The 274,983-nt window shown below is 33.6% G+C and overlaps 3 protein-coding genes across 6 annotated transcripts; 2 read left to right on the plus strand and 1 right to left on the minus strand.

The window, feature by feature from the left end:
- Window positions 1-352: 352 nt before the first annotated feature.
- Window positions 353-117,908, plus strand: LOC143235036 (vasopressin V1a receptor-like). Of its 3 annotated transcripts, XM_076472782.1 has the most exons (10): window positions 353-829; window positions 1,793-1,881; window positions 20,308-20,503; window positions 31,462-31,647; window positions 45,520-45,598; window positions 49,372-49,509; window positions 80,289-80,402; window positions 82,199-82,714; window positions 113,000-113,233; window positions 114,560-117,908. In XM_076472782.1, exons 8-10 carry the CDS (start codon window positions 82,454-82,456, stop codon window positions 115,274-115,276), a joined length of 1,212 nt encoding a protein of 403 aa, XP_076328897.1. In that variant the 5' UTR covers window positions 353-829; window positions 1,793-1,881; window positions 20,308-20,503; window positions 31,462-31,647; window positions 45,520-45,598; window positions 49,372-49,509; window positions 80,289-80,402; window positions 82,199-82,453; the 3' UTR covers window positions 115,277-117,908. The 3 variants fall into 3 exon arrangements, 1 of the variants encoding a protein (XP_076328897.1); XR_013018898.1 differs by lacking the exons at window positions 20,308-20,503; window positions 31,462-31,647; window positions 45,520-45,598; ... (3 more) ...; window positions 113,000-113,233; window positions 114,560-117,908 and adding an exon at window positions 11,452-11,914 and having other exon boundaries at window positions 364-685; XR_013018897.1 differs by lacking the exons at window positions 20,308-20,503; window positions 31,462-31,647; window positions 45,520-45,598; ... (3 more) ...; window positions 113,000-113,233; window positions 114,560-117,908 and adding an exon at window positions 11,452-11,913 and having other exon boundaries at window positions 368-829.
- Window positions 117,909-207,804: 89,896 nt separating this feature from the next.
- On the plus strand, window positions 207,805-243,469 carry LOC143235044 (CD63 antigen-like). 2 transcript variants are annotated; one of them, XM_076472797.1, is made up of 8 exons: window positions 207,805-207,957; window positions 210,641-210,820; window positions 215,563-215,634; window positions 229,906-229,992; window positions 233,588-233,725; window positions 239,446-239,529; window positions 240,420-240,518; window positions 241,204-243,469. In XM_076472797.1, the coding sequence occupies exons 1-7, from the start codon at window positions 207,895-207,897 to the stop codon at window positions 240,516-240,518; spliced, it is 723 nt and encodes a 240-aa protein (XP_076328912.1). In that variant the 5' UTR covers window positions 207,805-207,894; the 3' UTR covers window positions 241,204-243,469. The 2 variants fall into 2 exon arrangements, with proteins under 2 accessions (XP_076328912.1, XP_076328911.1); XM_076472796.1 differs by having other exon boundaries at window positions 240,420-243,469.
- LOC143235046 (CD63 antigen-like) lies at window positions 242,957-273,579 on the minus strand. The gene is made up of 7 exons (XM_076472798.1): window positions 273,376-273,579; window positions 268,275-268,463; window positions 265,444-265,518; window positions 260,924-261,025; window positions 258,407-258,529; window positions 256,964-257,047; window positions 242,957-243,579 (listed from the first exon to the last, which is right to left on the minus strand). The coding sequence occupies exons 1-7, from the start codon at window positions 273,442-273,444 to the stop codon at window positions 243,514-243,516; spliced, it is 708 nt and encodes a 235-aa protein (XP_076328913.1). The 5' UTR covers window positions 273,445-273,579; the 3' UTR covers window positions 242,957-243,513.
- Window positions 273,580-274,983: the final 1,404 nt, after the last annotated feature.

Raw genomic sequence — 274,983 nt, forward strand, 5'->3', positions numbered from 1 at the left:
ACGTCATAAGAAAACATTACAAAGTAAATGCAATGATAAGCAGCCCCAAAACGCGACTGTATATTTCCTCCTATGAGAAGTTTACAAAGTGGCATGCAATGAATAAAGTATCACCGAATCTAGGGGCCAAAAATTATCAATTTAGTCCCTCCATCAAGAAGTAGATCTTAGAACCACCCCTCTAAGTGGTTTACCTTTCTTAATTGAAGACGTACAATTATATTACAGGCAATATAACAGCAGTCATTAACGGTCTAGTATTATATTTCTCTTCCCAGCTTCTTCAAGAGATTAAGTTAAAATAATTTTAATTTGTTTTATAAACGCATAGATTCTGTGTGTGATTATGGTTGTATTTATAGTTCATTGTATTATTTAACTCTATCGTTTAGTTTACCTATAAATTTTTAGTTGCATCAAAACTCTAAATCCCCTCCTAACAAATCAATTGTATTTTGAGTATCTATGTATGTACAACGAAACGGACTCCATACTCCCTAGGGGAGATGTAAAGATATTATTAATGACCAGAATAGTATGTAAGTTTTTGATCACATGAGGTTGTACTCTCGTGACTTACACAGTGAATAAATACCCTGCCAGAAGCTTCACTAAGAGATAGAGGGACGAGATAGCTAGGGAATTATTGCTGTTTATCCATCAATATTGTTGTTAATATTGAAAGGTAATTCTGAAAGACTGCGTTTGGGGGCTCAGCATGAGCAGCCGACTTAAAGCTATTATCTCGTAAAGTGAAGGATGCTGGTTTGAATCGCTGTCCCACCAAATATGTTCAACCTTTCAGCAAATTAAGTGTTGTAATGTGACGGTCAGTCTCGCTATTTAGTAGTCTAGTGTAGTTTTGCGGAAAATTCAAAACAAAAAAACAACCTTTTTGTTTTGGAATTAGATCTTCCTTTTTTATTTTCTTTCCTTATTCCATTATTTGAAATAATGTTTATATTTATAGTATATTACTTATTAACATTAGTGTTAAGTTCTATTCAAGAACTTGTTTATTAACTGTGTTTTTAAAAGCCATTGAATTTATTTATAAGCGTTGTTATTGTTGAACAAATTGTTTTTTATTGTTGAACTGTGGTTGTAGTAACGTGCTCATTTTAGACTGTGGAGTTTATTGTAATTTATTCATCAATATGCCTTTCATAATACCAAAGAAACCCTAGACTGTTTCTTAACTGTAATAGGTATTCTCGAGTTATTGATTTTTTTTTTTATCAGTTTAACTTAAGTTTGCGAGACACAAAAGATGTAAAATTATTATTAGCTTTTTCTGTCTGCAAGTATTGAGAAGAAGTGTGAAGTTTATGGATGGTTTCTACCATAGTTTGTAATCAACAAAATCGTAATTTCTCGCTGCTTCTTTGTTTGTTTGTTTCTTTAAATTTTGCACAAAGCTACTCGAGGGCTATCTGTGCTAGCCGTCCCTAATTTAGCAGTGGAAGACAAGAAGGAAGGCAGCTAGTCATCACCACCCACCGCCAACTCTTGGGCTACTTTTTTTACCAACGAATGGTGAGATTGACCATCACATTATAACGCCCCCACGGCTGAAAGGGCGAGCATGTTTGGCGCGAGGGGAATGCGAACCCGCGACCCACAGATTACGAGTCGCACGTCTTAACACGCTTGGCCATGCCGAACCTGGTGTTTTTTTACTCTGAAGACTGAGATTATGTATAGTACTGATCAAACAAGGAACATATTCTATGTACGTGAAGTGATTTTGAATGATTCACTGACTTGTTTCGATCGATTTTTTTTTTTTTAGTTTACCGATGATCTTGCTGTTTTTAAAAGACTGGGTGGTGTGACATTTAGTGAAGTGAAGCAGAATTTGTGATTAGATTCTTATAGAGGGTAAGTGTATGTTATTTACAATAACCATTAGTGTAACACTCGGAGAGTGCAAGTTTCAGTTTCGCCTGAATTATTTACAAATGCCTTAACAACGAAATTGAAAGAATTGGATAGAAATATACTTTTAATAGTGTAAATATTTTACAAATGATTAAGTGTGGATTTAAAAAAATAATCAGAATTATCCAATATTCAGTATAAAAAAAGTTCCTTTAAGAGTTTTATATATTTGTATTTTAATTTTATTTCACAATTAAGATAAGTGGAAGGGAATATTTCGAAAAACTGCTTTAAACAGTAAACGGAATAAGATTTGTTTTAATTTTCAAAATTAATGTTGAATGATTAAGTTAAAAACAATTTTGTTATTTTCTACTATTATTTGACTGTTTAAATCCAAAATTATGACTTGTTAGACAAAAGTATTTTTTGATGATAATATTTGATTTTACAATCCTTTACATAATACATACTCCCAATTTTTTTAAAGATATTACGCTAAACTAGATTAATTATATTGTAATATGTTTGTTATATAGAGAGAACTGCGGGTCGTAATGTTGAGATTAAATGCTTAATAATATAGACCCTAAAATGTCTAAAGATTTTATGACAAGTTTTCTAGGAAATTCAAGGGTAAATAAGAGATTCGGAATAAATAGAAGGAGAGCAAGTTGTTTCAATTCGATAAAGTGAATCAGTAAATTTGTTTTTAGTGAAGTATTTGGATTTGTGTTAACTATCACGCACACTGAATTATTTTACAAGTGAGTTAATTTTGTTTTTCACCTTAATAGAGCTATCATAGACGTAAACTTGGTCTACTACTTAACGCAGTATTTAAAATTTTGAAACCCTTGAAGAAGGGAATGAACTAATTTTTCATCATTTTGTGGACCGGACATTCATTGTCGATCGTTATTGGAGTTTAGGTCTTGTAAATCTGGAAGGTTCAAACGCATCTATCCTCTTTCTCACACTTTGTGGATGGTAATTCGTCTCTGAAGAATTGTTATAATTACAACATGAGGGTTAGATTATCCTGCGCTTACTCTGACCCCTTTCAGGCCAATTTTCGTGTATGTCATCGCAGTAATATTCATATGAATAAGCACACTTTCTTTTTGTTCATTATTGTGAAAGTTCTGTACGTGAACAGTTCCATATGTATTAATTAATTTTTACTGACTCCTCGAGAGTTTTATACGTGCATACACTCTTAAAGCTGTGTCAGTAGCATAAAACTAATGTTGGTTTCTTAATCTAATGTATGATGGCCTTGGTAAATGCTCATTTCTAATGTACGCATTAACACGTGAGAGATACTTGAGTCTATCTTCATCATGTATATAGTAGTGATCTAATTCGAATAGTGTCACTTTTATGGCAGTTTTGCGAGAAATAATTTAACAAGTTATGAAGGATTATATCGGAAGGTATTTGTGAATTTGCATATTTATGCATAAATTCAGATAAAGTGGTTCTGGGTACTTTGTGTACTAGTATTTAGTAATGAGTTTTTTGTATTGCTTGTAATTTGTTAATATCATTGGTGCTATATTTACACATGTTGGGCATACATATTCAATTACTGGTCTTATTTTTTTTGTAGATTTTGGTTATGTTGAGTATTGTAGTTCCGTCAGACTCTTAGCATAACTTGTACCTTGCCAAACTTTTATAGAATATTATATACGTGGTTAACTGGCGTTACTTTAGACTCGTGGTTTAATCCTAAAAGTCTGGTTGAAATTACTGTTTGGAGAAGTGTTCTGTTCATGTATATAGTTTTGGTGGATCTTTTGTGTATTGTATTTCTATTGTAAACACTACCAGTTGATGTTTGGGGACGTCTACCTTAATGCGGTATTTTTTTGGAAATAGTTCTGACTATTGTTGTTGTAAATTTGTTACTACTGAGAACGCAAATTTGTGAGGAATATCCTTAATTTGGATCCTATGGGAGCGCATTGCTAGCGTACATGATGAATAGGATGTACCTAGCTACTCCTACTTGAGGAACACTTGCCTCTGGGGTAAATGGTTCCGAGAAGGTTTCTCTTACGCTAACTTAACACTTTCTGGAAAACAAAGTCAGATAGCCGCGGTAGTCAATTTCTGTTGGTTTTGTACGAACTCTGTGAATATGCTTTTTAAACGTCTATTATATGATTCTTTACATTCTGTATTGGTATTCGTTTTTTGTATTTCTACTCTTTGGTTTATTTCTGTTGTCTTCTTGATGGCTTGTGGTTTTTACATGTATTGGTGGCTATTTTTTGTGGTTTGTCTTGCTGATGGGCTGTGGTTTTCAGAGTAGAAGCATATGTTGTCTTTTTAAACTGGTCTTGAGGTGTTGTTTGGAGTGGTATTTTGATTTCGTTCTTGTGTTGTATTACTTATTTAGTTTTTTGTGGGTTTTTGATTTCATAGATACGTGTCTTAATGCTTTTTTTTTTTTTTTTTCACACCCATTGTAGTTAGGTGTGATTTGTCCACACCTACAACATTTTGGATTTAGGCGTTCTCTCGTGCATTGGGGAATGCCGCATCCCATGCATCTGGACTAGACATTTAGCTATTTTCACCTGATAATTGAAAATAATCCGTAATAAAAGAATAACAATATCAACAATTGGCCTTACATTTCTATTACACATTTTAAAAAAAAAAGTTTAAATATAATATTAATGCAAAAGAATTAGCCCGTTCCTTCTGTTCCATAAAACGGTTTGTGTCCGTCTTTTTCCTTCGTTTGTCCGTAAAGAAACTCGTCTTATTCTACCACTAACCTACATGAAACTTTCTGGGATTGTTTAGTATTGCTCGGAGAATTCTAACACCTCTTACTATGTACGTTTCATTTCTTATTTCAACGAGTCTGACAGCCATTTCAATTATCCCGTTGCTACTGTCAACTAATGAAGCACACGTACAGCCGTCCTACCATCTCCGCAATGGGTTTGAAATAAATCTCGCGCCTGTCTCTGTTAGTCTTGTCGATGGAATAATAACTGTTAATACTGTTATTTCTTTCCCACAGAAATCATTAAAAAACGCAAATAAAACATTGTTTTAAAACTAAGACTTAAAAATGTATACTATAAAAGTGTGAAATTGTAAAATTACGTGATTATCATATTAAAAAAACAACTCCAAAAGCAGTTAGCTGACCAGCGGTTCAAAGGTAAGTTAAATCTTATAACGCTAAAATTCAGGGCTCGGTCTCTGCGTTGGTCACAGAAAGATAGCCTATTATGTAACTTTGCACTTAAATAAAAAAAAAAATAGTATCAGTGGAAGTAAAACGCTGAAAGTGTATTTTTAATGTTGTCATACTCAGCTATATAAGTGATATCTTCGCATGCTAACCTCCAATCGTGAACTGGTAGAATAGATGGAGTACAACTAGCCAACTGAACTGTACCTATCATACCATCATCTATTAACCTAATTTTGATTGACCAAATACTCTTATTTGACAGTTCCTCTTATAGGAAACGCACAACCAGGAAATGGAGTGGGTTTCTGTGGCAACACAAACCATATGAAAGAAATCGTCACATAGAAGAAAGTTACTTGATACTTAAGCTGTTAGCAAAAACCACGGAACAATACAAATTTGTCGAGCTAAGCGACTTTATGGAAGTGCCATAAACATTCCTAAAGAAATGACGAGTTAGTTTCCCAACTAATTTAGGATGTCTGTTTGTTTGGAATTTCGATAGACGTCCTTAATTTAAAAAGACTAGTAAGACTAGACGAAAGTCAGCTATTCATCACCACCCACCGCCAATCCTTGGGCTCCTTTTTTATAAACTAATAGTGAGATTGACCATCACATTATAATATATCCACAGCTGAAAGGACGAACATGTTTGTGACGAGGATTTGAACTCTCGTCCCTAAGATTACTACTCGAGCTTCCTAAGCACCTGGCAATGTCGGGTCAGCTACTTCGTAATATGAACATTTACTCGTTCATGTGAAGAGAAGTATCGTATATTTAGTCATCTTTTTGTTACCAGTCAAAAGAATAAAACTTTTTTTTTCGGTTTAGATAGACTAACATATTTTATCCTTAAACGATTTGTTTGATTATTTCATATTCATATAATGACAACGAACCACAACTAAAGAATAAAAATTAAAAGTATACTTTAGAAAACGTTATATATGTTAAGTCCTGATTTGAATAACGGATTAAAGTAGAATATTTATGTTTGGCCTAAAATAAATAATGCAAATGTGGTAATATGATTATTAAAAGCGAAAGAAAATAAAGAGTAGATATCCAACATAAAACACTTGTTTTTAACAAAGAAAAAAGTTCCAAACTTAGTGTTTTGATCTAGGATTATAATATTGTTACAATAGCGTGGAACAACGTGTTATGATCACTTGCACATAGTTCTAATGTAATAACTTTTAACTTTTTGTTGTTTTAAGGACTCATCTTTGTGTATCACACCCAGATAACTGATGATGTTCTGAAATCACCCATATCCAACTGGTTCGAAACATTGGATATCTGTTGCATTAGAGTGATGCAAAGTTTATGATAGACAAATGGTGTCGGGACTATGTTGAGAAGTGAAGTCAAGGGACACACACACACACACACACACACACACACACACACACACACACACACACACACACACGCGCGCGCGTGTGTGTGCTCTCAAAACCTTACCTTTATGCACACACTCTCTTGAATGTCTCTTACATTACAACAGCTTCATTAGAAGTGATTCAAACTATATTGTTATTAATCATTCATGGATTCTTCCTCATTTTTATCACTTTCTCAACTATAATTATGGATTCTAATATATATAATATTCATGTTCCTGTTTATACAAAACAGCATTTCTTCTGCCTACGAATAGTGTAACGCCGTTGGAAATGTTGCTTATAAAACTACTTGTATTTCGTGATATCTTTACACGTTGTTTTGTTTTCATACAAGTAAAGTAAGCAACTTTGTTGCGTATTGAAAGCTTGTTTGTTTGTTTTTGAATTTCGCACAAAGCTACTCGAGGGCTATCTGTGCTAGCCGTCCCTAATTTAGCAGTGGAAGACAAGAAGGAAGGCAGCTAGTCATCACCACCCACCGCCAACTCTTGGGCTACTCTTTTACCAACGAATAGTGGGATTAACCGTCACATTATAACGCCCCCACGGCTGAAAGGGCGAGTATGTTTGGCGCGACGGGGATGCGAACCCGCAACTCTCAGATTACGAGCCGCACGCCTTAACACGCCTGGCCATGCCGGGCCCTTATTGAAAGCTATTTACTAAAACTGGAGCAGTAACATTTGAGATCTTCGTAATCATTGTGTTACTATCTTCTTCAAAATGTTCATTACATTTAAATAGGCAGATCAGATCCTCCCTTGTCTTGGTGCACAGACGTTTAACTAATAGTGTGCTCTTTATCTTTATACAGTGCTGTTTGATCGTCTTGAGGAATTATGTTATTACATTTCACCACAACTTTATCACAACATAATTTTACGTAATAACTTATATTGGTTTGATTTATTTATACAACAGAAAATGTTTTTTGGCACATCTTTGTACAACTAATCCAAATATTTTTTCTATCCGGATTTAATTACATGCTTATCTTTCTCGTATACAAAATTCGCTCTTCTATACTTCTTAGATCGAACATTGCTAATATTTAGTTTTTCATTGCGGATCAAAGGGTCTGAAGTAAGAGACATCATTCCGCTGAATAAACTTCGTACTTACAGCTATGGGTGCGTTATAAAAGTGACAGTCGATCCTCTTATTCAACTCAGAGTCCGTATATTTGACTAACTTATCTGTGACTTTAATGTATTTATAACAATACTCTTGAATATCTGGTTTATGCATCTAAGCCGTTACTTCTACTCCCGAACATTTAGTTTATACAATCATAACGTTACCTCTTGATATTTTATTAAGGCGTTTATCTATTAACATTAAACATCTAGTTGTTATGTTTTAGACTGCTACAACTAAGTCATTAATCTACTGTTCTACCTAAATTTTATGTTCGCTAACTGTTTTATATTCTTTCTGTGCACATGGCTGTCTGTCATTCTATTAACGTAAGAGTTACTTATATTGTGCTTAAATATATATGAAAGACGTACTTATGCGATATCTATATAATCATAGACTTAATTTATCTAACTACAAATTCTAAAACATTTAATTAACGTTCACATTTGCTTATGGATATATTCATTCGAATCATTTAGTAATCCAAAGTCAAATTCTTTGCTAGTAGAGGCATCTTTACCCGTAGTGAGATAAATACAATTGGGCTGTAAAGACAAATCCCTGCTCTTTATGGAATAAACTGTACTACTCCTCGTGTAGGCCTGATTATCCTAGCGACATCGATTCAAAATAAACCATCCATCACAACACATACACGTTTTTCAACTTGAGAACCTTCATTTCAAGTCGTTAAACATATGTCGGTAACTACTAAAGCTAAATAAAAGAACCAGAGTAATTACCATATACACCTTTTTCTTTAATAATAAATCTAAAGATAGTTTGCATTTACCATAGCTATACCACTATCTAAATTTAATTTTCTAGTTAGAGGCATGTACAAAGTATGAAAGAAGTAGTAGCCCATCTCTTGTGTCAAAAACATGTATTTAATCAATATCGAGCAATTCAGTCCCATATATTCCTTGTAATTACAGTTAACTACAAAACACCGTTCGATCTTTTCGTGAATGTTGTAATTAACACATCTATCGGTTTTTCTACACCTAAAACATACAAAACTACACATCACATGTGGAGTGTTATATCCGTCACAACCTGTGGTTCATGTACTCGCTGCTTTCATCATAGTTTGTTTTACGGACTATGTTTACGTTCTCCATAATATGAGTCTTCTTAAAAATTTACTCAGACTAACTATAAAAGCTATCACAATAAACTTGTAATGAAGAAAGTATTTTAATGCTAAATAAACAAAATAGTCTAGTTGGAAGAGTTTACTTAAGAAATAACATTATTTGTTAAATATGTTGTCATTGAAACTTTACAACTTCTACATTCATTACGTCAGATCTATGTTAGTGCGCAGAAACATTTGTAATTTTCTGAAGTATAGTGTTTCTTGTGAAAATAACCAGGTGTTACATTTTAATTTTAACTGATGCAGTTATAAAATCTAAAAATAGCTAAAGCCTCATTCTTTGATAAATTCGTATATCAAACTTATTTGACTGTTATTACTTTCAAAATTTAAATGTGTGTATATATGTTAATTATATACCAATTATTTTACAAATGTTAAAGAAATTCAACAAGTTACCAAGATTATTACGAAATTTGCTAAAATGGGTAATTTGTATGAAATATTTATTTGTAGCAAAACAGAAGAAAAGATCTCATAATCATACACATAACCTTGAAATTTTAGGACATGGTGAATAATTGCTATATGTAGAAACACTCGTTTCTCTAAACGTATAGCTTTCTTCATTCCTTATTCTAATAGTGTTACTGAATATTCTTGGAACTATGAGAATATCTGATTACTATTTTTGTCATCTTTTAGCATTGCTTTAAAAGCTATAAAACATTATACATGTAAAACGGTTAATATTCTTTCCTCAAAGAGGAAATCAAATTTACATAAAAACATCTTCCTGTCTGTCTACTCAGAAAATGTATCGATTTACTAGATTTAATTAAATTCATTTTCAGAAACTATTTATCTTAATTGACAAAAATAATTCTTATTAATCATTAACCTCGTTCAGGTTTCAAACGAATACACTAAAGTTAAGATAGTTTACTTGCATTATTATTTGCAAACGAATAAAAGCCCTTAAATTAAAAGCTTTCTCTAGCAGTTAATTAAAATCACCTAATCTGTATCTGTCATGATTATTATGTATTATACGAAGTGTCTAGAAGATAAAGGCATTAGCTGAATAAGTTAGTTCGATTCCCGAGTAAAATATTAAATCAATGTAAATGAAGAGCAAAAAATTTCAAGAACGGGGACATTTGGTATTTTAGTAAAGAAATACAAAATAAAAACATTCACTTGTAGAAAAACTTTTTTAAAATGATTTTTGTCATGTCTGTCACATTATATTAAAAGCTTTTAGTAAAAGTAAGTAAAAGTTCAGGCAGTTTATTATTGTAGTATCGTGTTTATGTAAGTAAACAGACAATCAGTCCATCCCTGTGGTATTGTGATCCTAGAAGTAGACGCTCAAACCGTCTGTCATTGTGGTATTGTTTTTTTGTTTTTATAAATGCTGAAGTTGTCAAATATTGTGATAATGTATTTCTATATATGGTCGAACTGTCAATTATTGTGGTATTGTGTTTCTATAAACGTTATTCGTTACTAACATATTGCTTATCAACTACTATTGACTTGTTGTCATTCAAAAGCTGTTTACCTAACAAATGAAGAATTAGGCTTGGGTAAATTTGAATTTTATTAAAATTGAAGTAAGTGTGCATATTTTTAGTTCATATTATTGTAAACAATTATTTATATGGCGTTAGAATTAGCAAATTAATAATTATTGCAAACATATGTTCGCTAAGACGTAATTCTACTTAAAACTGATTTCATGTGAGGTGTTTATTCCACCATTCGATCGAACATCATTTGAGGTTGTATTAGCAAAGAGCATCAAGAAGGAATGAATATTTCATGTGTTAGTCTTGCAAAAACATCACCATCTTCATCTGTCTAATCTATCTGATTTGAGAGAATGTCCACTAGTTTCTTCGTACGATCAACTTTCTATTCTTGTAGTTCAAGTCTAGGGCAGTTCCATATGAGTTTGTTTTTAATACAAGCATTTGACTCTGTCCATGAAGGTAAGAGGCTCAAGTTGAGATACTATGGTGGTACCATACTGAACATTATACGATATATTCATCATTGTAGTAATTGCATTTTTAAGTTGATGATAATTGCTAGCAAAGTCATCTTGTAATGCATCATATATCTGATTCAACTTGAACACTGCATCTTTGGGCTTCACTATGCCGTTAGTTTTGACACAATATTGAAACTAATGGTTTTTGTATGTGATTCAAGTTCTCTTCTTGAAGATAACGATACTATTGTGTCAATTTTCTTATGTTTCGCTGTCAATGTAATAATTAATTGACGAATCTCTGATTCACTTGGTATGTCAAATCCATTGGGATCTTCGAATAAGTTCTTCCCACATGCCACTTTAACCCACAGTTTAGCTTGCACAAATACATAAAGAACATCTCAAGCATGTTTTATTACTACATTGTTTTACTTTACAAAATAACGTCTGCATATTCATTTTCATGGTCACTGGTCCAGCCACGGGTCTGGTTTAGAGACCTAGACCTCGAATACGCGTGATTTTAAAATAAGAAGATCCTTTGACTTCACGGATACGACAATATATGTTTTGTAGTTTGTTTTCAAACAGAAAAAATATATTTTAAAACAAAGTGCTATATAAAAATAAAATAAGAAATATGTAAAGATATTAAATTGTATTAAACGATTAGTTGTTTTTTTGATCAAAGCTACGTAATGGGCTATTTGGCTACGCCTACCTCGAGAAATGGAACTTTGAATTTTACCATTGTAAGTTCGGAGACATCTTACCAACAGCTAAAAGTGGAAATCGCCTTCAACAGTATCAGCTTCAAACCCTAGTTTTCGAAACATAATGAAGCCTTCATTCACAGAAAAAATGCGGTAAAACTGAATCGGTTACTTTATTCAAACTGTTTGACCAATACTTATCCAATAAAACCTGACTTTTCGAAGAGTATATCTAACTGTTTCTATAAAATTTCGTTCGAATTGGTTTGTCTAGTTTCTCACAAAGACCTGTGACACCAGACAGACAGAATGACAACATACTTATATCAGCATGTTAATCAGCAAAACATAATCGTATGTTGGTGACGTAAACATCAACATGTAAGAATAATATTTACTTGAGGATCAAGGATATCTAATAAACAAGACAATTGGTAAGATTAAGCTTTAAACTTATGTCTGACGTAATAAATTTACTGGTCATGTTCTTTTCAATATTACACTTCGAAAATTTTACTACTTTTCTCACCTATTGGAGAGAAATGTATAGATAACACAAGAGTAGATTAGTTTTATTGGATATGATTGTAAGAAAAGAACCAAAACCCGAACCTCTCGAATAGTTTACTATTGTCCTTCAGGAGAATCAAGAAGAATAGTAAACTATTTGAAAGCATTCGAACTTGGGTATTTGTTTCTAAATTTTTTATACTCAGTGCATCTGTTTGTGTGATCATGTGTTCTAACTTTTTATCAAAATATGGTTGGAAAATATGTGGAAGAAACATCACACTAGGTGATCTCTAAGAGTAAAAGGTATGCTGTCGTTTTCTAGCTTGTACCAAATCTCCGATCGGATGAAGTCTAGGTCAATCATGCCTGAGTTCGAGAGATCTCGTGTCCTTATTACACTTGCATAGGGCTGTTTACAGCCAGAGATTTCAGGAAATGAGCTAATGCAAATAAACGCATACTTTTGAAAAGCATAAACGGTGTTGTTGTTCTAAAATAAGCAGTACTGTCATTTAAGCACACTCCTATTAATAATATGGATAAACACTGACAAAACGTGGATTTAAAAAAATTCAATACATCCTCATTTAACAGTATTTTTGGTGTAGATGTCTCGGTTTATATCTTTTGCAGAAATGCTAACAGCACCCAAGAAAGTGATTATTTACAATATATCGCAAGTAACATTTTCGTAGGAGAGTTGCAGTAGAATTAATGATAATATAGCACAGATAACGCACCATCAGTTGGATGATAAAGAAACTCGCATTTGCTCACAAAACATTTTTAGTTCAACTACTTTATACATTTTATTTATTAATATAGAGTGATCATATGATACATTTAATAACAAAATTAAAACTCTACATTCTCAGTAAAAATATATTTAAAAATACATTTTGTTTGGTGATTTTGTGTTTAAACTGGATATATTAACACAGTTAAAACATGAATAAAAACATAAAATTCATGTTACCTCGCTCATTATAGACTTAAGCTTCCATATATATCCACATCTTTTTAACACGTATATATTTGAAAGATCTTTTCCCATGTTAAATTGATGTTTAGTTTTGTACTTATAACTTGTGATTATTGAGTTTTATCGTATCTTTTTTTCTGCTGTAGGTCTTAATGCTGAAGTTGTTAACTTGACCACCTGTACAACCGGTCATCTTATGTTACACATATTTACTCTCACAGTCCATGTGAGTTTAAGTTCTATTTAGCTAGGCCTGGCATGGCCAGGTGGTTAAGGCACTCGACTCGTAATCTGAGGGTCGCAAGTTCGAATCTCCGTCACACCAAACATGCTTGTCCTTTTAGCCGTGGAAGCGTTATAATGTGACGGTCAATCCCACTATTCGTTGGTAAAAGAGTAGCCCAACAGTTGGCAGTGGGAGATGATGACTAGCTGCCTTCCCTCTAGTATTGCACTGCTAAATTATGGACGGCTAGCGCAGATAGCCCTCGAGTAGCTTTGCGCGAAATTCAAAACAGTCTATTTAGCTACTACGTATGAAGGAAAGAACGTTTCTATCAATTTAGATGATACACCAAATCAGGTATCATATTTTACTCTAATAGCTTAAAAATAACACAAAATATTGCTAACTAGTTAGCTCTTCGTATGTCTCAGAACGGCTGGCATGGGTATTAACACTTATTGATAAGGAGAGAACAACCAAAATTAAATCAACATAAAGGAACACCTTTTTACCTATACTAATTAATAACCTAACATCCACCTGCAGCGCCCCCTACAATCCCGTACCTGTTTATACTCTCGCTTCTAAGACATGTCCGTCAACGATCACATTCAAACTCTGTTTCTTAAGCAGAAGATGACCTACAAAGGTCGAAACGTTGTTCTCTCCTTATCAATGAAAGTGTTAATACTCTTATTAGCCGTTCTAAGATGCATTTTCACTTCAAGTAGGTTTATCATCATCAAGAAATAATTAGCTCTTCGGTGAACTAATTAGTACAGTATTACAGATAAGATTTGCTACGATTTTATAATCAAATATCATCCACAAAATATGTTTTAAAATGCGTAATTAGGTTTTGTTTCACATAATATTCTTCATGGTCAGAATGGCCTTAATTGTAGCACACGAAAACTGTCCTATTTGTTTATTTCCCCTCTCCCGGTCCTCGGCAGTATAGTGGTGAGTATCCCCGCCTGTCACGCGGGAGACCGGGGTTCGATTCCACGCCGGTGAGTACGTAAATTTTGGCCCGGCATGGCTTAGCGCGTAAGGCGTGCGACTCGTAATCCGAGGGTCGCGGGTTCGCGCCCCCGTCGCGCTAAACATGCTCGCCCTCCCAGCCGTGGGGGTGTATAATGTGACGGTCAATCCCACTATTCGTTGGTAAAAGAGTAGCCCAAGAGTTGGCGGTGGGTGGTGATGACTAGCTGCCTTCCCTCTAGTCTTACACTGCTAAATTAGGGACGGCTAGCACAGATAGCCCTCGAGTAGCTTTGTGCGAAATTCAATACAAAACAAAACAAAAACCCCCTCCCACATATATCTGCAGTATATCTGTGAACTTAAAAGTTAGAAACTGGATTTCGACACCTGTGGTGGGTATAGTACAGATAGCTCATTGTGCACGTTTGAGCTTAATTACAAATGATAATCTATTTGTTCATACATCATCAATTCAAAATTTCAAAGTATCTATCATAAATAACACCATTCAATACTTTTTTTTTTTTCTAATTTCTCTTTGAAAGTGCTTCAGGACACATACTAAATGTGTTATGGGGAATCTTGAACAAAAAACGTTCTCAACCGAAAATCTTGAAGACATGGTAAAAAGTATCGAATATTTTGAAATAGATTTTATTTTGTGAGTATGTGTGTGATAAATAAGAAAATATTTACATTATTGTTCGAATGGAAGTTTGGAGTCTTAATAAATAGTAACAATTTTTAGGAAGTGATATATTTATTGACAGCAAAGGTGGAAATAATCGATACTTTCACTTATTTCATATTGTGAACGATGATTAAAACAAAACAAAAGTGATGAAAACCTATGTTGCAAGCAGCTGGTCGTTATGTAAATCTACCACAAGAACACTGAAATATTTTAGTTACAGACCGTTTATTTTTGCATGTCAGGTTTTCATTGGAACTGCTCATTTTTTACATTTTCTTTTGAGTAGGAAACTTCTAATTTAAAAACTACATTGTCCGTTTTGAATTTGGCGCAAAGCTATAGCAGGGCTATTTGCGCTAGTCGCCCCTAATCTAGCAGTGAAAGACCGGAAGGAAGGCAGCTAGTTTCTGTTGACCCTTTTGTCAAGGAATATCGTTTTAATTTTCGTTTCACAAATATACATGTGCAGTATTCAGTGAGGAGATAACAAAATGAACTTAAAACTTTTTAAAATTTACATTTGTTTGTTAACGCGTAAACAATAGAGTTGTTTTATACTATTCATTAGCAATGGCACATTTACATATTTACTGTGCTAAGTGATTTTATGATTTTGTATATCACAACGTTCAAATTGGGTGAAATACACAAGGGACACCAATTGGATTAATTACGATATTGATAATAATATTCGAGTTATATTTTCATGTAGTTCATATGCTATTGTATTAGGATAAGTCCCAATCATCACCAGTTATCTTAAGGGTCTAGTGTTAGTAAAAACAAAGTGAATAAAAGTATACGCTCATGTTATTGGAATAGTTTAAGCTCGGCATTGATTATCTGAGGTGCAGGTAGATGTATAGGTTGTTTTTTTTTAAAGGAATATTGCTTCAAGACGCTTTTATAAGTAAAACACTACATATAATATGCAGCAGCCAAAGAATTGTGAAATTAAATTGATAAACTTAGGTGAGACACATTTTAGCAAATGCTTGAACAAAATAAGATTAGTAATGACTTTTCTCTGAAACTAGAAGCAATTTTCTGAATATCTAGGCTAAAAAAGGAATCCTAGAGATAAACTGACTTGATATATTCATATACAGGAGGTCATTCATTATAAAAACTTAAGGGTGAAAGCAACAAATAATATAATACGTCAGTCACAACAAAATGACAAAACCTTGAAGACGTTTTACATTCGCTACTATCTTACAGCCATAATAAAGTTTTCTTTGTCACTCATTCAAGCTGGTGTTTAACCCTTATTAATCGCATAAAATGAGTTATATCTAGTGTAGACGAAGCCTTACGGCCAACTGGGATACAATAGCTACAGTACTGATTTGAGAAGTAATTTATATCAAAACGTACTTGAACAACAACCGTTCTGGTGTAAACTAGATTAAGTTGGTGATCTGTAATTGTGACATGAGAATTGTATCAACGATTTTAATTAACATCAAATTATTTGTTTTTTTTTATTTCATCCAGTTGTATATTACTAAGAACATTTATTTTACTTATGGTAACATTACCCATCGTTTATGTTGTTTGTTTGAAGTTAAGCACAAAGCTGTTCAATGGGCTATCTGTGTTCTGCCCACCACGGGTATCAAAACCTGGTTGCTAGCGTGTACGTCCGCAGATATACCGTTATGCTACTGAGGACCCAGCCTGCAGAAGAACAAGTTTCTTTTGGTCAAATTACTACGAGCGAAAAATGTTAATTTTTTTGTTTGTTCGGTTATTGCTATGAACACACTGCAGAATGTATTATCTGTACTGTGTCCGCCACGGCTATCAAACCTCGATGTTTAGCATTATTAGTTTTCAGAATTAATGGCTGAGCCTCTGTTTGTTTGTTGGGTTTTTGAATTTCGCGCAAAGCTACATGAGGGCTATCTGCGCTAGCCGTCCCTAATTTAGCAGAGAGAAGACTAGATAGAAGGCAGCTAGTCATCACCACCCACCGCTAACTCCTGAGCTACACTTTTACCAAAGAATAGGGAGATTGATCATCACATTATAACGCCCCTGCGGCTAAAAAGGCGTCTCTCTTTGGTGACGTGGATTCGAACTCGCGACCTGTAGATTACGAGTCAAACGCCCTAGCCACCTAGCCATGCAGGACGCAACTATTGCATTAATGAATGGCTAACGATAGCCTGGTATACAACCTTCCTCTAGAAAATAGTTGTGTGAAAGAATGTTACCATAACAGTTATTTTTAATAGTTTTACGAAATTTGTTATCGAAATATGTGACTGGACTAAACGAGGATCACAATCTGTTAGTCACAATACATTTCTTCATTTTAGTGCCTCTAGCGGTAAGTTTGTGTACTCACATTGCTATAAACTGGGTTTCGATACCCGTGGTGGGCAGAGCACCATTGTATAGCTTTGTGCTTAATTCCGAACAAATAAATATAATTTCGGTTATATAGATTTTCTATTCTCATTTGTTTTCGCTATGAAAGCTGTTCCCTGTTACACCAAACATGCTCGCTCTTTCAGCCGTGGGAGTGTATTATGTTACGGTCAATCCCACTATTCGTTAGTAAAAGAGTTGCACAAGAGTTGACGGTGGGTGGTGATGACTAGCTGTCTTCCCTCTAGTCTTACACTGCTAAATTTAGAACAGCTAGCGCAGATAGCCCTTGTGTAGCTTTGCGTAAAGTTCAAAAAAGCAAAACAAACAGTGAAAGCTGTAAGTCGGGAAATATTCTAGGTTTGTAAAAGTAGGTAAAATCCTATCTTGTTGATTTGTATGCTAATTAACAACGGGGGATACGATTTTTTTACCACTATTACTTCAAAAGTAAAACGTAAAAATAGTTTTAACAACTCATTTTGTAGGTAATATAAATCGCTTTTTAGCAACGATGTTACATGAAACACTGAAGTCTGCGGAGGTGTGTATTGCTATGGCAACGATGTTCGTCATTGCTTTTTTAATCTGTTGTTGTTATATATCATTTTTACAGTAACTTAATAAAACAAATGCCAGAGGGCATAATTCAAAATAAAGTGCAAATGTACCTTTAGCTTTCGAAAGGTATTTTTCAACTACAAAATAAAGGTTATGTTTCTTCTTGTTATTAAACTAAGACGCTCAAAAATGTGATTCATAAGTTCTCATCTAAGATGTTAATTGGTCTTCTCTAATATTATGTATAAGTCTTTGACCAATTGACTTTTAGGTATGTTCATACTTTCTCTACAAGTTTATTCGACATTAGCTGCTATTGATGTTTGATTAATGCTTGGTCTCACGCTACGTGTGTTATTAGCAGAAGGCTATTCACACTTTGTCCACATGTTTACTCGATAGCAGGTGTTCTTGACACTTCTATCTAAAGCTATGCAAGTCTCACTTCTTTACGTTGTTATATAGTAATAATTTATCAAATCCTTCGGGTATTAGGTTCGGATTCGCATCACACCCAACATGCTCTCCCGTTCAGCTGTTGGACCGTTATTAAGTATCGGCCAATCTTACTATTTACTGATAAAGGAGTAGCCCAACCGTTGGCGGTGGATGGTGCTGATTGGCTGCCTTCCACTTAATCTATAACCGCTAAATTGGGGACGGCTAGCGCAGCTAGCCATTATGTAGCTTTGCTCTAAGTTTCAAAACAAACCCAAATATTTCTGAAGGTGCCATATTGTAAAGTTTTTGTGTGTTTTTTAAAAAGGGGCAAACGTAGCCAAAAGATAAGATATTTTGTTTCTATGGTTCAGGAATCGAGATTGAGACTTTATGCCACTGAATACGCTTGCACTTTCAGGTATTGCTCCGATATAAGAGTAAAAGTCTAACATTTTCTAGTTAAACATCAGACCTCCTGACGGCTAGAGCTGCTGACTGAGGTACTTTCTTTTAGCCATTTTTTACAGAATTAAGGACGGCGATATTTGAACTGTTGAAATTTTTTTTCTATTATTTCATCTAAGAAAAGAATAAAAAGCTACATAGACTTAAAAGAAGCTGAACTTTGTAGCGCGAGAAAGAGAATGAAATTCTTATTTTGGATATGTTTCTGAAATGTTATCAATAACACGTGATAAGTATGAAAAGAACATTTAAACACCAAGATATGTTTTTTAAAATAATTGTTTTACCATTTACTGTTACATGTTTTAATAACACTTTTACTGGTGTATATTTTACATATAATTTATTTCGGGCAAACCTCCGATTTATTATTTTACGTACGTTACGTATTACGATTTGAAATAACCGAAAATTGTAATTTTAACTTGCATACATTAATATTTAATCAATTTCTATCAAATTTATGATATTTGCCAATAAGACCGATACACATAATTTTCTTTCTTAACACAAATCCTATTTTAATATATAAATAATAATACAATTGATATTAACGGTTATTACAAGTAGTTATTACAAATAATAACATATACAATCATTTTACAAAGTTACAAACTACACCCAGTCTTCTGTCTGTTATGGATCTGAATATTTTATCAATGGTCCACGAGGCGTAAACTAATTTTGTGTTGATACACTTCACTTTACTGGAATACTAGCTAGCTCTATTCTTCACGCATGAGTCTCTTTCCTGACGACAGTAATCATAGTCCTTGTAAAAGTACTAACGTTCGAAGTTAATTTATTGAAGTTTTTATTGTTCGAAATCTGTAAGCGTTCCTGGTCAAATATTTATAGTTTTCCAGATAATAAGCTTTTGTCACAGCGATAGTTTCTGAGGCTTATACTATACTGACTATAACGACCAAACAATATTCTATTCTCTCAGCGCGATTCGGTTTATAAACTTTAAAGCGAGATTCTCGAAAGTTCAAAAATATTCGAAGATACGCCAGTGGTTTTGTAAAACATATATTGATGATTCTTACACTCGAGAATCTTCTACAATTGTAGAGAACAGATTGGACTTGCGCAATGCATATTTAACAATACATTCGCAATTTATATTTTTGAATCGGTACCAATCGAAGGAGTATACTATGTTTTATTCTCCAGATACCAACTCGTCACACTTTCTACGATCACACCAGTTTTATTTTGTAGCTTCAAACTGTTCGATTTGAAATTTGAAAATGAGGTGACAATGAAGACTGTATAACGTACACTGTATCTGTTTTCTGGGGAAAATAAACTGTTTTTCTCTATCTATGCTAATGTATACACTAAACTGCCATAAATATAATTTGATTATGCAAAATATAGTGTACAAGCTGATAGAAGATATTGATTTTTTTCTTTTCAACCAATCTATTTTTATTTTCTTGCATAATATACATACTGAGCTGATAAATCAACACCTACGTGATACGTTTATTTTACATATGTCAAATAAAAAGAGTAAAAACTTGGTAAGCTTAAGTCTTTATCTGGACTTTTATAAAGGTATACTAACTCTAGGCTTTCTTTAGTGGACGTTTAACATTTCACTCTCGATGTGATCCTATTTTGGAGTCAGTGGCACATTTTGTTTCATCTCGTAGAACAATCGTACAGAGGACAAAGAAAACTAATTACGAAGCACAAATTGAGTGAGGATAACCTTAGGACAGTAATGAGCTCTAAGAAATAAATCGACTCATTTCCTTGTAATATGATTGCGAGAAGGTGAGATAAGAGAATTTGTAACTCTATCTTGACTAACACTTTTCTTTCTTAAAGATTTACACAATACTATTGTGCGATTCTTGTTTATAAGTGACTTCTTTGTGTAGTGTTGATTCGTGCAGGGTGAAACGTTATTAGTAAAGTCCGTAGTTTGTGTTTACATGTATACGTGAAATAGACTTCATACTACGACGTTTGTTTATTACTGAAACTTATTCCGAGTAAAGCGTTGTGAGCCGTTTCTTGTTCCTTCATTTTTCGTTTCAAAACTCTCACACAGTGGTTTAGCGGCCGTGTAAAAACCAACTACACAGGTTTTCGGTCGAATTTGGGTGATTAAATGTGTTCAAACGCTGTCTATCAGGTGTAAAACCCACGTGAAACACTTGATCTCGAGTAATCGTACGTTTTATGAAACTTAGCTCAAAGTTTTCTTAAAGTAACATTTGTATTTAGAAGGAAGTAATGGATAAATTAATTACTTTAACCACTTCCATTCATACATGATTCAAATAAAGAACACGCGTTCATGCACGAGTGAGTCTACCTTTGCTGCACTGCGGATATTCACTGAGGCATGGATTAGTAAAGACCGTATAATGTAGGTGTAAATGTCTGTTTCATATTAAAAGAAACGCCCATACACTCTCACGTCGCTCTTGATAAATTAAAATTCTATTTTGATAAGATTTCATGATTTAATCATAACTTTCTGAATGTACATGATACCAAAGATGTATAATGACTAAACAAAAAATCCTGATTATACTGTCATTTAACGTGATTAAACCATTAGTTATCATATTAGAATAAGTATTTGAACAGAAAAGAAGTGGCAGTCGTTATCCGAAACTTTCAGAAACCATATATATAAACCATATATACTTTTATATACAAAGCAACCGCAAATACAAGAATGGTTTTAATATATTCAGCTACTATATGCCCCGCAGCTAGTACAGCGGTAAATCTCCGGATTTACAATGCTAAAATCAGGGGTTCGATTCTACTCGATGGGCTCAGCAGATAGCCCGATGTGGTCTTACTATAAAAAAAACTCAACACACAGCTACTATATAGATTTTTTTTTACAGCATAAGCTCATAGAAGTAATATAAGAATTACTGAATTGCCATTTTTTATTAATTAAACTTACTTTAATAGTTTTATTCAGGAAAAAGGTCAATAGTCAACTGTTATAAACATATCTTTGAGAAAGTTGTAAACCTAAATGTTGATGTGCGTTCTGGTATAAAAATAAACTTATCAAAGACTCAGACGACAAAAACGCAATGGCTGCTTACAAAAAGAGTTAATAGGTCAGAGCACATTGGATATTATATAATATATAGGGAACCTAAAGCACGTTAACTATAGTTTTTGTCCATTCCTGAAAGCGCCTTAAATCACATCCCTCACATAATTGTATATCCACATAAATACAGCAATTTTCATTTATATACTTAAACAGAAACACAACAATTATAATTAATCTAAATTCGATAATACAGAATCACCGTATTTATCATCAAACATAGACTTATTACAGCTATAAAAACGTACTTCATAAACTAACATGAAGTGTTAAATGCCTACTGCAAAATAATCACACAACATTACCTGATACATTAAGTTCATTATACAATTAGCATATGAAGGTATTCTTCACTCATTGTACATGCCAGTTCTAACTCAATTTATTTAACAGCAAAATAATTTAATTAACATTTTGTAATAAAACCCTTTGAAACTACTTACATTTTTCAAATCGATGTTCTTTTGCATCTTGTCTACGTTCACCTTCTACCAAACAAACAGAAATAAATTACTGCAGCATTTTCTCTTTAAGCATAAAATATTTAGGTTTATTACAATTTTTCAAAATGATTAACTTTAGCCTTGATATTAGGTTCGGCAAAAACATGTTTTCAAACTTGTTCACCGTCTTTGCTTACTTTTGATTTCAGAGTCACTTAAAAAGCTTTAGCCTCCAATGTTTGTCCTGCAATAAAATAAATCTGTGCAATCTTTTTTTTCAAGCTGTGAATATGAATAAGGAAGTTCATTTTGCATACTCTTAAAAAATTTGACTAAAAAAAGAATTTAAAATTGATTTTACACTTTCGACAAAGTAATTTCGCCGTTAAATAAATAAAAAAAACTTCATGAAGAAGTAATCTCGCCAAGTGCAATAGCGGAAACTACACTGAGCGCTTACAACGTGAGAACCAAGCGACCACGACCATCAGATCCAAACATCTCACATTTAACTATAAATACTAATCCTAGCGTTGATGGCACGAAATAATTAATACAATTTTTGTATACTTACCCACTTCTTTTTAGTTGTAAATACAGTGATATCTCGGTTCTCAAACTTAATCCGTTCCACAAGGCTGTTCGAAAACCAAATAAATTTTTCCCGTAAAAACACTGTAAATTAAATTAATCCGTTACAGACCTCCAAAAATCACGCATTATGAAGCATTTTAAGTAAAAATATTGCTTATTTATACCTGTATAATAATACTTGCATGCATAAAGTCAATCACAGAAACTATAAACACAATAAAGAAACGATAAATGAAAATTTAACTGCACTTTACCTGTGCTGAGGAGAGCTGATGGCGTAAGTGAAAGGTGGTGAGGAACGTGGATAGTAGGAGGGCTATTATTGTTTGGAAGGGGAGTCACCTTCCATTAAAACGTCAGGTAACTCTCCTTCTGGGGTTCTTTCTCTTTTCTGTCTCTTTGCACAGCTACAACCAGCTTGAGACTCACTGGACCTATTTCTCACTGGAAGTCAGCATGCAACTGCTTTGCTTTCTCACAATTAATGGTCTCAGAAATGCTATCACCAGCTAACTGCTTTTCGTTTACCCAAATCAACAACAGTTTTTGTACCTCTTCCATTGTTTGTGATCTTTGTTTCGTAAGCAACTCCTTTTGCAACATCAGCTCCTTTGACGACCTCTTTATTTTTCAGTATAGCGCGGACTATAGACTTCACCATAACAAACTGTGTAGCAAGGTCAGACACGCGAACACCACTCTCATACTTCGCTATGAGATCTTTTTTTTCACCTCTATTGTGTCTTTAACAACTTTTTGATTTGCTGCTCTCATTATCCTTCTTTGATCAGTCGGGTTATTTCGGGGGTTCGGACCACGACAACTTGGTTCGGGAACCGAGTTTATATTCGACAACCGAGACTCTTTTTTTTTTTTTTTTTCAAACAATATGTTCCGAAAGGAAGTCGTTCGAGAACCGAGGTATCACCCTAAATAGTTATTATTGAAAGCATGCCAAATATAAGAATGAATGAAAAAGGACTTAAATTAACTTTTAAAATATCCTCCTTTCCTTTTTTGTACCTGTCCCTCTCGCTTCCAGAGTTCATTTTGTATAGCTGAGATTAGAGAAAGAGGGTGTATCACCAGATGTCACCGCTGTTTTCGGCTCTTTCTAGCATGTTGCTATTCTTAAACATAGCACACTTTCTAATCCTCGTTAAGTTGTGTAATATTAGAATGTTACTTCCAGATATAAGTTACTTGGGGATAAGTGTCTTGGGTTGATGTAACGCAAAAAGATCAGTGCAATTCATCCGAAAACGGCTTAGGAAAAACAACAGCTATTATTCTGCTTCAACTCAAACAATGGATGATATATCATAAACATATCAAAATAAAGTAGATTAGCATTACCAGTCTCACGCCATTTTATTCGTGTGGTGTAAAACTGAAGTTTTGAGTTACACTGAAAAACGTAATATGATGAAATCCACACTCAAAGTAATTCGGTTTTACAGCATATGAGTAAAATGGTGCGAGGTAGATAATGCCAACCTACTTTATTTATTGCTGTGTTTATGAAATATCATCCATTGTTTGCGCTAAAACATAATTTTTGGTGTGTTGTTTTCGATCAAATGTTTTTGGATGAATATGCATATATTGCTTTGATATAATGGAAAATAACGTTTTTGTTTCTTAAGTTATGTCTACATAGGAGGCCTGGCATGGCCAAGCGCGTAAGGCGTGCGATTCGTAATCTGAGGGTTGCGGGTTCGCATCCCCGTCGCGCCAAACATACTTGCCCTTTCAGCCGTGGGGGCGTTATAATGTGACGGTCAATGCCACTACTCGTTGGTAAAAGAATAACCCAAGAGTTGGCGGTGGGTGGTGATGACTAGCTGCCTTCCCTCTAGTCTTACACTGCTAAATTAGGGACGGCTAGCACAGATAGCCCTCGAGTAGCTTTGTGCGAAATTCAAAAACAAACAAACAAAAGTCTACATGGGAGGGCTTAAAACTAATTGCACGACACGTAAAATTGTTCTGAGTGAATGACACGAGACTTTCAACAGAAAACGTCTGTGATCATTTGTGTTATGCAACCTCTCATTTGCTTGTGGTCATACATTAATCTAAAACACATGGTGCTCGTGGGGGCTGCTAACTTATGGACCACTTTGTAATAAATGCGAAAAAAGAAACGATGTTTGTAAATAACTTTCACCATAATTAATATTTTTCTTTGTTTCATTTCTTTTAAGCTTAGAAAATACTTACTTCATTTGATTTATGACATTTCAGTATGATAGGAAATAAAACAGACTTTAGTGACACAAGATGAATTTCAGAATTGCTAGGATTAGGTCATTTTGCTTTAATAATTATTAAAGGGTTTTATTTTTAACGAAAACAGCATTTTTCAATCGCTAACACCCTAACTTCATCAGTAATCTGCTATTAAAATAAGAATAAATTAACAAGTTAAATTATAGCCGATAAGTGAATTTTAATTCAATTTAAACTATTTTGCCTCAAAATGTAATTTGGTGAAATGTACGATGAAAGTTTCTAACTTTTCAAGTGAAAATTCAGAAGTTAAAATCTCATATTAAATTACGATAGAATGAAACGGGTTCTACTCCACTTAGAGTAGCAGTGTGTGTTTTAAGAAAAGTAATTTATTTATACATTAAACGTTAAGCCAAAAAAACTGTGTTTAACTACGAAAAAATGTACCTGATGACTCAAAGTAATCTTAAAATATAAAAAACAACGAACTTATACTACTATTCCACACAACAGACTTTATTATTCTGTTAGGGACAGTGTAACCTGAACATTAAGGATCGCTGACCTATGGCAGTTTAGCCCGTGTGTCGCATACGATTCTGTTGCGGTAGAAAACAACAATATTAATACTCTAATACTTAAAAAGAAATATTCCAATAGTACTTTGGAACAGCTAAAGGTTTCTTACAATTAACATGTTTGTTACTTCAACATGATAAATCTTAACTCACAGTAACTCTAAAATTAGACATTTCACTATAACAAACATAATACTAAGACTTTTTAATAAGTTCATAAATGAACACGTAGTGGGGGCGTTATAATATGACAGTCAATCCCACTATTCGTTAGTAAAAAGTAGCCCAAGAGTTGGCTGCATTCCCTCTATTCTTACACTGCAAAATTAGGGATGGCTAGCGCAGATAGCCCTTGTGTAGTTTTGCGTAAAATTCAAAAAACAAACAAACAAAATCTCCACCTAATCACCTGGTAATTATTATTTGTTAATAGCTCTAAAAGTAAAGAGAACAACACAATAACTTGTAAGCCATTATGTATATTGCATTAAATAAGCAATGGTTTAATCATTTACATGCTTGAAACTTTTAGTATTGGTCACAGCATAGACTCTCCTTCCACCACTAATTGAATCCCATTGCAACACGTTGTTAATGAGCAGGCAAGGTAAAATGGTACCACCTGTGATTCGAAAGTTTAAATACCCGTTCCACCAAACAAGTTCGCCTTTTCAGCCGCGGGGGCGTTATACTGTCACGGTCAATCCCATTGTTCGTTGGCAAAAGAGTAACAAATAAATTGGCGGTGGATGATGATGACTAGCTGCTTTCTCTCTAATCTTTCACTGCTAAATTAGGGATAGCTAGCGGAGATAACCCTCGTGTAGCTTTGCGTGAAATTTAAAACAAAGCAAACAAACAAATCGTAAATCCAAACTACTGATAACATGGAGGAAACAGATTGGTAACCACCACTAACTTGCTTATGTATTATGTGAATCTATTTAATTTCATTTTAATATTGTTGTAGTCCGCTGGAACAGCACTAAATCTACGGATTCAAAACGCTAAAACCAGGGGTTTGATTCTATTCGGTAGACACAGTATACAGCCTGATGTAACTTTGTTATAAGAAACAGACTTTTTTAACATTATTATTTTATCACTATTAATTTTTTTTAACACCAAGTATCTAATCCAAGAAAGATTATTTGATACAGTATTATTAGTTATAGTGCCATTATAAATTTTAGGAGATTTCTCTCAGACCATGACATCGGTTTTCTTCCATCCAATAATCTCCACAAGTTTCTTCTAATATTATATCCCATTTAATAAATTTAAGTAGCAACTTCAATGGACCTTAAAAGAAATAAGAGAAAATAACCAAACCCCAATTTCTGTTTTCCTAATTCTAAACTGTCCTGTACATTAAACATTATACATTATATGTTATAGATCAACATTTATAATAATGACATTTCTATAAGATCTATATTATGTATAAATATTGAATTTTTACCGAAGTTAAGTGAATGTACATTTAAGCAGTTATCATTCAAGAAAGCTAAAACTACGAAAAAATGAACTCGCGTATCAGTTAGGCATTATATTTTAATCTTAGGCTTAGTTGTACTTGTACTAATAATAAGTCTGTAAACGTATAAGTTTGAAATCCGAGAGTTTGTGTAGATGATATTGACTGATTGCAATCCTTCTAATTTATTTCCTCAATATTAGTAATGGCGGGTACAGGAGCCGTCGGAAAATTCAACAAACAACAAATGTAGGAAATTTAGATTAGTGTTGCATCCGTATACTAAGCTAACAACGCAAAATAATCTATACTACTACAATACTGATATAATAATGAATACCTAAAATTAACAAAAATAAGACATCGACCCTCGGATTACGAGTCGAATGCCTTGATCCACCTGGCCAGTAAGATGTATTAAATATTTTAATTAATAACATTAGCGAAATTAACATTAGAAAATTATACTGACTCTTTTTATTGCAACAAAACAAAGAACAAACTGCATAAAAAAAGGAACCAAGTTTCACCATTTTTCTTGTTTAACTTATCTACTTTTACACCATAACTTTAGCCTTTTTTTATGTACCTTCGATTTTTTTATCACATCTTTAAATGGCTATCCGTTCCAGTGTGGATCAACGTTAAGTTTACCAGTTTATAACGCTAAAATCGAAGATTAGATTCATCGTGGCAGATGGAAGCTAGACAGCGAATTGTATAGTTTTTCAATAACAACAATATCAAAATGGTTGACCCATTTATTTTAACTTGGCTGTATTTTTACATGTAAAACATTTTGATTAGATTGCACAATATTACTAAAGAAGTGATTCTTAAAGACTTTACTTAATTTCAAAAAAGGTGTTTCGTACAATAATTATAACTACAATAGATTTGTATGTAGAAACAATATGTACGATGTGACATTTTGAAAAACATATTCATGGTCATACGGCATTCTAGGTTCAAAGAATTTAATGTTGTTGTTTGAAGTTAAGCATGAAGCTACACAATGAGCTATCTGTGCTTTCCTCACCACGAGTATGGAAACCCGGTTGCTATCGTTGTAAATTCGCGGACATACTGCTGTTCCACAAGGGGTACAGATTTAATATAAACGTGTTCTAAAAGTGTATAGTTTACTTTAGTAAAAACGTAATTGTTCTAAATGAGAAGATTTTTCAGTCTCAAACACATCATTCTTTCGTAAATAAAATATGTTTTTGGACCTAACATAACTTAGAGTTATGGGCACATGAATTCCAATCTGCGGGTTTCAGGTTCGAATCTCGTCACCGAACATGTAATTCCTAACCGTCTTGAGAGCATTATAATGTAAGGGGAAATCGCATTTACGTTGGTGAAAAAGTTGTGTAGTGTTGACTAACTGTCTTCCTTTTGGTTTAACATTTCTGATTTATGGACGACTGGTGGGAGCAACTTTCGAGAATCTGTGCAAAAAACTATAAAAAAATACATCAACAAAAACAAGCATATATTTTTAAAAATAATATTATTTGTAACGGCCTCCCTTAAATTAAATTGAACATTTAATAGCTTCAGCAAACTAGTCATATTATCACATTATTTAAATGTCACAGCATTTGGCAATCTACTGAAAGATGTAATAATAGTCCTCACTCGCACGTTATGTAAACCTTAGGCTAAAGTTGGCTATAATGGTAACAATATATACATTATTTATATGAGGGAATAAAGTGATACAAGTACTAAAGTGTTTTATCCTATAATCACGTCTAGCTTGAACTGCAAGGTGGATACGAATAATTCGAATTGTATGAAGACTGTTTTTATTAAGTTAAAGGTCTAGCTCGTTTTTTTCATCTTCTTCACAGGAAGGGTAACGTTCACCGTCGATCTCTTCCTCTGGTCTAGGTAAAATGTGTTAAGTGTGGTTTGTTATGAATCTCGAGCAAAGCTATTAGAAGGCGATGAAGAGCTCTCTGCGCTAGCCGATTCTAATTTAGCAGTGTAAGACTAAGAAAAGGAAGCTAGTTATCACCATCCAGCGCCAACTCTTGAGCTACTCTTTTACCACCAAATAAGGGAATTGGTCGAATGTTATAAAGCCCCTTCTGGCTGAAAATGGGACCATGTTTGGTATGCTAGAGAGTCGAATCCGTGATCCCCAGTTTGCGAGCAGAGTGTCCTAACTACCTGTACAGGTGAAATATTTTTTAAAAAGTACAATTTTTTATGATTAATGCTCGTGGTTTGTTTCTTTTGTTTTGTCTTTATAGTTTCTTGTTCTACGACAGTATTTAAAAACGTTGCTGTATGTATGTTTATATGTTTGTGTAAATTAACTATGCTATCTTAACTGCTGATATTGCTTAAATTCAAATTACCTCTCTACAAGCTTGTTTGTTCGTTTTTGAATTTCGCACAAAGCTACATGAGGGCTATCTGCGCTAACTGTCCCTAATTTAACAGTGTAAGACTAGAGAGAAGACAGCTACTCATCACCAACCAGCGCCAACTCTTGGTCTACTCTTTTATCAACGAATAGTGGGATTGAATGTCACATTATAACGCTTCCTTAACTGAAAGGGCAAGCATGTTAAATGTCACGGGGATGCGAGTCGAGCGCCTGAACCACGTGACCATGTCGGGTCCTCTCTACGGGAGCAGAGTAAAAACATAAACATAAACAAGTCAGAAGGATACAAGATAAACATAAGTAATTTATTAAATATTTAGCTAAAATGTGAGTATCAAGGTGAAGTTATGTTAAGCCCAAAGCTATTCAATGGGCTAGTTGTTATGAGCCTACCATGACGATAGTTAAAAGGCGTGAAGCTTGCCCCTGTGAAGCCATGTGAAGTCTAAGTAATCGCTTATATCATTCATAAACACATGGCTATACTTACCATAAACGTTCTAAGTAAACCAGTTTATAAAAGTGAAAGAAACACTAAATAGAAGCTATATATCGGAGTATCACAGCCACGTAATTATGTGAAAGAGTTTGTATCAAAATCTGTGATATAATTTTGGAATGCATATGGTCTCGACTGTAGGATTACTACAATAGTATTATTTTTCAGTTTTAGTGAAATAGCGCAGTTTATGAACATTAAAGAAAACATCGTTTTCACGGCATAGCTATGAAAAGATGGAGATATATAAAATATTATGAAATTCGGAAATTTCTTATTAATTTTAATTTACTCACTTTCGATTCATCTGCCCCCCCCCAGTGGTACAGCAGAATATCAGGGAAATATAACGCTAATAAACGGGTTTCGATACCCGTCATGGGCAGAACACAAATGGCCCATTGTGTAGTTCTATGCTTAGCTGCAGACAAACAAACAAACGATTTATCTTACAATGCTTTTTGAAATACCTATGTATTTAAATTGTATGTAATACTTTTTTTTTCATTGTTAGACTTAGTAGTTGTATTCTTCAAATTCCGAAGGAAATAGAAAAGAACAACGCATAACCCAGAAGTAAATAAATGTATATACATCAGCGAACTCAGTTATAATTTATTGACTCTTTTGCCGTCTATAATTACGTATTGCGAGCAAATAAGTATTTAGAATTCTCAATAAATAAGCCTTCGAAACCTTTCAGTTTGTTTGGTTAAAATGTTTAGCTTTTTAAAAACAAAAATCGAAAAAACTAAGTCAGAATTAAACTCCTTTTGTTTTTATTTTTTAATCAGACAAGCGCAATATATCAAATCCCATTAATAGCGCATTTCTTCAAATCATGCTTACTCTAAAGCATTGTTTTTTAAACAATGGCTTAAGTTTAAAAGGATTACAAGTTACGATGATTACACGTGTCTGATTATTTTTGCTTATAACTTATGGAATAATATGTCTTTTTGTGACGTTTTACTTTCATGTTTTTAAAGACTGGAAATTTAGATCAATTAGAAAAAAATCTCAAAACGAATTGTACCAAAAATCCTATAGTGCTTTTTTTAAGGTAGTAAAACATTAATAATTTAAAAGCATATTACAACGCCTCTTGTAAAACATAGTTCAAGCTCCTAATTCTATATGATTTCGCACGATGTCTGAAATTAAAGAGTAATATGTCGGAACATACCAGGGGGGATTAACAATATATTTATCAGTAATTATACCCACAATAGAAAAAAGAACTCGCCTAGATATCACTGTCATTCATAAATTAACGAACTCCCACAGTGCTGATAGACAGCATTAACTAATGAAATGTTTGTATATTCTGTGGTGTAATAACGTAAGTTGATTAGGAAGGAATGTTGGATGTCATAACCATGTAAGAAGGTGTTTTGTTTTAACTGCCAGCAGATGGCGCAAGACACGTTATGAACACAACTTACGCCATCATATATTAAATAGCCACGAGACAGACAATAAACCACGAGAAAGCATCGAATCACTTCCGTCGGTCAGGTACTAGTGTCTCCTGTCCTGGAGGAACTCGTTACTGACTACGGTGGAAACCTTGAAAACAAGAAAGATCAACTCACAAAGGTAAGACCAAATAAGTGCCTATTCAGGTAAGATTCTGCTATTAATGAAGACCATAATCATAGTTCAGAGGTTGAACACATTTCGCCTTTGATAACAAAGATAGATGCATATAACGTTTCAAATTAAAGAAGCCTTACTTATACAACAACTCAAGCCCAAAATAAACCAATACAAAGGAACACATTTATACTTATATTAAAAATAATATAAATAATAATAATATAAAATTATATATTCAAACATCTTAGCACGCCCTATACATTCCGACACCCAGTTACACAACCCCTTTTAAGCATGTGGCCAACTTCCGGTCAGTTACTTATTTCTTTCTTTGTGAACCTGACGATGACCGAAGAAGGTCGAAACGTTGTTCGCTCCTTCATGTAAAAAAATTTCTCAACCCAAACGTTTCTACATATATATATATTTCTTTACAAGTAGGTTTTCGCGACATCACTGATTAAGAAATTTTATTCAATTTGTTGTATTGAATTGTTTTCATTATTGCATCTGATATTATTAAACTGTTTTAGGTCTGATCTGCTTAGTTAGCTGGCTTTTGATCAGAAGCTATAAATAAACTATCTACATGTACTAGAAAGTAATTGCATACATTCTTGTTTGTATAATAATCAATAACACATCTATGAATCAAGTATAATGAAGTAAACGGCTCAACATAAACAGAGAATCAATTAATAATGGCATTGTAAAAGAGTGTGTCGTTGTTGTCTTAGCTCAATGCTATAAATTAGCTATCTGCGTTCTATCTACTAAGAGGAATCGAATCCAAGATTTAAGCGTTTTAAGACTTACCATTGAATAAGGAGTGGATATTTTCTTACAGTGACAGAAACGGTAATGTTTTAGTTTGATGCTATATTTTACATGACCTATTTCTTAGTCACAGTTAGCCACAATCTTTAATTTGAAGTCCGTAGATTATGAGTACCGTTATTATGAAGTCATATGAATATGCTTACAGCTATCTGCACTTAAATATCCAATTATTCATCATTCTGAGTAAAACTTAATTAGAAAATTTTCCTTCTTTCCACTTTTCATTTATTAGAAATTCCATCTTCAGTTTCAGTCTCGTTGTGTGGGCGGTAACTGATATTTCTCGAAATTGTCCTTCGACTATAACCAGGCTAGACTAACGAGAGCTGTATTTTCCGAAACTACTCTATTCGACTAAAAACTAAACACTAGTACCATTTACTGTGCTGTCAGTAGGCAGAACTTGGTTAGAGTGGCGAGAATTTGTATTCGTTATAACTGCTATCTCTAGCTAGAATCTAGTTGGACTTGAGAGAGTGATATTTGTTATAACTAAAGTCCCTAGCTAGAAGTTGGTTGGACTTGAGACAGTTGTTATAACTGCAGTCTTCAATTAAAATCTAATAGAAACGAGGGCAATGATATTTTCTGTAGCTGTTTGTAGCTGAAACCTTGTTTTAGATTAGCAAAATTACTATTCATTGAAACTGTTGTGTCTTGTAAGAGCTTAACTAAGCCTTCAAGAATGGATTTATTAAACATTTCGTTTTCTGTATACAAACCGTAAAAACATTATATGCAAACACATAGACAAAAAGCAAAAATAAACTAATAAAACTAAATATACCCCACGAATTAAAAAATCACGAAACCATATACGGTTGCATACCATGTATTCCTAACATCAGGAGAAAAATGACCAACATTTGGCGACAACTAGCAACAAAATATGACATTCCAGTTAATACCAAATTTATTCAAAAACCAGGCACAAAATTGAGGTCTATACTACGTAAAAACTACACTGACAAACATCACACCAACATTATTTATAAAATACAATGTGATAACTGCAACGACTTCTATATTGGAAAAACAAGTAGAAAAATGGAAACCAGATTCGAAGAGCACAAAAAGTCACCTTCTCACGTTTTCGAACACTGCAAGTCAAATAAACACAATATAACCATAGAAAACACCCAAATACTAAATAAAGAAACAAACGCAAAATTAAAGAAGCCTTACTTATACAACAACTCAAGCCCAAAATAAACCAATACAAAGGAACACTTTTATACCTATATTAATAAATATAATCCAACATCTAAGCACGCCCTCTACATTCCTACACTCAATTACAGAATTTTTTACATGATTTCTTATCACTTTTTGTTCTGTATACCGCTACGTGTGACAATTTTCAGGAATTTGAATAAAATTATATTTTATTTATAAATAGAAATATTACCCTAATAAATTTTCTGATAAGCATATCCGTTATTTTAATAAACTTGAAAGACGATTTAATGAAAGAAGCCCCACAGTGGCCCCCTTTGTAAATAATGCATTTTGGAGCTACCTTATACGTGAATTGCCAGGTGGCAAAGCATACACACGCTAAACAATCGTTATGGCTTTGCTATTCACTTCACTTAGTATCTAAAAAAAATTTACCTTGCACAAAAAATGACAGAGATGGATCTGTGACGTATGAATTGCTTGTTTTTTGCTCTAATAAATTTCTTTGAATATAAAATATTGAAATGAATCATAGCAAGTACATGGAACTGTGAATCACGAAAAATTTAATTTTGTGTATTTCTAGTTTGAATACATTCGCGACATTGTTTATACCAATGACATTTCATTTTGTATTATTATTTATTTCGGACGTGTCTCCGATTTATTACGCCACATATTACCATTTCAAGTAAACGGAAGTTTGAATTTAGTAGTTAATTAAATATTAAATATAGTGTATCAAATATATGGTATTTGTCAACAAAATTGATATACACACTTTTTTATAAACACAAATACATTTTAACATGCAAACAAAAAATAATACAATTAATGATAACAGTTGTTGCTAATAGTTATTATAAATAAAGATTCATATACAGCAGTTTTACAAATTTACAGACTATACTTAGTTTTATCTATACTGTAGAACTGAATATTTTATCCATGATCCAGTTCCACGATGAACAAATTTATTCTGAGTTGCTATTTTCATTCCTCGCTTAAGCTAGCTTGCTATCGTTTCTTGATTGGCTTCACACCAATGTGTGAAAATTAAGATATCTAATATCGTCGTAGAAATTTTAACGTCCGAAGTAATTCGTCGAATTTGAAGGATTTTTAATTCGAAATCTATAAAATTCCTGGTTAATTTTTGTAGTTTTTCGATTAATAGGCATTAATGACAACTATAGCTTCCTAGGCCTACAGAACATTGACTGTAGCTACGAATAATATTCTTATTTGACTCTCGGCGCGTCGGTTTTTACATAGCAATCACGCGAGACTGGAACTTCCAACAAAGTTCACTTGGCGACAATACTGTCAATTACTAGTATTACATACACACCTAGTACATCATTTATTCTTACTCAATAATCTTTTATAAATTTCGAGAACAGAAGAGGTTGCACAATAAACAGCGAACAATATACGTCATAGGCAAAAAGAAAACTTCACTGAAACGAACGTAGGCATTAAAATAAATGTGAAACCTTAAACCTGGTACACCTCTCTCCATAGAGAATTAAAATTTGTCACGAGACAATTTTTAACTAAAATATTCTGTGTGTGCGTGTGTGTATGCCCCCCCCCCAGTGGCTTAGCGGTATGTCTGCGGACTTACAACGCAAAAAACCGGGTATCGAAACCCGGTAGAGCACAAATAGCCCCTTCTGTTGCTTAATGCTTAATTCAAAACAACAACAACAATGTATATATATACACATATATATTGATAACAATTTATTAAATACGGTACATTGTCAAAGAATTATAAGGTTTCAAAAATCACGACAATTATTAAAACAATTAATAAAAATAATCTTATGATAGTAAAATTACACAACACGTGAAAATGTTTAAACACAAATGTTATCTTTTTGGCTTAACATAATCAGTTATTACGAGACTTAGATGCTCTTGGAAGGTTGGAAGTAACAGAAATTTTTTATTAGGTTTTCCAGCCAATTGACATGCATGATAAGTTTTACAAAAGTGACAAACATCTTGCTTAATTTTTGGCCAAAATGAAATGTTTCATAACTTTGTCATATATCTTGCTTATAGTTAAATGACCTCCCATAAGAAGTTCGTGGGCCACTTTCAATACATCAAAATATGTTTTTGGAACAATGATTTGAAAAACTTCATTCGCGTCCTCTGAAGCTGGTACATTTGATGGTCTTCATTTTCTCATGAGCTCACCATTTATGAAAAAGTAACCATTTGGAACTTTCTATAGGTCATTCTTTGAGAGTGTATATTTAAAAAGTGAAGAGATCTGCTTCACCAGTTGAAGAATATTCCTCACGTCCATCATTGCCACTCATAAAAGAAATGTCTTAGATAAATGTATACTATAATTCTCTGAACAAGTGTCTATCATCTCTTTTCGGCTTAATTTCTTTGCCTGAGCTCGAGTCACAGCACATGACGAAAACACAGCTGGATTATCCTCAACAACAACAACAACATCATCCTTAGATGAGACGACGAATGGCTTACTAACCATCTTTGGCTCGGCAACAACTTTCATCCCGCCAAATCGTTTCCCAACAATAATGATACACCAGTAACTGGAAAAGTAAGTGTCACTACAACTATAAATGGTCCCGACACTAGGCCTAATTTTAAATAAATATTATAAAGAAAAACATTGAGCAAGACTCGTCAATGGCAGAACTCGAATCTAAAGGCAATATACATTCTAACAACAATGACTGACTCGCCCCAGTATCACTTAAAATACGTATGGATTATCACTCTCCTTTGTTAAAAGACACAGAACCAACAGACATAAAAGATCTAAATTCCTCCCTAACTACATCAGCCTTTTTATGAGTAACCAGATCAATAAAACCGGGTGATCTGATGAAGCTACGACCACATGCGAGCACAAATACATTATGTGTTACCTCTTTTTATTTCTTTTTTTTTTGTCAAACTTTAACAATCGTACAACAGGTATCTTACAGAAATGACAGACATGCTTTGATGGTTTTGATGAAGTTTTATTCTAACTGATTTCGAACTAGACAAACTAGTTTTTTATAATAATCTACAACATTAGTGGATTGAAAAGGTACAGATTTTTGGTCATATGGCAGGAATTTCTTTTTTATGAAAGTGGTTCTATGTATTAAAGTATAATCATCCAACAATATACGTCACAGGTAAAAAAAAAAGGAAAACTGCACAGAAACAAACGTAGGCACTTGAAGAAATAGAAGAATAGTAAATCTGTTACGATTTCTACAAATTTGAAAACATGATTTTAGAAAACGTGGTTGTATAATTTAGCTTCAGCAATGTTAGCCCCCAAAACCTTTTTAAGTATCTTATAGTAAGCGCAAAGGTGCATGTAAGAGAAAAAAAAACTTGTGCCAAGAACTGTGCCCTGCAGGCTCGTCTGCTTTAGAAGAGAAATCTTGAAATGAATATTAATATTTTATTATAATTTCTTAATATTTTCTGCCACTGCTTGTAAGTGGATCTAAAGTGTGAGTCGCATCAAGAACTACAGAGAAACAAGGATATTCTCAATGTTCAAACCGACCGTAGAGAACTCCAGTAAAGGAAAACGAAACTACACTGCACAACAAATCTAACTACCTGATCAAAGAATAAGTCTAGCATTACACAACTAATGAAAGTGTTCTAACTCGTAAATCAATGTATCTCCAGCTAACATAACAGAACTAACTAAACTGTTCAAATTTGTAAAAATCAGTTTATATATAGTTAGAATTACGAAACTAACTAAGCTGTTTAAACTTGTAAGTCAGCATGTCTTTATGGGAGATCCTTAAACTCTCGAGGTTCATAATAGCAAAGTATCCAATACTGCAAGTTACTTCATATACGAACAATAACGTAAAAAGCTTTTTATTAGTTGTATACGATAGCAAAGCAAAAAAGGGACTATTTTGTTACCTTACTTTTAAAAGTTTTATTATAGGGTTAACTTGTTTTATGATTGATCTTCATAACACAGGTATTTACATAATTCACCTACAAGTTACGTTTACAACTTTTTGGTAGTGTTAGTTCAACCGAAATGGCCCGGCATGGCCAGATGGTTAAGTCACTCAACTGTTAGTTGAGGGTCGTGGGTTCGAATTCCCTTCTCACCAAACATGCTCGCCTTTTCAGCCGTGGGTATATTATAATGTTACAGTCAATCCCAATATTCGTAAGTAAAAGAGTAGCCCAAGAGTTGGCAGTAGGTAGTGATGACTAGCTGCCTTCCCTCTAGTCTTACAATGCTAAATTAGGGACGGCTAGCGCAGATAGCCATTGTGTAGCTTTGGGCGAAATTCAAAAACAAACAAAACAATCAACTGAATATTCATTTTTAAAAGTGTTGGTTTAAGCAAAATATTTTTAGTAGTGTTAGTTCAACCAAAATATTTATTTTCGGCTCAAAAGGGCTTAATCTTGTTTGATTACGAATATCCTTAAACACGAATTTCAGACAAATAGATTACACTTATTTTCTTTAGCTAATGCTCCTGCTTTTATACTGATATCAGGTTTTAAACAGGAAACCTGGCACTAGAAAATCAGAATTATACTTATCAATTATATAAAATGTTTAAATAAAATTATTGGTTTTTGAAGCTATAAATGTTTTCTATATTTTCCATTGCAGGAAATAGTTATTTTTGAAATTTTCAAAAATGCTAAAAATTGAGGAAAATAAATATAATACATACTATGAAGTTGCGAATGTCTATGCATATAAACCGTTTAGAGATATGAAAAACAGAAAACAAAACTGTAGGATTTGACAATTTCCAATATTTTATATATGGCGATCACAGCTAGCAAATTAACAAGCTTGTAGAAAAAAAAGCACAATACAAAAATATGATATCCTCATATAAAACGTAGATTGAATTAAGCACGGTATAATCAAATCATTGGCGTATAGGACAATATTAATAATAAAAACGATCGCTGTGGAAACGCATATCTGTCACTGGGGTGAGTGAAATGTTAAAAACGTATCTGAAACCGAAATAAGCTTTTCTAAGAAAATGGAAATATCTAATTAAGAAAAATGAGATTGTCAAAATAAATTACACAAGTTTCATTTTAATAATACAACAATCAGTAAAATATGTTGTATTATTAAACTGTATTATTATTAAAAAAACTGGAATTGCGATATGACGTAGGTTTAATAAATAACAAATCAATTAGTTTATTTCTGAGGATATAGCTAATATACAAAAAATTGCTAGATTGCTGTTGAGGCTCCTCATGATAGCTGCGGCCCGGCATAGGCAGTTGGTTAAGGCACTTAATCTGATGGTCGCGGATTCGAGCTCCTGTCACATCAAGCATGCTCGCCCTTTCACCCTTGGGGCGTTATAATGGTACGGTTAATTCCACTATCCGTTGGTAAAAGTGTAGTCCAAGGATTGGCTGTAGCTGGTGATGACTAGCTGCCTTCCTTCTAGTCTTACTCTGCTAAATTAGGGACAGCTAGCGCAGATAGCCTTTGTGTAGCTTTGCGGGAATTCAAAAACCAAACATGATGGCTTAGTGGTCAGTCTGAAGGCTTATAATGCTAAAAATTGTGTCTTGATATCTGTGGTGGGAGGGACGAAGACAGCCGATATTACGTTTAACAAAAAACAGATATTCTCCTCTTGGAAAGTTTTAAGCTTTCTTTTAATATGCATTATATTCGGAAACTTGTATTTAAAGTGTGTCTTTTATAAGAAGAAAAGATGAAATAAGATTTAGTATTCTTTATCAACTCACCCTCGGAAGTTTGTTTTTTGTTTGTTTTTTGAAATTTCGCACAAAGCTACTCGAGGGCTATCTGTGCTAGCCGTCCCTAATTTAGCAGTGTAAGACTAGAGAGAAGGCAGCTAGTCATCACCACCCACCGCCAACTCTTGGGCTACTCTTTTACCAACAAATAGGGGGATTGACCGTCACATTATAACGCCCCCACGGCTGAAAGGGCGAGCATGTTTGACGCGACGGGGATGCGAACCCGCGACCCTCGGATTGCGACTCGCATGCCTTAACACGCTTGGCCATGCCGGGCCCCACCCTCGGAGGCTCAGCGGTAAGTCCCTAAGATTATAACGCCAAAACCTCGTTTTTGATACCCATAGTGGACACAGCGCAGATATTCCATTGTATATCTTTGTGTTTACCTATAAATAAACAAACTTTATCCACTTATTGGAAAAATGTGAATGCAATTAAGATATTTTATTCCAAGTACAATACTCAGTTGAACTTTGTAAAAAAGTATGCAGTTAAGTTCTTACTAAAGATGTTTTATAGGAAAACGTACTTTTTTACTAGGGTTTTTCAAAGTTAACTAAATTATTGTCCTAATGAATGGAATTCTCCTTGAATTCATTTGTTTGTCGAATTTCGAGCAAAAGTTCTCGAGAGCTATCTGCACCAGCCTTCCATAATTTTGAATTCATAGACTAGAGGTAAGGCAACTAGTCAACATATCCCACTACCAATTATTGAGATACTTTTTGCCAACAAATAATGGTAATAACTGTCACCTTATAACAGCCCTGTAGTGAAAAGACAAACATGTACAGCAAGAGGTTTCGATATCGCAACCCGGAGAACACGAGTCTAGCGTCCTAACCACCATGCCATCGCAGGCTTAACTGCTAAAGAATCACCCATTGTCTTTTAAAATGAGATGTCTCTGTTTATGTATTTTTTCGAGATTATTCGTAGTGGTTAATCCGCACAAACAGATATTCTGTCATTTTATGGATAGTTAAATGCCATATAATATTAAGTAATTTTCAAATATGCAAATTAGTAACACGAATGACAACCACAGTTGATATAAAATCGCAGTGGAACAGAATGTACTAGAACTACATTTTGACATTATTTGAGCCTCTTTTCGGTAGGATAAAGCCACTAAAATTGATTGCTTTTGCTAAAAATATCTAAAAACTCTTTCCTGCGCAAAATTTTGATGTATCGAGATCATAAAGATGTGTTCAGATCAAGGATTTAGGATTTATTGTACAAGAATATTCTTCATACTTAAAAAACATGTATAAATATGTATCAACCCAAGATATCAGGATCACCCAGAAAGAGACTACAAGAAGAGGTATCCAAGCAATATATCTGATCTTGTAACAGGTGAAATTCCACGAACACAAACGTCAGTGGCAATAGTCGTCCACGTGCTCCAGGTAACATAATAAAGACGATTCCCCGTCTCTGAATGCAACACAAGCTGTTTCCACGACATCTACAGGAATGTAAGAATGAATGTTATATGAAGAAATGACGATATGAGCATACTGACACTCGACGAAGCGGTTGTGTGTCTTGATAACTGTACTAATCTCTTACTATTTTTATACCGTTTGTTATCTAAACATGGTACATAGCAAGTTATGAAACATTTTCTAATGGACTTTCAATCTCGCTGGACACTGCTACGAGAGAAATTTAGAGATCAAGGAGGGAATACAGAGAACAAGGTGAGCTTTGCCTCTTATCTGATGAATGTTCTGAAAGCTTTCTACCATACAGAAATACTAGCTTTGTACGGAAAAGAGACCAATGGGGTATGGAATCATCAAGATAAGGCTTATGGATTTATAATAGTTACACTTTATCCATCGTATTACTCAAATGGTTTGAAAGTTAAATGGGTATTCATGCTATTTCATACGAAGACATACTGGCCAAGTCGTCTGAAGCAGCGTTATCACGGCCCGGCATGGCCAAGCGCGTAAGGCGTGCGACTCGTAATCCGAGGGTCGCGGGTTCGCGCCCGCGTCGCGCTAAACATGCTCACCCTCCCAGCCGTGGAGGTGTATAATGTGACGGTCAATCCCACTATTCGTTGGTAAAAGAGTAGCCCAAGAGTTGGCGGTGGGTGGTGATGACTAGCTGCCTTCCCTCTAGTCTTACACTGCTAAATTAGGGACGGCTAGCACAGATAGCCCTCGAGTAGCTTTGTGCGAAATTCCAAAACAAACAAACAAGCAGCGTTATCTTAGAAGTTCTGTATAATTCAACTGTTCAAAATGTGTGCTGGAAGACTGCCGTCCTCATATACTAGATGGCTTATAAAAATTTTACATGGAGGATTTTTGTGCTTCAGACATGACAGCCTAAAGACGGAGACTTTTGCAGCTGAAAATATGCTAGAGGGCTATTGTCAAAACACACTGTCGTCAGACAGCGTATTACCAAACGTGGCATCGATTGTAATGATTTGGTGAGGCTCTGAAGTCGTGATAATATAACATACTAAACACCTATAATATGCAATCAAATTTTGGATTGCCGTTTAGAAGAGTGAACTTTAAAATAAGAATTTATAGTTTTGTATTGGGCTAGTTAATGCGAAGAGACAGAAGTGTTATTTGTCGGACATCTTAACTGATAAGTTTACGCAAATGAGTTTGTTTTATTGATACTGGTTTCTTATTTTTCACAGCTTTGAATGTTTTTATACTCTCGCTCTCTCTCACACACACACACATATTGTAATTAGCAGAATTACATCCATTTTCAGAGTAGTTTACTTTGTTAGAAACTGCTTATAGAAAATGAAATGTACTTTAAAAAAACTTCTTATTATTTTGCAACATGTTTAAAACTCTTTCACTTGGGGTATCTTGTATGACAAAAATAAGTAATAAAACACAAATATGATATGTCCTAAGGTGAAATAATGCAGCAACTAAATGTTCTGTGCAAGTAAAAATAGAAAAGTAAAGCTTATTAGACGGTTATTTAATCTCAGTAAAATTTATCATTATTGGATATTTCATTATTTGCAGTAATTTATAATAGAAGGTTGGTTATTATTTAATTACTAAGATTATTATTACACCCAACACACACTTACACACGATAAGTACACATTTACTTTGGATATCTCAAAAATACGCTTGTACAAGATATCAAACTAAAATGTTAACATAGCAATTTTTATACATCGTGAAAATGATCATTTTAAAGACATATAGTAAGGTTTAAACATTTTTTATATTAAATTAATAACGTATGATATTTATTTATATTCAGTTGACATCTTAGCTGACTTAATACATTACTTAGTATTGTCTGTTTCTAATTAAGCACAAAGCTATATAATGGGCTATCTGTGCTCTGCCCACCATGGGTATCTAAACCCGGTTTCTAGCGGTGTGAGTCTGCAGACATACTACCGTGCCACTTAGTCATAGTTATTAATATTTGAGTCATATAATTATAATGTTTTTGCGGGTTTGTTTTTTATTTCCATACGTTTATCATAATACTTCACTATATGATTTAAATCTTTAAACGCATATAAGTGCCTTATTGGCATATTCAGTAATCTATATTTACCAATATAGTATTTTTGTAAAATTAAATTTATAAACTTGTTTTACATAATTATTTCACGTTGTAAGACTGAATTAATCCAAGAAAATTAATTAATTCTCAATAATTTCATACCATTATATTTTAAATAAAATTTATGTTACATTTATATCTTAATTTTTATGTAATTATTTAACGTAGTTTCCACTTTACGTTTTTTCAGTATAAAGTTCAGATACTTAAAACTGTTTACTTCCACACTTAATTAATATTTACAACTATTTAACTTATAAATTTTTTATTATGCTCCATAATTAAAGTAAGTAAATTTAGATTAAAAAATCATTTACAGATATATGTCCTTAAACAGGTTATTATGGAATAAAATACATTGTCGGTGGTGAATTGATATAACTGCTCTTAACATATACATTGTGAAGCTAAGCCCTTCTAATTCCTTCCCTTTCTATTTTTTTAGTAATGTGTTATGTGTTATTACATCAAAAGCCTTAACAACATCAAATATTAACAGTTGCTTTACTTTCATTTTAGCATTAAAAGATTTTTTTCGAGTAAATGTAACAAAGCATGTTTAGTACTTAGATTCTCAAGAAGTAAATTATGCTTTTGTTTAAATAAATTTTATCATAGGTTTAGTAATTTTTCAATTCTATATGATAAAAGAGGTAACTATGACGTACTGCAATAATTTCCCAAATAATTTTTGTTTTCACTTTTATATACAGGAACTATTTCAATTAGCTTTTAACTTATTACAAAAAATTTCAAGTTTAGATGTTGTTTAGTGCAAACAAAACAAAATTCCTCTTTGTCCATCAAGAGGAATCAAACGTCAGATTTTAACGTTGTAAGTTCGTAAATTTACCATTGACTCACCAGAGAACTGTAGATTAAAAACATAAATTCCAAATATTTAATCATAATCTACACATATTTTTTATAATTTCCGTTTTTAGATTATCAATGCAAGACCTTTTTCAATTTGTAACCATTTGTTATTCTTTTAATTTCATTATATGTTGAAGGACATAAAAATACTGTTTTAAGCTGGACATACTTTATATGAATTTATCTTTTGTTGTATTGTAATAACAGCGGAGAGAAAAATATTTCTAAATAATACTGAACCATCATGTGTGGACTTTTGACAGAATAAAAAACAATATTTAAAGCTAAAGGTTAAAGTGTGCTAAGGAATCGTAGAACGATTTTTTTTGCATACGTTTTACTTGCTTTGAATATATATTATTTGCAGGCATGGATTGTGGTCTGTCCGTTTATTATTGAAATTTAATGACATTAAATAATCGATGTATTTGGCAATACATTTTGATAACACTTATAAAATGCTTATTTGCTTCATTTGCTATACTTTATAATTTATCTTTTATGAATTGAATATTTCCTCGAAAACATGTTTAACTAGTAATATTAAAGTTCTTATTTACAACTATAATACTGTTCATATAATTAAACTGCTTTATTATATCTATCACGCCATTTTACCCATTCAAGGGGTTACTGAGGAGTTAATAGACTTGCGGCACAAAAACCTGGGGTTAGATTCCATGTCATGTACCTTACAACCCAATTTTATACATAGAAATTACTTTAGGATCATTTTATTAAATGTTCAGAAATTGGAGATTATCTGTTACAGTATGTGTTACAGTACGCATTATTTAATTAAATATTATAAAACCTTCCCCAAATTTTGGGAAAAAAACACGAATAAAAATTTTGCATCATTCACTATTTGTTTTCTAAATAGATATTTTTAATTTGACAAAATTTTGTTCCAAACTTTTAATTTCGAGCCTAATTGAAAGTTATTAATTTATTATCACTTGGTTTGTTTGTTTAGAATTAAGCTACAAAATAAACTCTGTATGCTCTACTCACCACGGGCATCGAAATCCGGTTTTTAGCGGTGTGAGTCCGCAGACATGCCGCTGTGCCATTAGGACGTCTGAATTTCAAGAATATGCGGGATGCATTTTCGTTCGGTTAAAGGGAATATTAAAACAAAATATATTTATCTAATTTCTTTTTAATATCTGCATTGAATATTAAGATGTAATGTTCTAATTTAAAATATTATTGGCATCATTTGAAACAATATTTTATGTTTCAAAGTTTAAACTTATTTCTTCAGCTTCTTCATGCTATTTCAGTTGAACATTAAAATATTGAAAGAGGAGTAACTTGAAACATAACATTTGAACTTGCAGATCGATGTCTTTAATTTATACATGGTATATTTATTGATTATTAAAATATAATGGTGTAAACTAAGAATTAGAAGAGACATAATTTGAGACATAATATTTTAAATGACAGATCCATTTCTGTAGTCCATGGTACTTGTATTGAACAATTAAATGTGGTGTTTTAATCAAAGAATTATTGAAAGCTCTTGCAAATAATATGCATAATGTTAAGAATATATTTAAATTACACTCTTTACCTTGTAGCTTTATTCAACAGGTACTAACAGTAAGCAAGAAACCTACAACAACCAAAAAAGACTTTCAAAAAAATGAATATAACTTTATCATCTTAACTGGTAAGACTTGGATGAAATTTTTTTATTGAAATTAAATACTGTTAAATAACAATGACTAAGAGATGACGTATATATCAATGATAAATTATGGAGATATCCCACATTGTTTGTTAAGCCAGAATTTTCAGTATATTCTTGTTGATCAATATATCAGATGTCGCTTTCATCATATGAAGTATCTCCCTCGATTATTATATTTAGTCAATTATTCATCCTTTGTACATTATGCATTAACTTTTGGGCCTGGCATGGCCAAGCGCGTTAGGCGTGCGACTCGTAATCTGAGGGTCGCGGGTTCGCGCCCGCGTCGCGCTAAACATGCTCGCCCTCCCAGCCGTGGGGGCGTATAATGTGACGGTCAATCCCACTATTCGTTGGTAAAAGAGTAGCTCAAGAGTTGGCGGTGGGTGGTGATGACTAGCTGCCTTCCCTCTAGTCTTACACTGCTAAATTAGGGACGGCTAGCACAGATAGCCCTCGAGTAGCTTTGTGCGAAATTCCAAAAAATAAACAAACAAACATTAACTTTTGCACTTATCTCATTTTAACGCTTACACAATGCACGAAACAACTAACTAGATAAAAGAAAAATATGTTGAGCCTAAAGCGATAGAAAACATCACATTTTCATTTTACTGATATTAATTATGAAGAGGGTTTCAAAATGCATAAAAATCAGCTTACTATTGTGTTAAAAAATGTAAAATTTTATAATATATTAAAACTAGTTATGAGATGTTTGTTTGCTGTCAAGCGCAAACATACACAGTGGATTATTTGTGCTGTGCCCATCATGGGTATCGGAACTCAACTTTTAATGTTATGAGCTCACAGTCGTACTGCTGATTAAGTTTATCAGTTTGTTTTAACAGCAACTGCAGATTGTTTCAAACGCTATCACTTATTTGAACGAAGTAAAGTTGAATCCTTTCATTAGATGAGTTATTAACAACCAAGATTTTAAACTTAATTCTAATGAAACTTAGTAGAGCTGAACAAAGTTAATAAAATTCCTTAATCTGCAGCAGTCTTAAAAATATTCGAAATAACATTCACCACTCTAACAGGAATGACTGACAACTTATTTCCCATCGAAATATCTCTGCTGGAACTAACCATGAATTCAATAAGTACTTTGTGTCAAATGGATGATTATATATTTCCAACTAAAAAGTAATCCACTCAAATTACTTTGTTTTAACCGTTCTAAGAATAATGATAAAACCAACACCCACAATTGGCAATACGTTTACGATTTATTTCTAACGAAATACTTCTTACTTTTACTTCTATAACCCAAGAAGTACTTTGCCTATGACAAATGAAATAAAAGTTTCTCGCAGCTGAGAAAATCAATCACTTCCTTATTTCTTACCTTTAAAATATTAAAAAAAAACTTGACAATATTTTCTTGAAATGTATTGGGTTTTCACATGGTATAAACTTAACTCACTGTATTCAAGGTTTGTATAGACTCGTCTTCTTTATTAAATACAGCATGGGTATAACGCATATTCGAGAAGTTGGAATTTTCAGAAAAAAATTATGCATTAACAGATTCATCAGTTTTTTTAGAACGCATAGAAAAATATTCTTTTCAAATTATATATATTCATTTTTATGTCGTCATTTCTGTGGCTTAAGATTAGATGAAGTGAACTTTAAAATTTAGGTTTAAATAAATATAGCTCTAAAGAGGTTATAAATGCATTGTACAGGTTACTGGTTGGGCCACATTTGGAATATTGTGTTCCGTCTTAGACTCCTTATATCAGGAAATACATTGAATTGTTGGAGAGGATTCAGGGAAGGGTTACTGCAATGGTGCCTGATAAGGAGGGGTTGTCATAGGAAGAGAGAGTGAACTCTCTCAAGTTGTTTTCTTTTGAGAAAAAAGAAGAGTTAGGGGGATTTGACTGAAGTATTTAAGATTTTAAATGGAATTGATGGTGTTAATACATAATCTTTTTCATATTTAATAGTGATAATAGCGGAACTAAAAGACACAAATATAAATTTTGGCGGCGTAGGAGTCATCTGCAGCTAAGACAGTTTCATCTTTCTAACAGGGTGACTGGCCTTTGGAATGGGTTGCCTTCAAATGTTATAGAGGCAGTAAATTTAAGTGATTCTAAGAAAAAGCTTGATAAATATATAAATTATAAGGGCTGACATTAAGATTTTTTACTTCAATTTTTTTAGTCATTTTAATTTAGTTTAAAGGATGGAAGAGTCGAGATGGACCAAAAGATCTCATATTGTTCAAGAACTTTATGCTAATTTACAAACCACGTTAGTTCAAAAATGGTATAAAAATATTAAAGAAAATCAAGAGTATTAATCAAACAAAATATTAGGAAATCAACGCAGCTGTATGAAAAAAGATAGTCTAAAAATGTAAAAATTAATAGGACGTATTTCTTCCAATACATTAAGGATAAGCAAATGTTACGACGGATAAAGCCCTCGAGGAAGGGGAATCATAAAGTAAAGAATAATATATGATGATTAATTAATGGCTGGGTTGTTATGTTCTACCTTTACTTCAATGTTTAGTCATCTTTGTTTGTTTTGTTTTTGAATTTTGCGCAAAGCTAGACGAGAACTATCTGCGCTAGCCGTCCCTAAATTTAGTAGTGTAAGACTAGAGGGAAGGCGACTAGTCATCACCATCCATCGCCGACTCTTGGGCTATTCTTTTACCAAAGAATAGTGGGACTGACAGTATCATTGTAGCACCTCTACGGCTGATAGGACGAGCATGTTTGGTGTGACGGGGATTCGAACCCGTCAGATTACGAGTTGTGTGCCCTAACCACCTAGCCATGCCAGTCTGTTTACTAATGAAGATGAAGCAATATTTCTCATCCTGAACAGTTACTAAATAGAACCAAGTTTGAATAAGATGCTCACAGTATTTCAGAGCATGGTAACGAGAACAATAAAGTTCCTGAGACAGATGATATTTCTCCAAGGGTTTTGAAGAATGTTAACGATAGGATATGTTAGCCACTTTTAACTATTTTTTTTGAAGTGGGTAGTATTAAGAGACTAGAAGTTAACATATGTTACTTTTATTTTGAAGGGAAGCAATAAAAATTGTCCCAGTAATTATAGACCTGTTAGTCTTTCGTTAAAAGTGGGAAAAGTTTTTTGAAAGTCTGGTCAAAGATACTTTGTAAGGTCATTTAGCAAAGTTTAGATAAATGTTAGAAAATCACCATGGTTTCACTAGGATAAAATCGTGACTAATTAATATTTTGACATTCTTTGTATACTTTTATATATCTGAATTATCAGAGACTGTTTGACAAAGTGCCATATGAAAGGCTTATTACAAATTTTGTCTGTATAATTGAGGGATAGATTGGTTCATTGGATAAACAACTTCTGAATAGAATAAAACAAACGGTTGTTGTAAAAGAGGTTTAGTAGAACTGATTAATTTTAAGATATCGTGATGACAAGAAAACCCACTTGTTGAGAAAAATATATATGTAAATACGGCTGGTATGGGTTGAGAAAATATTTTATGTAGAGGAGCGAACAACGTTTCGACCTTCTTCGGTCATCGTCAGGTTCAGCCCATACCAGCCGTTTAACATATATACTTTTAGGATTTATTATCGTAGGTTTAACTAACCCTAAATCAGGGTTATACTATATAATAAGTTTAACTTAATGTTTTTTCTCCACGTGGTAGAAATACCTTAGATGTTACTAAATTATTAAATGCTAGATCAAAATAAATATTTATCGATATTGTCTTTTAGGTCAATAAGTTTGTCTACCGAATAGATAAGGAAATTATTGCAACACCTGCCTGTTAGGAAGATGGATAAGGGAACGCATGTGCAAATATCATACCACAGAACATTCCATAGTTTCGTTAAAATCCTTTACGCACCAAGGTAAAAACTTAAAAAACTGTACCCATGAAGATGACGTGTTATGTCAACATGATTAAAAACTATAATTTGTGGTTATTTCTTGTTTATTTCATAAGATTAACCAATCTGTGCCTTAAAACAAAATAGTTTTTGTTTGTTTGTTTTTTAATTTCGCGCAAAGCTACACGAGGACTATCTGCGCTAGCTGTCCTTAATTTAGTAGTGTAAGACTAAAAGGAAGGGCAGCTAGTCATCACCATTCACCGCCAACTTTTGGGCTACTCTTTTACCAACGAATAGTAGGATTGACCGTACATTATAACGCCCCCCGGGTGAAAGGGTGAACATGTTTGGTGTGACGGGGATTCAAATCACTGACACTTGGATTGCGAGTCAAGTGCCTTAATAACCTGGCCTAAAACAAAATAGAATTAATGATATTAACTATATATGGAAGTACTGCGTATTAGAATCCAAAGTAATTAAATTCTTTGTGACTCTTGCTTATCTTTTTGTCTATAAAAATATCTTGAACTAGAAAAACCTAACCGATTCGTATCTTTTTTTTTTACAAAGAATAAAGCTTAATTCTTGGCAACCTATTTGAAGTTATAATAATGTATGAGCCTGATTGTTAAACAAATATGAAAATTTATCTGTCACTTGCGTTCCGTATATTTAAGGGGCTCATTTTTTAAGCTAACCCTTAAATCTGCCAAGAGGCATTTTTAAATGTGGAAAATAAGGACTTTACAATTTAGTAATGAGACTGAAGAAAGTAATTAAACAAAAAAAATTCAAACTGATAATAAAAATCGAAATACTAATCCCATGAATGGGACTTAAAATGTTTCTTTACTTTCTACTCTTTTCACATCACAAACATTGTTTTTATCCCTGAAAGCTCTTACGTATTATGTGAAACACTTGAAATAAGATTCTATATGTGAGCATTGTAATTTTTTCTTTCTCCTTCAAATATATATATTAAGATAATGATATGTGTTTGTGTGTGTATTTAATCTTTATACATTTTAATGCTTCTCAATCAATCAGCAACAAACTTGTCACAGTGATATAGGATGACATGAAGAAGGTTTTAGGAGGGGTAGACTTCCCATTTAATTTCATATCTGATTTCAGAGAAAAACTACCAATATTGTATATTCATCAATTTTAAAATGAGCTATGTCACCACTGTTGAAGGAATTCTTGAACATATATGTTTCTTTTTACTATTGGTAATTTTATGCATTTTTATTGCAATGTTAATGTTTATTATGTTAAGAAAAAAGCATAGAAGCACAATTTCCTATCCCTTGTTAGAAATAAGTTTTTTTATTTTACCCGTCTGTATTTGATAAAATTGGGTTTTATCAATACTCAAAACATTTTGAGCAGTAAACAGACTTTCCCACATCTACTCCCCACGTTACACGCAAGAAACCGCCGTTCATTACGACTTGTAAGCAGAATTTCCTACGTCTTTTCCCTACCTTGCACGCTAGAAACAGCCTTTAGTACGAGCTTTCAATCTTCAACTTGGAGCTTCCATAGAATAGCGATGCACTGATCAATATTGTTTTTTCGTATTTTAATTATTGTTCAATGTATAGTTTTCTGTCCAAGGGTCATGTTTAAAGACTCAAAGTTCGTAATAAAAGTGGGGTTTTAACATGGAAGGAAAGTTCAAAATAACTTAGTTAACAAACATTCAGAATTCTTACAATTTAAAGTAGAAGTGACAATCATCATTCGTGTTATGCCAGTAATTAAAAACGTAGCCCTATGTTTTTGCAAAAGCAGCTTTGGCACTCCATTCCAGTATCAAAAATAGAACCCCAGAAAGTAAAATGAAAAATGTTTTCGAAATTGACATGTTTGAAAGACTTGTAAAATGGGAATTTCATACAGTTTTGGTATCAGGTGTAAATTTATAACGGAAAGCATAAATAAAACGACACCGTCGGTAGTCTTAAGTTCTGTTCTACTGAAATAATGAACGTTAGTAATACTTTGGAGTGTTGAGAGTAAGAGACAAATATTCCTAAGTTCTGAAAAAAAAGAGAAATTAGAAATACTTTTAATTTAGATTTTGATGTTTTCCTGGGGAATATAAATATTATTTTGCCATTGTTAAAGTTTTTATTGTATTTATTTTACTGTATTCTTATAAGATTATCTAGGATTGGATACTTTTAGGCTTTAATATTGTTGGTTTAGCAAAGCCTAGAGTTACGACATTAAGCTTAATGCAATATCGTAGGTTAAACGTGACACTGTTTTGAGATTGTAGAAATAAATTATAAGTTACTAAATTATTAAATATTTGATTAAAATAAATATGTATCTCATTGTAAGCTAAGCTAAAAATATAATTTATTTATCTTAAAAGTTAAAAATATTGAATTTATTTCTTAAGAATTGCTGATAATTTACTATATTATTAAACTAATTAGTTAGGTGTGCTAGAAAGTTATAGTATTAGTGAATAGGAGATTTTGGTGCTAATTCATAAACTATGAAATTGTAATTACAAGTACAGGTGGATCAGAAATAAAGAGTGACAATAAGTCAACTTCAATATAGTTAGAGAGAATTCAGGAGTAACTGGGATAAAATTTATAGAGTACAATAGAGAACAGAAGTGAATAATGTTTGAAAATTGTGGATTTAATCCTAACCTTCAGGAAGCTAAGAACTTACCTGAAGATAAACTGGAATTAGCTTTGGGAAAATAGTTTTTTTTAGAGGGTGAAAATAGTAAATTGGGAACAGAAATTAAGAACAGAAGCAAGATTAAGGTTGATTTGGGGAAGGTTGAAAATGTGATTGCTGGCCCACAGTAATAAAAACATCGAAGCTATAAAAACAGTTTCAGTTAGCATTCAGCATACCAGTCTGTAATATATTGGACCATTAGCTGGTTGGAATGAGAAATGAAACGACCAAGAGGTTTACACTAAGTATACGGATAAGCCAGTAATAATAGAAACTGTAGAATTACAATTTACTTGCCAGGAGAGTATAGAGTTTATTGACAAATTGGTTGTTTGTACTACGAAATATTCTTCTGTTGTTGTACATATAGGAACTAAAGATGGTGGAAATCGTAAATCATAAAACTTGCTTTTTTGCGTACAAGAATCACGTTCAAAAGCATAGGAATGAAAATATACGTCAGCCCTTTGGGAAGCGCTCTTCTGGGCTAGACGCAGAAATGAATTACTTGACAGGATCAAAAGCTGAATTAATTGTTACTAGGGTTATGTTTAGAGCAATAGACGGGGTGATTAGATTTGAGAATAGGTTTCAGAGTAGATGTGGTTATATGATACAGCTGAATAAGCTCTGGATATCTTCATTAAAGATAGTTTAAGCTTGCACTGTGGTAAGGAAGCTTGGGAAACTGTAATAAACAAATTTATAGGACTGCTAGGGCAATGAGGCTTTAGAAAAGTTGAATAATAATTTTGAAGATAGATCTTCCAAAGTTGAAGATAAACATAACATAGTTGCTATTATTGTAATGTTAGGAGAATTGAGACTGTAGTTAAAATAGAAGACTATGATATAAAAAACTTGTTGATACTTGGTTAAATTTGGAGAATATGGATAATAGAAATTATCTCAAAATTTGAGGTTGCAAGTTATTTAATGATGATATAATTTTAAAAAGAAGAGTGATACCACTCGTTATATAATGGTTGAGCTGCATTTTGTGAGAATGAAGTCAAAGTTGAACCTATGCAAGGTACAATCAGGGGTTTCAGAGCTTGAAAGTTTTTAAATGTTATTTTTATAGACTTCCTGAACAGATATAAAAGAGCTATAAGACATTATATAATGAAATTAGAGTTATTGTTAATAAAAATACAGTTGTAATACATTGCAGGCCAAAATATTAAGGCCAATGAACATAAAGAAAAAATATGCATTTTATGTTGTTAGAAAATAAGAAAAGGGAAAATAAATATAAAAAACTTTTTTATCTTTTAATAGGGAAAATGGGAATACTATGAAATTAACCTAAATACTAGCTCGTCAAAAGTTTAAGACCGTACCAAAAAGAAGTCCTAAACAGAGTAGGAAATGCCCAACATTGCGAATAACTTCAAACATTTTCTTTAGCATGTTCGATATAAGCGTTTGCAGAAGGCTGGCTGGAATGTTATTCCAAGTGGTGAAGATGGCTTCACGAAGATTATGCACTGTTTGGAATTGACGTCCATTTCTATAGACTTCCTTTGCCGTCCACCCTCAAACATTGTCAATGGGGTTCAGTTCAGGCGAACACGCTGGATGGTCCAAAATAATCACGTTATTCGCTATGAAAAAGTCATTTGTCCTGTAAGCATTGTGGACTGCAGTGTTGTCCTGCTGAAAGATTCAGTCATTTCCACACAAGCGAGGGCCTTCAGTCAATAATGATGCTCTTTCCAACATGCCAATCTAGCCAGGTGCTGTTTGATGCCCCTGTATAACCTAAAGCTCCATTGTTCCATGGAAGGAGAAAGCACCTCAGGTCATGATGGAACCTCCTCCACTATGTCGTGTAGAAAGTGTCTCCGGTGGGATATCCTTATCGTTCCAGTAACGTTGGAAGCCATCTGGACTATCTAGGTTCATTTTTTTTCTCATCAGAGAACAAAATCTTCTTCCACTTTTCTACGTCCCATGTTTGGTGCTTCTTAGCAAAGTTTAACCGAGATGTTTTGTGGTGTGGAAGGAAGCGTTGCATTTGAAGACGTTTACGGTTTTTAAAGCCTTTCTCTCGTAGATGCCGTCTTATTGTTCTTGAGCTGCATTCTGCGTCCGTAAGGGCCTTAATCTGGTTCGACGATCGGCTGGTGTCTTGCCAGACAACCCGTCAAATCCTCCTGCTCAACGTCGGCGACATTTTCTTGGGCCGACCACTTGAAATTCTCTTTCTGTATCTCTCAGGGTCTTTTAAGAAATTTGCAACAGCAGTTTTACTACGCCCAATCTCACCAGCGATGACACGTTAAGAGAGACCTTGCTTTTGCAGCTCGACAATTCTGCCACGTTCAAATTCTGTCAACCTTTTAGCCTTTGCCATGCTTTTACCCAATGTAACATAGGAGATGTCAGTGGGATATGTTGACAATGCTAATGCTTGAACACAAATGACTAAATTTCGTTACGTGTTTACCGATTAACGCTTCATTTCAGTATGGTCTTAACCTTTTGACAAGCTAGTATTTAGGCTAATTTCATAGTGTTCACATTTTCCCTATTAAATGATAAAAAAGTTGTTTTTTTTATTATTTTTCCTTTTTTTATTTTCATCTTTCAAAACTCTACTCAAATAAGTGGTTGAGTCTAACAACGCAAAATGCATATTTTTTCTTTATGTTCATTGGCCTTAATATTTTGGCCATCAGTGTATTTTATATTCTAAACAGATTGTTTGGGACGGTACGGAGTTAACTATGACTGTTGTTTTTTTATTTAGTACAAAGTTACACAAAGGGATATCTGTACTCTGCTCACAAGAGGTATCGAAACCCGGTTTCTAGCATTGTAAACCCGCACACATACTGCTGTGACCGTCAGATAGCGAGGGATAAAATCATTATGAAATAATTCAGAATGGTTTTCTACGCAAAGTAGTAAGAAAGTGAACCAGAAGGAACACTATTTCAGGTTTATTGTTAATCTCTTATCAGAATATTGTTGTAAGAGTTTGGAATAGGAAAATATTTGAGGAAGAGTGATCTTTTTATTGTTAAACTAAATTTTTTTAACGTATTAAAATAATAAAGAAATGCAGTTTTAATTCTTAATTTTTAGAAAGCCGATTTTGAGGCTAGGAGGTAAGACTTTGCATTTAGAACAATTATTTCTTATAAATTTCTTAAATATGTCTCATATCACATTTTAAATGATTCCACTAATGAATTTTAACGCCCTAAGTTCGATATCCCGCGGCAAACTCAACAATTAGATTAATATGGTTTTACTTTAGAAAACAAACAAACTAATTCAAGAAATGAAGGAATAAATCAACGATCAATGCAGTAGGAAGTTTAATAAGAAAGGAATGCTGGAAGGTTTGCAAAGTAATGAAAAGATCTGACTAAATAAAAATAACTGGCTGATATTATTAACACTAATGGTAAGAACTTTGTTAAGCATGTTAAAATTAGTAAGCTATTAGAATGGAGTTTGGAATGATGATACAGGTAATCAAATGTTAATCAAAGTTTCTATTGAAGACTGTAAATGGCTTCGTCTTTATATGTTAAAATTCTTAAGAAACAATAATCAAACTTTGTATCGAAAACTGTGAGTGTCTTCGCTGATGTATGTTTTCTGCAGTTCAATTTTCCAACAGAAACAAATGGCAATACTCCTGACCCCGAGTATTCTATGGGAAATATAGAAACTACTATAAATCATGCAGATATTAATCCTTTGGTGGTAAGTACAAAGACTGGGGATTAAAAATAGAAGTAGATAAAACACCAAGGACAGATAAGGTTTCTCTGAATTTTTAAGTGATGTCAAAATTCAAATATGCGGACCTATTTTTTTGCGTGTTTGGTACATTAAAAGTGGGTTGAGACCCGATATTTTAAAAGTTGCTAATGTTACCTCTATTTTTCAAGGGATGATAAGAGTAACCACAGACTCTATAAACCAGATAGTGGAGAAATGTCTAGAAATAATTTGATTTTAAAAAGATGACGAAATACGATAATATAATTGAAAGACAGCATGGATTAACCAAAGGCCTTACTAATCCATTATTTTTTCGAGGAAATTACTTGTTATCCGAACGAAGGAAAAGGAATGGACATGGCGAACTTATATTTTTAAAATACTTTTAATAAGGTGACACATAAAAGCTTACATAAGTAAATCACATTAGTAGAGGTTGGGCTAAGAATTGTAAACTGAAGTGTAGAATAGTTAGATGGAAGAAAGTAAAATGTTGTTATTGTTTATTAAAGGAATTCATCTAGATCCTTGTTACTAGTGGAGTACGTAAGGTTTAGTGTTCGATATTTTTTGTTTTTTTAATGATATTGATGAGGGCATTATTAATAAAATAGTAAACATTGCTAACGATTTTATCCTACTGAGTATCTCTCGCTGCATTTCGAATGTTGATATATTACAGAAAGACTTGAATGGAATGGTTAGTTAGGCAAATAATTAACAAATGACTGTTAATTATAGTAAATACAGTGAATATTGCAATTTAGTAACACTTTAAATATAGAGGGGAAGAAGATAAATATAGTGCTTGAAAACGTTTCTTGTAATAATGGGGATAAGTTAACCAAGCCATCGAAGCAGTGTTGGATTGGTAGTACTAAACTAATAGAACATTAAGATGTATTTATAGACACACTGACCAAAGACGATAAAGGTAATTATTTCTACACAGACTACTACCCCACTACAGGAAAGGTCAGAGGAAGACTATCAAAATGATTCTAGAAATGGACAGGTTGTCTTGCAGAGCAGAGTTGAGATTTTTTATTATCTCTTGAGTAAAGCAGGAAAAGAGATGACTTTGTTTGAACTTATAAAATTATCCGGAATATTTATTGAATAAAATCCTCAAATTTTCTATGTGCTACATTCAGAAGGTAATGGATGTTCGTTTAAAATTTGAAAAACAGGCTTTACTTCAATTGAGATATATTGTATTACTAGCAGGATGATCGATTTATGGAATATGATGGCGTCGGCAGTAGCGGAGACCAGAATTTTAATTGAGTTTGAAAAAGGAATTGATAATTTTCTAAAATATACAAGATGTGATTAAATTTTTACCTTCCCCAAGGATGAGTGTGTAAGGGCACCCTAGAAGACCAAACGATCCCTTATTGTTTGTAGGTTATGCTGTGTTACTGACTACATCTAAGGCAAAATATGTTTTAGTTAATGTAACGTGAGTTCACCTATTTATAAAGTATGAAATAACTGTAAACAAGTTCTAACAATAAATTAGCTCTGGGTTTAAGTTACTTAAAAATATTTCCTTATTAAAACGTGGTACCATACTGATGGTAAGTTACAAATATATTATCAGTTATTATAGTATGTACACTAACCCTCTAAGTATCAAAGGACTAAATTTTGTAAATTCGTATTAAAATAACTGATATTCATCGCACAGTTATTCTTTAATTATAGGTTATAATCTTGAAAATATATGTCTGTTTGCGCAAAAGTAAAAAACAAAGTTACACGAGAGCTATCTGCGCTAGTCGTCCCTAAATTAGCAGTATAAGACTAAATGGAGGACAACTAGTCATCAAGACCAACCGCCAACTCTTGAGCTACTCTTTTACCAACGAATAGTGCGATTGAACATCACATTATAATGCCCCCACAGCTGAAAGAGCGAACATCTTTGGTGTGACGGGGTTCCAACCCGCGACCCTCGGATTACAAGTCGAGTGCCTTAACCACCTGGCCATGCCAGGCCGGTTGAAAGTACAACCCAAACAATTCTGATGTAGAGATTATGTTACACTTGTATTTGTTCCATCTAGAGTTTCCAGTAGTGACAGTAATTAATAAAAATAATTGTATTGTCTGGGAAGAACATTGTCTTTTGTTTTAACATTCACAAGTCCAGTAAACTACGTTTTCTTCTAATTCAAAATTTATGTCTGAACTATCTGTTTACGACAAGTAAATACATTTATATTTATTTTAGACATTTTTCAAATAAACACCCACATATAAGTTATACAGTAGTAATATACCCCCGGTGACTTAGAGGTAAGTCTAAGAGCTAAAATATAAGGGTTTAATGCCCATGGAGGATAGATCATAGAGAACCTATTGTGTAGTTTCTTGCTTGAAACCAAAAAAAATAGCAGTTATGTTATTTAATTGTAAATTCTAAAGGATACAAAAACCTTGTACGCGAACAATTTACTTTTTGTGGATGATATGCAAATGAATAAGAAAATTTCAATTAATTGTTTTTTCAGTAAGATGAAAACTTAATTTGGAATTGCATTATTATAATTACTAGTTTTACTTGTTGGTTCTAGAGAAACAAATATAGAAAAAAATAATGTAACGCGATAACCTGATAATTAGTTCGTAGTAATTCACTTAATCATAGGGAATAAGTTTCTGGCATAATTTTATTATGATTTTCTAGCTGTACTGTAAAAAATAGTGAAAACAATCAACTTGTTATTTATTGATACTTCTACTAGGTAGGATTAATTACAACAATTTATGAATGAAAATAAAGAAGACTGTAGTAATACGTAAACTATATTATCCAATGACGCCACATCTGACATATTACGCCGTTTTTTAAATTATTTAACTACCTATATATGAATCGATAACGTGCAACCAATTTTTTTGTCTGTGTGTGAACACGTGAAAATTAACTTTGGAAGAAGACTTTATACTTTTAATACTTTTTTGTCACAGGATTGATTACAACCTTTAATATTTCAGGAGTTGAATAGTATCTTTAAATCAATTGCTGAACAATATATAAATATATTATGTTTAATCGCCCTGTCAAATAAAAAGTATGCTCTCTTCATAAGACTAAAGCATCATATAATTAGAGAGATTTATAAAATAGCTACTTCGTAATGAACGCATGAAAGCAAAAACGAGCTATTAAAAGTTTCACATGCACAGCCGGACGCCGAATTTCCTTTAAACCAGATCGATGTACACCAAATAAAATAGAATGATTTAATGTAGAAACGATTTAAGTTTCGAACTGAATAGGTATTTTTACGTTCACGATAAATTTGATGAACTTGGCTCTAAGTTAGGTGATCCTAAACTATCTACCATTTTTTTGTAAACTATTTAATAACTTAATTTATTTTTTAACTTTACAATGAATATTACAGACCAGTTACAGTAGAGATGCATAATTATAGTGCAGCAATATCTAATCTATGGCTTTAACTTGTACAATGTTAATGGAAACGATAATCTATTGGCTTAACTAGTGCAGTGTTAATGAAAATTATTTTTTCGGTTCTAGGTAGAGTCCAAATAGAAAATATTAAACGCAATTAGCTTCAAATTCTGATAATTATACATTAGTTTTGTTTGTTTTTGAGTGTGCATACAAATCTACTCCAGGGTTTCCTAGCATTCTATAAATATACACCGATGGACTAGACAGAAAACTAGTTAACAGCATCTGCCGCCAACTCTTAGGCTACTTTTTCTGACTAAATAGTGGAACTTGATTGCCATTCTTATAAACCATGATAAAAACCACACATCCATAGTCCGGCGTGCTAACCACTGGACTGAAGTCAGATAGGGAAACACCTTTAATTGAAAGCGATTTCTACTTCTGTTAGGGACATAGTCTAATAAAGAACTTAATTTACAAGTGATAAAGCAGATTTTAGTTGTATTTTATAAATAAACTGACGCAGGCTTGTGCTACCCTTGGACTTTCTTCCACGATGACCATGATTATGAACTCTCACTTGACCTTACAATTTCCACTGTAACGAAATTTTCAAAAATCTATTTCCACACAAAGAAGCCATCTTTTAAGACCATATTAAAGTAAACAAGAGTTAAAAAAGTCCACTGACGATACATTGGGATGTAACAGATATATTGTTGGATGAGATTATTGTGTTTTATATTTCTGTGTTCGTCTTTTTCATGAACACAGAAGCTAACTTGATGATTGTTCGTCAATTGTACAGCCTTGTTTGTTATATTCTTAAGGGCAACAAAAACTATGCCAAGCTTTATTGCAATGACTGCTTGTGTGCGAAGGATCTATTTTGTATCTACAACCTTCATTTTACGAAAGAGAGCGTTGCTCTAAATTGGCCTGGAAATGCAGTTTTTGAGCACGCTGCTTTCTTAAGTTTTTTAAGTTTTTATTTGTTTATATAGCAAAGTATTGTGACCTTGAATAAATTGATGTATAAATATTGCTCTGCTTTATATGCTTTCCCAAAGAGAGATTTAACCTTCAGGACGTTACAGTGCTGAATGATCCAGTATACAGGTTCTTAACAAGTCGTCCATGACGTAACATACTGCGCATGCGGCAACACAACACTCCATTAGTATTTAAATTATTCAATTAAATTGCATTTATCTATATGTTACAATAATTTGCGAAATAATACTCCAGACGAAACAAAAAGATGTTACACGGAAATTTTCTTTCACACTGTATAGGCGCAAAGCGACACAATGGGCGATCTGCTCTGTCCTCGCTGCCGGGAAATAACCCCCATATTAATGTTATAAAGCTTTAAAATTATTATAGGAAATACCTAGAATGTTTGTTTTGAATTTCGCACAAAGCTACTCGAAGGCTATCCGTGCTAGCCGTCCCTAATTTAGCAGTGTAAGACTAGAGGGAAGGCAGCTAGTCATCACCACCAATCGCCAACTCTTGGGCTACTCTTTTACCAACGAATAGTGGGATTGACTGTCACATAATAACGCTCCCACGGCTGAAAGGGCGAGCATGTTTGGCGCGACGGGGATGCGAACCCCCGACCCTCAGATTACGACCCACACGCCTTAACACGCTTGGCCATGCCGGGCCAAAATGCCCGGAAGCTGGTCAAAGTCGACTGAAAACATTTTTCAGCTCTTTTAAGTATAGTAGAAACAATTATCGTAAAGTATAATTTCTATTTCAAATTCAACGTTATTGATTGATAAGCCCTCCTTAATTGGTCCATAGACAGTTGAAACGTTTATCAATTACAACGGAAATTTTCTACTAAAGAAATGCCAGCTAATACTATGTTCTCAAAGAAAAATTACTTTAACGAGACTTTTTGTAACTAGTTTTACTATTTGTTACTTTCATAACTTACTAGAAAAAAATTAGGTGACGTTTGAAATTTTATTTAGAAATATAGAAAAATACATACTTATAAGTTTAAAAACGAAAGGATCAATCATTTCAGTGTTACATATCTCTTTCGGGTAATATGAACTTCCTGCGTATCTAAGGCTATTTTACAGAAATTTCAATTATAGAAACTACATTTGTTAGCAGCTTTTCTAAATTCATTTTATTTATTGAAAATTCTGTAAAACTGTGTGCCAAAAATTCGTTCATAATTTTCAGGAGGAGAGAAGTGTCACTGTAAATTTCGCTAGTTCTATGGACTCAGCAGATAGCCCGATGTGGCTTTACTATAAGAAAACACACACACATACTCTAATTCTATACAACGAGGGTAAATAGGTCTACTAACTGAATTATCGTAAGAGGACATTGAATAGCAAGTATTTTCGGACCTTAACCACGTTTCTGTATTCGTATGTTCATCAGGGAAATAGAACCGTAGATTTTAGCGTTGTAAATCCATAATGTACTGTTGACCCACTGGGGGATGGTTGCAGAATTTCGAACTATAAACGCCTCTGATTATCGTATTTTACTTCATTTAGAGCCTTCAAGAATATACTCCACCACGTCTTGAAAAAAAAAAAAAAGCTTTAATTTACAGTAGTAGAAGTAAAAATATTTTGTGACGTATTGTATTAAAATAGCTCATATATAAGTTTCACTGAGCATTAAATTAAAATTTAAATGGATCTAATAAAAATCGAATTCTAGGCTTAACTCAGCTTATAACTGACTATAGAGTAAAAACATCAAACAGTGATATATTAAACATCAAATTTGGTTATAAATGATAATTATTTGTTTTTGAATAAAGAAAGATACAGTCCAGTGCTTTAAATACGTTGCTATAATCACTTCATATTCATTGGCTAGGTGGTTAAGGCATTCCTCTGCTAATCTAAGGGTCGCGGGTTCGAATCCTCATCCCACCAAATATGCTCGCCCTTTAGGCAGTGCGGGCGTTATTATGTGACGGCCAATCCCACTATTCGTTGGTAAAAGAGTAGCCTAAGAGTTGGCGGTGGGTGGTGTTGACTAGCTGCCTTCCCTCTAGTCTTACGCTGCTAAATTAAGGACGGCTAGCGCAGATAGCTCTCGAGTAGCTTTGCGCGAAATTCAAAAACAAACACTTCATATTCAGTTGAAGAAAAGAAACAAAAAGATAAAATTACCTGTTTATTTTGTTATTGTGAGAATATGGGTGTCAAAAGGTTTTTATAAATAACATTTCTACTTGCAAGTATCATTTTCTAGCTGAAAATATATAGGGAAGCTTCTTCCATTCATTGTGTCGTAAATATAACATATTATATCATTCATTTTCTTATTTGTTAAATTAAGTACCCATGTTTAACACTCGTTCACGAATAATTCTTTTTAAGTACGTTAATTTTTCATTATTTATGTAAGTTTCGTCTAAGCTTAGACTCTAAGAAATCAGTGAAATATTCGTTGTCTCCGACTCTGCGCAATATCCTTTTGCTTTGAGTGCTTAACTTCATTAATTTGTGACCTAATGCATTTTACACATTATTAAGATGAGTTATACGCACGTATTAAAATTTATACGTCAGTGTAGACACAATGAAATTGCCATTGTATATATGTATCAATAAAAGACACATCCACTTACATATTCCAGTCAAGAACGTCGTTCTCGGTACCATTTATTGTTTCTTACGCAACGTTCATCTCCTGAATGATCCACCCACCATATTAAGTTTCGAAAAGACGTATCGACATTTCTAGCATGACTTTCATGAAATTTTTTTTTCGACAACCTTTATTAAAATTAAGAAGCAGGGTACTACGAGTTATTTTTCTGTAAATTCTATCATATTATATCATTCGTTATTAGAATGAATACTTTATTCTGCTGTATCATCTGAGGATCCGTAATCCTCGTGCTCTTATCTGCATCCTTCAAGCTCTCATGATTAGATACGATACCACGTACTTTTATTTGTGCCATTCATCCCTCATGATTAGATACTGTATCACGTATTTTTATTTGCAACCTTGACCCCATCATGATTAGATACGATAACACGTTCTCTTATTTGCACACTTCTATTTTTCACGTGGTGATTTGACGTAGAATGCTAATATTTAACAGGAGCTAGTAGTCTTTGGAGGTCTTATATATCAATATGTACTGCTGGCCAAAACCTTAAGACCAATGAACATAAAGAAAAATTATGCATTATGCGTTGTTAGACTCAACCACTTTAGTAGAGCTTCGAAAGATGAAAATAAGAAAAGGGAAAATAAAAATAAAAAACTTTTTTAGCATTTAATAGGTAAAATGTGAACACTATGAAATTAGCCTAAATACTAGCTTGTCAAAAGTTTAAGACCATACTGAAACGAAGCGTTAATCGGTAAACACGTAACGAAATTTAGTCACTTGTGTTCAAGCATCAGCATTGTCAACAACTCCCGCTGATATCTCCTGTGTTACATTGGGTAAAAATATGGCAAAGGCTAAAAAGTTGACAGAGTTTGAACGTAGCAGAATTGTTGAGCTGCAAGAGCAAGGTCTCTCTCAACGTGCCATTGTTGGTGGCAGCCCCAGGCGTAGTAAAACTGCTGTTGCAAATTTCTTAAAAGATCCTGAGAGATACAGAACGAGAATTTCAAGTGGTCGGCCCAAGAAAATGTCGTCGGCGTTGAGCAGGAGGATTTGAGGGTTGTCTGACAAGACACCAGCCGATCGTCGAACCAGATTAAGGCAAATTGGAATTTATTTACAACGTAAAACAGTACAGATAAGTAAAAACAATGAAAGATGGACAATAAAGACAGCGAAAGGTAGTAGAAAGTAAAAGGGAAAGACACTGGTTCCGGACACATAGTATGCCTAGACCTTCTCTGCCTAGGAAAGCCTAGACACTGCCTCAGGCTTGCCACCCACAGGAAGGCAAAGACATGACGTTCGATGGTTCGTCCAGTGCAGTCATCGAGAGGAAGAACAGCCCCCAAGTACCAGACCAAGGGGCGTAACCTCCTTCTCACCACCTCCTCCCTGTCAAACAGGTTAACAGGCCAGTAGCAGTAATCGTGCACTGTCGAAACAACATGCTGAACCCCCCTCCCAAGCATCCCCAGGGCTTACGAGAAAACGAACCCAGAAGCAAGTGATCGGGGAGAGGGTCCAATCCACACCAAATGGGGAGTCGGCAGAGGGTCGAGAGAGGGCAAAAACTGAGTAATGTAGTCCCACAACCCCTCATCCACAGGTGAAGCCGAATATAAACGGCGGTAGTAACCGAGGCACGCGTCTAGAATGTCAGAGATGTCACATGACGAATGACCATTCTCCAACACCAAACTGGAGATGTGTCTGGTCTTGCCCATCTCCCGTCCCTTGCACAGTGGAACTCGAGTAACTATTCTGGGATTCAGAGATTCCATCAGACTAGAGACGCTCGCTGCACGGAATAGTTTGGAATAATTCAAATATATGTTTCTGCATAGGTTCTCAATGTCCGAGAGGACCCAATGATCCATTGGCCTGCCACAGAGCAGGTCAGCCACGATATCCTGCTTTCCTTGCAAGGCCAGGCGGTGGGCCCGCGAATGCCGCATGCCAGCTTGCCTCAACAAGGAGGCACAAGCTTCCTTGAGACCCACCCATCAGGACCCGGTGACAGACTCGACAGAGCAGAGCCCCCAGACAAGGGTAATCAATTCGTTTCCAACCTCATCCTCAGCAAGGAGGGAGATGTTGAGCCTCCACACACCGGGGCCCCGAGAAACGGGGACAAAATCCCGGAATGTGGTGAGAAGTGACTGATGGTCGGACACATAAAACAAGACATCCCCAACCCGGTAAACTGCAGCTCCACTGAGGCTCTGCCGAAGGCCAGGTGTTACATAGAACCTGTCAAGGCGACAAGAAACGCTCTGACTAGTCCAAGTTGACACAAAAGCAGACCCATGCAGCACGCTCCAGACATCGGAAAAGTTGAAATCTGACAGCACCGGAAGTAGAGACCATGTACACCAATCACCAGAAAGAGGATCACCCCCAATCTTGTCGAGGTGAGAATCCAAAACGCAGTTGAAGTCGCTACCAAGGACGATATTGGCCTGTGTGACCATGATCCTGTCCAAGCCCGAAAAGAAGTCCTTCCACTCCACAGACTGGGCAGGCACATTGATATTGACAAACCGAATCTTACGACCCTCAGCGACAACATCAACGTACACAACCTGCCCCTCAGCATCACTATGTAACGAGAGGATGATCCCATGAAAATGCAGGTGAAACAGGATCCCCACACCCCGTGCACGTGTCGTGCCAAACGACCAGAAGGCACGGACGGGATAACGAGAGGAAAACAAAAAGTGATCTATCTGAGAGGCAAAATTGGTCTCCTACAAAAATGTGGCATCAACGCAAAGTGGTTGAAAGGGGAGAATGCGTAGAATTGCTTAGCAACGCCATGAATTTCCTGAATGCTTAAAGTAATGCAAGAAAAACCCATCAATTAATCAGAGGGGAGGAATCAGTGACGCTGCTGCTTTGACTGTACAGACGGAGGCAGGGGGGCGAGCCTCCTTTTGATGCCACCCGACCCCACCCCCACTTCGCAGCTGCAGCTGCCAACATCATACCACCGCCGGTACACCACTGGGACATCCAGAATGACGCCTGGAAAAGAAACGGGGCTGTAGGGCTCCTCCCCACTGCCCTCTCCCAGCCCCGAAAGACTGGGGAGATTGGGAAAATCCATTAAACATGCGAACGAGCTAGGTGACAGTAGCTCTTCTATTGTCGGGGTCAGCCCTGCACGGCGTCGAAGGAGGGGGCCAAAACAGCCACTAGACCCGAGGTCTGTGCCGTGGGTCCCTCAGAACCCCCATCGGCTGAGGAGGCCTGGGCCGCCATGGAAGCAACATAACCCCCAACTGACCCACCCAGAACAGAGGAGGTAGGCGAAATCGTGGGCACCAACACGGCTCCAACCCCTTCACCACTCGACATAGAGGCCCGAGTCTCCATGGAAACGGGGGATGCCCCAGTGACAACCAGTTTGTCTGGGTCCCCTCAGGGGCCCCATCCAAACTGTGGACAGAAGGATGGGCCAAAGCCTCCTCAGAGGCCTCTTCCAACCGAACGACACCCAGAGCGCCTTACCCCTCCTCAGGGGTCGTAACCTTCACGACTTGGGTGGGCGAGATCCGGCCCTTCTCAGGGGATCGAGACCAACCCTCCCGGTAACGGCAACTGCCGGAACAGACACCTCCTCAGAGGTTCTACCCTAAGCAGCTGCAGATGATAGGGTAGAAAGAGCAGACGACCCCGCCCGTTTAGCCCTCGCCCGCTAGGGCCGCGTAATAGTCGGCGGCCTCGCAGCCACTGCAGCATAAGTTGCCACATGCTTCGGGCAACGTGAGGGCGTGTGGTCACCGCGACACACATCACACTTGACGGAACAGTCACTAGCTATATGTAGGAATGCCAGACATATCTCGCATCGCGATGTCTGGCATGTCTGCAAGAGTTGGCCTTCGGGACCACAGCGACGACACAGCCGCCGCATACCCGGGCAATTAAACATTACCCAGAAACCATTCATTGCAATGAAGTTCAAAACCGGTCTCTTCATGTCCATACAGAGTCGCCGATTCCCGGTACACACAGACGGGCGTGTCTGGTGTGCTTCATGTTCGATTTTTCGTACTGCTCCATAAGCCGACAACACGTCATTGACAACGTCATGGGACATCTCGTATGGGGCCAACCACTTAACGTTCATTTTGGCCGGCTCCATGGACACACGCCGGTCACCTAAGGGAAAGTCTCCTTGGTCAAGCAGAGTTCGGGCGTTAGCGGCCGACACCAGCATCGCCACCTAACGCCCGTTACCAAAATGTTGTAGACAGTCAACGTGGCTACCCCCGACAGCGGCGTTCAAGGAATCTATGACCTTTGAGGGTAACGTAGCCGCGGGTATTACAAAGCGGATGGACCACGAAACAGCTCTGTTAAACTTTGCTAAGAAGCACCAAACATGAAACGTTGAAAAGTGGAAGAAGGTTTTGTTCTCTGATGAAAAAAAAATTTAATCTGGATGGTCCAGATGGCTTCCAACGTTACTGGCATGATAAGGATATCCCACCGGAGATATTTATTTTCTACACGACACAGTGGAGACGGTTCCATCATGATCTGGGGTGCTTTCTCCTTCTATGGAACAATGGAGCTTCAGGTTGTACAGGGGCGTCAAACAGCACCTGGCTAGATTGGCATGTTGGAAAGAGCATCCTTATTGACTGAAGGCCCTCGCTTGTGTGGAAATGACTGAATATTTCAGCAGGACAACACTGCAGTCCACAATGCTTGCAGGACAAAGGACTTTTTCATAGCAAATAACGTGATTATTTTGGATCATCCAGCGTGTTCGCCTGAACTGAACCCCATTGACAATGTTTGGGGGTGGACGGCAAAGGAAGTCTATAGAAATGGACATCAATTCCAAACAGTGCATGATGTTCGTGAAGCCATCTTCACCACTTGGAATAACATTCCAGCCAGCCTTCTGCAAACGCTTATATCGAACATGCCAAAGTGAATGTTTGAAGTTATTCGCAATGATGGCCGTGCAACTCACTACTGAGACCTCTTGTTGGGCATTTCCTACTCTGTTTAGGACTTCTTTTTGGTACGGTCTTAAACTTTTGACGAGCTGGTATTTAGGCTAATTTCATAGTATTCACATTTTCCTTATTAAATGCTATAAAAGGTTTTTATTTTTATTTTCCCATTTCTTATTTTCGTCGTTCGAAGCTCTACTCAAATAAGTGGTTGAGTCTAACAAATCAAAATGCATATTTTTTCTTCATGTTAATTGGCCTCAAGATTTTGGCCAGCAGTGTATAAGTGTATGTTTTGAATATTTTCTGCCGATCTACTTGCAGAGCTTTACGCTTACGAATTTTGGTTCGCCTTCTTTAAAACTTTTTAAAATTCTGTTTTTCAGATTTATATGGCTTGCAGCCGCTCTAAAATAAAAACATTCGAACGTTTTCTATTTTATTTTAATGTACCAGATGATGACTACTTTCTTTTATCCTGGTAAGTGTAGCATTTCCTTAATTTTCCAGAATATTCGTGTTCTAAAAGCGGTATATTAATATCAAACACAGTATTACGGTTACACCCAGTCACACGCAAACAACGCATGTGTGTGTATTGCGTGGTGTACGTGAGTATTAGTTTACGAGAAGTGCCTCAGGACATGTAAAGTTATACACAAAAAAGTGTTGCTCCCTATGAAACAACGGTCACTGTCTAACAACAGTTAAGTCTTTGAACTATTTGTTTATTACCATAATATATTTTCACAGATGCAATAGAACTCTTTTGAGGACAGAAGTATAATGGAGATCAAATGAACTATTGATGTTAATTTTCATCATATCTCAGAAGTCCCATAGTGTGAGTGCGGTAAGCATACGGATTTACACCACTAAAATCAGCGTTTCAATTGACACAGAAGATAACCCCGATGTGATGTCGACAAAACCTACTTGTAGAGAAATATATATGCAAAAACGGCTCGTTTGGGTTGAGAAAATATTTTAAGTAGAAGAGCGAACAACGTTTCGACCTTCTTCGGTCCTCTGAACCTGACGATGACCGAAGAAGGTCGAAACGTTGTTCGCTCTTCTACGTAAAATATTTTATCAACCCAAACGAGCCGTTTTTGCATATATATATATATATATAATCCCGATGTGGCTTTGCTATAAAACACACACATCACAACTGGCTTTGCTATAAAACAAACACATCACAAAAACATTTCACAAAAGGCTTTGGGCTACGCTATGATATACTTGCATGTATGTATTTGGTTAGTTGTGGTTATTTCTGCTTATTTTGTTTTTTTCAAAAATAATGGAAAAAATTCATTGTTTGTTTACTTAAGAGGATCAAAGGCCTAAGTTTACTGAAAGCTATTAAAGTAAACGTTTAGTTATTGCAGTTAAGCAGTGTATTTGATCTAATCGAAAGTTGGATTCCTTTTTCACTATGAATAGATATGCTAACCCAATACACGTCTGAGTTAACTTTTAACTAGTTTAAACTATGTTATTTGGAGCACGTTGGTTTCAGTAAAGCAGGCACTGTCTTTAAGTGTCCTATAAGTATTTTCTTTGTTACAGCTCAGCACTTTCACTTTACCTAAATATTTGCATGTATTTTAAATGAAATAATACGTATACCTTCATTATATATATATATATATATATATATATATATAAAGTTAGACACAATATATTTGATAAACATATCAACGCAAATATAATTATGTTATTTTTAAATATGAAACGTAAGATATGTCGTTTTATGAGAAATTTCTTCATCTAAGTATTATAAAGGCAAAAATTATTATTTGCTTTCAGTGTAAACAATAAAGTACTATCGAATCTACTTGAGAAGGCAATTCTAGGTTTATAAAGTAAAACTACCGATGCGGGCATGGGATACCCTTCTTCTGCTATTTTGAGCATTAGTACACAAACCCTTTGATTGATCCAAAGTTACCAAAGCGCTGCACTAAACACCACTTTCGTTTCACGTTATCTTCTCGCATTTTCCTACCAATCTTCCCGCTCAGTTTAACTCTCGCTGAGAGGTAAGACGACTAAATGAAAATAGCTACCAAATTCTAATCGTCAATCTTACTGATTATCCATTTAAAGTCCGATTTTGAGGGAATTGGGCAGTCCACCTAAATTATTTTGAAACCTAATCGAAAGCAGTTTAGCCAAATCTTCACCACAACTTTTTATACCAAACAAATTCGCCGTATATAAATAGATATAACTTTATATTATTATTCTTAATTTAGTTCATTATTATTCATAGTTTAAATTATGAACACAACCAACTGTTTAATAATCTGAAGTAGGATAAATGTATAAAACGGAATTTTAATTATTTTGCAAAGAGAGTAATTATATTTATGTTACGTTTCCTATAGTTTGTGTTTGTTTTTGAAATTCGCGCAAAGCTACTCGAGAGCTATCTGCGCTAGCTGTCCCTAATTTAGCAGTGTAAGACTAAAAGGAAGACAGCTAGTCATCATTACCCACCGCCAACTCTTGGGCTACTCTTTTACCAACGAATAATGGGATCGACCGTTACATTATAACGCCCCCATGGCTAAAAGGGCGGGCATGTTTCATGCAACGGGGATTCGAACCCGCGACCCTCAGATTACGAGTCGAACGCCTTAACCCACGTGTCCATGCCGGGCCTTTTCTTAAAGATATGAGATTTATATATTATTACATAAAGTGCATAATTTCAAATAGCATTAAAGCATAATTTTAGTGGAGTATTAACTGTCGTAAAAAATGTTTGTTGTTTTAGAGTTTTCATTTTATCGCTTTTTGTCGTCTTCAAAGTAATTACTATATTCGTTATATGATTCTGTCCTATTATTCAATAAACAAATCCATACGATATCATTGTATGATCCCGTACTATTGTATTTAATGAAAAACCTTTAAATATCCATACTTGTAAATTTTCTATCAAATACAATTTATGTAAAATCACAAAAATGGCATTTTAGGATTTTTCTTAAGGTCAACCGTTGGCGTTTATGAAAGATTTATGCCCATCACTAAAATTCCCTTCGTTTCCCTGTCTATGGCATTGTTCAACTAGATTTGTAACATTAAAACAGAATAGAGAAAGTACATCGTGGTTACATTTTTTTCTTTTCTTTTAACAAAAAATGTATGAGGAAACATTCGTGTTAAGTTAAAGAAATTAGAAATACGTTTTATGTCGAAAGCGAACGAAAGAAATTAACAGGACGAAAAATGAATGTGGGATGTCTTCCAGTCAAAAATTCGCAGCATGAGTTTCATGTTCAAAATACAGTCAAATATTTCTTTAAAAATAATCCAGCAAAAATAAAAAGGCTTCTGTGTGCCTTAGAGTTTGATATATGTGAGCATATTTACATTTTCCGCACCAATCTTTCTACATATGTTCATTTACAAAACTTTTTGTTTACTGTTACTTGTAGAAGTTTAATACCGAGTAGTTTAATCATAATTCTCTTTTTATTTTACTTTTACTTTTACTTTAACGTGATCTTTGGTGCGTGCTCTGAGTTTATTGTTAGAATGGAGAATGTGAGAAACGCACTTAATTCCTGGGACGTCTGAACTGAATTCTCACTCAAACGAATCATTACGTTTTGTCGTGATTCATATTTAGATTCTTCTGAATATTATCCATGACCGGCCAAATCATGCTTTCGATTGATATTCAAATTGCACGCTCAGTACGTGCTACTAATCACGTTTGAAACATTAAAGTCATTAATATTTCTCTATAAATTATAAAAAGTTGTACCGTGTTACTTAGATGAAAGAAAGTTTAAGACTACATACAGAATTCTGCAAACTCTCTTTATATATCTTGGAAATATTTTATACATAAATCTAACATCAACTCCAAAATTTGTTTAAAAGACAAACTTTCTTTCAAAAATTTGGTAAAGACATGGAGTTAAATGTTTAAAAAATCATATTGTTAATTAAAGAAACGTTTTTGCATCAAAAATGTTTAAAAACGTTTTTGTAAACTCACATTAAAAGTCCGTGGTAGACTTTACACACCTTAGTTTTGTTTTTGTTTGTAGTCAAGCGAAAATTTACAGAACAGACTATATGTGCTGTGCCCATCACTAGTATTGAAACCTGATTTTTAGTTTGTTTTTTAAAGCTGCGCAAATTAGAGTATTATACTCGTCCAAGAATCAAAACGTTGCTGTCGTTTTGTTTGTGCAAAGCAACACACTAGTATATCTAGTATTTACCCACCACGAGAAATCGAATAATGAAGTACTGAAATTTACTGGTGACCAGCTGGTAAACAGATCAAAGTGAATCTGTACAAAAACGTCCTTAAATAAATCACTTCCACGAGTATTAAACGAGCTTTTGAAAAATTTATATAAAAAATATTATAAGAGAGTGTTATGAAGTTAGACGTAAAATAATACCAATTGAAATTGAGAAAGTGTAAGTTCAGTTGGGATGGAGACTACAAGACTTTATATGGTTATAAAAAGTTATAATACAATCTATGAAAAACAGATGCAAAGTTAGAAAGTAAGAAACGGACTAATTGGTGAGGGGTCGAGAAAATAGTGTAAAACACAGAAGTGCAAAGAAACAGAACGAAAGATAAGACCAAGAGACGCGAGAGAAAGTGAACAAACTGAGAGAGGCGAAGGAAGAATGTAATATACTGCCAATAAGAAACAAAACTTATTTCTAAGCTTGTGTTATTGACATGAGTCAATTCATGATAAGAGTAAACACATCCTAAATAAAGTTGCTGGACATAAAAATAAAAGGAGAACTGCGACTATATCACGATTGTAGAAAAGAAGCGAAAGAAAATTGCATAGTTTTTTTATTAATAATGACTCTTTGAGCCCTTAATGCTCTAATTAATTTTCCATTTACCAGGCCAGGCTGCTATGACCTGTGAGTGCTCATTAATTTAAAAAACTGTGGCTAATACTTCAATGGTTCAGTTTGCAATTGACATCGTCGTGTACACGAAACTGGAGTGGCGTTCTGTTGCATTATTATTAAAATCACATGGCAGCCTGCGTTATTAATTAGCTTTTTCCACTCTTTTTAACCAAACTTTAATTAATTACGATATCTATATGTTGTTGCCTTGTTCAAGGTATTTCACCTAAAGAATCTTGCAGGTTCTGTATATCTTATAGTCATCTATCCATTTATTTAGTTATTGTAAGTAACCCTTTTGATACTGACAAGTAATAACTCAAAAGAATGTATTCTATTTTCAAAACGGATATGGAAAATCTTGTTGTTTTTTCCGGTTTTTGTTGACCCTTATTGAGAGATTGTGTGTGTTATAATATCACTGTATAATACTGCCTGTTGATAAACACATAAATGCGACATTAAAGCAATCCTTCTTTTTTTAGAGAAATAAATGGTATTTTCCATTCATTTATACATATTCAAAACATCTTCATTTGGCACTTACATTTTCTACTAAATATTGTTAGAATTATTTTCTTTTTTCGAAATTTCCGTTTCATTTAGTTGCAGATTTCGAATATTTGCGCAAAGCTATCAAAGAGTTATCTGCGCTAGCTGTTCCTACTTTTGAACTCAGAAGACAGTTAGTAACTAACATTCACCGTCAGCTATTGGACCACTCTTTTCGATTAGTGGGATTTTACCGTGACTCTTACAACGCATCCACAGCTCCAAAGTTCAGAGCGCGATTTTGCTGCAACAGAACGTAAAGCTTTGAGCTTCGAATTAACATTTCAGCACATCAACTTCTGCAGCACCCAATCATTTATGTTACGAATAAATGTTTCGAAATATCGCCCGTAAAATTTATCGCTTCAGTGCGAAACTTTTACGTATCCCTCTCACACAATAGTTTTATTTTCTTTTGTATCTAGATAAGAACCACGTACACACTTCGATCTGAAAACCTCGTGTATGTATGTATACAAGCATATGGGTTTAGAAAGGTGGTTACACATCCGAAGCTAACAGTTACCAAACTTGGTAAAGCTTTCGTTCCAATGAAGATTGCATATAGCGTTACCCTACAACTCATTTACTTTAGCCAGGTGTTGTCAGCTAGGCTTGAGTGAATAGATTGTTACATAACATATCAAATTAAACTTTACACGTTTTATTTCTTTTTCTATAACAGGCGCATTATGAGTGGTCAGAAAATACATTTGCTTGCCATGATAATATTCAACACATTATTCACTGTGCATTTTCCTGCTACTGGATTTAATCTTTCTGGTGATAGAAAAAAAGAAACCAGTGCATTGCAAAATAAAAGTGGAGTCTTAAATTGACAATACTATTTTAAGAAAATAAACAAAACGATCATATTATTCAAACTACATAAAAGAGTTTAAGTTATATGATATGATACCATGAAAAATTCTGACTGTGGATCTACAACGAGTTACTACTTCATTAGAACAATACTCAAACGGTTTCGTTTGGTAGTTTCGCTCTCTGTGCTTCACTTTGAAACTCTTTAATACCGCTTTTATCTCAGTAAACCAACAGTATCAAAAATTTGAGAAACGGCACGGTTCACATAATTTGTTAATTTATCCAGGAGGAAGTTTAATTAATTAACAGCAGCTTTAATTGGTTACAATCGTGTCACGTATAATTTACATATTTTTTTTTACTGGTGTAAAAACAATAAGAATTATATACTGCTGAATAAATACCCGACATTTGTATTTAATTATGTTAGAAATATTTCAACGTCCAGGATTAGCATAACATTCGTCTCTTCAAGCAAGCTTTGAGTAACCCTGGCTCATAAGACAAGCAAGTTATGAGTAAGTGTGGTTCATAAGACAAGTAGGCTCTGAGTTACTTTGGTTCATAAGACGAGCAAACTCTGCGTAACTCTGGTTCCTAAGACAAGCAAGCTCCGAGTAACTCTGGTTCATAAGACAAACAATCTCTCGATAAATGTTTCATGATGCTTTGTTAGAACCTACGTTAAACATTTTACTCCCTTTCAAAAATGCTTTATCTCATTTCTAGTTTATAAATATCACATTAATTATACTTTTATTTATTATATTTCTGTATTAAACGTTTCGTCACTTATAAGCGCACTAAAGCATTATTTGGTTGGTATTAGAAATTAAAACTCAATTACAATAAGGAATTTTTTTTACTTGCCGGAACACAGTTGGATAAATCCATCCTGTTAATTAAATATTTTAGTGATATCCAAGGATCTGCTTTTTTGATGCCCAACATCAAATGTATTGTCTTTATTATTTGTTGGCTTATCAAAGTACACAAGTAGTTTTATATATGCTAAGTAACTCCATTTTACCAATTTTACCATAATCTTTATTGCTTTGTAGCATGCACAACAGCGGTAGAAACCTGGTTGAGATACCCGTGGTGTGTATAGCAAAGATAGTCCATTGTTCTGCTTTGTACTTAACTGCATACAAACAAACAAAGCATGCACGAATATCTGTGTGTGTTATTTCCTATCCAATTTCCTCATAATGACGTTAATGTTACTGTAGCCTGACTGGTCTCTGCTTTTTTACTGAACACCGTCCTGAGTAAGAAAACTGAAGTTGATCTGCAAATTTCTTGTCAACATTTAGTAAACAATTTAACGACGAGTAAAAAGTAGTTAGTTCCCTTAGATAAAAAAGTGGTTCATCTCAGAGACTATGGAGACCAATAAAGCATGAAGTTTGTATAAGATTTCACCAGGGGGAATTTAAAAGCGAGTTTTACGTATCTAGCTATGAAATGTTTTAATGTTTCGGTCACTCTTTCTGTTGTACATATCTGTAAACAATTTAAAGTAGTTACAGATTTAAATTTGTTTTTATTCTTTAAAAATTATTAGATCTGCCAGTAATGAAACCAATATCCCGCCTAAAGATTTGTGGTTTGTAAATGTACAAACCAGGACAGTAGCTGGAGGCTTTGAAAGCTTAGTTTCTCTATTTTGATTGGTTTAATTTTTACAGGTTTAACCTTTCTGTGATATATTATGTGATTAAGTGTTTAGCAAAATGTCTGGCATGGCCAAGCGTGTTAAGGCGTTCGACTCCTAATCCAAGGGTCGCGGCTTCGAATCCCATTCGCACCAAACATGCTCGCCCTCCCAGCCGTGGGGGCGTTATAATGTGACGGTCAATCCCACTATTCGTTGGTAAAATAGTAGCCCAAGAGTTGGTAGTTGGTGGTGATGACCAGCTGCCTTCCCTTTAGTCTTACACTGCTAAATTAGGGACGGTTAGCGCGAAATTAAAAAAAAACAAATAATCTTTAACAAAAAGCCGTCTAACTTTTTTTCTCAATTAAAATAAAAGTATTATCTCGATCAGACGGATGAGTTCTGGATAGAGCGAAATACATCGTCGATAATGGGTAAATCTCACATACTGGGTTTGACATATATTTTAACGCTTCTTCTTGAAAAAGTAAGAGATTAAATAAAGAACTTAGTGTTGAAAATATAATAAGCTTTATTAAAGGTATAATTAATTATTAAGTTATTGTATTGCTATAAAACAGCGTGTATATCAATTTTTATTTCTAATAATAACTTTATAAAACCTAAATCAGCATGAATCATTTATTAAAGTGATTCTTAATCTTTAACTATGATGTTTTATATTTAATATTAGAAATGCGATACTAAATCGATGAATACTAAAACTTGTCTCTTACTATCTGTTTTGCTAGCTGTCTCTATCTGACCGCTATGTTTCAAGGATATATTTATTTGGCACGTATTAAAAAAAGTTTGAATAAAATGATAAAAATTACATTCTCTGAATAATTTCAAGCATAGCAGAAAAAATGTATTTATACAATAGTAAGTTTAAAATTATATGTTACAGTTAAATTCATACCCAAAAGTTTCTTTCATTACATACACAAGACACAATGAAGGTAAATGTCGTATCCAATAAATAAGAAATAAAAGAAGGAAAAAGTAGGAGGCAGAGAAACAAACAAAGTTATTAAATTGTCATACTTCAATGACAAGCAGAGAAAGCACATGCTCTTAATGTTAAGACAAATTCACTTGCAATCACTAAACCATCACACTTAACTTGGTGACATGAAAGACATTTTTTTTTCTAAAATGTTTCTTTAGCGTTTTGTAAAAAAAAATAAAAATGATAGGACTCATTAATAAACATTCCAACTCGAGTATTTACTTGCTTCAATTTTAAAAATATCTATTTTTAGTGGATGTCATTTATTGCTGTACTGTAATAAGGATCACCCTATTCTAACCCGTCAAATTATAACGTCCCCTCGACTGAAAAGGCGAGTATGTTTAGTGCGACGGGGATGCGAACCCGCGACTTTCAGACTACGGTCGCACTCTTTAACCCAGCCGTCGAGACTTGCAAACACACGCCCAACCATATACATCACATGCATCAAAGTGAAACACGTGCCAATACTAAAATAAATGTATAACAGTGCAATTGTATCATTATGAAATATAGACTCGTTATTAAATATGACTCTTTCTGTGGGGTGTCATATCTTCACAGTTCATTTACTTAAATTTTCCACTGTGAGCGACCTATGTACGTTCACATATATAAATTATAGCAAATTACACAGTTCACGTTGCTTATGCTAGAATATTTATCATAATTAGTGTCTGGTCCATTATAATTATACAGAATATACAAAGTCGAGATTGTTTTCATAACACAAGAAGTAGATAAAAGGTTTGGAAGCTCATAAAAGACTAAGAGATATACTTTCGTGACAATGAACAAGAAAAAAATCACACTGGAAAAAATGTGGATAGTTTAAACTTGCTTTATACCAAGTCATCAATAAAGAAGCGAACTTATTCGTCAAGTGACAACAGAAATGAAAAGAGGAAACAAAAATATTCCAGTCACGTTAGGTCTGTTAATCTTCAGTTACTTACTCACAGTAGAACAAAGTAATTTCGAAAGTTCATTAAAGCTACCGTTGCGCAATTGATTGGCTCAGGAACTAAAAACAAACAAAGTAAAAGCAGAAAAAACAAACCACAAAAAATGTATTTTTTTCCAAACAACGATCTGGGAAAGGGAAGGTGTCCGTGCCCTAGTTTGTTTTTTTGTAAACATTTACTCGTGGTTCTTACGGATCGTTAATAGTTTAATAATCATCAGACTGTGGCAGATTGTGTCATGTATGATCAAACTTGTTACAGCTTATGTCATGTATCATCATATTGGTGGTAGATTGCGTCTAGTGTGATCAGATTGGTAATAGGATGTGTCAGTTCAAGTTTGAATGACTTGTTCTTTCTTCCGCTTCTGTTTTTAATATATAATAATTCAAAAAACAAAACATTGGTGTCATTCACTTTCATTGAGGATAACATAGTTTCAAACGAAGTATCTGATTTTATAAGTATTATTAATAACGGTAATAAAAAATCCATAATTCTAGCATAAACGATATATCATTACTTCTTAAAGTTAATTTTTTAAATATATTTAATGTTCCTTTAAAAAGATTAAGTGTCTTTAATTCATTTTTCTCTATGCCTTTTCGTCACACCCATCATTTCTCCTTCAACCATCCATCTGTCTCGACAAGATATTTGTTTTCTTTCTTCCTCACACAAAACATTTATCATTACTACAAAGAGGAAAGTACCTAAAGCCGAGTCTTGGTGTAGATCCACTATTACATCAAATTGTTCTGTTCTTCCTTATTCTATCGTTACTAGTATCTTTGCTTCATCTCACATTGTTTTTACTATCCTCACCAACTTCTCTGGGACTTTCTTTCTTCTTAAGACACCAATAAATGATGTCTTCTGACCCTCTATTGTATTTTGCTTCTCGAATTGATGAAGCACCAATTTCATTTTCTGTTCGCTTCAGAAAATGTCCCTGCAGTTGATTGGTTACAAATGTGGCCTTATTACTTCTCCGCAGGCATAAAATCACACTGCATTTAATCAATCTGCACAACTTTTCTTACTCTATATTCTACTACCCTTTCAAACACTTTTAGAATATGCTCAGTTAGCGTAATGCTTCCATAATTTTTACGGTTTAATATGTCGCTTTTTTTGCTCCTATAAAGAGTCTGGTATACTTTTCTCATAATCTGAATGTGCTTTCTGTTCTTCTTATATATCCTACTGAAGCTGCCACATCCATTTAGTATTCTCGCATTGTAAAATATTTATCATTAAGTATTGAATACAGTATTGAGACAGTTGAATTCATCAGTAGTTTTTGCCCTTATGGGGAAAATTATTTATTGAAATGCTTAAACCTAAAGTTTTTATTGTATTTCCAGATCAAATGGAATTAATTAATAGTAAATTCATTTTCATATTGCAAAAATGAAGGGTAAACGGAATTTACCGAATAAAGCAACAACGGAGATGAAATTATCCTTAGACACTAAGAACGGGTAGTTAGGGCCCTCGATTTGCAATTTGAGGATCACAGGTTCGAATCTCCGTCTCATCAAACGTGCTCGTCCTTTCATTCGTGGAGGGTTATAATGTAACAGTCAATCCCGCTATTCGTTGGTAAAAGAGAAGCCCAAGAGTTGGCGATGGATTATGATGACTAGCTGCCTCCTTTCTAGTCTTTCACTGCTAAATTAAGAATGGCTAGTGCAAATAGCTCTCGTGTAGCTTTACGCGAAATTCAAAACAAACGAACAAACAAAATAAATTTCTATATATGGCGTCTGAAAAGTAAAATAATTGCACATTAATTAGTGATGGTAATAACGTATATGTATACGCTTTAAATTATGAATGAACAGTTGTAAAAGAGAGGAAGTTTAGGTTTTGGTCCGGTATGAATATTAATAGCATCTTAGTAATTAAACAAGATTTATAGGTAAGAATATGATGTATACATGTACTTACCCGGTTGTTAATTTAACATACCACTGTTTATATTCGCACTGAAACGATAATTTATCACCTTAAAAACAGAGCCATTAATATTCCTTCTTTTCATGAAGACTTAATCCTCAAATAGAATTGTATAAAATATGCAGCAATTGATACAGGATATGGACCTGATATTAAATATATAATTCATAAAAGACATTAAAACAAATTACACATTTCTAAATGTATTAAACTACAGACAATATATGTGGGGAAATAAGAAACGTTTTATCATTGACAATAGTAATATAATCAGTAATGTGTTCGTGAAATTAATTAAATGTTTAACAGTTATAAGGTTTATAAATACTATACTGGAAATTGTTTAGGCAAATATCTCAAAAAATTGGTAATTAATGTTTTACACATCATGGCATCTTACACTACACTTAGATGGCCTGTTCAGTGATCCTTACGATTCGGACATAACTATCCATCCCTGATTAAGGACTACTGACAAGAAGGCGAGAAATGAGACAACATTTGTAATAAAGAAGCGTCTAAAATGTGAGTTCTCTCTCGTTTTATAATGCATCTCAATATTAACAAATTATGACACTCCTAATAAAACTACATACGCGATTCCATTAACTATTTTTTTAAAGTTTAAAATAAGTGTCATTATTATTATAGTGATATGGAAGGAAATTTATATACCTTTCGTATGCTTTTGGCTCATTTTTGGAGGTTTTGTACATTTAAGTAAGTTAGTTTCCTAGAAAATTATTATAATAGTAAAAGTGAAATTTAGTGTCTTGTCTTTGAAGTATTTGGTTGCATCAGTGGTTCTCAAAATGTAGAGTGCCCCCTCTCCGGGGGCGCAACCGCATTTAGGGGAGGGGCATGAAAAATGTTAAAAAATAGTTTTGTCTTTTGGGTTTTTTAAATATATATATGTTACAATTTAAATGAGTTGAACGTTTTTATGTTTCGGAAGATGTTAAATTTTATTACAGAGTAGAAGAGAGAGTGGTATAAAAGACTTCTAAAACACTGGGTTAGATGACGAATTAGACAAGTGACATCGAAATAGTACTCGAGGTCAACAACATCTGTATGACCAACAAAGCATACATGCTATTCAGAAATCACAAACGGACGATTGTTTATCATTTATTCATTTTAACCTAACGCTGCAGGCGGCACATATATTTCATTTCATTTGGTGAAGTGTAAACTTATGTTTTTCTCTCAATCAGAAGAAACAGTTTTTAGTTATATATGGCGTAAACATTTTCTGTCAGTTAGAGAACTAATTCAATTATATCTAAGTGTCAGTAAGTCATAAAGTAAATTTTGGTAGGGCCAGAAACTAGACAAAGTTCTCTCTGAAATTTGTTTTTATTGTATCTTTATTTTTCGCGATGAACAACTACATTTTTAGCTTCTGTTTGTCGTAGATTGCAAAAAAACAAACAAACTATACAAGTAGAAGCTATTGTAAACGTGTCTATCTGCAGGTGTAATTATATGTTTGTACATGTATTTACATTTATAAGTTTACTTTATTAAAATTAAGACAATGACCTTAAAACGCATTAAAAGTTTCGAGTGTAGTCACTTGAAGGTTTAATTAAAGACATAATCCCTTGAAGGTTTAATAGACTCTGTTTAACATTTGGCTTTAATTGATTTACTTGGGCAATTTGAGCAAATGAAATCTGGCAGAAAGCTTAACAACTCGTCTGAGTGTACAGTTATTAGTCTTGTGACGAGCATGAACTCTGTATTACCTTCCATAAAATGAAAGAAATCAAACTATTATCTTTATCACTAGTATTTTTTTACATTTTTAAACTATTTAAACATATTAGGATAATACGACGTACCTAATTTTGAAAAGGCGAAAAGCACCTAAGGTGATGAAAGGATAGAAAAGAACTTTATGATGTAAGACACATTTTTTACGTAAATTCTGGAAAATAATTTAAAAAAGTGTTTTGTCTCAACGTAAGAAATTCCAAGACTATTTGTCAGCGAAGAAACAAAAAAAACGTGATAACTGATAAAATCTAGAAAATAATGCGATGAACTTCAATATATTTATTGATCTTTAGTATGGCAATCTCCACAGTTTAACAAAATTATTATAAATGTACTTTTATATATTACATGAATATTTTACAGTTGGACAGTGTTTTAAGAAATTTATAGTAAAAATGTTGTGTGTGTATATAATGTTATTTAAAAATTGTCTATTGACTGCAAACACATCGTTAAATACTTACGAAATAAACTAGTTTACTCAAAAGTTTATAGTGGTATAAGTAGCATTTAACAACTCTCTTATCACTCTGTCACAGCTTATGTAGAAGACTTGTGGAAACGTTCATGAAAATATAAACGGCAAAGAGAAAACGAAGAATTTTAATCGTGAAATCTCCACTTTTCTTTCAAGATGGCAGATGAAATTAGTCACCCATGATAACGTATCCATCATTTAGTTTTATCTTGTTGCAATAGCTTTGATGTTCTGTTCATTTCCTATTAAGATTTTTTTCTTGGAACACTGATCTTACCTCTGAAAAAAAATAGAAGACCGAACGAGGCTGATAGTAATGAATGAAATGGATGACAAAAAGAGCAACACCAAGGTGTACCCAGATGGCGCTGTATGGAATGGGGAGCTTATTCAACGAGTTGCCACTTTAGGAGTGATTATGACGGCGACTTTAGTTGGAAACATGATTATTGTGTTGGTTCTATCGCGATCACGTTACCGGAAACGATCCTCTAGGGTAAACATCTTCATTCTGAACCTAGCTATTGGAGACCTCGCTGTTTGCTTCATCACCATGACGTCAGAAATGTTGTTTGAGGTGAGAGAAAAAAATCAGTAGTTTGAAGTCGTTTTAATGTGTTAAAATGCTTTGCTGAATGTAGGTTATTATTTGCTACAAGATGCTCAAATGTTAATATTGATATCATTCGTAAAGTAGTTTCGAGATAAAATTATTTCTGTATTGGATTCAATGTGTCCTCCAGTCCGTTATAAAAAAAAAAAAAGCCATCTAGTACATTGATAAGTAATTAGCTATTACCTGATTTTATAAAAGTTCTATCGAGAACACCACTTTACTTCAGAAGGTCATCTTCTAAAACGGATTTCCATTTTATGTTTTCATGTTTGTGCACACATAATCTTATATTTTCAGTATATTCGACTGATAGTTCTGTGAATATTTAATAAAATAGTGAGCTGGCGACATCACCGTTTTAAAATGTTTGTTTGAGGTAAAAATACATTGAGTTGTCTGCTGTGTCCCTAGCGGAAAGAAGTAAAAATTTGGAACTAAAGAACACAGAGATGCTGTTGATAAATTAAAAACTTGGCGGAACATGTGGCGAATTCTTCGCGTATTCCTGAATTGAACAGTTTACAATTACTTAAAGAAGTAAAATTAAAAATAAGTTAAATATAACATAATAATTAAGAATTCCTGTAAAAACAAAATTACTTTGAACAGAGGATTAGGTCTTGGTGCCACGGAAGTAAATTTCTGGAAACAAATTTTGTAAATGAACTTTTTTGCGTCTATCTTGTCTCTTGAAGATGGCGGAAATTGTTCTACCAAAACATGTAGGGAGTTTTTAGTTTTTTATTGTTTTTACTTTATACAATCAATTATTTTGCATTTCAAAACGTCAGAGTCGTCTACATATTATTTTATCTTGTATTTTGTTCATCTTTCCTTAGCTTACTTATACCGATTAAACTTCAATTTCATCAGGATTGTCTCATAGAATGAAACGTGAAATATTTTTAACTTCCGAATAATTTTCTTAAGCATATTCCCTCTGCTGCTCATAAAAGTATTTATTTCTTTTTAACTAAATGTATATTTTGACCATTAATTATAACTTTTTATCAAATATTCTGAGAAGCTCATGCTAGTCACACTAAACTAAGAACCGCATAATAAAGCATAGAATTGTGACGAGAAACAATGCAATAAAAATTTTCTCTAAAAAACATTTTAAAACGCTAATCGTGAGATTTCAGAAGAAAATTATGTTAAAGGTGCAGAAAATGAGGTTCACCGGGGTGTGTAAACTGAATTATATAGTTTCATTCTATCGATCATTTTAACTATCGCAAAAAACTGGAATGGTACTCCACTTATTATTACATATACTTTTAGTAGGCATATTTTTAGTGTCTTTCTTAGATAGACGTGATCTTTCGAACAACAACTACAAGAGCGAAGAAGACTGAAAGTTTATAACTCTTGACTTAGTAAGTCATTCATTCTATAGTTTGGAGAACAAAACGTCAGCGGGTCTTTGTTCATCAAACAGAAGCAATGGTTAGACGTCTATTTCCAAGCACAGTTTCTAGGTGTTTCAATGTACGCCATAGTAACAGAATGACCAACACTAGAGATCGGTTAAGTCTGTTATCAAAATACCTATACACTGGATAGAACGATAGCCTTCCACCTAGCGTTGTGATTATTTGTGCTTTACTGTAAATCATTTATGCATAAACTTCAAAGATTAAAAACTTCATAATCAACAGTTTAAGTACCAATAGCGGGCGAAGCATTAAGGAACCAACAAACCAAACATTTGTGAAACAAATAACATTTAAAAACAACTCTTGTTAACGTGTTTTTGTCGCAATTATTATGTTTATTAATTGTACTTTATTTTAACTATAAAACTAACGAATAATAATCGAATAATATCAAGGGTTGAGTAACATCAAATAAATATTATTTACAAATTATTCGAGCTGAGCATCTGTAAAAATTCGACTTTTTAAATCAATTTCCCAAACCAGCAAGAATTCTTACATTTTATATTTATGTTTATTGTAAAAGCACGTCTTACAATAAGTCCTCAGTCTGGTGACCAATTCTTCTTGTGTATCCACTAGTAATCGTTGACACGAGTGTTTGCTTCTTCGGTATAACTTTAATTTGATAAACGATTGTTTATCAGTATTACAGAGACGCATGTTAACAGACTTCATAACTTGCTGGTTTCATAATCAAAATGTTCAATATTTGATAATGTGTCTTCTTTCCCATTGACATAAAAAATAAGATATAGTAGTTATTTTTTGTGTTGCGTGTGCGGTTAACAATAAATCCTTTTAAAAGTGATATTTCTTTTATCGTTATAAAAATACTGGCACGGAAAGAATGTTACAGTTTGGAAATACAGGGATGAACATGTTTGTAAAATAAGAATTTGAATCGGTTGAGAGTTTTATATTGTTCTTATATTTATTAGTACATTTCTTATGGTGATTTATAAAACTCGTATATTATATGCAGAAACATGGAACTCGCCTTCTTACTTTAAATGTATTAAATATTAAATATTTGTTTAAATTGCTTTTTGTTTGTTTGTTGTTAAGCACAGAGCAACTAGTATCGAAACTCGATGTATTGTAAGACTTACCGCTGAGCCACCGGGAGGGGTCATTTGTAGTTGTAATTATTAAATTGAGATATATCGCTTTTTATTCCCAAAATACACGTTACCAAAATAAACGAAATATGAAATGGAAACGAGGTTTTATATACCTTTGGTTAACTTTTTCACAAATTTCAATCTTACCTCAAATTTTGTATCCTGTTTTGAGAAAGAAACTACAAATAATGTTTCGGTTAAGAAACCAGCATTTATTGAAGATTTAACGCTCTGATTAATTTACAGCTTATCTTATTTTGCATAAATAAATAAATTAATAAAAAATCTGTTTAAAAATGCAAAAGTCATAGCTTTTCACCATCGCTCTCTTAAAAAAAAAAAAAAAAGAGTACGAAAAATAATTTATTATTTTGTATAACCTGTCAAACGAGGAAGAATGTTTGTTTTCTTATAGTAAGGCCACATCGAGCTCCCTGCTCCCTGCACCGAGGGGAATAAAATACCTGATTTTAGCGTTGTAAATCCGTAGACTTACCGTTGTACTCGCGAGGTACGGAGAAGAATGGCACTTCTGTTACTATAAATTAATAAGCTAAGACCTGAAGTTTATCATTAAATAATTTGATGCACTGAAGAGCATATTTTATACAGTAAACAAATATTACAACATCCAGTAATTTAAAGTTGTCGAAACAAAATGTGTACTAAATGAGGAACAATGAGTTGCAAATCTCATGTTCGTGATAAACATTATTGAAATGCAAATAAAAGCTAGTAGACGGCTTAAATAGATAATGAAAACTTTATTATAAACGTACAACATTTTGACAAGATTATGTCATAATCAGGTACTGGAACATTGTACACTTATAGTAAAGCCATCTTCATTACCAACTTTAAGCCGTCTCCAAGTTTATTTTTCTAAAAAGTTTCATTCTTCATTTTTCATTTTCATCCAGTTATTGCTCGGTAAAACACGTTCATAATATCTATGTGTGTTTTCTTTCAATGTTACAGAATAAAACACCTTTCATGTATTAGAACTACATGCTCTAAAGCGTATTTTATTCCTTTTGTCGAGTAGCTAAATTAGCTAACTTTAAGAAAGCTCTGACCATTTTTAATCCCCAGTTTTACTTGAAACTGTAAATCCTTATCTATATATTCTTGGATCTACGAACAGTGGTTAGAATATACTTTATAAGTAATGTTTCATAGCTATCAAAATTGTTTTTATTTGTATCACAACTTTTAAAAGTGGAAAAGTTCAGCCATAAAAAATATTTTAATAAAGTAGATTAATTTCAAATCTGATTAAAATTGTAAGGTCAATAAGAGATTGATATAACTTAACGCAAGTGTTCTATATTTTAAAATGAGTCAAAAACAAAAATATTTCACTTTCCAAAACGAGCCCCAGCACGTTGACATCTGCGAATTAATCATAATGTTAGTGTAGTAAAACTTGTAATATGTTTTGTGCATGCTAGTGTAAATCGATCTTCTACAAATACAGAGAAAGTGCGATAATTACACAAGCGTATAGGCTATTGTTAGACAGCTGTGCAAATCTCAAAACGATTCGACAACCTTACTCGTTTACCTGAAACTTGAAAACAATAACAACAAAGTGTACAAAATGAAACACAACTGAGTACCACTTCCTAGATTACATCAAAAGATAAAAGCATTTAAATCTACTTTTCAAAATATATGAATGAACTTTTAAAAGAAATACGTATTTTACTGTAATGGTTAATTATATTTTCTTTATTTTTGTTTGATAGAATGATAGGTAGAGAGTGCCCAAATAGGGTGATAACAGTGTCTATGTTATATTTTCTCACAAATAATAATCAGGCATCCGAAAGAAATTTAAAATCACATAAAATAAAGCCACTCTATGAATATTGTAATTATTTTTCTGCCACTTTAGGATAATGATTCTTTATAAATGAATTAATTTTCCAGGGTATCAAACAGTTGGTATTTCCATAATATTTGAGTAGTTTGTATTGTATTCCAAATACTCAAACCAAGTGAGCAAGCAAATGTTGTTTGTTTAAGCTGATATTTTGAAAAAAGAAAAACAATAGAAAAGTCTTCCTTTTTCCACGTTCCATGTAAACTCCTCAAATCATGTAATGAAAACAGAAACATTTTAAACCTTTAGAGAGATTTCAAAATAAAATATCCAAGATCTACACGACCAGTAAGATTTGGTTGACTTTATTTTAATGACAAAGTACACATTATTAGGGTAGATTTTCTAATTTACAAATATAAACGAACTAATCATAGTGAATAAAGTTAAACAATATTTCTATAACCAAACTTTGCTAGAAAAATGAAAGGTCTGTGATTTCTAAATATTAGAAACTTTTCTCCTTTTATCAATATTACAAGGGTTATAGAGTAATCAGACGTGTTTAAAATATACTGATAAATTACCTTTTGATAAAAATAGAAATACCTCTATGAAATAGCAGAACTTACTGTATTTATATTCAAATGATTTCACGAGACTTGAATAAAGATAACGTTTGGGAACTGTTCTCGATGCGACAACAGCAAGATAATTAACAGTACTTCTGAACAGTTGCGTTTCCAATGTATTCAGCTCAAATTTTTAATATTAATTAATAAATGTTGACTGCTGAGAATTAAACAAAAGCTTATGCGATTTCGCAAAAAAAAAAAGAAAATTAGTGTTGTTCTCTTACAAAATTAGCAAATAATTAATACTACCTATGCGTTACCATAGTAACGATATAGTGTTACAGCAACTAAAAGAAAAGCGTAAAGACAAAACTATAATGATCCGGCATGGCCAAGCGTGTTAAGGCGTGCGACTCGTAATCTAAGAGTCGCGGGTTCGCATCCCCAAACATGCTCGCCCTTTCAGCCATGGGCCATTATAATGTGACGGTTAATCCCACTATTCGTTGGTAAAATAGTAGCCCAAGAGTTGGCGGTGACTAGGTGCCTTCCCTTTAGTCTTACACTGCTAAATTAGGGACGGCTAGCACAGATAGCCCTCGAGTAGCTTTATGCGAAATTTAAAAACAAACAAACAAATAAAAATATAAAACATTCTGAGCGAAAAAAACACGAAATATAGAAAATATAACTAACCCTTTTCGTTTTGTTAAAATATTGATCTAATGAAATAATCATGAGTTGAAAACAAGCAAACTATAACGAGTCATATATTTATGGCCATGAGCCTTGCAAATGTGTAAGGTATGTCTACAAAATCTAGAAAATAGAATATAATATAATTTATAAAACATATATATATATAAAAGTAATATCTATGACGGCAATGTCCTTAGTACATTTGTATGCTTAAAATGCATTAAATATAGAGCAACTATGATACGTTTTACATTATAAAACGGAGGTGATTGACTAGAAATATAAACAGTATTAAATAGCTTCACCATGGCAATTTTAACGTTTAAGAAAGAAAAGATTGGTAACCCAACCATTTTCATACCTTCTAGGAAAGGAATATACCAAATGTAAAAAAATAAGATATGATATTTTTAAATATAGCCATGTGTGTAAGCGGGTGGCTGAACATTAATATGGCAACCATGTCTTGAACATCTTTTTGGTGAAACGTAAAGTGTTTTACTTTTGTATAAATTGACCGTATTGACGCATTTCGCAATTAATACTTCGTTGTCAAGAGCAGCGATATCTACGAAAGGCACTATGTAGCTTAGTTTCAAGTAAAGTGATGTCTGAAAGACACAGAAGCAGTATGTAGCTTAGTTTCAAGTAAAGTGATGTCTGAAAGACACAGAGGCAGTATGTAGCTTTGTTTCAAGTAAAGTGATGTCTGAAAGACACAGAGGCAGTATGTAGCTTTGTTTCAAGCAAAGTGATGTCAGAAAAAGACAGAGGCAGTATGTAGCTTTGTGACTCATGTCTAGAATTATCAGTTTGTAAGTATACCGAATGGTTTTCATTAAAAACATTCTTATATATGTAATACTTAACTAAAGTGTATATGTACTACTTAACTAACGTACACCAACTACCTAACTGAATGTTTTTAATTAGATTCAAGTCAGTAAAATGCAAATGTTTGTTCTACGTAATTTTGAGTTGATACTTGCTTTTTTCACATTTGCTCTGTAAGTATATAACTGCGATAGAGAAAAAACTCGTGTGGAAAAAAAATACAACTGAAAACAACACATCCAAAACTTTCAGTTTCAAACAACCGTAGTTATTATGGAATTTAATTTAACAACAGTGTCTTTGCAAAGTCACTCTCCATATTGATTAGGGTTACAGTAATCAGTCACTTTTTGTATTGATTAGGGTTACAGTAATCAGTCACTTTTTGTATTGATTAGGGTTACAGTAGTCAGTCACTTTCTGTATTGATTAGGGTTACAGTAATCAGTCACTTTCTGTATTGATTAGGGTTATTTCTACAATAATACCTTTCACATTACGACGCCATGAATACGCTGGAAGAATAAGATTTAATTCCACTATTTGGTCAGATATAAGTAATTCAAGAGTTGGTAGTGGGTTCTTTTATTAGCTACCTTTTCCCTAGTTTAATATTTTTAACTTACAAGGATTAGTTTAGATAGCTTTTGAGTAGCTTTGCGCGAATATTCCGAAAACAAACAAACAAATCTTGGGTTGTATTGCATGAAATTCCGAAACAAACAAAACTACTAATAACGTGTAGATGTTTCTCAGCTGGTTGGATAAAACAATGTAATTATTACACAATTGAGTTCACCCGCACATTATTTAATAATAATATGCAGCGAGTCAACATTATGATGCCACTTTGATATTAATTTTCTTTCTTATTATGGATTCCTTTAGGACACATTCAGTGGTAAGAGGAAATCTAGGGTTCATTCGACTGCTCCTTACCTGAAAATTTAAAATGTCATATTAATCGTTTCTATACTGTTGAGAAAGATGATAAATTAACGAAGTTTTTTTATCATAAACAGACGTTAGATCAGTTTCAGGGCTGGAGTGTTCATATAAAATTATATTGGAATTGTTCATTAGTAAAAAATACTATGAGTTAAAAATTTAGTTAAGTTTTTTTTCTCGAAATTTTAAATATGTGTATGAGTCTTTCCTTTTTTACCGCTTAATGATTAGCGTGTGTTCGTCACCGGAGGTTCGTCATTCGCATTCAATTCGTACAAAAAAATACACTTAATACTGTGGAGCCATAGGTACGTTGTATGAGTAACTGTCAAAGCCCAAGAGTTTGCGGCAGGTACTGTTTTCTGGCTGCCTTTGATGTGGTCTTTCAGTTCGAAATTATGGACGGCTATGCAGCTTATTAAAAATATCTGAAACATAGCAAACGAAGCTGTTTTCTGACACATTTCAAGTATGAACTAAATTCAAGACAGAAAGCTCGGAAGCAAATAGGTTTTAAAAGGTATAAATAAGAAAATTTGATTTTTATTACACTTGTTATCTTTGAAGAAACAAAATATAACCTTCTTATAAGCCTTTAAAGTTATGATCGTTTTTAGGACATATGAACGATGATATTTTCAGAACATTTAATAATGAATCACAAGTAATACGTGAAATATTACATCCGCTTTCAAATACACCCACACATGATACAAAGAAGTTTTATCCACCCACTCACCAATGAACTTTGAAAGGAATAAATGAAGCGTATTTAATATTTTCATTTCTGTCACCAAGCGCATGTAAATAAATGACCAACAAAAAACAAAAAGAAAAAATGCGATTAAAAAGTTAAACTATATACAATTAAAATGTTGATAATTTTACAGTAATTACGAAAGCGGTTCTCAAATTGACTTTCTATCCCTTTTAATTTCTTACCTGCCATTGGTTTTTAGAAATTAATCAGATAAAATGTGTAATAGAAAATATATATGGTTGAGAAAGGGTGAAAAGACAGTTAAATAGTTAAAAATACAAGTTAACTTACTGAAACGTTTGGTATTGTGTTTTAGTTGTTTAATCACATTTGTGGTTGTTTTTTGTCCTAAGTTTAACATTTTATTTTCAGGTGTTAGCTCTTTTGGTCAATGGCGATGCAAACCAGGATAACTAAGTAACATATCTACGTTTGTGACCTATTTACGTAAAACATTTCTAAAACGTGCTTGTTGGTTTGGTTGTTGTTAATCGCAAATCTACACAATAGGCCAGCTGTGCTCCACCGGTATCGAAAACAGACTTTTTTAGCATTGTAAGCCTGAGACTTGATACTGAGCTACGGGAGGGGGTGATGTCTAAAACGTATCTTTATATTTCTTTTTTCTGTACATACGGCCATTTGTTGGGAATTTGAATGAAATTTGGCTCAGCTATTAGTTAAAATGCACTTGTTTTATCAAACAACGTGTCATCTGGTGATCATTAATGAAATAAACTCTACCTAAACCTATAGTTACGCTAATCGATTTGTTATGTGTTTGTTGGATTTCTCACAAAGCTACTCGAGGGCTATTTGCGCTATCCGTTCATAACTTAGATTGGTTGGCTGGTTGTAGTTAAACACAAAGATACGCAACGCACTAGCTGTGCTCTCCCCCTAACGGGTATCAAAACCTGGTTCATAGAGCCCGTAGACATATTGCTATGCCACTGGGAAGCCAATATCTTCGAAATGACAGATTTGAGAGAATGCAGCTAGTTAACATCGCCCCCACCAATTCTTCAATACTAATTTACCAAAATATATAACGCCCGCACATCAATATGTTTAACAACGTGTTCAATTCTGCGACCAAAAAGTTGCGAGTACAAAGGAACTAATCACAAGACTACGTTAGTCTCCATTTACTAATTACTTACACAATATGAATAATCAATTGTTATCATAAATTGTTATAATAATGTAAATTGAGAAACATTCTATTCTTATAACTATCCCATTCGTTGCTAGTATACACATACAAACACACACTTGCGTGGTTCTGCAGCACGTACATACAAACACTATTAGAATTTTAATATTATTAGTTGACGCACCCCTTCAACGCAAGAGAAAGGCATAGAGGCCTACAAAGATATTATATGGAAATCAAATATATAAACCATCCCTTTGTATCACTATCAGTGTGGGGACTAAGAGTACGACCAAAATGGGTAGCGATCTTAGTTCAATGGTTCGTCAGTTATAAGAAGACACACAAACAATTACTTTTGTCTAATAAACATTTAAGATAAGAAATAAATTACACTCTGTGAGAGAAATGTAAAGCAGAATAATTCATTCAATAAAATGTCACGAGATAAGCTCAATTCAATTTAACATATCACGTGACCACTTCATAATTCTTCGTAGATGATTTTTTAATGATTTACACCACATAGAACATTTCTAAAAATTTCTCAACAACGTCTTCCGTTTGAATTTTTTTAATCTACCTTCACGCATTTTCAGAGAAGTAAAACCAACTTCTCGACAACTCTACTTTTTAATATGAAACAAAGAAAAAAAGAAACATTTTGTGATAAACAAATAAAGGTATTTTTTATGATAACCTAATCCTACTTATAAGATTATGATTCGTCAGTGGAATTTGCTTACTCAGTCACTTAGTACTTACTAAGCTGAATAGCACCTTATATGACATATTCGATAAACAACCAATTAGGGATTTCAAGTTGCAGACATAACCGTCCCTAATTTATACTACATACTAGAGGAAGAACAGTTAGTCAACGGCTACAATCAACCGAATAAGGGGTTTGGCTGTAACTTTTATGATGCACTCACTGCCTAATAAACATTTAAGATAAGAAATCAATTACAGCACTCATAAAGCTGTAAGTAATTCATTCTATCACAATCTATGAGAGAAATGTAAAGCAGAATAATTCGTTCCACAAAAGATAAGAAATCAATTACAGCACTCATAAAGCTGTAAGTAATTCATTCTATCACGCTCTATAAGAGGAATGTAAAGCAGAATAATTCATTCCATAAAATGTCACGCAATAAGCTCAACTCAAAACGAGTCATTGTATCACATATCACGTGACCAATCCACTTCATAATTCTTCATATATTTAATCAAATTGAATATGTAGACAGTTTTGCAATTTCTTATTTTTATTCATCGACAAAATTATCCTTAAGTTATATTTCGTAGCACTAGCTATTGAATTTTGAAATGGTCCAGTGGTCCATAAAAAGATCTCCACTAAGAAATAAAACATGCCACGAGAAAACAGATATTTATGATAGTTTTCGTGTTATATTTTACTCAATCTGTAATCTTACATTCTCACAAAATCTTAAAGAACTGTGTATACAATGAAGTAGTTAAAAAAAAAAACACGAGAAATTTCGACCTGAACTTTGAGACAGTAACGTTGTATTGAAAAGTATCGAAGAAATGGATAGAGGTATCCACGTTCTTTTTAAAATTTCTGCAATAAGATATTTTAACATTAGATGTTCCTTAAAACGTTTATTTACACATTTATATTAGATTTACCTATGGAAGTTGTTAGTTTAAAATAATTAAAAATGTTATACTTTTCTTACTGCTACAGCCTTTCAAGCTTAACTACAGTATCAATTCGTATAAATGTAAAAACGTGTATACTTAAAAGGTGTAAACTACATTTGTTAAATTTAATTAAATTATATTATGAAGATACACTACTGGCCAAAATCTTAAGGTCAATGAACATAAAGAAAAAATATACATTTTGCATTGTCAGACTCAACCACTTATTTGAGTAGAGCTTCTTAAGATGAAAATAAGAAAAGGAAAAATAAAAAGCTTTTTGAGCATTTAATACGGAAAATGTAAACACCATGAAATTAGCCTAAATACTAACTGGTCAAAGTTTAAGACCATACCAAAAAGAAGTCGTAAACAGGGTAGGAAATGCCCAACAAGAGTTTTCAGTAGTGCGTTGCACGGCCGTCATTGCGAATAACTGCAAACATTCGCTTTGGCAAGGTCGATACAAGTGTTTGCAGAAGGCTGGCTGGAATATTATTCCAAGTGGTGAAGAAGGCTTCACGAACATCATGCACTGTTTGGAATTGACGTCCATTTCTATAGACTTCCCTTGCCATCCACCCCGAAACATTGTCAATGGGGTTCAGTTCGGGCGAACACGCTGGATGGTCCAAAAGAATCACGTTATTTGCTATGAAAAAGTCCTTTGTTCTGCAAGCATTGTGGATTGCAGTGTTGTCCTGCTAAAAGATCCAGTCATTTCCACACAAGCGAAGGCCTTCAGTCAATAAGGATGCCCTCTCCAACATGCCAATGTAACCAGCTGCTGTTTGACGCCCCTGTATAACCTGAAGCTCCATTGTTTCATGGAAGGAGAAAACACTCCAGATCATGATGGAACCTCCTCCACTATGTCGTGTAGAAAGTGTCTCCGGTGGGATATTCTTATCGTGCCAGTAACGTTGGAAGCCATTTGGACCATCCAGGTTAATTTTTTTCTCATCAGAGAAGAAAATCTTCTTCCACTTTTCTACGTCCCATATTTGGTGCTTCTTAGCAAAGTTTAACAGAGCTGTTTCGTGGTGTGGAAGAAAGTGTTGCGTTTGAAAACGTTTACGGTTTTTAAAGCCTTTCTCTAGTACATGCCGTGTTAGTGTTCTTGAGCTGCATTCTGCGCACGTAAAGGCCTTAATCTGGTTCGACGATCGGCTGGTGTCTTGCAGGACAACCCGTCGAATCCTCCTGCTCAACGCTGGCAAAATTATCTTGGGCCGACCACTTGAAATTCTCGTTCCGTATCTCTCAGGGTCTTTTAATAAATTTGCAACAGCAGTTTTACTATGCTCAATCTCACCAGCGATGGCACGTTGAGAGAGACTTTGCTTTTGCAGCTCGACAATTCTGTCACGTTCAAACTCTGTCAACTTTTTAGCCTTTACCATGTTTTTACCCAATGTAACACAGGAGATGTCCGTGGGAGATGTTGACAACGCTAATGCTTGAACACAAATGACTAAATTTCGTTACGTGTTTACCGATTAACGCTTCGTTTCAGTATGGTCTTAAACTTTTGACCAGCTAGTATTTAGGCTAATTTCATAGTGTTCACATTTTTCCTATTAAATGCTAAAAAAAGTTTTTTTTTTATTTTCCCTTTTCTTATTTTCATCTTTCGAAGCTCTACTCAAATAAGTGGTTGAGTCTAACAACTCAAAATGCATATTTTTTCTTTATGTTCATTGGTCTTAAAATTTTGGCCACCAGTGTACTGTGGTATGCCTTTCTAAGTTCACAATTTATTATTTGGAACTGACGTAAACCATTAAAAAAGTATGGATATATCTCATCTAGTTTTTTAATTTTTAAATCACCACAAACAAAAAGAAAAACTGATGTTGAGCCTTGTACAGTGTTTCTAAACATATCTATAATGTATTTCTAGTCTTACACTGTCAAGCTAGGGACGGCTAGCGCAGATAGCCCTGGTGTAGCTTTGCGCGAAATTCAAAACAAACCAAACATTTCTAGTGTCAAAAATGAGAACTTAATAATAGAAATAGGCATACTTTATCAGTTATACATAATAGGGAGTAAAATAATTGAGTGTACTGATTTTTTGTACATAAGTTGAGGTTATGATAACAAATGCCTAATTTGTATAAGTCGTCCAAATGGACAATGACAACATTGGAGGAAGAAATAGACTACGAAATATCTGTGTTTTTAATCCTAGTAGACATACAGCACCTTAGAATATCTCGTCATATCAAAGAATACGGTTATAAAGTAAAATAAAATGGAATAAAGCAAAAATAACGGAATATGAAGCACACATGCGTGTACTGGACACCAGCCATTTCAAAACATGACGATAGCAGATTAACCTCGGAAACTAGGTTATAAAATAGTCATATACAGTTGTGAAAACAAAGTAATTAATTAATAATTATACGTATCTGATCATAAAGAGCTATAATAGGCTATTGACCATGGCAACAAAATGGAGTTTTTCCTTTTAGTGCGAATTTACTATGGCTCTACAGTAAAGACAATGATCCACGTCTAACTAAACTAAGTAAAAAATAAAACTCCAACTAAAATAAACACTCTGTAATAGAACATTGTAATTATATATAGAATGCATGCATTGCCTGTCATCAACGATAGCGCCCTTTAATCGAAACAAACGCTCCTTTGGGTGGAAGGCTTTTTATAACTTTATTAAACTTAATTCACTACGTGTTTATCATTAGCAATGTTCTATTAAATTGTTCGTTTGCGTGTGTTCTACATGCGTTAATTTCATTAGAAAGATAAATGAATTACTGGTACTAGAAAATTCTTGTTCTCCAATAAATAATAATTTATTTATTACGTAGATAATTTATTATTACAAAAGATCCCGTGTTTTGATAATAGTTAATTCATTCTAGACACTATTGAACTGTTTATCAAAATAACATCGCACCTCCCAATTTAATTATTTATATGTAAACAAAACTAACTTTTAATATATCTCAGAATTATAAAACTAAGCGATTACGTTTCTGTGCAAATAAACAGTTAATTTTATGATAATGGTGCTTCGTCAGATTAGAATGTCTAAAGCACATTTTCTCGGCATTCATTATGTATTTTTCTTACATTACAGTTCCCGATCCTGAAATATGGATTTTTTTTTTTTGTTGACATTAGGTTTCTTCATGATAATACAGTTATTTCGAGTAATCTTGTAACTGTACCAAAATTAGTACTTGGTACTGTTTATTTTTCAGTTTTCTTTCTTTTTTTCACTGTTCAAGTGTTCGTGATCAATTTCACATTTAAAAACATTTAACATTTAGTTACAAAGCTGTAAAGGCCTGGCATGGCCAAGCGCGTAAGGCGTGCGACTCGTAATCCGGGGGTCGCGGGTTCGCGCTCGCGTCGCGCTAAACATGCTCGCCCTCCCAGCCGTGGGGGTGTATAATGTGACGGTCAATCCCACTATTCGTTGGTAAAAGAGTAGCCCAAGAGTTGGCGGTGGGTGGTGATGACTAGCTGCCTTCCCTCTAGTCTTACACTGCAAAATTAGGAATGGCTAGCACAGATAGCCCTCGAGTAGCTTTGTGCGAAATTCCAAAACAACAACAACAAAGCTGTAACTGATGAAAGACACAACAAATCCCTTGTCGGTGAAGTCTACCATATTGACAATTCCTCAAGGGTATGACTCGTGGACTTTACCGTCACTTCAGGCTAATTTCAGAGATTTTGCGCGATAGAAACAATCACTAGATATTTCTAGATAAATATTTGGTTTTTATATGCACTCTTTTAAAACGAAATTATCGTTAGTTTGTGCGGGTGTTTCTTTTTTGAAAAGCAACAGCGATCTATCTGCAATTTCCATCAAAGGGAATCGAACCCCTGATTTTAGTGTTTTAAATCTACAGACTCACCGCTGTACCAGCAAGAGGCTTGTTGGATTGTAAACTGGATATGTACAAACAAAACTAGAATATCTTTAGAATCGCTACAACTCAAAAGACTAGGTAAAGGGAAATAAAACGGCTTAACGCGGTACAACGAATAATACTACATCTAAACAATGTAACAGTAAAGAAAAGAAAAACGTCTTTAGTCGATACAAGTAACAACACTACATCTAAACAGAGTTAGGATAAAGGGAAGTAAAACGTCTTTAGTTGATAAAACTAGAAACACTACATCTATATAGTGCAAGGTTAAAGGAAAATAAAACGTCTTTTCTCGATAAAAATAACACTAAATCTATAAAGTGTAAGGATAAAGCAGAATAAAACATCTTTTTCGATACAACGAACAACACTATATCTAAACAGTGTAAGGAGAAAGGGAAGTAAAATGTCTTTAGACGATACAACTAACAACACTACTTCTAAACAGTGTAAGGATAAAGGGAATTAAAAGGTCTTTAGTCTCTGCAGCTAACAACATTACATCTAAACAGTGTAAGTACGTGTTTAGTCTATACAACTAACAACACTACATCTAAACAGTGTAAATATAAATTGATATAAAACGTCTTTAGTCGATACAACTAGTAATAATACATCTAAACAGCGTGAGGATAAACGGAAAGAAAACGTGTTTAGTCAATACAACTAACAACACTACATCTAAACAGTATAAGGATAAAGGGAAGTAAAACGTCTTTAGTCATTAAAACTAACAACACTACATCTAAACAGAGTTAGGATAAAGGGGAGTAAAACGTGTTTAGTCTATACAACTTGCAACACTACATCTAAGCAGTATACGAATGAAGGTGTGTGTTTGTGTGTTTTTTGTATAGCAAAGCCACAAAGGGCTATCTGCTCAGCCCACCGAGGGGAATCGAACCCCTGATTTTAGCGTTGTAAATCCGGAGACATACCGCTGTACCAGCGGCGGGCGACGAATGAAGGGAAAAAACGTCTCTAGTCGATACAACTAACTACACTTCATATCTAAACAGTGTAAGGATAAAGGGAAAGAAAAAGAAAAAGAAACGTCTTTAGTCTATACAACTAACAACACTACACCTAAACAGAGTAAGAATAAATGGAAGTAAAATGTGTTTAATCTATACAGCTAACAACACTATATCAAAACAGTGTAAGGATCAAGAGAAATAAAACGTCGTTAGCCGATACAACTGACAATACTACATCTAAACAGAGTTAATATAAAGGGAAGTAAAATCTCTTTAGTCGATACAACTAGCAACACTATGTCTAAACTGTATAAGGATGAAGAGAAATAAAACGTCTTTAGTCGATACAATTAACAACATTACATTTAAACAGTGTAAGGATAAAGTGGTATAAAACGTCTTTTTCGATACAACTAAACACAATACACCTAAACAGTGTAAGATTAAAGGGAAGAAAAACGTCTTTAGTCGGTGAAACTAACAACACTACACCTAAACAGTGTAAGGATAAAGGGAAATAAAACGATTTTAGTCAATACAAATAACAACACTACATCTAAACAATATAAGGATAAAGGGAAGTAAAACGTCTTTAGGCGATACAACTAACAACACTACATCTAAAAAGTGTAAAGATAAAGGGAAGTAAAACGTCTTTAGTCGATACAACTAACAACACTACATCTAAACAGTGTAAGTATAATTTGAAATAAAACGTTTCTAGTCGATGCAACTAGCAACACTACATCTGAACAGAGTAAGGATAAAGGGGAAAAAAACGTCCTTAATCGATAACTCTAGCAACTCTTCATCTAAAGAGTTTGAAGATAAAGGGAAGTAAAACGTCTTTTGTCGGTACAACTAACAACGTATCTAAACAGTGTAGGGATAAAGGGAAATAAAACGTCTTTAGTCGATACAACTAACCAACATATCTAAACAGTGTAAGGATAAAGGGAAGTAAAACGTCTATTACAATCCTCACTTCCAGGATATTCCTTATCCTTACTGAACCTCTTATCCACCTGATAAAGCTATAGATAATGAGTAATTTACAGTATTGTGTTTTTGCTACAGTCCCTCTGACATCTTCGTGCGACCCAAGAGGCCCACATCCCCAACTTGTGTTTGAAGAAAAGGTGCCCATTGATGAGTTATTAAAGTTACGGATTAGTAATATGTAGTTATACCTTTCACTGTGAAGATGTTTAGGCGAGCACCGCATGCTATAAACTTTCACTGCAGCTGCCTCGCTAGACAAAGCTTCTATTAGGGAGAAGGAAATATATATATATATGTATTTCAATTTCATAAAACACCCACTTATTTATCACCACAAATCGTCTGGACAGCGTAAAGGTTATAAACCTTAACACTCATTACACATATATGTTGAAAACGTTAAGCCGAAGTTATATTCTCACAAGTGGGTAGAAGTTTTGGTTACCAAATCTAAAAACAAATGTCGTCCATTAGAACTATTACGTTTCAAGGTATCCCTTGATATAAATAAATTAATATGCATAAGACATAATATATACAGTACGGATTAATAAGAAATAATATATACAATACAGATTAATAAGAAATAATATATACAATACGGATAAATAACAAATAATATATACAATATGGATAAATACAGCTAAGTTACCCGGCTTGGCCAGATGGTTAGGACGCTCGTCTCGTTAGTTGAGGTTTCCGCGTTCGAATCACCGTCATACCAAAGAGGCTCGTCTTTCAGGCTTGAGGACATTATTATGTGTCTGTTAATCCCAGTATTTGTTGGTAAACGTTGGCGGTGGGTGATGACGACTAGCTGCCTTCACTCTAGTCTTACACTACTAAATTAGGAACAAATACCACAGATAACCTTCGCAAAACTCAAAACTAAACAATCAAATAGTTTATCTGCTTAAAAACTCAATACCTTTTTTAAATTAAAAGTAATATTCATTCAATTATGTAACAGAAAACGTATAATTACAAAAAAATCAAAATGTATACTGTTTTCTAATATAATACATCATATATCTTTAATTTTGTCATATATACAAATGTAATATAATATTACAATAAAATGGTTTCTTCCTTTACTTAGTCTTAAGTTGCTAAAGATTATTTGTGTACATAATATTCCAGCTGACAATTTATAAACAGCGCAAAAGAATATTAAATGTATCTACTCCCAGGCACTGTAAGATTGTTTGTATCGAATTAAGTAAAAGCTACTATGTGTGTTTTATTTACTTTCAGCATTTTCCTTGAAAGATACCATAAGAGAATGAAAAACTAACTTAATATCAACCGTATGTGTACGTTCCATGTGGAATTCATTTACGGTCTTGTAAATGGAGTTTAACTAGTGTTTGTCGGTGTCATCAAATAAGTAAAATACCTTCTATGAAACACTAAATAATTATTCAGGGAAAAATACGAATAGAAAAAAACGACCTGTTTTATTTCCTGAACATAAAAAACTTTGTTGTTTTAATTTTATTATCCTACTACGTCTGCTAGTATTTTAAGGAAATCCACATGTAATTGTTTGTTTTTTGAATTTCGCGCAAAGCTACACGAGGGCTATCTGCACTACCCGTCCCAAATTTAGCAGTGTAAAACTAGAGGAAAGGCAGCTAGTCATCACCACCATCATCAACTCTTGGGTTACTCTTTTACCAACGAATAGTGAGATTGACCGTAACTTTATAACGCCCCCACGACTGAAAGGGCGAACATGTTTGGTGCAACGGGGATGCGAACCCGCCACCCTTAGATTACAAGTCGCACGCGTTAACCCATCTGGCCATGCTGGGCCACATGTAATTAAACAACCTTGAATTAACATTGAAAGGGTAATGTGTTTTGCAACTAAAAAAAGTTTATCACCTTTTATTTTCACTCTAGAAATATGAAACAAGCAGTAACACTAACTTGTCATATCTGTAAGGACAATAATAATACGCGTTTATAATTAACTTCGCAAGATTCGAGTGAAAGTACCCTAGGATAATTAACTGGAATTACTTCATTTCGTTATACCTTTTGCATGTTTATTCAACGCTGTTGTATATGGATCACATTTTAATTATAAAATGTTTGCATTTAGTGACATGTATATTTTCCTTCGTATGTATTACATGGATATAAAATATTTTATACTTTTTTTAAATTCAAGATTACAAATAATTCAGATACATTGTAATTCGTTTACTAATTAGATGAAGCTTATATTCAGAAAAACAAAAGTTTTGGTTCTAATAGTAATGAGTTACCTCTTCTTAACCAAGTATGCATTAACGGTAGCTCAGTAGGTCTACTGTCAACGGTAGCTCAGTAGGTCTACTGTCAACGGTAGCTTAGTAGGCCTACTGTCAACGGTAGCTCAGTAGGTCTACTGTCAACGGTCTACTGGATTGAGAGTTTCAGCTTTGTCTCTCAATGGGTCAATCGCTTACATCCGAGGTACGATTCCTCGTGATAATATAACTCAAAGTTTAAGCTTTAAATGACTTATTAAGCCTATGTTTAGACAGTGTCATATAATTAAGGTTCATTTTCAGGTAAAGTCTTAAGCTGTATGCATTGCCCTCTCGTAAGATGACCTACAAAATGAGACCTAACCATTCAGTACCTTCTGTTAGATAAACTTCATCTTCAGCTACAGTCTTACGCTATATACACTAGCCCACTCAATATTTTCTTTAAGAGAACTCGTTAGACGTACGTACAGACACTAGAGATAAGTAAGAACATCAATAGTCTTAATCTTTTTACATCATCAAGAATTACCTAAATAAATGAGGTAAGAGACCACGAGGTTAACAGTGTGAAAAACAGATACGTGAAATAGTAGTAGTACTTATTCAATCCTCATCTTTGTGCATCGGAACAGCAGACAGTGTCAGAAGTTTTAACAAAAGACATTTAAAAAAACGGTCAGGTATATCGAAAGTAGTGCAGAGTGTCGCAAAGTTTCACTTATTAAGGTATTGTAAAAATGTCAGAAATGAATTTTGAAACAATTCATAGTGTTTTTATATGATTAAAAGTGACTCAAACAGGCGCTACATGTGGTGCAGACTGCCATACTGAGTGAGAGACATTTGTGAAATATCTGTTTTTCCAAGACCCTACGAATATAAAAAATATTAAATGATTCTTTATAAGGACCATAATGAAGGTTAACCCCACTGTTCCGTTTTAATTTGATAACATTATTTAGCTCAAAGAACGTACGCTCAATGACTATTTTCCAGATAACAATATCAGTTTAATCTAAAGCTATACAACGTCTTTAGAGACATTGATTAGAAATGAACGGCAATAGTTTTGAATCAGAATCAATTGGCTAAGATTTGAAACAACAGTGATAAAGAGTTACAGTAGCTACCTTAGAATTTTAACTAAAATATTAACATTTATTCTAACCACGGGTAGTCGTAGGCTGTATAAATATAGTAAATGCTATATCTCATTCTGTTCTGTGAACATGTCTGAATACTATTAACAGGATAATATTCAGGTATTCAGACAAAAAATAATGAGATACTTTACTTCATTAATGTCTTTTCTTATTGATTTATTGTCTTGTATGTTTGTATAAGTCAAGAAAGTGTTCGGTCCCAGTGGCGACTTCGGTATATTCTATATCATCCTCACTTCCAATAAACGTATTTCACGGCTAGTTTATTTTCTCGTGTTTTTATAGGCCAAAAAAATGTTCAGTCTCTATGCCGACTATGTTATATTCTTTGAAATTCTAAACTGCAAGATCAGTCCTTATAACGTAAAGTAAAGAAGAGACAGAGGATGATTAATTTTCTATTTTTATGATATTTAATTAAAACAATTTATAGCAAGTTAAAAATATTTCATCAGCTTCTCTTTAAATCTAGTCGCTTATCGAAGTCAAGATTTACACAAAACTTTGTATAAAAGTATCCATGCGATAATTTTTCCCTAAACTTCTGCTTTAGGTATGTTCTACGTTTACAAAGACAAACGTATAGAAAATCGAGTGGGTTATCAGACATGATAAAGTTTAGTTCTGGAAATATTACTTGCAAAGAAAACCAAAAAGGTTTTTCTTTAAATCATCACTTAGTAGTAGCCATTATATGTAAAATGCACACTAACTGCACACCTGAATATATGTAAGCATCCAGTCGAGTGATTTTCATCCTTTTTATGATATAGTGCACTCGTGGTAACAGTAACACAAAAACAAAAAAAGCACTCAGTTCGATTAACGTTTTTATTTATTAACTACTAACTACAAATCCTCTAAGTGTAATATATATGCATGCGTGTGTTCGCTATAAAAAATTAAACAGTTAAGAAATAGAAAATTAAGGAAAACAGATTTTCTTCTGTCTGTGGTGAATGTCTTAAAGCGTCATCGTCTAAATGAAAATTAAAGATGTCACGTGTGTGGTGTTGGTCTAAAATCACAGTTTAAAAACACATGTTTCGTGCGTGTATTGGTTAGTATGTACATGAATATGTCCATTTGTAATGATGAAAACGACAAACAATTTAGATGCATGCACGGGCATATCAAGATATACTGAAAAGGATATACCAGAAGTTTAACATCGTAGTCTACTTGTAATCTGGCAAAACTTTAAGAAGCCAGCTTAATAAAATAAACAAATGTGATAAGTTAAGACAGTAGACAAACTTAATATACAATATTGCGTGCTCTTGTGCCGAAACGTGTATCAGAGGGGCCAGCAGAGCTATAAAACAAGATGTCATTCCACTTTTCTAGCTGGAAGAATCGCACTAACAAAAACACCAGAATCATCGTAAATACCCGACTTCTCAAAAGAATAGAAAGCAAATACACAAATAAGGCATATATTTCAATCCATTATAAACTCTTACACTTAGATTAACAGAACAACAATCAAACGATACGTCCACACATGTCAAGCTTCAGATAAATTCTGATAACGTCACAATATTAGGAATTCTTTACTCTCGTTCTTCCGCATATAAATCCTCTATTTACACATTTCGAGATTTCATTCTAAAGTTTCAATTACGACTGCGTTTCAACATTTTTAAACACAACAATTTAGCTTAATTACTCGAAATGTCTTCTGAAACAACTTCTAAAGTGATGCACAAATGATTAAAAAATACGTCATTCTAACTGAAACAATGTTATTTACGACAAATGCTCGAAATCGTAATAGTTTTTGGTTACTGAAAATGTCCGGCATGGCCAAGTGGGTTAAGGCATTCGACTCGTAATCTGAGGGTCGCGGGTTCAAATCGAGCGACAGTTTTCGAATATTAACGCATACACCACACCATAGTATGTAACTCACTAACACTGTAACAGTTCGTATGTCTCTTGTGATTGTACATTTCGATAAAAGAAAAATCTGTTTTCTCAAATATCCAATTGAAAGTTTTAATTAGGAAAATGTAACTCAGTTTGAAGTCGGAGATTTTGTGGTGTAACGTCCAAAATGCTAATAATTATATAAATAGTTTGAAAAGACCCGTAGCTGTTTTCGGACAGAATCATTATGATTGACTATAGTAAAGTATTTAATAAAAATAGATACAAATAAGAACGATTGATGGTCATTTCAAGTAGCATGGGCTAAAAAGATGAAATGCTATTTACTATTTATTGATGTATATAAGCAGGTTCTGTAGTAATAGTTGTTGCTGTTGTTGTTTTGAAGTTAAACACAAAGTTGCACAGTGGGCTATCTGTGCTCTGCCCATCACGTTGTAAGTCCGTATACATGCCGCTGTGCAACTAGGGGGTCTGTAGTTAGAGCCATGAATTGAAATATTCCTCCTTGTGCCGCATTACACAGGCCCGGCATGGCCAGGTGAGTTAAGACATTCGACTCGTAATCTGAGGGTCGCGATTTCACATCCCCGTTGCACCAAACATGCTCGCCTTTTCAGCCGTGGGGGCGTTATAATGTGACGATCAATCCCACTATTCGTTGGTAAAAGAGTAACCCAAGAATTGGCGGTGGGTGGTGATGACTAGCTGCCTTCCCTCTAGTCTTACACTGCTAAATTAGAGACGGCTAGCGCAGATAGCCCTCTAGTAGCTTTGCGCGAAATTAAAGAAAACAAACCAGATTATACCGCGAGTGGTGACCCTTTAAAATTAATTTTTGATGTGCCGTATTGTTTGTTACATTAATTATTTTTCGCGCTAATGCATGCGTTTCTGTATTACTCATCTGCCTTGATATGTTCTTTTTTATTCTAAGTTGTCAGGCAGATGGTTTTGTAAAGTGGTGGAAAATGAAAGAGAACGTGTATGCAGATTTGCGTTTGTAACTATGAATAATTCTACTTAAAACAAACTTGGCAAAGATTCGTTAAAACTGAATCGAAATTTAATGATGAACAAATGTAGAACAGCAGTTGCAACAAACATCTGAACCACGTGAAACGGCAACAGACGTGTAACACTTGAACGTTTCGGAATCTTTAGTACGTTTTATCAAACAAGGTAAAACATAATATACAAATATTTTGAAATTTATAAAGTCTCAACGTATTAAAAATAGGAGAAATTAAAATACAAAATAATTAAAGAAAGTACCATGTACCTGTAAGGAAGTACCACGTAACCTGTAAGGAAGTACCAAGTAACCTGTAAGGAAGTACCACGTAACCTGTAAGGAAGTACCAAGTAACCTGTAAGGAAGTACCACGTAACCTGTAAGGAAGTACCTCGTACTTGTCAGGAAGTACCAAGTAACCTGTTATGTCAAACTTGATAATTTATTTCTGAGCTTTATGAAACATTGAAACGATGGATATCTAATAAAATACGAAGTAAAATAATGAAATCTGAAGACTGACTCTCCACTCTGTTGTCTGTTCTAGGATATGTCACAACTTTAACGCCTTTTATATTGACAAAATCCTACATCAATTAAACTTGATCTACGAACAACTGGAAACTGACCATCAAATCCTCAATACTCTGCAATTAGCATAGTGACAACAGCAACTACCCCGTTTTGATCAAAATGTAATAACAATCTCATGTTGATAATTAAATAACGAACTTTTTAAGAAAATAGAACCTATATATTATAAAAGATCTCCCAACACTAATAACACAAATGCACTTCAGTTAAATTTGTTCTTAATAACTTCTATGATTCTGCTAAAAAAGATTTCGTAATATTTTCATTTGCAATCAACACCCATCCAGCATGACCAGATGGTTAGGGCGCTCGAGTCCTTCTCAGAGTGTCGCGGGTTCGAATCCCTGTCACATCAAACACGCTCGCCCCTTTTAACTGTGAGAGTGTTATAATGTATGATCAATCCCACTATTTGTTGGTAAAAGAATATCCCAAGAGTTGGCGGTGATCACTAACTTCCTTTCTTTTAGTCTTACACTTTTAAATTATAAACGGCTGCAGCAGATAATCCTCATGTGATTTTGCGCGAAATCTTATCTAATTATAAGATAATTCACCTTAATTGTACTATCTATCGGAAAAAACATGAAGAGATGTAAAGAAAAAGAATTACTTTAGGATCATTAATAAAATATTATTGCATTTTTTAAAAACGTTTATTATTTTTTTACAATCTTTAGTTTAAAGGTTTGAAATATTTCTTTGTAATTATTTAATAAACAACCAAAAATAAACCTAATTTGAAAAACAGCAACAACGAAATTAACTGCGACAAAGTGAAAAATTATTAACAAACTGTACATTAGTACAAAAACTAGTTGACGAACTTAATAATCTTCGTGGATTTAGACTGCATTAGTAGGTTTGTTTCTTTCTTCACAAAATTACACAATCAGCCGTCTGCTCTTTGTCCACCGCGAGGAATCAAATACTTGTTCAGCTCACCACTGGGTTCCACGTGACGCGTCAGGGAGCATTCAACACAGAAGCGAATTACTTGAAAGTTAATAAAAATGTTTATATATATATATATTATATAGGATATTTATTTCTTAGACTTATCTAATAAAGTGAAAACGTTTTTTTATCGATCTGAGAAGAAGAAAAAGTAACCTTAAAGACAGAGGAATATATTAATGTAGCTTTTTTCTAACGCGCGTTTTTTACAAAGAGGGTTTGAGATGTTCAACTTCCTAATTAGATTTGGTAAACAAGATCTAATCACCTTTCGGTGGCATAAGCTAAAACATGAAACATATTTATTTAAACAAAATAACAAATCCCTTACCATAATTAGCTGAGAAATGCATTTTTAAGCTACATCGGCCCTCACCGAGTTTGAGTCTGCTCTATTAAGAGTTATCAGTAGTGTAGCAATTGTTTTTCCTTAATAAGTTAGTAGTATATCATTTACCAGCTAGTTTCACTTACTGACTTTTGGCCACTGTCGCGTGAGTTCCTTAACATTGGAGAAACTATTCTAACCTCTGATAAGTTTTTATATAAGTTTTTTACCTTTCTATTCATGCTTAAAGCACACCTTTTCAAATTAATACTAGAAATATTTCCCAGCATGCTTCATAACCTTCTCAACGCAGACAAAAAAAAAGAATTCATTCGTTTTTTGTTTTTTTTATAAGGATTGTTTGTCTTCAGTACCAACCAGTAAATTCCTGCGAGATAATAAGTTATCTAATAGCGAGAAAATAAATTAATATGTCATTCACATAAATAACATCAATGGAGATAACAGAGGTGTTTTTCATCTATGCTCGTAAGTTTTTGTTTGTTTTGGTATTACGCAAAAAGCTCCACAATGGGTATCGAAACCCAATCTGTAGCAGTATAATTCTGCAGACATACCCCTGAATCACTGGAGTGCTGCTGCTAAGTGAATAATACAGTACAGTTTTTCTGTTAATTCCACGTGCAATCGTTTTATTAATACTTTATGTCATTAAGTTACCATAAAAACGGAGAAAAAGACTTCTGTACGAGTTTTATTGTAACGATTTGGGAAATTATTCTGAGTACTACAAGATTCTTTTTACTATACCTGTAAACTGTACTTTGTATCAGCATTTCTAGCCACCAACTTTATATTTTCTTCGGATATCAGGATTCGTTGACTTGCCATTAAAATAAAAGCTGTTTTGATTTTTAAATAAATAAATGGTCAGAATCTTCGGCTTTAAAGAATATGTTTATAAATGAAAACTTATATCAAAACTAAATATTAATCAGCGTTATTAATTTAAGACATTTCTTGAATATTGTGTGAGTGTTTCTCTTATAGCAAAGCCATATGAGGCTATCTGCTGATTCCACCGAAGGTAATCGAACCCCCTGATTTTAGCGTTGCAAGTTCGTAGACTTACCGCTGTACCCGCAAGGGAACATTTCTTGAGCAAAGAAAAAGGAATCTTTAATCGTAAACTCATGGAAAGTAAGTGAATTTAGAATAGGAACGTAGAATTGAGCCAATTTATAGGTATAGGAACCGATGTTGGATAGAATAGGTCTTAGGTGAATATTATCTTTGTGAACTTTAGGTAAATCGTACATAAGACATGGGTTGGAGCCTGAGAGGCAAGAAATGTCATGAGGGACATTTTAAAAATGTAATTGCAATGTTTATAATTTCTTAAGGTTCATTGTATTTTTCTTCACGTTTCATGGTGAGTTGTATATGCTTATTTCATAACTACATATGCACTTCTAATATTATTGTGTCGACCATGGCCCAAAGTTTGTGTACCGAATTATAAATCTAAAAATTCATCTTTCGCGCTCCTTTACCGCAGGAAATTACGTTCTGCATACTGAGACGTGAGTTGGTTGTAAGATTTAAAATCATATTCCACTGTTCGGGCTGACACTAGTAGCTCAAAAATGTACGGCGAGTGCTTTAGTCTTCATTCTCTTTAATTTATTAGTTCAACGTAATAGTTGTCTAGAGCAGATAGCTTTACGCAAATATATAAAACCATAAATAACATTTTTTTTCGCAAAATAATATTACATTTAGAGTATTTAAACAAAATCTATTTGTGCTTTCACAAACCCAGACAAACACGTTTCCATACATCGTTTATAACACCACAAGTGTTAAATTTAGATAAAGACCTAGTTATACGGAAATCGAAATTGACGATACGTGATACTCAAAATACCACTTTGTTTATCAGCTAGTTATCTTGTTTCAGCTAAACTGTACAAGCTTATTTGAAATTTTATCCTTTACATTGCTGTCTTTACAGTCAAGTTTCAATATGTATCTCAAGACGGCTGGTATGGGTATTAAAACTTTTATTAAAATAAAGTACAGAACAATGTTTCGACCTTCTTAGGTCGTCTTCAAGTTAACCTGAAAATGACCTAAGAAGGTCGAACCGTTGTTCTCTGATTTATTTTAATAAAAGTTTTAATACCCATACCAGCCGTCTTCAGATACATTTTTACTTCAAGTGGGTTTCTCGTCATCATGAGCTTGAATATATCACTCTAAATAAAAGTTGTTCATTACGACTACCAGGGCATAGTCATGTCTATTCTCTGCTTTAGAGATGTCGTGGTCGCTGTCAAATTGACTATCTAAAGTGTATCAATAAACAAGATGACTATCATTTTGTAGTCGTGGATATGAATTTGACTGTTAAGTAGTAACGATGATCTATTACTAGTCAGTTTGACTGACTCTTAGTCAATTTAAACAATTAGTCAGTATGACTACTTCCCAGTCAGAATGACCATGTCCCAGTCTGTTTGACCACTTCCCAGTCTGTTTGACTACTTTATAGCAGCACTGCTATGCTAGTCGTAAGGACTACTTTGTGGTCAGGAAGACCAACACCATAGTAAGCATTAACTCATGAATTAACACTCTTGATGTTTCTTATAGCATTAAGGTGCAGTTCAAGCAAATGACTGTATACATGCATTTTGTTCCATAAATACTACAATTGAAACGTGACCAGGGCTAAACTATGCAAGAATTTATTTATTCACCTTGATTTTGTTTGGGGGGAGTGATAAATTTCTTTCACACAAAATAAATCCTACCTAAATAAATCCTATTTATCGAACACTACTATTTCTTCACTGCTTTATTTGACAGTTGTGTTTTTATATTGTTGTGTGCGTGTGTTGGAATATTCGAATATGAAATCCAATAATCAATACATTTCAATAATCAATAATGAATCAGTACATTTTATTTCATTGATATAATTGTTAGTCAATGCATATAATACATGTATGTTTTACACACCTTCAACTGCAACACATTACGTTTCTCCCATAACTTTTAAGTTAACAACCAAACTTATTCTGTGCCTGCCCTTTACAATGATTTTATAGAAGAGTGATAATTGTAGCCACAAATTACGTAACTGCTAAAAGGATTCACAAGAATCTACACTTGTGTTTATCATAGTGTTGAACTTAAACATTGTGACAACTCTCATTTGCGATTCTCAAAAGGTGTGTGTATAAAGAGTCTGTGTATTTAAAAATGTGAGTTGACAGAAGAAAAGTTTCTTTTATTTTCAGCATTTCATTCATGCTTCATGGGACACTGATTTGACTTTACATGATTTTTGTTCTTTTGTTCTGACGTTTGATATATATAGATGTATGAATCGTATTGGCGTGTATCAAACGTTACATGTAAATCGACCACAGGCAAAACACTGACTACATACTTTGCAATAAAAGTAAAAGAAAAGTTTGTAATGCTCTGACGATTTTACTGTTAAATAGTAAAATTATCTGGAAAAATGTTCTAATGATATATGACGCACAAAATAGTAAATGAAAGGAAATGATGTGTGTATATAGTCACCTTTTGCACTGACTAACAATTATATCAATGAAATAAAATGTACTTTGTATGTCATATGAAACATGGATTTCGATATATACATTTTACACTTACACGTATAAAACTGAAAGATTGATACATTTGTAAGTTGGTACGTACTTTCGTGCTCAATATTCCAAATATTGGAAGCTAAAACAACGACAATAAAAGAATAAATTATGTTCATCCGGGCCCGGAATTCAAAGTATTGGTACACTTGTAGGCTGATGTAGACTCCCTTGAAAAAATGTATTACGAAGTGTGGAGAACAGAAGTTCAAATAACAACAACAGAAGAATCATGCACAATCCAATTGGTAATACTGGATTTATCCTGTAGAATATCTAGTTAATATACTTCTAGCGCATTACAGAAGAAAGGGTTGGTACTTTCCAGCTGTTAATACCATTGGAGTTTCTTAACGGTTAGTACAATTACGGTTGATGAATGAATGTAATGTTGTGAAACCGATTATATTCCTCTCGTCTCATCATGGGAATATTCTCAAGCAAGAAAAGGGACGTTTAAACTCGGTAGCAATTACGCAGCACCATAAATCAATGTACTGTTGAATACCAACATTTAATTAGTGTAACTTGAACTTGGCCATAGTTAAAGATACCTAAAAATGTCCAAACTATAAGTATTAATGAAATATAATGGAATTTGTTAATTCGAATGAAAAGCTAACTTTAATAGAGTCAAAGAAAACTTTAAAGTAGTTCAGTTAATAGGAATAACTCCTTTGCTGCTAGCAGCACTACTTTAACATCAATAAATATTTTTCTTGTAGAGTTAGTGGACTTGGAAAGAAGTCCACGTGTTGAAGTTAAATCGTTAACTGCAGTAGTCATATACAAATTAGAACACAATAATAATTTGAAATTAAACCTGTTTCTAATTCAATTAGTAGCGTAAATGTACTCTTAAATTAGAGGTTCCCAAAATTTCTTAGCAAAAGGCTCCCCAAAAAATTCTGCACCCTGTGAGCTCCCCCACCACCGCTACACAAAAATCAACCCATACTGAGTACTTTAAACATATTCTGTATACTGAGTATTTGCTACGATCCCCTGACACTTTCTTGTGGTTTTAAGTTGAAAATCCTCTGTCTAAGGTATCGGTTAATTTTACAAAATTGAATTTCATAACCTTTATCAATTAGAAATGTTTTGTACTTTAAATGTTAGATAAACTGTGACTTGTGAGAGCGGTAAATCTATGGATTTACAACGCTAAAATTATGGGTTTGATTCCCTTCGGTAGGCACAGCAAATAGCCCAACATGGCTTTGAATATATAAGAAAAAACACACACACAAACAAATTTGCATACATTTGCTCTTTGTTGGAAGAATCACTTTTTGACAACAACAACATCATAACAAAGTAAATTTGTATTCAAGAAGCTACTGCCAAAATTTTTGCTAAACTCTAAATTGAGCACGAAATTGAAAATGTTTCTTTGTAGTTATATAATGTAAAATAGAAAAATAATTATAAAATATTAATAACTGAATTTTAACTTAGGTGTTCGGAAAATGGATTCTTGGAGCTGTAGCTTGCAAGATAATTGTATATGGCCAAATCGTCACTTTGGCAAGCTCCACGTTCATCTTGGCCTCAATGAGTTACGACCGCTATCAAGCTATCTGTCGACCACTTCTCTCGCAAGGGGGCGTGGCTCAAGCCAAGATAATGATAATGGCGTCATGGATACTTGCAGGAATCCTTGCTATTCCCCAGCTCTTTATATTTGTTCAGGTACAAGTTTGATTTCCTCAGATATGTGTTTACACTTTTTGTTCTTTATTTTGTACAAAACTATCCAATTTTCTGGCTTTTTGTTACTAGCTACTACAACATGTTTTTACGATCCTTTTTTACCTTATCTCACTTCCATGTTTATGAATAGTGTTGAAATTAAATAACTATTCCAAAAATCTTTACCCTCTCGCAGTGACTCAGCGGGATAAGCTTGAGGGTCTGTAACGCTAAAAATCGAGGTTAGATACTCACAGTGTGCACAGTCCATTGCGCAGTTTTGAACTTGAGAGCACAAACAAACAAGATACAAAGCTTTTGTTTTAATTGAACTAAGATTTGCTTCTTTGTATTTATGGTTACACTAGTTCATTTCACTCTTGAATCATTAATAAGTAACATGTGTGACATATACAAATAAGACTGGAAATATCTGTAATAACATACCTTTTTACTCACAAAATATTTGTCTTCTTGCAATGTAACTATATCTATAAGCCATTAATGTACCAGTCTTCACAAGTTTAGTATATCTTATAAAACTTAAAATCTTTTACATTCTTTACTTCATCCTGGTCATGTTTTCCTGTTTTAAAGAAAATATATTATTAGTTCTAGACAGTCTTACTGAAATTCTAATCTTTTTTTATTTACTTTATCTTCATTACGCGTGACTTTTACATCTTGTATTTGTTTTCTTCTCTTGCCTGTAGTTTACAAGTAAAGTTGGACTTTAGTCTTGTTTATAACTGACATTAATATTTGTTCTTGGAACTTTAAAATGTTCATTAAGATTGATATTTCTTTCAAATTTACATCAGTAGGTCTGCTTTCGTAGTTAAGAACTCTTGTCCTAAGTTATTTACATTTAAGTTAAATCATATATAACTTGTAACCACTGGAATATTTGATACTTTTTATCTTAGCGACTTTGATTTTTCTCTCGTTGAATATCCTTCTTAACTCCACCTACTTAAATAAGTTTTAGTAACATCATCGTGGCGAAAACGTAGACATTATAATCGAGTAAATCGTAAAAACAAGTCTATTTTTAACTGCGTAATTCAAATGTTATCTATGTTGTATTTGAAGATATTGTAGAAGATTATCACATTATTCAATCTCGTTGTGCCTAATGTTACTCAATATATAGGTTTTTTTTTCCAGAATTGTGAGCAGGCTTTAAAAAGTTACGTAAATTATTAGAAAATTGTCTTCTGGCAGTAGTGTGTAAAAGCATCAAAAGTTTAAACAAAATACATTTATATCTTTAGGCAATATTAATATACATATGTATATATTAATTAACCTATTTTGTTTTACAAGGTGGAAAGTGGTATTACAACAAGTGGACGAATACGTTACGAATGTGCAAGTAAAGGTTACACTGCAATATGGCAAAGAAAACTTTACTTCACGTGGCTCACAACCTATATTCTTATTATACCCACCGCTTGTATCAGTTATTGTTACGTGAACGTTCTTCGCAGTGTATGGTTGGCGGGAAGAGAACAAGATAAGGATTCCAGCGCTATCTATCTCCGACGGTCTGTAAGCGCCGCTTCCACGTTCCCTAGAGCTAAGATCAAGACATTGAAGTTGACCATATGTATTATAGCTAGCTTTGTGATTTGTTGGACACCATATTTCATTGTCCACAACATTCGCATTTACAGCAATTATACCATTGACGTACCCAAACCCATAATAATAGGTGCAGAAACGCTAGCACTACTGAACAGTGCACTGAATCCCATATTCTACGGGTACTTCAATGTTCGTGTCCGAAAGGGGTTTATTGAAATTGTCTACCGAAAGAAAGACTTCTCAAGCTGTGTCGCAGCTAACCAGTCAGGAAGTAATCCAGTAGATCCAGAAACGGCATATAGCAACTCTTGTGCCCACAACCAAAACGAAATGCGAAATAAAACTGTTCTTGTTACCACAGATGTCCACAGGAACGGCCCAAATTCTCTATTGAGATACCCAAACAGATGTCATCGTCAACAGAAAAAGAATGAATATGATTCCACTAGTGTTTAAAAGTATTCATCAAACTTTCAAGAAGCAACGTGTTAACGATTGTTGTGATCATGCCAATACGGAATATCAAAATCCCAATGTCTCATAAATTACATCTCGAAAGTTACTAGGCTATAAAAGTACAAAACTGATGTTTCAAAAGTCGCCAGGGAAAATCTTCTAAATTCGAAAAATGGCAACGATACTGTAATTATCTTATCACAATTATCAAACCAGTTTTAGTTGTAAAAATGCAAACATCTATGATTAGGTACAGTTGAAGAATCAGTGAAGTAAGTGAATAAATAACAAGAAAAAGCAATGTGCCTAGGTCTACTCTCCACAATTATACCAGTAAATCAACGTTTTTTTCAGAAAACAGACGTGTTATGATATGTGCGAAAATATTAAGTATAATTAATGCTCAAAGGTACTTATAAATTCAATGATAATTACATATACTGTTGTTTTGTTCTGTGACAAAGAAAGGACAGTAATGACAGATTACACGAGTGGCTAGTCAATGAAAATATAGCAGTGGTTGATGATATTAAAATCCAGTAAGTGCATCAAACCATCAAGGATATATACTGTTCATCAGCTTTACAAAGTTTTAAGGATAACTGTGAAAAGTACAAGTAAGTGATGAGTTTAGTAAGAAAATTTCTAGATTTATAACTATCTCATAGACCAAAAACTTAAAATAATTATGACTGTATAAGAGTTTAGGAGACCTAATGAAAGTTAATATAACGAAACATCGATTTTGAACCCGTACTGTCAAGACAACAATTAAATAATGAGTGTCAACCTGTTTGAAAAAAAAAAATTGAATTCAGTGGTTTTCACAATTGTGTATTCAAAACGCTTTCACAACCTGATTGGTCCTCAAATGATTTTATACAGCCAATGAAATTTAGAGGAAAAATAAAAAAGTTTCGATGGAAAATAAATGCCACTACTATGGAACTGGCAGATTTCTGATTATAAGCCAGATTGACAGTGAGATATGAAGTCATAACATCATAAAAAACAAACACTTACTGGGAGATTAAAAATAGAGATTTTTAACTAGATTTTTCCAGACATTTCCTTTACGTGTCTCCGATAAGCGATTAAGAAATAACGAAACCGCTCAACGTCTTAATTGTCTTGTTAAACATTACATTCCTTCGATGAGTCATGGGAAAGTTTACGATTTACAACACTAAAATCTGGGGTTGGATTCCACACAGTGAATGTAGTTCAGAAACCCACTGTTTAGCATTTCGCTAAAACAACAACAGTGTAAGAATCACAAGTGGAAGAAAAAGTGAAAGGAGTTTTTATTGTCAATGGCATTACTTATGGTTACAATGGCATTGAGGTACCACTAACATAAAAGACTAAATTTTTTTATAACCTGAGGAAGGTGTGTTGAGGTTCCCAGTATTATTTATAAACAACGTTTTATAACTTTCTATGTAGCTGACACTTAAATTTTTCATGGTCCTAATAATAACTTTTCTATGTGAGTCAGTGGTACTAAAAAAAATCATTTCCTCGTGATAGTCAGAGCGCAGCCGGACTATTATTTAGCTTTGCACTAAATGTAACAAAAGTAAAACAAACAAATAATTCTCTAGTGATAAAAAATATCTATATTTTCAAGTGTTGAAAGGAATCATGGGAAAATCGAAAAAAATAACAGCAAAAAATCGTTTCAGTAAAACTTTATGCAGCGTAGACGTAATAGATTTGAAAATTTTAATGGACTACAACTACCTGTAAGAAGAAATGGCATTTCATTAGTTTTTATTAGAACATCGAGACGTTAAGTGAAAAACTCCTTCTGATTAACATAATCTTGCATATATTAATATACTTAAATTGTATCACTGTATTTTTCTATTTGTACCTCTCTTCGGTAGACTCAGCAGATAGCCTAATGTGGCTTTGCTATAAGAAACACACACACATTTATACATCTACATTACCAAAACGAATGTAGCTTGTGTTGATTGCGATTTAAGTCTTTGTTTTTACTAACATTCTTGAGATCCTAAATTTTAACTCAAACTCTACAATAAAATTAAAACAAGAGAGAATGTAGAAAATGATTTGATCAAATCTTTGCGTGATGAGTATACGCGTAGTTGAGAATCTGTGCGGTTCGTTTGAAGTTAAACTGGTTCAAGGCATTCGTTAAAGAAATATAAGGCATATTGAAAAGGTAACAAACCTTTCGTTTCTTTTATCCAGTTTAATGAGTTTACCAGCAACAAATTTTCACCAGTGGTGTTGATTATATGGGCAGTCAAGTCTCGCATATAAATCTAGTACCCCTTAAGTATGACACATTTCCTAATCGTTTTGTCAGTTGCATTTTACCACTTCGATGAAATTTCATTGTGTTACTATGAATCCATCTGCTTACAGCCGCTTTAAGATCATGAGTTATATGAAGAGAAAAATACCGAAACAGACCGTCCTTGTTAGGACCAAAGCAAACAAAAAATTATTCGCCGGCTATAACTTGCTCATATCTGACCTAATTGAATTTTCAAAGTTGTAAATATTATAGAATTAACTGTAGTTTTTGGATTTGTATGTGTATGTTTACAGTGCGTACAAATTATATTCAAACTTTGTGTAACGTCTTTACCTATGTAACTCATTTGAAAATGGCTTTCGAATAAACAATTTTTGAAGTTCATGCTGGTCGGGAAATTTATTGAAGTTTTGTGAAATTAAAATAATTTATCTTTATAAATTATTTATTATTGTATAATTATATTTGTGGTTTTTGTGTTGAAAATAAAATATAAAAATACCATGAACTTACACTTAATCCTCAGACATTTTGCATCTTTCAGGGTAATTTAAAATAGGAACGTTAATTAGCTGTTTCTATATCATGACGTAATACAAAACACAAACACGTGACATACTATTGCTGTTGGCTTATTACATGTTAGCAGTCATATTTTAGCATTTTTTTGATATAGGAACCAATGCAATTGCTTTAACAAAGAAGAAATAACACTTATGATTAATATTTTTGTTTTTGTTGATGATTTTTTCCATTAAAAATTAAATCTCAGAAACACATCACATTCTTGTACTTACTTTATTATTTTTTTATGTTACACGCAGTAGCTTTCAGGATATCTTCGTTAACAAGCTGTGTCATTAACTGTTCATAAAATATATATATTTGTTGAATCGTTTTCGTGAGAGATGTGCCCATGCACATGCAAGAGATCTGTCATTTTCACGTGTAAAAATGATATCAAGAAGAACAAGAGATGAAAACGCTATAAATTTAAAAATCTCCTCCTATAATTGAAAATTCGTTGAATGGATCTACCTCAAATCAGCAAACCAGGTTCTGATGAATTCGGAAAATGGATTCTACTAAGCGTTTAAAGTGTAAAAACGCTAATTCAATAGGTCCAATACTTGGATTAGAAATTACTCTAGATTCCAGACATTTCTACAGATTTTTTCTTAGTAAGACCATAACATAAATAAAAACAATTATGTGTAAAAATAACATTTTGTGTTTGTACTCGTATCCTGATGCAATTCTTAACATTATTATCAGGCACTAGTTTTTATTGTTTAACACTGTAGCATAAAATGTTCACACTGAATATAAACGTTAATTTATAGTCGCCATTGTTCAGTAAAGTTGACTAATTCAGATTTTAAACAAAAAGTGGTTTGTTTTGAATTTCGCTCAAATCTGTGCTAGCCGTTCTTAATTTAGCAGTGTAAGACTAGAGGGAAAGCAGCTGGTCATCAACACCCACCGCCAACTCTTGAGCTACTCTTTTACCAACGAATAGGGGGATTGATGGTACCATTGTAATGCCCCCGGCTGAAAGGGTTAGCATGTTTGAAGTGGTGAGGAATCGAACCCGCGAACTTCAGATTACGAATCGAGCGCCCTAGCTATCTGACCATGTCCGGCCCTCAAATAGTCTGACAACTATCCTTGAAAATAAACATATTTGGGGGGGGGATTCTCAAGTAGCTTTCAATTCGAAATGGACTGTCGAAAACGACAAATACATTTAAGAAATCAACTGTGACATAAAAAGGGCAAAGTATAATACTTCAGATATTACATACTTTACTTCGTTACGTTATACATGTGTTGAACTTGTTTGTTGATGTGAACCGCAAATTTAAAGCATTTGTCAACAACAATATCAGATATATGTTTGAATTCAGTCATAGTATCAAATATTAAGTTTCTGATGAGAATATGAAAACTCAAAATAATTAATTATTTCACAGTTTTAAATTCAAGACAAGTTATTCAGTATTTTAGCCTACATAGTAAATAATAAATAGCCAATGATGGCAAATGTGAAGGGTTTGATCGTTAAATTATTTATCTAAAATAACCAATATAAGAAAGAATGTTCATAAACTTGTGAATGTTTCAAAATAATTTGATTAATTATAAATCTAAAAAAATAGTATTAATTCGTTAGATATACACTTATCAGGCTTTTAATCACTTATATTTAGTGTTGTTATGTTTGAGGATTTTAAGGAATAAGAAATATATTAAGATAAGAAATCATGTTTAGGTAACATTTATTATTGGACGTATTTTTAAAGGGTTTAGCCTAAAAAAAAAGGTAAAACTCAAAGAACTAGACAAATTAATTAAGAATGAAAGAACAAGCTGTTAGATGACAATTACCAACACATAAGCTTGTGATAAATTACTCATATTGATACAATTAACTGGTGTAAATGAACAGTTACACCTTTTACCAAGTAAAGTGTGAAATATATTGAAAAGAAAATATATTTTAATTGCTTTGATAACATAGCGCACATTCTTAAGGCGGATTTGCAATAATCTAATGAGTTGAACGTGGTCGAATGAATAATTGTAAAGGTGGAGACTCAAAAGGGGGGCAATGATATGTTATTAAAAAACAGTTATGAATTTGGGCCTATGAAAAGTTTAAAAATTTAATAGAATCTATATTTTAGTGTATTATGACATTAAACAATGGAATATAAACGTCACTAAACCTCAGAAAGATGTAGGTGAAGGAAATATGGTAAGACGGCTACCTTCACTTTGAATGTAATTTTTATCAAGTAAAAGAAAGTCGTAAAAACGAACGGATTTTAACCTGAACCCTGTTTTATTATAAATTGAGCTTTTAGTTAAAACTAAAATGGAAAATAGACGTTTTTTTTAGTATTGAAAAAATTCACTTCTTGTGGTTGGGATACGTTTGACCAATAAGGTCGGATAAAACTGACTTCCAAAATAGAATAAAATGGTTACTAACCCATAACAACTGCAATTTAAAATAAATACAACATTTGCAGATGCATTTAAGGATAATTTTAGGGATTTGAATGCTCTCGACAAGTATCACAAAGGCTTTGCGCTATGTGCAAAGTGCGCTTTACCTAGACCAAGGGTGCAAAATATCATGAATATTTGTGTTTAGCTGTAACATGCATTGGCGCTGCAGTCTGTATCGGAATTTTACATCACTGGTGCGTGGTACGAATTCTAGCATGAAAGAATACATATGAAATATCCATCTGAAATATCTACTTTGTAAACATATAACAGGGCCTGGCATGGCCTAGCGCGTTAAGGCGTGCGCTTCGTAATCTGAGGGTCGCGGGTTCGCGCCCGAGTCGCGCCAAACATGCTCGCCCTCCCAGCCGTGGGGGCGTTATAATGTTACGGTCAATCCCACTTTTCGTTGGTAAAAGAATAGCCCAAGAGTTGGCGGTGGGTGGTGATGACTAGCTGCCTTCCCTCTAGTCTTACACTGCTAAATTAGGGACGGCTAGCACAGATAGCCCTCGAGTAGCTTTGTGCGAAATTCCAAAAACCAACCAAACTAAACATATAACTTTAAAGTGATCACCTCTGATCAAAGTTGTTAAAAAAAAGTTGCATTTTAATAATTCACATACGAACCTGTCCTCAAGTGTGTTCAAGCAAACAATAATTATATATAATTCATTCTAGATATGTCATAAGTAATGTTATACAAGAAAATAGTAAATTGTTGTTTATTTTGGGGAATAAATAATGAAACTGTAAGAAATACAACGAAGATAATACAGAATTATTCATGTAAGAAAAGAATAAATAATAACGTTTAGAGTATGTCTTGGACAATTATTACAGTTAATTCATTTTGCTGTATATATATATATATACATTGTTATAGAATACATTTCTTCAGCCCCCCGCTAGTACAGCGGTATGTCTCTGGATTTACAACGCTAAAATCAGGGGTTCGATTTCCCTCGGTGGGCTGAGCACATAGCTTTTGTGGCTTTGCTAAAAGAAAAACACAAAACACGCATTTCTTTAATTGTTTACAAAATCAAGAATCGTAGTCTCATGTATTCCTAAACCTACGTTCATTGCTTTATTTAGTGTGACTTAGTTCATTCCTGCTATGCTCTTTGTGTTCATGAATTCCGAAGATGCATACCTTGAAGTTATGCAAAATGATGGTGTATGTGATAACATAATTTCCTTCCCCCCGCTAGTACAGTGGTAAATCTACGGATTTGCAACGTTAAAATTAGGGGTTCGACTCCCCTCGGTGGGCTCAGCAGATAGCCCAATGTGGCTTTGCTATGAGAAAAACACACACATGATCTCTTACTTTTATTTTTGAATGAAACGAAAATACCAAAGCAAAGTGTAAAATATCTGGAGTTTATCTAACAAGTGGGGTCCCAGAATGTGAATGTTTGAAATCCAAGATCTGACTGTCAAATTATAATTTAGTTTCAGTAAAACTGTCAGGAACAAAATTAGAAATTACTTTAGGAAATAAGACGTCAGTGCTTTTCTGCTCTCTCGTGCAGTTTGTGGAGTACATCTGGATTTATGGTTTTTATAGGTGTAGAGATATATTTACTTGAACCTCAAGTATCACTTAGAAAACGTATTGAAGTGAATAAACGCGTATTTGGTTGAAATAAAATGTCACTTTTCCATGGCGTTTGTAAAGATATTCATTATAATCGACTTTCAGTTTTACATAATGATAAAGGTATGCAACAAAACTGTTGAGAGAATTCTTAGTATTTAATGCAGTACGTTGCCTCTGCTTCTGTTACATTATTCGTAGTAGTTTCAATGATGCATTCGTCTTTCAAAGAATCAACAATGCTATAACAATAATCCTCTCTATTCTTCAGCTCTATTAAATGTGTTTCCATGTGATTACCTAGATTCATTTTCAAACAACCCTCCAGTAGCTCAGCAGTAAATTAGTGAGTTTGTAATGCTAAAAATCAGGTTTCGATAACTGCAGTGGGCAGAACACAAATAACCCTTGTGGATAAAAAAGATAAACAAATGATTCATGCAAAAAATAAACATTAATTGCTTAAATTACGTGACTTCAAGCTCACACAATTATGTGATACAATTACACTTTGTCAGACTGTGTTACTGTATATTTTGAACTAGGGGATACATGTGCGACAGTACATCATGTGATTAAACGGTATTGCCTGATACTCTTAAGGTTCAGGCTTAGCCATACCTAATTTTGAACGACTGAGATGATGAAGGACAACCAGATACCAGCGCCTGGCGCATGCTCGGCTACTGTATTTAACGAATAAAGGAAGTGACTCTCACATCTGTAAAGCTTCCATGGCTGAACATGCTAAGGTATTCAGCGAAAGATCGCAAATCAAATCTTGATAATTTTAAATCGAAACTCGGTGTGCCAAATGCTGGACCAGAGCACGCCCGGTCATTTAGCCACAATATGATAGAATAGCATTACTTCAGTTTGCGCAAAGCTACGTAAGGGTTGCCTGTGCTAGAAGATTCTAATTTTGAATTATTTAATTGAACAGTGGGATTTGACCGTCTTTTTTAAAACCCATCAACCCCAAAATACGAAGCACAGTTTGTTTTTGTTCTTTTTTGAAGTAAAACTATATAATATAGGTGATCAAGAATCAGATGAAAATAAAAAAGAAATAGCTGATAAAAGAAGGATGTGGTTAACTGAGCTAGATTAGCTCAAATTTATAGTCTGGCGCACTAACCATTTGGCCACGACCAGTGTAAATTATAAAATACAATTATTTTCTTTCACTGATAATTCATTTTTGATGATATCGACTTATTAAGCTATTTGTGTCACTTAAGTGATTATTTTCCTTCCAGCAACCACGTTAAAACATATTATTTTTTGGTAATTATTAGGCTGTCCTGATGACATTCGTTATACATATTAATGTTTATTATGTGTATTGAAGGACTCAAAGAATAACCCACAGCTGACTTGTGTGCTAGACAAGTTTTATAATATAAAACCCATTAATTAATAATTAGTGCAATTTGAAAGTATTATTAATAAATACTGACGTTGGACACCTATACAGAAACAAAATTTACCTGACCTTTCAATGGTTTTTATTTTGAAGTTCGTCTTGTCCAGTATTATCTATCCTTGATTGTATGATCCTAAATATTCCAATAAGTTAAAATAAAGAACTTCTAAGTTTGTCCAGCAAGCCTTACTTTAAGAAAGTCGTAAAACACACACACACATAAAAATATAAACCAAAATAAATATAGCAGAAAGATATTCAAAATCAGCCTCCGCTATTATTCTTTGTTGTTGTACTTAAGCCATAAAGGATATTTCCAGTGATTATAGTACCCAAATATGTTGGAGATATTTATCTAATTAGACAAAAAATCCAAACGCCGATTTAAAACTTAGAGATGCACAAATAATTATTTCAAAACATAAATTCACGAAATATTATTGTAAAAATATACTTCATTTTTCTACACTTAATAGTTGTATCGCTTTTAATGAAGAAGTATATAAACAAACAACGTGTATTCTAATGGATGCTAATTTCTCTTCAAACGTGACCAATCTTTTTTCTATGAATATTCCTTTTTAAAACAGGTATTAAACCCTAATTTATATTTGTACACTTTCATTACGTAGACCATTTAATTTCATTCAATAATCTGCATTTTGATCCAAGAATAATTTACCCAACAGAGCTTATAATAAAATAGAAGTAATAGCAGATATATTTGTGCACGATATTTAGACACAGAAATTAGTTTAGCAGAAGGCATAATATAGTTAATTTTTTTGACAAAAGAAGGTAAACTGATTTTTCCACCCTTGGTTTACCCATCTCTAACAGTGTTCTTCGATCGATATTGTTAAAAGGGACTATTACATCCCAGTTAAAAGGATTTTTAACAGTTTGTAATAATAGTAATTCCTTTACTTATAATGTTAATTTATTTATGAATAAACTGAAAAATAATGGTTATCAGAACGGGTTTATTATTTATTGTTCACTCTTTCATAATAAATTTGAAACTATGTCAAGGGTAATGTTGTAGCTCACATTATAAAAAAAATAGAGGTCTTTAAACAGTTGGTTTAAGTAGCTAATTGTCAACTTTATAATAGGTTAGTGTATCGGGACGGAATGACCAACTTCAGGTATCTGACAGTGTTTGTCTCATCTGGTTTATGCTTGAACGGTAAGGATCTTTCATTTTCTTTAACATCACTAATTATTAATAAAAGGATGGAGGTTAAGAGTTCTGTAGAAATATTTTTGATTTATTGTTACTATAAGAATGTTATTATTATTTATATCTTATAATATCAAATATAAACGGTGGAATTGGAAGCTTTAATCTGTATAATTTTTATTAGGTTGGTTTAATTCAACATTGAAGTTATTTATAAATATTAATGGTAGCTAGTTTCCCACAACTTACTGCAGACAACTAAACGTATTTAGAGTTGAGACGTTGTGTATCCAAGAACTCAATTTCTAACCCTTAACTGATTCTCCTTAGATGCTGACGATTGCTTTTTTACATCGGCGTTTGACTTTTGACTCCTGGTAGATAGAATATCCTCAATGCATTGTGTGCTATGATCACATGCATTATGCTTTATGACTTAAGGAGGGCAACATGGAATAACAACAGAAGCATAATTTTGAATTTCAACTCTACTATATTATTTTTGGTTTATACTAATTGCATTATTGTTTTATAGTGATGATTTGTAATCATCTATGAGCAATTAGCTTCAATACTATTAATTACATTAATTGTTCACAGGCGGTTAGGATTAGCACTATAAAAATAATTAACTTAATATAAAATAAGCATTAAAATATTTTGGTAAAGATTCCATTGTCACTCAAAGTTGTTACCTTATTGTTATAGCGGACAATGTCTGTGGTAACAGCTCTTAAGTGCGATGAGGATTCACTATATATCAGGTAAAACTCAAACACTGATGTTAAACTAGACCGTGGAAAGTTAATTAAGGATAAGGGGTTGAGTGTTTACCCTACAACATCTCAACTGCTACTACACTTCACTGTCTGCAGCCATTTGTAGAAATTCAGTTACCTTTAAAAGTTTTTACAGTTCTTAAAGTAGAGATGAAACCTCCCTAAACTTTCTACTATATAAAACTCCCAACTTCTGCCCTTACAAAGAAACTAAATAAAAATAAATTACTTAAACAGAACAAAAACCCTACCTTACGTACATACTTACACCTAATAGTGATATTCTGTGTATGATATTAAAATGTATTATTATATCTCAGCCGAAAAGATTTTGTATAGTATGTAATAATGATAATTCTTGTATGGATAATGCATTATTCACACATAAACTGAAAAATAATGGTTACAAATACCAACAATTAAAAAATTACAATATTTTATAATAAGTATGAGAATATTTAAAACTAATATTTTTGATACTGAAAACACCTTTAGTATTATTAGACGTTGTTAACTACTTTTAAGTTGCTAAGTTTAAAATTTTAATTTTATTTAGTATAACGAGCTAATTTCAAGGAGCTGGACTTATTTCAGCTTTCACGTGTTTATACTTGTATAAATTTTCAAGAGAAAGGAAAAAGTTGGGAATGTATGAAATATGTAAGAACTATTAAAGTAAGGTTTGTAGTTTATTCAAGATCAGTTATTCTTATTTAATTTCTTTTGTAAGGGCGTAATTGGGAGTTTCCTATAGTACAAATTTTAGGGCGGTTTCATTTCTACTTTAGCAACTATAAAAGCTTTTAAGGGTAACTGGCTGCAGACAATGAAGGGTAGTGGGAGCTGAGACGTCGTAGGTGTATACACTGAACTCCATATCCTTAATTGATTTTCCATGTTTTCTGGTTAGTTTAACATCAGCATTTGGATTTTGCACACACTCGTTCACTCTCTCTTACACACACACACTAACAGTCAGCGAAACTTTTTATGAAGTTCTTCTGCAGTTATAGGAAAAAGTAAATTCCAATTTCACTATGAAGTGATTTTCCATCGCCTAGAGCCCGCTTTTAGTGATATGTACCATCGTCCGTATATTTAACAGTTCGCGTGAACACAAAAATTCGAAAGTTAATCAATAGATTCAAAAATCAAAGAAAAAACTGTATTTTTAAACAAAGTTGCTTAAATTACATGGACGTCACAATATTTTAGAGGTTTTTTAAGCTGAGTAATTTATATCCAATTTATGCTGAGTGTTTCTGTTTACTCAAATACATTTATAACATGTTTGAAAAGTATAAAACAATCCAATAATACACAAAGGGAATGGAAAGAAACTTGTACTTTAAAATATGATTTTAAAGTTATGTATTTTTGTCCTGCTAACCTTTAACTGCAGGACCGTTTTTTATTGTTTAAAATTCCTCATCTTATGAAATTAAAAACATTTTCTAAGGATCATGAAAAATTATACATGAAAAGTTATTTATTTAGTTATTTATTTCTCAAGTAACGTCTTTTGTCATTTAAAACCGATATTAAGCCTTCTGAAATCGTAACCAAAACCTAAATAATGATATGAAAAAATAATAAAGGACAAAATATGCTTAACAAATCGGTATCTTTGAAAGATAACGTCTATTAAAGTTTTTTAATCATTTGCATGAAGTACTCAAAGTAGCACTTATAAGAACAAGTGGAATAATCGAATACAAATGTAAACTAAAGAAGGAGAAAAGTGAATTATTTAGAGCCAAATACGAGTGCTCAAGATGTGTGACACACCTTTAGCCGACAAAAAAATCAAATTAAAATAAAGAAATGGCTAGTTAAAGATAAACGTGAATACTTTGGTCAAAGAAACTGAAGAATACGTATTGCCAAATCGTTTCCAAAGAAACGTATGTTGGAACAAAAAACAGAGTGATAATAAGGGTTTGATTTTGAAACATGGAATTTAGTGAATTGAAGTGAACATAAAATGTACCAAAATTAACATGTGTTGTAGTTGTTAATAGAATTAAGGTGAGTTAATGTAATACTTCAGGAAAAAGATTACTCGGTAATGAAAGAGGACGATAGGTAAACCAGGGAAAAGGGAAACCTGTATATAATATTTTTACAGCAAGAAGAATTTTGACAAATACGGTAATTTACTTTGCTTTTTATTTTATTTTTCTGGAACTAATTAAATACTTTACAAAGAACAACGTTTTCGAGAATTATATTTTAGTTACAACATCGACAGCTATTACTACATGGTGTACAATGTTTAGAAAAAAAAACAGTTAGTTGACGCCATCTTAGAAGACTAATCCGTATGTTTCTTTGATGGCGATGTCAACATCTTAAAGAATACTCTTATGTTGCTTTAATCGCTGTGTCAAGTTCTTAAAAAATAACCCATGTGCTGGCTTGACAGCTATGTTAAATATACAGTTGATTCTGGGCGAATTATTGATAAGAAAGCTCTTTCAGGTCTAGGTCATGTTTAATTTACTGAATAATGATGGATAAAGCGAATACAGTTTGAAAGTTCTGAAATTAAACAGGTAATTGTGAAAAAATTTAGATTAACTAAATATAGTATAGTCGCGTGAAACAAAGTTGAATATAACTACAATCTTGAATAGGTTTTATTTTTATTGGGTTTTAAAACCTGGAAATCTTAAAACTGCGGTTAGTGTAGATTGAAATAGCAATCATGAATAAATCTAAAACCTCAAAAACAGACTATGCAAAATAAAGGAAGAGATAAAAATGAAAATAAATTCAAGGAGAACTAAAACTTACAAATGAAATGTACTTACAATCAAATGTAAATAGCTGTCATGGTAACTATTGACTTTGACGATCATTCAGACTACTGACCACAACGATTCCAAATAAAAGTAACAGCAAAATGAGGAGAAGGACTAAAAATAACAAATAGAATTAACAAAAATATAAAAGATTACATAAAAAAATTCATAAATGACATCTAAAAAGTGGCTGAACTTGCTTTTCAGTTGTTACTTTAGATATTTCAGAGAAACTGTTCTATGAATATACTTAATTTGATTTTTGTTCAAATTCTGTTTTTTGATAACAAAGTCTCGCTGCTGCCTAACGGTAATTTTATGAAAAAGAAATACCTTCATCCTTCCCTCGATAAAACTTTAAATAGCCTTGTCTAGACACTGTGGGTTGCTGATCCGACAACAGTAACAGTCAGTTTGATACTAGACTGAAAGAATTTGAATAAGGTTTTTAAATTGATTTAATGATAGAGGTCTTAAAAGTTAAATTATTAAAAGTCAAGTAGTGATAAGGTCAAACGTCAAATTAATGAATTACCGAAGTCTTTAATATCTGTGTTAACACCCATGAAGTATTTCAGGGAGAACAGAAACTTGCAAGCAAACCAAATTAGTTGGCCTATAAAGCTTTGGAACAAAAAAAAAGTTTCGCTTGAGGATTCTATAATAACATTAAAATACAGGAGTTTGTTTTTAAATATAACTAAAACAGAAAACCCTAAATCTGTGCGTACAGAAAGGATGGTATTTATATGAAAAGAAGAGTTACTTTATTGATCGCTCTTACGTATTAGTTGGACATTCTGGTCATTCAGTGACACAAATTAGAATCACATAATGAGTTATAGAAGATTTGTTAAAATTCTGCAATTAATAAGAATGTTAGAGACAAATTACGAAAAATATCTGTGGCCAGCTATAATTTGACTATGAAGAAAAAATACTCATGACAAAAAATTTTCAAAATCGTGCTCTTTTTGTCTGATAGATCTCCATCAGTTGATTTATCAATAGTAGTAAACGTTTTTTCCTGGTAACAAGTAGATTATAAGCAATAAACAGATATGTGAGTTTAAAACACTTGAACATCATAAAAAGTATCGCGTGTTTCTGGCAACAACAGTCAACACAGCTACAAATTTAAAACACTTGACCCGGCATGGTGAGGTGGTTAGGGTGCTCGACTTGTAATCAGAGGGTCACGAGTTCGAAATCCCCATCACATCAAACATGCTTGCCCTTTCAGCGTAGGGCCATTATAATGTGATGGCCAACCCCACTAGTTATTAGCAAAAAGTAACCAAAGAGTTGGCTTTGGGTGGTAATGACTAACTGGCTCTTCTATTCTTACACTGCTAACAGATAGCTTCGGTTAGATTTGCGCGAAATGCAATAACCAGCAAACAAATAAAACACGTGAACACTAACAAAAGATATCACGTGTTTCTGTTAACAAGCCGGTTTTAAACAATTAACATAGATGTGAGTTTAAAACACTATCTTTATGTTTCTGTTATTAAGCATTATTCAAACAACCAACACATCCATAAGTTTAAACTCGTGAACAAACGAAAATAAATTATTTCTTAATGTATTTTTTTCTCCCCTTATATAACTTTAGCTGACACTTGACGTTTTCTACGTCTTCGGATAGTCTATATTTCAAATATTTTTCATACTTTTATATTAGGTTTGCACTCCTAATATAAAGTCAAGCCTCGCTTCATGAGTTACGCTGTAAAAATTTGATGCTCCATGCTCGCGGTGGGCACAACGCAGAATAGCCTAACATATAGTTCTGTGCTTAAATAACCAAACAATTCATCACGTTGAGATTTAAGAAAAACAAATATGTATACAATTGTATAGAATAAAACTAACGTAGTAGCTTCGTCTAATAGTTTACTGTGGCCCTATATTTGTATTTGCAATTTCAAAGTACAGCTAATTTTCGGCAACAGAAACATAGAGATTGCATCTCTGAAATTATTATGATTACGAACATCAGAAGGCGTATTAACAGCGAAATGTATTTATTTAACTACAAGAAGTTAATACACTTTTGCGTGTTCAAAACAGATTAATCATTTGTTATTTCAAATTTACAATTAATGCAAAAGTATAGTGATATATGAAGACTAGTCTCCAAGACAATACATAAGATCAAGTATTTCTCTTGACTTTCAACGGGACATGAACGTGTTAGTCTTGCTACAACGATAAGATCAAGAATCGTTTTCTTTAATTGACTTTTCATAGGTACATTTATCATGTTAGCGAAAACCAAAAGGAATATTCATGCAATTAGGATAAATGGTGGCTACCAACTGCTGGTAACTTATAGATAGAAAATACGAATATATGACCTTTTAAAGTGCAAATGATCTTAGGCCATCTCAGAAATTACCAATTATTTAATTTTCAAATGTGGTCAAGATATGGCTACCTACAACCATACCATGAAAATTACATTACAAAAACTGTCATATGTTTGTTGACAACCAGACCTAGACTTGCCTTTATCGCGAGCAAACAGGAATAAGCGATTTTAGATATGCTTATAGAGCGAAATCGGGGCAATAAGATACTAGAAGTGTGCTACGTGGTCATTTGAACCAAATCTTACCACATTATTTCCTTACGGTAAGGTACATATACAGAAAATCTCATGGTGCTCTTGATGTCACTGTTCTTGGTCCAACAATACAAGCTGTTGATGGTAGTTTAATGGCGTGGGAAGCACCCTCGTGAGTGTTTAGTTTTGATTTCTTTACAATAACTATCTATCCAGATATACTCTACATTGTTACTAATCGCGTTCGTCTCAGTATTGCACTTTAACTTGGATAAAGGTGCTTCCAAGGCGATAAATCGGAAGTACATCGAGCTTACGTTTTCCATATCTATTTCAAAGTTCACGACAATGATTGGTTTTATGTTTATCACCACTCAGTCACTTAATCTGAATCGAACTAAGCATAATTAGTATTATATAAAGTTCGCGTTAATCACCCTCGTCCTTCACTGATGTCTGTTAATCAATCCCAGATCATACTTCTTGATAAATGGAGAGTCAAACAAGACACCTAAGGAAAGATGACACGATACAAAGTAGGTAAGATTATGTAAATACAGCAGCATACGCAGATGCTGACCCACTAGTTAAGTAGTAAGAAGACAGAAACGTTAAAATGATTTTATTTCGTGCCAGCGACGACAGCAGACACACACCACAACATTGCATTATTTATTAGGCTCGTTCTGTTGCTCATAGTTAGTTCTGAGAGTTTATCATGCTAAAACAATCAGGTTTTGGTACTTTCGGCGGATACAATACAAATGGCCCATTGCGTAGTTTTGCGCTTAGCAACAAACAAGCCATAAGCTGAGTTGAAAACACCTACATGTTTATCTCAATACAGAATTAAAAATTAATATAGTATAGCTTATCTACGGTTCTAATTTTCCGTTTGTTTTTTGTTGTTGTTGTTGGAGCATCTTTAAATAAAAATTTAAATAATGTCTTTAGTCCTATAACCAGAACCAGTTGATCGTATTTGTATCTAACATTTAGTCCCTCCGTATAAAACATTATTTAAACTAATTAATTGCTTTAGAGTTTTAAAAATGTTACATAAAGCTATTACGTTTTTGTCAAAATGCACCTTTTACGAATGGTTTTTCACACTGCTAGAAACACCTATTGTCATAAGAACATTATGCACAATTTCAAAACTTGCTCAGATTTCCCAATTAAAAAAAAAAAAGGAATGCGAATAATAATTCTTGGATGAAGTAAATTATGACAGATGACGTTTAATATACAAATACGTATACGAACTAAGACTGATGTAGTAGGAACTACGAAGTCTAGATATTTTTAAGTTCAAACACTAATTTCTCAGAGCTTATCAACGCATGATAATTTTGCATAGTTTCAATGATGTAATTTTTTGAGATCAACTTAGAGGAATATACTGACCGATAAGCAGTTTTCTCATACTAACAGAAGATTTTTCTTATCATTAACATTGTACGCTGAAATAAATTAAAAATCTATTTGTGAATACCTAACACACACCACAGCAATATCGTGGGTCATCTTAATATTTCATTGAAACAAGGTTTGCATAGTAGATTTTTATAATATTAAACACGCTTAATATATTTCATTAAAACAAATAATGTACACTATACTTGATAAAGCAAAATGTGATCCTCTTAATACCTCATTAAAACAATGATTTTCCAAGTATTTTGGCAGATATTAAACAATAACAAACTTAATGAACACTAGGAACGACAGAGACAAAAAGATCTGCCACAACAAAAAACTAGAAAAATTAAGATGCAAACAACAGAAAAGACATCAACATGACAAACCGTTGACTAACCTCATAATTAACAGATCCGACCGACAATTAAACACAGACGACATACATTTACTCAACAAAGGACTCAACTTCACAACAGCATCTAGGTACATTTCAACCTCAGAAATTAAAACATGTTTAGAAGATCTAGCCAGGAGACTTATGATACTTTCTACAGAGAACAAAAAAAAGAAAACAACCGAAAACAACCAACAGAAGGAAGACAAATCAGACAATTTTATTGACATCCAACAGCCAAACTTCCCAGGTAAACTTAAAAATTTATATTTCCCAGAAACACCTAAAAACAACATCTTAAACTATTTTTCAAAGAATTTTCTCACAAAACCATCAACATAATTTCACAAAACAGACAGTTAAAAAATAATCTTACAAAAAGAGACATTAATTTTATTAAAAACCTAAAACAAGACAAAAACATAAAAATTCTAAAAGCAGATAAAAGTTACGCTATAGTCATAATGAATACAAATGAATACATTCAAAAAATGAAGAACATCCTATCAGACACAAACAAATTTAAACTAATACACACAAATCTAACAAGGACACACGAAACGCAACTGAACAAATTACTACTACAAATGAAAAAAGCCAACACAATTTCACAAACACTTTATTCCTACCTACGTAAAACCGACTCACGCACACCGCAAATATACGGCATCCCCAAACCTCATAAACCAGATTGTCCATTACGACCAATAATGCCCACATATGAAACGTTTAATTACAATCTTGGTAAATACATAGCATGGGCATTCTCCAAATATGTAACATCAGCCAGCTCATTCATCAAAGATTCTTTTAATTTCAAGTCTAATCTTAATCAACTTATTCATAAAGCCTTAATGGCCAGTTTCGATGTTATATCCCTTTTTACAGAAGTTCCAACCGCTGAAGCCTGCAAGATAGCCTTAGAACTCTATATCCGAGACCCTAACCCATCTATAGACATTCCCAGCAACCAATTAGCAACACTCATAGAATTCACCACGATGAAGACAATCTTCATGTTCAACAACCACAAACAAATAGCCTAAGTATGGGCAACCCAGTATCACCAGTTCTATCCAATATTTTTATGACACAAGTTGAAACACAAGCAATTAACACAGCATTACATCCACCACTAAACTGGTACAGATATGTAGACGACACGATTGCGGGATTCACATCTACAGAACACACACTTAATTTTTTCAATCACATAACTCTATACATCCCAACATCAACTTCACATGTGAACAAGAAGAAAGCAATCAAATATCATTTTTTAACCTCAAAATTACAAGAACCGATACACAATTTAAAACAGAAATCCACCGAAAAATCACCCATACTGGACTATACATTCCTTGGGACTCAGCACATGAAACAAAACAAAAACTCAACAAACGAAGAAACCAAATAAACACAGCCATAAAACTATGCTCACCAGATAAAATTAACTATGAATTAAACAAAATAAAACAATACTTCATCAACATCAATAAGTTTCCTCCACAAACCGTAGAAAACATTATACGCACACACCTAGACATAAAGCAAAATCAACCAACAAAAGTAAATATATCTCACGAATTAAAAAATCACGAAACCATATACTGCTGCATACCATATACGTATTCCCGACTTCAGCAGAAAACATTGGCAAAAACTAGTAACAAAATATGACATTCCAGTTAATACCAAATTTATTCAAAAACCAGGCACAAAACTGAGGTCTATATAAAAACTACACTGACAAACACCACACCAACATTATTTATAAAATACAATGTGATAACTGCCACGACTTCTATATTGGAGAAACAAGTAGAAAAATGGAAACCAGATTTAAAGAATATAAAAAAGTCACTTTCACACGTTTTCGAACACTGTAAGTCAAATAAACACAGCATAACCATAGAAAACAATCAAATACTAAATAAAGAAACAAACACAAAGAAACGCAAAATTAAAGAAGCCTTACTTGTACAACAAGTTAAGCCCAAAATAAACCAATACAAAGGAACACCTTTATATCTATATTAAAATGTAATATAATAAATAATAATAAAAAATAAATAATATAAAATTGTATATTCAACATCTAGCCCGCCCTCTACATTCCGACACTCATTATACAGCCCCTTTCAAACATGTGGTCAGCTTCCGGTCAGTTACCTCTCTCTTTCTTTGTGAACCTGACGATGACCGAAGAAGGTCGAAACGTTGTTCACTCCTCTACGTAAAAAATTTTCTCAACCCAAACGAGTTGTTTTTACATATAAATAACAAACTTGATATATTTCATAAAAACAGAAACTATCTAACTATACCTGATTCTTAAAAAGGGGGATCGTTTTAACATCTCATTAAATCAAAGACTTTTCCAGTATTTTTGTAGATATTAAGTAAGAAGAGTTTTAATCTATTTCATATAAAACAGAAACCATGTAACTATGTACAATAAAACAAATGGGAATCATCTTACTATTACATTCAAACAAGTAATATCCGGTTTTAATATACTATTTTGAAAAAACAGAAACCATATAACTATGCTTCACAAAACCAAGTAGAGATCGTTTTAATATTTCATGAAATAGGGGCTGATTTAATTGAATTTCTTAAAAGCAAACAGGGGTTATATCAACTAATTTCATAAAATATGTGAATCACTTTAATGTATTTCCTAAAAGAAACAATAACCATCTTCACACATGGCATACAAACAAACAATAAAGAAACGCTGTCATGTACTTAAGAGAACAAATACGAATCGTTTCAGAACATAAACTATTAAATGTACATACATTTAAACAACAGTTAACAATGAATAACATAATATTTTGAAACGCTTGATAAACATAGCTATCTAAATATATAGTTTTTAATGTAACAGCCACAACTTACAAAATGACCCATGTGAAATTACTCAACTCCGGCTTTATTCTACAATATTTTTTACCCATGCTGGAGGGGAAACTTTGAAAAGAATGACAAAGCCGAGTAGGACTGTCTCAATGTGCCAGAAGCCAGAACCACATCGTTTAAGAGAAATATATCAATAAGAAGAGAGTAAGTAATTAACCAGACGCGTGCGTGATTAATAAGAATCAGTTCGAGTAAAAAATATTCAATAGATCTGTGAAAATTTATTTACATTTCTTTTAATAAAATGCAATTTTAACTTCTTACCTGGATGGTTTATCCTTTAGAATACTGATGTTATTGACTATTCAGTGACTTTAGTAATATTCTTTAAATTTGGAGACCAGCATGGCCAGGTGGTTAAGCTACTCGGCTCGTAATTCGAGGGTCGCGGGTTCGAATCCCCATCACACCAAACATGCTCACCCTCTCAGCCGTGGGGTATTATAATGTGACAGTCAGTCCCACTATTCGTTGGTAAAAGAGTAGCCTAAGAGTTGGCGGTGGGTGGTGACGACTAGCTGCCTTCCCTCTAGTCTTACACTGCTAAATTAGGGTCGGCTAGCGCAGATAACTTTCGTGTAGCTTTGCGAGAAATTCAAAACAAACAAATTTGGAGCCTGTGTTTCAGTTCGACCTTGGATTATCTTGCTCTGTTTACCACAGGTATGAAATCCGGTTTCTAGTGTTGTGAGTCCGCAAATGTACCGATGTAGCACTGAAAGGAGCGACCTTTGAAGGATTAAACTCGTCATATCTTATTAGCGTCACATACAGAAAATGTGAAATTATATTTTTTGGTTCAAAATAATAGTTTTTTTTTTTTTTTAGAATTGACTGATGTGCAACGTTATATACAGTTACAACAGAAAGTGTTCGTACCCCTGCGTTCCGAGTGGTTTTTTTCATAACTTAAAAAAGTATCACGAGAAGGCAAATAGGAGTAATAGTGTATTATAAATGTTATACTACACACATAAATTGTTTATAAACAAATAACCAAAAATAGGAGGAGCAGAAAGTGTTCGTACAGTTTAGAACGTGAGAAAAAACTGATATTCCCGTAGAAATTTTGTTTAGTTTGATGAATAAACTACATTATACCATTCCAGAACTAGACATTGTGTTCATAATTATTGGAATTTAGCCAGCAAAAAATGTACTTCCGACAGTTTAGCGCCGTCTCCGTCATTATCTGCTTGGTCATCATGGTGAACAGAAAACAACTGTCCAGTGATTTAAAAAACTGAATTATTGTAAAATAAAAGTCTCGTGTGTATCTTTCTGGTATTGCTACACAACTTAATGTGCCGAAATTTACTGTTCAAAGCATAATTGCGAAGTTCAAGCTTACAGGATCAACTGCTAACCTCTCTCGTTCCGGACGCCCCACCAAATTTCCAGAGAGAACCAAGAGGAAGGTTCTCAGAGAAGTTTGTAGGAACCCTCGTTTAACACATAATGACATGCAGAAACTGGTGTGGAAATCTGGGGTTGAAGTAAGCACCTCTACAGTTACGAAAATGTTACGCTCTTCTGGGTTCAAAGCATGCCGTCTTCGTAGAACTCCATATTTAAGACCTGTTCATTTAGAAGCACGATTGAGGTATGCAAGAAAGCATGTAGATAAACCCTTTACCTATTGGAAGAGTATTTTTTGGCCAGACGAGACTAAAATCGAGCTTTTCGGCCACAATGATGTTTGCTATATTTTCCGTAAGAAGGAGAAACGAAATATTCCAAATAACACCGTTCCTACAGTTAAACACGGAGATGGCTCGATCATGCTATAGGAGTTCCTTCAGCTCTTCTGGTGTAGGCAGCCTTCACCGCGTCAACGGAATCATGAAAAAAGAAGAGTACGTTTATATTTTAGGCATTTATATCAAGAATGATGCTCGGAACTTGCGGCTTGGGCGTCGTTGGATCTTCCAGCACGATAATGACCCTAAGCACACATCAAAATATGTGCAATCCTAGTTGCTTAAGAACCATATAAGCGTTCTGGAGTGGCCATTGCAGTCACCCGATCTCAACCCAATTGAAAACGTTTGGCATGAGTTGAAGACCAGGGTTCATCAGCGTCATCCGAAAAACTTGCAAGAGTTGGAGGCCTTCTGTAAAGAAGAATGGAAGAAACTACCAGTCGAGTACCGTCAAACGATCACGGAGAGCTATAAGGAGAGATTGCGCCAAGTAATTCATTTGAAAGGCTACACAACTGACCAGTAAAGTAGACGCACGAACACTTTCTGCCCCTTCTATGTTTAGTTATTTGTTTATAAACAGCTTATTTTTGATTCAGTTTACATAAAAATTTATGTAGATGTTTGTCAGTAAAATATGTATAAAACAGTATACTTTCATTACCCTAATCATGATACTTTTTAAGTTATGAGGAAACTACTACTCACGACGCAGGGGTACGAACACTTTCTGTCGTAACTGTGGTGCTATTGTAGTAACGTGAAGTTCTGGTACAACAAAGAACCTATCAATCCTCTCAATTAAAACCAATAGTAAATATATTTATATTTAAAAATCCGAACGTAACCCATTCCAAAACCTAACCACTCTGTTGGCAAAATAAAAGTGAAGATGACTCCTACCCTTCTAAAATTTGTTCTTGTGTACCTTAGTCCTATTGTTCTCACTGGAAAATAGATAATGCATCAACACTATGAATTCCGTTTACAATCTTAACACCTCAATCAGATCCCCTCTAACTTTCCTTTTTTCTAGAGAAAACAATTTTAGAGACTTCAACTTCCTTTTATAAGAGAGTCCATTTATTTTTGTAACATTAATCCTGTTTGACTGAACTCCATTAGTAAAAACCCTCTGCTTTCTTCCATTCAGACACTCTTCTGTCCAATTTGCTAATTTATCCCTCACACCTGTAGAGATAACGTTTTTACAAACCATTTATGTGGCATCTTATCAAATTTTTTTTGAAAATCAAATACACCAAATCTACATTCTTACCTTCACTTACATAAAATTTCCAAAGAATTTCAAAATATTTACGAGGCAAGATTTTTCCTTTGTTAAACCTTGTTGGTTATCTAATAAAATTCTAAACTTTGTTAAATGATTTCGCAAAACCTCTTTTAACATACTTTTAAAAACGTTTTATACAATTGATTCAAGACTATTAGACTCTAATTAATGGAACAATTTTATCAACTCCATTGAAAAGAAGAGCTACATTAGCTAACTTTCAATCCACTGGTACCTATCCACTATTTCAGAACTGAACTGAAACATAGCATATAGCTTACATATTCAGTCTTTAACCTCCTTCAAAATCCTCGGGAGAATATTATCTGGCTCAAGAGCCTTATCGTCTTTTAAATTTCTCAATTTTTTCTTAACCAGCTCTAAATTAATGCAGTCATCTTATTTGATCTCGTTTCCATCTATCAACTGTTCAAAATGTGAAATACTGCTGAAATTTTCGCTAGTAACATTCAAAGAAAGATCAAACTTTAATAACGCAGCCATCTCATAATCATCAGACTTACTTGATGTCGATTTACATTACCTTTAATGATAAATCCTTCCTTTACCATTCCTCAAGGGTTCTACCTCCATCCTAGCATTTTTTTAACCCGTAATGCATTTAAAGAAATACTTACTGTTAATTCTTACACTTTCAGTCAACCTTTTCTCATATCATTTTTATTTAATAATTTTTATTAGGCGTGGGCAGGTTTCTAGGACATTAGAAGTCCCATCACACCAAACATGCTCGTCCTTTCAGCCGTGAGTCCGTTATATTATGACTGTCAATCCTACTATTCGTTGGTAAAAGAGTACCCAAAGAGTTAGCGGTGGGTGATTATGACAAGCTGCCTCCCCCCTAGTCTTACACTACTAAATTAGGGACGGCTAACACAGATAACACTTGTGTAGCGTGAAATGTAGAAAAAAAAAAACAATATCCTAATTTCTTGTTTCACGAACTTCCTTGATTTCCATAATCTTCTAAATCTCCTGTCATTCCAGTCATTTCAATTTTCTTAGATTTATGATGTTTTTTTTTTTAATTTTATCTTTAGAACTCTTTGTGAGCCAACCTGGTTTATTACTTGCAACTATTCTTTTCTTTCTATAGGAGTATGTTTATCTTGAATATTTAAAAATTTATCTTTATAAAAATATATTTACATCTCATCATTGTCTTCAAATAACTCATCTATCAGATTCACAACAGATAATTATTTTCGCATCCTTTTAACACTTTTTCTTGAAATTCCCAACAAAACATTGAACTTAATAAAATAATGATCACTTGCACCCAGACGTTCTTCAATTTCCACGATTACGATCATTTCTGTATAACACGTTAACAATAAATCTAAAATAGCATTCTTTCAAGAAGGTTTCAAACCATTTCTCCCGCTAGCGATTTTTTTTTTTTTTTAATTTCGCGCATACTCGAGGGCTAGCCGTCCCTAATTTATCAGTGTAAGACAGTCATCACCACCCACCGCCAACTCTTGAGCTACTCTTTTACTAACGAATAGTGGGATTGATTGTCACATTATAATGCCCCCACGGCTGAAAGGGCGAGCATGTTTGGTACGACCGGGATTCGAAATTGCGACCTTAAGATAATGAGTCGAACGCCTAAACCCATCTGGCCATGCCGGGCTGGACAGCGGTAAGTCTATGGATTTACAATGCTTTAAAAAAAGTTGTGACTATAGCATTTCCCAGTCTATATGGCTGGAGTATAAATCACCCATAATTATGAATTTATTAACAGATTAAAGTTTCATCTCATTAACAACTTCACGGTTGCAAAAATGAGTATTCGATAAGTTGTATTTTATACGTTTGGACGATCACTGCTTTAATTTTGTTAAACTTCGAATAACACAAATGGAAGATTTATAATTACCAATAATAATTTTTAGAATGAATACATGCGAATCGACTTCAATTTTTATTAACATCATATTCGTACCACATTAGTTAATCTAGTCTTAATAACTGTGCAGGTATCAAGAGTGTGAATAGTTGTTATTAGAACATTTGGGAACAATGCAATGGATATTTATACGATTATATTAACGTTAGTAAAAGTAGAAGATTTTGTTACAGATTAATTTGTATTCTGTGTTGATGAATAACAGTAGTCCCTCCTTGTACATGTGCAATCATACTTGGTTTGGTTGCTGCCAAGCTACAGAAAGGACTATCCGAGTTCTGCCCACCACGGTTATTGAAACCCGAATTTCATCGTCATTAACCTGCAGATTTACCATTGGGACACTGGTGGCATCTGGTATGCTTTTGTATAAAGTCTGCTAAAATTTCTGAAATGTAATACTATTACCCTGGTCATGTGCCACTTCTGCAGGAATACGTGTACACATATCTTACATACACATCCCATTCCACCAGGTGGTGTTTGGAACATACTGTCGCCAAGCGTGTGGCTGTATTAACTGTAGTCGTTAGGGTAGAATAAGTCAGTCTTCCTTCCAGTGACGTGGTTATTTTAATAATAGAGCCTGGGTTGAATACAGAAAGAAGGGGACAAAATTACACGCACAAATGACTACAGGAATATCTGATTGCTATACAATTACACACAACCTTAAATGAATTTTTCTGCACGTTCACCACAAATTCCAGTACTGTGCCCCGAAGAAAAGAATTACAAAAACCTTTTAGTTCCGAGATCCATTTAAAATCCTACTCATTATTTTCATTTCTGCCAGGTGAAAATATTTAATGACACCAACTGTTCCTAATGATTATCATTCCACAGAAATTCGGTTAGTTAAGCAACTAATTATCACAAGATGTTATACAAGAATCTCGCCATAGACAACTCAAATTAATGGTCGTGACATCCTTTGAGTCTAGTTTTTGAATTCATTCATTCATTTAACTCGACGATATTCTAAGCATTATACTTACTAGCTTCAGCTTTCCTAATTATATGATAAATCAAGTTGTTATCCCATGACGTAGTGCATAGATCCTATTATGAAATATTGCTTTTAAGCTCGTAAAGTAAGGGCTGTCACTTCCTTTCAGTAGTTGATATATTAATTAAACCACCATCCTAACAGATTGTATAACAGTGAATCACAGCCATACAAATCACATCTCTTCCGGCTTCTCAGTCGCCAGTCATTAGAAATTTAATGCACATTCTCCGCTGGTATTTTCTTATCTGATTTCTCTCAGACTGTGAGATAAATATAAGTTCTTACAGCACCTTCCTCCTTATAATTTGAGCCAAGGAGATACAAAAGAATATTCTCACTATCGTCTGACTCTTCAGTCTCTAACTCTAGTTCGTCAGAAAATGTGCTCAACACACACATACCACATAAAACACTGTAGCTCATACTTTCATAAACTGAGTTGTTGAAAACAGATTAATGGGCATTCAACCTAGAGCCAAATTATTTCTGTGACGCTGATCCGGACCAGACTACACCTAGTCTCCACTCAAACTTAAAACCTTCACTGTTTAATAATGCCATCTTTCCTGCCATATGACTGGAATGAACAAAAACCCGAGCGCTTTCGAAAGGTGGACCTTTCTTCTTCAGGGTCAAGCTGCCATATCGTACCCTTTCTTAGCTACTGATACAAATGTTCCTGTGAATCAACTAATGGAAACCTCAACTATTCCAAATATTCTTTTAAACACTGAAACTTCTTTTTAAGGGTACTTCATATATCAACTCCACAGAAAGTTGTAGTTTTGGGCAAACACGAACATATACGACAAACAAGCATTGGACTTCTGCTTTCATGTAAAATATTCAATCATGTGGTAGATTTTCGTCCTAGTCAGCTCAGTTGGGATTATTAAATTTAACAACCATCTATATATATATATCTAGTCTGCATTACTCATTCTGGTAAACTATCAGATGGAAGTTGGTAATTCAATGACACATTTATCTTCACCACAACCAACCCTTTGGCTTGTGTAGCTGTATTCAGGTATTCCAAATCTTGTGTACATGCTTCAGCTATCCAAGCAGTGATTGACTTTGCTAAAATACGGACTAATGAATAAATCTTGTCCAACTTCGTGAAATAATTTTAGAACAATCAAAACATTTTGACTATCTTGTTTAGTCTTTACGACAGGATCACCTATATACAGGGCTATTCGCTCCAACACAGAAACAGCAGCCTTTTGTCAGAGTTCATCTTCTTCTGAACTATTTTTCTGATCAACATACACACATTACATTATTTGCATCATTTTCAATGTCTTGATGCAATTGTGGTAAGAAAAATACTTTTGAATTTTAGCACGTGCACGTGCAACACTATAGTGGTTTCTAAACCTTGCATTATGTAAAGTCTGATCTTTCTCCTTCCCATGAGTTCTAAAGACCACTAACCGCAGTACAGATTGAGAACCTTGTGTTAGTGATTTAATGCAATTGTACAACACACCCTTCCAAACTTGTTACTCTTTTACAAAAGTGTCACAAATTATATGCATCTGTACTATGATTCTTAATCTGTGACAGTCGTGTTTTCACATTTATGCACAGAAAGTAGTGCCAAAGCTAGATTTGTAATTTTCACTTTTTCGTTACAGAGCTTCTGAAATGTAATTTGTTCTATCCACACACCAAATAAATCGCACCGCACTGTATGCTTTAACTTCACTGCTGCTACAATGCTTTCCTTCCCACATGGTGCTCAGGAAATTTTAAAAAAATGGAAAAGTAGTTATCATTTAGCAACAAAATTCATTAAGCGTCCATGTTAAAGATCCAAATATTCCACACTATGATCCAATGTGCAATCACCACTTACAAATTTCTATAGTTCATAGGCCATTGCAGTGATGCATATTCAACATGAATAACAAACTTCTTGCCATACAAGAATAATTAACAATGCTTGACAAATATTGCATTTCAAGTATTTTTTCTTTATCGTGCAGTATCTGAGTTCAGGGGCTATCAGGTTACAACAAGCATGTGCAATAACACATTCTACTCCATCGTCCATCTATAACTACAACACTTCATTTCTGCTATCACTTTAATCAGTAATCACTGGGAATGTAGTTTTTTTCTTGTGTATCTTAACACCAGCATTCTTTAATTACTGAAATACATGTCCGCTGTCCATGTTTTTTTTTTTTTCAGTCAAAGCACGGAAAAGCAGTTCAATTGTTGAAGAAGTGAAATTGTCAGTTTTTACAACATGTTTATTGCCACTATCCCAATATTTGATCCAAGACTGGAGATAATTATCTTCATCCTGTAGGTGACATTATCTAGATGTCAAATACATGCCTCCCTGTTAGTGTTTAGTATATAACCATTCCCAAAAGTCACGACATTATCAAATTGATAGTGGTTTAATTAGGATTTTGTGATATGTCGTAAAGTTAACTAGGGTTATGGAAGATCTAGTGTCAGCTAGAAACTCGAGTTTCAGCAAAAGAAGATCTACCTGTTCCATGTACTAAGATCTTAATAAGTTTTGTCCACTCTTGCTACACAGAGCAGTATTGATGTGACAACAAGATGTGTCTGTAGGTTTAAAACCTCAAACGGAACAATGACTTGCTTGAAATGATTAATAAAATTGTCTTCATATTATTTGTATGTACCCTGGAATATCAAAAAGATTTCTGTCCCTCTAATAACCATCTTCACTACTCTGTACTCACTGTTTCTCCTGGTAATGAGGTAGCGCAAGCTGTCTACCAGCAGCATGACCAGTCTGAGCATGATATAGAAACGTCTTCACTCAGTCGTAGGTCTCTGGAATGAAAGTAACTTCATTAACCCTAAACCACTTATGTCTTCTTTGAGCCAAGAGGTGCAATCTGTTCATCGGCGCTGGAGGTCTTCGACTTTGTATATTGTATATCGAGATAGAAGACATGGTTCTTTGTAGCATCGACAAAACGTTTTTGTCAATGACAGAGAAGACTTCTCCTTGTAACGGATTTAACATTAATCGTTTATATTAATACCTACGCTTGTTGTAGTATAGTTTTTCTTTTTTGCATGTGCGATATATTCTTGACTGTGTATAGCGCAAGATCCACCTGTTCTTGAAATTTGTAAAATATTCTTGAGAGTAAGAATAAAACATATTTGTTTTACGAAAACGCGCTGGAACATTGTTGAAACTTCCAGAAACTCGCGTGAGTCGTACAAAAGCAGTCAGCTGAGAGATAGAAGAAGAATATTATTGATCAGCTACAATCAGTGTACTATAGACCTCGGAAGCTATAATTGTGATTAACGCCTGTTAATCAAAAAACTATAGAATTTGACCAAGAACATTTATAGATTTCGAATATTACGAACCATTCAACTTTAGAGTTAACTTCGGACGTTAGTATTTCTGCGAAAACATTACAGATTGTCACCGGCAAAAACGGGTACTTGAAGCTTAGACATCTGAAAAGAAGTGCACAGGTGTATCAAGAAATAATTAATTTGCTTTCTGTGAATGTCGATAAAATATTCAGTTCCAGACCAGATATAAGATTCATTATTGTTTATAAGTTTGTAAAACTGTTGCATATAAACCATCATTTGAAGTAACTGTTAGTAATACTCGTTATTATAAACTGTATTGTTTTTGTTTGTTTGTATATTAAAGTATGTTTGTGCTAAGAAGGAAAGTTGTGTGTATCAGTCTTGTTGGCAGGTATCATAGATTTGATGCATATCAACACTTAATTGAATTAAAAATAAAATTTCCACTTGTTTGAAGTAATAACACACAGCGTACATAACATACATAATGAATCGGAGACTCGTCCAAAATAAATTATATTACCAATCATAAACTTTGTTACTCTCTATTGCAAACAATTAAAACAATCAAGTGAAATACTCATTATTTATTTTATGTAGTTCGTATTGGTGTATAAAAGGTAAATTGGTGAATAATAGTAATAAACCTAATGCGCCAATTTTAGTGAAACGCTCATAAAGAAGCGATAAAATGAAATGTTGAATGTCCAATTGAATAAAAATAACAAATACGTAGCTATGTGGTCGTTTATTAACTAGTATTTAAATTAATTTTAACATATAATTTGAAAGAAAAACAAAACAGCATTCCAGCTGGCACTTTCATTGAATTTTGGAATTTATTTTTACAGCTGTTCTTTCCGTACAAATAAGCACATGGTATCAAATGTATTATTCATGTGCTATAATAAAAATTAAGAAATGTTGGCGCCGTTAATTATGCCTAAACAACAATTTTACCTATCTTATCTGTACGCATTAGGAAGAAAGTCGATAAAAAATATCGTATCTATGAACATAACGTAAGTTTCACTATTAATATGCAAGCAACTTTTCTCCTCCTTGTGTTTTGATAAAACACAAATTAAAACAAGCGTTTGTTTGGAAATTCCATGACAACAGTATATCCGTCGTAACTACAAAGAAAATGAGAATAACCCGGTTTTCCTTTAACACAGCTACGAGTATTACACAGTGGTCGAAACTGCAAGGACTGTACACATTACAGTGTACCGTGAACTAAAATTTTGGACATCTAGCTCACAATGGAGATCTGGTAAGATATATAAAATAACTGATGGAAGAACAGTCGTAGAAGCTTTTTATGATTTCTTTGTAACTCATGATTAAGACTTCTTGTTAATCACTTTAGTGATACTATAGAATTTTACCAGCTATTCGTGTAGAAATTATTACATAATTCGTTTCTCAAGAGTCAATAAAAATGCATTTTAAAGTAAAAACAAATAATGATGTTTTATATATACTGAAAGTGTGCAACTTTAATGTAATGAAAAATAATAATATGACAAATATATTATAGAGTGCTAGCAGGAAAATAAATACAAACACTGTAAATACACTTGTGTATATATGATCAACTTAAAAGCAGAACTTGGTAACAAACAGCATACAAAACTGCCGAAACATGTGACAATTATATTAAAAAACTAAATTCTTCGCTTGAAAGAAACAAATATTATTTATATCTTTATGTGATGTTTAGAATACTTTAAGCTCATTTCAGGAGGAAAATGACAATTATAACGTGGTTAACAGGCAAGAGAAATAAATAAAAAGTTAAACAATTGTGTAGGATAAGAATGTGATTTAACAGCAGTTCTTCATTTCAGAAATGAACACACTTTATATCTAAGGAATCGTGTTGCTCCTTGCTTCTTTATTAACCTCACAGGAAATTATCAATAGATTAGATAGACTAGGCCGAAAGTATTTAAATACACTATACCTAATTGATAGGAAAGTATTGATGTATTACTTATTTGGACCGGAGAGCGTCAGTTTATATAGTGTTAAGAATAGAAAACACCAGTAAGTTATACACCGTGAATAGGAAAATATCTATATATCCCAAACATTGCAGACAGGAATATATTAAAATGTTGTACTTGGGAAACAAGGTATCAATACATCCCGCACATTAAATAGGGAGATATCAATACCTTCCAAACACTGCAAGAAGAAACATATGAATGTATCAGTACTTGGATAGAAAAGTATCAGTATATTATATTAGACAGAGAAATGTCATAATATTCTAAGATAAGACAGAGGAGAATCAAAAGCTTCTGAACAGAAGCTTCATGGAAGAAAATTATTGAAATAAGTATCAAACACAAGGATATATATCAATTTTACATATTTAAATGTTGAATTTCAAGTGCATATTTTGAGTTTATAAACAATAAAATATTTTAATAAGTGTGTTAGAATCGATTCACTTTATATAAATTTAATATTAGTTTTCCCATCCAGTATGATACTAGTAACGTTGTCAAATAAATCAGGCACGTATGTGATATATATTTAACAACATGGCTTCTCGCATCTAAAGTCGAAATTAGTGGTTGAAATATCGTTTTATATCATATGAGGTATTGAAACGTCATGGCGGTAGTTCAAGATTTCTATATTCACGTTGTTGTTGTTTTTTTTCTCAGAACTTACATATCACACTCAGAAGGCTCATTAGAAGCTCTGGATCGAAAAGAACTCAATAAATAAATAACAACAAAACACACTGTACGCCCCCGCAATATCGACTTTTTTTCAGAGGGGTTAACAAGAATCTTTAAAAATAGGAGAATTCTTATCAGCCGCAGCACTTGAACTTATTGTAGGCAGGATTAAAGTAAATTAATCCGAGATACTTTTCCTCTTTATTAGCCTTATTTTGTAAGCTAGCAATACTAAACATGGGGCGCGCGTATAGGCGATTGAATTTCACTACTTTTCAGGATCTTTATCAGCCTACCCTCAAATTGAAATTCTTTTAACCAATATTAGAGTAAATTAATCTGAGACCTTGGACGTGATGAAGTACATCAATCTAAATGGTTTGACCTTCTAAGTTCAAAATTGTAATTAGATTTGAAATCGGTCAAGAGATGACGGAGCCCATGAATTAGAAGTTTGTCCTTGAAAAAAACAAAAACCTCAGAGTCATTTTATGAGCCACCATACCGCGGCTAAAAAAATCAAAAACTGACAAAATCTAAGACACCATGTACATTACTTTTGACCAGAAAAAGCTGTGATGTAAGTAACTATTTTTCATGTTTTGATTGATAATGATGATATATGTAAATATAATATTTAATGTTTTAGTTTATATCCCAGTGCTTTGTTATATTTCATGTATTATATTACAACCAGTGAGGAATCCCCCCCAAAGGCTCAGTGATGTGTTTGAAGGCCTTATAACAATAATGAAGTTTCGATATCCGCGGTAGGCAAAATACAGATACAGCTCATTATGTATCTTTGTTTTGAACCACAAACAAACAAATATTCGAATAAACAATTGCGATTTGAGTCTCGCCTTTCAAAGTTTAAAAATTGCGTAAATGATAATATTGGGTAAATAATTTCCAGTCACCACAATTTTGTATCTTATCTCTTGTAACGAAGAAAGGGAAACAGATCCAGCACAATAAGAGTACAAAATATAATGAAAAGAAGACATACACAACAATGGCATGAAGACATATCCTATCAGTGATATGCACATAAACATTCAAAGTTTGTTTTTAATAACTATCAAAATACACTGTATGGCCAAAAGTATGTGGACACCCGACCCTTACACCCATATATGCTTGTTGAACATTTCATTCTAAAGTCATAAGCATTAAAATACAGTTGATCTCTCCTTTGCTAATATAACAGCCTCCACTCTTCTAAGAAGGCTTTTCATTAGATTTTGGAACATAGCTACGGGGATTTGCTCCTATTCAGCATTAGTGAAGTCGAGCACTGATGTCAGACGAGAAGGCCTGGTTTTGCACTCAGCGTTCCAATTCATCCCAAAGGTGTTCAGTTGGGTTGAGGTCAGGGCTCTGTGCAGGCCAGTCAAGTTCTTCCACACCAACCTCGGCAAACCATGTCTTTATGGACCTCGCTTTCTGCCGCTGAAACAAAAAAAGGATCTTCCCCAAACTGTTACCACAAATTTGGAACATACAACTCTCTAGAATGTCATTGTATGCTGTAGCATTAAGATTTCTCTTCACTGGAACTAAAGAGTCTGACCCAAACCATGAAAAATAGCCCCATACCATTATTCCTCCTCCAAAAAACTTTACAGTTGGTACTATGCATTCAGGCAACTGGCGTTCTCCTGGCGTCCGCCAAACCCAGATTTGTCCGTCAGACTCCAGATAGTGAAGGGTGATTCATCAGTCCAGAGAATGCGATTCCACTACTCCAGAGTCCAATGGCGGTGTGCTTTACACCACTCCAGCCGACGCTTGACATTACGCATGGTGATCTTAGGCTTGTGTGCGGCTGCTCGGCCATGGAAACCCATTTCATGAAACTCCCGACGAACAGTTCTTGTGCTGACATTGGTTGCTTCCAGAGGCAATTTGGAACTCGGTAGTGAGTGTTGCAACTGTGGAGAGTGGATTTTTTACGCGCTTCAGCACTTGGCGGTCCCGTTCTGTGAGCTTATGTGGCCTATAGTGGCTGAGCTGTTGTTGCTCCTAGACGTTTCCATTTCACAATAACAGCACTTGACCGGGGCAACTCTTGCAAGGCAGAAATGTGACAAACTGACTTGTTGTAAAGGTTGGATCCTATGACACTGCCACGTTGAAAGTCACTGTGCTCTTCAGTATGAACCATTCTACTGCCAATATTTGTTTATGGAGATTGAATGGTTGTATGCTTGATTTTATGCGCTAAAAGCATAATTAGTAATTATTAGCAATGGGTGTGGCTGAAATAGCCGAACTCACTGAATAGAAGGGATGTCTACATACTTTAGCCATGTAGTGTATCTCAAGAAACAACTGTAAGTCTTATAAATAGACCCCCAATGGCACAATTGTATTCTGCGGACTTATGCCACTAGAAACCGGGTTTTGATACCCTTGATGGGCAGAGTACAGATAGCCCATTGTGTAGCTTTGTACTTAAATCAAAACAAACAAATAGTATTTTTAATTATCGTTTTACGTAAAAATAAAAGTTCACTAAACAACTACTATATACCAAGTGTCCAATAACCACAGTAATATTTTTTTTACTTTTGCAAAATTTGGCCATTTCCACGTTTTTATTAATTTTTTTAATGAACAGGAAATTCTATGTTTGTGTGGGTTCGACATTTCCCATTCTTTTCTACAGGAACTTGGAGTTCCTCAGGGCTGTGTTTTGAGTGTCACACTTTTCAATATAAAGATTAATGCCATAACTGAACATCTCCCTCTTACTGTTGCAAACGAGCTCTATGTCAACGACTTTAACATCTCATGTCAGTTGTCGAACATGAGGACAATAAACGCCTGTCTACCGATAGCTCAGGTAAAACCAACTATGAAATGAACACCTCAATCCTTCTTTACTTTAATTCCATAATTGTTGCTAAACCAAGTATGTGTGAGCGAGTGAAAACTGTCTTTCTATGGGTGTATTGTAATTCCACTTCCACCTATCACATCACATTAATTAAAAGCAAAGGATAAATTTGGGTACATGATTTATTTTATATTTAAACCTACAAAAACTGCTCACATTTACAGACTTTATTGTTCCTCGTGTTTTTGTTTTTATTGTTTCATTTTTTGGATTTAATTTCTGATGTTTCACAAGGTTGTTTTTTCAAAAATGTGAGAAAATAAGTGTTGAATTACAGTTTGTTGTATTAATTTAAAAAATAATTTGATTTATAGTAAAGGGACTGATCAGGTTTAAGTTTGAAATGCCCTTTTTTGTTACATCCCATTGAGTTAGAACTTAAAGCAAGTAAATGACAACCACAGTAAAAAAAAAGTACAAGGTTTATATTATGCTAGCAATGTGTAGCAAATTTACTGTTATATATTTATTTTAATAACTACGTTTGTTTCAGTTTGATGCTTGTGACATATTGTCGGATGCGTATTGCGCAAGTCCAGCTTGTCTTTAAATTTGTAGATCTTCGAGAGTAAGAATAAACAATACGTAGTTTACGAAAGTACTAGCGTGTTTTCAAATATTGTTGACCGTTTGGAACCTCGCTTTACTGGTATATAAAAACGACATGTCAAGTGACAGAATATAATTGATCAGCTACAGTCAGTATACTGTAAGCCTCGGAAGCGATAATGTGTGATTAACACTTATTAATTGGAAAACTACAGAATTTTACCAGGAACGTTTACAGATTTCGAACATTACAAATCGTTCAGTTTCATCAGATTAACAAAGAACGTTAGTAGTTATTTCGAGGGCATTAAATATTTATCTTCTTCTTTGAAAAGTGAACTTGTAAACCTCGTTAGGCCAAAAAAAGAATAAAGCTAACTATTATTCCTATAAAATAAAGTATATCTGTGTATCAACATAAACGTAATTTGTGACATGTGGACCTGGAGCATTGATAAGATATTCAGTTCCAGACTAGATAGAAGACTGAATATTGTTTATGAGTTTGTAAAATTTTTGTATATAAATAATTATTTGTATTAACTATTTCTAATAACCGTTATAGCAAATTTTATTTATTCTGTATATTAAAATATATTTGTGTTAAGAAAGAAAATTGTGTGTATCAAACTTGTTGAGAAATATAATAAATTTGATACATATTAACATTTAATTAACTTCTAAATTAACATAAAAATTTCCGGCTACTTATAATCATATTAAGTAACGTGCGCAAAATAAGAAGACGCGTCCGGGATACCCCCACTAGTACAGCGGTATGTCTACGGATTTACAACGCTAAAATAAGGGATTCGATTCCCCTCGGTGGGCTTAGCGGATAACCCAATGTAGCTTTGCTATAAGAAAACACACACGCACACTCGTCCAGGATAAATTATAATGCCTAACAAATATTACCAGATTTTCGAAAAAAAACACCTACTTTCTGTTTGTCTATTCCATATTTCGATAGATAAAACATATTTTGTGAATTTATGGAAATAAATCTAGATGTTGTTTTTTTAAAATAAACCGCGAACCTCTTTTAAAGCAGGGCTTCCTTATGAACCATACTTTTCGTTTTTTTCTTTACTTGTAAAGATAAATAAGCCCATATGGAGAATTTTTAGAATATCTTGTACAATATGAGTATCCGTTCTAGTTCTGTTTACCCTCATCATTCCTTCTCAAATATTAATATTTCAAACGTAAATTATGTTGGATTTGATTTAATGTAAATTTAATATATTTTTATGAATGTGATACTGTGTTCGCATTGATGTATGAAACGCACTATAAATAAAATGTAATATTGTACTTCATAACATATCAAATGGGAAAAAAATACACTTCCAGAAAGCGAACCCCCCAGAGCAAAGAAAAAAAAGATTACAATAATATAGAGTCGCTACTTTCACTTCAACCTTATTTTCTTTGATAAGTATTGTAATTTAAGCCTTACTCTTTTCACGTATTTTATTTTATAGGCTAAGTCTAATGTTTCCTTTTCTTCACATACGACATACTAATTCTGCATACATTTCTCTTATATGTGAGGTTAAATTACTGTAATAAATATACGATATATTAGTAGATTTATAATTAATTATCCGTAACTAAATAAGCCTTTAATACTATGTTCTAAATTAAATGTTAACTCAACTTACCCGAAAACGTTTATTTGTGTTTCTTACAGCAAAGCCACATAAGGCTATCTACTCAGCCCACCGAGAGGAATCGAACCCGTAATTTTTAGCGTTGTAAATCCGAAGACATACCGCTGTACTAGCGGGGAACTACCCGAAAACGTTATAGTGTATTCGTGTAATATATATTTTAACGATAAAATTACAGGTTCAGTAGCCGGCTATCCATAGACACTTATCTTAATAAAAAATTGTCGATTTGCGGACTTTCGCTTAATAGTCAGGATCATGATGAAATAAAATTGCGGCCATAAAAGTCGCTTGTTAAAATTAGATGTAAAATATCTGAATATTAATAATGGTTATTTCACAGTATTGGCTGAGCAAAACTAAAACTCATTGTGTTTATAAAGCTGCCTAAATCGCTGTGTGCTGTTTATGGAGCGAACCAAATTTCACTGTGTCAATTAATTTTCATCTAAGTGAGTGACAAGAGTACACGAAACATGACAAAATTATTATTCTAATTTTTTCATAGCAATCTTCAGTCCGTGGTCTCACTGATTCATTTCATTTACCAAAAAGGATACTAATATATATAAATAAAACGGACTGTGCTTGCGCTACTTTAGACATATAATTAGATTTGAGGGTAGGCTGGTAAAAATCCTGATGAGTAAAACCGAAGTTGGTAAACAAGCGCCTCTGTTAGTATTAGTGGCACACAAAAATATGGCTAATAGAAAGGAAACAAACAAGTATAATAAAAGTTTCAATTAAATAACGACAAGTAGGGATCAACATATACAAAACCTACTTAGATATGTTAATACAGGTCGTTTTAATGTTACAAAACATTTTGAAATAGAGTCAAAATTACCAAAACCGAGTTAATTAAAATTTTTAAAATGTTATCCATGCTTTAGTTCATATTAACATAATTACAGTGATTTGGCAAGGTGGAGCCCCTCAAGATGGATTCCTGTACGTAGTGTAGGTATCTTCCAGAGAAGGTTCTGTATTTTTAGTTTACCTCTTCTGTAATCCCAGCATCCATCCACGTGTTTGCCGTGCATGACAAAGCGCGAAGAAGAGGAGAAACTCCTGTGGGTTGAGTGGTGTTTCGAACACTAAACACATGTCACTTTGGCCTTGAATTTCTGTAGACGGATGGCTCCCGCAGGGTCAGTCAACTGGTCCTGTTGGGCTAGAGTCAATTGAGTACCAGTGTTAGGCGTTCACAAAAGGTATTATGAACATTGTGTATGATGCTGGTGTTTGGGTACAGTGCTCATGAAGCCATGGCATTGTAGTGCGTTTCCTTGTAGTACTCGATGGAATTATTTTCATTTTCTCATGAATCTTCAAAGTTTAAATAAAAATAAATCATTAAAAATGGTTAACAGGTAAGCAACCTCGCATGAATAACTCTGTTACACAGTACGACCCCCAGGCTAGCTCCTGAACCTTGGTTTTTAATTATTCGCTATTGCCTGGTAAATCCTTAGATCACATGCCTCCATTTATCATTCAGGAGGGTTTAGATGGACTTGCTGGCGCTCCAAAGTTGGTAAAAAATCTCCTTTTCTGTAAATATCTTAGTAAAAAACTCTACATCTACACATAGTGAACACCTTTTGAATTCAAAGATCATTGGAAACATACCTATTAGGGTTACTTCCCATGCTTCTTTAAATTATTTTCGAGGAGTCATCGTTGAGAGTGATTTACGGAACATCTCCAAGTCGGAAATCCTCACTGGTTTCTCCAATCAAAGAATTTCTGCAGTGAGACGGATATCCACTTATAAAGAAAGAATTATGCTGCTTACAAATGTTTGGATTTTGATGTTTACCGTGCCCACCTGCCTCTCTAAAGGCAGATTAGCTTAACTGCAAGGTACAGCCGTGTATTTCTAACCCTATCAGATGTTTATAGTGTCAGTGGTTTAAACATTTTAAAGCATTTTATCGTGAGTCTTTGACGTTGCTCATTGTAGCAGCAAAGAACATGATGTTTATGAGTGTTAGTTGGACCCTCACTGCATCAATTCGTATTTTCCTTTTTGTTCTGAGTAGATGGAGGAAAAGTAGATACAATGTTTATAAACTTCTCATCCAGAGGCTCAGAAGATATTTTCCCCTACTCTGTATTCGACATATTCTGTTGCTTTCGATTTTACTATTTTCAGTGGGAGTGCAGACAGATCTATCTATGCCTTCATCAGTCTTTCTTTTTACATCATGCGATAAGTCTTTTGCCCTCCATGGTTGCACGAGTTTACGAGCTAATGTTTTGTCTGTACCACTTGATATTCCGTTGAAGGTTATAGTCATCTATATCTCCTTAGGTCATGCCATTACTGTTTTTCCTTTTTACCTGTTTTCTGATGAGTCATACGATAAATCAAACCTTGATACCCTCACAAAACAGTTGCCATCTCTCTTTTAACCCTGTGAAACTTTAATGGACAGAATTTTCTCTGGGGTAATGCTGATATTGATTGGATGTGAAGTGTATGCTCTAAGATCACAACCTTTCTCTCTTCAATACTGATGCTTTTACCTATTTTACCTTGTCAGTTTTTGCTGCTATTGATATATCTATCTTTTACCCTTCACTTTTTCTCGTTTTTTGAAGGGTTGACAGTGGTCCATCAGGCAATGATCATTTTGAGGAATATTGGCTATGGTCGATACCACCTAACCAGAGTTCCACAGTGTCAGCTGAAGCAGGCTGACTACTTTCACAGAACTCGAAACTGCTCTCATTCGTCTTTCAACTATTAACAACTACGTGAAGGCAGTATCTAAATGTATCATTCAAGCAGCTGTTCATTCTGTCCCTAAAACCTTAACACGTTTCCACATTATCCTCATTCATGGTGGTTTTCTGCCATGGAAGACTCAGAAAAGGGCCTGCGATACCCACTCGTTTCGACCATATTGCTTTCCAATGAACCTGTGCCCATGCTATGCATGTCAGACATAAAAACCATGACTCTATGATTATACTTGCCCTTCATTGTTCTGGTACTACATTTCTTGGGCCCAATAAAATTCACTATGAGATGCTGTGTCATCTCTCTCCTACTTCTATTACTTTTCTGGTTGTTTTTAATTAACCAGATATGGCAGGAGAAAGTTTTTCCTGATACTTGGGACAAGGATATTCTCCTACCATTTTCTAAACCTGGAAAGGATCCTCAGATTCCTTCAAATTATTGTCCAATTGCTTTGATTAGATGTCCCCGTAAAGTTTTGTAGAGTATGGTTAATGCTCTCTCTGTTCGGTCCCTTAAACCAAACAACTTCCTCTCGCCTATCCAGTATGGTTTTCGTAGACAGCTTTACACTATAGATCATCTGATTTGACTCGAAACCTTGATCAAGGAACCTTTCTTCAATAGAAAACATTTTGTGTCTGTTTTCTTTGAGTTGAGAAGGCTTACGACACGACACGAAGGTTTGGCATTTTGTGGGACCTCTATTCATATGGGTTGTACGATCATTTACCTATCTTTATTTGGAAATTTTTGCCTGGTTGACGATTCCACGTCGGTGTGGATTCGATCTTTTCCTGTTTTTCCACAAAGAAACTTGAAGTTTCTTTAAGTTGTGTCTTGAGTGTTACCATTTCCAATATCCAGATCAATGCTATCATTAGGCTTCCTTCTACTGTTGCAAAAGGTTTCTACGCTATTGACTTCCACATTTCTTGTCGGTCGTTGAACATGATATTTGTTGAAGGAAAGCTTTAGACTGTCTTCTATCACTTGTAAAAGAGAACCACATGAGGTGGTTTTTACCTTATTTTTCTCTAAAACCGTTTACATTCATTTTTGCCTACAAAGTGGTTTATACTCTGGTCCTAAGTTCTGTCTTCCCATGACAAAGTCCTTGGGTATTATCTGTAACCATAAGCTTGCTTTCGTTTCTCACAACACGTAGCTATGTGCCAAGTATATAAGGGCCCTGAACATCCTCTATGTCCTCTCTTCCACCTCTTTGGAATTTGACCGATGTTCTGTGTAAAAGATCTATCGTGTCCACATATGTTCCAAGCTGGACTGGTTCGTGATTCTGACAGGTCCTCTGCCTTGAAGATGATGGACCCTGTTCAACATTTGAGACTTTAGCTCAGCACGGGCTTTCGGGACTTTGCCAATCCAGAATTTGTACACAGATTTCCATGAACCTTTTCTTCATCACTGCCATTTTCCACTTTAGTTTCAATATGAAATTGTGTCTTCCCTCCTCATTGGATTATATTATTTTGGAATAGATGGTCCGCCATTCCTCCTTTTATACTTTTTTTCCAGGCACAGTGGTTGAATTAAGCTTGTCTTTGAATGACGTTGGTTTCTTCAATGATCAGTCCATCTCATCATGGCTTTTACCATCCCCATATGACTTGTCTTTAAATCATCTAAATGTGAAGATGATCACAGCTGTGCTTGCTCCAAACATGGACTACGGACCTATGTTCAAGGCTCGGCTTCGCGTCAGTTGCCAATCGACTTGGAGTGAGCAGCACCATTAAAAGGTTTTCCAGATCAAACCTTCTGTTGCTCTTTGGTAATCTCGTCTCCATGAGAATCAGAAGGAATAAGGTGTCCTGGCAATGGTGACACTGTCTCACTTGATTGTGTTTTTCATCTTTTACGAACCATTGGTTTATTTTATTCTATTTAAGTTTTCATTCATTTTTGGACATCGTTTGGTTTTTAGCTTCTTTTCTTTTTTTTTAGTTTTTGCAGTATTTCAACTTTATTTTTTTCCCAGTTGTTTGACGCAGGTGGCTTCATAGCTTTGCACCAGTAAGCCTCAAACAAACAGGCAATAGCCAGAGTAGAGATAATTGTTTTAAATGTTAATTCAGTCAATTTTGTAATTTTCTTGTTTCAAAACATAAAGTCGTTTTAAAACTTTCCATATTCCTATAGCTGGCTAGGTTACGTATATATCAATTCCTACGTGCCTATAAAATTAGCATTTTTTTATTATTATACCTGAAATATATATGATATGATAGATAATGAAGCTACAGTTGAGTTAAAAGTTTCTTTGGAAAAGACATAGTTGAATATAAATGCATAATCATTCACTGTCTTACATAAGTGTACCCAGAAAAAGTGCAGAGTGTAGCGATAATGTGCATCAATTACATCAGAGGGAGAATATCTAGAAAGTGAGAGTAATAAGAACATTTTGGTTTTATTAAAGTGAGAGTAATAAGAACATTTTGGTTTTATTACTTTAACTGACGTATTCTATGAAATGAAAACAAGTATCACAAAATATGAAACCTGAAACCAAAGTATTGACGCGTTATTAACCACAATCAAATGTAAACTTGACATTTGTTTAAATACAGCCTGAATGACAAGTTAACTAGTGTGATGTGTTTTAATTAAATATAGTTTGTACGACAAGCTAAACAGAATAACGTTTTTTACTTCAATAGAATCTGCATGATAAGTTAAACAAAATAAGATGTTTTATTTCAATTTAGTCTGGATAGTAAGTTAAACATAATGAAAGCTTTACTTGAATCTAGTATGGAGGAAATATTAAGAAGAATGAGTTGTTTTACTTGAATCGAGTATGGAAGACATTAAAAAGAATTAGGTGTTTTACTCAAATCAGTTATGGCGGGCATATTACAGAGAATGAGGTGTTTTTCTTGGATCTAATCCGGATGACAAATTAAACAGAATGAGGCGTTTTGCTTGATTCTAATCTGGATGATACAAATGAAGTGTTTTACCGGAAGCTAATATGGATGGCAAACTAAACAGAACGAGGTGTTTTACTTAAATCTAGTCTGGGTGATTATGTAGTTGCTAAAAAAAATTTACTCTTAAATAGATCCATACTTTGATTAGCACATTTAGCACCATTTAACGTTTAAAGAATAGTTTCTACATTGTTAAAGATGTCTATAGCGTGAATAACACATTTAACAGAGCTTGACGTTTAAGCTATAACCTATACATTGTGAAAGATATCCATAATTTAAGTAGCACACCTTGTATAAATTATCGTTTAATCACTAAATTTTCTGGCGAACACATCCGAACAGTTGCAATCAAAGTATTTCACACAAAGAAATAGTAGGATTAATATTTAAAATTATTAGTATTGTAACTGTTTAGCTTTCATCGATAGACACCCAATGTCATGACAACAACAGAAGATTTTAAATTAGAATCGTTAACGATACCTTTTGAGTAATAAAGTAAATAAATCATTCCTCCTGAATGGTTTCTTATGCTGATATGGACAAAAGAAGCTAGGCCAGAGATCTCTAACGTTTCGATATACCGGTATAGGCATTTCCAATTTTGAACTACCGACTAGAAAAAAGGCAGCAAACCAGTAATACATCAACACACAATGGTTTTGTTCGGCTCTTTGAACTCAATAAACATTTAACTGTCTCTTTACTAACACGCTCATTGTTCAAGGTGCTGAACGTGTCTCGAACCCGATCCGAAACCTGTAACACTAAATGTTTCTCACTTCTTGAGAAACACCACTTACAAGCGATCTATTTCAACAACACTGCTTCAGGTCCAACAACAGCTAGAATCATTGTTGCTTAACCGATAGATAAAGCATTGTTAATTTACTTTATTGGGTAAAGTATTACGTTAATTAAGCCACAAAATCATTGTAGAATAGTTAATAATTCAAAAGACAAAGTTACAGTTGAAATACGCACGTGTAACCTAATTAGATATATCACATAAAGTGTATTTAGTATAACAGATTTCGATATTAATAATATTCAAAAATATATTAAAGTTTTATTAACATAATTTTTATTTCCCTTAGTCCTTAATAAAGTAAAGTTATTTTATCTCTATTAATATATTTAGTCTAAAGGATCCTCACGAAATACGTTTCCTTTTGTTTTTCATTATATAAGCTTTGTAAGCTTTAAAATCCGTATTAGCTAAAGCAAGTATGACTGTTACGAATGTCATAGAAATATTGTTTTTCTATAGTCTAAAAATACGTGCCACAAACAACACAGACAACGACCGTATTTCATTTTTGAATCACTACACGTTTTATAAGTTATCAACGTTTTCTTGTATTAGATAAGTGTATTTTCAACAAAACAAGAAAAATACTTTAGAAACTTTTAGAAGTACTATTTAACAAACTGAAAAAACAACTTATTTGTCTAGCAGCAGTCACTGAAGGTGAAATATTATACCAACATTTCTTAAATTTGTAAAGTTAAAAATGATCCCCATATATAAGTATATATTTCTTTTAGCTAAAAAAAATAGCAAGCTTGTGAACTTACAAAATTTTCTCTCTTACAAACTTATACGTATATTTTTACTGACCTTTAACCTTTACTTACATAATTTCGTAAGTCTTTTTGTGAAGTATACTAGCTTTGCAGACTCTGCCCAACATCGTTTTGTTGTTGTTGTTATTTATCAATCTTTTTATGTGAAGTATGTCCGCTTTTTATATTCCTGTAATGTCTTTTTGTGAAGTATGCTGGTTTTGTAGACCCTACAAAAAATCGTTTTGTGTCCGTTCATCATAAGATTTTTTGTGTAAAGTGTGTCCGTTTTGTAGATTTTTGCCTCTAATCTGTTTGGCATTAAATGTCTTTCTAAGAAATATGTTCCTTTGCAGACCTGTTCAAAATACATTTTTTGTTCATCATAAATAAGTCTTATTGTGTGAAGTATGATCGCTTTTTAGATTTCTACCAAATTTCCATTTCTCATTCATTATAAGAAATTTTGGGAGGTATGTGTGCATTGTAAATTTCTACCACAAATCCATTTTATATTCATATTCGTTTATATGTTTTCATTTTTGTTACGCTCCTACCAGTTTAGTTTAAAGCAATGCCATACTTAATTATTTATTTTATAAAATTGTTTCGGTAAGTTTTTATGAGTTCGTACAGGCAATTAAAATAATGTGATATCCTTCGTGTTGACGAGAAATCTTTCGTTTTCAATAATTTTTATATATTTATTTGGTAATTCACAATAATTAAACATTACGTTATCTAGCACAAACATATCTATATAAACTTAAACAACATATTGAGTTAAACACAAATAAAATGCTTGTTTCTGTGCTGAAATAGCATGGACAGCTGAAATAGTAAGATTAATAGTTAGGTATCTTTTTCAACTCAGATTTAATCGAAACCAGGGTAAAGATGAGTTATCTAGTATTCTATGCAACGGATTTACTATTACATATTTATTTTAATATCGATATTTGTATTGGTTAAATATATACTAAAAAATGTAACATATACTATTAAATGTGTATTGCGAAATTCCCGTCGATTCACTAAAATTGTAGGAGATTCTCAAGTGTAAAAATCAACAATATACTACATGCATATCTAAATGTTGTCAACTGAAATCTCGAGAACCCTCCTAATGATTACAAAAGGTAGTCACGCAACACACAGAGAGACAGTATATTGTTGATTTGCTACAGTTGGTACACTATAAACTTCGGAAGTTATAACTGCGATAAACGCTTATTAATCAGTATACTACAGATATTTGACCAAGAAAGTTTGTAAGTTTCAAACATTACAAACCATTTAATTTCAGTGAATTAACTTTGAACATTAGTATTCCTACGAAGACGTTGTGTAACTTCAGCTGTGAAAAGCTCACGTATGAAGAGCTAGCTACCTAGCCGTTAAGTGAATTGTACCAATATCAACTCGAAATTAACTCGCTCATCGTAAACCCGCGATAAGATATTAAGGAAACTTCGGATCGGATAGCAGACTTAATACTGTTTGTAATTTGTAAAACTTTTGTATACAAATTATTATTTGTGACAACCGTAAATATAAATTGTGTTATTGTTTGTGCATTAAAATATATTTGTATTAAGAAAGAAAACTGTGTTAGCAAATACCATAAATGTGATACATCTCGCCATTCTATTAACTTCATGTTGAAATTAAAATTAAACTTAGTTTCAGACTGTTTAAAATCGTAATACGCTATATAATGAGAATCAAGGTTAACTTAATATGTTTACACTTTAGAATTATTAATCATAATATATCAAAATCTATATATAAAATGTTTTAACTCAATTTTTACTGCTATGTGAAATCTGATATATTGATATTTCTTGAATCACGGTTCTGCCTAGAAAAGCCTCTTCCTCTTTAGTAAATTGTAATGTATATTTTATTTAAAGGGACTCTGAGCACGGTGGTGAAATTGTTGTATATAGTCAACCTGGGTTAACACATAAATTTAATTTTAATTCAGTGATTAATACCACCTGTATTCAGTTAATAGTTTCACTATTGACGAATTTCATACATTTTATCGTATTTATTGCCCACTTTCCCGAAGAGGGAGTGAATTCATAGATAGCATTAAATTGAATAAGTCTGTATTTTTTGGATGTTTTTTATTTTTTATTATACCTGAGCGACAATTGACAGAAGTCATGCACTAGTTAAACAGTTTGATGTCTGTAATTAACGCACACTCTTTTATTTACCAATCTACAGTAATAACACTCAAAAATAATTTAGTACTTTAATTTCTGATAACTGAAAACTCTTGTTAATAATGAATCTAATATCGGGGCTGGCATGGCCTAGCGCGTTAAGGCGTGCGCTTCGTAGTCTGAGGGTCGCGGGTTCGCGCCCGAGTCGCGCCAAACATGCTCACCCTCTCAGCTGTGGGGGCGTTATAATGTGACGGTAAATCCCACTATTCGTTGGTAAAAGAGTAGCCCAAGAGTTTGCGGTGGGTGGTGATGACTAGCTGCCTTCCCTCTAGTCTTACACTGCTACCACAGATAGCCCTCGAGTAGCCTTGTGCGAAATTCCAAAGAAAAGAATCTAATATCGATTTAACTTTTTCTTCATTCGAAAAGGATTATCATAGCTTGTACAATTTATCTTTTCCATTTATTGTAATTGTAAATTTAAATAATGCAAGGTATCCACTTTCGATAACCACAAAAACACAAATACTTTATCGTCGTTCTAAACAAACAGGTAATTTCTGTACCGAAATCAAATACTTGAAACGTTAGATGCTTGTTCAGCACCTTGTATCTAACCAAAAAATCAAATATTTTGATATTCTCAAAACGAAGCATTTCGTGAAGTATGGTGAACTACCAATAAAGAATTTTTAGGTAGGACAAAAATCATAAAGTCAAACTCTTTCGAATTTTTTGTGAAGCGGGTTATTTATTACATATCCTAAAGGTATTACCCACAGTGTTAACGATTATTTTAATGTTGAGCGTCAAGATAAATCAATAGTAGTTAAATCCATTTATTTTACACCTGCAACCGCGACTGAAATTCGTAGATCAACTGGCAGACTTGCAAACTCTTCTTCTTCTGGTTGGGATGATATGCAATCTTCGTTGATGAAATCAATAACGTATTTAATTGCGTTTATGTTTCTAATACGCTATTAAGTTCACCAATTTTACAGTCATTGAACGTCTCTGATGAACAAGCGTATATTCGCCGCAAATATAGCATAATGTATCGCAGCTGTTATGACATTGACGAGGCATATTGACTGACACCAATCGTCATGTAAAACGTCTATAACATCTAACTTACTCGTTACAGTGCTACTGAGGCAATGCTATATTTTGAAACAATATTACACACTATAAGGTCCATATTAATCCAATTAGCAGCATCTGTGTAAGCAAGGCACTTTTATAGCCTGCTGAGACAGTGTCAAGCTGGTTCTGGCCTGCCCAGGCATGCTAGGGATGCATACTTCCATAGAACAGCTTCCAACCTGGTTTCATGCCTGGACATGCCCAGACTGCACAAACCATTGTTCATAGGTCTCTTACAGAAACGAAAATTTTTAAACACAAATATAAGAAAAAACATGACAAAACTGAAGATTTTGATGAAACGGTACGTGATGGGCAAATTTGGATGTGATTTACGTGATCAGCAGCCAAAAATCTATAAGGAACACCCAACAGTGTTCAAGAAGCAAAAACTTTGTTGTGCAGTGTTATTGGCCTTCTCATATTTATTATTCATTCTAACGATTTAATATCTGTATGTTCAAATGATGGTTGCTATCTTTAAGTCGCTGATATGACTTTTGTTACAAAAGCAGATTTTCTTGCTAAGTGTTACAAAACAGCAAATGATGAATTGTTTTCTATCGCCACTTGGCTTGTTGAAAATTACCTATTTTTTAAATATTCATAAGTCACAATATATGATTATTTCAAAGGAACAGGTTGATGCCAATATGAATATGAACGACAATGCTTTATCCAGGGTTGATTCAATCAGAATTCTTAAATGGGATAAAATAAACTGAAATAACTTCCAAAAAATTGCTAGAATAGTATATATAAAGACATAGTGTAAGGAAACGTTTCCACTTCGAGCACTTATCAAATTTACTGTCATCTTTTATAGTCATATGATTTATTGAAGTGTTTAGGGTACAAATTTCTATGCATAAAGACCCATCTGGTTATTACAATAGTCTTAAGACCAATGATTGATCTCTCAATGATTGACTTACAAATTTAAAAATATATAGAATCTTAACTATTTATCAAGCCTGTGTTTACTAATAAATTTGTATTGATTGCAAAGAATATTATAATATTTAATTCTAATATGAAGTTCTTAGCTCTCCTAGAGAAAAATTATATTCCTTTCGGCAAAAATAAAAACTCTACATATCTCTATGAAGTAATTTCGTTTTGAGCTCCAAGTACGTTTATTATTTGGCTCTGATTATTCTAAATAAAATTACATTAGCTGAATGGTTAATTCCCAATACTAAACTATTTAAAATAAAGATGTCCAATTAGGCATGTTCTAATTACACTATGTTTGGTTTAACATATGGATAATTATTGTTTATAGTTATCGTGATTTTTTTTCTATAGGTACTTATCCATTATTGTAGTAAATTTCTGAATTAATAAAAAATGTATACATATTAGCTTTACTATGTGCTCGTTAAAGCCACATTGACTGTTTGAGCTTCAAGCGGACTCTTTGCTACTTTATATGAAGTAAACTGTAGTTTCAAAATGTGATTAATTTTTTGTATCAAGACCCTTAATTAGTTTTAAAAAAATAAATCTGATTTGTCAGTTCACCCTAGAGCTTTCAAGTTTGTCAAGTTACTTATTCTTTATAGTATAATTTATAATTCTTAAATAAAACTCCATCATTTGACTACTTAAGGTATACTGTTTACAATAAAATATTTAAGAGATTGATAATTGAATGATGATTTAAAGTATTTACAGAATGTACCTTTGTTGTTTTTAGTAAAAACAAGCATATTAATGTAGGCTACTTTAATCAATACATGCTGAACCTAACGAGTTGTCATTGGAATTGTGGTTCAAGACATACACGTTAGCAATAAGGATATCCAAATGATAAATTAATCCATTCTACGTTCACACTCTAATTTTGATTTGCATAAAACCTTATAATAGTTTTAATGCTATTAACTATATTTGCTTAATTAAATCTTTGGAAGAACCTAACACAAAAGGCAACCTATTTTGTTACATTCGAATGTATTATTTTATTATAAGTACGAGTGGCAAAAAATATCCGGCTATATCCACAATTAACTACAAAATAAGTACATGTTTATATACAATAAATATAATTAAATGTGTTTATTGATAAACCATAAGCTATTTCCAAAACAACTTACTAAATTATAGTAAATTTAAGGATCTTTAATGGATTTTATCAAGTAACCAGCATGTTCAACCAGAAACCTTTTTATGAATCGAATTATCGTTTTTTTATTTGCCAAATACGAAATTTTATTTTTTACCAGTTGAGAAAACTTTAGCAGGTCCCAACATTTTCTAAATTTGGCTAGGCATTTTGAGAACTTTTTTTTACTAGTTAACATGCATTTTCCCAGATGAGGGGTATTTGATAGTAAACAGCGTTTTCAAACTGGTTGACGTTTAGAGAATCTTATTGTCTAGTTGCTAGATATTTTTAGTCAAATAAGATGGATGTTTCTTTGTTTTAGAGATTTTGCACAAAACCAAACAAGATTTACCTGTACATACCTGCTCCTAATTTTGAGCTGATAGGTCAGAGGCAACCGCTCAACATCATCCTGGCTACTCGTGTATCACAGAATAGTGTATTTGACTGTAACTCTTATAACGCACCCATGTTCTGAATGTGAAGCGTGTATTTGGGCAAAGGGACGCAAAATAGAAATACATTCACAGTCCGGACATGAAGCTACAACTTGGTTGAAGTTAACCAAGACCATGAAGTTAATAGCACTTTGTAAGAATGATGTTTCAAAGGCCCTTGGAACTACTTCCATTGTCATTCTTGTTACGTGTAATCTTATGGTTAAGTAGTACTCACCGACATCGCAATCTCTATTATAATAAGTTTGGAAAAGGAATCCATGCCCAGTCTAATACTTATGTTTCAGTGGTACTCGCTGACACCGAAATGTCTATTGTAACGAGCTTTGGAAGGGAAAATGGGGCTACTTTTTACGATTTTTTTCATAGACGTGGACTTCAGCTTACAAATCTGGATCTGTATCTGATTATGATCGAATGATATTGCTGTTGTTTCAGTTTCTTCGGTTATATCTCTAATTAAAATAGTTATTGACTTTGACGTCTATATGAAACCTTGTGACCCTCTGTTGAATTCAAATCATTGTTTATTGCCTTGCTACTTATACTAACAAACAGGACAATCTGCATCAAAATAACATTTAAGGGTCAGAGATCTCTCTTTCTTGATATAATATTCTTTTTGTATATGAAGATGATGCTCCAAGTTTACTTTGAATGTTTTATTGTAGACGAGAGTTTCTGCCACTATCTAATTTTTACTCCTCAAAACAGTTTATTTTGTTTCTGCATTGTTTAACAGCCTCTAGTCTTTCGAATATTTTTCCCCTAATAGAGTGTCGAAAGTTATCCACTTATAAGTAAGTCTCTGTCGCAAAATTGCACTTAAGCAATTTATCATGAAACGAATACATCGATACTAAACATATCACACATAATGACATAACTAACATCTGTGACGACACACCACTGTATTAGCAAAGACAACTTTACCATATAAACTGACTAATTCCTCTGTAAACTTGTAAACCTATCATGAAGAATTCGAACTTCAAACGAGAAAGCTCGATATGGTTAGGTGGTTACGGCGCTCGACTTCTAATCCGAGGGTCGCGGGTTTGATCCTCGTCACACCAAACATACTCGCCCTTTCAGCCGTGGGGGCGTTATAATGTGATGGTCCATCTCACTAATCATTGGTAAAAGAGCAGCCCAATGGTTGGCGGTGGCTGGCGATGACTAGCTGCCTTCCCTCTAATCTTATACTGCTAAATTAGGGACGGCTAGCGCAAAACAAACAATCAAACGATAAATGTGACAGTTACATAAGAAACCAAATTAAAGTCAACTTATTTGAATTATTAATCTGTCAGAATAGAAAAAGAACAAGAAAGTATACATCGTTTGTTCATTAGAAAGTCAAATCTTTTAAGAACACGCTCAATAACAAGGATTTTTAATACCTAAATATTTGTATTCTGTTAAATCGTTACGATGAATTTTATCTGTTTACACAGCTGTATATTTAAACCGTCTGAAACATTATATACAACAGAACCAGTAATAAAATAAAACCGCCACCATTATTTTTTATAGTTTCCGCCACAAGAGAAAGCTCAGGATCAGTTCAAATAACTTACATTAACTTTTAATATAAATGTGATTTATATTGCATTTTTCCAGAGCATTTAAAATATTTAGTATGCTTCTTGTAATTAAAACAATTCATCAAATCATCTCATGTAGAAGATGATTGTAAAATTTTATAGTGCGTCCGAAACGAAATAGATAAAAACAAACCTTATTGTCCAATCATTCGTCAAATTAATTAACTTTGATTCTATGTTTCAGAAAATGGTATGTAACTAGAAAATATAACAAATAATAAAAACGATTTAGAAATCTTGGAAAATTTCATATAAACTGTTTAAAATCCTTGTAGCGTTCATGAGAAGTTAAGCAATTGTAGAAAACCCTTGTATAATCTCATGTTTCACTTTCTAGTTTATGGTATTTATTGAATTAATCAACATATATTGTAACAAAATATTTTTGTATAGAAAATAGCATAAAATATATATGCTGGTTAAATATAATATTTTATTTTGTTCTAATTTGTATGCTTCTAATTTAAAAGTCACCATTTTGTTATGAAGACGTGTTTAAATTTTTTCACAACCACGTCTGTTACCTTGTATTTAATTTAAGAGCATTAAGTTTTACAATACGCAGCTATGCAAGTCTTGGTCTTCTATATTTGTTTAAAAAACGTTCTCTTTCATATCGTTTACAGGATCAAAAGTAAAATTTATTTTAAGGTATCTTATTCTTTCGAATTACAACTTCGTGTACTTTTTAATTGTACTACTTGAAGTATACTAATAACAGAACCGCAGCTGTTTAGATTAAAGACCTAAACCAGGTTGCACATGTTTGTGAATAAGAGTTTTGCAAACCAATTTTTTTTGTGTGTTTCAAACTTTTCTTTCCTTTTTAAATTATTTTGATCAACAAATCGCACAACGTTATTTTGGTCAATAAACAGTATAACATTATTTTGGTTAACAAATGGTATAACGTTATTTTGGTCAACAAACGGTATAACGTTTGTTACTAAATGTTAGTGGTAATGAGTAACCTAGGATTGTCTAATCCAAAAATCTTACTTGTGGATTTTGACAATAATATTATTTTACGTCATTTTTTGGAAAGCCTATAATGGCATATGGAGTAATTTCAAAGTTAATGAAATCTTTAGTGTTAAACTAGTTGAGAAATGTCTTTTGTTTACATTTGTTCTGCATTACTTATGTTACGTATTATAATTTGTCTCGGACGAGTCTCCATTTTATTCTGTTACATATTAGGATTTGAAATAGTCTGAAACTAAGTTAAATGAAAATTCAAATTTAGAAATTAAATAAATATCGATATGTACCAAGCTTATGGTAGTTGCCAATAAAAGTGATATACGCAGTTTTCTTTCTTAATATAAATACATTTTATTATACAAACCAGTAACACAATTTATAATAACGGTTATTATGAATAATGATGTATATGCAAAAGTTTGACAAACTTACAGATAGTATTGAATCGTCTATCTAGTATGGAACTAAATATTTTTTCGACGGTTCACTATAAGCGAATTAATTTTGAGTTGATATAGGTACAATTCACTTAACGGGGAGCCAGCTAGCTGTTCACTGATCATACGTGAGTTTTCACCGCTAAATTTTTATAATGTCTTCGTAAGATACTAACGTCTGATGTTAATCCGCTGACGTTAAACAGTTTGTAATGTTCGAAATATAAGCGTTCCTGGTCATCTATCTGTAGTTTCCCAATTATAGCTTTTAATTTTGATAGCATACCAACTGTAACAAACCAACAATGTATACTCTCTCTGCATGTTGTAGTGGCTACCTTTTATAACCGTTAGGGGAGATTTTAGAAATTTTAGCTACGGTGACAATACTAACAATCACTTATACTTACATATATACATTGTTGATTTTTACACTCGAAAATATTCTACAAATTTAGTATGTAGGCCAGAATTTCGCAGTAAACATCAAACAGTATAAGCCACATACCTTTCCAAATACATATTTAACTGAAACAAACATCGATATTAAAATAAATATATAATAGTAAATCCGTTACACTTCTAAAACTGGTGTTTAAATATTTTCAATCCTAAATGTCTGAAGACGTTTTTATAACACAATCTTTCTTCTACTTAGACCACGCCCATTTTTTTAATAGGCCTGTTTAACTTAAGAATATTTTAAGAATTTGTTTTTAAAAATTTTCACGCCAAGCTGCTTATGGAAACTTTGTAATAGCCGTCCCTAATACTGACGTGAGAGACTGAAGGAAGACAGCTGGTTAACTCCTCCATCTCTTGAGCTGCTATTTTCCAACGAATAGTAGTACAGAGCGTCACATTGTAACAGCCTAAGATTTGAACGTCTTGAACAATGGATTTCGATACCGTAACTTACAGATTACGAATTATTCGCTCTGCTAGAGCTTCTTGTAGAAGTAACTGAAGTTTACGAAATAATACATTTATCTATTCGGAATTATACGAGTATAGTTTCTTTTGTCATGTTAATTATAACTTATGGTTACGTAGCAAGTTGAATAAAAAACAAACTTAAGTTACCATTTGTATTATTGACATACTTACATATTAACTAGCTAGCTTCCTTCCTTTAGTCTCTAACGTCAAAATTCGAGACTGCTATTACTAAGTGCCATCAAGTAGATTTGTGCGAAAATCTAAAATAACAAACAACCCCTTAAAAATATTCTAAACTAAACGGGCATATTAGCGAAAGAACGTGGTTTAAACATTAACGAATAAAACCCATAAAACCATTCAACAGTGTTATCTACGGTTAATGGTTAGTTAAGTAGCATTGCAAACTCAACAAAGCTTCCATCAATAATTAAATGATTGTTACTTTATAAAAAATATATTGTTGGTAATTTACGGGACCAGTTATTTGCACCAACAGTATTGGAAGTAATTTAGATGTTTCTTATCTGTTTCTTTGCTATACCATTGAATTAATTTAGCCAAGAAAAGAAATGGAATGAAAACCCCATGGAAGTGTCACATTTCCATCTAAAATTAAATTCTAAAATATTAAATTTACATGGGCAATCGAATACTTAAAGCACTTGCATACTATTTATATGTAATTTTCCAATCTCACTAAAAAGACAGTTTGTTATTTATGCAATTCTTAAGAACAATGAAACTTTAAAACCCTCTAGCAGTTAGAAAAGAAATTTTAAAACACGTCTATCTTTTCAAAATATTCACTTATTTAGTGTATATTTTATTATTGTTTAGTGTGTTTGTTGCACTTTAGACACATACGGATACCATGTAATTATTGTACACTTTCTTCATAAAACATAAAACAAGAGGTTCTAGTCTAGTAGGTACAAACCTGCGTATATTCGACAGTACTAAAGTCATAACTAACACATATTCCCCATACACATATTCCTAGCTGGAAGTTGAAATAAACAAAGAAAAATGAAATTTATTCATATTACCACCTCTGACTCTATTTTAAAGTAAAAAAAAAGGAAATTATAATAGAGAAACTATATAGAACTTGTGTAAAAGTTCCGATTTTTTAAAACTTGATTCAAGAAATGATTTGTCAACTACAACATTTACATGGTAAAAATAAAATGTTTCACATTTCTACACGATACATGACAAAAATGAAAGAGCTCAAATCTCTACACAGTACATGATAAAAATGGAATAGCTCAAATCTCTACCAGTGTTAAGCATCATCAGTGTTTATTTTGATGCTCTAGTGCAAAATGTTCTGATTTTCTTTAAACAAAAATTAATAGTAGCATTCCATTGCCGACTTGAGAGTAATAGGTTTTTACTTTATTGATAATAATTTAACAGGTGAAACTTTCAGAGTTAGCTGTTGTATTTTTGAAAAACGTAACTAAATGTAAAAAAATCGAATCTTGAAAGATAAATAAAAATAAGATAGACTGAAAGATTAAGACCATCTACTCCTTAAACTAAGAAGTGTATGGATAAATTTTATAAAAAGTGTATGGGTAAGTCAAATAAAATACTACGTACAATTACGAATAGGAGCTTTGATAAAGTCTTTATTGATATTTTTCATTTGTATAAACTGTTTACTGTTGTCGGTCCTTCTTAACATTTGATAACTATATTAAACTGGAATTATAAACTGTAATTGTTTTCAGAGACAATAAACACTCTTATTATCTCATTGTATTGGAGGAAATATTGTATTATTCATTTAATATTCTCTATATATATAATATAAAATAGAGCTAGCTGGAATTCCCATCAAGTGAAGTGTATTTGTGTAACAGCATAAAATTAATTCGCTCGTGCTCCTCGTGGACCGGGACAGTCAATAAAATATTTACTTTTGGTTTAAATTTCGCGCAAAGCTACTCTAGGCCTGTCTGCGCTAGCCGCCCCTAATTTAGCAGTGTAAGACTAGACGAAAGACAGTTAGTCGTTACTACCAACCGCCAACTCTTGGGCTACTTTTTTACCAACGAATAGTGGAATTGACCGTAACATAATAACGCTCCCACGACTAAAAGGGCGACCATGTTTGGTGTGACTGGGATTCGAGTGCCTTAACCACCTGGCCATGCCGGGCCATTTCAGTTTCACACAAGATATAAGATTGAATATTGTTTGTGAGTATGTAACACGTTTATATATAAATAATTGTTTGTATTAACTATTTGTAATAATCATTATTATAAATTTATTGTTTTTTATATCAAAATGTATTTGTTTTAGAAAAAAAGTATGTGTGTCAGTCTTGTTGGCAAATATAAATCAATTGAAAGCACAATACGTAACGTGCGCAACATAATAAATCGGAGACTCATCCGAGATGAATTATAATACGTAACATGATCCGTAGATATGCAATAATATTGACGGTCGAAACCTACTATTCGGTCTTACAAGATTAGCCGAAGTGTTGAGGGGGGGGCTGAAATACTATTTTCCTTATACTTTATAACAAAAAATAAATGACGGGTGTGCACAAGGCAACCCCTTGTGTAGCTTTGCTTGATAAACGTTTAGAAGATAATAGAAATAACTATTTTTTCTGACATTTTTCTGCCTACTATATATTATGAAATAAATTAACCATTATATGTCTATTTAATTAGTTAGCTAGCTAGTTTTTGATTTTAGTTTTTAGGTGTAAAGTATTACGATGGCTGTATGTGCTGTTGAAGGCTATTTTAGAATATTTACAGAAACAATGAATAATCAGGATATCATAACAGTTATTGAGGATATTGTTTGTTGCGAGTTTCGCGCAAAGCGACGCGAGGATTATCTGCACTAGCCGTCCCTAATTTAAAAGTGAAAGACTAGAGGGAAGGAAGCTACCCATAACTACCAACCACCAACTCTTATGCCAACAAATAGCAGGATTAACCATCACATTATAAATCCCACACGGCTTAAAAAGCGAGCATGTCAGGTGTGGCGGGGATTCGAACCCATGATTCTCTCTAACCACTTGACCATACTAAGTACCAAGGATATTTGTAGAAACGGTAAACAAAACATGTAACTAGAAAATACAACAAATAATAAACACGACTTAGAATTCTTGAGAAATCTCATACAAAATATCTAATCTCCTTGTAGCGTTCATGAGAAGTTAAGCAATAGTAGAAACAATAAAAAACAGAAGATAATGAACATTAAAGGTACAAAAGAAAAAGTAACAAACAGAAGATAATAAACATTAAGGATATAACTAAAAAAAAACAATAAGAATAAAATGAACATTAATAATACTTACAGAAACAGTAACAAACAGAAGATAACGAACGTTAAGGATACTTACAGAAACAGTAACAAACAGAATATATTAATGATTAAAGTTTATCTTCTATTATTTCCTTTACATTTTCACGATAGAAGATATGTTGGTTGGGCCCTCTTCTTCCGATAAAGAGCTTATTTTCTTAACGAAGATTCTATTATTCTAAGATGGAATTCTGTTCAGAAATGAAGATAGACTCAATATTAGACAGTAGTTAGTAATAATATTAATGATGTTCTAAGTTTTCTCGTCACTGTGTCATTTATTCATCTATAAAGAATTGCAGTGATTGATTGAATATTTCTTAGGTTGCACCTCGAGCATGTTAATTCACATACCATTTACGAGACATTTAGTGCTGTTGTTTGTCGTCAGAGTTGTAAAGTACTTCTAACTTACACGCCTCTGATGGCTCAACGATAAGTCTATTGGGTTTTGATACTCACTGTGGACAGAACACAGATAATCCATTGTGTTACTCTGTGTGTAACAACTAAGCCTTAGTATCTGTTGTAAAGACACATTTTAATTGAACTTGTAAGTGTCGCTATTTTATCATTTCTTCTTAATCATCTGATATAGTTCCTCAACAGAATTTGGCTAAAGTTAGTTTTCTTCGGAACACCTAACATAGCAGCAGATGGGATAGACCGTACGAGTGTGGATTGTTCTCTTTATGGAAAACAACGGAAAAAGAATTTCCAATAAACATTTTATAAAATGTTTATAGCCATACATCAAACTGGTTCTAATTTTCTGATATAATAAAACATCTGCATAACAGAATTTTAACCAATTATTTTTAGAAATTTAAAGAGTGGAGCTATAAAAAGGAAAATAAGTCCTGTGAAACTGGTTTATATGGCATACTTTGGTCGTTAAGGCGTTTGACTCGTAATCCGAGGGTCGCGGGTTCGAATCCCGGTCACACCAAACATGCTTGCCCTCCCAGCCGTGGGGGCGTTATAATGTTACGGTCAATCCAACTATTCGTTGGTAAAATAGTAGCCCAAGAGTTGGCGGTGGGTGGTGATGACTAGCTGCTTTCCCTCTAGCCTTACACTGCTAAATTAGGGACGGCTAGCGCAGATGGCCCTCGAGTAGCTTTGCCAGAAATACAAAAAACAAACAAAAAACAAACTTTGGTCATAAGTATACCATCATTATTTAAAGAAAAAAACTAAGAAAAAACTTTGTCATTCTGTTGAATTTCAACAGGAAACGTTATACTGATGTTTACAATTTAAAAGGTGGAAAAATTCGTTAACTGACTCAACCTTTCCAATTGCCTCAAATTTAAAATATAGTTTCTTCAACATACCTTCTGCAATATAATGGTTAAAAACGTTAAAGACAAAACTGTTACTAAACAATTTCATGAAAGCACAGAAAACGTTTAAAAAGTCGCGAGCAAGATACATAACCATTTCATTAACCTGTTTACATAAAATGTCATTACAGAATGTTTTAAAAATATTCTCTGCAAACACGGGATTGTAAAAAGGTTATTTCTTTCGTCTAAAGCATATTTGTAAACAATGAATGACTCGATATAGCAAGTAGCATAATGAACATCATAATTAAACTGTGTCTGTTTTAAGCTATTAGTTCATTCAAAGGTATATTTAACAGAATAATTATTTTGTGTAAACCCTTTCAAAAACGGGGTAAGAAAATCTTGCTAATGCTTGATTATAGGTGCGAAACAATTGATCTAAGTAGATAATGATGTTTATGAACCTTAGACCACTAGTCTGATTTTATGGTAATTTTTTCTTGTAAATTTAGCTTCTGTTAGATCAGTCGTAATTTTTATAAACATTTGCGCATTACTTAGAATAGCTTCCACTTTTTCCTGTAATCTATCATATTGAAAGCCCCAAACCCATTACCTTTCACCAGGACAGGTTTCATCCGTGCTTAAATTAGTGTTCTTTTTCCTACATGTAAAATCTTGTAATATCCCAAGGGCACAATCAGAAATCTGCGTTTCAACTTCTTTCAAAGTTTTATACCTATTTTTCAAATCTAACACATACACAGTTGTTATGACTAAGTTTCAAAACTTATAGAGAGTTTGGTTTGGTTTGTTTAGAAGTTCACCAAAGCTACACGAGTGTTATCTGCGCTAGCCGTCCTTAATTTAGCAGTTTAAAACTAGAGGGAAGGCAACAAGTCATCACCACCCACCGCCAACTTTTGGGTTACTCTTTTATCAAAGAATAGTGGAATTGGCCGTCACATTATAACGCCCCCATGGTTGAAAGGGCGCTTTATAGAGGGAATAGAAACTTATAATCCTGTGCCTAAGACAAATAAATTATATTCTGATAAATTATGAGTATGATTAAGAAGAGTTACACTTACAATAGCAAAAGAATATACACATAAAGAGAATTATAAACCAGTCACAACGAACAATATGGCTAGCGCAGATATCCCTCGAGTAGTTTTGTGCGAAATTCAAAACAAACAAACCAAACGAAAAATATAAAAACGAATGAAAGCTACTAGAACAGAGATATAGAAATAAGTTGTCACGTTTAAATTTTGACTCTAGATGAAGTACTAGAACGTGAAACTATAACCAAACACAGTTCAACAGATCATAGATAATAAGATGGTTGAATAAAGATAATAATATAGAATTATAACAAAAAAATTGTTTGTAATAAAAACTCTCAAATCCTTAGCTCCATAAACAACACTCTAACAACTGATAAAAAAGAGGAAGAAAGAAATTTAGAAATGAGCCATTAAAAGAACAACTCTAAAGAAACTTATTAAGCTTAGACACTACAGTCTCATTACTTGGGCCATTAGGAAGTACTTCTACTGTTGATCTAGACTTACGACCGACTGCTTATGAAGCGATTCTCAAAAGATCAGATTAATCAAATGTACAAGCGAACCCCAAAATGTGTCAGTCTACACTGCAAAACATCGCTCTTTTTGTAAGATACTTTTCTTTGGTAAAAGTCTTTTCGGAGTGAGAAAAGACCTAACATTTTTGCCAAAACGCTGCAACTGTTTAGGAAATGTTGAAATATCCCACGAAACGTCCGTTAATTTCAAATAAGAAAAATATTTTAAAACTGGCTTAGTTTTATTTTTCAGACTTCAACTCAACTGAAGTGAAGAAAGTATTTTGTAGCTTGTTTTGTATTTTAAACATAAGCTAAAGAAATCATTTTTATATGCCTGAATTATGTTTTTGAAACGGATGTGTTATTCGCTCTTTGCAAAATTGTTATTATGGTATATAATACAATTTTATTTTTCAAGTACATTTTGGTAACAATTTTATTTGATAGTGAAATAGCTTACTTGCTTATATGACTGTTGTGTCAAAAATCATTCAAATACTACAATTACTTGGTAACGTTACGCTCGAAGTACAAGATAAACTTAGATCAGCTTAATAAAAATACTTCTATAATTTTTGAAACGCTAAATTAGGATACCTACTTTAGCTAACGTCAAATTCATATAGTTTAATTACAAATGTTCTTTAGAAAAGCCCCCACTGGCACAATGGTATGTCTGCGAACTTGTACCGCTGAACCCCGGTTTCGATATCCGTGGTAAACAAAGCACAAATAGCCCTTTCTGTAGCTTTGATTTAAATAACAAACAACAACAAATAGCTCCCAATAGCACGGCGATATGTTGGTAGACTTACATCATTATAAACTGGGTTTCAATACCCGTTGTGTGCAGAATACATATAGCCCTTTGTGTAACTTTTTGCTAAACTTGAAGAATACTATTAATACAACTGTGAGCATTTCATTGACAGTGGTTTCAACATAAATACTACTTTGATGATTCGTGTTAAGAGAGAAATACTACAATCATATGAACATACTACACAATTTACTGTACAACAAAACCTTACGATTAATATTGTCTGTTTAGCCTAATTAAAATATCGATTATGAAATGATATTATAAAGTGTAAAAAGTTAAACAAAATTAAGTTCCGTGAATACTTTTGATCATTAAACCTTAGGTAATTCCTACAAGTGACAAGCGGAAAAAGTATAATTCGTAATAATAATTAACATAATATAATAACGCAATTAATATTTGTGATTTTAAAACAACAATTAAAATTATTTTATTATTTCATTTGAAAAAATTATAAAACAATCATTTTTGTGCTTGCTCAATAATTTGCGCATTAACTTGATCGTGAACGGAAAGCTTTTACATACACTGATATTTACATTAATATGTAATCAATGGATCCAAAATAACGGCGAGGAACGGTTTTTTCTTCAATCATACTTTGTATCATATAGCTCAAAGTTCGTACTGTTACTGATTTAATGTTTTACTTTTTGCTACAGAGATATATCTGTACACTAGTTGCTCTTACGTCTTTACATGTTTTGCATATTTATATTTTTATTTATTGAAATACATTGACCATCAAAGTATACTCTTCAAAAAAAGAAACGCAAAAGGCAAAATATGAGAAAAGTTGTTAACAAGTTTCTTCCGGGTAGTTCTGTATGACATGCGTGAAACTTTGCACATTCACTGCTGAACATTTAAAGTCTGCAAAGGCGAAGTCCACGCTCACTAGGTGAAGTTTAACGTCACTCAACGTCAATAACGAGTATGCCCCCGTGAGCATCAATAACTGCTTGGCATCTCCTGCCCATGGAAGCGATGAGATGACGAATCACATCCTGTGGAATGGCTGTTCACTCAGCCTGCAAAGCTGCTGCAAGCTGAGGTAGAGTCTGCGGTTGAGGTTGTCGCCGTCGCAGACGTCGGTTCAACTCGTCCAAAAGATGTTCGATGGGGCTTAAATCTGGTGATCTGGAGGGCCAGGGAAGAACGTTGATGTTGTGGTACTCAAGAAGACAGTGGTGAGTTGGGCTGTGTGAAGACGGGCGTTGTCATGTTGAAAAACGTCGTTGACGTTCACCATGATGGGTTGCACATGAGGCCTAAGAATCTCGTAGACGGTTGCGTACGGTCTGATCGGAAATCCTACGCAGCCCTGGTATGGTTGAGGCAGTAGACGTCGCAGTGGTGGTTCTATCCCGAAGGTTACATAACCGGATGTAGCGATCTTGTGCGGGCGTGGTCACACGAGGTGTGCCAGATTGTGGACGGTCACGAGTTGACCCATGTTGTTGGTGACGATTACATAGCCTTGTGATGGTGCTTGGGTGGACATTCACAGCTCTGGCAACATCTGATGGAGATTCGTCTGCTTCCAAGCGACCAATGGCGTTGTTGCGTTGTGCTTCAGTCAGTTTTAGCGTAACTGTATTGCGTGTCTGTGGCTTAACACTGAGCTATGGAAACCGAGAACCCGTCACTTTTATAGGGATTTTGCACATGTTGCACTTGCTGAACATGCAGATCTCTCAAACAAATTTATTGGACACGCATGCGTTTTGGCGAAAAATCCGTTTTTTTCCTCCGTTTTCAAAGTGCACGACTTTTATTGTCATTTTTGTCTGACAATCAGTGCCTTAACACGTGTAACATCACATACTCTGAGCTTGTAACGTTATTACATATATTTCTCTTTAAAATAACAAAAATATCCCTTTTGCGTTTCTTTTTTTGAAGAGTATAATTCAAGTGAACACAATTTTTTTTCTGAGTGCATCAAAGTCTGACGCGACACGTAGCTCTGTGTTTTCACGTATGGTAAAATGAATGTATGTTTATTTCACGTATGCACGAAAAGATACTCAAGGGATATCGGCACTAGCCGTCTCCAATTAGTGAAACGTTATCTGCGAAATAAAACGGCTTTATCTAATAAAGACAATGAAGAATAATTTTATACTCACACAATTAGCAACGTGGACACACAGCATGCATAATCTATTAGCACACTCGGTTTGGAAAGTCATCTCAATGTGAACTGCCTTTAAATGCTCTAATATACTAAAGAAGAGGAAATCGGTTATTAATCAAAAGTAATCACGTAATTTTAGATTTGACAGATCTTAAAACGCACAGTTTAATATTTCCGGTGGCTACACGGAAGTTTTATATGATTTATAGAAATTTGTAAATTTGACTTGTCGTGAGGTTTGAGGATTGTTTCAAAAATACTAAATATAATTTTTGAAAGGTGTACAATAACTAGATATGATCCTTGAATTCAGGCACGTAAACAAAACTAACAAGAGAGAAGCGGATAGAGTACTTGAAGTTATTTCTACTTGATCTGAAAAACAAAATAGGAATTTAGAAGGAAATAAATCTATGAAGTCCATGAAGTTAATAACGTATTCCGCAACTTATAGTGCACAGCTGTTTGTTTAGAAGAATTAGGAAGAAGAAAACTGAATGTGCCGGAATAGGCACGCGTAGCATACTTGTTTTATGGACACCAACATCAATTACAGTTCCAACATAAAGCTGTTTTATGGACACCAACATCAGTTACAGTTACAACATAAAGCTGTTTTATGGACACCAACATCAGTTACAGTTACAACATAAAGCTGTTTTATGGACACCAACATCAGTTACAGTTACAACATAAAGCTGTTTTATGGACACCAACATCAGTTACAGTTACAACATAAAGCTGTTTTATGGACATCAACATCAATTACAGCTACAACATAAAGCTGTTTTATGGACATCAACATCAGTTACAAATGCAACATAAAGCTGTTTTATGGACACTAACATCAGATGCAATTACAATATAAAGCTGTTTTATGGACACTAACATCAGATGCAATTACAAGATAAAGCTGATTAATGGACACTAATATTATATGCAGTTACAACATAAAGCTCAGTTTCTTTAAAGTATGCTTATCAGTTGGATTACAATTGCGAGAAATTTGATTAATCGTATGTAACACATATATCTCAGTTTTGTGGTACGGATACTACACTGGATGCAATTACAGCATAGAGTATGTGATTATTCAAATAATTTTCAGTACAGTTAGAAGTAAGACAATTTGGTCTAGATATTCATTTAAGGCTACACAATTTTGAAAACTTTAAGTAGATAGAAGTCCATAAGAATAAAACAGATCTACACGGATGAATAAAAAATAAAAGTTAATGTCGTTTCTTCGGAAAAAACCGTCTTTCACATTGCATGAACTAATCGATACAAATCCTGTCAGTCTTTTATGCTATGGATAAAACTAATTTAAGTTTCGACAAATAACTGGGGAGCATAGTAAAGGGTAATAGAGAACTTTTGAAAATTAGATGTAAGTGGTGAATCATTTCATAAAAACCTATTTATTCATTTTATTGTCTCAGATTTTCTCCTGTTCATACTTTTAAACATGAGTTATTTAACTGTTTGTTAAAGTCACTCCAGTCTTTATTTTATTCTCCAAAAACACTCTGACATATACCAGTAATCAAAGCTAAGTAATATGTTATTTTGTATTTTGCTACGCATCAAGTGGGTTAAATTTATTTAGTGAAATTAGAAGTTATGGTAAGGAATAATCACACAAATTAGGAAAGGAGTATTTTCTTAGTGGAAAATCGAAACAGGATCAAAAGTGTGAGTATGTATAATGATTAATGTATAAGCAAGAAATGAATAGGTGTAAAATAGGTATGTGTATAATGATTAGTGCGTAGACAAGAAACGATAATCAAGATAATAAAAGATAATCAAAAATAAGTCGATAATATTTCATATCAGTATATCACATCATTTAATATTATCTATGAAGATAAATTCTTAAACTGAAGTTAAGGCATCCACCGTATTTCATATATAAGCAAAAAGGCAACAGACAGGACGTTTGATTAAAAAGAATGTATTCCGAAACTTGGAACAAAATATGTTGGGTTTGCCAGGTGGTTAAGGTACTTGACTCATAATCCGACAGTTGCGGGTTCGAAACCCCGTCACACAAAACATGCTCGCCCTTTCAGCCGTGGGGGTGTTATCGTGTTACTATCAATCCCACTATTTATTGGTAAAAGAGTAGCCCAAGAGTTGACGGTGGGTGGTGACGACTAGCTGTCTTACACTACTAAATTAAGGACGGCTAGCGCAGATAGCCCTCGTGCAGCTTTGCGCGAAATTCAAAACGAACAAAGCTTCTTCACTGTATTCTGTTAATTCTCACCTACCTACGCCTTTCTAGTTGTTTGATGTGTCCTTGTTTTGTTTTCGACAGCTAAGACACAAAGGAAATGTATAAACTGAATGCTTTTAATTTCTTTCCGCCAAAATATTTCATTTGATCTCCAAAAAAAACAAAAAAAAACGAGTCAGTCAGGACCAATACAACTAGAATTTATGGAGAACTGAAAACTAACTTCCAGTGGAATTTGCTCCTATAATTTATCTTGCTAAGTACGATATTGTTCTGATTTTCTGAGGTATTAGTACGAGTTTTGAAGTTTTTCCTAATTACTTAAGTCCAGTTTTCATTCTTCCAAAAATACTGATGAAGATCTAACGTCTGTGAAAACGCCAAGCTCTCTTCGTGCCACAAATTAAAATAAATTTACTGTAAATATTCTTCAGTAAGATCAGGACAACAAAGCCAAATCTAATAAGAAATCATTCAATCCTAATCTTTAAAACAAAAGCCAATAGTTGGCAAATATCTAGTGTAACTCTTATTACACGAGACGCCAAAGATGTTGCTTTTCAAATGTTTCGAAAGATACAGCAAATGCTGATTATTTATAAGACTTACCAGATCTCTGAACGAAGCCGTCTCCTGGTGAGGTAATGATATACCTTTTATATATAGTAATTAGTTGTGCTACTGTGTTGATAATACCATAATAATTCATTCTCTGAAAAGAACATTTTCGCTTTAAAGTTAAATTTGTTTGACAGAAAGTGGACTTATTATTTGATCGGATGATTTTTAACTTATAATAATCCGCAAATCAAAAAGAACCGAAGAACTGTTGTTGAAACAGGCATAACTTCACTTGATTTCTTATAGATGTCTAGATATTTGTCAGTAACGGTTTTGTCATAATTCCCAATAGGATTTTTGATCCATTGCTTATAAATTCTTTTTCAACATTGAGAAATAAGTTCGAAAAAGTTTTACCAATTGTTCTTTTTTTACGACCATTATTTAGCAATAAATCTTTAAATTATATTTATTTGCATTTTTTTAAAATTTATTTTGGAATAAAGAAATATAGTATACTACCGTAATGGAGAATTTTATTACTATATTTGGTTGTAATGCTTCTCTTATATATCCATATGAGCTCTTTGAGTGGAGAAATTTATTTTTCTTAACAATTTCATAGTTTCTGAAAGTGTATTATTTTCAGAAACTACGCAACTTGTTTGTAACATAATCCCCGCTGAAGGAACGACCAATACGTCAGACATGAAGTAAATTCGCAAATACTCTCAAAGTAACAGCGAGAAAGAAACCTTTTTTAATACAGTAGCTTTAATGACGTCTTTTAAACAGTTTCCTTCCAGATCCACTTTGAATTTCTTGACAATCATGAAGCTGTTGCTATTACATTAGTTTCTATATTTGGCCAATTTGACATTGTATGTAAATTGTAACTCTAAAACTACTAACCAGATCCAATGGTTTCATATAAAATGAATTAACTAGGAAACCAGAAAGACTTGTTAGGCCAAATACAAGCACCAGAAATCATGTTTTACTACAAATGTTTTATCACTTTCTTCAACTAATCTATTTCGAATTTTACATCATATAAAACTTCTAAATTATTACATTGAATTTATTGTTCTGAATGCGTAGATAATTTCATACAAGTGTTTGGCTGCAATAGTTCATAACCAGCAACTGCTTTTTCGTCATGACCGAAGTATATTTTACATACTCAGGTTTGAAATAATGTTTGTTTTGCTTTTACAGCAAAGCTATCTACTGCTGTCCCTAATTTTAAACTATCGACGAAGTGGAAGGCAACTTCTCGCCAGCACTCAACGTCAAATACTTTGGTTACTTTCTTACCAACTAATACTGAGATTGACCGTCACATAATACTTCCCCAGGGATAAGAGGCGAGCATTTTAAGCTGCTGGTTTCGATGCCGTAACACACAGATGGCGAGCGAACGCCCTAACCATTAGGGTTTGCCAGGTGTTGGAATAACGCCCAGATGTTCTGGACACACACACACACAAATATATATATACATTCACAGGTGTTTAAAATTACGTTTTGCAGTACATCAATTCCTACCTTCTTCGGATTAAATTGGTATTTTGCCTGATTTACACTATATTAAAAAGCAACATACCAGACCTCGTCTGTTTTGTGTTTTTTCAGAGATTTCTCAAAATAGTACATCAGTTGGTTAAAACAAAGTAAAAAGCGGCATTCCTCAATATGCGACAGTAGTTTATAAAAGAAAGAACTATTTAACCCTTAAACAGCAGGAATGTTGTAGATAACAGCATCAGTTGATGATGGCCACCATTTAATGGTTAATTTGGTAAACCCTTATCTTTTTTGTTCTTTTACCAAAACACAGTAGTAGCTTAGAAGGAAGACAGACATGTTGGTGAGACAATTTTGTTTTCAAAACTTATTTAACTGCCACGTAAAGGCAACAGAAGTCGAGCAGATCTTACATCACATAACAGGTTCATATAAATAATATAAAAGTTATAAATTCCTTTAACTAAGACATCGATATTTGAACTGCAAGATGTCACTAAATGTTTTCCAGACTTTGTAATCCAACTTTCATTGGTAAGGTCCTGTCAGACTTTGGTTTATTTTGGAATTTCGCGCAAAGCTACGCGAGGGCTAACTGCGCTAGCCGTCCGTAATTTAGCAGTGTAAGACTAGAGGAAAGGCAGCTAGGGCGAGCATGTTTGGTGCGACGGGGATTAGAACCCGTGACCCTTAGATTACGAATCGAACGCCTTAACCCACCTGCCTTAACCCACACACGAGCCTAAAAGTGTGTGTGCTTTTTTTATAGCAAGGCCACATCGGACTATCTGCTGAGTCCTCCGAGGAGAATCGAACCCCTGATTTTAGCGTTGTAAATCCGAAGACTTACCGCTGTACCAGCGGGGCACGTGTCAGACGTCGTCTTTAATTAAGAGAAGCTAAGACTTGCATCACTCAAAATGCAGTAGCTAAGTTAACTAAATTGTCTGTTGAATTAAAAGAATCTCTGAGTTCATTTACTTTGAATTAAAATTAACATATTTGAAAACGAAGTGAGCCATTGAAACTCTCGATATTTCAACTGTGTAAGATGGCTATTCGATGTAATAATTTTTCATCCAGACACTTTCTTCTGTTATAATAATTATGTTGAAAAGTAGGTGCTTTATGGATGTTCTAAAGCATATGAATTTTCGATTTGTTTTGGAAATATTACCATATATATAATATTATCCATAAGAAGTCACGGATTTTCCTTTAAACTAAAGCATAAATAATACATAGAGACTAAAGTACCTGCATTTTCTTCGAAGATTTTTATTTGTTTGAGGTTAAGCATAAAGCTCATTTAATGCGATGTAATATTAAACTTAAAATTTAGAAAATAAAGTGACATAAAAAGAAAACGCAATTGACGTATTTTCTGTAACACTAGTTTAGATATTTTCAGTGAATACATTTCACAACGAGTGTGTTTGCACAAAAATGTATAATTAGTTGGCTGCAAGACTGTGAATCCGAAGATTCGTGTCTCATGTCCCGTTGTCGCAAAATAGCGTTCTGCACGTATTCAGTCACAAATAATGGACAAAGCGTAAACGGACGGCGCTATTAGCGAGCTGTTTATCCGCTTGTCTATCAAATCATTATTAACCCAAGTACCCCTTGTGAAAGAAACAAAATTATCGGTTGACCTGGATGTCTCATACAATAAACTACATCCGTTCAGGAGCCCGGCATGACCAGGTGGTTAAGGCACTTGATTCTTAATCTGAGGGTCGCAAGTTCGAATCCCTGTTACACCAAACATGCTCCCACTTTTAGCCGTGGGGGCATTATAATGTGTCGGTCAATCCCACTATTCGTTGGTAAAAGAGTAGCCCAAGAGTTAACGGTGGGTGGTGATGACTAGCTACCTTCCGTCTCGTCTTACACTGCTAAATTAGCGCAAATATCTCTTGTGTAGCTTTGAGCGAAATTCAAAACAAGCAAACAAAACGTTCAGGAAGACAAAGGAAATCAGCTTCAACTATTATTGTTCAGGAAGACAACGTAAGACGACTTCAACTATTACTTCCTATGGTAAACACAGCCGAGTCATTATATCAGCCTTTCTCGAGGGCAGTTTAAAAACTTATATATTGATAAATAGGTCAATAATTATCAATTTCCATTTTTGCTAATAAGCGATTTAGGTCAGCACAATTAAACAATAAAGAATCTATAATCATTTAATGCATTTATTTCCGTTCCTGGATAGTTAGCTATACTCGTAACGTGGTAATAGAACCCAAAAAAAGGATTAGGGATATCCAATATATCAAGCTAAATTCAAGACGCCGAGATCGTTTTTTCTTAACTTTTATCAAGGAACAATTGGGTGAAGAAACCAGAGTCAAACCAACCTTATATGACCACTTGCTTATAGAGTCATTTGCTATAGCTCCAATAAAATTTTGTGCCTTAGTCTCCTTAAACATAACCGTCAAAGCTGATGTCTACGTACACTAAAAAGTCTGTGGAAGGTTTGTTAAAAAGTATGTCTGAGTTTCACTCACCATTCTTTGCAGAAACTTACTGCAATGGAAATTGTGATACTGAAAAACAAGAGTAGTCAGAGAGAGATTACATGCATTTACATTAGATAACGACAAATTGCAACTTCGAAAACTCAGAAAATTCTTTTCAGATCCAGAATAATAAACGATCTGAACCATTTCAAGCAGTGTGATTAAGTGTCTTAATCTTAATGTTCCCATGAAATGTGTTAACAATTTGGTAAAACCGTGAAAACGTCCTATCTCCCCATCGTAAAAGAAAAAAGTGACTCAGAATTCGGATTCGGATTTGGACCTGGATTACATTTAGGGACTGTTCCATAATGACTTCCCATCTTGTGTGAAATTTTCATATACATCAGTCAATTACTGTTTGAGGAATGTGAGGAGAAACACAGACACACAGACTTGCTTGATCGTAATACCCTCGCCTCCACCTCCGGGAGTGAAGGTGATCACGATGGATGATGGAAGGAGTTATTCCAAGGGATCTGGAACATGGTATGAGAACCCTAAGTAAAATTATTACCATGTGAAAAAGAAATCAGATGGATGTAATTTATAAATACAAACTTGTTTATTTGCCCATTTCGTAATTTACTGTATGTCTTTCAATTTTTTTTGTTATTTTTCTACTAATCATCAAATATATAAACTGTTTTTTCTCGTGATTTAATTTTTTTTACTTTATTTTAGCATGACATAAAAGTTTTCTTTCTTTTTCCTTTTCTATTGGAAAAGAAAATAACTCAATAACGTAGTTCCAAAACTATATCTAAGCCTACTGAATAATTCAGCGTGTTTGGCTTGTTAACACAGTGCATCATTTTCGTCAAACTGTCTTAATATATTCTCATTGACGTCATAAAAGTCGCTCGATTATAAGATACAGAGGAACAAATAGTGTATAAAAATACAAACTTAAAAACAGCTTCCTTGTTTATAACATAGAAAAACACAAATTCATTGCATTTCTACGAGTTTGTGACTGAAAAAACTCTTTTGAAAACATTTTTCCTTGCAGTTTTTTCCACGTGTACAGAGCAAACAAAGCATTCTTGTTTCAACTGGTTTTATATTTATCACATCTGAAAATATTATTATTGTGACACAAATGTGTCGGAACATGTTCAAAGGTTTTGTTTCCCCCTAAAAAAATTGTTTACCACTTATTCGTTTTGAACCGTAACAATGGAACGTGTTATTTTTTATTTGAATAACAATACAGTGTCGGAATTTCTCTCCTTTTTTTTATTCGAAGCACAAAGTAGTGTCAGTTGTGCCATTTTTTTTTATCAAAGCCTGAGATAGTGTTAGTAGTGTCAATTTTTTAATTCGATGTACAAAGTCGTGTCGGAATTTTCGTGTTTTTTATTCGAAGCATAAAACACTGTTGGTAGTGTAATTGTTTGATTCAAAGCACAAAATAGTGTAAGCAATGCCAGTTTTCAAATTTAAAGCACAAGTTGTAGTTAGTTGGGTGATTGTTTGCTTCAAAGCAAAATATGATATCGGAAGTGCCATTTTATTACGTGAAGCACAGGATAATGTCTGTAAGGTCATTTTTGATTTGAAGCACAAAATAGCGTCAGTGATTTCATTGTTGGATTTGAAGCACAAGATGGTTATGGTAGTGTTATTTTATTATTAAAGCCTAAGATAGTGTTAGTAGTGCCATTTTATTTGTTTAATTTAAGCACAAGAAGGTGTTGGTAGTGTCAATTTTGCACACAGTGATATGTAACTTTTTTTTTGTCGTGTTAACAAAAATACTGCGCATTTATTTATTTTGTACTTGGTTGTAAATAAGTAGACATTTCATGCTTATATGATATAAACACGTGTTTTAAATTAAAGTATGATTTTATTTTTTATAAAATGGCGAGAATGTACATAATATTAAAAAAAACCCAAATTGGTTATTTTAGCATATGTTAGTCGTCGCGAAGACGTTAGACAAATGCTTGTTTTTACAATGATACCACTTGTGTATATTTTCATTAAAGTTTCTCAGAAATTTTTGAAGGTGGTAAGATATGATTATAAAGCAGGGCTTCTTAAAAATTAAACATAGAGATTCAAGAAAAAATATCAACATTGAGAGTCAGTGCAGAATGTTCAAATTTAAGAAAAGTGAGATAAAAATTAATTAACACCATTGATTCAAAGATTTGAAAAGAAGCTCTTGTACCATTAAGTATATATTTTTCAATGGCGTTTTGGTCCATTTTATACTCTACTCTTGTTGTATATAATGAAATGCACTTGCTTGTAATAATTCGATTCTACTTCTTTAAATTTATTCCCCCATTGGCACAGCGGCATGTCTGTGAACTTACAACGCTACAAACCGGCTTTCGATACCCTGATTGGCTGAACACAGATAGCTAATGGTGTAGTTTTGTGCTTAATTACAAACATTTAAAATATTCTTGATTTTTCTACTAGGTGTCCATTCACCGTATTTGTTGTTTAACGTATTAACATTCTGTTGAGGTAGAAGTTTAATTGTTAGGGCTTGAAGCTTAGTAAATTAAATTTGTATTACCCTTATTCAAATATACATTGGTATAACCAGATACATTGGCTCGCAATCTTATCAAAACAACTTTATACACATGCGAAAACAATCCATACACTTACCTATGTAAAAGAAATTGATTATGTGGTATATCGGGTAATTAAATCTTTAAAATGTAGAAATTTTATTACATTTACTTTGCAAGACAGACGACAAGAAAAATGATGTGCAAAGTTTATAAAGTGTCACAATAGCAGGTTCTTGTCTAGTATAGACGTTACTATTAAAGAACACATCAGTGAAAGAATTCTCCGTATCAGTTTGTCGTCAGAGTCCAATATGATTGAGTATTGACACGGAAATGTATTCACTAAAAATAAAATGTTGTGCTGAAAAAACTGCTTACTTACTGACAGAAGAGGTTGGACAGACCTGCTAATAGTAAGAGATGTCTCTTTATATATTATATCTTTTCTATCACCTTGTACAACGAATAACAGTTTTCAAAACTTATTATTTTCTGCCATTTTTACACAACATTGATAAAAAAAAATGTCGTTAAATTCATTTCAGTTTGTTGCCCATAATTATGTCGCTCATGAAGAATTGCCCACCAGTAGCACAGCGGTGTGTCTGCAGACTCACACCGCTAGAAACCGGGTTGCGATACCTGTGACATAGTACAGATAGCCCGTTGTGTAGCTTTGTGCTCATAATCAACCGTTTATCTTCCCGTAAGGTCATTCATGATACGTAACATTAGACAGGTATCTTTCCACTGATAGTCAAATGATCTTTGAATGTAATGACCTCTCTAATATTTCATCGGAGAATGACCAATCACTAGTTGCTCTGAATAAATATAAAATATAACAACCTAACATGGATTTTACTCGAGAAATTCAGTCTGGAGTAGTCTGTAATACAGTCTTGAGAGGTACAGAAACTCGAGACCATCTAATCAGTACTAACTGTTCGGTAAAGACGAGTGTTCGTTGTAACAAATTAAGTAGAATTTTTCACTGTGTTTACCTTAAATAAAGATTGTTCACTTTAATGTTACAATTGTGTTTAGTATTTCTTTGTCACAACTTCAGTAGTTAGAGAGCACAGAATTACATCGCAGTAAATATCTTGTCGAATCTCCAGTTAGTTTCGGACCTGTCCTGTTGCTCTGAACGAAATCATTATTACCTGAAAGTACCATACATATTTTACCACACTTTACTGATTCCATAAAAAAGTGACCGGAAAAATCTACTTCCGTTTCACAGTGTGGAGAACAACGGTACAAATATCATATGCCAGTCAATAATTAGTCCGAACACAACTAACCTCGAGCACAAACAGCCCAACAGTGATATTCATAGTGTAAATCGTTGACAATGACCAACTGGAGATGTTCCAATGAATTGTTATTCTCTTCTTTCAAAGTAAATAATAGGATAAAATAGAGAAGAAAACTACATTAAGAATTTGACTCTACTAGGTGCTAGAGGAACAGTGCTTGCGAGAGAGATGTTCTCATGATATTGCAATAATTAGTTGATTACTTTAAAAGAGTTAACAATACCGGAATATCCTTTAACGTTGTTGCTGCTAAGCTAGGATAATATAAAACTTAAATCAACATTCAGATAAGGATAAGACAAAACTTACATTAGTATTCACGGTTCTGAAAGTTATTTAATCTAGTAATTAGATAAGATTTTCACGAATTACAGTTTGACCAATAAATGTTCTGAAAGTTACCTAATCTCACATTTTTAAAAAAACAAAAAGATATTAATATAATGATTAATAATTATAAAAGCTACTTACTCTGGGAGTTAGATAGGAATCATAAGAAATGAAAATCAGCATTAAAACCTCTGAACATGGTTTAAGTTGACACTTACTTAAGAATAATAATAAATTAACATAGCATTAACAAGCCCAAAAGTTTTTCAATCTGACATTTAGATAAGAATAAAAAGAAATTCAAAATTACCATTAAAATTTCTGAAAGTTATTCAATCTTATACTTAGATAACAATAGAACGAAATTCAAAATTACCGCTAAAACTTCTTAAATTTACACAAAACTACACGTAAAAATAAGAAATTCAGATTTGCACAGTGGTTGTGAATGTTATTTACTCTGACATTTATACAAGAATAGAACGAAACTCATTCACAGTTATTAAATTAGTTATTTAATCTGTTTCTCATAAAAAAGTACAAGTTATGTCTTATTGCTAATTAGCATGTCAGATAAAAGAGCTAGGTGCAAAAAACATTTGTTTTTAATTAGTAGGGATCGCTATATTAAACAAGAAAAACACTTAGACGTCACCTAAATGTTTCATTCTTCAGTAGTGGTTTGTAATTATAATGTTCTAATGTATATGTTATCAAAAATGTTTAACGCTTTTAGAAGATGTTTGAAATTTAAAATTAATCTCCTTGATATGGTAGTTAGTTAAGTCAAAGTTAAGTTAAATATACATGTAAAAATGACTGGTATGGATTGAGAAAATATTATGTAGAGGATCGAACAACGTTTCGACCTTCTTCGGTCATAGTCAGATTCACAAAGAAAGAAAGAGGTAACTGACCGATAGCTGACAACATGTTTGAACGGGGTTGTGTAATTGAGTGTATGAATGTAGAAGGCGTGCTTAGATGTTGATTATATTTATTAATATAGGTATAAAAGTATTCCTGTGTATTGGTTTATTTTGGGCTTGAGTTGTTGTATAAGTAAGACTTCTTTAATTTTACATTTTTTTAGGTTTGTTTCTTTATTTAGTATTTGGATGTTTTCTATGGTTATGTTGTGTTTATTTGATTTGCAGTGTTCGAAAACGTGTGAAGGTGACTTTTTATGTTCTTTGAATCTGGTTTCCACTTTTCTACTTGTTTCTTCAATATAGAAGTCGTGGCAGTTATCACATTTTATATTATAAATAATGTTGGTGTGGTGTTTCTCAGTGTAGTTTTTACATAGTATAGACCTTAGTTTTGTGCCTGGTTTTGGAATGAATTTGGTATAAACTGGAATGTCATATTTTGTTACTAGTTTTTGCCAAATGTTGGTTATTTTTCTGCTGATGTCGAGAATATATGGAATGCAGCAGTATATGGTTTCGTGATTTTTTAATTCGTGGGATATATTTACTTTTGTTAGTTTATTTATTATTTTGTCTAGGTGTGTGGGTATAATGTTTTTTACAGTTTGTGGAGGAAACTTATTGATGTTGATGAAGTATTGTTTTATTTTGTCTAATTCATAGTTAATTTTATCTGGTGAGCATAGTTGAAACACAAGCAATTAACACAGCATTACATCCACCACTATCCTGGTATAGATATGTAGACGACACGGTTGCGGGATTCATATCTACAAAACACACTTAATTTTTTCAACAACATTAACTCTATACATCCCGACATTAAATTCACATGTGAACAGGAAGAAAGTAATCAAATATCATTCCTTAACCTCAAAATTACAAGAACCGACACACAATTCAAAACAGAAATCCACCAGAAAATCACCCATACTGGACTATACATTCCTTGGGACTCACCACATGAAACAAAACAAAAACATCAACATCAATACGTTTCCTCCACAAACCGTAGAAAACATTATACACACACACCTAGACAAAAAGCAAAATCAACTAACAAAAGTAAATATATATCACGAATTAAAAAATCACAAAACCATATACTGCTGTATACCATATATTCCCGACATCAGCAGAAAAATAACAACATTTGGCAAATACTAGTAACAAAATATGACATTCCAGTTAATATTAAATTTATTCAAAAACCAAGCACTAGACTAAGGTCTATACTATGTAAAAACTACACTGACAAACACCACACCAACATTATTTATAAAATACAGTGTGATAACTGCCACGACTTCTATGTTGGAAAACAAGTAGAAAGAGTAAGTGCCATAGATAATGATGTAAATATGGTTGGTTTTGCGCAGCAGTGACATACCTTTGAAAATATTCTGATTATCACAAACAAAGATAACAAGAATGAACAACTCATAAGACCAGTAACAGTACCAGAAATACAAAATGACAAAAAATCAAGGCTTCTGGACATGACGAAATGTAAAAAAGGCATACCGAGACTATACGAATACTCAGCTGCTGTATTTAATCTATCCATAAAATCTGGATACATACGAACTGCTTGGAAGCTAGTGAACGTTCTTAATGTTTGTGAAAGAAGAAAAATCAACAAGTAACCAAATAGGTACAGACTAATCAGCCTAATTAGCTGTATTGGAAAACTACTAGAAAAAAATGAGTTCGAAAATTTTGATTAATCTCAACCTGGCACCAAAATGACCTGACATAAAAAACGGATTCAAGAAAGAAAAAAGACAAATAATAGAATACCTAATAAGGCTTACAGAAACGACAATAGATAGTTTTACCTGAAATGAATATATTGTCGCTTGTTTTCTCAATTATGAATAGACAACAAAAAATCTGCAGTTAATTTGTCGGACATGTTCTCGGAGTATTTCACCCCTGAAACAGGTGTCTACCATGGAGAGGTAATTAACCATATTCTATTAATTATGTATGTGAGTAAAATACCACTGTCTGAACCAAATTTCTGCTTCTGTTCCCAGTTTGCTGGTGATGTGACTATCTGGAAGAGCTCCTACAACCATGGTTAAATGAAATAGAAAACAAGTATAGTAAATGAAGAATCAAGATAAACGCCCCTATAACACAAGTAATATTATTTGCAAAAATCAAACAAGTATAGCAAATAATATTATTTACATAAGTCAAATACGTAGAGAAAATAATATTATTTAAAAAAAAACAAACGCGTAAAGCAAATGATATTATTTACAAAAATCAAACAAGTATATCAAATAGCCCCTAAAAGTATGCCTTTACGGGACCCTTCTCCAGGTGGTCACATCAGTCAAACACTTGAGCCTAACCTAAGACTATAAATTAAGCTGGACTAAACATACAAATAAAATCCGACAAAGGAGAAAATACGTCCAACGTCCAACTGACAACAACATAAAATATATTCAAAATATATAAAATCTACATACGTCCGTTAGCAGATTATGCCCCCAGCCCAGTTAAATGTAACCAAATGACATTTAAACAAGCTACAAGCTGTACAATATTTTACAACCACTAAAACATACAGAATTCCTAGATACACGAACACAACATTCTTACAAAATTATGCAAACATCTCCATGTTGTCAGACAAACTTCAAAACAGATCAGTAGATTATTTTTGCAAAAATATTAACAAAAATAAATCATTACGAATACTGAAAACTTTATCATACATGATGATAATGAACCTAAATTTATCTCACCACAAAATCCAATAAACTCTTTACGTAATTTATGACCATCTACTATTGGCAAAAAGGTAGTTAAATGTAGGGTTCATTGTATTTTAAAAAGATTATTTATGTGGAAATAGGATTAGTGCTATATGTTTTCAAATTATATTTATGTAACTGTTTACGTAAAGAAAACTTTATGTTGACAACGAGCAAAAAAGGGAAGCTTACATAAAAAAACAACAACATTCGACGTTGTACATTCATGAACATGGCCTGGAAAGGGTCACTCGTGTGTGCGAGTGAAGTTTCGCTACGGACATCCAGCGACTGCGTGATATCAGAAAAGACTTTCTTTGCCACCGAACTGTTTTCCACTGAAACTTTAATGTGAGCTTCATTCAACATTTAAGGGTGTGTGTGTGCGTTTCTTGTAGCAAAGTCACATCGGGCTGTATGCTGTGTCCACCGGGGAAATAAAACCACCGAATTTAGCGTTTAGGTTAAGGATTTCAGGAATTTTCAGAAGAACTGTTATATTACCGTAACTGTCTATGTTTACTTTCAACAATAACCACACCTTCCTGGAGTCTCAGCGATAACCTTTTGGGCACAATACTCGCTCTCCCTGCTTTGGACACAATGCAAATATTCCACTGTACACCTTTGCATTTAAACAAAAAAATTCTTTTCACATCCCAGTTGTATCAGAGAACAACTGCGTGAAATGAAACTACCAGCATGTTTGAAATACAAAAAAAGGAACCCTATATTACATACAACATAACTTACTATAATCATAGAGTGATAGTTTTCTTTGAGAAATGGGTTTGATTACATACAAATGATTGTAATCAAATCTAACAACGGAAAATGTCTGTGTTATGTATGCGCTTATCCATATCTCACGGAATGTTTGTTTCATCGATTAAAAGGGTTGGAAATGTCTATATAACGCGTCACGTAAGTTAAAAATATAATTTAATTTAGTCTTTGAATTACGTGGTTTTTGAAATATAAAGAACTTTCAACTTAGCAATAAACACAAACAATTAATGTAAAGTATAATACTATAAATAAAAAAATTATCATTGATACACTATTAATGGCAAATATTGATATATATATGTTTTTATAAATAAGTTAACGCGTGTATTATACGTATTATAAATCTTATATGAAACTGACTTTTCCATCAATTTAATTTTACTAATTCCACAAGTTAAACCTATTCAGACATATTTGAGGAAAATAACACACGTCAAAAACCAGTATAACATAAAGAAAAAAAATAGTTACCTGACAACAGTCGTTCTAATAAATCAGTTAAATACCTACTATGTAAATTTTTCTTCTCTTAGTAGATAAGCAAGAAACGAATGAAGAACGCTAAATAATTTATTTGGAATTTACCTGAGTTATTTAAATAGGTAAGCAAGAGACCTGTGAAGAATACTATAGAATCTCTACCATGTGTGATTCATGTTCCACAGTGGGTCAACAGCAAGTTTACCTACTTACTACGCTAAAATCCAAGGTTTGATTCCTACTGAGGTACTTTGCGCTAAAACGAAACACACATGCAAACGCGTGTGATTCAATTGTGATTATTTGAAATCATGTAGGTAATGATGTCATGGATTAACAGGTATTTCGTGCATAAACAGTTCAGAAAGTAATTAAAACTCCGTTGAGATCACTTTAGACAACATCGATAAGTTTAGGATTAGTGGCGCTTTTCCACACAGGTTCCTTGTCGGTATTATACCAAAAATTCCATCATTTTCACACACGGTCATATAAACACCAGTAACCATGTTTACAGCCCCATTTAAACAAAGAAACAAAAAATGAAACGGATTATTAAAGTTTGAAAAATCTTAAATCTTTAAAGTATGTGGTAGCTTGCTGTAACTGTAATGGTTTCAGGTTTATATGACCTACCAAATATTAAACACTTTCAGTTATTATTGCTTTTCACAGTTGAAGAACGTTGTTGAACACGGAGCTTTTAAGGAATAATCAGCGACATACAATAATACACATTTACTTGGTTAAGGCAATTTGATAAAAACATCACTAACCTATAAAATAAGGAAACATTTAATGATATTTGTAGCACAAACCAGTGCAATGGAATTACGACTAGCTTCAATTATTTTTCTCAAATTATATTCGCCGATCTCCCAATGTGATTTGCAAAGAAATTGATAAATAAATCAAATACACTATCTTCGCGACAGCGCATAGCCTACTAGTTACTGACTCTGGATGTTTTAATTGTTCACATCCCATTACTATAAAATGTGCTTCGCACCTTGAGGCTTTGGCGCGATATAAGAAAGACTGTATTATCGCACCATTCCATTAAGCAAGGGTAGTCAAAGTGTTGGCGGCGTGTGGTGTTGATTAGTCACCCTCTGTCTTGTCTAACTCTGCTAAAAAAAGGTACGGCTAGCACAGATAGCTTTCGTGTAGCATTATATGAAACTCAAAAATAAAATAAGACCATCTAGCCTACCAGTTTAAAATGAAATTACGGAAAGCTATGTGCGGTTTGCTCTTGTGTAGCTTTGCGTGAATATTTGAAAAAGTAATTGATCAGATTAAGGAATCATTTGAAGTTCGTCAAACTGTAAGTGGATTACCTATATTAACATAATGTAACGAACAAAAACTATAAATTGAAACTTCTTAAGTTTATTGAAGTTTACAAAGTCGGCGTGAAACAAAACACAGTTTCCGTCATAGAGTACCAGACGACATACCTACGCTGGTACGTGTTAATTAATCATAGTATAAATTAAAGTCGGTACGCTTTAATTTCGATATTGTATTATTTGTTTTAACGCGTAGAAACTCATAGAATATTACATATCAATACATAAAAAAAGAGCTATGAAATATTTTATACTCGTATGCGTGCAAGACTAGGGAACTCAGTAGCAGACTAAATTGTGCCTATAAATTATACAGCATAGTATGTGCTTACACATAATTATTGAGCACATTCAAGTGTCGATAGACTGAAAGAGAGCGAGGACAGGGTTTCTTATGTCGATTTTTCTATTCGCTGGTTCTTACATTCAATTGGTTAACTTTTCATGTACAGGGTATTTCAAAATTATCGATACAAAAAGAAAGCTCCATTAAACCAAAATTATGGAAGGAAAGACGCCGAAACATTGCGTGTAGTTGTTATTAACGTTATCGAGTTACTCGCCTCCAGATAGCAAGTAAATCACATTAACAATATCATGTGAACGCCGGAAAAGGTGGAATCTATGATCAGTTTCAAAAGGGTGGTGCTTATTCTATCACTACGACTTCTGCTGCGCTCACACAGTGTAACTGTTTATATAGTGTCTCGAAACAATCCCATCATCCATTATGGACAAGTAATTTTGGTAAATCCTGTATATATATGTGTGTGTGTTTCTATATATATAATCTTCCTACTGGATGCTTTAATATAAATGTTATCTAAATATCGTGATAACAGATTTATTTAATCGAACAAGTATTTACACTTGACCTCCGTCGTGAAAGTTAGGCGACTGGCAACAGTAAACCATCTTAGTAACACGTATGAATCAAACATAAACAGTTTCACCCACGTAATTTCTCGACACTTCGGGTAGATATCGTAAATTATATTTATATATCTTTACCTTCGTTTCTGCTGCGTTTGTTTACATGTTTATTGTTCTCGTTTTTCTTTGTCCTACGTGGGTGGATTCTGTTGCATGAGTAAGCAGTTAGACGAAACACCAGTAAACAGTATATTTCTATTGGATATCCAGTGAGTGGATTCTTGCCATTCTTCCTACACTGTTTTTGTTTTAAATACATTTTTTTTCTGTTTTGTGTTATATTTGCAATAGATACTGTACGAGATGGTTAATAAATGTCCTTTCGAACACTTGTAAGTTCTACCATCTCTAAGAGACTTGTGATCTGTAGCTAATAATCTTTACGTTACACTAAACTTGCTATTTTTTTCGATCAGATGTTGTCGATACACACTCGAGACACGTCACTTCCATGGTCTGTACAAAACACGTATGTTATATAAGAATGATTCTTGGCCGATACAACCAGGTTACAGGGCCTTAATTATTGTTATGTGCATTCCATTCTTGTCAAGAATCAAATAAAACAAATGACAATTTTAAATGCGACTAAAAGTGTTCTAGACAGCTAGAATTTATATATTTTTGAAACCACGATCTTGTTATATTAACTTGCACCACTAGAGTTCTATGCATTCATTGTTTTATTGCTTGCTTGACTGCAATTACGAACAACAACAGAATATTGTTCGAGCTATCGATAGAATCTTTGTAAAAAGTTTGGATTTTTTGTTGTGTTTTGTTTTTCAGGATTTCTTTAAGTTGTCATAGTTCAATTCCCTGTAACATAACTAAGACAGTATCTCATAGAACACTTGTCGAATATATTCGTAATTATGATTTGTGTAATTCATTGTTATCCCCATTATGAATCACGACAATATAGTCCCAGGGTTACACAAGTTATTTATTACACCAAGAAACACGTCACTCACGCATACAATGCTCACGAAGTGTGGGCTCAAGAAAATGAGGAAGATGTTAACGTTCCCCCTCTTCCTGCTAAATGGTCATCAGAAACAGTAGAAGAAATTGTGCATCGTCATTACTTATCTCCAAACGACGCGGCATGGCCAATTGGATTAAGGCGTTCAACTCGTAATCTGAGGGTCGCGGGTTCGAATACCCGTCGCACCCAACATGCTCGCCCTTTCATCCATGGGGGCGTTATAATTTTACGTGAAATCCCACTATTTGTTGGTAAAAGAGTAGCCCAAGAATTGGCGGTGGGTGGTGATGACTAGCTGCCTTCTCTCTAGTTTTACACTGCTAAATTATAAACGACTAGCGCAGACAACCCTCGTGTAGCTTTTCGCGAAATTCAAAACAGACCAAACTTAAGGTATGTTTTAGGGACACAGGTGATGCACTTACGAGCTGGACCGCATTTAATTTATATAACACTGTTCCAATGATAGCACTGAAATGCAAGAGAACAGTTATGACCTAATGATTTTATCTCGCTTGTAATGATGTTCTTCAAGACGACAGCGTATCCATAAACATTTCAAAAGGCATTACAGAATTGCCAATCTTCAGCCTCCAGGTATCCTTGAAACCAAAGTATATCACCGTTTTACTTCTACGTATCTGAAAAAATGAACGTTATTAGAATGGATAAGCGTGATGTAACACTTACAATATTTCAACACCTCACCGATTCATTGTTAAAGTGGTCAAACCAAATATCAACGATATTTGTTTAGTGTGAAGCAAAAATTGCACAATGGGCTATCTGAGTTCTGCCCATCGCAGATGTCGCTACCCAATTCTTATCGTTATAATCTCACAGAATTTTCTCAGCCATCGTGAGGTAGAGCATTTATACTTTTAGAATAGATATTTGTTCTCTATTTATATAAATACAGGGTGTGGCTTAGAGGTTAACAGGTTGGGCGGTGAATCGAGGAAATTGGCGTTCCACACTTTCGGCTTAAAAATATTATTTAAAAAAGTAAGATTTAATCCTATTACTTGGTTCAATGAGCTAGACAAAAGTCTTGTGGCGGAGGACGTAGTTGGTTGGATGTTTTTTTCCCCTTTGGCGAATAGTTTGAAATTATGGTTGGTTTTACCTAAACATCAGGGGCTTACAAAGAACGTTCAGTTTATATACTCTTCAAAAAAAGAAACGCAAAAGGCAAAATATGAGACAAATTGTTAACAAGTTTCTTCCGGGTAGTTCTGTATGACATGCGTGAAACTTTGCACATTCACTGCTGAACATCCAAAGTCTGCAAAGGCGAAGTCCACGCTCACTAGGTGAAGTTTAACGTCACTCAACGTCAATAACGAGTATGCCCCCGTGAGCATCAATAACTGCTTGGCATCTCCTGCCCATGGAAGCGATGAGATGACGAATCACATCCTGTGGAATGGCTGTTCACTCAGCCTGCAAAGCTGCTGCAAGCTGAGGTAGAGTCTGCGGTTGAGGTTGTCGCCGTCGCAGACGTCGGTCTAACTCGTCCAAAAGATGTTCGATGGGGTTTAAATCTGGTGATCTGAAGGGCCAGAAAAGAACGTTGATGTTGTGGTGTCTCAAGAAGACAGTGGTGAGTGGGGCTGTGTGAAGACGGGCGTTGTCATGTTGAAAAACGTCGTTGACGTTCACCATGATGGGTTGCACATGGGGCCTAAGAATCTCGTAGACGGTTGCGTACGGTCTGATCGCAAATCCTACGCAGCCCTGGTATGGTTGAGGCAGTAGACGTCGCAGTGGTGGTCCTATCCCGAAGGTGACGTAACCGGATGTTGCGATCTTGTGCGGGCGTGGTCACACGAGGTGTGCCAGATCGTGGACGGTCACGAGTTGATCCATGTTGTTGGTGACGATTACATAGCCTTGTGATGGTGCTTGGGTAGGCATTCACAGCTCTGGCAACATCTGATGGAGATTCGCCTGCTTTCAAGCGACCAATGGCGTTGTTGCGTTGTGCTTCAGTCAGTCTTGGCGTAACTGTATTGCGTGTCGGTGGCTTAACACTGAGCTATGGAAACCGAGAACCCGTCACTTTTATAGGGATTTTGCACATGTTGCACGTGCATAATATGCAGATTTCTCAAACAAATTTATTGGACACGCATGCGTTTTGGCGAAAAATCCGATGTTTTCCTCCGTTTTCAAAGTGCACGACTTTTATTGTCATTTTGGTCTGACAATCAGTGCCTTAACACGTGTAACATTACATACTCTGAGCTTGTAACGCTATTACATATATTTCTCTTTAAAATAACAAAAATATCCCTTTCGCGTCTCTTGTTTTGAAGAGTATATAAATCTGTGAATATAAAATGTACAAGAATATGTTATCGTTTAAGATCTAGATACTACACCACAAAAGAAGACTGCTAAAAAAGTCTAGGGTAAAACGTAGCAATCACTGCTGTTACTGTAACAAGTAAATCACCCCCTTTCAATTAAGAAAGTGTTTTATTTCATTACGAAAAAAATAAAATTTTAACTGAGGAGCTTTGATACATTTGGAGCAAACATAAAATCAGTGGTTTTATTTTACTTTAAGCAAAAATCCTATTAATTTCTTTGGTTTGGTGTGTTGAGATTTTTTATGAACTCTTCTCTCTTCTTTACTTTTACCGAAAAGGGTTTTAATCTGTGCTGAGTTCCTGTTTAACATGTTCAAATATCAAGTAAAAATGTGAAAAAAATTCCTTAAGACAATGTCAGAATGTGTCATGTATTTCGAAATTTCTTGCCAAAATATGTTATTAAACATCTTTGGAATTCAACAACAGCTAAATAAAGTGCTTTACGTCCGCTTTACTTATGAACTTACTATTAAGCAACCACTGTCTGCATTGGCTAAACGCCTCATTTTGGAGTTCATATAGAAAATATGCATCGTCAGTTACCATACAATAAATCTTTTACTTCCTCTCTCGTTGGTAAGTTTATAACGCTAAAATCGGGTATCGCTACCGCTGGTGAGCAAATGATAACCCATTCTGTAGCTTTGTTTAACAACAAATAAAAAATCGTTCACTTCTGTTACATCAAAAACACATTATACAACAGATGGCGCCACATTACACCTCAGCGTGGGATTTTTAATTTTTTTCGGATTGGTACATGAAGGCTAGCCGTCACTAATTTAGAAGTGATAATAAACTAGAAGAAAAACAGCTAGTCAGTACCACCAACATTCAATGCTTGGGTTACTAATCCAACGAATTTGAATTGTTCGTGACATTATAACGCCTCTGCGACTGAAAAAGAGAGCACATGTAAGCTGGGAATAATTTAAATACAAAATGGTGGAATGCTGAAATTATATTTTATTTCCATGCTCTTTAAGGAAACATTCTCGTTTTTATGAATATTTAGAAACACGTACATAAATGTCCCTCGGTAAGTTTGCTGAATTACAACGCTAAAATCCAGCATTCGTCTTCCCTGGGTGGACACAGCAAATAGCTAAATGTAGCTTTGCTCTAAAATCAAGCTAACGCATATTAATTCTCCAGAATTTTTACAAATTATAAACAAAATTATCAGGATAAATTATGTGTTTTGCTTTCAAAACCTCAGTATTACAAACTTACAACTTTTGGTAATGGACACAGTACATATAGACCGTTGTATAGCTTTGTTCTTGCTAACATCCAATAAAACAAAATTTAGCAATGAGTTTTATCTTTAAATACAAATAAATTATTCTAGATAATATAATAAACATTGTTGAGCAGCGAGTGTAGCAATTAATTTCATTAAATACGTGTGTTTGTCGCTCTGCCTGTAAATAAAGAATACGAAATAAATGGAAACAAAACTATGAATCTGTCACTAGCTAGCAAAATGTTACTGATAGACATTCCAAGAAATACATTGAACTGCTAATAAGCAAAAAATGTTTCACAGTCAATATTTATATGTTAGTAACATTATTTTATTTTATGTTTCAGATCAAACATTTGAGAGCAAGGCTTTGAAAGATAATCTAGTGCTTAAGGATTTATTGCAATATATATTTTTAATTTTGACATTTTAATTTAGATATTTGTTTCCTAAAAGGGGTTAATAATGATGATGACTTAATGGTTTAGAAATTCTGTGTAGTGGGCATAAAATGAGAATATATAAATGCCAGTCAGTGAGTTTATTATTCAGTAAAGCAATGAAACATTTAATCACTTTATAAGTTAGCAGTGAGTAATTCAGATCGGAGTGTACAAGAAGCCTAGACAGTGCAGCTATTTCACATATTTAGTTACTCAGTGAATTAATCAGCGTGTTTGTTATTAACCGATTGGTGAAAAAATTCTGCATGTAGGTCTATTTGTGAGTTAGGCATTCATTAGTTTCAACGTTTATGTTCAAACGTTATTTAGAAAGTGAAGCCTACGAGTGAATGTATCCTATGACAAACTTTATTGAAGAAACAAATTTATTCGTTATCTTTTCATGAACTGGACTTGGCATAATTTTTACCAAGTAATCTAAGCAAATCCGTTTAATGCTGGATCACGCTAGAATATTTGTGTCAAAAAGTGAGATTATTTTGGTGAAAATAAATAGAGCTTTCACTAACAAGATGATAACACGAATCAAGATAGAAACTTTGCTGGAGACGATGTAACAGCTAGAACGATAACAAGAAGAAAAAAGTGGAAAATAAAGAGAAAGCCGAGGGGGAAGAGACAGAAAGTTAAAAGTAATACACAAAATACAATTAAGAACAAAACAAGCATGATTGAAGACAAGATCGATAGTGCTATTGGATAAATAGATAGCTATTACAACAACAAGATTAAAGGAGTGTAAAAATACATCAGTAAAGTACAGAAATACTGTATGACAAAGGTGAAGGAGTGCAAAAAACATATAAATTAAAATATTAACAATATAGTTCACAACAGTATTATATGAAGTTCTGGTTTTATAAACTCACAAGAAAGAAAGGTTACTTCGGGTTTATTATAGCGTTTTGTTACCTTAGGTGGTCGAATCTTACTTGTTTCCTTTTATCCGTTGTTAGAAATTTAAATATTTTAATGTTAATGAAAAACAAATATTTCCATTTACACTGCCTGTTATATTGAACTAAATAGCTCTGGATTAGTTAACAACCTGTGTCCTACATCCTAAATAGCTCTGGATTAGTTAACAACCTGTGTCCTACATCTCCCAGGTGAAACTGACACTAATTATCATAATGAATCCAAATAGTTCTGTATTTGTTTTAAATATCCAAGATAGAACGGATGCTGCCTTTTATACTGATCTAAATAACTGTGGATCATTTAATAGCCTGTGTCTCTCATCTGTCAAGGAAGATTTCTGATATTAACTTTAATTGAACACATACATATATTATAGTTAAAATATCAATCTGTATACCAACGTTTTGATACTGTATTTCGCTTCATCAGATTTCAGCTAACCTTGATATTTTACATTCAATAATCTTTAGCTCTCTCCTCGTGAACAAAAGTAAGGATACGATCAGTGAGATATCATGAAGTGTGTATAAATAATAAATACGTTTGTTTCTTTAATAGCAAAGACATACTGGATTATCTACTGTTTACAATGCAGGAAACTGAGCCCTGAATTTTGGCGTTTTACATCTGAAGACTTCCCACTACCTTATTAGCGGACAACAAATACATATTTGACTAAATAGAAGCAAAGAAAAATGTAAAAGGCGGATTTAAAACCCTTAATTTTTAAAGTTTCGGCACTGAGCCTACATCATGTGATACATATACTTACTACCATATTACTTAGTATATTTGTTATTTTTAACCTGCCAGCACTTAATACTACACATGATATAAATAAAGAGCCAAGAAAATTTTCAAGATTTTAGCATTACCGTCCCTAATTTACAACTTTTGATTATATGAAGAAACGCCACTCAACAGCACTTATTACCTACACAGCTAATCAGAACCAAAAATCTCAATTGTTTCTTTCTTTTAACGAGTCCGCGCTTTAAACTGCGTAGCAACTTGAACGGCACATTCCAACCTTAACTTATTCAGGACATGTATAGTAAAACATGTGCAGATTTAAAACTGTTGTTTATTAAACCTTACTTGTCAGTCGATAGGTGATTTTGCTCACTTGAGAACCGTTGAAAGTTAGAGGATAATATATTTTACTATTTTACTGCCGTTTGAGTTGCAGGATAAACTCGAATTGTTAAACATACAAAACAGAATACAGAGATGATAAGAAATGTGGTATATCTCTTTCTAAACTTCAAAAATGAATTATTTCATAAGACTTATCTGGAATAACTTGTACATTCACCTGTAAAATCTTATTACACTATGTAGCAAAACTTTTACTTTTTCTTGTTCCTCGGCATAAAGTGTTATTTCCCAATTGCTTATGCCTAAAGTAAATGGATAAAAGACCTATTTTTCTCTTCAAACTTTGCTTTTGTGACCTGGGAGCGCATAACAAAAACATGATGGGAGACTATAGTTGGGGGCTGATACGTGAAAGTGATTAACATTACAGTCGCAAATCTCGAAAAACTACTCACTTCTAAACATTTTTGTTCAATTTCGTAAAACTTTAGTATAAATACATGTAAATCTTGATTCATATGTTGTTTTATTCAAACCTTATGAAAATGAAAATGTGCAAATTTGCCCGTTTTACACAGAAAATAGGTTAATTTCTAAATTTCATTATCCAGGTCACAAAAGCAAAGTTTGAAGGGAATAATGGCCATTTTCTGTACTTTTACAACATAAGCAATTAAGAAATAACACACTATCTAGGAACAAAATTTGTGTTACATGGTGTTATTTTTAATTTACATCGGTTTTACTCACACATGATAAAGAATCACCTATCCGGAAACTTTTGATAAAAAATGAAATAATCTACACATTAGATAGCACGAAACAAGCTAGATAGAGATAAATGTGGGTTTTTCTGAATTTATCTATTTCTATCTGACATAACCAGTTATTTGTGGCATGTACCTGTAAGTAAACATAAAAAATATATATTTAAACATATCCAACGAAATGACTACTTTACCATGTTATGAGTCTTAATTATATATGATGGTTAATGAATAAAAGTTAATTGTGAAATAAATGTAAAGTTTTGCGTATTATTGAATACATTAAAATCTTTAAGACAGAAAGGGTTAGGTGCTGTCAATTGCTATTGTTGAAAAACACAATAAAGTTATGTGCAATGACGAGCCAAGGTTCAGTAGCTACAAATAATAGTCACATTAACATAGATCACTGAATACTATCACACTGTTGGATAACATTAGACTTGAGTACATTAAAAAAATAATTAATTAGCTATGATAATTAGCAGTACTATGTTGAATTTTTCGCTTCCGTCTAAATAGATAGCTTGCTATGGTTGTAAGTTAAACTCTTTAATATTGATGAGCTAATATTTATAACAATAGATTGAGAGCCAGGTCATTGAAACATGATAAATAGAAGATAAACAAACACCTGATAACCTTTAGCAAAACACAGGCTGGTCGAAACAAAACATGTCGAAAGATGGCAGTGTGTCCAGAATAATTATATTGTAATTATTTTCCTAATTAAAAATTTAAACAGTACTTATCTTAGAGGTCAAAGGTATTTCATAATAGTACAAATAAAAATTTTAAAAAATGTGTGTATTTTCAACACGTTTCGTACCTGGTTTATCTATAAATTATACATGTTCATCTCAGGGAAGCTTCAATATTTCTTAAGAAAAGTTATCATGTTAACTTGTATACACTGAAAAAAAGCAAACAGAAAATAACGTTTGTACACTGTCTTGAACAGCGTGCAAACGTACTGACTTTGTTTTATTATCCAACATGGTCACTTTCATCAGCCAAAATTTACGTGACATATTTTGTCATTATTTTTATCACAATAGTTACACAATGAGCAGCATGTTCTCAGCCCACCTCGTATTTTGCGGTTTAAGTTCGCAAACTTATTGTTGGCTCTTCGGGAATATCAAGTTGTTTATACGTATTTAATGCTTCCCATGGCAAAGCGGTACGTCTGCGGACTTATACCACTAAAAACCGGGTTTCGATATCCGTGGAAGGCATATGAAGGCTTTGTGCTTCATAATAAATAACTACTTTGTACGGATTTGTTTTTTTTTAAATATTCATCTTAATAAACTAAACAATCAAGCATTTACGAACTTTTGTTATTCTTCCAGAAAATCATACAAGTTCCTTACTTTATCTTTCTTTCAATGTATTCATCCGATCTATAAAGAAAACTTAGCACATCTATAAATTAACAATAACTATTAGTAACGCTCTCTTTACTATTTTCAATATACTTATTTATCTCTTTAAATGATATTACCATTTTATATTCTTATCTTTGATAAGAGATTCAACTTTTCGATACTTCTTGTGAACGTTTATGCATCTGAAAATAAACTTTTCCCGAATTTATTTTGTTTACGGTGTTACGCACTCGAGAAAGTTTAAATACTGCAAATCAAATAAGCGCAAGATAACCATAAAAAACACTCACATACTAAGTAAGGAAACAAATATAAACAAACGCAAAATCAAAGTCCTATTTATACAACAACTCAAGCTAAATTTGTACCAATATAAAGGAACATCTTTATGCCTATATTAATTAATAACCTAACATACAACTACAACATGCCCTTTCAGCTGTGGATGCGTTATAATGTGACTGTTAATCTCACTTTTTGTTGATAAAAGAGTAGCCCAAGAGTTGGCGGTGGGTGATGATGACTAGCTGCCTTCCCTCTAGTCTTACATTGCTAAATTAGGGACAGCTAAAGCAGATAGCATTCGTGTAGCTTTGCGCGAAATTCGGAAAACAAACTAACTAACTACAACGCCCCTACTATCCCGTGCCCGTTACACTCTCGTCCTTAAGTCATGTGCCCGGCAACGGTCAGTTGCAAACTCTCTTTGTTAACCTGGAGATGACCTAAGAAGGTCGAAAAGTTATTCTATACTTTATTTTAATTAAAGTTTTAATACCCATACCAGCCGTCTTGAGAATAAAATTTTACTTTAAGTGGGTTTCTCGTCATCATGAAAGTTTAAATAAAATGATATTATTAGTTTTATTACTGATCATCAGAAGAAAAACAATATATATATATAAATATATATACCTGTTTTTCTTCCTTTTATTTTTTCGGTTAATAACTGTATTACAATACCTCTTTTAGTTTCAATCGATGAATGAACTCACAGATGTACTTTCGTTATCACACACTTCTTTGTATGTACAACGCATGACTAAGATGACGTTCGGCATTACGCCCAATCAGAACTTGTTTAGTTTATTGCTGGAAGTATTTATAATAGTTTGTGCTTTAAAAACAACAATCAAGTTAAAAGTGTGACTTCCAAACTTTCTAAAGGTAAAGAATTCATTTATTTTGGATAAAATTCAAAAATGAAGTTTAGTTCCAGGACACCTTCAAAATGTTTACTCTATTTTATCAGCTGTATTTGTTTGGTAAGGTTTATTATTTTTACAATATATTAAATTAGATAGTTTAAAATCCAAAAAACGGCTAAAATAGGATAGAAGAATTGCATCAATTTTAACAATGCATTTTTTCTATCCCATTTTTGATATTTTTCAATTTAAAATTTTGTACAGTGTGGAATACATTATTATGTAGTTGTTGTTCTTTAAAATAAGTTTTACATTATCGTATTCAATGGAAAAAAACAGTGATAAACTGTATGTCACAATACTTTAGATGTTAATTTATTTTTATGAAACATTACTTTGAAGTTTTTCCAACATTATTTTCTCAAAAACCTCATTGCGTGTGAAATAATTATTTCATCAAATAACAAATACTAGAATATGAACCATTAAATAGAAATTGAAACTGATATGAAGTTTTAGTTGACTTAAAGTGAAAGTCTCTTCTCTATTAGCCAAAGTTTATGTATAACTAAGTTGCATGTTTGAAACTCTTTTGTTTAAAACATAATATTAACCTTGCAAACGAATATTTTTAAGGTTAAAGCAGTGAATATCTTACCCACACGAAAATACTCACCTTTTTTTAATTCGTCACAAGTGTTAAACATTTATATGATAACAGCAATGCATCTAAATCTACGGAAGACCCCAACGTTTTGGATAAGTGTAAATTTACTAATTTGAATATCTGTAGCTCAAAAGAATTCACACTCCAGACACAATGTAACTGTTTCTTATTACAGAATACTTATTACATGTTGCTTCTACACGTAGGCACATTTCTGAAAACAACTGACTATATGAAGGTATTCAAAGCTTAGGATTATGACTCGTTGTGCTTGTTGCTGTGCAGAGTAGGCTATCCCTTCTTTTTCCACCACGAATATTGAAACTCAATTTTAAAATGAGTCAGTGAATGGCCTTGGTATTCTGAAAACTCTAATATGGTACATTTAGAGCAGAAAAACTTAGAACTTTATCGAAAAGGAATATTTAATTTTGAATAGCTAGAGAATAATAATATAGGAAATCAGAAAAATAATTAAAACATTCGACTGTGTTTTCTCTTTTTTTTGGGGAGTGAAGGTGGGATTTTAGTTAGGAAAAGCAATAAAATCCTATGAGCTAAGAACAAGAACAAGTGAATTTATATTTTTAAATAAGAGCATTTATTCTAAGACATTTAAGGCCCGGTATGACCATGTGGTTAAGATGCTCGACTCATACTTCGCGGGTTCGAATCCCCGTCACACCAAACACGCTCGCCCTTTCAGCCATGGAGGCATTATAAAGTGATGGTCAATCACACTATTCATTGATAAAAGAGTAGCCCAAAAGTTGTAAGTGGGTGGTGATGGCTAGTTGCCTTTCCTCTAGTCTTACACTGCTAAATTAGGAACAGCTAGCGCAGATAGCTCTCGCGTAGCTTTGCACGAAATTCAAAACAAAACAAACTAAGACATTTCAGGCTTGTCAGATTTCATTTACATATATCTTTTTAAGTTTCTCATCGGCTATCAAAAAGACATCACTCAGATGTAAGCGGAATAAACTATTAGTGTACACAATACTAGTTTATTTTTTAAGTTAAAGGTTTATATTTGGGTCAGCAGAGACAAATTTACAAAAATACGCAATTAAAGGAAGATTTAAAATGCTTAATAAATAATTCTTTCTTAAGAAAATAGTCCAGGAGCTGTATACATGTGTTGAATGCACAGATTCTTAACTATCTTTGCTAAGAACGCTAAATCTTTTGAATTGACTCTAAAAGCTAAAGATTTATTAATGCTGTAATAAATTGGATATCTTATTACATATAGATTTTTGAACTATCAATTAAAGTTGGCTTGTTAGAACTTGAAGTAAAAGTTGTAGAAGTGCAGCTGAACAGTACTTTGAACACAGTATGTAGTACAATGAATATTTCTGACAGGTAACCACATATTAATAGAAGTTCATTATATGCCTTCACGAAAAGCCAGAGATATAAAACAGAAAATGTGTAATGGGTATATTTGAGAGATGTAGGATTGCATGCATAAATGTGAATATTCACACACAACTCCAAAAAACAAAAAATGCTACTTAAGTAAAACTTAATTTGAAGAGACGATTTGTTGGAATCATTTACTTTAAGATTGATTGTAAGAACACGTATAAATCTATGAATTAATTCATGTGCAAATTAACTTCAGTCATCATGTTCGGAATCCAATATTTATCAACCATTCTGCATGCGCAATGGTGACCTTTGCATGACCTGATGGTTAGGAAACTCGGCTTGCAACTTGAAGGTCGCAAGTTCGAATCCCATCAAGAAACATGCTCGTCCTTACGGCCATGAGGATGTTATAAAAAGATTGTCAATCTAAGTATTTGTTAGAGGAGCCTAAAAGTTGGCGGTGGGTGGGGTTGACTATTTATCTCCCTGCTAGTCTATCACTGCTAAATTAGGGACGATTAGTGCAAATATCCTTTGAGTAGCTATGTGCAAAATTCAACAAATTAACAAAGGCGTAATTGCTTAAAGAAAGAAGGTTATATGCACTACAAAAACTTAATTACATACGTTATCAAATTATTGATTAACTGTGTTGATTTAGTCCAAGTTAGGTTTCCCACAAAAAAGGGATCAAAGTGTATTTTGCTTTCATTGTACATGAGTTCTTCATAAGCTTTCTGTACAAATTTATTTCAGGTATCTGATGTCTTCATGATATATTCAGTGATAACTTCCTACACCACCTTTGCTAAATACTATGAGACAGGAAACTATTCTACTCTCACATTATTCATAGCAGCCAGTTCTATCCTATTAATTATTGTTTTGATAGGTTGCTATGGAATCTATGAAAATAAAATGTGGGCACTTAAAACGGTAAGTCGATCTTCTTAAGGAATTCTGAGAATTATCAAAATTACTTTATTTTAATATATTGTTTTGTTTCTTCTATACGTTACTGTAAGATAAAAGTTGACTGAATTTTTTTTTAATTGTACCAAAAACATGTTGAGAAAGACTCCAGATTTTGTTTAATTGGTCAAAATGTTACACAAATGTGAAAACTTAAAACTAAAGATCAATTCCAAAAGTTACTGTAAAATATTTGTCAATCGTATTTTCATATCAGGAAAAACTTCCATAATTATAAATAAAAGTCATGTTTTTCAATCCTTCATAAAATAGTTATAAACTACCTTTTGTTGTTGTATGTGATATCACGTCCTGGTATAAAAGCTGTTTTTGGACAAAGCTGAGACTAGCAAATAATGTAAGCCAGCACAATATACACTACGGATCAGACACGGCAATGGGTTTAAATAATGTAAGCCAATAGGACACTGTATGGAGAAACAAGACATTAGGTTCCATTAGTGTAAGACAATATGACATAATATGGTGAAACACATACTGTTTCATACATACAGTACTGACATTGTAAGCCAATTGGACATAGTATATAAAACTAAAACACTAAGTTAGAATAATGAAAGACCATGAAACAAATGACACAAGATATCCAACTGTAGATGCTTTTAAAAAATGTCAAAACGTTTTTAAGAAATATGAAGTTAATACTTATTTTCTGTTTCAGTTACTAACTGTTATGTTTTTGTCACTATCTGATTACCAAGTGACATAATTTTCGAAAAAAAGTATGGAAAATATTATGGTTATTTCTGATTGAAAGCAAATAAAATATCTTGAATTACAAAAAAAAGTCTGATTGTAAAGAAATCAGGAAAGATTCTTGCTTTATTTAACATTACCTCTTGTTCAGCATATAGCTTTGTTTTCAGAAGATTAATTTGTATAATTTATCAAAAGATCTAATATTCTTGTCAACATTTCTACTCTTGCACCTACTATTCACCAAAGTTTTGCACACGTTGATGAAAACTAACATATTTTTCTGTTACTTCATTATGTGAGTCACACAGCTTATCTCGTCGTATGCCTCTTAATTGATTTGTATTTGTTTGAGTTTATTGCAGCGATGACTGTCAATTTTATTTCATTATTCGAGTCACACATCATCTAGTCGTAAGCCTTACATAGTGTTTTCTCCTATATGTTTTTTATCTGATTACGTTTATCTTAGTGATAACTTCAGTTTTGTTTTTTAAGAATATTTTTATATTCATGTTGGTTACCATATTAGATTTTCTTAACGACGACTATTAGATTTTCTTTGTTTATTTATTTGTTTTTAGCGACGGTTGCCAAATTGGTTCTTTCGTTAGGGACAGTTAACACGTTAATGTTTAACTTTATGTCGGTTACCACGTTAATGTTTAACTTTATATCGGTTACCACGTTAGATTTCCTTAACAATGGTTATCATGTTTGTTTGTTTGTTTTTATAATGTTTGCCATATTAATTACTTCCTCAAAGATAGCTGTCATATTCATTTTTATCTTCACGTTAGTTACTAGATTAGTTTAAGACAATTAGTTACGTCTTATTGTATTTTACGTGATAAAGTATAACACAATCAGAACTGAAGGGACGTTTCTGACACTACTCATGACAGGGTGGGCATTAGTAAGCTTTCCAATAAACACACTTTGGACAACACTTGTGCTCTCTTTGAAATGACTTTTAAAAAGAGCATTTATGTCATATATGAACTAATAAGATAGTGGGTACTTTGAGCATTCCATGTTAGACTGATTCAGCAATCAATTGAATATAATTTCATCAAAAACGTATACTTTTATACATTTGTTTATCAATAATAGCTCAAGTAAAAATTCTATAAGTGCACAGACATAATAATAAAAATCAACACAGTTGTCATATCATAATCCAACAGTTTAATGGTTCACTTGGTTGATCAGCGGTAAGTTTTTGTACTTAAAACGGTAAAATCCAAGATTTGATTATCTGCTGCGTAAACAGCGCAGTTAGCTCACTCTAAAGCTTTCAACTAAAGATAAAGCGAACAAGAATTTTTTTCTTGGCAAGAAATTAAACTCTAGTTGAAAATAATAAATTAATAAAATTGAATAAAGTTTGAACTTACATATAACAACATACCCATTTATTACGTGCCATCTTTAATCGTTTAGGTAACAGTAATGGGAAAAATATTACATTATAATGTTTAGATGAAAAATACATGTTGTAAAAAATTTACAAAATATCGAAATTAATTTATCCCGGCTACTTACGTCTGGCCCGGCATGGCCAGGTGAGTTAAGACATTCGACTCGTAATCTGAGGGTCGCGGGTTCACATCCCCGTTGCACCAAACATGCTCGCCTTTTCAGCCGTGAGGGCGTTATAATGTGACGATCAATCCCACTATTCGTTGGTAAAAGAGTAGCCCAAGAATTGGCGGTGGGTGGTGATGACTAGCTGCCTTCCCTCTAGTCTTACACCGCTAAATTAGGGACGGCTAGCGCAGATAGCCCTCGAGTAGCTTTGTGCGAAATTTTAAAAAAACAAAAACAAAACAAACAAGCTACTTTTGTCATGCACAAGCAAAAGAGAATCCTCAATAGCCGTGGCTATAATTACATATCAAATCTGTCAAAAGATGAAGCTATGAGCTAAAAGTTTGTACTTGGAAAAACAAACGCAAACCTGACGATGACAGAAGAAGGTCGAAACGTTGTTCGCTCCTCTACGTAAAAATTGTTTTCAACCCAAACGAGCCGTTTTTAGATAAATATTAAACTCAATTTGGTTTAAATTTCTCACAAAGTTACATTAGATTCATCTGAGCTAGCCGTTCCTAATTTAGCAGTGAAAAACTAGAGGAAAGGCAGTTATTCATCACCATCCACCGCCAACTTTTGAGCTACTTTTTACCTACGAATAGTCGGATTGATCGTACCATTCGAACGCCTCAACGACTGAAAAGGCGAGTGTGTTTGGTGTGACGGGGATTCGCACCCGCGACCTTCAGATTTTGAGTCGAGTGCTCTGACCACCTAGTCATGCCAGACCCAAAGAACTCAGCGTTATTCTATCAATACTAGAAAAAAACGACCTAATAACATCAAAATGTTATTTATATTTAATTAAACACTCAACGTTTCGTTTTACAGCTTCTTCAGGGGGCGCACACCAAAACACAAACCTCAACTGACAGTATAAAGCTATGTATCACAGTCCCATAGAAAATATGCATGATATAAAAATTACTGAAAAACTTTATGTAGAGTTTTATTGATATTTGTAGAATTTTTATATCACATTGATCGCATTTCAAACGTAAATGTTCTCCAAAACATGCTACTTTGTACTTAAATACATTTGTGAACTCTTTTATGCACCTGGAATTTTGTTTATGTTTATTAAAATTATGTATTACTTGAGCCGTGTCCCATGATTATTAATTTTTAGTTTATGGTAAAATGTCTATCGTTTGTGTGTGCCAAATATCTTACATCAGTGTTAGATCATCACTGAATATAACTTTGACCTTGATCTGCTTATTGCAGATATTTTAATTTAATCTGGCTAGAAACAGTTTTCAGGTGTGATAACAAAATATATTACATCACACAGCCACTCTACCTGTAGATAACTGAATGCAAACTTATCATATTACACGCAATGTGGTTACAACATGGTCTACCTACGCCAGAGGTTCTCGTGTAATGTTTAAAGGTCCTAAATAGTAGTCATAAAACAAATGTTGAAATTAATTTTGAATAACAAACACAGGAGACAGGACAGCCGTCAGATGGCACCATATAATAGCTAATTTTTCTAACGCTTTTCCTTCCAATACTTAGAATAGCTTTTAATTTGATCATTATTGTTAGTGATTTTTGCTGCAAAACTATACAGTTGAGACCCTTTTTTTAAGCATTGAAAATTCGTAAACTTACTACTGACCATCATGTGGCAATCATTGTTCAATTAACCTTCTACACATCATTTGAATAACCGGTTAAACAAATTATGTTTTTTGTTTCCTATATTACTAATAAAAAGTAATATGTCAAACAACAACTTCTCATTTATTTGTGGATTTCAAAATTTGAGTTTAAGAACAAAATATGACATAAAAACCAAATCTGTGTTTTATATTGGCTATTTTAACTGCAGCAGAGTAGTTTCTCTGAGCTAACAGCTTCGTGTTCCTTGCATAAGCGGTGGACTCAACAGATAGCTAAACGTGGCTTTGCTGTGAGAAAACAAATGCACATACACACAACTTGCACACCTAGTTTAATGACTGGAAAATGATGTGTATTTCTGAAGAACTAACTTTTTATTTGTAAAACATCTCTATACCACTAACCTTAGACTTTTCTGATATCTCGAATAAAAGGCTTAATTACAAGATACAAGTTAGAGAAAAATGTATTTCCATGGTTCCTTTCTGTCTCAGATCCGACTTCAATAAAAAATGAAATATTTAATTACTAAAAACTCTACCAAATGAATGTTTCTAAAGAACATATTCACAAAAGTTTCTTTTCTTGACAAAATAAAAAATACTTAAAATACTGGTTATTAAGTTCGTATCTTTATTACATCATTATGTATTCACACTCAGGAATGTTTCACAAGATATATGTGTATTTCAATTTAGTCCACCAACATCATTCATGATGATGTCATGCACTAATTCTGTTTGTTGTTTTTTTCCCCATAGTTTGCTGCTTTTCTTTCAATCACCTTTATCCTGAACGTAGGAGGTAGTATAACAGCTTTTTTCTACAAGGATGTAAGTACGACATACATATATGTGTGTGTGTTGTCTGTTTGTTGTCATTATTCTTTCGGGGTTTTTTGCGCTAAGCTACACAAGAGCTGTTAGCGATAGCTGTTCCTAATTTAGTAGTGTAAGACTAGAGGAAAGGCAGCTAGTCATCACCACCCATCGCCAACTTTTGAGATACTCTTTTACCAATGAATAGTGGGATTGATCGTCACATTATAACGCCCCCACGACTGATAGGACAATCATGTTTGGTGTGACGGGGATTCGAACCCGCGAATTACGAGTCGAATGCCTTAACCACCTGGCCATGTCTAGCCACGAAAAAAGTAGGCTAGACTGCCATAACATTAGTATTCTAAATTTGTATGATAATCTAAACGTGACTAGTGTGTAAATTAATATTCTACGTTTATGTAAAAATATTTAAATCACGTGTAAATTAGTGTACTAAATTTGAATAATGATCTTACATTACTAACGTGTGAAATTGTGTGCTACATTTATATAATAACGTTAAGTGACTCGTGTGTACATTAGGATCCTAAATTTACATTATGATGCTGACGTGAGCAATGCGCGAACTTGAAAACGCAGTGTTTTTAGGAACATTAATTCACACTGTTTTACAACATGACAAACGTTATTTGTTATAACATCAAAGTTAGGTGGCAACATAGTAAATTATTTCTGTTAGAACTTGCAATATTAGTGAAGTACAAAGAAAAGGCAAATTATTTTTGTTTCTTTATAATTAAGCACAAAGCCAAAAAATGGGCTATCTGTGCTCTGCCCACCACGGGTATCGAAACCCGGTTTCTAGCATTATAAGTCTGCAGACATATTGCTGTGCCGTTGAAGGAAGGGGAAAGCAAATCAACACGACAAAATACGTAACAATACACTTAGATCATCTTATTAAACTCTGAACTTGTTTGTTCTATACTCCAGGTGAAATTCAAGTTTTAACTAATTTGTTTATTACTTTTTGTGTTCTCTTGTTCGATGCTCTCCCTCACCAGTTTCTTTTCACAGCTGCAAAACACACTTAAAAACGACAACACACTAGAGTGAAATTAAACCTTCAACAATGTGTTTATATATATATATATATACTACATCGCCAAAAGTGTGTGGACACCCGACCATCACACCCAAATGTGCTTGTTGAACATCTCATTCAAAAATCATGGGCATTAAATATGGAGTTTGTTCACCCTTTGCCAGTAGAACAGCCTCCACCCTTCTGGGAAGGCTTTTCACTAGATTTTGGAACATGGCTACAGGGATTCGCATTTGTGAGATCGTGCACTGATGTCGGGCGAGAAGGCTTGGCTCGCAGTTGGTGTTCCAATTCATACCGAAGGTGTTCGATTGGGTTGAGATCAGGGATCTGTGCAAGCCAGTCAAGTTCTTTCACACCAACCTCGGCAAACCATGTCTTTATGGACCTCGCTTTCTGCCTCTGAAACAAAAAAGGGCCTTTCCCAAACTATTGCCATAAAGTTGAAAGCACACAACTCTCTAGAATGTCATTGTATGCTGTAGCATTAAGATTTCCCTTCACTGAAACTAAAGAGCCTGACCCAAACCATGAAAAGTAGCCCCAGACCATTATTCCTTCTCCACAAAACTTTACAGTTGGCACTATGCATTCAGGCAAGTAGCGTTCTCCTGGCATCCGCCAAACCCAGATTCGTCCGTCAGACTGTCAAATAGTGAAGCGTGATAAATCACTCCAGAGAATGCGTTTTCACTGCTCCATAGTCCAATGGAGGTGTGCTTTACACCTCTTCAGCCGACGCTTGACATTGCGCATGGTGATCTTAGGCTTGTGTGCGGCTGCTCGGCCGTGGAAACCGATTTCATGAAACTCCCGACGAACAGTTCTTGTGTTGAAGTTGCTTCTAGAGGCAGTTTGAAGCTCGGTAGTGAGTGTTGTAACTGTGGACAGACGATTTTTACGTGCTTCAGCACTTGGCGGTCCCGGTCTGTGAGCTTATATGGCCTATCGCTTCGTGGCCGAGCTGTTGTTGCTCCTAGACGTTTCCATTTCACAATAACAGCACTTACAGTTGACCGGGGTAACTCTAGTAGGGCAGAAATGTGACGAACTGACTTGTTGGAAAGGTGGCTCTCATGAAAGTGCCACGTTGAAAGCCATTGAGTTCTTCATTACGACCCATTCTACTGCTAATGTTTGTCTATGGAGATTTAATGGCTGTATGCTTGATTTTATGCACCTGTTAGCAATGGGTGTGGCTGAAATAGCCGAACACACTGAATAGAAGGGGTGTCCACATACTTTTGGCTATGTAGCGTATATATATCATAAGCTTTTGGGTCATCTGTCCTCAAACCTGTCGGTCTACGTTTATAACTAGTATATACACATATGTTAACACTGAACGTTTGGGAAAAAGACGTGGGAAACAAAACTTCACTTTTATACATATCTTAACATACATAAATTCCTGTTATTATAATCTTTTATTTTTTCTTTTTTGTCCTGGAACAAATTTCTTCTTTTTTAGTAAATATATCTTTATTCCGTACTTTTTCCGCTGTATTATAATATTTATATATCCCGTTTGTAACAGAGACGAAAGTTAATGCTTCGGGTCTTTAACAATCTTTCTAACTTTTGTTTTTCTCCACCCTCTGATGATAAAGTGCCCTTTACAAATACTTACGTCCCCCGATAGTACAGCGGTAAGTTTACAGATTTACAAGCTTAAGTCAGGGGTTCGATTACCCTCGGTGGGCTAAGCAGATAGCCCGATGTGGCTTTGCTATAAAAACACACACACACACAAATGCTTACTATTCTTATATTATTTTGAAACTTTGTTCTAACATCTTTTTATGACATACTACGAAAATGAAATTTAAATTAATTTTTTCGTTTTATTTTTGATAGTGTTGGGGTAATTTCTGTGAATGACTATTATTTACTTTTTCTAAAAATTAAACCAAATATTAAAATATTATTGCTACCAGATAGCACTACTTTCTCTTTGTTTCTTGTCACCCCCTCTAATGGAAGTATTATTAAAATACACTAGAAAAAATGTTTTATTTGGACTTCTTACTTATTTTGGTCTGTATTGCATAAACGTGTTTTCTTGAAATATAGTTTTGTTAAAGTTTATTTTTACCTGAAAGTAAGAGCATTTGACTGAGGAACTGGAATATTTATATGTGCATTGAGCAAGAAAGATACATCTTTTACCTGTACGTTACAAGGTATAATAGTGTTTTCTTATAGCAAAGCCACATTGGGCTATCTGCCGAGTCTACCGATGGGAATCGAAGCCCTTATTTTAGCGTAGTAAATCAGGTATAAAAGAGGATTAAGTACAATGTACACAGTTCGTTGTTTGCACTTCGCCCACAGCAGGTATCGAAATAAATCCGAGTTTTAGCGTTATGAATTCCTGCGCTTACTGTTCAATCATACAGTTATTATAACATTAGACTAAATTACGTACATACAATAATTTTTATCGTTAGTTTGTAGTTGCTGAAAATCGATACTTGCTTGAAAGTGCATTATAACATGATATTTCTAACTTGAACTAATTAATATTATGTGTATTTGATATCACTAATAAAGAGGTCGTGATGTATTATCACAGTCTTCAATTAACTCAAAAGGATGTGATCTGACTTATTATTAGATTTTTAATTGTTAATGATAACTAGAAAGCCCCTGGGCTCTATTTTGATCAGTTGCTTTTGATATTGATCTCTGAAATGTATCTTCTATGAGCATTTCGACCCAAAAAATTATAACCATCACGCAACGAATCTTGCGCATATTCGTCATGTGACGTTTAGGTACAACTCTAAGTCCCAGAAGCGTACAACAAAGTACGGTTGATGAAGAGAAAGACAAAAGACACTTGAATGTTTTAAACTAGTTACCTGTTAAAAACCTTGAATTTATATTTAACGGCGTAATTTTGTTTTCATTTAAGACAATATGATACAAAATCTATATTACACAAAGTTAATTAGAGACAAAAAGAGTGTCAGTAAACATTAGTAAAATCTGCCTTACCTTGTTGGCGAGTATGAAAGAAGCCGTAAGCCTCAATAGCCTTGCTTATGCTTACAATTAGTTTGTAGAAAGGCATACAACAACGGATACATATTTCACTCATACCCTGATGTACGTGGTATTGTACGCAAAACATAGGTTAATCCTTAAACTGCGTATAGACGTACAGACCTCATTCTCTAGGTTATGTTGTCAATATAACTGAACCTCAGTCACACGTTACGGAAGGCATGTCATTAAATCGGGCTCCGCCACCGTCGGAAGGTTGCTTGAAATAGGTATTGTGTTTTACTCACCACAGTGAACCGAAATTGATATAAGGGTTTAACAATACGTTGCAATGATGCATCTAATTTATTCTTATGCGTCATCAGCAGACAAGATGTTTAGAATACTAGATATGAATACTGGCCTGGCATGGCCTAGCGCGTAAGGCGTGCGACTCGTAATTCGCGGGTTCGCGCCCGCGTCGCGCCAAACATGCTCGCCCTCCCAGCCGTGGGGCCGTTATAATATTATGGTCAATCCCACTATTCGTTGGTAAAAGAGTAGCCCAAGAGTTGGCGGTGGGTGGTGATGACTAGCTGCCTTCTCTCTAATCTTACACTTTTAAATTAGAGACGGCTAGCACAGATTCACCACTTGTCACTGAGTTATGTCAGTTTCGTGAAATTCCATCTTTCGTTAGTAAAACTGGGAAGCAAAGACAAATTGAAAGAAGAAAACTAGGCTTAATGTAGCGGTGGAATGTATATTATATATCTCTGAAACCACATTGTGTTTCACACAAATAACTTATTTGACTGTAGAAAGTATCAGAGAACTTATCTAATCATAAAGTGAGTTTTTAGCAACTAGATCTTTCCAAGTTCGTTGTTTTTTCTTCCAAAATTGCATTTCACAAAAGTTACAAATTTAGGTTGAATCTTTATCGTTACGAGTAAAGATCGAGCAAGTTGTTGATCAGATGGCAATTTATAACGGAGCCTAATATGTCATAACTTATGTCGTATCTCGTGTATATCATTTTAGATTGTTTCAGCTCCTATATCTAAATTCTGGTAGGGTACAGTTGAAAAAAACATATTCTGTCATGCCGAATCCACCTGCAATTCACTCTTTATAGTGGGAAATTGCTTAGTGTCGAATATTTCTGTTTTATAATAGAAAAGAAAACTTTTTCAAATATTCATATATGGTACAAAACCGTAAGAGCTTGTAGATAACATACTGAGCTATGAATCAAAGGATCCAAGGTTCGAGATCTGATGCCTCTGAATATGCTTTACGTTTTCAGCTGCAGGATGCTGCTGGCTACCTACTGGCTCAAGTCAGTAGTTCAAAATAAAGATAGGCTATATCTGAACCATAATATTTTTTGATTTTACTATTTAACAAAAGATGTCACTCGGATTAAATATTGTAAATTCCAACACAATAGTAAACCTTCGTTTCAGTTGTCTTTCTTTTGCTTTTTCATGGCCTTGACATTTTAACTGTAGACATTTACGAAATAAAAACTGAGTTCATACCCAAAATTAACAACATTTGTTTTTAAGGTGTATTTTAAAGTAACTGAAACTCCTACAGAACCTGGTGTGGGTATTGATTTCATACCATTGAACCCAAGCAAAAGTACCCGCCCCAATGACGGAAAAAATTAAATTAATCTAGCTGAAGGGTACCCCCTCTTCCAGTAACGAGAAACATTTAATTTAACTTATCAATTTAAGTTATTTCATTGACTTTGTAAAAGGCAACTGCGTTGAAATCTTACACCCTTGTGCAAATTAATTGAAACAAATGGTCATTTTACAATATTTTCAACATGACGGCCGGTGTAGGCTTGCTGGACCCGCTGATTTTCTTTAATAGTCATTTTTTCACACAGACGGCGTCAATAGCTGTGTTTTGCAGTACGGTAGATCTATTTTTGGGATATATGACGAAATTTTGAGGAATATTACGTCATTCAAAATTGCGTTAAAAGGGCAAGGAGACCAGTCAAAAAACAACTCCTTACCAACTCAATGAAAACAAAAACGGTATCAATGGGCTCTCAAATACAAGAACTGGACGCAAGAACAATGGAGGAAGGTGTTATTCAGTGACGAGTCTCATTTCTTCGTACAGGGCCAAAGAAGTCTGCATGTTCGCAGATCTCCAGGTGAGAAACTTTGAGAATCTCACATCAATCAGTTCGTAAAACATCCCTTGAAAGAGATGTTTTGGGGCTTTTTCAGCTACTATGGCGTCGAAGGCTTACATATCGTAGAAGGTATGATGCGAGGACCACAGTACATCGAAGTTTTGCAGAGAAGAGTCGTTCTAGAATTGAAAAAGAGATTTCCAGATGGATCTGGCATTTTTCAGCAAGATCTGGCTCCGTGCCACACATCGAAACTTGTGAAGAATTTTATGACTACAACGCAAATAAAGGTGCTGGACTGGGTTGGAAGCTTTCCGGACTTAAATCGTATTGAAAATCTTTGGGCGATTTGTAAAGAAAGACTTCAGGGAAAAGACTGTACTACGAAAGATAAGCTTATTGAAGTGTGGTACCGCGATCTAAAATTAGTAAAGATTGCAGTCAACTCGTGGACTCGATGCCAAAGCAGATTAATGATCTTCTGAAAAATAAAGGCGGTCATATCACGTATTAATTTGTGAGTAATATTTGAATTTTCAGAAATAAAACGCAAAAATTGAAAAAAATTGTAATTTTCCGTTTTGTTTCAATTAATTTTCACAAGGGTGTAGTTTCACTCAAAGTTCTGCGTTATTTATACCGCCTACCGCAAAAAGTAATTGCTGAGCATTTCAGTCATTCAGCAATAACATACAGTAAATCCACATGTTTATTCTTCACATTACAAATTACTTCACATTTTGAAATGTGAATGATAGTGTGGTTAATTCTAACAGTTTAGTGTAAAATATTCTGTTTGCGAAATAAACTTTGACATCAATATACTTGATCTCTTATCATTTCAAAGGTTTTTGTTTATTTATCTGTATTTTGCCTAAAGCTACGAGAGTGCCACCTATGCTAACCGTCCCTAATTTAGCATGGAAATACTAGAGGAAAGGAAACTAGTCACCCACCGCCAACTCTTGTGATACTCTTTTACCGATGAATAGTGGGATTGACCGTCATATTATAACACCCACATGGCTACAGGGACTTTAACCAGCGACCCTCAGATTGCGAGGTAAGCGCCCTAACCACCTGACCAATGCCGGGCTTTCGAAAGTGAATGTTGAGCTGCCTGCGCTTGTAACTTTACAAACGGCAAACAGAACGGTTTGCAGTACATGTATATATATATATATATACACAAAACTAATCAAAGTATGTTAACAATTAATCACCTTTCTTGCTCTTGTTAAGAGTAATGATAATAAAAATCCCTTGTCCCTAAGTGCTGATACCAATGCTTGTAAATAGTAATCAAAATGCAATGTTTAGCGTAGCTCAAAAAGTAAAACATCAGAGGCATGACTTAATGATGAAATAAACAAGATATATTATCGATAGTTAGTATTTTAATAAACAATATGTAGAAAGGCAAAGTATGATCTTAGTAACCATAACTTCGTGATAGCACCAATCGGTAAAAGGCCCGGCATGGCCAAGCGTGTTAAGGCGTGCGACTCATAATCTGAGGGTCACGGGTTCGCATCCCTGTCGCGCCAAACATGCTCGCCCTTTCAGCCGTGGGGGCGTTATAACGTTACGGTCAATCCCACTATTCGTTGGCGATGGGTGGTGATGACTAGCTGCCTTCCCTCTAGTCTTACACTCCTAAATTAGGGACGGCTAGCACAGATAGCCCTCGAGTAGTTTTGTGCGAAATTCAAAAAACAAACAAACAAACCAAGCTGCAAAACAATATAAAATGTATTGTAAATATTTTTAAAAGCAGTATTTTACCGTGTGTAAATATTCGAAGTTGGTGTAAATCAACTTAGCAATTTTTGATTTTTTATGTAACAGATTTACCATTGTACATTTATCTTAATACCCACGTTTGTTTCACTTTCAGGCATGTGCCATATATTGTTGGATATGTATTACGCAAGTCCCATCTATTCTTTAAATTTGTAGAAGATTCTCGAAGTTTTACGAATCATTCGAGAATTTTGCCCTAAACTACATAAACTGACCCGCCAAGAGACAGTTTTATATTGTTTTTGTCAGTTACAGTTAGTATACCATAAGCCTTGAAAACTGTGATTAACGCTTATTAATCGGAAAACAAACTACAGAATTTGGCCAGCAACATTTATGTATTTTGAACATTACGAACCGTTCTTCTCTAGAGAGTTAATTTTGGACGTTAGTATTTCTACAAGGACATTAGATATCTTTCTCGATAGAAAGCGAATTTGTAAACCACGTTAGACCAAACAAGAATAGAATTAGCTATCATTCCCGTCAAGTGAAGGGCATCTGTGTAACAACATAAAAATAATTTGTGCCTTGTAGATTTGGACCGTTGATAAAATATTTAGTTCCACATCAGACAGAAAACTAAATATTGTTTGTGAGTTTGTGAACATTTTTCATATGAATAATTTGTAATAACTATGTGTAATAATCGTTATTATAAACTGCATTGTTGTTGTATATTAAAATACATTTGTGTTGTGAAAGAAAACTTTGTGTAACAATCTTGTTGGCAAATATAAATTTGATACATATCCAAGTTCAATAAACTTTTTAATTAAAATTAAAATGTTTGGCTTTTCGAAATCATAATACGTTAATACACGCAACATAATAAATCAGAGACTCGTCCCGGGAAAAAAGGCTTCTCATAGCCAGGTGGTTAGGGCGCTCAAGTCGTGATCTGAGGGTTGCGGTATCGAAACCTCGTCATCCCAGACTTGCTCGTCCTTTTAACATTGGGGGCGTTATAATATGACAGTCAGTCCCACTATTCGTTGGTAAAAGATTATCCCAAGAGTTGGAGGTGGGTAGTGATGACTAGCTGCCTTCCCTCTAGTCTTACGCTACTAAATTAGGGACGGCTAACGCAGCTAGCCCTCGTGTACTTTTGTGCAAAATTCTAAAGCAAACAAACAAATTCGTGATAAATTACACAACGTAACATTTATTAAACACAACATTGCACAATAGGCTGTTTGTACCCTATCTACAGTTGAATCAAAGGGTGGAACTCAACTTATTACACTAGTTTCTCACTGATATATACAAGGGTTTATAACTCTAGAATTGAGAGTTTGCACTCTAGAACAGATATAATGAAGATAGCCCTTTGTTTAGACTTGCAGTAAGTCAAATTAACTCTTATCATGACGGTCACGGGACAAAAGCCATGTCATCGTGTTTGCTAATTCGCATTCAAAATTTTATTGAACTACTATTTTATGAATTTATATCATAAATTTGATATTAAACTGTAGATTATAATTTAACTTTTCATATTATACATTACTTAATTTCTTAATTCAAAAGCAAATATTAAAAAAATAAACATCGATTTTTTTTTGTGTTTCACATGTATGTTGAATGCAGCACTCCAGAACAGATATGACACAGATAAGACACTTTGCAGACTTGGAGTAAGTCAAATTAACAGATAAACTGGATTGTTTATGATTGTAGCGAAGAATGTACAAGACACTAAAGCTATCTACACGTACTACCTCAGAACAATACGTAAGGAAGTATTTGTTATAATAATTTGTGATAGGTATTTATCTTGCTGGCGGTCTCCATGACAATAGGCTAATCATATCTGTAATATCTAAGAGTCAGTGTGTAATAAAAACCGTTTTTAAATGTACGAATATTCGGCACTGTTTGTTACTACTCAATAAGATCATTTTTACGATATGTATAACTTTATAAATTAACTTACAGCTAGTTTGTACATTTTTGTGAAAGTACAGGAAATGTAAATAGATTAAATATTTCATATATACAGTGAAAAGTGTTATAATGCATTGATCTTTGTTTACAGTTATTTAACATGCTTCTATTTCAGGCCCGGCATGGTCAATCGCGTAAGGCGCGCGACTCGTAATCCGAGGGTCGCGGGTTCGCGCCCGCGTCGCGCTAAACATGCTCGCCCTCCCAGCCGTGGGGGCGTTATAATGTACTGTCAATCCCACTTTTCGTTGGTAAAGAGTAGTCCAAGAGTTGGCGGTGGGTGGTGATGACTAGCTGCCTTCCCTCTAGTCTTATACTGCTAAATTAGGGACGGCTAGCACAGATAGACCTCGAGTAGCTTTGTGCGAAATTCCAAAAAACAAACAAGCTTCTATTTTAAGCGGACAATTTTAGAAAATAAAAATACATATTCAAAAAAATCAAAAAATTTCAGAATGAAAAATATACATAAACAAAGATACATCTACTAATGCGAGATCTTTAACAAAACGATAGAAAGCTAATGCTGGAAATTTTCTAAATTTTTATACATATCTTTGCAAAAACGAAAATTTTAAAAAATATTAGCCTTATCTGCTTCGGATTATAAAGAAAACTTTTGATAATCAATTTACTGGATGTATCACGAACTTATTAACGGAGATTATATGCGCTGCAAATAAATGAAGATAGATCGTTGTCTCAGTTTAGCAATCTATACGATCACCACACTTTACTTTAGTAACTAGTAACTTTTTTTAATAACTGGATATTTTAAAAGTTGAGTATTTTATGTTAAAATTATTTTAGCATCTTACCACGACGTTACACTTGACTTCGCCACAGCAGGTGATGATCTATCTGGCAATAACCCTGCAGTATAATTTCCTTTGTAAAATGCTTTGTTGTAAACCTGTCACATACAAAGCACACCACTCCTTTGCGATATTTCCAAAATCTATGTAGAGTACGAAAACGACAGTTTTTCAACACCCCTTTTCAGCAAATTGATCGTACATAACTTATTAGGTGCTGTGTCGGTATGTATGGAATAGCATAAATACTCATTTCATTCTACAGCTGGTTGGGATATGCGACAAGTGAAAGGATATGTTGTGGAAGCAAATTGTAAACACGTGGATTGTGTTGCTTTTACAAAGAAAGAACCTTCCTTATTATATTGCAACTTTTGCTGTGATACATGGAGGACCATTGCCACTGATCTTTGTTTTCGTAGATTTTCACCTGATACAAAACACTGCAAGCAATATGGGTAGAATAAAATTTGTTACAAGTCTCCTTCTGGATAGTTCTAGAACTCCAGGTTTAACCATGTACATTTGTTTTCCAATGACGTTAAGTACAAATGGTACTCCTATCTTGGAAGCTCTAAGTTTCTGATTTGTACACAGTTTTATAATATAGTATATGAATGTTTTCTGCAAAAAGGAACTGTCACATACTCTTCCCAAACGTGATAATTTTGGGTGACCTTATAAACCCCAAATTATGTCAATCTTTAGTTGTCACATATGACATTCAACCTGTATTTTATATCACTTGTTGTTATCACGTGAATTGCTGATTTTCGTATTCTAAATCATTTTAATATAACTCACCCAACCATCTTTAATTATCCTACGTTTCAGCTTTCATCTGTATTAATCTTTTGCTGTCTTCAGAAGTCATGAGAAAGATTATTTCTGTATTGGTAGTGGCCAGGTTTTGATCCGTGGTCTTTCTGGTGGAAAGCAGTTTTACCAATTCTACAGGAGTCTCCTCCCGACTGAACTTGAATCAAGTAAATATTCAAATGTTTTCAAGAAAGGTTTCTAGGTTTCGCTGATTTCTGTGGTAGATCGACAGAAATTATAAATTATGTAAATTATGTTATAAATTATGTAAAAGTAGAAAATATTTTAATATTATTTCAATTTACAATACATTCTTCTCTGGCATGGTTGGCTGTCGCAGACAGATGGATATTACCGAGTTCTTTATGTATATCATATTTCTGTTGTAAATATTGCTTCATCTTAAGTGTTTAATGTTTTAGTGTTTTAATGCTTATTAATTGCGATCATATTGTGTTGTGGCATCTAAATATTCTTCTGATCTTATGTTGTTTATATATCCTTGTGTATTACAGAGACTTATAACACTGATGAGTATAGATGTTTTTCAATAGTTCTTTTTCTTTTTGCTTGGTTTCAGTGTTGTTTAGTTTCGTCTATATTTCTTTCTTTGTCAAGTGCTCCGGGATTTAAGTATTTAAAAAGGTCATAGTGATATGCTTTTCTTCCATATTAGCAGCTTTTTTTCGGTACTACAAATTTCATTTATTTGATTCATGTTATTCTTTATTGCTAACGTTTCTTTGTTGATCTCATATGCTTCAAATATCGCAAGAGATTCATTCGTTATTCAATAAAACATCAAAACACATAATTACAGCCAGATATTTTTTCTGAGAGGGAAATATGCGTAAATAAATTCATTACAGTGAACTTAGCTCACACGTGCAACAATTATACAATAAATATTTGTTTTGTCTATGCAATATAATTTATCTCACTGCTAGAGTAATTTACCCTGAATCCCTAATATGAAGGTATTTGTGACTAATATGATAATTTTTGTCGATCATATTTCCCTTGCTTTCATATAATCTTTATTCATGAATAATATACTATTTCTAACTAGCTGATGATATTTTAATAATGGTTTATAATAAAGATTTTGTAAAAATTGTCCAGAAAATTCTCCAAACTCATGTTATAGTAATTTTTCTTTAATTTTCTGACATAAACAAGGAAATTGAAAGATGAAGTTTAATTTTAGTTTGTGGTATTCAAAAACGCCAATATCTCACAAAGAAGTCCAAGTATTTGTAAAACATAATTTCAGAAATGCTATACTGAGAATTATAATGAATAAGAACAGAAAGGAAAAACAGACAAACACAAGTAAGCAAATAAAATAAATCGTTATGCAAATGAATGTTGTTGTTTTTTACTTGGCGTTTAGTTTCTTATAATTTCAAATTCAAACTGACCGATGGGAGAAGGAGATGTTCCTACCACGTCTGTATAGAACATAGAAGAAGCAAAATAATAATTATGTCTACACAGGACATTAAAACAAGAAAAAATAATTTATTAAAGTACTTTCAAGTTATACCAACGTTATAATGTAGTATTCCACAAGTTTTAGGTTTCTGATTTTAACGACTATCCCGCGCAACATATACATGTGCTTGTGTCACTCTTGTTGTAGGTTTACCACACTGTAGGAAGTAGATACTATACAATGTTGAACTGGTACAATCGTACAAGAGAGAACTGCTGCCGTATGTTAACTTTATGCAAGTGAAAGGTTTGGTTTATTTTGAATTTCGCGCAAACCTACACGAGGACTATTTGCGCTAGTCGTCCCTAGTTTAGCAGTGTAAGACAAGAGGGAGGGCAGCTAGTCACCACCACCCACCAACAACTCTTGGGCTACTCTTTTACCAACAAATAGTGGGATTGTCCGTCACATATAACGCCCCCACGGCTGAAAGGACAGGCATGTTTGGTGTGACGGAGATTCGAACCCGTGACCCTCGGATTACGAATCGAGTGCCTTAACCACCTGGCCATGCCGGGCCAAGTAAAAGGATTAGCATATTTTAAGCTCTTTTTACACCCCATTTACGCAGATGTCACAATATATATACACAAAACTTTAAAAACATTACATAACTATACCTTACTAAGTATATGCTGTAAACTAGTTTAATTATGGAAGTGTAAAAACAGCAGTTATTTTAAAAGAGAAAACTATATCATTCCTAATTTCAATGCTTCTGGAACCAAATTACATTTAATTGTCCAGCATCATTTTTTTTGTTAATCTTGGCTTTGATATATTACAATGATGCCGTTCACGCAAAACAAATTTTGTGTTATAACTAACACAGAATACATATTTTGTACATTCTTTGTTTATATGTTCCACTAAGTCAAATATTTCGTTCGGTAAGCTCATATTTATTATTATTGTATTTAACAGCCGCGCGTTAATTTCTTTAGTAATTGCAAACAGGAAATTAACGTATACATTGCATAACTTTAGAAACAAAATCATTCGTTTTACAGTGAATAACACTAAAGTTCGGAGTTCGATCCTTGCAGTGAGTACAGTGGAGATAGATTACAGTACAGTTTGGGCTTACGATAAAAAACAAAACTAAAAAGATGACCTTACCCTTTTAACATAAGTTTTTATTATGTTTCGAATAAAAAATCATAATATTTTGAAAATGTATGTTCAGCTAAGAACAACAACCAAGGATTACTTGCAAGAAAACTTAGAGAAGTATTCCGAAACGAAAGAAAAATGGAACACAATCCAGCAAGAGGTACGTTTTTTGTTTGTTAGTTACAGCGTGTTGTAAGATGCTGTAACACAGCGTATGAGACAAAATTATAATTTTCATCCACTAAATATAACATTCTGTATATGTCTGTAATATATATATAATATAACCAAAATTTTTAAGCCATAAATTAAACACATTAAAATTCAACAAAATAGGCTGCGTATTTTTAAAAAAAAATCTTAGGGTACAAGCTACAACGTAGGATTATCAGTCTTAAATTCCAATTCGCTAGTCTCACATAAGAAGATTAAAAATTAGGAGAGAGAGATATGGGTGCTCAAGCCCATAACGTCCTTCATCTATATCACCTTTTACTGCCTTCAGACAATTGTGGGAAAGTGACTGGTCTCCCAGGTTAAAATAAAATAAAAAAGATAAACATAAAAAGATGAAAAATAAATAACTAAAATAAAATAAGGAAAATAAGGTACTACCATTTGGTAAGGTAAAAATTATCTCTTGAAGTTAGCATTTCTAGCAAATTTATATTTTTACCATCAGGAAAGTATATTTATTAAAAGCTATGCAATCCAAATATTTTACAATTAACTTACGGATATATCGATGATTTAATTAGCACAAATAATTCTGAAATGTATAGTGTTATTAGCACCATTTATCCAACAGAATTAGAAATTGAAAATACTTCAATTTCTAATGCAGAGACACACTATTTAGATTTAGAAATTAATTACTTGATAAAAAGGATATCAATACAGATATTTTTGCCAAAAGAAAAGATATTGACTTTCCAGTTTATGGTTTACCCTACTTTCATAGTAACGTGCAATACCATCTATTATAAATATTATAACTTCGCAATTATTCAGATATTGTAACATTTGTAACAAATTACAATATTTTATTAATAATGTTGATATACTGATACGCAAATTAATAGTTAATGGGTATAATAAAGAAATTTTAAATAAAATTATTAAATTATTCTGTAATAAATAAAAAAGTAAAAATCAGAGATATTTTACTAAAAATCACTAATAATTATTTTTAGTTAGAAATAAGGTCATATAAGAACTTGGCATTACTTTATGTGGATGTATATCTTGAGCCGCATATAAAGATACGACAGTCACAGTAAACTATCACTTTACTGATGTCGTGTTAATTAGTACCCCTAACATATTGGGGGAGGAATGCTAATTTCAAGAGGTAATTTATATCTTACTCACCCCTTATTTTATTATTTTATGGTAGTACCTTATTTTCCTTATTTTTTATTTTATTCTATCTTTTTCTTATTCTCATTTTAACTTGGGAGAGTAGTCACCTTCCCACAACTGTTTGCAGGCAGTGAAGGGTGATATACATGTGGGACGTTATGGACTTGAACACCCACATCTCGCACTCCTAATTTCGAATTGGAGGTTAAGACTGATAGACAATGTATTTCTTTCGCAATGTGGGTCCTTCTTCCGTAGTCACCTCCAAAACCTAGGATACACTTTATAATCCCACGCTGTAGAATGCACCCTAAGATATTTTTTTTTAATATGCAGCGTATTTTGTTTAATTTTAATATATTTTATTTATGGCTTAAAAGTTTGTGGTTATGAGTTTGGGATTTGCTGTTCTTAACATATTCCTTCCTCATGATTTTGTTTACTTATTTGGCTTTATTTGGATGTAATTATTTAATTTCACTGATATATATATATGAATTTCAAATGCAAGTAAAATGACAGTTATTATTACTGTCTGCTCTATTATACTGTTCGCAATTTTCAGACTTTAGATTTGCTTCAGTTCTCCTTTTCTCGAATTTAAAGATGATACTTTTATCCCCAGTTTAACTGTTACACCTTGCCAGTATTTTATAAATTTCAAAACTTCACATAAAGATATACATAAAAATCTATTCGTTGATACACGTAAAAATTCTGATAAAACCACCGTTAATTATACCCAACTTTGAATGTGATATAATTTGACAAAGGAAATAAAAAATCTTTTGAAACCATTCTGAAAAAAAAAAAAATTGCGTTAGAGAAACAATTACATGGACATAGAGATATATCACTTAAGCAACGAATTTAATCAAATATTTACGTCCGGATAAAATTCATAAATCTGTTAATAACATATTTATTTCTCTGTTTGTTATAAAAAATATTTCTTAAGGTAACAGAAATCCAACAATCCTAGTTATACACAATATTAACTTCTTCAACCACGATTTCGGTGTAGAAGTTTTCATAAATTTTCTTGTTTGTTGTGATAAACACTTGAATTTCGCTATAAAAGAGTTAGGTTACATAAATATTTATTAGAATTAGCTGGTGATATAATCAGCTATTGTAAAGTATTTTGGATTTTGACCTTTTCATAGCTGATTGATCCTTAAACCTATTAAAAACACTTTCTTGTATAGTTACACCTATTAAAAACTGTTTCATTTTGATGTAGTTAAAACTATTAATTTTTCGTAAGTTAACCTATTAAAAACTGTTCCTTTCGCGTATAGTTTATCAGATATAAAAACTGTTTAGTATAGGTAGTATTAATTAATTAGTTTGTGAGGTAATATTTAACGAATTTTTACAATACGAAATTTAAAGCAGACGTTTATTGGAAGTTATGTTTATAAATCATTGATGTTGAAGCCATGAAACGTCATGCAAAATTTACTGATGTCGATGATATAGAAATTTCTAAAAGGGGAGCAGACGACTAAATGAAAAATACATAAACAGCGTGAGACGAGCGGTAACAGCAGACAAGAAGGTAAAAGTTCGGCCAAGAAGAGATAAATTTAAAGTTAACTACCATATGAGATAAAGGACTAATAATTAATATGCTGAAGGTAAATTAACAGTATTAGAAGATGAAAAAAGTGAAGTTTATTCCATGAAAGCTAGTTTTAAAGTAATTGAACTATCATGAGGACACACTGGTAAAAGGAACAGATTATATCTGAAGTACGAGGACCAGACGATTACTGGAAGAGCAGTATACGATTGAGGTAACTCACGCTATAATTAAAAGTGAATAATACACAGAATACAAGGGCGATAGAAATAGAGAAAGGTAGTTCAAGTTATCAACTGATATTCTAAACAAACTGATTAGACCTACGTAGACATTTGACAACAAGAAGAAGACTATATATATAGCATTTATTATTTGTCAATCATTTCTATAGGTAAAGAATGTTTAACTAGTTCGTATATGTATAGTATTTATGATATGCCAATGATTTCTATAGTGCAAAGAGCTTGTTGTACATCCTTTTAACTATTTCAAGTACATCTATCTTATTTTTTCCGAAAATAAGTAAAGTGCATACTGTTCATTTCTTTTTATGTTATCGCCAACAACACACAGACACCTACTGCAGCAGGATCCTTAGCCCAACACACTTATATATTTACTAAATAACCCTACTATATACAATATTAAATATAAACCTATTATTTTGACATAGTTAAATCTATTAAAAGTGCTCCTTTCTCGTATAGTTAAAACGATTGAAAACTGCTCCTTTTTTATATAGCTAAACTTTTAAACGGTTCATTTCTCTTATAGTTAAATCTATTAAAGTTTCTTTTTCGTATAGTTAAAGTGTTGTGGAATTGAGAATGCACATGACTGGAGTAGAATTCCCCAGTTCCAAAACAGAACTCTTCCAGAAAGTTGTTGTGACAAAAATTCAGAAACTTGTGTAATAGATTCTGAAAATTTCAGACAAAAATACGTAAGTATTAATAACCAACAAGAAGTCATGGGTAAACGTAATGTTTATTGGTATCTGTAACCCCCATAACTCTGCATATGTTGAAATTTGATGAAGAACAAAAGTAAGACGAAGAACTGTTTCGTGCATCAAAAAGTTCAAATATTGTGTACTAAAATGAAGAAATATCAAAATAGCGTATAGTCCATCAAAAATTATAGGCTAAGTACCACCACCCCACCTCATCGTTTTTAGCCTTAGTATAGCATTTCATAGTTAAGAGAAATAAATAAATTTTGTGAAATAAAGCTGATCAAGAAAAAGACAAAAAAATGCAATGGTGGCAGTAAAAACGTCAATAAGTTCCTGTGCGAGCCAATCAAAATTAAGATTATTCATGAAATGAATTCGTGACGTATTCATGGGATAATCACTGGTAAAAAATCAGTTGAATTAACAACTTCTAATGTATAGCAAAGTCAGTGCGTTTTAGTAATATTAGGTGATATTGCTCAGCAACAAAGTTATAATCTAATATTGTTGTTTAATAGAATATAAAGTAATGGTGAAAACTTGCGAAATTAAAATAACTTTATTAAGAAAACGACGTTTTAAGTAATAGCCCTTCTTTAGGTTACCAGTGTTAATGAAACTGTTAATATAAGGGTTGGGTTGAAAGAACATATAAGACGTGGTTTAGAAGCTCGAGAACATATTCCTGCAGCTATAAATAAGGTTTTAGTTTGTCCAGAATTTCGCGCAAGGCTATACAGGGCTACTTGCTCTAACCGTCCCCAATTTAGCAGTATAAGATTAGAGGGGAAGACAGCTAGTCAGCACCACCCACCGCCAACTCTTGGGCTACTCTTTTACCAACAAATAGTGGGATTGACCGTTACATTATAATGCCCTCACAGCTAAAAGAACGAGCATCTTTGGTGGGACGAAGATTCGAACATGCAACCCTCAGATTAGGAGTCGAGTGCCCTAACCACCTGATCATGCCTGGCCTCTACAAATAACCTGAAGAAAGTAGCATATAAATAACAATAACAAAAGTATAAGTCATATATCTTCTGAAAAGAAATTTATATTTATCAAGTGATGGATATTGAGAATAACTTTTAAAACAATAGTATATTGTGGTTGTAAGTCAATTGCATTCGGCAAAATCTCTATATCAACAGACTGTGGTAGATTAAACGATGTAAATTCTGATAAGCACCTTTCAATATGCTGTGGTATTCGAAATTATATTGATCCTGACAAAGGACCCATATGAACATGATTTCATGGCTGAAGTCATGTGTATTTTGGCAACATTGTAAGTTGCAAGTCATTTGTATTTGAGGTCTTATAATTCTTGATTCGAGCTTTATATTTTCAGCCCGTGATTATAAAGGTTATATATATTCTAATAATATCACTACATCAACACACATGAAGTTAATATTTATTGTAATAAAATACAGTAAAACCTGTATAAGGCGCAATCGCACGGGACTGAGTAAAATTTCCGGCTTAGGCAGGTTTTCTGGTTTAGACAGTGAACAATGCAGTTTCTTAATTTATATAATTTCTGAGCGGAACGTTATACTTGCTTGACTCAAGGGAAGTAAGACGTTTCTAAATAAAGTTATAAAACTGTTTATGCTGTATTTATTAGAATAAGAACAAAAAAAGACATTCAAAATATACATAAGTACACAAAATCTTAAATTTATTTGAAGAAAGTGTCCAATTTCAAATGTTTAATTTTTTAACGGTCTTTCTCAAGCGGTTAAGAGAGAACGCCAATTCTACGGCCTTTTCATGAAGTTCATTATCCCCCTTCATTTTTACATACAATTTGATAGTGTTAAAATAACTCACCACTTGCGATGAAGTATGAATTTCTATTTCCTTACTATCTTTTCCATTTTGTTCATCTTCTGAATTTCTCACACTGTTACCATTTTGCGATTCTATTATAGATTTTAAATCAAATTCATCAGTTTCTGTTAAAACATTCTTGTCAACGTTTACAAAACTTTTCGTGTTAACAGAATCATCTGTATTAATCTCATCAATCAAAGCGCAGATAGCCCTTGTGTAGCTTTGAGAGAAATTCAAAACAAACAAACTTCTCAGAGTTTGGATTTCACTAGAATCGTCGTAACAAACAACTTCTCTACAATCTCCCGTCATTATCAAGAATAAATCCACAGTTTCAAAAGCATTTTATTACGCATTTGATTGAATGATTTAAAAATGCAATTGCACCTAGCGTGTCAAGTTTCATGGTCACTTCAGATGCCTCTTACAGTCGTCCATTTTTGCAATAATATGTTAAAACATCAATTTTATGGACTGTATAATTCCATTATCTAGCGGCTATAGAACTGATGTTGTACATGGAGTTAGAAAGACTAAACGAACATTTAAAAGTTGAACTTTTGGGTGACAAGTTGCATTATCTAGGAAAAGTAGAATATGTCTATTTCCTTCTTCCATTCGTTTGTTTAATTTGCTCAAAAATTCTTCGAATATAGCACTTGTTATCCATACTTTATTATTTGCTTTCCATTCCACAGGAAGTTGATTCTTTCTAAAATTTTTGGAACATCGCGGATTTTCACTTTTACCTATTACCCATGGTAAATTTCCCTAATTTTAGGATTAAGGAAGATAAGAATTTATTTTTTTCATGAGAATTATTTAAAGAGTAGAATTTTGCACTTATAAGACAAATATATTTCTACAAATCATGAATCTAATTTAACTGCGTGTGTGTTTTCTTATAGCAAAGCCACATCAAGCTATCTGCTGAGCCCACCGAGGGGAATCGAACCCCTAATTTTGCGTTGTAAATCCGTAGACATACCTCAGAACTGCAAAAATAATGACGGCAGAAAAAGAACAGAATAAAATTAACTAATACTTACAGTAACAAAATATCCGAGAATTCATTAACATTTAAACAAATTATTAATTAAACAATAATTCATTAATATTTACCGAAATTATCAATTAAATGAGAAATTAATATTTAATCAAAAACATTTTTTCTGCCTTATTCGGCCCGGCATGGCCAAGTGGATAAAGCACTTGACTTTTAAGAGTCTCGGACTCGAATCCCCGTTATAACAAACATGCTCGCTCTTTCAGCCGTGGGGACATTATCATAATGTAACGGTCAATTCCACTATTCGTTGATGAAAGAGTAGCCCAAGAGTTGGCGGTAGGTGGTGATGACTACCTGTCTTCCATCTAGTCTTACACAGCAAAATTAGGGACGACTAGCGCAGATAGCCCTCATGTTGCTTTGCGCGAAATTCAAAACAAACTGTCTTACTCAGGTTTTTATCGTACTTGTTGATAAATGAGGTAGATGAAAGACAGTTTTCCGTCCGCATTACGCAAGTTCCGCTATATAGAGTGTCTGTTATAAGAGAAATGTTAAAGATAATGCTGCAAAATTTTGATACTTCCGACTTGTACAAGTTTCCGCCCTTTGCAGTTTTCGGGTAAACAGGTTTTAGTGTATTTAATATAAAAAACTATAGTATTTAACATCATATAGATTTTCATGAAATTTTTTTATTAACGTCTTATTTTAATTGAGTCTTGTGTATTCTTATAAGAAATTTATGTTACCAAACTGTAGTAGTTCAGTTCGTACAGTTACGACAGAAATGTTCATACCCCTGCGTCGTGAGTAGTTTTTTCGTCATAACTTAAAAAGTATCACGATTAGGATAATGAAAGTATATTATGTTATAAACATTACACTAATACACATCTACATAAATTTTTGTCTAAATTGAACGACAAATAAACTTTTTATAAACAAATAACCAAACATAGGAGGAGCAGAAAGTGTTCATGAGTCCACTTTAATGGTCAGTTGTGTAGTCTTTTAGGTAAATTACTTGACGCAATCTCTCCTCATAGCCCTCCATGATCGTTTGACAGTACTCGACTGGTAGTTTCTTCCATTCTTCTTTACAGAAGGCCTCCAACTCTTGCAAGTTTTTTGGATGACGCTGATGAACCCTGGTCTTCAACTCATGCCAAACGTTTTCAATTGGGTTGAGATCGGGTGACTGCGATGGCCACTCCAGAACGTTTATATGGTTCCTCTGCAACTAGGATTGCACATATTTCGATGTGTGCTTAAGGTCATTGTCGTGCTGTAAGATCCAACGACGCCCAAGCCGCATGTTCCGAGCATCATTCTTGATATAAGTGTCTAATATATCAAAGTACTCTTCTTTTTTCATGATTCCGTTGACGCGGTGAAAGCTGCCTACACCAGTAGAGCTGAAGGAACCCCATAGCATGATCGAGCCACCTCCGTGTTTAACTGCATTGACGGTGTTATTTAAAAGATTTTGTTTTTCCTTCCTACGGAAAATGTAGCGAACATCATTGTGTCCGAAAAGCTCGATTTTAGTCTCGTCTGACCAAAGAATACTCTTCCAATAGGTAAAGGGTTTATCTACATGCTTTCTTGCATACTTCAATCGTGCTTCTAAAAGAACGGGCTTTAAATATGGAATTCTACGATGACGGCATACTTTGAACCCAGAAGAGCGTAACATTTTCGTAACTGTTGAGGTGCTTACTTCAACCCCAGTTTCCCTTATCAGTTTCTGTATGTCATTACGTGTTAAACGAGGGTTCCTACTAACTTCTCTGAGAACCTTTCTTTTGGTTCTCTCTAGAATTTTGGTGGGGCATCCGGAACGAGGGAGGTTAGCAGTTGATCCTGTGAGTTTAAACTTGGCAATTATGCTTTGAACAGTAGATTTCGCCACATTAAGTTGAGTAGCAATACCGGAAATAGACACACGAGACTTTTATTTTACAATAATTCGGTTTTTTTAAATCACTGGACAGTTATTTCCTGTTCGCCATGATGACCAAGGAAATAATGACGGAGACAGCGCTAAACTGCCAGGAAGTACATTTTTTGTTGGCTAAATTCCAATAATTATAAACCCAGTGTCTAGTTCTGGAATGTTGTGATGTAGTTTATTCGCCAAACTAAACAACATTGTTACGGGAATATCAGTTATTTTCACACCTTCTGAACTGTACGAACACTTTCTGCTCCTACTATTTTTGCTTATTTGTTTATAAACAGTTTATTTGTCGTTTAATTTACATAAAAATTTATGTAGATGTGTGTTAGTATAATATTTACAATATAGTATACTCCTATTAGCCTAATCGTGATACTTTTAAGTTATGAGCCAAAAACCACTCGGGACGCATGGGTAACAACACTTTCTGTCGTAACTGTATATATTCTGATAATAATTTCATATTAATATACTGTAATAAAAAAGGTCATCTGAACTGTAATGAAAACTTTATATTAATGGATTGTAAAATTTAAGGTCATATATTCTGGGAATAACTTAATTAATATATTGTGTAACCTTACGTTAACATACCATTGGAGTTAAATTTATATTGATCATTATAGCACATTTGTATCAACAGCATATGAAAATTTATATTCATAGTGTAGTAGTTGAGGTACTACAGTTTCTGATGAGAACCTTTCTGGTAAATGAAATAATGAAGTTCTTTCCAAGAACCTGACATAACATTTTTTTTTACAAGGTAGACAGTTAATCAGATGAATTCAAAACGTGTAATAATTGAGAAAACAACTAAAAAAACGTTCTTAGCACGTGTATAAATATCGTTTTAAGCCACTTGCTGTTATTTTTTTTGTTATATTACTATAGGGCTGCCTTGAGTCATTAAAGGATTTTATTGATGACAAATTAATAATGCTGGGAAGTGTAGCAATTGGTATGGCTTTTACACAGGTGAGAAGATTTATAATTAATATTTTTATTATTTCTTTTTTTCAAACAAAAACCTACTTTGCGACAATAAAATACTAAACGTGAATAAACAGTAATTTGCAACTCTTACGTAAAAACATTTTTTCTGAAATGTAATGCGTAGCAGGAAATACGCCATTTGAAAATTTGGATTTTAACCTGACGTTTTTTAATGTTTTATATAAATAAGTGTATCCAAAACCAATAATATTTTGGCAAATTTAATAACTCTTAAGCATTTATAAGGCTCAAAAGTTACACGTGGTATTATGGCTTAAGCCGTTTCACATGTTCTGCAGTTTTAGTTGTGAGCCCGTTATTAGAGTAACAATCAATATTGCTAATAAGTTAACGATAACAGTATATATTACTGATTGCTATATTACTAGCTGCCTTCACTCTCATGAATAGTTCTAAAATTAGATATGGGCGTCTCGACCTTTGGACCCAAGCGTGGTCATTTACTAGCCCATGTATCGCATTAGGTGATCATTAGACTTTAATCGCCAAAACCTAAATCTTATTATAACAAACACTATTTCATCAAAATCTCATTTTCAACCATAAAACAATTTTAAGCTAATCAAAAATTTTTTATCAAGTTTAACCTTTCTATAAAACTTAACATTTCTCTATGCAATCAGACGTTAGAGCATGGCAGCCTTCCCTATAATTTATTATACCAAAATTACGAGTGTTCACGCACAAACAGCCCTTGGGTAGTTTTGTACAAAATTCGGAAACACGAAGACAGGAGCAATATCGGAAACATTTGTGGTTTTCTAACAATAACAGGGTAAGAGCCGTATAATTTTACATTTCATCACACAATGTTCTGCTAGTAACTATTTAATAGGTTTCTCTCTTTTTAGTTTCTCGGAATAGTTTCAGTTTGTAGACTTACCATGGTTGGAAAGAAGAATTTGGATGGAAAGGCAAAGTATCATAAAGCACCTCAAACTGCTAGCTAAGTAAACTGTACTTGTTATATTGAACATAAAATAAATGCGTCTGTTTCTGCAAAATAAATTTTCCAAATGCTATAAAAAAATTAATAGAAGAAATAAATAGATTTGATGGGCATCATTTAAAACAAAAGTTAAGCGTTCTTATTTTATGTTCTATTAATTTACTTATCTAATAATAATTTTTAAGTTCTGGAATTAAACAAATCTACATAGTAATTCAAAACTGTATCTATGGATATTCCTCTGACAGTATTTATGAAACTGGTTGAAATTTTGCATGCAGAATCTTCGTTGCATGAAATATAAACGTGTAACGAACATAAAACAATGAGGCTTTCAGGTTTGACTGAACCAATGTACTTGAACATTATTGTTGACAAGGTTAATATAGTTCGAAACGAAAATGTTAATATTTTCAGTAGTTTTTCAATTGAAGCTCCGTTACAAGGACTAAAACGGTTTTTAAGTACTATATTCACAGATTTTCATATTAACGCATCATTCAAAAACAAGTTTGTTTAAAATCGTTTCCTTTAATTGACAGGGGGATAGAAGAGTATGACTGATTGTGTGAATTTATTTAAAATTTACCGTTTATTGCACAGCTGTTGTTTGTTATGAATTTTGAGGTATACAACTTTCTAGTATATACATACATATTATCAGCCTATCTATTTGTATATTACAGCACTACCGTTGTATCCGTTTTTTGTTCAATCATGAAAATTTAACGTGTATTACGAAACCCCAGGAATATTATAAATATTTAGTTTGCTTCTGGCAGTATAAAAAATATGTTTGCACTGGTGCAAGTTCAACGCAGAAGAACTGGAAACAAACCATGAAAAAATGAATCTTATTAATGACTGTGAAAAAGTGAACAGACCAGCACATTCATAAGGTAATCGATGTTATAAAGATGTGATGGTTGAGAAGACACCTAATCTTGAGGAATGTTAAAAGTTTTTGCAATAATCTGTGATTTATTGCATCTATTATTTCATGTTTTTTTATATAGTCGACTAAAAATTACTTGTATAGTTCGACCTCTAAATTCATATGTTCAAAAACATTTTCATTTAAATTCTACTATTTTGTTATTGATTTCTGTTTTACATTTTATCATACATTTTATGCAATAATTAATATAAAAACGTTAAATGACACGCAATACAAAAAATTTAGTTTCAATCGTGTTAATTAAAGATGCTGCTTCAGAATCTAGAAATTTGATCAAAACTGAACTATTGTTTGTACTTTTCTCACATATTTACTTTTTTAAAGACAATGCATTTTTCTAAGATATTACAAATTGACTTATTTGAAAATTGGTTTTAAGGTTACAAACTTTTATTAATTTTTTTCTTGAATTCTGTATTATTCCTACTTCACTGGGTGGGTTCCAGAATGAACGATTGAAACTAAAGTGTAATTTAGTACAAAAATCACTTCTCTTTCAACTGTGGGTTACCTTATAATGGTAACAGTAGAAATTATCTTTTAGAAGAAAGCCAAAAAATCCCTTGGGGTAGCAAATGCTGTTGATTGGCTGCTCTTCATGTGATTAGCAGTTCAAACTCAAGAATATACTCAAATTCCAAGAGGCTTCCAACTTGCATGTGGTGCATAAGGTGTCATTCAAAACACCAATACTAGTACCTATTTTACAGTAATTTTTTAGTATGGCAGTACTACTTTAACAATATATATATGCTGCCCAACAAATTAAAATCACAGACTATAATGTGGGGCATAGACTATATATTGGTGACTTTGTTTAGCAGCATTTTGATTGAGGCTTGTATTGCATTATAAATACATTTCACTTACTAATAGGTTTAGTTTTACTGCTTGTGTAAATATTAACTTGACTTCACTAATTTGTTTCTAGCTATGCTCATTTCAAAATCAGTATCTAAATACCAATTGTTTAGTGCACAAGGGTGTAATTTTTATATGCAAAAACGGCTCGTTTGGGCTGAGAAAACACTTTACATAGAAGAGCGAACAACGTTCTTCGGTCATCGTCAGGTTCACAAAGAAAGAGGTAACTGACCGGAAGCTGACCACATGTTTGAAAGGGGTTGTGTAACTGTGTGTCGAAATGTAGAGGGCGGTATTAGATGTTTGAATAACGTTGTTCGCTCTTCTATGTAAAGTGTTTTCTCAGCCCAAACGAGCCGTTTTTGCATATAAATTTCTCAACAAGTGGGTTTCTCGTCATCACTGATTACAAGGGTGTAATATTTCCATAATGTTAAAAACCCAATTATTAGCTAAAAATCAATAATGATAATTTTTTTACTTAATCATGTCAGTGATTGTATACTTCCTTCTTGAGAGAAAAGTTGTAGTAAGTAAAAGATGGCAGCTGTGTTCTCAATTAAGATTTATTTTATTTGAACACATTGTATATTATGTATACCTTAAATGAACAACAATTTTGCAAGGTGCTTTTTCTTTTTTATTATTATTATTATGGCCACAACAGTCACTAGCAAACACTACATATGAATAATTAAAAATTATATCCTAGTCAAAACAGCTGCAATCAATTCACTATTAGTAAGTTTTGACAATTTCTATCTTATACAATAAAATATTAATTGTGATAAAGAAGGAAGTGATTATACTTAAGCAAAAACAATTGAAATATTAGTTACTTCATTACCTGATACAAGAGAAAGTTAATTATTACTCACTCAACCATGATGTAGTAAATTGCACAATGAAAAATTATATAAAATATTGCAACAATATAAATACATTTAAACTTCATTAAAAATTTTGATTAAAATCACAGATTGGTGTTGACCATTTTGGCACTACCACTGGAAGACTTTCTGGGAATGTGCCATCAACTATCATAGTTTGATTAGGCTTAATTACTGAACAAGTGTGTGTGTGTGTGTGTGTGTGTGTGTGTGTGTGTGTGTGTGTGTGTGTGCTGTGAATACTTATTCAATTATTAATGGAATGTGGCCTAAGTGGTATCTTCTCACATTACTTCATAGCCTTTTTTGATAGTGTGGGCCAGACAGCATGACAAAACCACTCCAATGATCTGTATTGAAAAAATGTAAAAGAGAGTCAATTACAATTACATTCTATACTTCTCATACATATAAAACTTATTTACACAGATAAAAAAATTTCTTGTATAAATGCTTCTTTTCTGTCATTCTTATTAATAAAGACAACCAGAAACATATGTTAATTCTTTTTTTTTTTTACCAGTTAAAAGTAAATTTGTTCTCAGTTTTCTGAATATACAATAGTGGGTGAGAATGACTCAAAAAACAAGCATGTTCCAAATTCCAATAACAAGATTTGTACCATTAAAAACATGAATTCTATGCTATTTTCTACACATTTTAATGGGAATTTTTAATCAAGAAATTAGAACTTGTAAAATCTTAACTGTGTCCTTCCTTCCATAAAAATCCACATAAACCAGGGGTTCCCAACCTTTTGGCACTCGCGACCCCTAACCTAAAAGTTTGAAACCCATGTGACCCCCTACTTAGGGCTTACTATCAGCAGCTTAATTTTTCTTTTATTTTCTGTGAAGGAGAGGGAAAGAAACATCTAAAAAAATATTTAAAAATTCTGTAATTATTTATTAGCAAATTAAATCACATTGGTCCAACCTGAATTCACAAAAAGAACATATATTTCTTAAACTAATATTAACCTAGGTTTGAACAGCTACCCAACCCAGCTAGTGAGATGCCTGATGTTGCATTTCAGCAGCAAGCTTTGAAATTCGTGGCCATGCGTTTGTTAGAGCCAGTCTCATGTCATCTCCAACATCCAATCTGTTCCTATTCTTTGTTTTTATATTGACAAGAGTGGAAAATCCTGCCTCACACAAGTAGGTAGAAGCAAATGGAACAAGGACACGTAAAGCTATCATGCTGACTTTGGAGTATGACTGATACATAGCGCACCAGAACTGAGTCACGAATTTCACCCTGAAGAGATCACGAGCTGAAGAGTCGTTCCTTAGATCCAGAAATTCATCTTGGATATCATATGGGATGCTGGATACATCAAGTTCAGTACAAAATGGGTTCCTTACCAGGGCCTCCTGTTCCTGTGATAGCTTAGGGAAGTAACGCTCGACTTCCTTTTCTAGAGACTGAAGATGTTCGGTAATCTCATCCTTGAAGAACTGATCCAGATGGATCTGAGACTCATCCGTCACTCCACAAAGTTTTTCAAACATAGCGATGTTTCCAAGACTGGTTTTCCGACGCCAGTTCTGCAGTTTGGAAACAAAGGCCCAAAGACTATCTTGAAAAAGGAGAACATGTGTTTCCCTTCCTTGAAGCTTCAAATTGAGAGTGTTCAGCTGGTCAAAAATGTCGGCTTGGTACGCAACCCTTTTATTCCATGCTTCATCTTCGAAGTGAGCTACAAGATCTTTCCTTTCTTGAGTCTCCAGGAATAGCTTTATTTCATCTTTCATTTCAAAGACACGATTAATAACATTTCCTTTCAACAACCAACGTACTGCTGTGTAGAAGAGAAGGACTTCGTGGTCAGCATTCATGTCTTTGCATAGTTCTTTGAACAGGCGAGTGTTGAGTGCTTGAGTCTTCACATAATTTACAATTTTGATTACAGATTCAAGCACTTCCTGAAGAGAGTCTTACTAGCAAGAGCATATCGGTAAATCATGCAGTGGATGCCCTTTGCTTGAGGTGCTAACTTCTTCACTCTCGACTGGAATCCTGATTTCTATCCCAGCATAGCCGGTGCCCCATCTGTACAAACTCCACACACGTTTTCCCATTGAAGTTCTTCGTCTTGAAAAAAAGTTGAAATTTTTTCCATGACATCATCAGCTTTTGTTGTGGTTTCAAGTGCACTGCAGAATAAGAATTCGTCTTTGATGTCACCTAAATTAATGTATCTCACGAAGACAAGCAACTGAAAACATGAACTTACATGTTGCCTCTTCGAGCTGAAAGGAGAACAAAGGGGAACCCTTGATTTCTGTCAAAACCTGTTCCTTCACATCCATAGACATTTTAGAAATGTGCCTCTGTATAGTATTATTTGACAGGGCTGCATGCTGCATCTTCTTTGCACTGGCTTCTCCAAGAATAAGATTTACTGCTTTCATCATGCAGAGTTTAAGAAGTGTTTTTCCAATCTTTTAAGTTTTTTTTGTTTAGCAATTTCGAATGCAATATCATATGAAGCTTCCACTACGGCTGCACTCTGCTGTTGAAATGACCCACTTCTATTGATTCTTTGGCTTTTAAGACACCGTTCATGGTGTTTGAAGAAATCCAAACTCTTCTTTGCGTGTTCTGGATATTTCGTCTGGAGATGACGTTTGAGTTTTGATGGTTTCATTGACTCTGCACTCAGGACAGCATGGCACAAAACACACTGTGGTTTCTCGATGCCGTCATTGGTGAGTACAGTGGTGAAGCCAATGTTGAGGTAGCATTCTGAGTATCTGCACTGTTTAGCCATGGACACAATTCACCTCTACTGCTTACTTATCTCCTTGTTAAAATAAAATAAAAATGTTCAATAATGAACGCTTTGGTAACTGTAGATCTTACACTGACTACTTGTGGGGGGTGCAGGTAGAGTAATGGGAGCGTGGCCAGTCGCGCAATTCGTCATCCACCAATCAGCAACGGACATGTGACTCACGTGTCTAAAGTGAGCACACACACACTTAATCACAGCTAAACAGACACACAAGCATACGTACATGCGCGTGCACTCGCATACTCGCTACTCACTAGTACACACATACATACAGTTGCAGACGCATACACATTCACTCACAGGCACACATACATACACCCATAATATCACCTAATGACACTGAACTAACGTAGCACACGTTTTGCTTTGCACAGAAAAAAAAATGTAAGAGCATGAAAATGTAATTGATGAAATAAAATTAATGTTATCCCAAGCTACTTCTAACAAGGCTACGCGACTCCCCTGCCAAGGCTTCGCGACCCCCTGGGGTCCAATCCATTGGTTGGGAACCCCGGACATAAACCATAATATTTCTCTTCAGCTTGTTCTTTAATCCTTTATCCCTAAGATAACATATCACCATCTCAGTTAGTTGTCATTCTCGTATATTTAAAAAACCTACTACAGTGCAATCAATTAATGCAAATGGTCTATCATTGGATGATAGTGATAAACTAATATTAAATTGCTAACTAGGTGCACGAATACTGCAACTTCAACATGGTCCTCTCTACTCCCAATTTTATCACTGAATTTGCACTAAACGAAAAAAAAGGTAAATGTACACACATACCGATATAAAAAAATCAACATGGATTTTTTCTCTATGTTAAAATACTTTTAGTTGCATACTTTTGACTCTCTTACCAGAACCTTCTTTGGGCAACAATGTACTGAATAACAAAAGTTTGTTAAACTGTGGAACACTGTTTCAAAGTAAGTATCTCGGCAACAGCAGTGACAATAGCCGATATCTGACATTAAAGTTATTAAACCTGTATAGAATTATGATATATAGAATATAAATTGATTGTTTCCATTTAATAAATATAAGAAAAATACAATAAAACAACAAGCACTCCAAATTAATTATGTAAATAATAAAAACCAAATATTAAAGAAAGTTCATAACTCATGAACAGCATATGACAATATCAGAGTTTTTTCTTTAAACAAAAATTGTCAAAGATGAGTTAGTTTCTTAAATTAGTAAAGAGCATTCACTTGAAATACTATGTAATCAAGCTTTTCTCTTTTTCCAAAAAACTGAAATTTAAAAACCTTTTAATGTCTATGACTTAATTTTTTTATGTTTAATATTGCTGCTAATGTAGTTAAAATTTCCTTCACAACCTAATTCATTTAAATTAAAAAAAAACAAAACTCATTTTATCATAACTTAAATATTTTGGGAGAAATGATTGAAAACACATTAAAATTTCACATACAATTCATTTGCAGGTCAATTACTCCCTGTAAGAAACCAAAAAATGGTTAACAGTTTTATTTCTGAAATAAAATTTTCAATGCTAATCAGAATAAAACAATTCTTTAGGGGGGGGGGGAAAACAATCTTTGTTGGTTAAAATCCTTGAAATAGGTTCAAATTACAAATCACTCACACTTCAATGTTCAAGTTATCAAGTGAAAAAAAATACAAAACTTTTAATTCCTTAGAATACCTCTAAACTTCATATTTGAAAAAAAACAAAATTAACTTAATGTTTAAATTTTTTCATTTTCTACACAAGTCCAACTTTGGAAGAATATCAGGGAATTCTAACAATAGGGTCTACATTTTGAGTGAACAGCAGATTTCATACTCAGAAAGAGGTGTGTTCACACTTCTCTCAAAACTAATCTTACAGAAATAGATCAGATCAAAAGGTTTCTTTATGTATTTCTACTATTACAATCTAATACAGATATTACACTTCACACAATTATTGCTAATTTCTTGTTAGAAAAAACCATATTTAAACGTTTTACAACTGATCATATAGCTACTTTTTTTGTACTGGTTTCTTAATTAATATCCCACAAGCATGAGTCATTTTATGCATAAAATTTTCAAATATGTAAGCACTGCACTATGGTTTAAAACTGTTTCTTTTAATCCAATCATATTAACTCAAGTGCAACATGACCACTTTAGAGTGATATTTATCAGCAACTAAACAGTAGCAAATTGTAACAAATTAGAAAAAACAAATGAATCCAACATTGTTTTTGAGTTTACTGTATAATTCATAAAATTCTGAGTGCTATTCCTCAAATAAGTATTCACTTTCTGTTTACACTGTAAAACAAGTCCTATATTCAAGAAATCAAATCCATGTTTACTGTTACTCCCTATACAGTATATTCTACTTCCTGGAAGTCAAGTGAAAGTTTACTGTTATTCTTTACTCAATGTCTCCAGACTTCTAGAAAGCAGATCAATGTTTACTATTATTTCCTGTTTACTATATCCTAACCTTCTAGAGCCAAGTCAAAGTTTGCTGTTACTCCCTACACACTATATCCTACCTTCTGGATGGTTGGTTGGTTTGGTAATTATTGGCACAAAGCAATTAGGCTATCTGCACCATACAGCCAGGAAAAAATTAAAGTAAAATTATTAAAGTACTTAAAAGGAATCATGTTAAAATAAAACAGGGTCCAATGTTTGAACTAAAAACTAAAGAGTTAAAAAGGCCAAGCCCTTAAAAATTTAAAAACAAAATTAAGGTGGACAGCATCACCATCGCCAATGGCATTATCCAATGTGAAGGGGGAACCAAATGGTAAAAGTATGTATAAAATGGTGCTATTGCTCACAATTGTAACAACAGCATGACAGTAAAATGTAGGTTATTGTGACCTGAGTGTCACACAGACCACATAATGTTGCACTAGTCCTAGATAAAAGAAAATGATATGGTAAGTTAAAAAACTGTGACCATTGCATAGCCTACCTAAGACAATTTCTTCCTTCTGACCTTCTGGAATCAAGACTGTCAAAATCCAATAGAGGGTTCAATCTCATAAAGCTTGTTATCACATTGCTCACTCCAAGTCATTTGCCAACTAGCATTGAGTCAAGCCTTGAACATGGAACCGTAGTCCGTGTGAGAGACAGGCACAACCATGATAACATCCAACCACAGACAGACTTGGCTGTGGTGTTGGCGAACTTGTTCCCGCGAAAACCAACGTGGTCTGGTATTCAGAAGGAAGGAAAACACAACTCCAGGTGGGATGCTGTGGTAAGGATTGAAGTTTTGCCACATACAATAAAGGCAACTTAAAATGGCAGAGGTGTAGAGGAGGTTCATGAGACTTGGTGTATAAACTCTGGACTTGGGAAGTGCAGAAAGTCCCAGTGCAGAACTGAAGCCCCTGATAGCAAACAGGATTCAACATCTTCAAGGCCAAGGTCCTAGTAGAGCCATAGACCCATAGTCCATTTCTGATCAAGTGAGGGCACAAGAGATTTTTAGAATAGAATATTGATCTGCTCCCAGAAAGGTGGAAGAGAGGACAAAAAGGATGTTTAGTACCCTTGTACACTTGACATGTTGCTGCTTGATACGTGGAATAAAGATCAGCTTAAGGTTAAAGATAAGCTACAACAACTTTGCCTCAGGGACCACAGAAAGCACAACTTCTTCAAGATAGAGCTTATTGTGATCTGAGTGTAACACAAACCACACACTGGTGCATCAGTTCCAGATGAAACAAAATGATGAGTTAAAAAACTGTGAACAATGCATAGTCTAGTTAGAACAACTTCCTCTTTCCAATCCTTACAGAAGATGGCCAAAGTCCATTATAGGGTTTTGTTTTCACATTGCTTACTCCATGTCGACTACCACCTGGCACGGAGCCGAGCCTTGAATCAGGACCACAGTCCAAGCATGGAACAGGCTCAGTGATGATAATGTCAGAGCAGAAAGATTTAGCTACGGTGTCGGCGAGCTTGTTTCCCAGAATACCAACGTGGTCTGGTATCCAGAAAAACTGGATAGAAATAGATGTTAAAGAGAAATGGGCAGGTTGGTTTTGAATATCAGTGAGAACAGGGCGTGAACCAATGTGAAGAAATTCCAGGGCCAGTAGAAAACTAAGTGAGTAAGTATAAATAGTGCAGTTTGAGTACTGCTTAGCTTCTATGTGATCCAGGGCAAAAGAAATGGCATACAGTTCAGCAGTGAACAAACAAGCTGTAGAGGGGAGTCTGCACACAACCACTGAACCACAAAAAACCATGGCAGAGCTCACACAGTCACCTGATTTCAAACCATCTGTAGAAACAGGAATAGAAGGATGGTTCAAAAAATGTTCTGCAAATAGCAGAAAGTATTTCCAATCGGAAGTGTCTACTTTTCTCAGATTACTTATAGATAGGTAACAATTGGACTGTAAGAAGCCATGGTGGGATGGGCTAACCAGTAGATACAGCAATGTTATCCAAGAATAGAGCCAATTTATCCAACTGCACCTAGATACGAAGGCCAAAAGGAGCAATAGCAGACCATCTGTTCTGAAAAAGTATGGCCCACAAAGGAAGGAAAACACAACTGCAGGTGGAATGCTTTGGTAAGGAACGAAGTTTCGAAGCATACAGTAAGGACAGTTGCAAACAGCAGTGATGAAAAGAAGGTTCATGAGACTCTATGTATAAGCTCTAAACTGGAGAAGTGCAGAAAACTCTAGTGCAGAGCCGAAGTGCTCGATGATGAATAGGGTCCAACATCTTTAAGGCCTGGCAGAACCATAGACCAGTGATCCATAGTTGAGTTTCGATCAGATAAGAGCACGATATATCATTAGCATAGAATGTTGATCCACTCCCCAAGTGGTAGAAGAGAGGACATGGAGGATGATCAGCACTCTTATACATTTGACCCGTAGCTGCTTGATATATTGTATAAAGGTCAGCTTACGGTCAAAGATAAGCCCCAAGAGCTTTGTCTCAGGGACCACAGACAGCACAATTTCACTAATACGGAGTTCAGGATCAGGATGAATGCCTCATTGGCAGCAAAAGTGCATGCAAATGGTTTTAGAGAGAGAGAGAAGTTAAAACCATTTGCTGTGGTCCACTTCAGTAAATGATTGAAGGCAGTCTGTAGCTACTGCTCAATATACCTCATGTTCGACAGCTGACACGAGATGTGAAAGTCGTCGACATAGAGCCTGTTTGCAACAATGAGAGGAAGTTGCATTAATTAATATACTGAAAAGTGTGACACTCAGAACACAGCCCTGAGAGACTCCCAGTTCCTGTAGAACAGAACAGGAAAGTGTCGAATCCACACGAACTTGGAATCTCCTGTACATTAAGAAATTTTTTTAAAAAATGAGCAAATGGCCACATAACCCATACATATGGAGGTCTCGCAAAATGCCATACCTCCATGCTATATCATAAGCCTTCTCAATGTCAAAGAATACCGATACAAGATGTCATTTGAGAAAGACTTCTCTGATTGACGTTTCAAGTGGAATCAAGTGGTCCACGGTGCAGTGCTGTTGTCAGAACCCACGCTGGGTGGGCGAGAGAAGGTTGTTTGATTCAAGGAACCAAACAAAACAAACATTAACCATCCTCTATAAGATCTTACAGAGACAGCTTGTCAAAGCAATTGGATGGTAGTTTGAAGGAATCTTGGGTTCCTTCCCAGGCTTAGAGAAAGGTAGGACAACAGCCTGGCGCCAGGCACCAGGAAAAACATTCTCCAGCCAGATCCAGTTAAAAACAATCAGAATAAAAGGAAGAGAAGCAGGAGAAAGATGGTGCAGCATGTCACAGTGTATATTATCATGTTCAACCAATGTACTGCCAAACCAATGAAGGGCCAGTTTCAGTTCCATCAGTGTAAAGAGGCAATTACAGTAATAGAAACAATCACCTCAAAGGTAAGAGGTGATTGCTCTGCATGAGTCTTGATAACTAAGAAAGTGGAAGAAGCAGAAGTACTAGATACCTGGCAAAAGCTTTCACCAAGAGTATCAGCTACTTCCTAGCCATCAGAAAGCAAGATCGAGAGAAGGACAGAATTATATAGCCCACTGATCTTTTGAATCTTGTCCCATGACTTTGGAACTGGTAATAGAAGATATGCCAGTTGTGAACTTAATCCAAGATTCCTTCTGGCTTTGATGTCTTACCCACTGAGCACGTGCACAGGTCCACTGAAAAGCAATGAGGTTCGAGAGTGTGAGATATCTATGGAAAGTATCCCAGGCCCGTTATTTGAGCCTTCCATGCCATGTGGCAGGCAGGATTCCATCACAGATGAGAATATAGTGGAAAACGTGTCAAGGTTTTAGGAATACACCAAGCAGCTGCTTGTACAATACAGTCAGTTACTGCTGCCACACAGTCATCTATTAATGGCTTACAGACGATGACAGGATTATGTTCTGCAAGAGCAGTGAAAGAGGGCCAGTTTGCCTGATCCAGCTTCCACTGGGACACATAGATTGGGTGGCATCGATCATGGCCAGTCTCTCTCAAAATTATAGGAAAATGATCACTGTCTAGTGGATTATTGTCAACCCTCCATGAAAAATGGGAAAATAATGAAGGGGAGTAAATTGAGAGATCAAGAGCAGTGAAGAACTGACTAGATGCATGAAAATAAGAAGAACCAGTATTGAAAAGAGCATATGCTTTACAGAATGACCCCTCCTATCAATACCAGCACTTCCCCAGATGGGATGATGTCCATTCAAGTCCCCCAGGATGAAAAAGGGAGATGGCAACTGTTCAATAAGAGCATCAAGTTCTGATTGATCATTTGTCTCTCCAGGCAACAGGTAGAGAGAACAAACAGTGATGATATGACCCAAAGAAACATGGAAGACTTTGGCCTCTGAGGGTGTGTCAAGTGGCAAAGACAAGGTGGGCACATGCTGATCAACGATGCTACCCCTCCATGCACTTGTTCATCACACAGTCTGTCATTTCTGTACATAGAAAACTGCCAAAAGGTGACTGTATCAGCAGGTTTCAGAAATGTTTCCTGTAAGGAAAGACATACAGGATGGTAGGAAGCAATCACTGCTTTGATATCATCCAGATTAAAAGGTAAACCTCAACAGTTCCATTGTATCAGGGTGGCCATTTTTATTTATGTGTAGAAAAATTGGGTGGAGAATCCTTCTGTTTATGACCACATCTTTTTCCCTTACTGTCCTTATTCAAAGGAAGTCTATCAATCTCCATGAATCCTGCTCTGGGTTGATTGGGCAGGTCTTTGATGTTGGAAGGGGATTCCAGTGACTGAGGACGTGAACAAATGTGTGTTTTGCATCTTGGGGTGAGAGATGTACATGAAGAAATGCCTGTACCTGGAACCAAAGGATATGAATCTTGGGGTTTGTTGGAATGTATGTAAGAACAGAGATGGGTGTTGAAGTTGATTCATCAACTTTTTGTAACCATGGAGGTTAAAAGAGTTTTCATTTGTTTGGAGAACGATTCTTTTGAAAGCACAGAGAGATCTGTCTGCACTCCCACTGTAGTTGTGGAATGAAGTGCAGCAGCATACGTTCGAGATGAGGTGGTGGACAGCAATTTTCGAGCCTCGGGATAAGTAATGTTATGAATCATTTTCAAATGCTGCACCTCTTTTTCTTCCAACCATTTAGGGCAAGAACAAAAGTAGGACAGATGAAAGCCATTGCAACTGATGCAATGAGAGTCCGTTTCACACTCGTAGGCATCATGGTCCCTACCACCTCAATGAGCACATGTCAAGGAACCACAACACGAGTCTTAGAGTGACCAAACTGCTGACTCTGGAAACATCAGAGGGGGTTTGAAATGTATGGCCATACCCTGTTTCGTGAGCTCTATACCCAAACACCAGCATCAGATACAATGTCCACAACACCTGCTGAGAACATCCAACACTGGTACTTGGTTGACCCTAGCCTGAGTGGACCAGCTGATTGACACAAGGGGGCCACCCCAAGGCTGCCTGTCTACAGGAATTCAAGGCCAAAGTGGTGTGTTAAGGTTGGACACTTCAACCACCAGGATCCTCTCCTCCCCTTCATGGGTTACTATGCACGACAAACACGTGGGTGGATATTTAGATCCCAGAGGAGGTAAACTGAAAGAACAGAACCTTCCCTGGAAGGTCTCCTCACCACATACAGGAATCCACATTGAGGGGTATTGCGACCCAAGTGTCATGTATTTAGGGACAAAGATAGGGTGAGCACAGGCTGATCAGCCAGCAGTGCCATTCTTCCATCACACAATCTGTCATTTCTATATAAAGAAAACTGCCAAAAGGTGACTGTATTGGCAGGTTTCAGAAATTCATCCTGTAGGGAAAGACACACAGGATGGTAAGAGTCAACCAGAGCTTTAATGGCATCCAAATTAGAATGAAAACCTCAACAGTTATACTGTATTAAAATGGCCACTTTTACTTATGTGAAGCAGAATTGAATTGAGAGCCCACCTGTTTTTGACCATGTCATTTTCCTTTACTAGATGGTCTATTGACCTCCATAAATCCTGCCCTGGGTCGAGTGGGCAGGTCTCTATTGGTAGATGAAGATTTCAGCAACTAAGAGTATGAACAAATAATCATTCTGTATCTCAGGGCCAAGGAAGAAGATGACCCAAAGAAATGCCAGAAGCCAGAGTCACAGTAAGTGGAGATGGGGAGCCACTAGAAGGAATGGTGAGGACAGACGTAGGTATCTACGTTGATTTGTCAACTCTCTTAATCATGGAGAGAAAAAACTTCTTCACATGGTTTGAAAACGATTCTCTTGAAGATAGAGAGATCTGTCTGCACTCCCACTGTAACAGCCTATCTCCAAGATGAAGTAGTGGACAGTAGCTTTTGAGCGTCAGGGTAAGAAATGTTGTGAACAATTTTTCAAATGCTGTACCTCTTTTTCTTCCACCCATCTAATGCAAGAACAAAAGTAAGAGGGGTGAGGGCCACTATACTTAACACAATCAGGGTCCATTTTGCATTTGCAAGCATCATGGTCTTTGCCACTGCAACAAATACACGTCAATGAACCACAACATGATGTCTTCGAGTGATCAAACTGCTTTCATTGGAAACATCTGAGATGGTTTGGAATATGTGGCTCCACCTTGCAATTTAGATAACCTGCCTTGATGGTGGCCAGTAGACATGGTGATGTAAACGTCAAAATTAGGACACTGGTCGGCATCACAATTCCATCTTTGAAAGTGGATATACGCATTACTGCAGAAACTCTTTTGGTGGAGAAACCAGCGAAGATCTCCAATTCGGGAATATTCTTCAATTCCCTCTCAACAGCAACTCCTCCTGATGAATTAAAAGTAGCACAGGGAGTCACCTCAATTGGTATATCCCCAATGACTTTTAAATACAAAAAGAGTTCACTCTGTTTTGAAGTGGGTTTTTCCACCAAAATGTCACCAGAATAAAGCTTTTTTACTGATTTAGGAGAGCCAGCAAGCCCCCTCTTGTCCCTTCTGCATAAAAAAGGGAGACATTTGCCCTAACGATTTGTCTGAAAGAGAATGTAGTATAAGAAAATGAGGTACAACAAATGTTACAGATGTTGAAGATTGCTGCTTAGAATCTTCAAGACAGTCATTTACCTATGGACTGTTTTATTACTATTTTATTTAAGTTTTTTTTTGAGGATCCATAAGGGAAAAAAAAAAGAATATTTCAGTGCCCACTGACCCCACCCATCATGTCACCCTACAACGGGATGCACTACAATGCCAAACAAGGACACTGCATCAATGCCAGGGTTTCATGAGAACTATACCTAAACACTAGCATCAGACACAATGTCCACAACACCCATCAAGAATGTCCAATACTGGTACTTTGTTGACCCCAGCCCAAATGGATCAGTCAACTGATCCTGGGAAGGCCACTCCAAAGCTGCCCATCTACAGAAATTCAAGGCCAAAGTGGTGTGTTTGGGATGGACCCCTCAACCACCAGGATCCTCTCCTCCCTTTCATGGGTCGCCTTCCACAGCAAACACATGTGGATGTTTAGATTCCTCAAGAAGTAAATTGAAAATTTAGAACCTTCTCTCTGGGAGGTCCCTCTCACCACATACAAGAATCCACACTGGAAGCCAGATTGAAGTTTATCATTCCCTATGCAATATATCCTACCTTCTAAAAGTAATACAAAATGTTTACTGTTATTCCCTATACAATACATCCTACCTTCTAGAAGTGATACAATGTTCACTGTCATTCACTACACAATATATCCTACCTTCTAAAAGTAATACAAAATGTTTACTGTTATTCCCTATACAATACATCCTACCTTCTAGAAGTGATACAATGTTCACTGTTATTCACTACACAATATATCCTACCTGCTAGAAGTAATACAAAATGTTTACTGTTATTCCCTATACAATATGTACAACCTCCAAAGAGTTGGATCAAAGAATACTAATATTCCCCATGACCTACCAGTCAGGTCACATTTATTAAACATTTTATACAAATTAAAAGGTTACACTCTTTTCACCATTTGACTAGAAATAAATGAAAAAATAAATTTTATTTATGTTTATAAGGTACACAGCAGAATAAAACCACATTTGTGAAATTAATTATTAGCTTTGATAAAATGATTTAATTTCTGGTCTCATTTTATTTTATACCTTCATCCACAATATTTACTGCACACAGTCAGATTAATTTATTTCTAATTTATCAGATTAACATCTTTAAAAGGATACTTCCAAAATTATATTGCATTATGAAAAACATAAAACATGACAAGATAGTTAATTATAAACAGTTGTTACATAACAATACTGTAATCCTAGGGCAAACAGGTGGCCACTCAGAATATGCATGAACCACTAAGGGATTTTATGTTAAGCTTAAGACTACTTAAAATTGTTTCCTAAGGCTACCAGCATAAATAACATACTTCAACAAAAGCAATTCCTACTGCTGCTCCACCAACAATTCCTGCTTTCTGTTGCATGAACTTTGCAAGAGCATCAGAGCAAGGCTACGTAGGAAGAATTAAAATTCAATTATAATAATGTTCAATAATTTTCTTTCATTTTATTTTTAAACAGTAAGCAGAAGAAAAAATGTTTTAACTATTCTACAAGGTTGTACAGCAATACATTTTAAAATATACTTGTAAAATAATAGCAATGACACAAATTCTGATATTTATAGTCATAGTTTATCCAAACAAAACATTTTGAGTTTTTCATTAAAAAATGGCTAAGAACAAACCATAAAAAATTCAAACCCATTAATTACTTGAGTTATAAGAATATTATCCATATGAACATAAAAAGCTTTGCAGTTTATTTTTTTATGAAAACAATATCAAGTTTTAAAAATAGCAAATGAAAATACTGCAAGCCATTTTATTTAACACATCAGCTTTTCTGGTAGTTTTTACCATCAGTTTGCTATGAAACACTCCTTTAGAGACAAAAACATCATTAAAGAGTAATCTGTTTTTAAAGTACTTCCCTTACATCTGCACGCTTGTGATTAACATTTCAAATATTAGTTTAATTTACCTTCTTTTTCTATTCATTGGCTTAAAATGCTGAGAAGTGGCATAATTTATTTTCTTTATATTATAATGAAAGAAACCATCATTTATGCAGCAACTTCAATGATACAAGACAAATGCATTCATGATCATACCCTGTCACACTTACCAAAAACAGGCTTTTAATGAAATGCATTTATTGCACACCTAGAAATGGACATGTATTATGTCAGATTGAATCAACAGTATTTTAAACATTTATCATCAAGACAGACTGAAAGACAAACCATCAAATGCATAAACATTTGTTTTAATTTATATATTTATTTAATGTATTTTTAACAATAATCCATAAGATTAATTAAAAACAAGGACATCAGTTAAATCATAAGGATGGTGGTTTTAAATTATCACTGAACTGCTTCGATCAACTAACTACTTACAGATTTAGGGCCTATTAAAAAGATACTACTGGAAACAAGATTTAAAATCTAATAAAACTATTATAAAAGATGTTTAACCTTTATTGCTTTAATGAAATTCAGTCAAAAAAAGATTACTTTTAAGAAAACCAAAAGTACTTAGCCAAATATAACAAATATTGCCAAGTTGCAAGTATATTATAATATGTTTTCTTGTACAAATACCTCTTACTTGATCACCTTAGAATTAATCAAAACTTATTTTATCTGAATATTTTTACTGTGCTTTTTATTTCATGTAATAACTTATAATTAATCAACCCCATACTTTAGAAGTAATGGTGAAGTAATTCTGGATTTAATGGCAGGCTTTTAGTAAAATGTACAAACTATTTATTCTTGAAATACAAAAAATACATGGCTACTTTACCATAGTATAAAGGTCATGTGAGGCTTCTGTACAGTTACTTTGATTCTCACAACAACTTGGTGGCAAGGTGTGGTTAAGAACAACATACCAATCCGTAATATTTGCAGCTCCACAGCAGTGCAACTGTGTGCAAGAAATAAATGTATTAAACTTTTAGGTTTCATTTTAAAAGTGATAATTTTTTTTTATGATTATTGTACATGTAAAATTCTGAAAACTGTTAATAATAGCAGTGATTAAACAAAAACGGATTTATAAATTGTTACATATTGATACACTGATTAATATACATTAGCAGTGTATTAATCCAAATTGACAGTGGTTATTACTCTGATCTTGAGCATTTAGTAGTAAACAAATATTCCACTAATTGACTAATTTCTACAGACATCAGCTGATATTACATATCACAAGAAACATTACATTAAAAAAAATGAATACAATCTCTAACAATTATAACTAGAAATTTGGATTTTGAACAAATTACTTTGGTCTCAGTAGAAAACTCCAGGTGTCACCACTTGAGATGTTATACAAAACATTAAATATATGCAAAAAGAAATGTGCAAAATATCAAATCGTCATAGCTTAGCTACTTTGTTTTCAAAATTAGTAATTATATTAACAACAATTTCAAAATATAATTTAGTTATCATTAGCCTAATTACAAAGTTCAAACTTTATTTTTTGTCTTTTGAAATAATTTTAGTTGTACCAAGTATATTATACAGAATGTTTTTAACACACAAAAGGTTTAATAAATAAAGTGCTAAACAAACTCAATTTTTAAATACAAAAGGTCATTACCTCAAAACAAAACAAAAAAACTCACTAAGTATTTATTTACAAAATGACAAACCAATGTTACCAAAAGAGGAATTTACAAGACTGAATTTCATTTGATTGCATGCTCAACTTACAATATGTAGCTTCTATTGTTACAGTTATGGCATGTTATTAAAATAACACTGGAAAAATTAAATACTCTGAAAAGTAAGAATGCATTAAATATTAAAACCTTTTATTTTCGATATATATGTTGTAATGTTTCATTTCCTTTGGACTTCAACACTGTCCTACATTTCACAGTTAATCTGTACATTTGAAAAGTCTTTCAGCATTAAATTTTCGAATTTGTCATTATCTCTAAATGTTTTAAAAGTTCAGCATTACTGGAAACATTTTATCATATTAAAAAATTCCAATACACTGCATACTTATCCACTACTGTAACTACTCATGCTAAAACACAGAATAGTACATCAAAACACAATATACTTCTTTTATTACAAATAGACCTAACAACGGTATTGTGATTGATTTTCACTAAAAATCATTTGCTTGTTTAAACAAGCTGTTTTTTTAATAGATCTATATACAATATAAATTAAAACCAGAAATTTTAACATAAAAATTTAAAGCACTTTCCACCAAAACATTATCTTTTCTAAACCTAAATATGTCACTTAAAATGAATTTTTGTTTTCAAGAGCTATTCAAGCACCAGTGCAAACCCTGAATAATCACTAAGCTATGTAGGTATGTTTGTATTTTCATTATCATGATATTTGACCCATAGTATCAAGTCATTCAAAATTTCCATGAAATTCAAACTACTTTTAACATTAATATTAATAACCTTACAATCAATTTTAACCAATGTCCATTTGTTTTATAGCAAAACCACATTTAGGTATTTGTTACAAAGTCACAGAAAATCAAATCCCTGATTATGGTATAGTAAGTCTATAGACCTACCAATGTTCCATCAAGGAGATAACATCAATAACCATAATTTTTTGTTCCTTGTTTGTTTGTTTTTGAATTTTGCAAAGCTACTCGAGGGCTATCTGTGCTAGCTGTCCCTAATTTAGCAGTGTAAGACAAGAGGGAAGGCAACTAGTCATCACCACCCACCACCAAGTCTTCGGCTACTCTTTTACCAACAAATAGTGGGACTGACCATCACGTTAAAATGCCCCCACAGCTGAAAGGGCGAGTATGTTTGGCGCGACAGGGATGCAAACCCGCGACCCTCAGATTACAAGTCGCATGCCTTAACACGCTTGGCCATGCTGGGCCTCTTTTTGTTCCTAATAATGTCCATATTAACTGCCCTATTTCAGTTACTTCTAATACAAAATCAAATAACTTGAAAAAAATTGTTAGAAGCACTAAATGTACAACTACAAAAATGTAAAGAACATGTAAAAACAAATATCAGGTCAATTAAAACAGAAGGGGGAGAGGTTAAATTATGATTACAACAATAAGCAAAAATAAATTATTGCTGTAGAAACAGAACATTTAACAATCATTTTCAAATGTAAAAAATCTGAATAGATTTAAAAAGTGTACATGTTACTACAAATGTATAAATAAGGTCAGTAACAAAATATTTAACAGGCTATACTGGCAAACTTGTTAAAACATACTGAATAAGCCCAACTCTTAAATTGAAATTTAACATGATTCTGAAACTGAGCAGAATATTAGATTAAAATATTTTTAGATTACCTTTCTTTGCATTTCATTCCAAGCTTTCCCTACACCACCATGTTCTGTTGCATTGTAATTGTTTAATGATTCCTTCATTTGAGTTCTGGTGAAATCTTTAAGCTACATCAAAAGAAAAAAATTACTGTAAACTAACCACTCAAATATATAGTTTTGAAACACATAGTAACCTCACTTTGAAAAACATTTTACATGCTAATCATAGTAAGTTCTAAAATTACTGACAGTCACCTGAATTTGAAAAATGAAAACGACATCACACAAAAACAATAACTACAATGAACTGTAAACTGAAAATAACTCGAGTTTTGCAAGTGAAAAAAAAACCAAAATCAGTTTACAGAATGACACACACAGCTAGAACTAAAAAAATATTATACATTTTAACCCTTTCCAGCATGGGTTCCATCCCTGGAACTGACCTCATAAACCCTTTTTTGGTTATTATAGTCTTCAGATTATTACTTTTAAATCAGTAAGTGTATGTTCATGAAATCTGGCATATTATCAGCAAACATTATAATGTTTTTATTTTTAAAAAAATCTGATATTTTGCATAAACATTAGAATTTGTTTTGCAATTTTCTTTTTTTTTCAAAGTTGTCTATCTTGTTAACAAGCAAAGTAATTTTCATTTTAAATTAAAAATACTTAAGTATCAGAAAATATTCAAATTTCACATGCAAAGTCCATATAACATCCAGATACTTTGTTGAAAAGTTTCTTTATAAGAATTTGTTTTATGTTATTTTCATTAATATGTCTTTGCATATGTTCAGTCAATTTGATCAATCTTGTAACCACAATATAAAATTAGGAAATTAATATAAATTATGCCATTTTTGTTCTAAAATAACCACAAATTATAAAATGAAAAGAAAAATGTTTATACTAAATATTTTAAATCTCACACTATTATACACTTATATAGATTTATTATTTTTATTATACTAACCTTTCAGCCGTGCTTGGCTGACAATACAGAAGTTAAAATGAAGTTGCACACATGCACTCATGTTACTGTATCAAATAATATAAAACTAATTTAGTTTTTACAGTGACCCATCTTCTTTGTTTTTTTACCAGACTAGTATTTGGTAGAATACAGTCACTTTCAATTATCATAAGTTGTATATGAACAGAGATTATTATTATTTACAAACAAGTTCTTAAACTTATTTTCTTAAAACACAGAACAATAGGTATAGAAATAAAGTAAACTATTTTTTGTTGTACCAACCTTTACACTTTGTCTTAGCTTGCTAAATCTTAAATTTCGCACATGGAGGATGTGTAAATTATTTTTTTTTAGGTTTTATATATACATTTGAATAACCAAAAAAAAATCAAATTACTTCATCAATACCACAGATTTCCACTATAATTTATCAAGTTTAGTAACTAAGCTGTACTTATATCAAAAAGGAATTTTGGACAGGCTGAAGGTTCAACTTACTAGCATGAAGGTTTGTCTCAAAAAGAAAGAGAGGACACCATTATAGTTGAAAATGGCTGAGAAAATCACCAATGGGACACTATGAGCTTCCAATTGGTTATTCACAAGTCAGTATATAGAGGGAACTACTTCAGAAATGGAAAGAAGTGAGCAAGGACCATTGTGTTTGATTATGTATCATATATATATATATATATATATATACACACACACCATAGCTCAGGAAACAGAATGGATAAAAGGTTTCTATTTTACATTCTAGCTTGTCAATATCAGTAATTTAAGTCTGTAATTTGTACAAAACTATACACTTTGTATTTTGAAATCACAAGTATCTAATTATAACTAGTACTGCATTCAACATACTACATGGCCCAAAAAATCAATGTTTAGGCATGTTTATTATTTGCTTTAAATTAAGAAATTAAATAATGTAAACTGAATTGTAATCTACAGTTTCATACAAACCTTAAGGGGATAAATTCATACTCTGTAGCTCAATAAAATTTTGACAGCAAGTCAACAAATGCAATGACTGATCTGTTCAATAATGGCTGTCCAAATAGAACTGATAAACTTAAGGAGATAATCATAAATTGTAGTTCAATAAAATTTTGACAGCAAGTCAACAAATGCAATGACATGGCCTTTAACCAGTGACCTGTTCAAAAATGGTTACCCAAATAAAACTGGACTTTTATTAATATAAAATTCATTATATTCAATGTTTTTTTCTTACAAAACAGAAGAAAGTTATAACTTCAAGATAACCTTTAGCTATGCTTTAACTTCAGCTGAAAAAACTTTGCCCATACCCTGACATTCAAATGCATAATCTTTCTTCATGCAACAAAATACATAAAATATTCCATATTGTATATACTATTGATAATAACACAAGAGTAATTTTATTTTAATATGCTTTTCAAATTCTCTTTACCTTTTTCATGATAATACATAGACCAATTACTGAGTCCCTATACATATTGATGATTGTTTACACAAATCTTGATATGAACTACGATTTCTTTTATTAATTACAATGTAACCAAAACAGTAAAGAAAAAAAGTAAACTGAAAAACCCGATTTCATGTCAAAGAATTACAGGAAAGATAACAGGGTGAAACACAAAACTCTGATAACCAGATACACTGCTTACCAAAATCTTAAGGCCAATGAACATAAAGAAAAAATATGCATTTTGCATTGTTAGACTCAACCACTTATTTGAGTGGAGCTTCAAAATATGACAATAAAAAAAAAGGAAAACAAAAATAAAAAACCTTTTTAGCATTTAATAGGGAAAATGTGAACACTATGAAATTAACCTAAATAGTAACTGGTCAAAAATTTAAGACCATACTGAAACGAAGCATTAATCGGTAAACACGTAACAAATTTAGTCATTTGTGTTCAAACATTAGCGTTGTCAACATCTCCCACTGACATCTTCTGTGTAACATTGGGTAAAAACGTGGCAAAGGCTAAAAAGTTGACAGAGTTTGAACATAACAGAATTGTCAAGCTGCAAAAGCAAGGTCTCTCACAACATGCCATCGCTGGTGAAATTGGGCATAGTAAAAGTGCTGTTGCAAATTTCTTGAAAGACCCTGAGGGATGCGGAACGAGAATTTCAAGTGGTCGGCCAAAGATAATTTCGCTGGCGTTGAGCAGAAGGATTCAACAGGTTGTCCGGCAAGACATCAGCGATCGTTGAACCAGATTAAGGCCCTTACGGACGCAGAATGCAGCTCAAGAATAATGAGACGGCATCTACTAGAGAAAGGCTTTATAAACCTTAAACGTCTTCAAACGCAACACTTCCTTCCACACCACGAAACAGCTCAGTTTAACTTTGCTGAGAAGCACCAAACATGAAACGTAGAAAAGTAAAAGAATGATTTGTTCTCTGATGAGAAAAATTTAACCTGGATAGTCTAAATGGCTTCCAATGTTACTGGCACGATAAGGATATCCCACTGGAAAAATTTGTTACACGACACAGTGGAGGAGGTTCCATCATGATCTAGGGGTGCTTTCTCCTTCCATGGAACAATGGAGCTTCAGGTTATACAGGGGGATCAAACAGTAGCTGGCTATATTGGCATGTTGGATAGAGCATCCTTATTGACTGAAGGCCCTCACTTGTGTGGAAATGATTGGATCTTTTAGCAAGACAATGCTGCAATCCACAATGCCTGCAGGACAAAGAACTTTTTCATGGGGAATAACTTGATTCTTTTGGACCATCCAGTGTGTTTGCCGAAACTGAACCCTATTGAAAATGTTTGGGGGTGGATGGCAAGGGAAGTCTATAGAAATGGACGTCAATTCCAAACAGTGCATGATCTTTGTGAAGCCATCTTCACCACTTGCAATAACATTCCAGCCAGCCTTATATCGACCATGCCAAAGCAAATATTTGAAGTTATTCGCAATGACAGCCATGCAACTCACTACTGAGACCTCATGTTGGGCATCTCCTACCCTGTTTTGGACTTCTTTTTGGTATGGTTGTAAGCTTTTGACCAGCTAGTATTCAGGCTAATTTCAGTGTTCACATTTTCTCTATTAAATGCTAAAAAAGTTGTTTATTTTTATTTTCCCTTTTCTTATTTTCATCTTTCAAAGCTCTACTCGAATAAGTGTTTGAGTCTAAGAATGCAAAATTCATATTTTTTCTTTATATTCATTAGCCTTAAGATTTTGGCCAGCAGTGTATCAGTATGTTATATCAAATAATGACCATGTTCACAAGTTTCAGACAATACAAACAATCACCATGATAAGAATTATCACATTTTGCTCAGAAGTACTAATAGTATGTTGTTTATATTAACATGTCTTTCTGACCAGAAGAATAAAATTTCTATAGTTTTAAAAGTTCAACAAGCCTGAAAATAGCAGTAACAAGTTTATGGGTGAAGATGTTCAATGGTCATTTTTGACTGAAACAAATTTATTGACCAAGAGTTTAGAGACTACAGGCATAGAGGCTACATAATAATTCTCCACCAAATCAAGAAAAAAAAGTACAATGAACTAATAAAATTCATTGCCAACCTGGCTTCTGTAGACATATGCTGCTATTCCTGCTGAGAACTCCATGATGAAGATCAGAGTAATAAGGACAGCAAACTGTAAAATTTCAATTATTTACTTTTTAGATCAATCATATCTAGAATAACCCTGCATAACCTTTAAAAGTTTCATATTTAACATTACAATCCACACTTTTTGAGTGCAATACATACTGGTAAACTCAAACATGTGACAAAGTAATTTAAACTGAATTATATACAGCTACATATAAACATTATATATGCTTTTAATGAACCAATAAATGAAAATATTTTGATGAATTTTTAAAAAAATAGCATCTGTAAAATTCACACACCAATCTATCTGATGAATGCTAAAACTCTCCATATTTATACTAGCTTTGTTATAAGTCCAAAGCAAATAAAATTTACATTTAATTTCTTCTATTCCACCCCTCCTTCCAAATAAACTGAGCTGTTAAAAATTTAAAATCTATCATACTCATAACATGTAAAAATATAAAACTTATTCAATATTATGAACTAAATTACTCCTAAAAACCATAATGAATTACAAAAGCTCACCTCAGAAAATGTATAATTTTGAATAGACAACTTATTTTTCAGTATTACCATTACATTCAAATACAAATTCCAACTAAACCAATCCTTCACGCTAAATGTTTTTTTGCTTTGGTATTTTTTTATGCTTCTTCTCACTTTTTGGTGATAACAATAATAAGAATTGTTTGTCCTACATACTGGGTGACAACTGAAATGTACAGAAAAAAACAAACCTGAACTTGAGTTTTGTCTCATTCATATTTAATGAAATTTCTTGAACATCCTATTCACTGATATATGAAGGTTGGTATGTTACATTAAAACAATTTGAGACTTACCATTTCATTACAGTCCATGTTGCCATTTCCAATTATGCAATGTCTAATGACCAGTGCATCTTAATACTGACACTGAAGCATAATTTCCATTGCAAAAGGTCACAACTTAATACTATCATGTCAAAAACACACCACCATCCCCTACTTGCTTTCCATAAGCCACTTATGACAGTTTCTGCATTGTTAATTTCAACAGTCTAACATTGCAGAAACCCACAGGCACTATGTCCAGTGGCTTCTCTAATACATTTGCATACTTAATGCCATAAATGCTCATTTTACTCTACAGCTGTATAAGGTAAGTAAAACTTGAGCAATATGTCATGGAAGTAACATATAAATCTTGTGTTATTTTTCCACAAAGATATCCTTCTTGATGTTACATATTATTGCCTTAAGCATATGAATGGCTTTTGTTACTAATCTGTGTTTGTAGATTTAAATTTTACAAGATACTATAATTTACTTACCCTTAGTTGTAGGTCTATTTTCAAATACCCTGGTGCTCCAAGATAATTTTTATTCCCTTATTTTCCTACATTATCAGGGGCAAAAGATATTTCATTTTGGAAATTCTAAATCCTCAATGTAAGCACATCTTTACGATCCAAACTTAAGAATATTTTACAATAGAAAAGATTGTAACATATCCATCATCATAAAAAAAAATGTAGCTTCCTCTGCTTATATTTTTATTTACAGAAGTATTATACAAGGGCTGTTCAAAAAATATGCAGACTGTTTGAATTGCGAGGCTCCTGTTGGTTCCAGTGGAATCCGCTTGGTGTCGCTAGGTTCGCACAGATCAGCTAATTACGACGCCATTTCCCAATTGCAGATATCTTCATTTGTGTATTAGCTATGCGGTTTTAAGTGAAGTGCGATTTTTTTGTTTGGTGGATTTCAGAATGAATGACCTGGAGGAGCAACGACTTGCTGTGAAATTTTGTGTTAAACTTGGAAACTCTGCGACTGAAACTTTTGCTATGCTTAACACGGCTTACGATGATGTTGCTGTGAAGCGTACAGCATGTTTCAAGTGGCATGAACGTTTTAAGGATGGTCGACAGTCCATTGAAGATGATGAGCGTCTTGGACGTCCTTCCACGTCAACTGACAACCCACACGTCGACAAAATCAATACCCTGCTGCGGACAAATCGACGTCCGACTGTCAGGGAGCTTGCTGAAGAGTGTGGGATATCAGTTGGATCTTGTTACGAAATTTTGACCGAGAAATTGAAGATGCACCGAGTTGCTGCGAAAGTTGTGCCTCATAACTCGTGAGTTTTTGCCCAAACACTCGATCACTGTTCTTCCTCACCCGACCTTGCTCCTTGCGATTTTTTCTTGCTCCCCAAACTCAAAAGACCCTTGAAAGGAAGAAGATTTGAGACGATTCCCCGAGATTAAGGCAAATGCGACGAAGGAGCTGGAGGACATTACAAAAGAAGCATACCAGGACTGTTTCAACAAGTGGAAACACCGTTGGGATAAGTGTGTACGTTGGGGAGGAGAGTACTTTGAAGGGGTCCCAGACCTGTAACTTCTAAATAAAGTACATTTTGTTTTATGACGTCAGTCTGCGTATTTTTTTAAACAGACCTCGTACATGCTTAGCCATCAAAATATTATCCACACTTGAAACAGCTTAATTAATTTACATCATATAGGTTTTTAATAATTATTGCTAAAAATTAAAAACTTCACACTTTTAAAATATTTTACAAATTATAATGCTTCATCTTACCTTCCTGAAAATAAATCAAAAAGAATTCAGAAACTTGCCCTCAATACTGGAAGTCCTAAAGTCAATTTTTCCTTACAGTATTGCAGATACCCACAGGCAACATGTATAGCAACCTGTTGTTTTATAATAAGAAATATTTACTTTTGATTTGCATGTATTTACTTTTCATGGCAATGAATGAAATTATCAATGAAATACTTACTGTCACAACCATGCAGTGGTTTTCTTTAATGGCACCACAGCACCCTAAAAAGGCAATGATAAAAACAATCACCCCTACAACAATAATCAGGGTTGGAGGTGATGCAAACTTGTTAGGAATGAAGTCTAGATATTCTGATGCCTTTATCTTTACCACAGCTCCAACAGAAATTAGAACAATACCCATAATCTAAACCAGAAAAAAAAAAACTTATTAGCATCAGTTGAAAAAACAGAAACTTTCCAACATAATAAAAAGGTTAATTTAATTTGATCTTCTCCTAAATACAGTTTTCTGACTAGACGCAGACATACACTGTTTAGTCTACAGTTATACTCAGAAGTCTTATACAATTTGATCAAGTACTTGTATGTTAGTCTAATACAGGGGTTTCCAAATGGTTAAAAAAAAAAAGAGGATAAAATGATAAAATATACCTACTAAATAATTTATTTTACAACATAATCTAAACATACTTTAGAAAGTTCACATTGTATGAGACAGTCCATAAAATGTTAATATCAAAACCAGTTGGTCTTCAGTTGGAAATTAATTGGGAACCATTGATCTAATACACAGTTCAAAGATTAACATTCATCAATACATTTAACTGTATCCAACTATCTGTGGCAGTCACAAAATGCATGGTACACCCTCTCAGTATTAATTGATTATGCATATAATGTCAAACATTTCAACATTTACTACACTATCATATACAGGATGATTATATCTCCTTTCTTATTATACTGCAACATCATTTTGTTTATTTTCTCTGTTGAAATTTGTTGCAAGTTTCACAGTGTATTCCATTCAAATATCTCAAATGTTAAATTTTCCTTATCTGAATATATGCTTCAGATACATGCTCACCTCCCACACAGTAATATTATCTTTCTTGAGTCCACTTGAAGTTTACATGCCACTAGTCTTGAGGTAACTCATCCATATTCATGTACTTAACATGAAATGTGCTTGTTTATGATGTAATCATGTTAGAAAAGCCCTCCAGCAACAGAAAAGCAAAACAAACTCCATGTGCTTGCATTCATCATAATATTCTTTGATATGAAATGACAAAAAAATAATTTAAACCACAGCAGAAGACTAGACAAATACTCCAAATTTTCACCAGGCTAACAACTGGAAAGTCTTTTAAAGGAGGCAGAGCAATGGATGACCACAAATCCCTATTTATAAAAACTGGCAAGTTGAAACCAAAGAAAATAGGCAGTCCCTTCTCTGGCATTTCCATTTTCATTGATAGTCCATGACATTGGCACAGTCTTAGATAAACGAGTACATTTGTATTCCATGAAGATATCTCAAGTAATCTTGCAGAACACCCCACCTGGCAGGACCACCACAGATAGTTTCAGCATTTGTTTTTTATCCTGTCTCGGTGCAGATTTTGAGAAAGCAGCATAAGGTTGTGTCACACTCCTATTGGCCAAGAGCTTTTGTCACGACATCATCATCACACTTCATAATACTTGTGCATTCAAGTGAAAATTACCTCAAGACTAGTGACATAATCGCATAGGTAGGTACACAAGGAAGATAAAATTTTTGTATGAAAAGGCGAGTTATCTCAAGAGTTATTTAGTATTATAATTCAACACAAAAAACTTACTAACTGAGAATGTCAAACCATGCATGCCTTTTTACAATTTGAACAAAATTGTTGAACAGTAAACTTCAAATGATTATTTAGACCACAAAGTATAGTTATAAATCCAAGTGTTGAAGGGACATCAGTATAATTATTGACAAAACACTTTATTGATCTTTAAGAAAAACTGCCTCCAAAAACTATTTTCTATATGAAATGTTATATGAGTGCTAACTATCAATTTCAAAAGTTCTAGTTGTTAAACATATATCTTGTCCACATCAAGGTAAATTATGAATATGTACATATTAACAATACATGACTGCTTTGGACCATAAGTTCTGTCCTTATCTCTATAAATAAATAAAAGAAAAAAACCTTTAATTCTTAATTTTGGTTTGAAAATAATTATTTCAACCTGTGGATAATATTTTATCAGAAATTTTACTTTTGTTTAAACTACTATTGCTGGTGTATCTGGCTAGATACAGTAAAATACGACATAACTAGTAAACTAAACTTGTTATAAGCAACACTTTGATAATGGTGTTCTCAGTGTATTTCCTTAATTACATCATCCACATTTTCATTATTTTTTTATAATACATAAAGCAACTAAACAACCAAAATGCCTTGCAGATTAGCACAGAAACTACACAGTTAAAAGGATACCTTTATAGGCATACTGATTATAACTAAAAGTCAAATGATATAATTATAACAATATTTAAGAATCTATGAAGTTTATTCTATTCCCTAAACTTAAAAATATTATAGTAATAAAAATGTCCTCATATCCATTTCTTTTTTAAATATTTATCACACTTTTCCTTGAATCCCCTTAAATTGACTACATTAAACAGATCTGCAGGTATTCTAAATGTCAACCACTCAACTTGAAAAATAAAACTGTCATAACTTAGAATGTCTTTTGATCTGTCAAAATTTATAATTGTGTCCCATTTTCCTACCAATCTCATCATTAAGTACAATAAATAAGTTTGAAATCAAATTGTAGATTATATTTCAAAGTTTAATGTTGTATATGAGTTAATTTCTTAAAATCATACATTTTGAGAACACAAATATAGATTTTAGTGAGTTATATGGTATGTTGAATGCAGCACTGTTTAAACTAGATGTCAAAATACTAAGTGTATAGTTGTGTACAAAGTAGGAACTCAAATTACTAATACTGACAGGCTAGAATATAAAACAAGAACCTCATATTTTTGTTTTGTCAAAATGTGGCTTATGTACTGAATCAAACACTGTGGCCCCTGTTCAACTCTTTCCATTTTTTTTTGAAACAGTCCCTCATATACTATCACCATAATATATGACATGCAACTAATGAACAGCTTAGAATGTCCCCCTTGTAGTTTTCTCAATCATTTCAATCTGTAGAAAGACTACCACATTCTTTTGACCCAAGATTTCAAGAAGGTAGGTTGTGTCTTTAGTCCACTCAAAGTTTCATACTTTTTAGTCTAAATACACTTTAGTTACTAATCTTAAAAAACTGTAGTGAAATTCTATGGTATCAGAATAGTTATTTATGATATTTTTTGGTTATTCAACTATATATACAAAACATAAAAAAAAAAAAATTTGTTTGACATCCTCCATGTGGTAAAGTTTAAAGACTTAACAACCTACATCCAGCAGCAGAGTTCAAATGGTAACTGTTTGCTTTACTTACTTTTAGAAAAAATAGGTTTAATAATTTATTTCTAAATAATAATAAGCTATACACATATATAAATGTATAATAGATATGCAACTGTATATTACAAAATACTAGTCCACTAAAACAGAGCCAAGACAGTGAAGACTAAACGTTAGTTTTATATTACTGGATACATGTATATGTGCATTGTGTCAATGCAACTTGTATTTTTATATATCTGTGTGTGCATTTACAAAACTTAAGAGTGACAGACTCCACACAGCTACAGTATAGAAAATAAAGTTTTACTGAAAACAAACATTGGAAATGTGCATAAGAAATTTTACAGATTATATTTATATTTGAGATATTGGGAATGAAGAATAATTTTCTTAATCATAACATGAAATCACTTTATACTCAGACTAGTAGCAAAAGACTATTTTCAAAAACAAATCTTTGGTAAAAATATTTCATTACAAAATCTGATTTTGTGTATACAAAACTTGTAATATCTACTAAAATAATACAAAATTTTGTGAGGATACACCTGCTATATCAAAAATTATAGTGTAAATACTTAACATGTGCAAATGTGTAGACAAACTTAAGTACATTATACCAAGCCCACAGAGAAAGGGTTAAAAAGACTGACTGACCAGAACACCAGGATTATTTACTTCTATGATGCTGTTACAATTACCCCTATCAATATCATTCTTACAGTTCATACAACAACCAACATCCATTAATTTGTATCTTATAATTCAGTCATCTGTTATTTATTTGTTCAACTCAAAGGATCTAAATCATTTACTAAACCATTCTCTTTACAGCAAACACCTAAAACCATATTATCATCAGCAACTAAGTAATTTACTGACAAATCCTTCATCTATGCCAACAAATGATCGTTATAAATAAAAAACAGAGCAACTGTTCTAACATTAACAATGAGTCCTCAGGTACCTCCAGCTTGTAACACTAATTCAGTCTTACATTCTTACTCTACATTCTTTTATCTAGACAACTTTTCTACTCAATGAACTAACTTATCTCCCTATCTACAGAGATAGCATTTTCTTTTTTTAAATAAGCCCTTAATGTGATATCCTATTAAATACTTTCTAAATGTCTGGAATTAAGGTGATCTTAATTGAGGTGTTTTGTTTTTTTTCATCTGGCAAGTTATATTGTTCATCTTCCATAGCTAAAATTAAGAGAGAAAAAAGAGGAGAATTTAGCAACCAAACCATCTCATAATAATCACTGTTTTTATTTCACTGTCCCTCAAAAGATCCCACTCCAGTCCTAACATTTTGCTTACTCTTAATTTTCACATTTTAGACCAAAATTACTTCATATACCCTTTTTTTGTATTTTCTAATTTCCAATTTGACTAACTTGCTTGATATTCAAGCTCTATAAATTATAATACTCCAAGACTAGCACCATAGCAGTCAATTTAAACTTCTCACACTTTTCTGTATCTCCTATTAATTCAGTTGCTCAATTCACAAAAGATATTCTTCTGCAACTCTTCAGTTTGTTTTTAAACTTGTAACTTAAACATTATTATTCCCGATTTGCAGTAAACATCAAATCTAATTGAGCAATTATTACTTGCATCCACATGCATGCCAATATCGACACTCTCAACCATTTCTATATCAGACTTTAACAATTAGTCTAAAACAGAAACACTAATGAGATATACTGCTTGTCTATAAAGTATCGACTATCATCTATTACCAACACAACACTTGAACTGTTGAACACTAACGCAAACGCAGTAACGGCGATACAACGGCAATACATACCACAAAAATAAAATTAAAGGCAAAAAGCAAATATTTTATAACAGCCATCGCTCCTTGAACTGTTCCCATTCCTTTCTAATTTTAAAACCAATAACACTCTTTCACGTTCACAACCGAATTTTCAAATATATACAGAATTAGTTTAAGTTTATACTTTGCTTATCGTGATTTCCCACACTTATCACATAAATCATGTGAGCGAATACAGAGCGCTACCTTGTGACCATGCCACGTGGCTCAATAGATATGTTAATGTTGAATAAAGTGAAACCGATACACATATACAAATTAAAAATATATTTATTATAATTAACTTACAGGAACTACGAGTAAGTATGAGACTGTATAGTAACAAGTTATTCTTGAAAATAACAAAGTACATTTAAACTTGTTACTTTAATATTAAATAGTTTTCAACCATAATTTGCAGAAAATGGAGAAATAAAAAGTAAAAACTGTTTGTGTCTGTTACAAATTTCATCACAGTGATATACGAGTCTAGTAGTCAATCTGGAGGCTTATAAAATTAAAACAAAAGATTGATACTACAATATCTAGCTTTCTGCTTCACTACAAACAATAGTTACTTATATTTACATTCCACATATACATTTATGTCTGTATTCACAGTTCTATTAAAATGCCTAACACATTTTCAAAGATTAAGTTGTTTGTTGTCTGCTCTAGCTGTCCCTAATTTAAGTTACAAGAAAGTCAGTTGGTTAATACCTCCCGCCACCAACTCTTGGGCTACTCTAATCGCTCCCAAAGTCTTGAAGTGTGGAGCATAATTTTTGTTGTTTATTAATTTGGTGGTAAATAAGCGCGAACTGTAGAAACCCGGATTCTTGATTACGAGAAACCCACTTGAAATAAAAATGTCTCAGAATGGCCGGTATTGGTATTAACACTTTTACTATTAAAACAAAGAACAACGTTTCGACCTTCCTAAGTCATCTTCAGGTAAATAAATAGAGAGTTTGCAACTAACCATTGCCGAGCACACATCTTAGGGACGAAAGTATAAACGGGTACGGGATTGTAAAGGGCGTTGCAGTTGAATGTTAGGTTATTATTAGTATAGGTATATAGTGTTCCTTTATATTGGTTTAATTTTGGTTTTAATTGTTGTGTAAGTAGGGCTTCTTTGATGAGCAATACTTAACCGAAAAAAATACATTTTGCAAAATCAAGCTTGACAAAGAAAGAATAAGGAAAGTGCAGTCGAGGCAGTCAAATATAGGTAAATTTCTTTGCGAGCTAGTAAAAATTTAGCTCATTTATAAAAGGCCCGGCAGGGCCAAGCGCGTAAGGCGTGCGACTCGTAATCCGAGGGTCGCGGGTTCGCGCCCGCGTCGCGCCAAACATGCTCGCCCTCCCAGCCGTGGGGGCGTTATAAGTGACGGTCAATCCCACTTTTCGTTGGTAAAAAATAGCCCAAGAGTTGGCGGTGGGTGGTGATGACTAGCTGCCTTCCCTCTAGTCTTACACTGCTAAATTAGGGACGGCTAGCACAGATAGCCCTCGAGTAGCTTTGTGCAAAATTCCAAAGCAAACAAACAAACAACATTCATAAAATAAATTCGTGACGTAATCATGAAATAATTA

Source organism: Tachypleus tridentatus, chromosome 12 (assembly GCF_004210375.1).
Source record: "Tachypleus tridentatus isolate NWPU-2018 chromosome 12, ASM421037v1, whole genome shotgun sequence".
NCBI lineage: Eukaryota > Metazoa > Arthropoda > Merostomata > Xiphosura > Limulidae > Tachypleus > Tachypleus tridentatus.

Bases quoted from the DNA above. Each gene is read 5' to 3' on its own strand.
- LOC143235044 (XM_076472796.1), top strand. From the start codon at position 207,895: ATGAAGTTTAGTTCCAGGACACCTTCAAAATGTTTACTCTATTTTATC. The intron at 207,958-210,640 runs GTAAGGTTTATT...AATTTATTTCAG, and splicing joins TTATCAGCTGTATTTGTTTG to GTATCTGATGTCTTCATGAT. The intron at 239,530-240,419 runs GTGAGAAGATTT...CTCTCTTTTTAG, and splicing joins TTGGTATGGCTTTTACACAG to TTTCTCGGAATAGTTTCAGT.
- LOC143235046 (XM_076472798.1), bottom strand. From the start codon at position 273,444: ATGGGAACAGTTCAAGGAGCGATGGCTGTTATAAAATATTTGCTTTTT. The intron at 257,048-258,406 runs GTAAAGTAGCCA...CTTCCTACGTAG, and splicing joins CACATGACCTTTATACTATG to CCTTGCTCTGATGCTCTTGC. The intron at 243,580-256,963 runs GTATGTTATTTA...TTTTCAATACAG, and splicing joins TAGGAATTGCTTTTGTTGAA to ATCATTGGAGTGGTTTTGTC.
- LOC143235036 (XM_076472782.1), top strand. From the start codon at position 82,454: ATGAATGAAATGGATGACAAAAAGAGCAACACCAAGGTGTACCCAGAT. The intron at 82,715-112,999 runs GTGAGAGAAAAA...ATTTTAACTTAG, and splicing joins CGTCAGAAATGTTGTTTGAG to GTGTTCGGAAAATGGATTCT. The intron at 113,234-114,559 runs GTACAAGTTTGA...TTGTTTTACAAG, and splicing joins AGCTCTTTATATTTGTTCAG to GTGGAAAGTGGTATTACAAC.